Genomic DNA, 241,223 nt, shown 5'->3' with positions numbered 1-241,223 from the left:
CATGAGGTTTAGAGGGTACGACATCCAAACTATATCAGACAATAACCATTTATAAACATGTAAAAAATTTCTCAAAGAAATCTTAGGTATTTTTGAAAGATTCATAAAAATCTAATTCAATGTACAGAAGGTAGATCAGAAGGACATATGTTAAATACACTAGGGTATGTAGTTAAATAACTATAGGATTGGGAATGGGAATAAAGGGAGAAAATTTTTAAAAATCAAAAACAAGAGAGTGTTATGTAATTTCCAGACTTGATTGCCATTTCTTTCTAAGTCACACAGCTAAAATTTATTTCCCAGCCTTCTGTGCAGTTAGATGCGGCCATATGATTTAGTTCTAACTTTTGGAATGTGGGCAGAGGAGATGTGTGTTATCTCTAAGCCAAGCCCCTCAGCAAGGAAAAATGGCCTTGGCAACCAATAAATAGATACCAAGATGGACCACATCCCATCCTGGGTCATATAAAACAAACCTTCACAAATTTAAAAGGACTGAAATCATAAAAAATATATTATCTGTTCATAATGAATCTAACTGGAAATCAGTAACAGAAAGATACCAGGAAAATCACAAAACAATTAAAAATTAACCCACTTTTAAATACTTAAATGGTCAAAGAGAAAGTCTCAAAGGAAATGTAAAAATACACTGAAGGGAATGAGAATACAACCTATAAAAATCTTTGGGATGCAGTTAACGCAGTTCACTTTTAGAGAAATTTATAAATTTAACACTAAATGCTTATATTGGAAGATGGTCTCAGATCCATAACAAAGCTTCCACCTCAAGAAACTACAAGAGGAAGAGCAAAATAAACCCAAAGCAAGTAGGAGGAAGGAATAAACATAAGAGTAAAAAGTCAATGAAATTGAAAACAGAAAAACAATGGAGAAAATAAAAACAAAAGCTTATTATTTGAAAAGATCAGTAACATCGATCAACCTTAAGCAAGGCTGACAAAAGATGGGGAGAAGAAGAGAAGGGGGAAGGGAAGAGGAGAGGAGAGGAGGGGAGACAGGAGGTTAAGAAGGGGGAAAGTGCAAGAAAGACATAAATGATCAATATTGGTAATGAAAGAAGGAACACTATTACAGACCCAGCAGACATTACAGGATAATAAAGGAATACGACAAACAACTCTATGCACATAAATTTGACAATTTAGATGATATGGACCAATTGTAAACTATAAAAACACCCAAGATAACAGATAACTTGAATTGTCTCATAACTACTAAAAAAATTGAATTAATAGTTTAAAACCTTTTGATAAAGAAATCTCCAGGCCGAGATGGTATCACTGCTGAACTGTAACAAACACTAAAAGAATAACAGTAACTTTATACCATCTCTTCTGGGAAACAGAGAAGGGAACAACTAATAAGTGAGTTAACAGGGTTGCAGGATACCAAGTTCACACACACACACACAAATGGGTCTTATTTCTATACACTAGCAACAAATGTGTTGAAACTGAAATTAGAAACACAAAACCCTTTATACAGTTGCTCCAAAAAATGAGATAACTTCAATCTAAATCGAACAAACTATGCATAGGATTTGTATGGAGAAAATTATACAACTCTAATGAAGAAAATCTTAAAAGACCTAAGTAAATACAGAAACAAACTGTGTTTATGGATTGAAAGATGATTCAACATATTGAAGATGTCAATTCCCCCCAAATTGATCCAGAGGCTTAATATCGTTTTTATCAAAACCTCTGAAGGACTTTTTGTAGATATGAGAAATTTTTTAAATTTACATGAAAGCATAAAAAACACAAAAGAAATAAATAAATGCTGGTGTAATCACACTATCTAGTCTTCTAATACTATACAGTGACAGCAATTAAGGCAATGAAGTCCTGGTAGAGGGACAGATATGCAGATCAAAGGAACAGAATAGTGTGTACAGAAATAGAGCCACACAAGTGTGGCCAACTGATTTTAACAAAACGGCAAAACCAATTCAAAGGAGAAAAGATTTTTTCAACAAATGGTGTTAGAGTAACTGTATATTCTTGGTCATAAAAACAAACCTAACCCTAAACCACACAGCTAATACAAACATTAACTCAAAATGGATCACAGATCCAAATGTGAAGAGTGAAACCATAAATCTTTTAAATATTAATAGGCTAGGATTAGGTGGAGTTCTTAGACATGATGCTAAATCATGACCATAAAAGAAAAGCATCAATAAAGCAGACTTTAACAAAACCAAATCCTTTTGCTCCTGAGAAGGGCCATGTTAAGAGGATGAAAATACAAGGTACAGACTGGGAGAAAACATTTCCAATTTGCAGTTCTGACAAGGGGCCTATATCCAGAATATATAAATAACACTATAAATGCAACAGTAAGAAAACAAAAAATCCAATTAGAAAACGTACAAAACCAGACACTTTACTAAAGAGGATATTCAAATGGTATGTGGTATTCAATGTTAAACACAGTCGTTTAACACTGTAGCTACAAAAAAAATGCAAATTAAAGTCATGATGATATAACCACTATACACCTATTAGAATAATATGTAGAAAAAAAACCCCAAGACTCCACAACAGTGTTAGTGAGGATGGAGAACAACTAGAACTCTCATACCCTGATGGTAGGAATATAAAATGGTACTCTGAAAAAGAGTTCAGCAGTTTCTTATAACGCTAAACATAGACTTGCCATAAGCCTTCTGGGTATTTATCCTACAGAAATAAAAACACATTTCCACACAAAAATCTACACAAATGGTTATAGCAACTGTATTTATAATAGCTGAAAGCTAGAAATAACCACAATGTCCTACAATAAGTGAATGGATAAGCAGTGGTTCATTTATACAATGGTATACTACTCAGCAATAAAAAAGAAACTACTGATGCATGTGACAAGCTGAAAGACTCTCAAGGATACTTGCTGAGTACAAAAAAAAAAAAAAAAGCCAATTTTAAAAGGCTATGTATTGTATGATGCCATTTACCTAACACTATTGAAATGGCCAAATGATAGTGATGGAGAACACATCAGTGGTTGCTGGGGGGTCACATCTGTGAAGGTATGATTATAAAACTGTAGCATAAGAGACTTTGTGGTGATAGAATATTTTGTATGCTGATTATGGCAGTAGTTACCATGCATCTGTAACATAATTAAATTTCATATAAATATACACTGGAAAAATACATGTAACAAAATTCAAATAAAGTCTGCGGTGTAGTTAACAGCATTAATCAATGCCCATTACTTAGTACTGATAATGTATCAGGGTTACCTAAGATCTTGTCATTGGGGCATCTGGGGAATCCTGGGTAAAGGCACACAGGAATTGGTAGTATTGGCTTTTGCAATTCTTTATGAGTATAGTTTATTTTAAAATACAGCTTAAATATAATCCAGACTTTTACTCTTCCCTAGAAGACTGTACTTAGGCCAATAAAATAAGAAAAACTTAAAATTTGCCTTGCCTGCTGACCCACCCAAATACTGTTCCACATTTTTCTGTTTGTATCTCTTTTCTTCCCTCCTCTTCCTCCTCCACCCTCTGAAATATACAGTCTCACTCAAAGTCCCTTAAAATGGCAGTCTCCATATGAAGAAGAACCCAGGTATTTCCCAATACGTCCACGTCTAATGCAGGCTGTATTCAGAACTTTGTGCCACTGCTAAGGATTCCTGAATCCTGTCCCGGCCCACCTACTCCACAACCTTCTTGACCTCTGTCAAGCAGCTCATATTTTTGTGGGTCCGGAATACAAAAACTTCATACTGTGAATTTAAAGTCACTGGAAAATGGTTCCATTCTAGTCAAGACGAGAAAGAACCAGAAGCCTCTGAGTGATTATAAAAGGGGTCACCAAAGGGGTACTGTAGCATCCAAATTCCAACGATCCACTTAGCCCAAGAAGATAAGTATCTTTAATAACAGGACAGAAACAAACTCTTCAAATTGACATGGGTAATACCGTGAATCCCACAATTGTATTTATAAGATTCACTTTTTCAGAATTATAGCATTTTCAGGTGGGGTAGGTTAACTTTTGCCCTGTCTGACCTGCCCATAGCTGGCTGTCATTTTCCCCCTTCTACTTCTCTGTCTCCTGCTCTTAGAAAAACATGTGAATTAATAAAAAATTATTATGATGTTATTTACATACTCATACAGTCCAGATAAAATTCAAATGATTTTTTAAAAATTGTCAAGTTTTACTGGCATTGGTTCTGTAAATTTTTCTTCCTAAAACTAATACAGGAGAAAAAAGTTAACTGTTAGTTTGAATAATGGTTTTGGTTACTAGGTTATAAGACACAAAAAGCAGGAAACTTAAAAACTTTTGACATGATTTAAAATTTTGGTTTATGAAAAGTTTCATCATGTATCAAAATTGGAATGAGTTCTATTACAACAGTTCATGTAACATTTCTGATCATATCCTTTTGGACAAATTGAAATGATTTTAGTTTCAAGACAGCTCTATATTGTCTCACTGAATTTACCATCATGTAAAAACATTAGTACAAAGTGCTAGTTTGTACAAGAATTGGATTTAATGTTTTTAGGATTTAAAATCTCTAAATTCTTGCACTGGTTTATGGGTCAAATAGATTTAATCATGTGAAATTCTTATTAATGCTGCAAACCATAAAGACTTAATATGAGTTTTAGTTTCCATATCCCTAGTTAACTTTACAAATTTAGATTAATATTAAAGAGTTAATAAACAATATTTAGATACTTTGACAATTTCTAAGTAAGAAAAATATACAAAACTGGTCATGAAACCTGGTTTTATACTTGTCCCCTATTTTTATACATTATAATTATAGGATGACTAAAGAGAAATTAAGTGCAAATGCCTTTGGATAACGTTATTTTTACTGTCTTAAGATTTATAAAAGATATAAAATATATACTAATGGAGAAAAAAATTAGACAGTTTTTGGTGTATGTATTCCAGTTCTCTGTGTTTAGAGGAAATGAGTTATTTTCATTGAGGTAGTAACTGACAAAGCAGTTAAGATAGTAACATAGTTATAAAATAATACACTTCATACATATGAGATAACAAATGTGGCTTATCTGTTTATTAGAAAAACTTAATTTGATTAAGATGGTAAATTCAGTAATATATATTATTTTACTTAATATGTTCATAAAGGTAATTGTATTTTAAAGTTGAATTACAACTTCAAATGTATTACATTATTTACATATTACATTAAACAAATATTTAGGAAGGTACATTAATGGAAGAAAAATCCTTCAGAGCAAATCATTATTTGGATGATAGAACAAGAGTCAAATTCAAATTAGGATTCTCTTCCTGTAAAATGACCAATCTCATTCTATTCCCAGAGTTTCTTTTCAAAAATAAAAGTATGAAATCTCTAGCACACTCTTCAATCATTTTAACATAAAGTTCTTTGAAAAAAATTAAATTTCTTATCACCATCATTCTTACTGTTGCTATGTGTTCATATTATAAAATTTTTTTACAGTTAGTACTTCTTACTTACATTCATATTTTGTCTGCTTGTTAACTCTTATTCTGCTTTTTCCAACTTGAGAATAATAAAATTGCCAGTGTGTGGTGTACAACTAAATGTTCTTCAGGTATCCTAGAATGGCCACAAGGCAATCCTGAGATTTGCCTCTTGATAGCCTTGGGTGTGATGGCATGTATGAAAATGGTTCCTCAACTATTACTGCTCTATTCAGTTAACCTCAACTTTTCTAAGACTTTTTTTTTGAAAATAATCATAACACACTTCTCAGACTTTTCTGTGAAAATAAATGAACATACCAGAAGCCATTTTTTACACACAGGGCGGGGGGTGGGATGAGGAGGAAGCTAAGAAACAATTAATTTTTTTGGTATTTCCAAATTTTAATTGCCTTAAAACTTATGAAAAAGCTCTTTTTAGTTGTCTAAACATAGAATAATAAAATCTGAGAAATCACATGGGAAATTTTAAAGTCATTTAATATCAGAAAATAAAATCCCCTTTGAGTCTTGATGAAATGGACCTTTTCAGGAGATCTTAAGCTCTTGAGTCTTAATCCTCTGGGAGGAGATGATCAGATGAAGGCCGCTATAACCCAAGACCCTCAGATTGAAGAGATGGTGACACAAAGTAATCGGTGTCTACCTGACACAGAAGAACAAGATTAATTTTCTGATAGTTCTGCTTTTATTTTTCCCATCTTACTGCTAATCCTTTTTTTTTATACTTTTAAACATTTCCTTACTTTAAATAAATATATATTTTTTATTATTATTATACTTTAAGTTCTAGGGTACATGTGCACAACGTGCAGGTTTGTTACATATGTATACTTGTGCCATGTTGGTGTGCTGCACCCATCAACTCATCAGCACCCATCAACTCGTCATTTGCATCAGGTATAACTCCCAATGCCATCCCTCCCCCCTCCCCCACCCATAACAGGCCCCAGTGTGTGATGTTCCCCTTCCCGAGTCCAAGTGATCTCATTGTTCAGCTCCCACCTATGAGTGAGAACATGCGGTGTTTGTTTTTCTGTTCTTGTGGTAAGTCTGCTGAGAATGATGGTTTCCAGCTGCATCCATGTCCCTACAAAGGACACGAACTCATCCTTTTTTATGGCTGCATAGTATTCCATGGTGTATATGTGCCACATTTTCTTAATCCAGTCTGTCACTGATGGACATCTGGGTTGATTCCAAGTCTGCTATTGTGAATAGTGCCACAAGAAACTTACGTGTGTATGTGTCTTTATAGCAGCATGATTTATAATCCTTTGGGTATATACCCAGTAATGGGATGGCTGGGTCATATGGTATTTCTAGTTCTAGATCCTTTAGGAATCGCCATACTGTTTTCCACAATGGTTGAACCAGTTTACAGTACCACCAACAGTGTAAAAGTGTTCCTATTTCTCCACATCCTCTCCAGCACCTGTTGTTTCCTGACTTTTTAATGATTGCCATTCTAACTGGTGTGAGATGGTATCTCATTGTGGTTTTGATTTGAATTTCTCTGATGGCCAGTGATGAAGAGCATTTTTTCATGTGCCTGTTAGCTGTGTGCATGTCTTCTTTTGAGAAATGTCTATGCATATCCTTTGCCCACTTTTTGATGGGGTTTTTTCTCGTAAATTTGTTTGAGTTCTTTGTAGGTTCTGGATATCAGCCCTTTGTCAGATGAGTAGATTGCAAAAATTTTCTCCCATTCTGTAGGTTGCCTGTTCACTCTGATGGTAGTTTCTTTTGCTGTGCAGAAGCTCTTTAGTTTAATTAGATCCCATTTGTCAATTCTGGCTTTTGTTGCTGTTGCTTTTGGTGTTTTAGTCATGAAGTCCTTGCCCATGCCTATGTCCTGAATGGTATTACCTAGGTTTTCTTCTAGAGTTTTTATGGTTTTAGGTCTAACATTTAAGTCTCTAATCCATCTTGAATTAATTTTTGTATAAGGAGTAACGAAAGGATCCAGTTTCAGCTTTCTACTTATGGCTAGCCTATTTTCCCAGCACCATTTATTAAATAGGGAATTCTTTCCCCATTTCTTGTTTTTCTCAGGTTTGTCAAAGATCAGATGGCTGTAGATATGTGGTATTATTTCTGAGGGCTCTGTTCTGTTCCATTGGTCTGTATCTCTGTTTTGGTACCAGTACCATGCTGTTTTGGTTAATGTAGCCTTGTAGTACAGTTTGAAGTCAGGTAGCGTAATGCCTCCCGCTTTGTTCTTTTGACTTAGGATTGTCTTGGCAATGTGGGGTCTTTTATGGTTCCATATGAACTTTAAAGCAGTTTTTTCCAATTCTGTGAAGAAAGTCATTGGTAGCTTAATGGGGATGGCATTGAATCTATAGATTACCTTGTGTTATTGTACTGTGGCGCCCCCTAGCAAGCACCCAAAGGCTTCGCAGATTGTGTTTGCAGGTTCGCACTGTTATAATTTCATTCTCCCACGATCCTTCTACGCCATGCAAAAAAGGCAAATTCTCGTTTGTGCTTCTCAGTCTGTAGCTCCTGCTCTACAAATCTAAATCAATTATGGCTGGATTTTTTTTTTTTTTTTTTTTGAGACAGAGTCTTGCTCTGTCACCCAGGCTGGAGTGCACTAGCACGATCTTGGTTCACTGCAACCTTCACCTCCAGGTTCAAGTAATTCTCCTGCCTCAGCCTCCCAAGTAGCTGGGATTACAGGTGCTTGCCACCACGCCCAGCTAATTTTTATATTTTTGGTAGAGATGGGGTTTCTCTATGTTGCACAGGCTGGTCTCGAACTCTGACCTAAGGTTATCTGCCTGCCTCGGCCTTCCAAAGTGCTGGGATTACAGGCGTTGGACTGTTTTTATCTACAACCTGACCTCACTGATAAAAATTAACGGTTGTTACTTTAAATAACTTAGATGGCTGATTTTCTTCTACAGGTCCCTTCCCATATTCGAGGCTTCCTCACGTTTGTTAGCCCCAACCTTCAGACTTTTAAAACTTGGAACCTAACCCAAAGTCAACAAAATACTTCTGCTGAAAACATTTTAGTACAGCTTACTAGGAGTGGAAAAATCCTGGGGCTAGCCTTGTGGTCATGGTCAGATGGTTCTCTTCAGATTCTTCAGTCTGATTTGCAAGAACTGTTTACATTCACTCAGGAAATCTGCCCACCTCAAGGCACAAGTAGTTGGCTCATACCTATTGTGATGTATGTTACTGTATTAATCTGTTCTCACACTGCTAATAAAGACATACCCAAGACTGGGTAATTTATAAAGGAAAGAGGCTTAATGGATTCACAGTTCCAAATGGCTGGGGAGGCCTCACAATCAATGGCAGAAGGCAAGGAGGAGCAAAGTCACATTTTACATGGCAGCAGGCAAGAGGGCATGTACAGGAGAACTCCACTTTATAAAACCATCAGATCTCATGAGACTTATTCACTAACAAGAGAATAGCACGGGAAAGACTCACCCCGATGAATGAATTACCTCCCACAGGTCCCTCTCATGACATGTGGGGATTATTACAATTCAAGGTGAGATTTGGGTGGGGTCACAGACTCAAACCATACCATTTATACTACCAATACAGATGACCCCACATTCCTACATGTCTTCTTTTCAACTAACAAATCAAAATTTGAGAGATGCGGCTAAAGCAGTACAACAGATTATAGAGGAAACTTTATAGCATTCTATACAAACTCTTTCAGAAAATGAAAGAGGAGAGAACACTTCCCAACTTTCCTAATGAGCCCTCCATTACCCTGACACCAAAACCAAAGATACTACAAGAAAACAACAGACCATGTCTTTCACAGACATAAATGTAAAAAATCTTCAACAAAATGTTAGCAAATTGAATTCATAAATACATAAAAAGTTGGGTCAACATTCAAAAATTAATCAAGGAAGTCATCCTATCAGCTGATTAGAAAAAGAAAAATCATATGATCATTTCATCTGATAGGGGAAAAAAAAACATTAGCCAAAATTCAATATCCAGTCATAGCAAATCCTCTTAGCAAAAGACTGAATGCTTTCCCTTTAAGTTCAAGAACAAGCAAGGTTCTCGGCTGTTAGTAGTGAGATCTATTCATATTAGCTAAAGTAATAAGGGAGAAGTGAGAGAGGGAAGGGGAGAGAAGGGACAGAAGCGGCAAGTGACACATGAAGGGAAGGAGGAGCAAACAATAAAAAGAGAAAATAAGAAAATAAAAGGTAAAGAGATTAGAAAGGAATAAACGGTTTCTATCTGTGGACAACATAATTGTCTATGCAGAAAATTTCAGAGAATCTATTTTAAAAAAAGCTACTAGAACAAGTGACTTTAGGAAGATCACAGGATACAAAAGGAAATATACAAAAATCAATTGTTTTCATATAATAGCGAACTGAATATTAAAAACTTTAAAACAGTATTATTTACAATAGCACTAAAATTCACGAATACTCAAGTATAAACCTATCGAATTATGTAAAAGATCTGTATATTGAAAACCATAAAACACTGATGAAAGACACTTTAAAATACTGAAATAGGCTGGGCATGGTGGCTCACACGTGTAATCTCAGCACTTTGGGAAGCTGAGGCGGGCGGATCACGAGATCAGGAGTTTGAGACCAGACTGACCAACATGGTGAAACTCCACCTCTACTAAAAATACAAAAATTATCCGGGTGTGGTGGCACGTGTCTGTAATCCCAGCTACTTAGGAGGCTGAGGCAGGAGAATCACTTGAACCCAGGAGGCGGAGGTTGCAGTGAGCCAAGGTCGTACCATCGCACTCCAGCCTGGGTGACAGAACGAGACTCTGTCTCAAAACAACAACAACAACAACAAACCCCCAAAAAACAAAAACTGAAATAAATGGTGAGATATACTGTATTCACTGGCAACATGACTCAATATTGCTAAGATGTCAAAATTGATCTATAGGTTAAATGCAATCCCAATCAAAATCCCAGTAGGAAGTCTGGTAGTAATTAACAGGCTGATTCCAAAATTTATATGGAGGGGCAAAGGAGCTATAAAAACTAAAACATTTGAGGAAAAAATAATAAAGCTGGAGGACTCACACTACCCAATTTTGAAACTTACTACAAAGCCACAATAATCAAGACAGTATAGTCATAAAGAAGGGGCAGACACAGATGCAGAAAATTCAGAAATAAATCCACACACATGAATAACTGCTTTAAAACAAGCTGTAAAGATAATACAGTGAAGAATAGTCTTTTAAACAAGTAATGCTAGGATAAGTATATATACATACACAAAAACAAAAACAAAACTCTCCACCCATTGCTTGCACCACATAAAAAAATTAACTAGAAATGGATCATACCCTAACTGTAATACCTAAATCTTCTAGAACAGGAGTTAGCAAACTAAGGCTCATGGGCCAAATCTTTATCTGTTTTTGTAAATAAAGTTTTACTGAACAACTATTCATTTATGTATTTTATGACTGCTTTCATTCTACAACAGAGACTATGACCTGTAAAGCCTAAAATATTTTCTATTTGGCCCTTTACAGAAAAAGTTTGCTCACCTCTCTTCCAGAAAACAGATCTTTGTAACTTTGGGTTTGCCAAAGATTTCTTATATTTGACACCAAAAGCACAATTCTAAAAATAAAAACCCAATAAATTGAACTTCCATCAAAATTTTAAATGTCTGCTCTTCAAAAGACATTGCTAAGAAAACAAAACAACAAGTCACAGACTGGGAGAAAATAGAAAATAGAAAATACATGCAAGTCATATATATATGTATGTCATGTATAGGTTTATATTTATATATATAAATATATATAACATATATTTTTTTATATACATATATAAAGACAGGGTCTCACTCTGTCTCCCAGGCTGAAGTACAGCAGCACAATCATGGCTCACTACAGTCTCAACCTCCCAGGTAGCTGGGACTAAAAGGCGTGTGCCACCACACCTGGCTAATTTTTTGTAGAGATGGGGTTTCACTATGCTGCCCAGGCTTGTCTCGAACTCCTGGGCTCAAGTGATTTGCCCACCTCGGCCTCCCAAAGTGCTGGGATTACAAGCATGAGCCACCACACTTGGCCAAAACCATATTTTTGATAAAGGATTTGTATCAAGAATATATAAAGAATTCTCAAGTTTCAGTAAGAAAACATACAATCCAGTTTTTGAAAAATGTGCCAAAGGGTTGAACAGACACTTCACTAAAGAAAATATATCTATAGCAAAGGAGAAAACGAAAAAATACACAACATCATTTGCCCTGGGAGAATGAAAATGAAAAACACAATGAAATGCACCGTATACCCATGTCAAAACAACAAAATAGCAAAAACATCAAAACCATAGACAATACCAAATTCTGGTGAGGATGTCAATCACCTGGAATTTTCATACATTGTTGGTGGGAATGCAAAATGGCACCACCACTTTGAAAACCTGTTTGGCAATTTCCTACTAAGTAAATATACATATTTATCATATAACTAGCAATCCCATTCCTAGGAACTCAAGAGAAACAAAATCTTTGATTCACACAAAAACTTCTAGGTGAGGCCGGACGTAGTGGCTCACGCCTGTAATCCCAGCACTTTGGGAGGCTGAGGCAGGCAGCTCACGAGGTCACGAGATTGAGACCTTCACCAACATGGTGAAACCTAGTCTCTATTAAAAATACAAAAATTAGCTGGGCGTGGTGGCACGCACCTGTAATCCCAGTTACTCGGGAGGCTGAGGCAGGCAGCTCACGAGGTCACGAGATTGAGACCTTCACCAACATGGTGAAACCTAGTCTCTATTAAAAATACAAAAATTAGCTGGGCGTGGTGGCACGCACCTGTAATCCCAGTTACTCGGGAGGCTGAGGCAGGCAGCTCACGAGGTCACGAGATTGAGACCTTCACCAACATGGTGAAACCTAGTCTCTATTAAAAATACAAAAATTTGCTGGGCGTGGTGGCACGCACCTGTAATCCCAGTTACTCGGAAGGCTGAGGCAGAAGAATCACTTGAACCTGGCAGGCGGAGGTTGCAGTGAGCCGAGATCGGGCCACTGCACTCCAGCCTGGCGACAGAGCGAGACTCCATCTCAAAAACAAAACAAAACAAAAACAACTTCTAGGTGAATGTTAACAGCAGCTTAACCACTGTCACTAAAAACTGGAACCAACACAGATCTTCCACTAGTAAATGGATGAGTAAACTATGGATTGCCACTCAGCAATTAAAAGGTCCAAGCTGCTGATAAACATGACAACATGGATGACTCAAATGATTATGCTAAGTGGAAGAAGCTGGGCTTCTGTGATTTTCTACTCTCATTCATATTCAAGTTGCTTGCATAACTTGTAATCTTTATTGCTTGCTGCACATTATTCTTGAATAAGTATTTAACGGGAGTCTCCTGACGTTTGAGATGAGCCCTCTTCCAGAGTGATCTTGCTGTGCTTCTGCCAAATTCAGATTTTGAGAATCCTTGGCCCAACCAGCTATGTATACTTGAGAAGCTAATCTTCAGGAAAGCAGATATGCACAGGCCTTCCAGGGAAATTGTATTTTCTATTTCTTTTCCTCCCTCCTCCAAGAGCACCAAGGTAGCTGCAGTTCATTATAACTGCTGGGAAGAAGGCACTGGTTCAGCTCTGACTCCTCCTTACCTTTAGCTCCTTGTTATCTGATTCCTGTTGGTAGGGTGTCCTGCAAACACCCTGTCTTGGGTGGGCACTGTGCTTTAACATGTTTTTTTTTGGCTCAGCAAGGCCACAGAAACAGCAGACAAGTGTTTGTGGTATCAGTAACTGCTGTCTCAGCACAGGCAGCTTTTTGTTCCAATATTCCATTTCCTTCCCTGGTTATAGACTTTTATCCAAAAACTGGCCTGGAAGTTCCTCAATGTTTTTTTAGTTCTTCACTTTAAAAAATCCATTATTTTGTTTCTGCAAGTTTTCATAACCAGCCATCACCAGAAACTGGAAGTCCAAACATGCTCTTATTATTTAAATAATTGGTGTACATGGTATAAATTCAAATCTTACAGAAAGACACAAAATGCAAAAAAGCAGCCTCTCCATGCCCCCTCCTTCCAATTCCAGTCCCACCCACCCACTCCAAGTAAAGCAAAAAGTGCTTTACTTGTATTTCTACAAGTTCCTACCACAGATATCTATTATTTTGCAATGGGAAAAATTTTACTTTAAAACATCTCCGGAACTTCTAATCTTCTGAAACTTATAACCTCCATATCTCCAAATAACATCCTTCTATCTCTGTCTCTTGGTTCACAAACTCCTATGTCCAATATCTCCCACCTAAAAATGATATCCTTTATACTCCCCTTGAAAAAGTGGGGTATACTTACCTCCTTGTGACGATCCCAGTATGTTAAGTCTCATTATTTCTTAGCTTACTGAGTGCCAACTATGTGCCAGGCAGTGTTTTAGAACCCACGGATACAATAGTGATCAAAACTAACAAAGTCCTTGACTTCACAGTGCTTACATGCTGGAAGAAGAGTGATAATAAACAAACATAAGATTTGTCAGATACATGTTATAGAAAAATAGAACAAGGTAAAGGAAACAGGGAATGCAGGGGGGAGGGCAGATTCATGAACTTATTTTGTATTGTATAGTTAAGGAAGGGTGCTCAGATAAGGCGATATCTGAGCCAAAGCAACAAAGGAAGTGAAAGAGGAAGCCTGTGGATACTTGGAGGAATTGTTATAGGCAGAAGGAAGAACAAGTGCCAAGACCCTGACATAGGGGCTTGCTTGCCTGGTGTGTTCTAGGAATAGCTTCAGGGGAACAAGTCAGGGGTGAGCAGGAGATGAGCTAGAGAAGCAGGAGGGAGTGGCATGTACATGTCTGTGTGAATGTATACATGCATACTCCAGATGGCTGAGAGTATTTTAGATCATGGTAAAGACCTTAGCTTTGGCTGAGTAAGATGGGAGCCATGGGGGATTTTCAGCAGAGTAGTACCATGATCTGACACTGTATTTGTTAACTTATAACGACCCCTATATTCCTTGATCCATCAACTTTAGATCAAAATATTCATCGAAACATTTTTTATAACAGTAAAATATTGGGGGAAATTATTTGGCCACAAGCATTGTCTAAAGATATCATGGTACAACTACAAAATGGAATACTATGCAAATACAAAACATGATAAATGGAATGTTAGCAATGTGGTTCTAAAATACCACATATAATGTTATCCTGTGAATACATATGCATTGAAGAGTATGGAAAGACATATGCCAACAAATAAGGAGAAAAAAGTCTCTGGGGAGATGGGAAAAGGAGAAATATGAAGGTATTTTTTCCTTTGTGCCTTACTTGTGTTTCCAAAAGTTCCTACAACACATATCCATTATCTTGCAGTGGGAAAAATTTTACTTTAAAACATCCAAGGCCAGACGTGGTGGCTCACGCCTATAATCCCAGCACTTTGGGAGGCCAAGGTGGATGGATCACCTGAGGTCAGGAGTTCAAAACCAGCCTGGCCAACACAGTGAAACCCTGTCTCTACTAAAAATACAAAAATTAGCTGGGTGTGGTGGCAGGAGCCTGTAATCCCAGCTACTTGGGAGGTTGAGGATGGAGAATCGCTTGAACCCAGGAGGTGGAGGTTGCAGTGAGCCGAGATCGTGCCACTGCACTCTAGCCTGGGCGACAAAAGCAAAACACCATCTCAAAAAAAAAAAAAAAAAAAAAATCCAAAAGATTAGAACCATAAACTAATCACTTTCTTTGTTTTAAGCTCAAAACAATTATATACAACTCCTATGAGAATAATCAATACTGAATATCAGCAAAGTGACACGCATGTGGCTAACGAGTCTCTCGAATGACTTTCAGTGACATTCAGTAAAAGCTTAAAGAGCACAGGGTTAAGTGCCATGCTGCACTATTTCCCTTCTTACTTGACAAAGTAACACCTGCTGATGTAACTATGCTTGCCAAGTTTTTGATAGTAATTCCATCATGTCTCATAACTTTGAAGAGTCTCAAAAGTGTCAAGATCCTAACACAGGAAAACTTCTGGTAGCTAAGAACCTCTGGTTAATAGGGGGTTTGGAGAAAGCACATGCAATGGGCACAGTAGAGAAGCAAACAGCAAACATGGAGATGTCCAGGACTATCCTGGCACATGTTCTTCAGTGTTTCTAGGCAAGGTCTCTGGTCTAGTTATCAACTGCTATGTAACAAACCATCCCAAACTTAGTGAGATAAAATAACAATCATATATTATCTTCTCTCACAATTCTGGGGGTTGACTGGACTCAGCTAGGCAGCTCTCCCTCAGGTCTCTCATCCAGTTCTAGCCAGATGGTGGTTAGGCTGGAATCATCTAGAAGGCTTCCTCACTCACATGTTTGGTGGTTGACATGGCCAGGGCTTTCTCACACAGCATAGAAGCTTGATTCCACGGAGAACCTTCCTGAGAGAAAGCCAGTTAGAAGTTGTATTACCTATTCTAACTAAGCCCTAGAAGTCATACAGCATCACTTCTGTTGCATTCTCTTAGTTGGAAACAAGTTACTAGGGCCAGTTCATACTCAAGATGAGTGAAATTCAGATTTTGCTGCTGCTTTTTTTTTTTTTTCAGATAGAGTCTTGCTCTGTCCCAGGCTGGAGTGCAGTGGCATGATCTCTGCTCACTGCAACCTCTGCCTCCCAGATTCAAGCGATTCTGCTGCCTCAGTCTCCAGAGTAGCTGGGATTACAGGTGTGCACCACCACACCCAGCTAATTTTTGTATTTTTAGTAGAGACAGGGTTTTGCCATGCTGGCCAGGCTGGTCTTGAACTCCTGACCTCAGGTGAGTGCTCCAAAGTGAGAGCCATCACTATTATCAGCATAATCTCATTTACACAAATGAGATTGCATTGATAAAAGCATAGTATCAAAAGGCTGATGTGAACTGCTTCATTAATAATCTTATTTTTATCATCATTAGGTGTGGTCCACCTAAGTCCCTGGCATTAGATGACTCCACAAAGTTTTATTTTATATTGAATTATATTCTCCTACTGCCTTTTTTTTGAGACAAGATCTTGCGCTGCTGCCCAGGCTGGAGTGCAGTGGCACAATCATGGCTCACTGCAGCCTCAACCTCCTGGGTTCAAGTGGTCCTCCCATCTCAGCCTCCTGAATAGCTGGGACTACAGGCATGCCCCACCCATGCCTGGCTAGTTTTTAAAACTTTTATAGGGATAGGGTCTCACTATGTTGCTCAGGCTGGTTTTGAACTCCTGGACTCAAGTGATCTTCCTACGTCCCAGGGATGACGTAGGAACAGGCATGAGCCACTGCGCCCAGCCTATTGCCTTCTTTTTAAGTCATAATTTCAGAGCTACTAATGGATGTAAGTCTTTCACATAACACTTTAACAGAAGTTAACACTCTGAAAAAATACCACAATAATTTTCTAAATATTCAGTCATTGACTTAAATATTTATAGATGACTATTATGTGTCAGAATCCGTTCTGGGTTCTGGGATACTGCAATGAACAAGAAAGAAAAATCATGCTTTCATTGACTCTGCATTCTTTTGGGAGAAGGTACATAAGATAAACAAGGAAACAAACATGATGAGGTAGGCAGTGCTAAGAAGTTTAACAGGGAAGAGGATGCAGAACAATGGGGGTGGCCTTCTTCTTTAGACAGAATGATCAGAGAGAGGCTATTTTATAAAGATGGGGTGGCCACAGGTGGCCTTTCTGAGGTGTGACATTTATGCAGAGGTCTGAACAAAGAAAAAGCCAGCCAAATGAAGACTTGGAGGAAGAGCATAAATATCATAATATAAAAAACTGTATCTCACATAGATGGATTAAATGTTTTTAAATATGAACCACATATAAAAGTTCCAGGAGAAAATACAAGTGAAAGTTTATGTAAACTTCAGATAGGCAAAATCCTTCTAAGCATGACCACAAAGTTCAAAAATATAGAGCAAAGATTGAAAAGTGTGATTATTTTTATAAGAAGGCAAAAATATTAGACAGTAACAAAATACATAAAAACACCTTAAGAAGAAAATACACTACCATGAAGATTCCAAGATAAACGGCAAACTGAGAAGGCGCATTTGCAACATATATTAAAGATTAACAGTCTAACATTTAAAAATATATAAAAATAAATCACTAAGGATAAAAAGAACAGGCAATAGTCCTAAGCAAGTAATTCACAAGGAAATACAAACGGCCAGGACACTAATGAAAAGACATTCAATTACAGTCATCATAAATGAAATGCAATGGAAACTTATTTTTTGCTTACAGTATAGCAAAGATAGTAAAAGGGTGACAAAACTCTGTTTTGCCTCAAGTATGAGGAGACTTTAATTCACATGTTCTGTTGGTGGGAGTATAAACTAGAAACAATTTAAAATTTCAATAGTAAAAACTATTAATGAAATTATATGAAATAGTATAGTTCAATAGTGGTTTAATGCTACCATCAAAATAATGAAGTAGACCCACATTTAATGTCAAATATATTTGTGACACACTGTTGAGGAAGCAGGTTGAAAGACAGAATGTATGGTATGACAGCATTTATGTAAAATTGTGATTGCACAGATTACTAAGTGAAAGTACATTCATCAAGTATTAACAGTGGTTATCCATATACAGTAGGATTTCAGGTAGTATTATTTTTCTTTGCATTTGTAGGTACTTATATTTTTGCTTTTGTAGTTTTCCCAAAGAAAGATTTTTCAAAGAGCTACTGGCTTGACTGTCAACTAACAATTCAAATACTTACCAGCAAAAATCAACATGGTTTGAGTTCTCAGTTGGCCAGTCAAGGGAAAGCACAGCATAGTTAATGAAAATTCTATAAAGCCAAGATGGTGATCAACTCCTATTAAAGAATGCCCAACTGAGGTCTTTCCTGTCATTGATATTATCACCATCATTTGCTATATGTAAAAATATAAATCTGCATTGCTATGGTTTGGGTTGTCTCCCCAAACCTGATATTAAAATATGATCCCCCAATATTGTAGGTGGGGGCCGAATAGGAGGTGGGTTTGGGTCATGAAGGTAGATCCCTCATAAATAGATCAATACCTTCCTTCAGGTGTGAGTTCTTCCTATATTATTAGGTCCTGTAAGAGCTGGCTGTTAAAAAGAGTCTGACACACACACTCTCCTTGCTTCCTCTCTCACCCTGTGACACCTGCACACATAGGCTACCTTTCACCTTCCACCATGAGTGGAAGCAGCCTGAGACCCTCACTAGTTGTAGCAGCCAGTGCCATGCTTCTTGTACAGCCTGCAGAAACATGAGCCAAATAAACCTTGCTCTCTTTTTTTTTTTTTTTTTGAGATGGAGTCTTGCTTTGTCGCCAGGCTGGAGTGCAGTGGCGCAATCTCGGCTCACTGCAACCTCCACCTCCTGGGTTCAAGCGATTCTCCTGTCTCAGCCTCCCAAGTAGCTGGGACTACAGGTGTGCCAGCACACTCGGCTAAGTTTTTGTATTTTTAGTAGAGATGGGGTTTCACCGTGTTAGCCAGGATAGTCTTGATCTCCTGACCTCGTGATCCGCCCACCTCAGCCTCCCAGAATGCTGAGATTACAGGCGTTAGCCACCGCGTCTGGCCTTTTTTTTTTTTTTCTTTTTTCTTTCAATAAACTACCCCGCCTCAGGTATTCCTTTATTGCGATATGAAACTGACTAGGACATATACAAATACTTATGAATTGGAATGATCTAATCTCTAGGTCAAACACCATGGAAAATTCTTACATTTCTCAGCCCAAGAACACTTTCCAATCTCAAAACGTATTACTAAGATGTAGTCATCAAGACTGTATGCTACTGGCATAATAGATATAACTCAATGGAATAAAATTAACAGTTCTGAAGTAAATTCATACATTTACAGTCAATTGATTTTCAACAACAGAGGCAAGATGACAGTTCATGAGGAAAGAATAGTTTTTTCAACAAATGATGCTGGAACACCTGGACATCCATCCATATGCAAAATATTAAAGTTGGACCCCCCCACCACACTTCATACCATACATAAAAATTCACTCCCGATGTATCAGCGACCTAAATAAGAGCCAACGTTATAAAATCCTTAGAAGAAAAGAAAGGTGCAAATCCTAATGACCTTTGATTAGGCAATGGTTCCTAGATGACACTGAAAGCATAAGCAGCCAAATAAAAATTAGATAAATTTGACTTCATCAAAATGAGAACTGCGCTGCAAAGGTCGCTATTAAAAAAGTAAAAAGACAACCCACACAAGGAAAATATTTGCAAATCACATATATGATAAATGCCTAGATACAAGTTTGTCTAGTCCACCTTATTTTGTTGTTATTGTTCTGTTTTGTTTTGTTTTTAGAGTTTAGCAGCCTGAAGTCATGGTTTTTAGTTTCCGTCTCTAGTGATAAGCAGGAAAGAGGGATGAGGAAGGGGCTTTACTGGCCCAACCAGAAACAGAAACTAAGAACACATGACTGTATTCTCTCCCTTGGACACCCCTGGTGACTCTAGAACATATAAAGAACTCTTAAAATGCTACAGCAGAATTTTTAAATGAGCAAAGAATTTGAATAGACATTTCTTCAAAGAGATATATAAATGGCCAATAAGCATGAAAATATGCTCAACATAGTCACTAGGATATGTAAATTAAAGCCATGAGATGCAACCTGATAGCTATTTTATTATAGGATGGCTGTAATTAAAAAGATGGACAATAACAGGTGTTGGCAAAGATGTGCAGAAACTGGAACCCTGATAATGACATTGCTGTTGGGAATGTAAAATGGTGGAGTCAAAAGTTTGGCAGTTTTCAGGAAGTTAAACACAGAGTTACCATATGACCCAGCAAATCTACTCCTAGGTATACGCCCAAGGGAAGTGAAAATACATTCACACCAAGACCTATACACTAATGCTCATGGTAGCATTATTCATAACAGCCAAGGAGTGAAAACAGCCCCAATTTCCATAAACAAACTGTGGTACATACAATGGAATATGATTCGACCATGAAAAAAAATAAAGTATGAACATGAGTTACAACATGAGGGAACCTTGAAAACATTAAGCTGAATGAAAGAAATCAACACAAAAGGCCACCTGTTGTATGATTCCATTTAATAAAATGTCCAGAATAGACAGATCCATGGAGACAGAAAGTAGGTTATTTTGGGGCAAAGAGGGAAGGGGGAAATGGAGAGCGACCATTAATGAGCATAGGATTTCTTTTTAAAGTGATGTAAATGTTCTGGAATCCATGGTGATGGCTGTACAATCCTGTGAATATGCTAAAAAAAACAAAAAAAAAAAACCCACTCTGAATTGTACACTTCAAAATGGTGAATTTTATGGCATATAAATATCTCAATTAAAAATGACAAAAAAAGGATAATGGCAAACTTCTTGTCTGAAGCTATATAAGACAAAAGAGTAGAACAACAACTTTAAAGTGCTGAAAGAAAACACAACAAAAACAAAAGACAATCTAGAATTCTAGGCCTAGCAAAAATTTCTTTCAAAACTGAAGGTGATTATTTCAAGATTTACTGTGATTCTACAGTAATCAAGGTAGTGTGATATTAACATAGACATATAAATTAATGGAATAGAATAGAGCCCAGAAACAGGTCTACACATAGAAGGTTATCTGATTTGAAACAAAGATGGAAAGTTAATTCAACAGGGAAAAGTTATTTTACCAAATGACGTGGAACAAACTGGAGGGTGATATGGTTAAGCATGAACCTCGGCCCTTATCCTCACAATAGACAATAATTAACTCAAAGTCTATCACAGATCTGAATCTAAGAGCCATAGAGAAAATCTTTTTTGACTTTATATTAGGCAACAATTTCTTAGGACAAAAAAAGGCAGGAAAACAGGAAAGAATAAACTAATACATTTGACATTGAAATTTAAACCTTTTGCTCTTTCAAAGGCACTATTAAGAAAACGGAAAGGCAAGTACAGATTGAGAATGCATTCGCAAATTACATACCTAAAACCTGTATAAAAAACAAAGAACTCTTACAACTCACTAATAAGATATACAACTGCAACTTCAGCAAAGTCTCAGGACACAAAATCAATGTGCAAAATTCAAAAGCATTCTTATACACCAATAATAGCCACATCATGAGTGAACTCCCCTTCACAACTGCTACAAAGAGAATAAAATACCTAGGAATACAACTCACAAGGGATATGAAGGACCTCTTCAAAATAAGAGGACACAAACAAATGGAAAAACATTCCATGCTCAATGGTAGGAAGAATCAATATCGTGAAAATGGCCATACTGCCCAAAATAATTTATAGATTCAATGCTAATCTCAGTAAGTTACCACTGACTTTCTTCACAGAATTAGAAAAAACTACTTTAAATTTCACATGGAACCAAAAAAGAACCTGTATAGCCAAGACAATCCTAAACAAAAAGAACAAAGCTGGAGGCATCACGCTACCTGACTTCAAACTATACTACAAGGCTACAGTAACCAAAACAGCACGGTACTGGTACCAAACAGATACACAGACCAATGGAACAGAACAAAGGCCTCAGAAATAACACCACACATCTACAACCATCTGATCTTTGACAAACCTGACACAACCAATGGGGAAAGGATTCCCAATTTAATAAATGATGTTGGGAAAACTGGCTAGCCACATGCAGAAAACTGAAATTGGACCCCTTCCTTAAACCTTATACAAAAACCAACTCAAGATGGATTAAAGACTTAAACGTAAAACCTAAACCCATAAAACCCTAGAAGAAAACCTAGGCAATACCATTCAGGACACAGGGATGGGCAAAGACTTCATGACTAAAACACCAAAAGCAATGGCAACAAAAGCCAAAATTGACAAATAGGATTTAATTAAACTAAAGAGCTTCTGCACAGCAAAAGAAACTATCATCAGAGAGAACAGGCAATCTACAGAATGGGAGAAAATTTTTGCAATCTATCCATCTGACAAAGGGCTAATATCCAGAATCTACAAGGAATCTAAACAAATTTACAAGAAAAAAACAAGCAGTCCCATCAAAAAGTGGGCAAAGAATATGAACAGACACTTCTCAAAAGAAGACATTTATATGGCCAACAAACTTACGGAAGAAAAAGCTCATCATCACTGGTCATTAGACAAATGCAAATCAAAACCACAATGTTATACCATTCTCATGCCAGTTGGAATGACGATCATTAAAAAGTCAGGAAACAACAGATGCTGGAGAGGATGTGGAAAAAGAGGAACACTTTTACACTGTTGGTGAGAGGGTAAATTAGTTCAACCACTGTGGAACACAGTGTGGCAATTCCTCAAGGATCCAGAATTAGAAATACCATTTGACCCAGCAATCCCATTACTGGGTATATACCCAAAGGATTATAAATCATTCTGCTGTAAAGGCACATACACACGTGCAGCACCATTCACAATAGCAAAGACTTGGAACCAACCCAAATGTCCATCAATGATAGACTGGATGAAGAAAATGTGGCACATATACGCCATGGAATACTATGCAGCCATAAAAAGGGATGAGTTCATGTCCTTTGCGGGGACATAGATGAAGCTGGAAACAATCATTCTCAGCAAACTAACACAGAAGCAGAAAACCAAACACCGCATGTTCTCACTCATAAGTGGGAGTCGAAAAATGAGAACACATGGACAGAGGGAGGGGAACATCACACACTGGGGCCTGTCGGGGGGGCTAGGGGAGGCATAGCATTAGGAGAAATACCTAATGTAGATGATGGGTTGATGGGTACAGCAAACCATCATGGTCCGTGTATATCTATGTAACAAACCTGCATGTTCTGCACATGTATCCCAGAACTTAAAGTATACATAAAAATAAAAACAAAAACAAAAAAGCATCCTAATGAGATTTCAGGAATGTCTGACTAATGAGTTTGGCAAATTTTCTCCCCAAAAAGCAATGATAAAACTTGACAAAACTGTGAAAATACTCATTTCAGAATTCTGAGGACTAATGCATGCAACAAGCTGATTAACATTTATTCAAGAAAACCTACTGAACCTTGGTTAGAACAGTGGGAGTCTGTGGCATTGTAGTCTGAGGCTGCCCCCATCTCACTCTCTCCCAGTCCTTCAAGTTCTGTGGCACTATAGTTCTACCAGGGTGGGCAGGCTGTCAAGGCCTGCAGCCTCCCTGCTGGAGGGGGCTGAACTGATATGGAGCAGAATGTGGGAAAAATACACATGCAGAAGTGTTGTCAAAAACAATATCGATCTGAACAGCAAACAGGGAAGGCCAACATTGTACCCAGATTGAGATCCTGGCTGGGGCAAGCCACAGATGGGCAAAACAGTCAGGAATTTAACAGACCTAGGGAATAAGATAACAGTGAGCATTGCTTATAAAGCTGCACACATATGACCCAGCAATTGTACTTCTAAATACTTACCCAAAACACATGAAAACATATGCCCAAACAAACAACTGAAGGCAAACGTTCATACAAGCATTATTCATAAAAGCCCCAAAAGTGGAGACGATTCAATCGATCAACTGGCAAGTGGATAAACAAATGTGGTAAATCCACACAATAGAATGGATTTTTAAAATTATTTTTGCTATTCAGCAAAAAATAAGGGAAGAATTACTAATGCATGCTAAACATGGGTGATCTTCAGATACAATTACGTTAGGTGAAGCCAAATGCAAATGACTCTATTTTGTATCATACCACTTATACATAATACCTAGTCAAGGAAAATCTATGGAAACAGAAAGCTGGTGGTTACCTAGGGCTAGAGGAAGGGAAAATTGAGGGTGATTGCTAATGAGTATAAGGTTTCTCTAGGGTGATATAAGTATTCCAAAACTGATTATGCTAAGGACTACAACTGCAAAAATATATGAAAAACCATTTAATTGTATACTTTTAGTGGGTGGATTTTTATGGTATGTAAATTAAACCTCAATAAACCTGTTAAAAATAATAGTATAAACAACTGACCTTTCACCAAAGAAGCTACAGGAATGGCAAATGAGCATATAAAACGATGATTAATGTCATTAGTGGTTAAGTAGATTCCAACTAAAACTACGAGATACTACTACAGACCCACTAGAATGTCCAAAATTAAAAAGCCCGACACCAGCATGTATTGGCAATAATGTGGTAAAATTGCAACCCTCATACATTGCTGGTGGAAATGTAACACGCCATGGCTACTTTGCAAAACAGTTTGGCAGTATCTTACAAAGTTAAACAAATACTTACCACATGACTCGGCAATTTCATCCCTAGGTATTTATTGAAGAGAAATGAAATCACATGTTCACACAAAGATTTATATTCAAACTTTCATAGTCATTTTATTCGTAATAGCCACAAACTAGAAACAGCCCAGGTGCCCACCAATAGGAGAATAACAAACTGTAGCATACTCATTGAATGGAACACTACTACTGATTCAAGCAATGTCTTGCGATGATTCAGGCAACATCATTGCATCTGCGATGTTTCTCAGACACTATGCTTAGCAAAACAAATTTACACAAATAAAGTACATACTGAATGATTTCATCTAATCTACAGTGACACAGAGCAGATCAATGGCTGCCTAGGGCTGTGGGGTGATGGGTGGGAACCAACTATTAAGAGTCTTGAAGTAATTTTTGAGGGGTGATAAAAATATTCTCTATTTCGGTTGTGGTGATAGTCACACAGGTATATATGTCTTGCACAAATTAATCAGACTGTACATGCATAATGTTTTTATTACATGTAAACTGTAACTTTATTTAAAGTTGCCTTTACAGAGGTAGCAGTGAGCTAAGATCTCGCCACTGCACTCCAACCTGGGCAACAGAGCAAGACTCTGTCTCAAAAAAATATTAATTAATTAATTAAAAAAGATAAAGTTGCCTTTACAAAGCAATGAAGAAAAAGCTGATTAGAAATATAATACTGTTCTTACTGAAGAAATAGCCCTCTAAAAATGGAAACAAGTTAGGAAATCTGTGTCTGGCTGGCTCTACCTCAATCCTAGTGTTTGAAGTACTTTTACCTACTTTCTCCTTTGTTTTAGTAGCACTGACACACAGGAAGGTCTGGCACAAGGTATAAAAGTCCTACTAAATGTAGAGTCAAATAAAGGGTTTTCCAATGACCTTAATAACCTCATTCCTTGTAAGAACTGACACAAATACTTATTTAAGAACCAGGTTTCAGACAGCCTGTTATTTATAGATTTGTGATACTATAAATGATTAAGCCCCATTAGGGCAGGCACTATCCTTTTCCCCATCAATGTATATGTGATGTCTCACACAGTGTTTTTCATCTATCAAATGTTCAAGAAATAGGTGCTAAATGAATGAACCAACACAACCAACCATATGTGCTAAATGAATGAATGCTAAATGAATGAATGATAGTGCCTGCATACTAGTGCAAGTAACTCCTATACACATTCTTCTCCAGGGAAAGACTTCTGAAGATTACCACATAACTCTAAGAATGAAAATCAGACTAGAGTTACATATTTAGGTTTCAATGGCTTTCTATCGATTGATGTGAGTGCAGCAGAATACTATTTTTGAACATTTTTCATTCCTAGCTCGTGTTCCTAGTTGCTCATGGCATTTTATTCAATGACTCATTGATGGTCACTGCTTCAGGAGGGAGAGAAAATGAGGACAAATCAAAGATATTATTTTGAATGTCAAAGTCAAGTTCTTTAAATCCAAAGGAAGAGAAGTGTCTGGAAGCCAAAGGCTTTTGATTTGTCAGAACCATTCTGGAAGTAAAAAGAGCTTTTGGGAATCTACAAATTCTTTGTGAAAATTAAGGATTGGAGCCTGGCTGAATTAGACATTGTCCTATGAACCAGATTTGGGTAGAATGCATAATGATGCCAGAGCAGTCTTCTCATCCAAAAAGAGTTAAGAGTTTGATCAAGTAGGAAAGAAAATTGAAAGGAATATAGCTACAGCTTAGTTGCAGAGGTCTGAAACATTCTTGGCACCCTTTCCTCTTCATAGGTTCACCCCTATTTTTGAGGTGTATGAGAAAACCTTTGATAGGTTGTACACTGACTATACAACAGAATCACACTAGATTAACTCAGAATCTCTGGGGTGAGGTCAAGACCTTAATATATTTAAAGGGATGCCTCTATATGTCTTTCCTCCCTCCTGAGTTGACCTAATGTTTAGGCAAGTATTGAGAACTACTGGCTTATGGGGATCCCAAAGAAGACATATGTAATGTCTGTCTTTCCACTGTGTATGCCAACCTCATAGACAACCTCCCTGCCAACACCTGCCCGCTGACTCCATTCAACATGGCATCTGAGCACAGAATCTCTAGGCAAACTAGGGAGTATCTTACTGAAGACAGTTTAGACTTGACTACTGGTGCCTCTTATGCTAGATTTTGAAGAGTCAGCTTTATGAATTGAGGGTTTGGTGGACAAGTTTGACAGTTTAAGCACTGACGTAGGCAGGAAGCCAACTATTAGCTGGAAGGTCTGAAACCCATGAAAATGTCCCCTATAGAACTCAACACAAGGGACAAATCTGACTAGAACTATTCACCAGCATCACTCACAATTCCTGATGATTATTTGGCCAAAGCCTCACAAACTGCAATTCCTAACTAAAACACTGACCAGGTGTTCAAAGCTCGTGTGCCCTCACCAAAAACCATAATCACAATGTACATGAAGACGATTCATTAGACCCTCAACCTTTTAAAGATATTTCCAGCTCTTTCATTTAAAAATGAGGAAACTGCCTCAATTTAGTAATAATTTAGGACAAGTTCTGCTCATGTGCAGCAGTTAAATAAACTTTGAAAAAGACCCAAGAGTCTTCATGAAGTTGGAATTAGAAGGCCTTCAGAAATAATTCAGGTAAGGACAGATAGGAGTAGAAAAGCCTCCCATATATAGTCATCTGGACCTGTGCTGCCAGCACAGTAGCCACTGGTCACATATATAACTCTTGACAACTTAAAAAGTGGCTATAGTCCTGAATAGAGATGTGTTATAAGTGTAAAACACAACCAGATTTCAAAGACTAAAAAAAAAAAAAAAAAAAAAAAAAAATGCAATATATCACTTTAGAGTTTTTACATTATTAAATATATGCTAAAACAATAGTTTGGATATTAAATACCTTTGGCCTTTGCAACATTAGATTTCCAACAACAGATGAACTTTATATATCGTTTTTATATATCGTTTGATGGATATCATCTATTTGGATAATATCCTTAGTATTTACAGATTTAATAATATTCCAAGTGTTAACGTGCTACCTTGAAAGGCGCATACAGGCTTTGATGATATACAGTTATTTGATATTTTTCTGAAATATAAATTTATATTTGCTAACACTGTATAGTCTGTGTTCAGTCACCCAACTAGTTATCTTGCCACCAAATGATCAAGCCAATTGGAAAGCATTAAATCTCAAGGTGACTTTGTTGGAAAGATATTTTTTAGTTACATACTCTTTAAATCTCTTAATACACATTAAATTCAAAGGTTCATAGAAAACATTACTATAAAAATAAGGCACTACATGGCAGAATTTTAAAACCCTGCTTTATAATTACAGTGTCATTAAGGTACTGCAGAAAAATTGTTATTTTTACTCATTTTATGTGGGAAGGTAAATCTTAAACCATGTGGAAATATTCGTAAAAACAGGGGCTTTGGCATCTTTGAATATCTCCCTGTCAGGTATTAAGTTTACAACATTTTCACAGGCCTTGCATTGTAGGAATTCTTGGTCTAGGAAATCGTAAGTGAACTTTAAGAGAAACTTGTGAAAACTTGAATTGGCGTTTCCAAGAGTATGCTGTATCAAATTAAATTAGGGAATCCATGAGGAGAGTTGTCTCCTTGACCCACAAGGATATCCCAAGGTTTCTGCTGCTCTTCCAAGAAATGTAAGTGTACCAGTATTCATTTCCCGACTTTTGCTAAACAAAGATTATGATGGGGCCAGCAGCAACTCATAGCCTTCCAAGAAATCATAAATCTCTTCTGGTCCTCCTTTTACCTAGGCCAACCCAACCTATTTTAACAGCAGCATCCTTCAGGACAGCAGCCTCTGTTTTTCCTATATGTCTACTTCTACAAGACCTTGCTTCCAACAGATTTACTTGTGTTGTGAAGATCTGAGAAGAATGGTATAATGGAAAGAGTATGGGACAAATAAACCAAAGGGAAAACCTCAAGAATGCTTCAGAGTGCATCTCAGCATTTCACTAAGCAAACCCAGGAAAGCATGACTGCATTCCAATAGGCAGCTAGAGCTAAGCAGGGAGGGGACATGAGGAAAAGTCCAACCCAACCAACCTAGATATCGTTAAACTAGCTCAACAATCCCACTTATCACATACTTACTGACACCCTAAACATGTGGGTAGAGATATCTCCTACACCCTAATAGACACTGCTATGATCTGAATGTTTGCCCCCACTGAAATTTGTGTTAAAACTTAATTCCCAATGTATCAATATTAAGAGGTAGGGCCTTTAAGTGGTGAATGGATCATGAGGGCTATCTATGTCTCTAAAAATTGATTAATCTATGTATGGATTAATGGTTATTATCAAGGGACTAGGTCAGTTATCACAAATGGGTCTGTTAAAAAACTAGTTTGGTTTTCTCTTGTGAACTCCCTCACCAAATGAAGCACTGTGCTGCCTCTGGACTCTGCAGCACTGGCAACAGAATGGACAACTAGAACGTGTCCCAGATGGGTCAATTCTGCTCTCTAAATCTGTTCTGTTCTTCTGCACTTGCTTTCCCTATTTTCATTGCTTTAGTTCTGCCCCTCATCATCTTGCCTGAATTAGTATAAATGTTCTAACAGGTCTCTCTGCCTCTAGTCTTGTACCTCTCTAATCTTAAGTATAAATGTGATTATCTTTTTCCTGTTTCAAATCCTTCAATTATAGTTTAAGACATAAATCTCTTCATGATTTATCACCTGTTTACCTCTCTAGACATAGCAACTTTCTTCTTTATTTTTGGAGACAGAGTCTCACTCTATTGCCCAGGCTAGAGTGCAGTGGGACGATCCCAGCTTACTGCAACCTCCGCCTCCTGGGCTCATGCCTCAGCCTTCCAAGTAGCTGGGACTACAGGCGCACACTACCGCACCCAGCTAATTTTTGTATTTTTAGTAGAGATGGGGTTTCGTCATGTTGGCCAGGCTGGTCTCAAACTCCTGGCCTCAGGTAGTGATCTACCCCGCCTCAGCCTCCCGAAGTGCTAGGATTACAGGTGTGAGCCACCATGCCTGGCCAACATAACATTTTTTTTTTTTTTTTGAGACAGTCTCACTCTGTTGTTAGGATGGAGTGCAGTGGTGCAATCTCAGCTCACTGCAACCTCCACCTCTCCACCAGAATTGTTCAAGCAATTCTCCTGCCTCAGGCTCCCGAGTAGCTGGACTACAGGCGTGCACCACCACGCCCAGCTACTTTTTGTATTTTTAGTAGAGACAGGGTTTCACTGTGTTGGCCGGAATGGTCTCAGTCTCTTGATCCGTCCGCCTCCGCCTCCCAAAGCACAGCAACTCTTGAGGTGTGTCTCACTTTCCTCCTATGTTTGTACATGCCAAGCTTTTTGCCTTGGGAATACTCTTCCCAAACTTTCCACTTTGCATGTTTCACATCCCCTAGAACTATGATCTATTTGTTCTTAAATACTTAAGTTTAATCACTCTCTTGCCTAGTCTAATTTTCCTTTGTACCTCTACAACACCTTGTACATATGTCTATCAGAGCTTTTATTGTTCTCTATTACATGCTTGCTTGCTTTACCCACTAAAAATTCAGTTCCTAGAGATCGGCTATCTCATTTCTACATTCTTGGTCCATATAATCTACAGAATCAAGTAGTGCTTTATAGTAGCTGATATAGTAAAATCACTGGGTTTAGTGAGAGTAGAAATTAGCACCCATGATGTTCTCTATTATACCTAGGTTTCTTTAAACACTTCAGTTAAGGTCTTAGATATTACTACTACACCTCATGACTGGAGAGAATACTAAAATTATTCACAAGTGGGCACAAATATGTTTGTTTATACTAGCCACTAACATTATAGTGCTTACTATGTGTCTGGTGCTTACATACATGTACTTTTCTAATTAATTCTCACACTAACCCTGATGTAGGCAGCATTCTCTCTTTTTACAAAGTTGGTTGGCGGTGAGGGGGGAGGGGTGCTCTATCTTGCCCAGTGTCCCTAAGACTGTTTCCAGAACTCATGTTCTTACACTAGGAAACTCAGTATCTTTTACATCATGAAAATTGTGCTTCAAAAGATTTTTTACTTTTTTTCAAAACATAATGAAATGTTACTAAATACAAGCTAAATTTTAAAAGTTATTGATTATACACTAGCAGATCATCCCTCCCCAAAACGTTTTCTTTTTTTTTTCTTGTTCCACTGAGTTTTATTGTAGGGATACACACAAAGGATGTCCACTCAATTCCATAGTTTCTTGATGGACACGTTTTTCCTCACTGTCCTTTGGCATGAGATAGGACTTTGTACTATCTCAAAGTCCTTCTGAGTGACATGGACTCACTGTTAACTCAGACCATACAGGCCAGTTTCTGTGCACATGCCCTTCACTTCAGCCCGATGCTCCTGACATATGCTCAGCAATTTTTCTCAGGTTGATCCCCTGGGTCAGGTTGATTTCTGAGAATGAATCTTGAAAGAGTCGAAAGTGTCCAGTCAGGCCTCCTCATTGCGGGGTGGGAACTCAATTTTTCTGTCAATGTGCCCTGGGCAAAGCAGTGCCGAGTCCAGGATATCAATCGTATTAGTAGCCGTGATAAACTGATACTCTTGGTAGCCTCAAAGCCATCTTCGAAGCATCGTCTGCTGCACTTCACTGGTCCCTCCAGCAACCCCTACCAGCTGGGAGGTGCCAATCGAGTCGATTTCATCCGTGAAGATGACAGATGAGCATTTTCTCTGCCATCACAGTAATTCCCCAATTTCTGTACCAATTCAGAGCCAGAGACATGAATAAAGGTACAGTCCCTATGATAAGCCAGAGCCCAGGCCAACAGTGTCTTCCAAGCAGCACTCCCTTGGGCTGTGCAATGCCCAGTACTTTGAAGAGCTGGGGATGCTTAGCAGGCAGGTCGATCACTTCTTTGATCTCCTTGATCTGCCTATCCAGTCTACCAATCAATTTATAAGTCGAATCTGGTGCTTTCTGCACCATCATCAGTGACACCAATGAGTCCACCTTGTTGGGTAGGATCTTGTACAAAGTGTAGCTGTCATTTCTTAGAACCACCAGACTGGGCGTCATGTCACTGATGCTGATATTTTTGTCCACATCTACGACAAACTTGTTCTTGGGATGCACCTTGACCAACACTTTCTTCTTATCCATGGCCTAGACTACTTCCCCGACATAGGAGTCCTGTTCCTGCAGCAGCTGCAGCTCCTCCTGAAATCGGCACACTTTAGCATTTAGTTCATTCCTGTGCACCTGCCGCCTCCAAAGGTTTGGGGTCTTATTCACAATCAGCTGCATATGCACCTGGAGTTCAGAACTGCTCCTTGTGGCTTTCCCCCATCCAATTTATATTGCAGTTGACCCTGGAGTTCTTCAATCTTGAACAGATAATACTGGCAGAGTCCACTGCCTGCCTTTTCCTCTTCTGGCTCCATCTGCTGTGGTCTGTCAAGTGCCATCTTGTCTTTTCAGCAGAGAACGCCGGCATCTGCTTCCCTCCCCAAAACTTAACAGTTGTCCAATCATATTTCAATTACAACATTTACATATAGGTTTTACATCAGAAATGTCAAAGTACATCTTTTACTAATGGTTAATGTAACAAAGAAAGACTTCTTTGCCCAGTACTAATACACGCATTATTACTTATTATAGAATTTTCATTAATAATTTTAAATTCAATTTGTGGGAATGGATATACAAAAATAAAGAAGCCATAACATTAATTCATGGTATTTTTCAGCATACAGCTATTTCTTAGTTTTATTGCAATTTATTGTCAACTTCTAGATAGAAGGGAGAGTATGACAAATTTCCATGAAAGCACTCCTCTCTTATTTTCTACTTCTAAATAATGGGATAATTTAGCAAGATCATTTGGGAGCTTTATTTATTAAAATAGGAATAATGAGCTTTTTCATTTCAGTTTAGAATATACTAATACAAGTTGTTCCTAATACATTTTCTCTGTCTTGTGATTGATGTTTTTGATATCTTATTTAACAGGAAAATACCTAAGAGAGAAAATTAAGGTGTTACAGAAAGAGTTGTGGAAACCATGAATAAAGCAATAGAGCCACGATTTTCAATGAAACTCACATAAACAGTTATTATAAAGAAAGAAAATGTAATAGGCTAGTGTTATAAAGACCAATATCACCAAATTCCAAAATCTCTTTTGACCTCTATAAGGGTCTGCTAACTGTATTATATGAACACAGGTACTCAAAATGCTACTAATAATCAAACCTTTTGAGATTTTGGTACCAGAATTACCAGTAACAGGATACAAGCAGAACTTTATCAAACATAAATCATTAGTGCCTACCAATTTCAACCTACTAAGTCGGAAAAGGAAGGCATTAGAATTTAGTAATAGGAGAACTCTGTCATTTCTAGTGCCAAGACTAGGGGTCCTGACAGGTACCTCACTGTTCAGGTCAGAGCTAAGAAACACAATGTTGGTTCATATACAACGCTGGTTCATAGAAAACACAATTTTATCACTTAAATTTTTTCATTTATTTCTGGGATGTAAGTTTATGCCATGCTGTTCTTTGTCTCTCCATAAATGAGCAACCAAAAACCGCTCTTATTATTAGCCATTGGTCTAAAATTAATGATAGCTTAAATATCTAAAAATAAACCAACCCCCGCTCTAAGTACAGTAATGTTGCATTTTCAACTAAAACTAAATATTAACATATCTGGTTTCCTTCAGTGCCTTTCATTTTCCACAGAGAATCAGGTGACCTTGGAGACTGTGTGCTTCACATTTAATACAGGAATTCTATGATTTAAAAAGAATATTCAGTTTCCTAGCTTAAGCAAGGCATTCACAAAATATGATACTCAAAGTATTGTTCGGATAAATTATTACCTAGAAAGGTTTATCAGCTATTCTTGAATATGAATCACTATGAGTACACCATGTAGCAATTTCTTCTAAAGAAAACCAAGCAATTTAGTTTTAGAATGAAAAGATCTGGGGAGAAAAGAAAAGTAGATAGTAAAACAGAGAATTTAACTACTGTTATTCACAACACAGCAAAGAAAAAATCAGAAGTTACACACTTTAGAAAAAAGGGAATAGGCCAAAGACAAATGTTGGCATGCTAGAATTTTTTTTTTTTTTTTTTTAACTAAGAAAATACCTGTATAAGAACAAGGGACACTGAACAAGGGCACTTCACATTTAACCACTCATTGCCAATAGATACTGAGTTCACCTCAGGATCAATCAAAATTGTTAGAAAATGGTCCAAATGAACTAGAAGACTTCCAGCAAGTAACAAACTATACTCGTATTTAATAAGCACCATTTACCTCTATGTAGTTTTATATAGTTCTCAGCAATCTGATTTATATGAGAACTTCCTCAGTGAAAGAAAAAGATGATTTGGATATTACTATCAATGCACAGTACAGATGTCAATTAGATGGTAAATTCAATTATTCTTAAATTTTAAAACAAGAGTTTCATGCTTTGTTCAAATATAGCTTATTTTTTAAAAAATTCCCCTCTTCCACTCTTATGTTAGGTAATATTTACAATGAATTTACAGTCTTTTTCATTTAAAACAATGTCAGTATATCTTGCTATAAGATACTAATTTAAGTGACTGTTTTTAACTTCTCTATACCCAAACTTAGCAATATGGCTGTGAGTCAAATAAACTTTGAAAAGGAACTTGCCATTTTCATTAACTCATTCAGACTGTAATCTTTGAAATACATATGACAGATATGCTGAGGCTATTTGGGGGCTACACTTTAGTAAAGTAGCTAGAATGAAAACTTAAATAACTACGTAACATTTAAAAGAAATATAAGAGTTGCACTAAGAAACCAAAACCTGCATATTGTGTAACATAACCTTTTTAATGTTGTTCTTGCTAACACAAAAAAAGTTATGCTGTTATTTATATTTCAATTACAACATTGCTCTTAAAACACAATCTATAATCCGTCTTGTAACCAGATCTGAAAAACACATATTAAGACTATGCTTAGTCTGTATCTCTGGCAAAAAGCCAAAGTAAAACAGAATAATTTTACTTTCTCCTAAACATTCTGGCAAGGAAAAAAAAAAAAAAGCCAGATCAAAGTAAGGTGAGGATTCAAAATTGGCAATAAATCCATTATGGACAAACAGTGGCACTAAAGTGAACTTTCAGAATATATTGCTTTCTACATATGCATGTGTGATCTTATTTGAACATGAGTATTTACAAAGATTCTAGAAAGCTAAAACCAACTTGATAACCTAGGCTTTCAATCTTTATTGTGTCCCTCATAATAATTAGTTGTCAGTAGTTTCAGCTTAGTATTTAAATATCTATTGTGATTTTATACCTTACTTATACTATTCAGTGTTTGCATAATAAATTTACAAATATTTTAAGTGACATTATATAGAATATTACTTGTATTTTTCAGAGTAACGACTTTGATTTTGAATAAAAACTGGAACATTTGGGCTTTAAAAACATTTTTTTCCCTCAATTTCTAAGTTGTTCTTTTTAGGAAGTCACTGATAGAGATTGAATTTAAAGTAAAAATGTCAACTTTGTAAATTTTGTCAAAAAAGGGATTGCTATAAACAGATTTAAGTGAATACTGTTCCAGAAAAATATAATAATCAAGTAGCACTTGACACTGACAAACACTGAACTTTCTTTAAAATCATAGGAGCTTCTATTGTAGCAAATGCAGCACAGAACCTTATGACAAAGAGGGGTTAAAAAGTGAATTTAAGCCAATATAGGTTAAAAAGTAAACAAGGGAACTATTAAATTGGTGCAAAAGTGATGGCAGTTTTTGCAATGACTTTTGCATTAACCTATCACAAAATCAACTTCCAGGAGAATATAGTTAATTCTCACAGCTGTAATAAATCTGTTCGTTTAAGAATGGAAGACAACAAAACAATTCTCATCACAACAGTATACCAGTAATAGAAAATGAATCAATTATTCACATTCTAAGAGGTTTTACTTGAGGAGGCTGGGCAGGAGGGTATGAAAGCTTACAAAATCGAAAACATGAAATAAAATTAATTCAAATTAAGACTTCATGGTAACAGAAAAAAATCAGAAAAAGAATTGTTTCGTTAAGGGACGAATATTTTCCATAACTAGTTAAAAAGCACCTATTAAACTGTGCCTTCAGCTGTCAAAATGGAGGTTTTGGATTCCTTTAGCAATTGCAGCATAACAAAAGGCATTTCACAGCATAACTTCAGGGAAAATGTTATCTGATCTGGAATCATACAGAAAGCAATTAAAAACTCTTTTAATTATTTATAATACACAAATTTTTCTGGGTAGCAGCAGTTGCTCCTGTACTTGCCCTTTTAAAAAATGTGAAACAGAAGCAAGAAAGTAGGGGAAAAAAATTAGAGAAGATTAACAGTAGCAGCGTTAAATAAAACAGCAAATTCTTAAATACATTAGGAGTAAAGAAAGATTAAAACAAGGAAACAGTACTTACTGTGCAACTTTCAATTACACCAAGTAAAGTGCACCACCTAGTCACTGATAACATTTTCCCTATGTTGAAAACACAAAACCTACTTATGATATTTTTGATATTAAAAAAAAAAAAAAGACATTCACTATTGTAGCCCTGACAACTCTTCCAGTATTTTTAACCATTCAGATGTATTATGTGGGAATATTTATTAACATAATTTTGTTTAACACATTTCTTTCTATACAAACTGAATTTAAAAGTGTCTATAACATTTTCAATTACAGTAATAACAAATGAATAAATTATAAATTAACAAAATCTTCATATCTACTTTAAAAAAATCATTTATCAAATGCTAACCTCCAGATTATCTGGAAAATTAAAGATGCAAATTGTTATAAATCTGGCATCCCAATTAAATTACAATTTTTTAAGGTATATAAAATCTCCCTCAAATTATTCCAAGTTTCACTCCAGAAAATTTTATTTTACCCTTTTCTTAAGTTTACAGCCTGCTGAACATTTTACCCAAATTTGAGAGAACTGCCTGGAGATGCAAAGCACAATAAAATAATTACATGAAAAGAACAAACAAAAGATACCCGTTAAAACAGTTATTTTAGCTGGCAGCACTTAAAATTGGTAATCTGTAATTTTTTTAAGTTGCATAGCTGCAAGATGATTCACTGCTGATTAACTGCTGAGCAGTTTTATTTAAGAGGATAAGAATATTTAATAAATTGCAATTCAGTAGAATATTCTATATTTAATTAAAATGTAATTATGTAATGTGATTTGCTCTTTGGACTGCATTCTGATATTAAACCTTTAATTTAAAAATATTAACATATTTTAGCTTTCCTATGTAGAAGTCTATTTTCCACTCTTGGGGGAAAATATGGAAGAACTTGAGATCATGGTCTACATTCAGAGAATGTTTTTACTGCTTGATTACATTTCTTGGTTTCACATTTAACACTTTAATTTATAAGAAGTAAATTATATGTTTTTCAATTTAAGAACAGATGAATGCAGAAACATTATGTTGGGGAAAACAAAGAGACCCCCAAACTGAAAAACAAAACAAATCAAAACTTAACTAGTTGTGCAGCTCTGGAGAACTTAATAAAAAGTAAATCAACTTTGAAATCAGTTAACTTTGGCATCTGAATACAAAATGTTTATCAGTATTACCTATGTAGATGACTATTAAGGGATATGCAGCATTTTCAAAATCCCTGTGTGTCCTTTGTATGCATGTTTGGTACACTGAGTTCTGTGGTCACTGTCCTCTCTTCAGCAGGGTTTTTTACCCCAGTATGATTGTCCATCTCTGTATTACCAAGTCTCACAAAACTCAGATTTCTGGCTGAGTATGCCTGCATTTTTGTTTCTCCAGAGACAGATCTTCATATCCTCTTGGTTTTTCAAGCATCTTGTAAAGATGAGAAAACCTGTGTAAAAATAGATTTCTCCATGAACATTGCTTTAGTTACTGTAAGTTTTCATACCCTTACTTACTGTTCTGAAAACTCATAAAGCCAGTGATCTGGAGAAGAACAGATTAAGATACAGAAGGACCAATTAAAAATTAAAGTTTAGTCACAAAAAATACATAACGAAGTCATCCCCCTTTCACAATCAGGACTACACCCAAGTAAAGAATACACACACGGAGTTTTAAAATATTTCTCCTAAGTAACTAAAAACCCCCAAAAAAGTACAGCAATTTTCTAACTAATCAAGACCACAAATATTCATGTCTCTCTATTTTGGGTTGATTGTTAAATTCTTATGCTGAAGGATATCAAAAACGTTGAGCTTTATGGCTACATAGTGCCTTACAAAATGTTTTAACAACACTGAATCCTCCTCAAACCCATATACCTTTAATCTAGGACTATTAAAAAGTATACAAAAATGTATCACTTAATAAATAAGGTCAGGAGAGAAGCAAAAATGTACAAGAGTCAAGATACTCCATGTCTATAAATTCTTAAAAATGACTCTTCAAGACCCACAGAAGCAGACTCCATTGGTTCAGATTTCTGTAGACACCTGATGAACAGAGCATGTAGTAGGCTAGTTTCAGATTCAGGTTCTATATATGAAAACAAACAAATAAGCAAATATAACACTCATATGTAACATAAGAAAATGGAAATGTTGTTGAAGACCAACAGACATATGCATTTCAGCTATGAGATGAGATGTATGCTCCACATATCCCATAAGCTCACTGTGACACTAAAGGAAAAATTCAGCTGATGAAAGAAAAAAATTGTATACGACATAATTTCACCTCACAAAAAAACAGCTTATCAGCTCTATGGTCTAAATGTTTGTGTACTCCCAAAATTCCTATGTTGACACCTAATCTGCAGTGCTATAGTATTAAGAGGTGGGGCCTTTGGGACATGATCAGGTGATGAGGGCTCTGACCACATGAATGCAGTCAGTATCATTACAGAAGCTTGAGAGAGTCTGTTGTCCCACCACATGAGGACACACAGAAGGTGCCATAAATGAGGAATGAGCCCTCATCAGACACCAAATCTACTGGCTGGCACCTTGATCTTAGACTTCCCAGCTTCCAGAACTGTAAGCACTATATTTCTATCATGTATAAATTACTCAACTAAGGTATTTTGTTACAGCAGCCCAAAATGCACTAAGAAAGAATAAAAAGACAATTTTACCTATAGAGGAAGGATTTAGATGTATTAGTTGGACATGTAAAATACTAAGACAAAAATTTCATTTTGTTAGCAACAGTTTTCAGTACCTCCCTTACAATGCTTCTATAATTTTAGTCACAGTTTCATTTTGTCTCAAACGTAAGGTGACAATGAAGGCATCCCAAACCTTTTCTATGGTGAAATAAAAACATATGTGCACATATATCCACTCCACCACTATACTTCTCTTACCCAGTATTCTTACTTCCATTCACATTTTATTTATTTATCTATTTAGACAGGGACTTGCTCCGTCACCCAGGCAGGAGTGCACTGGTGTGTTCATAGCCCACTGCAGCTTCAAACTCCTTATCTGAAGCAATCCTCTGGCCTCAGCCGCCCAAACCTGAGATTACACTGTGAGCCACAGTGCTCAGCCTCACATTCATATTTTAAATGTGTCAAGGCATATTCTGAGTAAGTTCGCAGGAAAGGTTAAAATCTGACCGTCTTTTAGTACTCTACAGTTTACCAAGGCTTTCACATTTCACATGCACATGCATAGTCTTATGAGACTCAACCGCAGTTCTCATTTCAGGTGCTATTGCTGCTATTATCCCAAATCTTCTCCGTCAATATTCTAATCCGCTACTCTTAAATCATCTTCCACCAATACAGCAACAGAATTCCTTGACTGTGTTTCTTACTTCAACACTTTTATTCTCAAATTTAAGAGAAGTTATTGAAATAAAAGGAAATGGGGGGACCAGCACAGGACTAGACCTCAGGACGTCATCTGGTCTAGTTCCCTGCCATCAGTCTCAGCCTCCCAGAAAAGTCCGCTGTTACTGTCTTGAGTCCCTGAACAAAGAGACTCTAACTCATGAAATTTAGCTAATTCTAGGATTAGCTAAAATGCTCTGCCTTGATATAACAATCCAATGCTTTATATCATCTCTGCAAGTCTTTTAATAAAAGCTTTTCATATATTTGAAGATAGCAATTAACCTTTATTTTTTCAAAGCTAAATGATGTCAATTTGATGTACTTATGAAATGTGAAAAAAAGGCCTATGAAAATACCCAATTGAGGTCAACATTCAATTCACTAAACGTTTTCAGATAATACAGAACCACGAAAAACTTAAATCAATAGAACAAAACTAGTTTTTTCTTTTCAGTTGTAAAATGCAACTTTATTTTTTGCCTACTATATAGACAGGCACTTTATTACATGCTAAAAATATACAAGTGAATGATTAAATTGAATGAATAAATTTATGATGCGACTTTTTGAAGAAAATGTTCCTACCTAAAAAGAGTGAAATTGCTAAGAACAGTCTTTGGAACCAGAATGCCTGGGTTCAAATTTCATCCCCATTAACAAACAAGTTATCTGACCTTGAAAAGTCAAGTTTCTTAACCTCTCTATACTTAACTTCTTCATCTGTGTAATAGGAATAGTAATGGTACTGAGCTCAAAAGGGTTATTGTAACAATTAGACGAGCTACTAACAGATGTAAAATGCTTACAACAACATCTGGCACATAATACTACTAAAAGATTAGAACTATTATTTTTTGGTTTGGTTGTTTTTGAGAGAGTCTCACTCTGTCGCTCAGGTTGGAGTACAGTGGCATGATCTCGACTCACTGCAACCTCCACTTCCTGGGTTCAAGTGACTCCTTTTTTTTTCTTTTTTTTTGAGACAGAGTCTCACTCTGTCGCCCAGGCTAGCGTGCAGTGGCGCAATCTCGGCTCACTGCCAGCTCCGCCTCCCAGGTTCACGCCATTCTCCTGCCTCAGCCTCCTGAGCAGTTGGGACTACAGGCGCCTGCCACCATGATTGGCTAATTTTTTTTGTATTTTTAGTAGAGATGGGGTTTCACTGTGTTAGCCAGGATGGTCTCGATCTCCTGACCTCATGATCCGCCCACCTCGGCCTCCCAAAGTGCTGGGATTACAGGCGTGAGCCACCACGCCAGACCTCAAGTGATTCTTGTACCTCAGCCTCCCGAGTAGCTCGGATTACAGGGGTGCACCACCATGCCTGGCTAATTTTTGTATTTTTAGTGGAGACGGAGTTTCACCATGCTGGCCAGGCTCGTCTTGAACTTTTGGCCTCAAGTGATCCACCTGCCTGAGGCCTCCCAAAGTGCTGGGATTATAGGCATGAGCCAGCGTACCCAGCCAACAATTAGAATTATGTAATATTTTTAATGTAAGTTTTCTACGCAGTAGCCTAAGTGTCTGAAACATACACACACACTCATGCACCTCAATGAGTAAATGAATAAATAAAAATTATAGTTTAGAATGTATAATTTGGGCTAATGCTTCAAAAAGTAATTACAAAAAAATTACCTATAAAACAGGAAGCTGATGCTTAATCTGAAGGGTGCTCAGGGCAAGATCTATTTACTTCAAACCATTCATCTATGCAGCTAGAAAGGAACAAAACCAGAAAAATTGAGATACTTATACTAATGTATATCATGACAGTCACAGTAAAAATACTTACTTCTTGACTTTAATATATTTTTTGCAGGAAAAAATCAGCATTTTAAATTATATTTGGCATACATAAGTAACAGATAAGAATGTTTATTATATTTTGATTCTAAGCAATTAAGAAAAAAACTTTGCAAAAATATGCTATAAAGTACTTGAAAGTTCAAATGGAACTACTTCCAAAAGATAATCTGAAGAACTAGCACTTTACTAATATTCAAAACTGAATGACAAATTCGGATAATTTCTCTTTTCAAAACAGTTATTCATTTATGCACATTATCAACCTGTTCATGTCACCTATAAATGTAATAAAAAACAGCTTTTAAATTTTAATCCTTGCTAATATTTCATCATTTTTAAAGCTATATTTATATGCGATTATTGAATATTTAAATTCTATCTCACCATGTAATACATATACACACAAATAAATATACCATAAATCATTTGCATTTATGAAGTATTTCATGATCTTATTTTATTAGAAACTAAATATTAGGGTGCATATGATCATCGTCATTGTAGATCTGCACTGTCCAACAGAGTAGACAAGAGCCACATACTGGTTATTTAAGATTTATTTAAATAAAATTTAAAAATCCAGTTCCGCAGTCACACTAGCCACATTTCAAGCGCTCAACAGCAACATGGCGCACAACTACTCTAGGAGACAGCATAGATATAGAACATTTCCATTATAGCAGAAAGTTCTATTTCACAGTACCATGACAAGATGACAAAATCAAGGTCTAGTAACTGGCTATTACTTTCCTAACAGCTAGCAAGTTATCCAAGCAGGATTCAACCTGTTCAACATTTTCACTGGTGACATATTTCAAATTTGGATATGCTGCAAAGCAACAAGGCTTGGTTAATATACTGAAGGACAAAATTAACATTTATCATCCTCATGTCCAGAGAGGTTGGTTTGGTAGGTAAAAGTGATAGATGAAATTAAAAAGAAAAAAGGTAGAGTACCACATCAACAGGTTCTTTCAAATATCTGAATTTCAGTTGCCATTAAGACTTTTGTTCTCTAAATATATACCAGTTTGGCTTAAGACGTTGTTTTCAGCCTGCTCTCTACCACTTGGCCCTGGAAGATCCATTGTGTCTACCAGAAAATCTCTTAAAACGAAATTCTGAGAATCAAACAAAATACTCCAGATGTGTTAATTCATAATATATCTGAATAATATCTATTTGCAACCTAACATGAGTACTCCTTATTTTACAACCAGGTAATTCTGGCTCATCATGAGAAAGTAATCATTTAAAACTCCAGGTCCTCTTCGCATAAATGTCTATCAATCTACTTATGTTCCATTCTAAGCTGTATTTATTTGTTATTTACATGATTATATTACCTTCTCTCAGACCCAGCAGGAAAGCACTATCCTCAATTTGGTACTTTTCATTCCTAGGCATCTTATTACTCTATATAACTATATGTGCGTATATTCTAAATAACATATAGTACTGTTTCCATGTTTAAAGTTTTATATAAATGCTACCACAAAACAGCATTATGCTTTTTGTAACATGCTTTTTTTGCTCAATTTGAGATTTGCAATTGTTAATAGGTCTCTTGTTTTCACATTTTCACTTTTTGTTTTTTGAGACAGTCTTGCTCTGTCACCCAGGCTGGGGTGCAGTGGCAACATCTCGGATCACTGCAAACTCCACCTCCCGGGTTCAAGCAATTCTCCTGCCTCAGCCTCCCTAATAGCTGGGATTACAGGCTCCACCTGCCACACACCCAGCTAATTTTTTTTTTTTTCAGTAGAGACAAGGGTTCACCATGTTGGTCAGGCTAGTCTTGAACTTCTGACCTCAGGTGATCCACCAACCTCAGCCTCCCAAAGTGTTGGGATTATAGGCATGAGCCACCGCACATGGCCTGTTCTTACATTTTCATTGTGCACAGCATTCCATTATATAAATATACACAATTTACATATACATTCTTTTACTGATGGATATTTTCAATGATGCTATGAATATTCTTTGAGATAAGGAGTTTGTACCCAAATACAAGTTAATTTCCTCATTAAGCACACTGTTTCAAATCACTTTAAAAAAATCACAGCAAGGCTTTCTCAATGAAAGAAGCACAGTGTTGACTTAACTGGCAGAAACTCCTTATTGCCTTCTGGACTTGCACTTTGAATAGTAGCACTGTCTTATAGCAAAAGATCAAAGTTTCTCTAGGGCATACATGTAGAGGTGGAATTACTGAGTTGTAGAATATGTACTCCACACAGCTATTACAGAGTTATCTACAAAACATGCCTATTTATATTATTTATTGGCCAATTGAGGGTCCTTTCTTCTGAATTGACTGATAGCTTTCTAGGAAACTATTATGCAGGTATTTCAGTTATAATATATAGGTTTTTGACAAACACTGCTTTCCACAAAACTGTAAGCTAAAAGTAACAGGGCTTGGGGGAAAAGTCAGGTTAAAGGCAGACTACTCAAATAACACAATTTTATCACCAGAACAAAGACATGCTCATTCCTAATAAATAGAACACTACTGTAAATATATTTTTTTTTAAATGGTGAAGTTAGTTTTACAGAAAGAGGATTAAGGTAGGGTTGAGACTGCTGAGTTACGAAGAAAAAAGCTAACGCACAAACTGTGAGAACTGTGAAATAAGGACTCCACAACAAAGCCCATGGTCTAATTAAACTAAGAGTAAGAACATGGGGAGATGAGTATACTGTATTCTTACATAGCTCATTGTTAGCACAGATGCTTTCCTCTGCTGTTACCTGATGAAGCAGAACATTAATGTGCTGGAAAATCTTAGGTAGAACCAGTAAGATCCTGATTATATTGTCTTCACTCTCTCATTTACCAATTGCAATAAGTTCACTGCATTACAGAAAGTCATAGAGGGAGAGTATTATTTCCAATACCAAACCTCTTTTATTATGTGTGTTGAAAAACAATCCTAGTATAAAGTCTATTTTTTTTACTTTTTTGCTGTGTCATGATACAAATAAGTTTTAAATTTTAATAGAGTCAAATTTATTAATCTTGAAATTATTTCTTGGGGAGAAGTGTATCCTAGACAAAAAAATAATTCCCTACCAAGAGGTCAAAAACATTTCCACTATTTTCTTTCCTCACCACTTTAGATTTTGGTTCTCAGAGGCAGGTGTTTAATCAACCTAGAATCGACTTTTATTTCAAATGCAAGATAAGGACTCAACTGTTTTTCCATATCAATAACCAATTGACCCCAGCACCATTTATTGAATAATTCATTATTTCTCTCCTATACTGTAATTCCACCTCTGGCAAATCAATTTTTTTCATTTATTCAACATTTATATAGCATCTATTATGTATGTGTCAGCACTCATTTATACCCTTACAGTCTATGAAGTTGTTTCTATTGTCCTCATCTTATGAACTGAGAGAGAAAAAAACTAACTCGACCAAGATCACACAGAGAATTAGTGGAAGGGCTGGGATTCAAATATTGAGTGTCTTGACTTCAAAGTCCATGCTCTTAACTCCCATGCTATGCTTTCTCTCCAGATAGGCACAAGTGTTTATGGACTCCATTCCGTTCCACTGGCTCACCTGTGCCATTTCCATACTGTCTTAATCAATATAGTCTTATAATAAATCTGTACAGGATAAGTCCCACCAACATGGTGTTCTTCTTCATGAGTGTCTTAACTGTTCTTGGCCCTTCACTCGTTGGTCCCCATGTAGTTTTGGCAGCAACTTGTCAAATTACATGAACTAACCAGTTGAGATTTGACTTAGGTAGTATTAACTATATAGATCAACCTGAAGTAAAATGACATCATTATGACACTGAGTCTTCCTATCTACAATATGGTATATGTCCAGATTTATTTCAGATTGCCTATATCTTTCAATAAAGTTTTCAAATGTTATCTAAAGTCTTACATATCTTTTATAAAATTTAATCCTAATATGCCTTATAGTCCTTTTAGTCTCTGTTGACATTAATGTTATAGTTTAAGATATATTTCCTTTTTTCTTGTTGCAATATGAATGCAACTTATTTCCATAGGTTGATCTCATATCTGGCAATCCTGCTGAACTCTCATGAATTTTAATTATTTATCCAGTATTTATTGTTAGCTTTTATTTTTAAATCATTAATATGCAAGGACAGAATTTTACTGAAAGCTTTCTTACATTTATTGAGTTAATGTTTCTTTAATCTGTTAATGTAGTAAATTACATCTACACATTTTCTATCTTACAGTGTCTCTGCATTCCTACCATAAATGCAACTTGGTCATGAGGCATTATTTTAGATATATATTGTTAGATAGTTATTGTTGAGTTGGGTTTGTTGATATGTTTTTGGACTTTTATATATATGTTCATAAATGAGAGTATTTCCTAATTTTCTTTCCTGTACTGTCATCTGAGTTTGGTATCAAGTGTATACTTTTCTCATAAAATAAATGGGAGACCCTTCCATCTTTTTCTACTTTTTTGAAGAATCTAAGGTTGTTAGCATGGTGTTCTCTGGATATCTGGTAGAACTCATTGTTGCATTGTCTCTTCAGGCCTGTTTTTTCTCATTATTTTTAATTTCTACTGCGTCTGAATTCACATTCCTCATTTTTTCCCTCTAGAGCCATCCTGTTCTGAACCAACTGGTGGTTTGTGGGTCTCTAGTATGTCATTTTAAAATTTATTTTCTTCTCTGATCTTCATTATTTTCTTCTATTTTCTTTGTGTTTATTCTGCTGTTACTTTTCTAATTTCTTAAGTAAGAAACTTGGCTTACTGGATTTTCAGCCTTTCTTTCTACTGTAACATGAACCTTCTGAGGATCACTCTAGGTACTTGTCAAAAACATCACTGTAATTCAGTTCTGAGTATTTCCTGCATTCCATGATGATTTTTTCTTTGATCCACAAGTTACTCAAAAGTATTTATGAGGATTATTTACCTTTTTATTAGTGACATCTAATAGTAGTCAGTGTACAGCATCCTATATGGCACCAATTCTTTGTACTTTGCTGCGATTTACTTTATGGTCTAGGACATGATCAATTTCTATAATATTTCACGTGTGGTTGAAAAATATGTATTCTCTAATTAATTGATGGACACAGATACAAATATATATACAAATCAATTAGATCAAACTTGTTAACTGCATTGCTCTGTTTTTCTAGGTCTTGATTCATTTTTTGTGTATGTGGCTTGACTCAATGAAAGGTATACTGAAATGTCCCATTATGATGATAAATGTGTCAGTTTTGTCTGAGGGTTTTATAAATATTTTGAGCTGTTATTAGATACATAAAAATAGAATGTCATATACTTTTTGTCATTCTATAGGAATTCTACCCCTAATAATGCTTTTTGCTGTGAAGTTTGCTTTGTCTAATACTAGTTTAGCTTTGCAGATTTTCTTTTAGTTAATATTTGCCTGGATATAGTTTTCTATCCTTTTACTTTCAAATGCTACGTATCCTTATGTTTAAATGTGTTGTTTATCAACTACCTATCCCAACCTTTCAATCTGTTTTTCAGCTAGTGGGTTTGTTCTATGTATATTTATTATAACTGATATCTTTGGATATATTTTTGTCTCCATATTTTGTTTTATTTACTCTGTTTTCTCTAAGTTTCCCCCCACCCCATCTTTAAGTATTAAGTACCATATTTTACTCAGGTTGAAAGTTATAGTTTTCTTTTTGTGGTTACCTTAAACTTTTTTTAACCCCAAATTTTTTCTGTATCACTCTAAAAGCAAGAAGACCATATGAGAAAGCAGACAGGTTTTGGAGTCAAGCAGATTCCAAATTTACTGCAATCTCAGCTCTTGCCATTTACCAGCCTTGTAACCTTGGGGAAATTCCATACTGTCCCTTAGCTTATTTCCTCAATTGTAAAATGCAATGGTTACAAGGCTTACATGAGATAATCTATTTAAGAAGCTATGGACAACAGCTGGGTCATAGCAAATGCTTTAAAAATAGTAGCCTTTTGTATACAAACAGATGTGGGTTCAAGTCTTAGTTCAAGTAGAGAAAAAAGATCATTAAGTTTTAAGAAGTGTGTGTGAGACAGGGAGGGGGTGGTTTCAATGAAGATTCCTTTTCAGCCCTAATTATAATGTTAGAAACTGTGAGAATAATCTTTTACTCTAATACCAACTTGGTGAACTTACCCTTTATGATATATGCATAGACAAGGCAGTCGTGCTATAGTATCTCCCTGCTGCAATTCTTCAAGGCATATTGCACATTCCCCAGCATCTTTACTCAGTACATCCTCTGAAGAAAGATAAAATGAATTCAGGGCAATAAAATTATCCATCAAATTGAAAAAAGAATTATGTGAATGCTAATTAATAAAAAGTTGTGATTCTACCTTACTTGGCATACCTTTTCATCAGAAATACATAAAACTCAGCACGTGTATTTGAAATACCATTCATAAATGACTGAATAATGTTCACCTTTACTTCCAGTGTCTCGCGTTTTCATTTCTATTTTACTGAAGCATTTCAGTAAGCAAAAACAGTACAAAATCACCCAAATTGTGCAGATTTTGTTCTATAAGTTTATCAATAAGCTAGTTATTTGTACCGTGAATTTCTTTTCCTTTAATGTGATCAAGATAGTTCAAAGAATTTTACAGTGTAATGTGGTGAAAAAGACATGAAAACAAAATACTGTAATTTAAAAAATTACAAAATAATAAAATTGGGTAAGTTCAAGAAATCACCGCGAATGTGGGACTTTTAAAAAGTTGCTTAACTCAAGAAAATGAAAGGAATATCAAAAGTTTTGTGTAGATTCTGAAAGAGACTTTTGGAAATTTGATGATTTCAGAATTGGATGCAGCAATTCTTCATAATCTTTCTCCATGACAATGCCAAGCCTACTCCAAGCATTAATTAGAGTGGCTTCCAAAAGATCTGCGGGGTATTTAAAAACGAAACAAACAAACAGACAAACAAAAAACTCTATGGTATGCTTAAAATCTCCAAGGGTAAATCTCTTCATAATGCAAATTTTTCTTTTAAAAATTATATTCTAATGCTAAATTTTAATTTTTAAAAGCAGTTTGCTTAAAATAGAGTATGTAAGCCAGATTTACTTTGTTACTCTTTTTTAAATGCAGAACAAAACATGCCATTACTGAAGGACATGGATAAACTGCTCCAGAGTATATGTTCTTCGTTTAGAGAATGGAAAGCTAAAGCAGGAACATGCAGAATTTATACTATAATTAACAAATTATTGCTTTTCAAAATAAAAAATCAAATATGCTAAACGGGAAAGACTGCATCAATCTCTACCTAAATTCTGAAAGATACAGAAAGGCAGGGAAGTTTTCTAAAGTTATGTATTTGTTTGATATGCCCATTCTTCCTATAAAAACCAATCAACAAATTCGATTGTGTACATTATCTGTAATAGTACCTTGCAGAAAAATTCATTCTATAAAAAGTGGTTCTTCCCTTTAATTATTCATTTGAGACTGCACATTAAGAGGGAACACAGACTCTATTTGGTCTACATAAGAGAAGTTACCAGGAAATGATTTACTCAGAAGGCTGGAGGAGGTAACAGGGCACCTTCTGCAGAACAAGCAAAGGCCTCAGCAAGAAGGGTTTATATCAGCTGAACAGACTGAATACGTTAAGAGTGATTTCAGCTAACTACTGGGCAGCTCACAAGCTAATGTATTACAATCAGAAACTTAAGCAGGTAAAGATTTCTGGACAAGCAAAGCTGGATAAATGGAAATGTTATTACCACTTCCCTGAAGTGCCCTCCCTTTCCCCAGTTTTTTTTTTCTCTTGGCCCTAGAGATCCTACCCACTACTCCCACTCCATCCTGCATCCCATGCCTTTTCTCATCCTCTTGATCTCCATTTTTCTCTTATTGTTCTGGTATCTTTCAATAGGAGATTCAGATAGGGAACAAGTTTAATGTAAAGCATCTTACTGATAGCAGTGAGAACAAAAAGAAAAAGGATCTAAAGGAAACACTAAAAAAACTTGGTAAAGGTCTATAATTCCAAGTAATATGGTATATTCTCACCACTTACATATTTTTTCATCACAAAGATATACCATTCTTATAAAAGAATTATGTGAGAGTAAGTTTCACAACCAATTTTAAAAAGTCAACCACCACTTTTTATCAAACCTAAAACATCAATGGTCATAATATGCACCATTAGCTTTATATACCACCAAGTAAAATAAAAAAACGCTTCCATTAAACCATGATGCAACATCGATTTTAGACGCATCTCATTTTCAGAGCTCTTCAAAATCTGAGATAAGAATATTTTAAAAGGTCTAAATTTTATCCTATTTATAAGAAAAATTTATAGTACAACAAAGACAAATCCAGCCTACCTATAATTAACAGAATGATACATATTTTAAGAACATGATGCTTAAAATTGACAGAGACAAGACTTATCCCTCAGATGCTTTGCAGGTACTAATTTTAAACATTCTTTTTAGTATAATTCAGAATGCTGGCTTAAAGTCATTTAAAAGATAAGCTCCCTGGCCGGGCGCGGTGGCTCAAGCCTGTAATCCCAGCACTTTGGGAGGCCGAGACGGGCGGATCACGAGGTCAGGAGATCGAGACCATCCTGGCTAACACGGTGAAACCCCGTCTCTACTAAAAAAATACAAAAAATTAGCCGGGCGAGATGGCAGGCGCCTGTAGTCCCAGCTACTCGGGAGGCTGAGGCGAGAGAATGGCGTAAACCCGGGAGGCGGAGCTTGCAGTGAGCTGAGATCCGGCCACTGCACTCCAGCCTGGGCGACAGAGCGAGACTCCGTCTCAAAAAAAAAAAATAAATAAATAAATAAATAAATAAAAGATAAGCTCCCTTAAGCCCTAGCAATAAAAAATAATCAGAACTGTACTTCAGAATTGTATTTTCTGTTCAAGAAAAGTATACCTGTACACAAAAACATCCCGAACACACTGATTTCAGTGCAGAAACAGCCTAATATCTACTAAAAATAGCTTCTAGTGAAATAATCTCTGCTCAGAAAATTAAATGCTAATGTTAACATATTGTAGCCACTGATCAGTTGCGTTTTGATAAGCAATTCTGAGTTAGAAGATAGTTCACTCTGACTTCAAAACCTCATGATTACAGCTTCAAATAGCAAATGCTTACTTTTCACATCTTAAAGTCTTGTTTCCACTAGAATGTGTCTTTGTAGGTTTAAAAACACTTTCAGTTTTGAAAATTCACTGTGGAATGCGATTAATTTTTGCCTACCTGAAGGTTTGCTAGAGTAGTCCCCTCTCTCACCCCTATAATGACACTTTCATTCAAAGAAAAGTTTTGAGCTTTTGCCTTCACATAGGTAACTAGGTTTCACAATTTTGAAAGACTTGTTAGTAATGTAATACATTCATACTTAAAAACAGGACCTGGAAATACCACTAAACCCAGGATACTAAAGCATCTTCAAGACAGTTGGGAAAAGATAAAAAATCTAAAGATCAATCAGTTGAAAACATTCATGAAGATATCACCCACAGGGATTAAGAGTCACACTTTGGAACCAGAATATCTTGGGGCAGACTACTAACTAGCTAAAAGTGGTATTAAAGAAGCAGAGAAGGGAACACTCACAGATTTAACTACAATAGTTGGCTAGTCTGGATTCCTCCTCCACAAGCAACTGTCAATGGAGACACACGAGATTGTAAATAGGGAACTAAACGTGTTGCTTTTTAATACATCTTAACATCTACAGTACCTCAACATCTAAAGTAGTAAACGTTAAATCAGCGCATTGCTTACCAGTTTAGTGCCTTGTCTTATTCATGCAATCTATGCATTAATTTAGATGTACTGATTACAGGAAAAGAAAAGTTAAAAGACTGGAAAAGAGCAATGATTTTTAACCAGAAGTGGGCACTAGAATCACTTCAGTGGGTGCATTTTCAATATTTAACAAAAAAAAATTGTATGTACCTGAGCCCCATCCCTGGAGATTCTGAAATATATGCCTGCCTCACAAATGCGACTGCTATCAAAGAATAGCTTAAGTAGAAAGAGCCTAAGATTTAAAGTTGAAAACTTAATATGAATTTCCATTCTCACAAACAAAAATGTTCATCAACCTCAAGTTTCCTTTTATTCTTCTGTTAAAGGTACTCAAAATATTAGAGATGAAATTTTAAAGAATTGTATGAAAAAATGTTTAAGTTATAAAAAACACTATATAAAATGTTACTTATTACCAGATAGTATTTCATGCATCTCTCCAAAAACAAAGTCAGTCATCTTCCTATTTCTTTTGCTCTCCATCTTAGTATTCCACTTGTTTCAAAATTAAACAATGTCATCAAATAACTCCATGAAGACCAGGAACTTAGGCACCTATTATAACAGCCAGGTTGGGAACAACTCCAAGCAGATGACACTGCCTAATTAATGTTTTGGCTTCATTCCATATTTTAAAAGGATTAAAAACATGCACTTCTTAACGTGCTTTTGACATATTTAAGTCACGTTAATCCTATGAAGTAATAACTACTGTCACCTTCATTTTACACATAAGGAAACTGAGGCTCAAAGAAGTAAAGTAACTTACCAGAAGTTACTAAACTAGTAAGTCCTGGGGTCAGGATTCAAATTTAGACTAAGTCCTTGGCATTTTTCCTACTTCATGAATTCTGCTACAAGAAACAATTTCACTTTAAAGTAACACAAATATCAAAGCAACTGGACTGTTTTAAACAACTAAGTTTTAAATACTCAAGCTATATATTTAAAGGAAGTACTCTCAAGACTGGTCACACGCTTTATCTTCTGGATAAAACAACTGAAATGACCTTACAATTAACTGTTTACACAATTTAAAACAGCTCTGTACAACAGAACTATGGAGGGCCATGAAAAAACATTTTTTATCTGTGCTGTCCACAATGGTAACCACTAGCCACATATGGTCTGAAAACAGCACTTGAAATGTGGCCTGTGAAACTGAGAAACTGAATTTTTAATTTAATTTTGGTAAAATATGAAACTTTAAAATATATAATGGGTAATGAATATACATTTATAAACTAGTTACAAACTTCTGTTACTTGATATTTCACTTACAGCTTCTCAAGCTCTTAAAATATGCATTGTCCAAAGAAATTACTTAAAATTCAAGCAGCCAAATATGCAAAATTAAAATACTTAGCAGGTCCAAGCACATATCCATATAGTTACTGCAGATCAAGACAACATGAAAAAAAAAAAGAAAGCAAACAGCCAAAATTCTTAAAAAAAAAAAAACCAAATCAACAAATAAGACTGAATTTGTTAGGCAGCCAAGGAAACTTCATGCGAAAATTTCATAATCATCACAACTTTATTTTCAGATCAAGCATCCAAACAGGTATATATATGATCTTTCAGCAAAATACAATGCCAAGCACTATTATGGATCAGGCATTTTACCTGAAGACTTATTTTTTGTTCTTGAACCCTCAATGATAGCAGTAGAAAACAAAAGCAGCTGAAATGTGAAATAATCCCTAGAAAAATCAAGAATTAAAAAAATGTACAACATTAGTAAAAAGCAATTACTCAAAGAACAAAAAGTTGGGGCTCACAAGTTTTAATAAATACTTTCATATATTAAGTTATCTCTTATAGGTATAAAAGAACGTAACATTAATTCTTTCAATTACAGATCCATGAGCTATTACTGTACTCAAATATAAATAGGCTTAGAAATGATATTTAACAAAGGGAAGCTGCCATTTTCACTGTAAGATAAATATATCAATAAAAATATGGGAATAACGTTTATTAATCTGGGCTTCTCTGCCTAGATGCCACCGAAAATTACTTTTTCAATGCTTCTCTAGTTTAAATGTAACTAAGAATTGATCGTTAAACATGTAGCTACCCTTCATCTGCACTGTTATAAACTTAATGCGAAATTAAGACATTCTTTAGGAGGAAATAAAACTTGTTTTGATGACTTTTTTAAAAAAGTTTATACTCTTGGGGATATTCTGGAAATCGAAATTTGGTGAATTCACCAAGAAAATGTAACTAAAATAAAATGGAACACAAATCAGAAACTCTAAAAGCTACAATATACAAAAGGAGCACTAACTCCACACTTTGACATAGCTTTCTTGGGCCTTTTTGCTCCTAACTTACCTTAAAAAGCTAACTCAGGATTAAGTATTTTATAAAGTTAAATACCTAACAAGTCACGTAGTCACACAAGTTGTCTAGGAAATTATTAGATTACCAAGTTATTTCCCAACCATCAAATCAAACTAAGATAATTTTCCTATGCCCTCTAATTGTCATAAATCAACAATAAACCAAAACTTAAAAACAATTACATTGATTTGTTAAAACCTAAACAAATATTTTCCTAAATGAGTTGTCCGTATGAACAAGGAAAAAAAAATAGAACTGCTGAATACAAACCAAAATAGAATAAAGTATACTTTAAAGTAAAATTTCAGGTTCATTTCTCTTCAATCGCTATGGAGAGAAAAGCATCAGTCCTGAAAAAACAATAAAGCTAATATCCTTATCTGATTTTCAAGCTTATTACTGTATACTTTTAAAATTAGACAAATGTTTACATTTTAATGTATGTAGGCTCATAGTGGCAATGAGAGTCCAGCAATCTGGGTAATACGTAGCAATTTTTTAAAAAAAATTTACAGTTTAGTTTCAAACTCCAACTCTTCCAATTTATTCTGGAATACAATGGGATAATAGTACCTACCTCACAGGGCAGTGGTAGAAATAAATAATATCTCTCAAATGCCTAGCGAGATACCTCGAACAGAGCAGGTATGTTCTGAACACTAGCTACGTGATTATTGGCAAGAAGGGAGTCTGAGCTTGTTTTCTGCAATCTGAAGTGCTAATAATGATAAAACCTGCTTGACCTGTCTCTTAGGATCCTTGTGAAGATCTAAGGAGATAATGCAAATGAAGGTAGTCTCATGGAAGAAGAACAGGTTTGAGCTTTGGACAAGTCACAAACCTCTTTGAGCCTCATTTTCATACAATAAATTGCAAGTCATAATACCTACATCTCACATGGTCTTTAATACTGATGATTAAAAATAAATCTAATGAACATAAAAATATATAAAAGGCACTAAATGTTAGCTGAATGTAAACAAAATTTTACTACAGCAATATCGAAATAAGCTGGAAAATGCCAATTCACACAGCTATTATAACATGCAACAATAAATATCAAATGTTACATCAGAACTATCATTAGATTTATAAATCAGGATTTGATATCATTTTGTCAGAAGGAATTTGAGGAGTAGTATTACAATGTGCGTATCTACTACTGCTTTTGTGTATGCACGGGTCACAAACTCAGATGCCGAAAGATGCAGCTCATCTTAACTGTTTTATAAGAAAAAAGAATAATACAAGTGTAACAACAAATGCCTGTTGAATTTGGTCTTGGTTTCAGGGATTTTTAGAGAATGGAAGCAAACTGGTACATGCAGTCCTATCAAAAAGGGGCAGCTGCTGTTAAGAGTAGAATGCCATGGGAAAATAAAGGCCCAGGATGGCCAGATGTACATTTAAAGCAGGTGGAAATGTATATTCATCTGAATACTTATATTCAGACGAATATTCTCATTTGCAAATGCTCAAAAAACATTTCTGATACTGTGTAAGCAAAATAAAACATGGTTGTGAGTCAGATGTGGCCAATTCTTTGCCACCTCTGTATTAAAGAAACAGGGTAAATTCTATGAGAGCAGGGGACCTTGTAGATTTTGCTTATCCCAGCATGCAGCATAGTGTTTTGCACATAGTAAGTGCTTAATAAATATTTTTTGAACAACTAACAAAGCAACAGATCTCATAAGACTAAGGAAAACACCAAGCAACAAGTGAAGAGCTAATGAATAGAGAAAATGCCCCAAAGCAATGGGTTGTTGTTGCCACTGACTTGAGCACTTTGACTGCTTGTGGTTTTGGTGACTCAGCTGAAGTCAGATCTTTTTTTTTTTTTTTTTTTTTTTTTAATTTTTAAGTGTATTAACTTCTTTATCCGGGAAGTTCGTATCAGCCACTCAAGCAAAAAGTATTGAATATGCAAATATGCCAAATTTATCAATAAATGCTTGCATGTTTATTATTATACATGGGTGAAGTATTAAAAGTATGTATGAACCGGAAAAATATTTTAAATGTCCATTCCTGGAATATTAAGGCAAAACATAAAATTCTAACATATTTAGAAAAATCAAGTATCTAAGAACCAGTAGCTCTGGCTAAATTAGAACTTATGCAACATGAACTGAGAATTCTTTCTTGATCCTCTTTACCTTGCTCCTAAACTACTAAAATAACTGTGACTAATCGCTGGATCCTGAAGAATATAAATCCAGATTCATCTGAAACCTCAGGTAATGTAACCATGTGAAAATCAAGAAACAGTAAGTGTGAAGTGAATTTTTTTTTTTTTTTTTTTTTTGTGAGACAGAGGCTTGCTCTGTCACTTGGGCTGGAGTGCAGTGGTACCATCTCGGCTTACTGCTGCCTCTGCCTCCTGGGGTCAAGCTATCTCCTGCCTCAGCCTCCAGAGTAGCTAAGACTACAAAGCATGCACTGCCACAGATTTTTTTTTTTTCTTTTCAATTGTTCTAAGGAAAGGGTGAAAAACACACTGATTTGGAAAAAGGTTTATTTTTTTTTCACTGGACTTGGTCAATGTCCTCTAATCCTTAAACTGCCCAAGCAATCCATAGTACCTGAGTGAATCTAACAGAACAGGAAGGAAGGCTGCTCTCACTGACACTGAAAGCACTGGAAAGAAGCCAGGGTTGGGCTGAAAATGAAAACTCTCCCTGCTCCAAGGAACAATTTCAAAATTCAAACAAAAAGTCTTCGTGTGACAAGCTGCTGACCAACAGGCTCACAAAAGAGAAATAACTTTCATTCTATCTTTTTCTATTTGAGAAAAAAGATAACAGTATGACCGACACAGGTAATGGCAGATCCTATAACTTGTAACATTACATAACTGAGAAAGATCATTAACTAAGTTGTAAGCATATGCAGGGATGGATGAGGGGGAATCATACCAAAAAATTTAAATAGGCACCTACTATAGGGGCAGAATAAATGAGGGAAGACAGGAAGGAAGGAGACAACAATGATGACAACTTTAGCAGTAAAAGTTCCTAGAATTAAAAAACCCGTAATTTTTCAATTTAATATTTCAGAGGCAGTGAAAAAAATCACTCCAAATAACGAACTAGTGGTCTAGAATAAATATCATGTAAGTAACTCCAAAGAAACCAAAAATCATTAATAAAACTGTAAGAGAACAAATCTAGAAACTCTAAAAGTAAAATTATAGAAGTCACAGGAAGAATAAAAGGAACAAACAAAAAATAATCAAATAAATACTAGAAGAAAGTAATCCCTAGGCTGAATAAGACTTGATTTTAGACTGAAAGGGCTCATGAAGTCTCAAGCAGGATGAATTACGAGATAGGAATAGGGTGAAAAAACACTTAAATACATGCAGGATTAATTAGAGATGGGAGTACAGTGAAAAAACAAAAAAATTCTGGCTTTCAAAAATAGAAATTATGCTGTAAGCTTCCAAATGGAAAGACCAGGTTACTAAAATTAAAAAAATGAGATAAAGCTAGACTTCTTATCTACAATACTGTGAGTTAAAAAGTAGAATAACCTTGGCCAGGCGCAGTGGCTCATGCTAATCCTAGCACTTCGGGAGACCGAGGCAGGTGGATCACCTGAGGAATTGCACAACAGCCTGGCCAACATGGTGAAACGCCGTCTCTACTAAAAATACAAAAATTAGCCAGGCGTGGTGGCAGGCACCTGTAATCCCAGCTACTCAGGAGGCTGAGGCAGGAAAATTGCTTGAACCCAGGTGGCAGATGCTGCAGTGAGCCAAGATCGTGCCACTGCATTCCAGCCTGGGCAACAAGAGCAAAATTCCATCACACACACACACACACACACACACACACACACACACACACGTTTTAGACTTAATGGAAAAAAAAAACACTGAAATTAAAAATCCTATATTCACTCAAGATAGTATTCATATATAAAGGCAAATGAAATAATATTTTGGGCACCTTTCTCCATGAAAAATTACTCATGAAAGAGCTCCTAACAAACAAAAATTATAAGAAGAATGAAGATCTCAGTGAGAGAAAAATAAAGAGTGTAAACAACAGCAGAGAGCAAGAAAACATGTATAAGCGAAATTAAATCTAAATAGATAATGCTGTATCTAGAACTGTAATGTAACTATGGGTTTTTGAAACAAAAGCAATATTCTGCCAGTAAAAACTTCAAGTCTAAATTATCTCCTAATAACTAGGACTTGAAGACAGAGGCAGTGGAGGGTGGGGGAAGTAAACAAGCATAGCAGGGGAAGAACTCAGAGACAATCCCTCATTCTGACAGAATAAAATAACCATATGTTTAATGATACACACTAAAGTAAGGTAACCACTAAAGAACAAAAAGGTGCATAGTAGAAGTTCTAAATTAATCTGGAGGAAAGGGAAAGCAACTTGATCTAGAAAAGGCTAGGAAGAACAAAGTAAATAATAAATAATAAAAAAAAAAAAAGAATACCACCAAATTTACTGGTTAAAATACAAACGTATATGTTCTGTATGGTATATCCAACCTCAATAAATCAACATATTTGCCATGAATACTAAAGAAAATAAGCAAGCGATTGTCCAAAAACACGTACAAAGATGAGATCACAAATGAGGATGAAACCTGAAGGAAAGAGAAAAAAAAGCTATTACAAAAATGAAGGTAAACCTAGAAGGAGCACTAGAAGAAACCACAGGAACATGAAAGGGTGGAAATGAGAAAAATAAATAGGAAAAGAGTTAAGAATTAGAGGGAAAAAATGTTCTCTACAGAAGACAAGAAAAGGAAATGCAATAATGCCTATCTACAGTCAAAAATAATATTCAAGAAAACATTACAGAAGTAAAAGCAGATCTAGATCTATATATTGAAAGGGCACACCAAGTCCTGAAAACTGACCCAGAAAAAATCAACACAATTTCAATCCTAGTAGATACTGGTCATAAAGCCCATCAGAAAGGATTTCTATGAGGATGAACTTCAGCTAGCCAAGAGATGTCTGAAAAAACTAAAGCAAAAGGATTAGCAGTGGGAGCTGAATCTTTATAATGGTAAGATTAAAACAAAAGTGGGAACGTTGATTAGATAACGTATAAAGTATATACCTAGCAAAAATTAAAAGATCAGGTAATATAACAACTAAAATTAGAACACGGGAGAAGGAAGGAGAAAAATAGGAAATACACTAATTTCATTATTGCTCATAGAAAAAACCAATATCTAAAAATATGGGGTATTATATAAAATTATAGAAGTAATCACTAAGCATAGAAATACAGTTATTAGAAATGCAATTAGAAACACAATTAGAAATAACAGCTATTTCTAATTAAAAAAACAACACAGTTATTTCTAATTTTTAAAAAAATGAAACGAAGAGCAGGGGCCAGGTGTGCTGGCTCACGCCTGTAATCCCAGCACTTTGGGAGGCTGAGGCAGGCAGATCACCTGAGGTCAGGAGTTCAAGACCAGCATGGCCAACATGGTGAAACCCCGTCTCTACTAAAAATACGAAATAGCTGGGCGTGTGATGGCGGGCGCCTGTAATCCCAGCTATTCGGGAGGCAGGGGAATTGCCTGAACCTGGGAGGCAGAGGTTGCGGTGAGCTGAGATCACGCCACTGCACACCAGCCTGAGTGACAGAGCAAGACTCGGTCTTAAAAAAGAAAAGAAAAGCTGGCTACTTAGTGAAACATTTTTAAAAAGTCATGAAACCAGAAAGTATAATGACAGAATTAGCACTGACTATATTAAGAAATACAAATGGGCTAAACCAACAAAGAACAAACAAAAAAGATTAGATTGGATTACAAACAAAATCTAACGCTGTATTGTATACAAAAAGCATATATGAAACAAAAAATATTTAGGAAATGAAAACAAAAAAAACATCAGTCAAATACAAACTGAAAGAAAGGATGAATTACAATCTTACTATTGACAAGGTTGAACATAAGGCACAAACATTAAAGGAGACAGAGGGGCTTTTATAATATTAAAAAATGCAATTTGCACCCAAGTTATAATAGTTTTGTTTATACCCATATAACAGCAGCAACATTTGTAAAGAAAAAAATACATATGCAATATAGAGAAAAACAGAAACATGAGTAGTAGTACACTTTAATTCACCTTAGCCCACAAGGGTCAAGTGAATTAAAAAAAGATTAATATTAAAGACCCTTTTTTGAGACAGGGTCTCACTCTGTCATCTAGGATGGAGTGCAGCGGCATTAAATTTTATCGATGACTTTTTGTTTATTCAGAGACAGAATCTCGCTCTGTCATCCAGGCTGAGGTGCAATGGTGCAATTATAGCTCACTGCAGCCTCCAACTCCTGGGTTCAAGTGATTCTCCCACCTCAGCCTCCCAAGCAGCTGGGACTATTGGCATGCACCACCACACTTGGCTGACTTTTCTATTTTTTTTTTTTTTTTATAGAGATAGGTTCTCACTATATTGCCCAGGCTGGTTGGGTCTTGAACTCCTGGTCTCAAGTGATCCTCCTGTTTTGTCCTCCCAAAGGACCTTTTAAATTACATATGAATAAGAAACATTTGCCAAAAGTGATCTTAAACCACAAAGAAAATAATAATAAATTTTGGTAATATAGAACTAGTACAGACAACATCCTCTGATCACAATGTAGCAAAACTAGGAAACAAATAGCAAAATCCGGGAAAAAAGTCCTCTACACTTGGCTATTTAAAGATACTCTCAAATAACTTTTGAGTTAAAGACACCCACAAAATACAAAGTACGTCATCTAAAAAAAAAAAAGTAAAAACCATAAAAACACTACTTATCAGAACCTTTGAAACAGAGCTAAAACATCGTTAGAGAAAAATTCATAGGCTTGCATACTTATGCTGAAAAAAAAAGGAACAAAAATTAATACCCCCAACACAATAAATTCAGAAAACACATACCTAAGGAAAGCACAATAAATAATATAAACAAAAGTCTAAATTAATGAATTAGAAAACAGAAAAATGACAGACTAACAAGGGATCTCTCTCTGCAGAAACCCTATAAGCCAGAAGAGAGTGCGGACCAATATTCAACATTCTTAAAGAATTTTCAACTCAGAATTTCATATCCAGCCAAACTAAGCTTCACAAATGAAGGAGAAATAAAATCCTTTACAGACAAGCAAATGCTGAGAGATTCTGTCACCACCAGGCCTGTCTTACAAGAGCTCCTGAAGGAAGCACTAAACATGGAAAGGAAAAACCGGTACCAGCCACTCCAAAGACACAACAAATTGTAAACACCATCGACACTATGAAGAAAGTGCATCAACTAACAGGGAAAATAACCAGCTAGCATCATAACGACAGGATCAAATTCACGCATAACAATATTAAATTTAAATGTAAATGGGCTAAATGCCCCAATTAAAAGACACAGACTGGCAAACTGGATAAAGAGTCAAGACCTATCAGTGTGCTGTGTTCAGGAGACCTATCTCACATGTAAAGACACACACAGGCTCAAAATAAAGAAATGGAGGAATATTTACCAAGCAAATGGAAAGCAATCCAAGTCTCTGATAAAACAGACTTTAAACCAACAAAGATCAAAAAAGACAAAGACGGGCATTACATAATGGTAAAGGGATCGAGGCAACAAGAAGAGTTAAGTATCCTAAATATATATGCAGCCAATACAGGAGCATCCAGATTCATAAAGTAAGTTCTTAGAGACCTACAAAGAGACTCAGACTCCCACACAATAATGGTGGGAGATTTTAACACCCCACTGTCAATATTACACAGATCAACAAGACAGAAAATTAACAAGGATATTCAGGACTTGAACTCAGCTCTGGACCAAGCAGACCTAATAGACATCCACAGAATCTTCCACTGCAAATCAACAGAATATACATTCTTCTTAGCACCACATCGCATCTATTCTAAAATTGACCACAAAATTGGAAGTAAAACACTCCTCAGCAAATGCAAAAGAAAGGAAATCATAACAAACAGTCTCTCAGACCACAGTGCAATCAAATTAGACATCATGATTAAGCACCACTACATGGAAACTGAACAACCTGCTCCTGAATGACTACTGGGTAAACAACAAAATTAAGGCAGAAATAAATAAGTTCTTTGAAACAAATGAGAACAAAGACACAACGTTACCAGAATCTCTGGGACTCAGCTAAAGCAGTGTTTAGAGGGAAATTTATAGCACTAAATGCCCACAGGAGAAAGCAGGAAAGATCTAAAATCAACACCCTAACATCAAAATTAAAAGAACTAGAGAAGCAAGAGCAAACAAAATCAAAAAGCTGGTAGAAGGCAAGAAATAAACTCAGAGCAGAACTGAAGGAGGTAAGAGACACAAAAAACCCTTCCAAAGTATCAATGAATCCAGGAGCTAGTTTTTTGAAAAGATTAACAAAATAGGTAGACCCCATCCAGACAAAGAAAAAAAGAGAGAATAATCAAATTGACACAATAAAAAATGATAAAGGGGATATCACCACCGATCCCACAGAAATACAAACAACCATCAGAGAATACTATAAACATCTCTACGCAAATAAACTAGAAAATCTAGAAGAAATGGATAAATTCCTGGACGCAGATACCCTCCCAAGACTAATCCAGGAAGAAGTCGAATCCCTGAATAGACCATAACAAGTTCTGAAATTGAGGCAGTAATTAATAGCCTACAAACCAAAAAAAAAAAGCCCAGGACCAGACATTCACAGCCAAACTCTACCAGAGGTACAAAGAGGAGCTGGTACCATTCCTTCTGAAACTATTCCAAAAAATAGAAAAAGAGGGACTCCTCCCTAACTCAATTTATGAGGCCAGCATCATCCTGATACCAAAACCTGGTAGAGACACAACAAAAAAAGAAAATGTTAGGCCAGTATCCCTGATGAACATCGACGCGAAAATCCTCTATTAAAATACTAGCAAACTGAATCCAGCAGCACATCAAAAAGCTTATCCACTACCATCAAGTCAGCTTCATCCCTGGGATGCAAGGCTGGTTCAACATACACAAATCAATAAACATAAACCATCACATAAACAGAACCAATGACAAAAACCATGTGATTATCTCAATAGATGCAGAAAGGCCTTTGATAAAATTCAACAACCCTTCATGCTAAAAACTCTCAATATTAACTAGGCATTGATGAAATGTATCTCAAAATAATAAGAACTATTTATGACAAACCCACAGCCAATATCATAATGAACTGGCAAAAGCTGGAAGCATTCCCTTTGAAACCCAGCACAAGACAAGGATGCCTTCTCTCACGACTCCTAGCCAACATAGTATTGGAAGTTCTGGCCAAGGCAATCAGGCAAGAGAAAGAAATAAAGGGTATTCAAACAGGGAGAGAGGAAGTCAAATTGTCTCTGTTTGCAGATGACATGATTGTGTATCTAGAAACCCCATCTCAGCCCAAAATCTCCTTAAGCTGATAAGCAACTTCAGCAAAGTCTCACAATACAAAATCAGTGTGCAAAAATCACAATCTTTCCTATACACCAATAACAGAGAGCCAAATCATGAGTTAACTCCCATTCAGAACTGCTAGAAACAGAAAAAAATACCTAGGAATACAACTTACAAGGGATGTGAAGGACCTCTTCAAGGAGAACTACAAACACTGCTCAAGGACATAAGAGAGGACACAAACAAATGGAAAAACAGTCCATGCTCAATGGTAGGAAGAATCAATATCGTGAAAATGGCCATACTGCCCAAAGTAATTTATAGATTCAATGCTATCCCCATCAAGCTACCAATGACTTTCTTTCCAGAATTAGAAAAAACTACTTTAAATTTCATATGGAACCAAAAAAGAGCCTGTATAGCCAAGACAATCCTAAGCAAAAAGAACAAAGCTGGAGGCATCACACTACCTGACTTCAAACTGTACTACAAGGCTACAGTAACCAAAGCAGCATGGTACTGGTACCAAAACAGATATATAGATCAATGGCAGAACAAGCCTCAGAAATAATACCACACATCTACAACCATCTGATCTTTGACAAACCTGACATAAACAACCAATGGGGAAAGGATTCCCTATTTAATAAATGGTGTTGGGAAAACTGGCTAGCCATATGCAGAAAACTGAAACTGGACCCCTTCCTTAAACCTTATACAAAAATTAACTCAAGATGGATTGAAGACTTAAACATAAGACCTAAAACCATAAAAGTCCGAGAAGAAAATCTAGGCAATAACATTCAGGACATAGGCATGGGCAAAGACTTGATGACTAAAACACCAAAAGCAATGGCAACAAAAGCCAAAATTGACAAATGGGATCTAATTAAACTAAAGAGCTTCTGCACAGCAAAAGAAACCACCATCAGAGTGAACAGGCAACTTACATAATGGGAGAAAATTTTTGCAATCTATCCATCTGACAAAGGGCCAATATCCAGAATCTACAAACAACTTAAATTTACAAGAAAAAAATGAGCAACCCCATCAAAAAGAGGGCAAAGGATATGAACAGACACTTCTCAAAAGAAGACATTTATGTGGCCAAGAAACATTTAAAAAAGCTCATCATCACTAGTCATTAGAGAAACGCAAATCAAAACCACAATGAGATACCATCTCATGCCAGTTAGAATGGCAATCATTAAAATGTTAGGAAACAAGGCTGGAGAGGATGTGGAGAAATAGGAACACTTTTACACTGTTGGTGGGAGTGTAAATTAGCTCAACCACTGTGGAAGACAGTGTGGTGATTCCTCAAGGATCTAGAACCAGAAATACTATTTGACCCAGCAATCCCATTACTGGCTATATACCCAAAGGAGTATAAATCATTCTACTATAAAGATACATTCACAGCTATGTTTATTGCAGCACTGTTCACAATAGCAAAGACTTGGAACCAACTCAAATGCCCATCAATGATAGACTGGATAAAGAAAATGTGGCACGTATACACCATGGAATACTATGGAGCCATTAGAAAAGATGAGGTTATGTCCTTTGCAGGGACATGGATGAAGCTGGAAACCATCATTCTCAGCAAACTAACACAGAAACAGAAAACCAAACCCCACATGTTCTCACTCATAAGTGGGAGTTGAACAATGAGAACACATGGACACAGGAAGGGGAATATCACACACTGGGGTCTGTCATGGGGTGGGGGGCTAGGGGACGGATAGCATTAGGAGAAATATGTACTGTAGATGAAGGGCTGATGGGTGCAGCAAACCACCATGGCACGTGTATACCTATGTAACAAACCTGCGTGTTCTGCACATGTATCCCAGAATTAAAAAAAAAAAAAAAGGGCACAGCATCTTTGGACAGGAATCTGACAAATACTTACCAAAAATAGAAATGTACATAATCCCTGATTACTAAGGAAGGCCTCAAGGACTACAACCCATAGACATACTCATACACACACAAAATACCAGAAACAGTTTAAATATCCATCTATGGACACAAGACTGGTTAATATATTGCAGTTTATCTACCTATGAAATATAAGACAATTGTAAACAATGATGAAGGTCATCTGGAATAACTGCTAGCATATATTACGAAGGTTCAGAATTGTGTACAGCAGGGTATAACAGTGTAAAAAGTAGTGTGGGAAGAATATATGTATCTTTGCATATACATTAAATATCTCTAGAAGGATCACAAGAAACTGGTAGTACTGGCTACCTCTGTTAAGGTGATTCAGGCGAGAGGGAGAGTTTTCACTGGACATACTTTGTATCTCTTTGTATAGGAACCATGCAAACATATTATCTATTCAAAAATAAAATTTAAATTAATTTAAAATGGAGAAAATTATTTTATTAATTTATTTATAATAAAGCAGCAAAGATAGCAAGCAAATGCAAAAAAAAAAAGCTGGGGAAGACAATTCTCCATGGGTGTCTCATGTTTCTGCAGGTTTTAGACCAATTTTCAAACATGTTTGTAAGAGCAAATAGCCCTGGAAAATAGAGACAGTGTCACCTCCAGAGAAAAGAACAGACATGTTTACTTCCCAAGATAAAAGATCTAGTTTCCCAAAGCTCAGGGGTTCCCTCTTCGGCAATGCAACTCACTGAGTGAGGAGATGTCACCTGGCCCTCTTGCGGCTTAAGGAACTGATACAAGAAAATGCTGATATTCTGGCTACTGCTATTGCTACGATTAATGAAGTTCCTTGATTTTGATTAAGGAGTCTCATATATTCTGTGGGAATCCATAAAAATGTAGCCAGGCTAATTTGCTGGCTTGCAAGTAGGCTATAATCTCAGACCCTGGGCGGTTTCTAACAAGCATAAGAAAAAAAAATAGATAAAGTGAATATAAGGCTAAAAGCCTTACATGGGATAGAGATAAATGCTTTATAACATAAAAAGATTCAATCCAAAAAGAATATAAGTCATAAGTATTTGTGCGAACAACATAGTTATGAAATCTATAAAACCAGAAAACATTACTGCAAGGCAAATATTACCAAAGCAACCAAGAGACTTTAAAAATTTTAAAAAATTGATAAAACCACAGTCACAGTAGGGATGCTTTAATAAACGTTTCAAATTTGTCAGACTATGTAGACCAAACAGAATAAAGGATACAAAATGTTTCAATAATACAACCAAATTCAATTTATTGGAAGTACACCCACATACACATATGTTTTCTAATACATATATATACACACACATACATGTCTATGTATGTGTCAGAAAAAAGCAGATTTTACACTCTACAGAAGAAAATATATATGCTTCTCTTATATTCACAATTTCCAGAACTCAATGATGTACTTGACCACACAGAAAACATCAAAACATTTAAAAAATATAGAGAAGTATGGTCAGCTTTCTCTAATACCAAGATCAAAATGATTTCCCATTACACATCTCCCTGCTCCCCTAAATTTTCTTTGCAATTATAATGTATCTTTTCTACATAATCTCTGAATCAAAGAAAAAGTTAAAAATTAAATGAGAAACTAGCTAGAAATTAACACAAAATTAAAATCTCAGATAACTAAAGCTATAAGAAAAACATCTCTATGCCTAAAATACTTTCATTATTTTCCTTTATTACTTTTGTTACCTTAAAACACTTAAACTATTAAGAATTAAATACAGTTCCCCTCAAAACAGAGCCATTGTGTTAATATTGCCCTCCCTGAAACCAAACTACTCAGTGGCTGAGAAGATACATCTTACGGCCTCAGATACTCTGAGGCAAGTCCAAGGCAGTGCTATGGATATCAGGGCAATGTTGACTTAAGGTGGGAGGAGGAGCACTTTTAAAAGTTTTATGCAAGTAATATGTAGTCACTGGAAAAATATTTACAAGCCATTTCTTTACCAATCTTCTCTAAAATGTTTCCTGAACTCAACAAAATATACAAGCATCCTTTGTAATATCTTTACTCCTTCCTTTAGAAAAATCATTAAGAATCACATTTTATGATTTTCACATTTGCAAAGATTAACACCTCTGGCATACAGTTTACAGCAGCTAGGTACTCTCATAATTTCTTTAACCCTGAATTGAGTCACCCCACTGCTAACCTTCAAGTCGTTTCCAGCACTCAGTAAACACAGCTCACTCTTTCTTTATAATGCCTCTGACATATGCCTCTTTCCCCTTCCAACACATCACCTACACCCTGAACATGTAAAGTAATGAACCTATCTCCAAACTCATCTTTAAAGAAATTATTTTCCTTACAAATACTTTTGCATACTAATATAAGATAAATATTCCAAGTTCCAAATAGTTTATAAAAGAACTTCATTATACAGCTATAATTCATCTTTCTGCCTTCAATTTTCCTTTAGCATTCTCTCTTGCCCCAAACTACACCTTCCTAGTTATCTCTAAACGTGGCCTCCCTTTCTTTCAAATCTTCTTCATCCTTTCAAGAATGAAGAACTAATTTAAGAACTAATTTATTTTTACTGTATGTATACATATATGTATATATATGTGTATATAATAATTTTGTAAAAGGGTAAAACTGCAGACAGATGTGGGCTGAGTCATAGCTGTGCTCCTTAATAAAGGAAACACAAAAATGAGATAAATTTGGAAAAGTATTTTCACCCTTTAAAATCAGATTTCACCAATACCGCATCTTAACGAAAATAAAAACTATGACCGGGAGAATAAAAGCTTTTAAAGTGTGAGGACAGCTATGCTGTTTCACTTGGTCCCTTGTACTGTTTTCTCTCTTCTTTCCTTTTAAACTCAAGAAAGCTTTCTTGGAATGTTGGAATGATACAGAAGTCAACCTTATGAAAGTCACAGAAGGAAAACGAGAACCCTCCCAAAAGGCAGGGTTAATAAAAAGGTTTATGAAATGATAAGGTAAATTAAGAATCAGTAAACAAAGAAAACAAATGTCATAGTCCTCAAACATTCATGAAATCAGAAATAGAACCTCAATCCTACTTCAGGCCTTCTAGATCCATCAGCACCTCAATCCTACTTCAGGCCTTCTAGATCCATCAGGACTTCCTTCTTTCTCATAAACTAAGTATTTTTATTTTAATTTCTCTTCTATGCATCTTCTTTTAAAATAACCCATAAAGAAAAAAAAGTACCTCAACATAAATACATTTATCCATGTACTTTTACAGTATTTCTATTTCTATATAGACTATAGAAGGTTTTATGCTTCTTACAAAGATTAATTTCTGCTAGAATCCTAGTAAGCAATCTGTCTGTCATCAAATCTAAACTTCCTAAGTCAGCTGTAGGACACCACATTGCTTATAAAAAGTAGAAATATTACATATTTTATATAACATATATAATATAAAATATATATTTTATATATGTATAAATATATATTTACAATATATTATATATTTATATAATATACTATATATTATATTTTATATTTTATATATTTAATATATATTTAATAATATATTCTATATAATATATAAAAATATTATATATTTTTCCACTAAACTGTAGCTTTAAGTTGTCACATATGATAGCAGTAGTTTTCTAATTAACCTCCCACTCCCTACACCCTTACATATTATAGGACTAATGCTGTCATGCAAGACTTACAGACTTCTAACTTGGAATTAAATAACTATGAGATTTTTAAATAACATATTGAAAGAAAAATTTTAGATTTGTTAGCATTTTAGATAATAGAGTCCTCCCCCAAAGCAATCTATACATTCAATGCAATTCTATCAAATTACTAACGTCATTTTTCACAGAATCCAAAAAATCTGTTCTCAAATTCATATGGAACCAAAAAAGAGCCAAAGTAGCCAAAGCAAACCTAAGCAAAGAGAACAAAGCCAGAGGCATCACATTACCTGACTTCAAACTATACTACAAGGCTATAGTAACGGAAACATCACGGTGCTGGTACAATAGACACAAAGACCAATGGAAAAGAAGAGAGACCTCTGAAATAAAGCCACGTACCTACAATCAATTGATCTTCTACAAAGTCAACCAAAATAAACAATGGGGAAAGGACACCCTGTTCAATAAAGGGTTCTGGAAAAACTGCCTAGTCACACGCGGAAGAATGAAACTGAACCCCTACCTTTTACTATGTATCAAAATTCACTCAAGATGAACTAAAGACTTAAATGTCAGACTTCAAACATTTTAAAAATCCTAGAAGAAAAACCAGGAAAAACTCTTCTGGACATTGGCCTAGACAAAAAAGTTTATAGTAAGACCTCAAAGGCAAATGTAACAAAAATAAAATTGACATTTGGGACTTAATTAAACTAAAGAGCTGCTTCACAGCAAAAGGAATTCCCACAGAGTAAAAAGACAACCTACAGAATGGGAGAAAGTATTTGTAAGTGGTGCATCAACAAAGGACTAATATCCTGAATCTATAAGGAACTTGAATCAACAAGCAAAACCAACCCCACTAAAAAGTGGGCAAAGGACATGAACAGACACTTCTCAAAAGATGACATACAAAGCAGCCAACATACATATGGAAAAATGTTTATCACCACTAATCATCAGAGAAATGCAAATCAAAACCACAATGAGATACCACCTCACACAAGTCAGAATGACTACTATTAAAAAGGCAAAATATGGGCCAGGTGCAGTGGCTCATGCCTGTAATTCCAGCACTTTGGGAGGCTGAGATGGAAGGATCACGAGGTCAGGAGTTGAAGACCAGCCTGGCCAACATGGTGAAACCCCGCCTCTACTAAAAATACAAAAATTAGCCAGGCATGGTGGTGGGTGCCTGTAATCCCAGCTACTTGGAAGGCTGGGGCAGGAGAATTGCTTGAACCTGGGAGGCGGAGGTTGTAGTGAAGCGAAATGGCACCACTGCACTCCAGCCTGGGCAATAAGAGCAAAACTCTGCTTCGGGGCGGGGGGGGGGGGGGGGGGGGGGGGGTCAAAATATGGCCAGGCGCAGAGGCTCAAGCCTGTAATCCCAGTCCTTTTGGAGGCCACAGTGGGTGGATCACCTGAGGTCAGGAGTTCAAGACCAGCCTGGCCAACATGGCGAAACCCCATCTCTACTAAAACTACAAAAATTAGCCAGGTATAGTGGTAGGTGCCTGTAATCCCATCTACTCAGAAGGCTGAGGCAGGATAACTGCTTGAATCCGGGAGGTAGAGGTTGCAGTGAGCCAAGATCAAGCCACTGTACTCCAAGCCTGGGCAACAGGGCGAGACTCCATCTCAAAAAAAAAAAAAAAAAAAAAGTCAAAATATAACAGAGGTTGGTGAGGATATGGAGCAAAGGCAAAACTTACACACTGTTGGTGGGAATGTAAATTAGTTCAGCCCCTGTGGAAAGCAGTATGAAGATCTCTCAAAGAACTAACCCAGTACTCAGTACTACCATTCAACCCAGCAATCAATCCTACTACTGGGTATCCACCCAAAGGAAAAGAAAGCATTCAACCAAAAAGACACCTGCACTTGTATGTTTATTGCAGCACTATTCACAACAGCTAAGTCATGGAATCAACCTAGGTGCCTATCAATGGTAGACTGAATAAAGAAAAAGTGGTACATATATACCATGGAATACTACACAGCCATAAAAAAAGAATGAAACAATATCATCTGCAGCAATATGGATGCAGCTAGAGGCTATTATTCTAAGTAAATTAACGTAGAAACAGAAAATCAAATACGGCCATGTTCTCACTTATAAGTGCGAGCTAAACAGTGGGTACACACAGACATAAAGATGGAAACAGGCGCAGGGAACTCCAAAAGTGGGGAGACAGGGAGGGGGACAAGGGTTGAAAAACTACCTATTAGGTACTATGCTTGCTACCTGGGGAACGGGTTTACTAGAAGCCCAAATGCCAGCATTACACAATAAATCAATGTAATAAATCTGCACATGTACCCCACCTCCTCAACTGAAATTTTTTTTTTAAAAAGGGAACAGGGCATCTACAGCATGTTTACCTCTCAAAGTCAATAGTAATATTTCTTAGTAATAGCAACAGGTCTTGTTAACTTAAGCACTCATTACCTGTGAAGAACCATGCATGATTTCTCATTTGATTTTCACAGTAACTCTATGACGACAGGTACTATTTCTAGGCTCATTTTTTATAAGAGAGAAAACCAAGACTAAGATTACCCTCCTATTAAGTGACAGAATTAGAATCTGGACTCAACAAGCTGAATTTAAAGTTTGAACAAAATACTGCTATACTTTGTAACAATTTAAACACAAATTGGTGCTACTTTTGGGCAGCTATGTGTATTTATAGAAGGGAAGTAAAATTGAATTTAGTGCCATATAAAATGGGCTTACAATTTTGGTAACTGGATGAGACTATAACTCCTGTCAAGTTTCTTACATGACCATTTCTGATCCATTATCTTTATAAAGTAAACATCTGCTAAATTTCTAATTACTCCATAAAACAAGAAGCATTTTAGAAATGTTAACACTAATGGAACAAGGTAAAATATTATTTTTTGGGTTACAATAACCTTTTTCTCTTTTTGTTTGGTATTTGTGGTTTATGGTGTCTCTAGGTACGAATTTATTTTTATTTATGCCAGTTAGGATCACTGTGCTCTTTCCATCTGAGAATTTCTAGCTTTCAGCAATTCTATAAGGTTCTCCAGCATTTCCCTTCAAATAATGCCTCTCCACAATTCCATTTCTTTTTCTGCAATTTTTATATGTATGGTGGATGCTTTCATTCCAGGCTCCATGCCAAGTGCTCTCTCATATTTTCCATGCTTCTCTCTCTGTTATACTCTGTGTAATTTCCTCAGAACTACCTTATACTTGACTAATTCTCCTTGCAGCTCTATCTAATCTGCCACTTTATTTATTCAGCAAGACTCTAATTTCAATGATTAATGTCTAGTTAAATCTGAATCTTTTTCAAAACTTCCTGTTCTTTATTTACAGTGTCTTATTTTTTCCCATATTTCCTATTCATGTTTATAATTTTAACAATTAGAAAATAAAGCTGTTCATTTTAAACATTCTTGGGGGTAATAATTCTTGTATCTGCTTACTCTCACTCCTTATTTGTCATTTTTCATCACAAGTTCACCATTAATAGAGACTGTATGTTAGTAAAGGAATCCCATATGGGTTGACGAACAGTTTTGGATTTGTTTCTGCCAGGCTATTCTGGGATATCACCTACTTTGAGATTTTTGTAAGGCAGTAAAAGGGATTTGACATTTTCTATTGCCTTTAACATTACTCCATGGAGAACAGTTAGTTTGTAATATAAAAAATAGCTCTTCAATTCTGCCTCATAATGTAAGCTTTATCAAGTTACTTAAGACTACAATTAGGGATCCACATTTAAGTTAAAACTCAACCATAGAAACCACTAATGTACATAAATGAACAGAGACATCAAATCAGAGAACAGAAACCTGCCACAGAAGGCAAAGTTCACACATGCTCAGGCAGCGATAACTTAAGACTTCCTTATTTAAAATTCTGCTTAGTAGCTGGCAAGTTTTCTTTTCTTTTCTTTTTTTAACTTCAGTTTTAAAAAATGCCAATTTCAGAAAGCATCCTGAATTCAGAAAGATTAAAATGTGTTTTGAGGGGAGAATCTTAAAACCAAGAAAATGTAGTATATAAGGCAGAAGGCAGGCTTATAACTTATAATAGTACCTCAACTCCCTGGAAGACCAGATTATATCTACAGTGGGAAAAAATATGCTCTTTCCTGCAAACGTGTTAGACAGGAACCCAGATGATTAGCAGGCTGCATGTGCACACTGGAATCAAAGTGCTGATACAATCACCTGCAGTATTTGTGTGAGTTTGACAAAATAGATTCTCCCATAGACAGTGTAGAAATTGGCAGCTGTTTTCATCACTTTTACTTCAGAACAAATTGCCTTCCAACTGGCTCAATCTTTCTTCAAATATGTTTACTTTAACAGGGTAATAGTCAAATCTTGCTCCGTCCATAGAGTTGGTCTTCTTTCTGATGATTCTGAATACTGTTTCGATTCACAAGTTTATAATTTAACTGCCAGAAGACAACTTTATTTCAAGTTGTACCTCTTCTAAGTACACATGCACAAACACGGTACCAACTACAAGTAAAACAAAGATTCCTTAAATATAAATAAACCTTACTGCCTTGAATCACAGAAGTCTACAGTAAAAACCAAACTTTATATGATATAAAGTATACCATGATCAGGTATGGTTTAAAGACCAATACAATCAAGACTAAGACTTTGCTACAACAAAGCTACAGTAAGATATGATCTCACCCCAGTTAAAATGGCATTTATCTTTAAAAAGACTGGCAATAACAGATGCTGGCAAGGCTGTGGAGAAAGGGGAACCCTTGTACACTGTTGGTGGGAATGTAAATTTGCACAGCCACTATGCAGAATAGCACAGAGTTTCCTCAAAAAATGAAAAAGAGAACTACCATATGATCCAGCGATCCTGTTACTGGATATATATCCAAAAGAAAGGAAATCAGTATATCGAAGAAATATCTGCACTCCCATGTTTACTGCAGCACTATTCACAATAATCAAGATATGGAATCAACCTAAGTATCCATCAACAGATGAATGGATACAGAAAACGTGGTAACTATAAACAATGGAGTATTATTCAGCCATGAAAATGAATGAAATCCTGTCATTTGCAACAACATGGATGGAACTGGAGGACATTATGTTAAGTGAAATAAGCCAGGCACAGAAAGATAAGTATAGCATATTTTCACTCATTATGTGGGAGCTTAAAAAACAAAACAAAACAAAACTGATCTCATGGAGACAGAAGAATGATGGTTACCAGAGGCTGGGAAGGGAACTGGGGAAGGGGGGATATAAAGATGGTTTGATTAATGGGTACAAAAATACAGTCAGATAGAAGGAATAAGACCTAGTGTTTGGAAGCACAATAGGACAACTACAGTTAACAATAATTTATTGTGTATTTCAAAATAACTAGAAGAGCAGAACTGGTATATTCCTAATACAAAGGAATTATAAATGCTTGAGGTGATGGATGTCCCAATTATCCTGATTTGATCATTACACATTGTACATTTGTATCTGAATATCACATGTACCCCCGTAAATGTACTATTATGTACACATAACAAAACTTCTTTAAAAACTAAGAATTTGCTAATAATATTTAATTCACTTTTTGGCTTGTCTGAAATATCCTAGAAGATAAGGAGCAAGGAAATGAAGAGTCTCTATACTCATAAAATCTGTATTAGGTTCATAGACTATACAAGGAATTACTAGGTCCATAAACTCAACAATGAAGCACATGAAAGAGAGAAAAGTATATGAAACAGGCAGTCCTTGACATGAAGGCAATCTATGTTGATGAAGACTCACTGCGGCATTCTTAATTTTTTTCAAACTGCCAAAATACCATCTGCAATAGATAATGCCACCTACATCATTCAAAATCCTTCCCTGCTCTGTCAGCCTTGGGCATCCCATTGGGACCTCTGTGAGCCAGCTGCCCAACCCCTGAGAGCTTCTACCTAGTCAGCCAATTTCTTCTTCAGGTACTAGGATGTGGGTGTTCTGATACATTGTGCATTTAAAAAAATAAGAAGGTTTTGGTGAGCTAGTCTGAATAACCAATATTTCAAATATCATCTCTGTGAGAAAGGGTCTGAAACTCTAAACCATCAACTTATATTTGAATTTCTGGAACTCATCCAATTCAGGAGCTTATCTATATAAATATATCCAGTCTGAAGAAAATAAGCCCCACTATTCTTGTGTTATAACTATGAATGTTTATAGACAGTTAACAATCACTAAACAAACTTCAAAATTTCAGATCTAGCTACTTTGGAAAAGGCTACAAAAAGTGTAAGTTAAATAAGCACTATGCTGAAAAAAAAGTTCTTGTTTGAGCACTAACACAATTTAGAGGCCCAATATATCTGATGCATCTCTCTATACAATCAACATGCAGGAATTCAAATACAAAATTGTGAGGAATCCAGTTGACTAAAAAGATTCAGTTTTAGAGATTCTCTGGCTTTACCTTGTTCTACTTTATAATAATCCTAGATGGTTTGCTTAGGTATTAAAGAGGCCAATTTCCATTTGGACTCATCACCTGTGACAGACTTTTTTTCTGGGGGGTGGGGGGGGTTCTGCTTTAAAACAAGGCGGTATTAGAATTCCCCTTGCCTATGATAGGAAAGTACATTATTAACCTGCCACCTCTCTGTAACCCTCCAAATCAGTCCAGGCAAAGCTCCTTTCTCTTTCACTTACTCATAACTGACCACTGTCCAAGAGCTAGTTTTAAAACCTCAAAAACTATACACAGTTTTTATTAAGAGGCTGTATTTGCTTCTTGCTGTGAATGTTTACACAGTTAATACATACTTTGAATTTTTTACCTCTACAAAATAAAAAATAAAAGAAGCCAGGCATGGTGGTATGTTCCTGTAGTCCCAGCTACTTAGGAGGCTGAGGTAGGAGGATCACTTGTGCCTAGGAGTTTGAGGCTGTAGTGTGCCATGACAGTGCCTATAAATAGCTACTGAGCTCCAGCCTGGGCAACAAAACAAGATCCTGACTCTAAAAACAAATATATATTTTAAAAATTTTTTAAAGGTTTCAGTCAGCAACTTTAAGAATGCCTATAACTATTTACTTTACATATTGCAAGACATTTATTAATATCTAGATTGAAATACTGTCAAATATTTAAAACTCAAAATATTTGGTTGTTACAGTATCCCCAAGCAGAAGGTTATATATTAGTTCTTAAGACACCAAACAAGTGATCTAGCAGAAAAGTTTAATGACTTAGGCAGTCAAATCAGGAAATTAAAAACTGTCAAATATCCAAATCTGACCAAAAACAAGCAATACAGAAAGGATTCCCTATTCAATAAATGGTGCTGGGATAACTAGCTAGCCATATGCAGAAGACTGAAACTGGACCCCCCCCCCCCCGCACCCCCCACGCCAACTTCCTTAAACCATATACAAAAATTAAGTCAAGATGAATTAAAGACTTAAATGTAAAATCCAAAACTATAAAAACCCTGGAAGACAACTTATGCAATATCATTACAGACATAAGAACAGGCAAAGATCTCATGACAAAGGCATCAAAAGCAACTGCAACCAAACCAAAAATTGACAAATGGCATCTAATTAGACTAAAGAGCTTCTGCACAGCAAAGGAAACTATCAACAAAGTGAACAGATGACCTACAGAATGGGAGAAAATTTTTGCAAACTAAGCATCTGACAAAGGTTTAATATCCAGCATATATAAGGAACTTAAACAAATTTACAAGAAAAAAGCAAATAACCCCATGAAAAAATGTGCAAAGGAGATGAACACTTTTTAAAAGAAGACATAAATGTGGCCAAGAATCACATGAAAAAAAGCTCAACATCACTGATCATTAGAGAAATGCAAATCAAAACCACAAGGAGATACCATTTCAAGCATCAGAATGCCTATTGTTAAAAAGTCAAAAAAATACATGTTGGAGAGGCTGCGGAGCAAAAGAAACACTTCACACACTGTTGGTGGGAGTGTAAATGAGTTCAACCACTGTGGAAGACAGTGTGGCAATTCCTCAAAGACCTAAAAACAGAAATACCATTTGACCCATCAATCCCACTACTGGGTATATACCCAAAGGAATATAAATCATTGTGTTATCAGACACATGCATGCGTATGTTCACTGTAGCACTGTTCACAGGAGCAAAGACATGGAATCAACCTAAATGCCCATCAAATGATAGATTGCATAAAGAAAATGTGGGTCCATATACACCATGTGAATACTACACAGTCATAAAAAAGAAGAAGATCATGTCCTTTGTGGAAACATGGATGGAGCTGGAGGCCATTATCCCCAGCAAACTCACGCAGGAACAGAAAAGCAAATTCCACGTGTTCTCACTTATAAGTGGAAGCTAAATGATGAGAGCACATGGACACAAAGAGGGGAACAATACACACTGGAGCCTACCAGAGGGTGGAGAGTAGGAGGGAGAGGATCAGAAAAAAATAACTAATGAATACTAGGCTTAATACCTGAGTGACAAAATATCTGTAGAACAAACCCCCATGATACAAGTTTACCTATATAACAAACCTGCACAGGTACCCCTGAACTTAAAAGTTAAAAAAATTTGCCGGGCGCGGTGGCTCACGCCTGTAATCCCAGCACTTTGGGAGGCCGAGGCAGGTGGATCACGAGGTCAGGAGATCGAGACCATCCTGGCTAACACTGTGAAACCCCGTCTCTACTAAAAAATACAAAAAACTAGCCGGGCGAGGTGGCGGGTGCCTGTAGTCCCAGCTACTCGGAGGCCGAGGCAGGAGAATGGCGGTAAACCCGGGAGGCGGAGCTTGCAGTGAGCTGAGATCCGGCCACTGCACTCCAGCCCGGGCGACAGAGCGAGACTCTGTCTCAAAAAAAAAAAAAAAAAAAGTTTAAAAAATTGTTAAATATCACAATACACAAGAAGACTGTATTCTAGGTATATTACACAAAAAGTAAATGTACAGAATACTAAGACTGTTTGTAAATATATCATTATATGGTCAAATAAATTTGTGATTTTCAAATTGAAAGAGGCTTAAGATTTATGTATATTTAAAGGCACTCATATTAAACATAAACAATTATAGAGTATGAGAAGATAGTGGAGCAAGTATGAAAAACAAACCCAAATACTTTTAGTCTCAAATTTTGAAAGAGAACACTTTCTATTTCTTAACTAAACTTGAAGTAGACAATGCAAAGTAGCCAATTTAATTTCATAATGCAAAAAGGTTAGGATATAATCAACAGATACATTTACTATGCCAAGTAATTGCTAAAAACCACTTTCACATTTCATCAGCAAATGATTGGGAAAAAGTGCCCTACTGTCAACCCTATAACAGGGTGGCTGAAGCACCACCATACTAGAAAAAGTGAAGGAGAGGGAAGAATTGAGAGACTGATTCTTAAATCAACTTACAAAACACTATCCAAAGTAATTGGATAGCTCATTTCAATGTTAAATTCTATCCCTGCCAACATTTTGGTTACCTGAGGAGAAATCTCAGATAAGTGTTGCTATATTTACTAAATTTTTCATAGACTACTTTTATTTAACCAATTAATTCTTAGCTCAAAGAAATCAGTGACTATTACTATTAGTAGGCTGTAAGCTCCATTTCTTTTCATTCACTGCTATATCTCTAATTCCTAACATAGTACCTCACACATAATCAACGCTCAAAATATTTGTTGAATTTAGCCAATCTTTCAATTGGCTATAGTGTTTATTGGTACCCTTTCTACACATTTCAGGCCAAAAGTTACATTTTTAAAAAATGAAATTTCTCTTAAGCTTTTGAAGTCTGTTTCTTCATAACATTTTGAAAAAAACTTTCATTTTTCCTTTATCTTATTCTATTCATTAGTTAGGACAGAACTCCTTGATTTTTTTTCCCCCAAGTCTATTCCAAAGTATGCCAAGGCTACATTTAAAATATTCCCTAGGTTTTGGAATATCTAGAGATTTTGGTCAGGAAAGAATGGAACAGTCTGAAACACCAGACCTAACAAAAACACCAGTTAGCTCCAGAGCTCACAGATTGAATTTGTCTATGGGAGGAAAGACAGAGACACATATGCACAGCATAGGTAGAGTTTTGGGTTTCTCTTACTGACTTTTTCTCCCATTAGGCATCTATTTACTATTGAATAAACTTTTATCCTCCCTACTCCTAAATATGTTCCCTTCGTTTACTCTTTACTCTTAAACAAAAAGAAAAAAGTTGCAATTTCAACCACGCTTACTTACTTTTGAAAATGGCCATGATGAACATTACATTTTACTTAGGCTTAACCCAAAATATTTTATTTCAATGCAGCAGTTCTCAAGGTGTGGTCCAAAGAATCTTGTAGAGTAGGAGAAGTGGAAGAGCCTTTGAAATCCTTTTAGATCAACAAACTAAAAACGATTTTCATGGTAACACTAAGACAGTATCTGGCCCTTTTTCTTTTTTTTTTTTTTGAGACAGAGTCTTACTCTGTCTCCAAGGCTGGAGTGCAGTGGCGCAATCTCGGCTCACTACAACCTCCACCTCCTAGGTTCAAGTGATTCTCCTGCCTCAGCCTCCCGAGTAGCTGGGATTTCAGGCATGCACCACCACAACCGGCTAACTTTTGGTTTTTTTTTTTTTTTTGTAGAGATGGGGTTTCACATGTTGGCCAGGCTGGTCTGAACTCTGGACCTCAGGTGATCTGCCTGCCTCTGCCTCCCAAAGTGCTGGAATTACAGGTGTGAGCCACCGTGCCTGGCCGTATCTGCCTTTTTCATTCCCATTCTCTCCAGCATAGCAGTAGAGTTTTCCAGAGGACACAGATGTGCCATATCACCATAAACTGAATGAAAAAGCAGATACGAGAATTCCTTGTCATCAAGCCAGATATTAAAGAGTTTGTTAAAAATACAGAAAATGCCACTCTTGTCACTAAATATTTTGTCTTAGAAAATTTATTTTCATTTAAACGCTGTCAACATAATTATATTTATGTTTAACAAAATATATTTAAAATTCTAAATTGTTTTAATTCTAATATGACAAATATTGATAGATATAACCCACGTAAAGAAAAACTCTTTGAAGTCCTCAATAATTTTTTGAAGTGTAAAGAAGTCTTCAGATCACAGAATTTGAGAACCACTGCATTAATGCACTAGTGAAAACAGAGAGAAAACAAGGTCGTTCCCTCCTTTTAAATTAAACTGGAAACATGAAATTCATAAAATGCAAGGTAATTCTAACTAAAAATATTATTTTAAAACATTGGACTTACCATTATAGGTTATTCTTGGCTTTGTTAAACACATTACAAGATGCAAATCCATTTCATCTGAGGGTACAAATTTTGAGCATACAGGGCACTTAAATCCTAAAAAACAAAAGAAACTCAAGTTACTTAATTATTCTGAATATCCAAGTACGGCTTTTAAAAAGCATGGAAGATCAAAAAGCATTTGAAACTTCAATATTACACTTACTGCATTACACTATGTGCCACTCAAGTTGGGAAAATTTTGTGATTATAATATCTGACTTTTGTATCAGTTTATGAAGATGATCTCCTAATCAAACAAAACAAGTTCAAATGAGAGGGATGCAGTCCATTACAAACTCCTGTATCTCTCTCTAATGTACTGGCGCAGTTATTCTCATTTTTAATTTTTTTTTTTTTTTGAGACACTGTCTCGCTCTGTCACCCAGGCTGGAGTGCAGTGTGCATGACCTCGGCTCACTGCAACCTCCACCTCCTGGGCTCACGCCATTCTCCTGCCTCAGCCTCCCGAGCAGCTGGGACTACAGGCGCCCGCTACCACGCCCGGCTAGATTTTTTTGTATTTTTAGTAGAGACTGGGTTTCACCGTGTTTGCCAGGATGTTCTCAATCTCCTGACCTCATGATCCGTCCGCCTCAGCCTCCCAAAGTGCTGGGATTACAGGCTTGAGTCACAGCGCCCAGCCCATTTTTAATTTTTTATGTTAACCTGTACTCATGATTTCATGTTATTATAAGCTTTGTAATCTTACTACTCTTGTGGAAATTACCTTTACCAAGTTGGTATAGTATACTGTGAGTCACAAGTTTTATAGTTAAATAGTACCTTAGACACTATTCTACCTCAATAACTTTAAAAATTTATCTGATGCAGAATGTGAAGCCTTTCAGAACAGCCACAACAGGTCTAGAATCTAAGACTCCTGACTTCTACTTTAATGGTCTTTCTGCCACACCATGGCACTAATGTCATAATGAAAACAGAAACTAGCATCAGATCAGGGTGCAGGTTTTTGCAGTCTGACACTTAAAAATTAGCTAGTTTCCTACATTATTCATATGCACTACCAAGTATTTGCCTGAAGCACTCCATTCAAAATAAATTCGCATAATAAAAAAGGGACTATTTGATGTATTTAGCTCTGTTCTGCCCCCTCACTTACCAAGGTAATGTCTCATCCCTGCCTTCTTCCTGCTAAGACAGTCCTCAGATATACCATGTTCCCCTGCTGTCCTACTGCTCCCTCCCCTGACACCCTTAAGGTGTTTGGAAACCTGAACCCAGAGAGCCAATTTATAGTTTGGCTAGGCACAAATCAGAAGTGGAACAAAAAGATAGCATAGGCCAATCATTTTTTTTTTCTTGGAAATATGATTAAAAAACAGTGACAAACCATATTGGCCAGCAGTGAAGAGCTTAAGCAGAAAGATCAAAAGTAAGTAAAAGAGAGACGGGGTGTCCATGACGGTTCAGGTGTAAGCTGAACTTATAAGAGAACAGAAACTATAGGCAAGCACAGGAAAGAAGGCCACATGAAGACGAGGGAGCTAGAGTGTAGACAGGAGCGGAAGCACTGAGAGAGACAACTAAGACAGGTGGTGAAAGAGACGTTTTGGCAGCTCTCTAGTTCCAGCACATGTGTTCTCACAGGAACTGTCCTCCCTTCACTCTGATGTGAAACTCACTGCAACCAAATAAGTGAGGCTAGAATTATACCTCATGCCAAACTTTATAAGGACTGGGAAAAAGATTTTAGCACAGCTAATCCTCCAGGTATTCAATTTCCTAAATGAAATATATGATTTTGGACAATGTTTCTCAAACTGTATTACATGCATTTTAAAAGAAAGGAATAAAGGTATGTTTACTTCAACTTCTTGAAAACCACCAAAGAGAGAAAAAAAACAGGAAAGAGGATTCGATTAAAACAAGCTTGTCCAACGCATGGCCGAATGTGGCCCAACACAAATTTGTAAAGTTTCTTAAAACATTATGAGATTTTTTTGCGAATTTTTTGTTTTAGCTGATCATCTATTGTTAGTGTATTTTATGTGTCGCCCACTGAAGCCAAAGGATTAGACACCCCTGAAAATGAAACTATAAAAAATGTGGCCCAAGGAAGCCAAAAGATTAGGCACCACTAAAAATGAAACTACAAAAAAACTATAATGGCCAAACACAGGCTACAACGAATACAGTGAAACTGATCAAGTATAGGGAGAAAACAAAGAGATCCTACAACTGCAACCAGATTTTAGGCATCAACTAACGAATTCCTGTCTTGAAACTTGAAAAATTTGCTTCCCTGAAGTTAAACTTAGCATAAAAGAGGGCAAGAGGCAACTGATTTGAATCATCTTCCATCTGGGTACTGGCAAACTTAAACAAAAGTGCAATATTGTGAACCTAAAAAGCCTCACTTGAGAGCCATCCAACTGCCTACAAAGTAGAGCCTAAGGAGAAAAATAGTACGTACAAAGAACCACCTGGGATTTCTAGTTAAATACAGTGAACTAACCATGTTTCTCTCTCCTCCCCTCCATAAACCTACTAAAATGAATATAAATAAAATTTAATAAAAATGAGTTAAAGAGTAACTTGAAAGAAGTCGGCAGCAAATGAGGAAAAAAACAATAGATGAAAGCATCAATGGCACTGAGCCAACACAGATCCTGAGTGTCTAAGTAAGCCAATTCTCATTAAATAATTCCCAAAGGACTCCGGCATCTGGAGCTCCATGACTTCCCAAGACAGTAGTGACACATGAGGCCAAAATCTAGACTGACTGAAAAACTGAATTAAAAAAACAGATCCCCAAGTCCCCAGTCCATTACAGTTAAGCAAATACCACACCCCCACTGGAGCATGAGAATGGAGATTTACTGTGGGGAAAACAACAACAAAGAATATTCAGAATTGAGAATACCAGGCACGGCAACCGGCAGGGAAGAAAACAGAAGAATAAAGAACCACAAACTGAAAGGGGCCCCCCTCCGTAGCCTCCATCTCTACTGAGAAATTGGTAGATTTTTCTCTTAAATCAAAAGGTCCCACAGAATGATACATCAAAATCCTTGCCTATTAATAAGCCCTATCTTTGCACATAAAGCTTCCAATCAGTTTTTTAGGGCATCTCTAAGGCATTATACAACAAAAGAAAGAAATGCATCATGGTTAAACACATTAGAAGCAAATTCAAAAGACAAATAATAAATTTAAAATATTTGCAATGTATATCAAAAACAAAAGGACAATATCCTCAATATACAAATGCTCCTTGACTTAGGATGGTAAATTGAAAATATCTTAAGTTGAAAATGCATACACCTAAACTACCAAACACTGTAGCTTAGGCTAGCCTACCTTAAATGTGCTCAGAACACTTTCAATACAGTATTCAATAAATTACGCGAGATATTCGGCTCAGCACCACCAAGTTCCGTTACGTATATTGCTAGCCCTGAAAAAGATTGAAATTCACAGTATAGTTTCTACAGAATGCATATCACCTCCACACCATTATAAAGTCAAAAATCCTAAGTTAAACATCTATGTAAAGCACTCTTAAAATTGTATAGATACACATAATATGCATGTGTGTACTACTAGTATGTTATTTACATATTTAACCACAGTCTGTCCATTTCTAAATTCTTTGTTTTGATTCATCCTTGATTCATCTCTCTCTATAGTTATCTTTCTATATATCTGAGATTTATTTATAAATTTATGTATCTATAGATAAATTATCACATAGAGAGAAATTTCTGTATATATAGAAAGATCTTATAGAGATCTACATATATAACATACATAGATAATTATTTGGGACACATGGCAGAGGGGTCTTCAGAACTCTTACAAGGAAAAAAAATGGGACTCAAGAAATGTATTATCTTTAAATATTCAGACTCAGGTCTCAACCAACAGATGAATCAAAACAAAGAATTCCGGAATGGATAATCCGTGGTTAATTAAATATATAAACTCACGGACACACAAGTAGTACACACACACACGATTCTATTTAATAATAGAAATACGTGTAAACAACTATAGGAATTATCTCTACAAAACAGTAGTAAATATCACAAATATAAACAGTGTGAAAATGATCAAACTAACAAAAACTGGGATGGGAACAGCAGGATCATCTTGGACTGTATAAAAGGCCAAGAGACTGTGATGAAGAGAGTCAACAGCAGAGATGAACCAGATCATTCTGCTCTTTTTAAACACAGAAGAAAACATATAGAGACAATGAATCACCAGTGTCATTAATCCTTCTCTTCTACCCTTAAGAACTTCTAGATGGGCCGGGCGCGGTGGCTCAAGCCTGTAATCCCAGCACTTTGGGAGGCCGAGACGGGCGGATCACGAGGTCAGGAGATCGAGACCATCCTGGCTAACACTGTGAAACCCCGTCTCTACTAAAAAAAATACAAAAAATTAGCCGGGCGAGATGGCGGGCGCCTGTAGTCCCAGCTACTCGGGAGGCTGAGGCGAGAGAATGGCGTAAACCCGGGAGGCGGAGCTTGCAGTGAGCTGAGATCCGGCCACTGCACTCCAGCCTGGGCGACAGAGCGAGACTCCGTCTCAAAAAAAAAAAAAAAAAAAAAAAAGAACTTCTAGATGGTTACCAATATCCTGCGCTAAGGTGTCATCTTGGTCCAGGAATCTTTCTCTAAGTGCTCCACCCCAAGGTCCACTCGATCATTCCCTCCCTTTGTATCTCTTCCATACCTGGACAATACTTCTGATACTTCAATGCAACACATGGCCCTGTGTTTATTTACATGTCAGTCTCCTTATTGTCCTTAATAGTCTGGTGAAAATACAGAAATTTGAGGCCCAACAGACCTGGTAAAAATCCTGTTTCTATTACATACAGACTAGGTGACCCAGGGAAGGCACTTCAGCCCTCCAGGCCTGACTTCTTCCCTGTAAAAACGGATACTACTATTTACACATCAGAAATTTGGTGAGAAGTAAAGATTATAACGTATATATAATGCCTGCAACATAGTAGGTATTCAGTAAACAGTGGCTATCATTTATTGAAATTTTCCCCTCTTCACTTTTCAGACAACTCTTATTCTTTGTAAATTCTTAAAACAGTACAGTTCTTGACCAGGAGTTTGAGGCTGCAGTGAACTATGATCCCACCACTGCACTACAGCCGGGACAACAGGGTAAGACTCTGTCTCTAAAAATAAAAAGTACAGTTCTAAAACAACATTCTTTTTTTTTTTTTTTTTTTTTTCCTGAGACGGAGTTTCACTCTTTCGCCAGGTTGGAGTGAGGTGGCGCAATCTTGGCTCACTGCAACCTCCACCCCCTGGGTTCGAGTGATTCTCTTGCCTCAGCCTCCTGAGTAGCTTGGATTACAGGTGTGCACCACCACACCCAGCTAATTTTTGTATTTTTAGTAGAGACGGGATTTCACCGTGTTAGCCAGGATGGTCTTGATCTCCTGACCTCGTAATCCACCCGCCTCAGTCTTCCAAAGTGCTGGGATAACAGGCGTGAGCCAACACACTCAGCCTCTATGACATTCTTTAATAATAAAATCCAGACTCCTAAGAAAAACTTTCTGTAACTACTCAATGACACATAGTGCTGCATCAAAGTTACTTTACCAAACGCTTTTCCACTGTTGATGACTAAGGCAAAAAGATTTTTCTTTGTATCTCTAGTGGCCCAACCCTACTTTTAACTCAGTATTTGTACATTGTTTCCTCCTAGAAATCAACCACAAACAAAAAGGGGCTGATCCTAAACCTGAGACTGGTGAATATACCAACTGGCAGGAAAAATACAGGTGAGATTTTTGTTTTTTTGGTGGTAGAAAAATTACTCCAACCATCAAATCAGATCTGTTAAGCATGACAGAAGATGAAGGCCCTATTATGAGATTTACATATCAAATCATTATTCTAAAACTGCAAACAAGTCATCTAAATGCAAGTTGATTCGTTATGAGAGTTCCCAATAACCATAAACAAAATAAAGACACCAGTAAAAATCACACAGAAGAACCTATCCTCTCAATCACTATATCTAAAAATAAAGAAAGGTAATCAGGGACTACACTAGAGACAGAAGAGATGCCAGATGTTTGGACTCCTCTATTTTAACCTTTATAATAATACAAATATTCTGCCCCTCCCCTAGATGTCATCAACCTCCCTCCTATGTCATCGACCTCATTGGCTATAAATGTTCTCTACCCAAAGCCAGCACTCTTAGTTTCCCCAAAATCAAAACCATTCCTTCATACTGTCCCTAAAACAAAGCTCCACTCTCCATCTGATCTCAATTAGGTAATTTGACTAATTTAAATAATTTCTAGAAGGAAATAATCAATAGGCTTAACACTTCCCTAGGTAGAAATGCAACGAATATGACAAACAATGGAATGAATCAGTGACAGAGGAATGTGTTCAGGAGATTTTTACAGTAAGCAACCTCCATCTGCTACACCAGGCCATACAAAGCTCTTCAGGTAATACAAAACAGAAGCTGTCATTCCCTGTCTTTGATAATGGAACTAAAGAATATTAAGTATAAGGAACCCACACTCTCTGTCAGTTTAAACTGCTCACTTAAAGAGAATATAGGTCTAAAGTGGAAAGACATCAAAAGTGCCAGAACTCAGCTCTTCTGAATCCTAAGCTTTGAGCTTTCTGCCACAGCATCCTGGCTGTTGGTCCTCTTTTGCATTACTGAATGCATGCAAGCACTCCCATGCCACCGCTCCCCATACAAGGCTTTCCCACTATTTCCCACTACGAGTCTAACACAAATCTGGTGTTGCCATTTAATTCTTTTCCTCCAATAGAACATACCCATCACATCTCCATGCCTTTGCTCTTGATTAAGCCCATATTTTCATCCTACTTTACTAAAAATTTACTCCCATTCCTTCAAGCTCAGATCAAGTCTCACCATCTCAATGAAATCTTTTCAGAGAACTCAAAAGCAAAACGTCCTTCATTGTCCTACTGAATTCCTTTTACTGATAATACTCATTTGACACATCACGTATAGTACTTCTTCTGTGTAGATCTTATCTCCCAAATTTGATACCTATAGGGCAGAAATTGCATATTATTCTGTATATTACATTTGGTCACTCTGTCCAAGCACCCAGCTAGACCTACAGTCAACACTTAATCAATATCCAAATAAATACGGAAATGAACTATACAGTTGGCCTCAGTTCTAGAGGCAAGAATGGCACAATTAAAGGCAGATTAGGAAATTCTAATTACTGATGATTATAACCACAATTATAAGCACTGCTTGCAGGAATGCACTGCATTTTTTTTTTTTTCAAATTCAGTTTAAAGGTAAAATTGTTTTAAACATGTCAGTAAAAAAAAAAAAAAGGCAAATAAATCAACTTCCATAAGCAAAGAACTTTACAGTATATAAAACATAAGCACAGGAAAAGGCCTGGAGTCTAAACTGAAAAGATGAACTTATCTCATTTACTGGTAGGATTTGTTCTGAATCTGGCAAATAAAGAATTATCTGTTATGAAAAATTTCCCAGAAAATGCAAGTCAACTAACTTCTATAACCACAGGCAGGATCAGTTGCAGATGACTTAACTTCTCTCTAAATTATCACAGTTTTCTAATAGGTAAACTTTCTGCTATAAAGGAAAAGTTGCTCAAGAGGCCAAACAGGAAACACCTAAGTAAAATCTATACACTTAAAAATGACAGCGACTGAATAAGGGACAAAAATATCTGAAATAAAATTAAAATAGCAGGACAGCAAATAGCAGAATGCATTCTGAAACAAGGTAGCAGGAAACGTTTTAACCTTGTTCAACAAGCACTTTACCAGGCTAAACACCTAAATGTCTAATTCTCTAATAAATCCTCCAAAGCAATCCTTAATGAAGCTATAAAACATCAGTATACAACAATTTGTATAACAGACATTCTTGAATAGCTTAGTTCACATCAGGACCATATATTCAGTCCACTAGGGAAAATCATTACTTCCTACTATCTACCTGCTTATGACAAATCTTTTTTTTTTTTTTTTTTTTTGAGACAGAGTTTCGCTCTTGTTGCCCAGGCTGGAGTGCAGTAGTGCAAATCTTGACTCACTGCAACCTCTGCCTCCCGGGTTCAAGCAATTCTCCTGCCTCTGCCTTCCAAGTGGCTGGGATTACAGGCACATGCCACCATGCCCGGCTAATTTTGTATTTTTAGTAGAGATGGGGTTTCTCCATGTTGGTCAGGCTGGTCTCCAACTCCCGACCTCAGGTGATCTGCCTGCCTCGGCCTCCCAAAGTGCTGAGATTACAGGTGGTGTAAGCCACAGCGCCTAGCCTGACAATTCTTTTACTGTATTTTTTTCATATATTCTCTTTTTAAAACTACTACTTCTGATGAGAATGGAAAGAGAACATGAATGAAGCAATTTTAAGTGAAAATTATGATCTGATTTATTTTTTGTAGCCCCAAAGTCATTAGTATGCCTCTTATGACACACACTATCACTCAAATATTTGAATGAATGAAAAGCTATCCAAAGCAGTTTTTTATGTTAGATATCAGTGTGCTGTAATGACTCATTAAATGTCTTACGAGGTTTCTTTAAGTATGCCCTGTAGGTGTCTTTATTACCATCTCCCCACCCACCCCCGGCCCACCTTTTTCTTTGGTTAGGGACAAAACACAAACTTACTTATGGGATCAGACATTTTTAAGTTTTACACTACGTACCTAACAAATGCCCTCCGTGTTGTCCAAAAAGAGTTACACACTTCTCCATGTTCACTGTAATTACTCCCACGCCAGGTAGCCTCAACTTTGTGAGAATGCAAACGCACTCTAAGGCAACATCCACTCTAATCTCCTTTTACAGGTAAGAAAACTCTGTGAGGTAAAAATTCTTGCCAAAACTCGTAAAACGAGTCAGGACTAGGGCCAGAACTAGTACTCTTTTCACTACACTCTGCAGTCCACTCATCTCTCTATCAAACCTCTCTCATAGCATTTATAACCAATTAAACGACTTACAATATCTTATACATAAAAATGTTACAACCATGCAACAATCATAGGGGGTCTATTTTGAGATTTCCAAGGGATTATTTCTTGTTAATAGTGGCAAAAACTAAACAAACACACATCAAAACAAAACACCAACAGAATGAATGGCTAAGATAAGAACAGACACTTAGGTACCATGAGCAAATCAAAATCCATACTGGGACCAAGTCTTGGATATCTTAACAAATACACTTCCCACAGGCTGGGCGCGGTGGTTCACGCCTGTAATCCCAGCACTTTGGGAGGCCGAGGTGGGCAGATTACGATGTCAAGAGATTGAGACCAGCCTAGCTAACATGGTGAAACCCCATCTCTACTAAAAATATAACAAATTAGCCAGGCATGGTAGTGGGCGCCTGCAGTCCCAGCTACTCAGGAGGCTGAGGCAGGAGAATGGCATGAACCAAGGAGGCAGAGCTTGCAGTGAGCCGAGTTTGTGCCACTGCACTCCAGCCTGGGTGACAGAACGAGATTGTCTCCAAAAAAAAAAAAAACACACACGCACGCACACACACATATATATATACACACACACACACACTTCCCATATTTGGAAATCTATGGAGAAACTCAGAGTGATAAAGTATTTGAGATTCAACAATTCCCCCACAACAAGTGAAAACATCTGACAGCTATTGTTGAAGTCATAAAATGCAAGAAAAGCAGGCACACATTTTTATCTCTTTGGCATATTCACAGTCTTAAAAATAACACTGCAGATGCCCCCCTTTTTGCTTTTATTACTGATACCCTTTTATTACCTTCTAGCCTATCAATCAACTTTCTGTCCATCTACTGTCTCCTCCACCTCACTCCCAAATATATCCCATTAGCTTTATTCTTCATGCTTTACTGTCTAGATCATTTTAAATATATATAACCTACAAATCTGATATATTAAAATAACTATAAAATATCTTAACAGTGAGCCACCACTGACAGGGTATTTTCCTGTCACTGTGATGCTATATTATATAATGTTATGTAATGTAATGTTACGTGTGCCCCATAAAATGTATAGAAAATAATTCGGACACAGAAAATTACAGCTTTATTAGAAAATAAAGGTCATCTTGAGCAACATGGATATTTCCCCGGGAAAACAACCAAATAATATAAGAAAAATTTCTCTTTTAAATTTGTTTGAATGAATTAGGAAATTAATCCATTTTACCGAATGATGTCAAATAGAGTACAATGTGATTGCTCTTATCAAACAGCTGATGAAGGGGAAGAACTAAACCCTATTCACAATGGTAGAAAAGTCAACTTAAACTATGGTAGTACAGGACAGGTCAGCTCTCATGGAAAACCAAATAAAATCCATGTAGCAATACAAATAAGGCATCCTTGATTTACAATATGAGTATGCCAATAACACAACAAGAACCTAGGGATCAGTGGTTTAACTAATACAAATGGACCTTGTAAAATCAAATATACTGAACATATTCTGCCACCAGGGAACCTCGAATGGCCACACATCACCACTGGGGGAGGAAGGTAGTGAATGAGGGTAACATAATGATCAAAAGACAGACACAGGGAAGTTAAGTAGTTTTTTATTCTTCACTGATGTGAAAGAAGTTCACTACAGAATAGGAGGATGCCTCAGTGCCAAGGGTAACTTAGTCTACATTCTTGGGGGCAATTTTAGAAATATGACTAAGTAAGAAAGGCACTTTTAGAACAGAGCATGAGCTTTAACAGTAGTTAGAGTCTATTTGTTTGTTTTCATAAATATGACAATAGCCTCTGCTCTGGGAATTTTCTCTCAGTAGAAAGGCAGGGAGGGAGGAAGGATGGAGTAATGGCATTTGCTCCGGGAATTCACAAACTAGAGGGAGAAATGCATGTCTGAGCCACAGCTTCTCACCCGACACTAACTTCTCATATGTATAATGTCCACTAGCCTATGAGGCCATATGTAACAAGAGCAATATGTTAGTTTTACCTGGGTCTTAGATTATATTGTAGAAGTCAAATGAAGAGAAAAAAGATTTAAACAACTATGGGTTTCAGAATAATTACACAATGAACTCTAACCTCTGTGGCTACTGTTTACACTCACTGGCTTAAAGCAAAACAGTAGGAAAAATCTGTACCAGCCACAGCTAAAATTCTCAATTATGCTTGATGTCCCAGAATAATGTTTCTAAACAAATAATTTCCAATTCCCTTCAGTTGCAGAAATAAGACCAAAGAATGATAAGTGAACTCCAGAACCAAAGTATCCACTTGAGTACAGCTCACATGGCTTATACTTATCAACTGTTTTGTTTTAGGTTCTGTCTGTAAGGTATACATATAATCCCTAAAATATTGTAAGATATACAAATTATTCCTCTCTTACATTTGTTGTCTTATCATGTTTTAGCTATTCCAAAAGCTATTTACTAAATTTCAGTTTAATTTTACTGAAACTCTTACCTCTTTAAAATATAAACAAAAGTGAAATTGCTGCTTTTAAAGTATAGCAACCAGGTAACAAATTCATTAGACTTAAAATTAATCCAAGAGCTACAGGTACAGTTACAGTCTTAATGAAACTATCACTTAAATGTCTTTAGGATTTTCAAATAAAAATATAAAATGTTTTAAATAATTATACTGAACTAAAAAACATAACGAAAAATTTTAAAACATACCTTCCTCATGTTTCACATCACAATATCTGTTTACTTCATAGAACTATGTCAATGCACAGTGACATAAGTATTTATTGGGTGAATGAACAAATATATCCTTCCTCTAATATATGCTGCTTCTTTCTTGCCTAGCTATGAAGATGAAGTGGTTTTTTTCTGGCTTCACAATTTTCTCCTTGGTACTCAATTGAACAAAGACAGCTCTGAACAGCTAAAAGACATTTTTAAAGCATGGCTCACTATGTTTATCTGTCTCACTTTCCACACACACATACATATGCACATGAACTCACAAACACAACAGGAGGATTTTACTATGCTGTCAACTATCAGGATGTAACCTGTATCAAAGGCAACAAATTATCTATTTAAAAATCCTCAGAGGCCTGGCATAGTAGCTCCCTTCTGTAATCCCAACACTTTGAGAGGCCAACGAGGGAGGACTGCTTGAGTACAGGAATTCCAGACCACCCAGAGCAACGTAATGAGACCCTGACTCTACGAAAAAAAAAGTTTTTAAATTAGCCAGGCATTGTGGTGTGTGCCTGTAGTCCCAGCTACTCAAGAGGCTAAGGTGGGAGGATAGCTCGAGCAAATATAAAATGTATCTAACAAAATTTGATAGAATTATTTTAAATGCCCTTTTAGCAACTGGGGCCTTAAAATCTTAAATACACTTGGCTAAAAGTATTTTTTGTTATTGTCAATAATCTAGGTTTTTTTTACAGCCACCATGGCAAATCAACAGGTAACAAGGAAGGCTAAATATACACTAACAGATTACTATCACAATTAGTATCTAAAGTATAGCAGTTGGGCACCTGACTGTAATCAGTATCATTTACGTAGATAAAATTCTGCCGACTACTGTTTGCACTCAAATAATTGGACTCAGTGCTACCAGTATTTTCTAAAACAACACATGCATAATATAATCCTTAAGAGTTATGTCAAAAATTAATTCAGAACTGAAGGGCTAGTTCTACAAGGATTTTCAAGCTTAGCAGGTAGCATGCCAGCTCCTAAGTATTTAAGCCAAGTTTTCTACAACTACACTAGAACCCAGCTCAACTTTCTTAACACATCTGTAGTTAGTCTGACGAAAGTTACTTTCTTTCCCATTGGGGCTCACCTATGGAAACCACTTTTCAATGGTATGTGTTCATTACCTTCTTAAAGATACTGCTCTTCATGAAATTCACTCTGCATTATATACTTCCTTAGCTATATTGGGTTTGTGGTAGTTCTGTTTCTACATCCCCCAAATTCACAAATGGAAGAATCTAATATAGCATTATAGACTTAAGCATTTATGACTCTTTAGGAATGAAAGGAATTAACATCCTATAGCCTATTTACTATCTATCTTAAAAGTTTCTCATAAAGAATTATACTTGGGGTAAAATTCTGGGGTTGGTAAAGTGCAGGTTCTTGTGCCGAACCCCTACTGACTCCAAGGGGAATGGCACGAGGTTCAAGAGGCCAAAGAAAAGACCCAGAGCCAGCAAACAAGACATGGTGTTTTACTGGAGGCTTACATACGGGGCAGAGTACAGCAGCAGTAGACGGGACAGAAGAATCACCTTACATACAGTTAAGGGGAGGCAGGCTGGACAGCAGAACCACAACAGCTTGGAAAAGGCATGTAAGTTTATATAGCATTTTCAGTTAGCATTCTCCCACTAACAACCTCCACCTGTCAACCTTCTTTCAAACCCAAACTTGGGAGCTTGATCCCCTGTACAACTCATGTTCCACAGACAGGACAGGGGCTCGAATGTTTCTCCTTAGAAAAGCAACGAATCTCCTAATTAGCCACTCCCGGATTCCCTAGCTTGGAACTCCCATTCAGTCCCGTATGCCATACAAGGTCATCCTCAAGGTACGCTTAAGATATGGCTATCAGGTGCTATCAGACCCTACATAGGTCTGTAGGCCAACTGCGGCCTACCGCCAATTTTTGTACAGCCCTTGAGTCAAGAACTTTTTACATTTTTTAATGGCTGAAAAAAGATTTTTAAAGAAGAAAATGCTATGGCATGTGAAAATTATAGGGAACTCAAATTTCAGTGCCCACTAACCAATTTTTATTGAACGCAGCTACACACATTCATTTATATATTGTCTCTATGGCTTACCCAAACTACAAAAAAAGGGAACAGAGACTAAAAGGTCTGCAACACCTAAAATATTTACTATCTGGCCCTTTACTAGACATTTGCCAACCCCTGGATTAAGTCATTAAGACCTGTTTAAAATATCCAAATATTTGTTTCAAAAGAGGAAAGAAAACCATTTTGAAAAAGTCTGGTTATGACAAAACGTCTTATCTGTAAGCTGCCAGTAAGTTTGATTAAAAAGTTTAGTCTAACCAAAGGGCTAAGAAACAATGAGGATGTTCCAGTCAGGCCAGTGTTACCACTGCTTGCCTGCTGCCACACCTGTTTATTCTTAAGCCATCACCCACCTGGTAGATTTTACCTCCTAAGTATCTGTCAGATTCAACCAATTCTTTAGACATCTACAACACCCTCACAATGTAGCTACTGTTATTTTTTCCTGGACTATGGCAGTAACCTCTCTATGCATCTGCTCTTGACCTCGCCCTTCCCCAAACTGTTGTCACAGGTTATCTTCAAAACACAAACCAGACCTGATCACTCCCTGGTTTAAAATACACATAAACAAATACCAACTTTTGGCCGGGCGTGGTGGCTCAAGCCTGTAATCCCAGCACTTTGGGAGGCCGAGACGGGCGGATCACGAGGTCAGGAGATCGAGACCATCCTGGCGAACACGTTGAAACCCCGTCTCTACTAAAAAAATACAAAAAACTAGCCGGGCAAGGTGGCGGGCGCCTGTAGTCCCAGCTACTCGGGAGGCTGAGGCAAGAGAATGGCATAAACCCAGGAGGCGGAGCTTGCAGCGAGCCGAGATCGCGCCACTGCACTCCAGCCTGGGTGACACAGCGAGACTCTGTCTATTCATATAAAAAGCCACGTATCTTCTGTTTCCTTCCAACTCCAGCCTCATTTATCTTCCATGCCCTAAAACATTTTACAAATTTTTAATAAATTACATAACATTTTAAAATATATTACATACTACATAGCATTTAACTGAATCACTACAATGCAAAACAACTAAAAATTACCGGGTACCTTTCTGTACTGCTTAGTAACAGGATAGTTTCCTGTATTTTCATTCTTATCCAACAATGACCAAACACAGGACACACATTCAAAAAATACTCACTGCTTAATTCACTATAAAACACTGACTTCCAATGCTCTTAATTCTACTGGAAGTTTAGATGGAGATGTGCTGATTCAGGATGGTGAACTCTGCACAATACCACAGCAAATGGTTGGCAGATGTGAACATTTGTATGTCTGGGTTTTCAAAGAGTTGCTTCTAAGAGTAAAGAGTCAGGGTATCTTTTAGCTGTCTACTCCAGTCTCTAACTAGGACATCATCATTATACATGCTAATTTTTATTAGAGAAGTGATAAATTTCTGAGCACTCTAAACACATTCTTATCCTAAATAAGGGTTAAATAATCCCTTTAAGAAATCTAAATCTGACTCTGATTGTTGAAACAGAAAATATTCAGTATAACTATTTGACTAAATACATTAGAAGAGTTCAGAGAATGTTCAAAGACTATAAATCAAAACCTCCCACTCATGATAACCAAATAACAGCTTATATACTCTGCTTTGCCATTATTTTAGAATTTTTACGTTTTAATACGATGCCTATTCTAACTTTTTAAAATAAAAGGCCCTCGGTAATAAAAGACATTGCCATCATGTAAAGAAAATGGTGCATATTCTAGATATGAATTTATTTATACATGAGTGAAGACATCATATTTAGGACCTGTCTTTAAAATAATTCAGAGAAAAGAGATAAATGAAGCAAACATTGTAAAATATAATGAACACTGAATGTGGATGCTGGAGATAGGAGGTTTTTAGTTCATTGTACTATCTGCCTCTACTTCTATGATTTATAATAATATTTTTAGAAAGTCTGTAGAGTAAATCTAAATCAATTTTTTCAGTAAATCTGAAAAGCCAAAATTCTAGTTAAAAGTGAACTGAGAAAATACTCAAATTCTAATTTAAAAAAATAAAATATTGACAATACTGTTCCAGAGGATGTAAAGAAATACAAACCCTCAAACACCAGTGTAACTAAAAAGCAATATAACCACAGTGGAAAACACTATTAAGTTGAAGGTATACATAACCTATGACTCAGCAATTCTACTTCTAGGTATATATCCCAGAGCAGTGGTTCTCAGATTTTAATGTGCTTAAGATTCATTCATGTGGAGAGCTTGTTTCAGTTTCCCAGACCCCATCCCCAGAGATCCTGATTAAAGGTGGAGTCCACAAATTTGCATTTCTCACAAACTCCCACAGATGACAGTGCTGGTTCAAGGACCATATTTTAAGTAATACTGTCCTAAAGAAATCTGTGCACATATGCACCAGAATACATGTTAACAAAAAATTCGCAGCAGCAACGTTCGTAACAGCAAACTGGAAACAAACACCCAACAATGGAATGGTTTAATAAATTCTGGTGTATTCACAGAATGAAAAATGATAAACTGTAAACTACAGAATGATGACCTACACACAATATAAATGAATCTTACAAACATAAAAGAAGCAAGGCCCAAAAAAGAGTATGATTCCATTTTTACCAAGTGGGCAAAATTAAACATATTCTTTACAAATACATATATAAATGATAAAACAAAGAATAGCAAAGAAATAATTACAAACATACAGATTATGATTATTCTAAGAGGAAAAAAGGGCTTTATAATCAGGAAAGCAAAGGGGAGGATTTTAGAGTGCTGGCACTGTCCTACTGTACACGCATGACAGGCGCATTGGTATTCATTTTCTAACTCTATTCTTCCATTTTCTGCATTTTTCTTATTTATATTTCACACAAAAAAACTTTAAAGACATTTTATTTGATGGTAAAATTTTATGAAAGTGGCTTTCCAAAGTCTACCATTTAAGTTTTAACACACCAAATCTGGCCTCATTAATCAGTTCAATTATATTTCACAATCTAAGTTTAAAGAGTGCAACATTATGCTCAATGGCAAATAAAAATTTCTTAAATCAAAATACAAAGTGTTGAGGCAAAAAAGTGTAACAGGAATTGCTATGAGAAATCCTAACATATTTATACCTTTAAAAAACACTTGAAAAGCTCCAATATCTTGAAATGTGAAACAAGAAATAACAACACAGAATTTGATAGCAAATTTAGCAGAATTAAGGGTCAATAAAAACAGTATCATTTAATGGACTTGGACTCAGTCTATAATTCTTCCCAAAGATACTAGTTTGGGAAGATTCCAAATGCCATAGGGAAAATAAAAGTAGTACAGATGTAAGAAAGACTTCTCTCCTTCCCACTCCAATCTCCCCTCCACCCCGAGACAAAAAAAAAAAAAGCAGAAAGAAGAGAAAAAAGAGACTGCAAGCTCCAAGAAAAACATCACTATGAAACACACAAACAATGGATGCCATTTGACACAGCATGCAAGGACAGGAGAACCTCAGAACTAAAGTTTTATCAGTCTACACACAAACAAGGCAACAATGAAAACCTGGGAAACCACAGAGACCAGCTGGAGTCTACAAAGTTTTCACCAAGATAGGTGAGGGTAAAAAAATCCTCACTAGGTCAAAACTTTGTAAATCTTATTTAAATACTTACCATTAAACTACTGGTTCCAGAAGGGATAGAGGTAGCAGAGTAGAAAAAAGAGGGAAAACCCAATCAATACTAAGGATAAAAAGTGTCAACATAATATTAAATCTACGCACCCAAAATAAAATATCAAATAAATACAAAATAGTAAGAGATGAGGCAGCCAACTTTCTAGTAGTATTGAGAGGTGGGTTATCAATGCTCCCTTCTGCCTCTTACTCCTGTTTTACTTATTATTTGGACACTGAGCTACTTAACAGCTATTGCAAAAAGTGGACTTGGGAAGGCAAAGAAAGTCTGTAATTTTAAATATGGTCAACAGGCAAGCCAATGTGCAACTTAAACTACTAAAGGAACCAGGAATCCCTTTATTACCTAAATTCTATTTCACAGCAATTGGATTATCCAGTGTTTTAGGAAAATTATCTATGTTTATCCATAATGTATGTACACAACTAAAGCAGCAGTTTAGTATTTCAGTGACTAGAATAGGTGGTTTTATCGTTTGCTGTTATGGTTGATACCTAACCATTATCCTAAACAAATGAACAGTGACACTGCTTATTCTAGTTTGCTCACATGCCATAAAAGATTGAATTTTATTCTTCCTAACTTTGTTTCAATAGCTTTTATTATTTTAAGTATTTTATGTAATGCTTTACTTACTACTAGCTTTATACCCACCATTTAAGGTAACTTGCAGATAGGGGAATTTATTATTTTGATAATAAGCCATACTGAATTGTATTCTTCCTGACTTTGTTTCAATAGCTTTCATTATTTTAAGTATTTTATGTAATGCTTTACTTACTACTAGACTAGCTTTATACCCACCATTTAAGGCAACTTGCAGATAGGAGAATTTATTATTTTGATAATAAGAGTGTTAGCTCACATTTGCAGAGCACTTTAAGTCAAACACTTTGCTAAATGCTACATTATCTCATCTAATCTTTAAAATCACTACATGAGGTAGCTACTATTATTACTATTACTTTAATATTGAGGAAAGAGTGGCTTAGAGAGTTAATATGACTGGGCCAAAGCCCCCAAAGGCCCAGCTACAGATCCAAAAATCAAAACCACTACACTATACAAACAGTAATAAATAAGATACCTAGAATAATGTTTTCAATGTTTCATCTTATTTTCATTGCCATAAGTGCCAGAAACACGTATGACAGATGAATGTAACAAGAATCACAAGTCTTATGAAAAATTTCCCAATTCACTGATTTACTAAAGTACCTGAGCATAAACTTAAATACACAAGTAGGAAATATAACACTTTAATCTTACAAGAAATCAAATGTTAGCCCTAACTAAAAATACTAGAGAAACAATATTTCTTGCTGGTAACTGGTCAACCTCATCTACAACACTGCTATAAAAATTGAATCATACACACAAACACATGTCCACATTAAAAATTGAAAAAGTCTGCTCCTTGCTAAAATGAGTTCAAGAAATGAAACTAACGACTTACAAGAAAGATAAATTGTGGGTGGTTATTTGTTATAAAGGTTTTTCAAGTATACTTTTTAAATGACAATGTTTTAAAAAACAAGGAGAACCAACTTACAAAAACACTATCTACATGCAAATAAAAGCTAAACAAAATAAGCCGTATCTTTCTTGAAGCTTAAGATACCTTTTAAAACATGAGTAAAACTAGTATAGTTACCTATTTTCCTAAGAACAATTAAACTTTACGTAAGATTAGAATGCTCAAAGCTTCAGAAAATAAGTACATTTACAATGATGAAAGACAATCAGTATCTAAAACAGCAAAACGTTATATCCAGTGGTATTCGGGTAGATATTTAACAACTGTTCTCCGGCGGAAAAAAATCCTGATTTGTAGTAGTTGCTGATTTCCATGGTATAGTCTGTCCTATTTCAAGCTACCAAAGTGAGATCACTGAACACAGAATAGGAAAGAGATGCGCAATTGCACACTGATAGACAGTATCTCCACCACACAGATACAACAGGTGTCAACAACCTCAAGAACACAGATAACAGTAAAATATAATAAACTTAGGACATAAGTTTTGAGTATTTCCTTTATTTTAAATATAATTTAAATGTAATTTATGTAATTTAATTTTAATGATGGTTATATTTAACCTTTGGCTTGCCGAAGTCCTAATAATTTATCAACTCCAGGAAGAGCTAGTTCCAGCACACCAGAGGCACAGAGCTCCCTTTTTAACTCACCCCAGTCCTTTATTTCCCTTGTTTTCCTATAACTTTTTGCTGGGTTAATGAGGAAGCAAGTCATGCTATTTTCATCCATCACCTCTCTCAATGATTTACCCTAAGCCTATATGATGAATGTCTCTTAAGTCCACCTATCCTTGCTGTTCAAACAAGACCCAACCTATGGCCCTAAACATAACAGACTGGTAACACCCATTCATCCTTTTCCCCAGTTTTATCACAGAAAAATGAAGCAATGGCTAGTTGCACCTGCTGCAAATATACTTTCCTCCACCTATTCCCTCAACATCACTATGGTTTTGGCCTGACAAGCATTTTTTAAGTTTCCTAAAAGACCAAAATACTTTGCATTTACACCAGTATCATTTACAAGCCATATCACTTGCAACAGTATGTTATTACTTTATTTTCTGCCAATCTGACAGGCATAAAGTGCTATCACATTACTACTTCAGTCTGCATTTCCCTAGAAAGCAATCTGGCAAAATCTATTAAATGTAACAACAGGAATGCTAGTCCTGAAATATAGTGGAGTAAGTACTTGGACCTACCATCCTAATTAAAACAACTCAAAATCCAGAATTTTTTTTTTTTAAATCTTAAAATACATGAATGAGGTGGCAAGAAGCTGTAACTGCTTAGGCCAGAAAAGGAGAGGAGACTGGAAACCCAAAGAGATAAAGTGAACAGAAGCAGTTGGCTTTTGCCTTCAGCTAGGATGCCCTCAAAGGGTTATGACTTCACTGTGAAGGTAAACTACAAAATAATATTACTCTCCTTACCACCACTACCTAGGCAACTTTAAGAAAAATCTATTAAATAATGACACTGGGTGGGGAAGGGATAGAAAAATCACCAATGAGAATCTGGAACCACAAATAGAGTTCCTGCTGCGTTTACAGTCTGAATTTATAATTCCCAGGTGGTTTAAATCCATTAAGCTGATATTTCTCCCCCTTTGGCTGGCATCAGAATCACCTGGAAGGCTTATTAGAACACAGATTGCTGGTACCCTTTCTGCCTCCAAGTTTTAAGTAGGTCTGGGGTAGGCCCCAAAATGTGTGTAACAAGTTCCCAGGAGATGCTGATGCTGCTGGTCTGGGACCAACTGTAACGCTACACTGGGTAATTCAGTTAATAAAGCACCCAGCCCATACTCTTTGTCATCAACACAATCATATCCTACTCTTAAGATACCTTTTTCCAGCAGAAAAACACTAACATCATAGTTTATCATACTCTATGAGCTTACACCTCAAGGCAAAATGGAAGGGTGGGTAGGCATCAGCAACACCTGCAAACTTGTTAGAAATGCAAATTCCCATTTCTCATCCCAAAACTACTGAATCAGAAACTTGGGAGTGGAGCCCAGCCCTCTGGGTGATTCTCAGGCCCACCAAAAGTTTGTTTGAGAGTCATAAAACATCTAAAAGATTCATGATCTAAAAAAAGGGTCAGGTTACTATAAAATTAATTTGGGAGATACTGAACTAAAATGAGTTAACTAGTTTTCTTTTTCTAATTTTGTTTTTTGAGATAGGATCTCACTTCCATCGCCCAAGCTGGAGTGCAGTGGTGTGAACTGAGGCCAAGCTGAGTGATCCTCCCACCTCAGCCTCCTGATCAGCTGGGACAACAGGTGCGCACTACCATACCTGGATAATTGTTTTCTATTTTTGGTAGAGACAGGGTTTTTCCATGTTGACCAGGCTGGTTTCGAACTCCTGGGCTCAAGCCATCCACTCGCCTCAGCTTTCCAAAGTGTTAGGATTACAGGCATGAGTCACCATGCCCAGCCTTAGACTTCTTTATTACAGAACTTTAGTAGGTTACCAACTTGCTCAGTTACTGAAGTCTTCGTTCCAGGAGAATCTTATGAGACCAGTATTCTCCAGGATAAACTTTCAGTGATGCTGTCCAGAGTGGATTTTGCTCTGTGGGCACTGATAGTTAATGGCACACACCTGGAGTCAGATTGACTGGCGTATGAATTTGAGCTCTGAAAGCATTAGTAGTGGTAGCATGGGAGAAGGAGTAAAGAGTAGCAGTGATGATACCATCACCAGTTCCTTTCTGTTTAAAAAATATATGTGTTACCATAGAAAATAAATGGCAGTATACAAGAATAAAAGAACAGCAGTATTTCTACTAGTCAGAGATAACCAATTTTTAGTGTATGGACATTACCTTGTCTTTGTCTTTTTTATGTACATATATACACTAATTTGGTAACAAAATTACCAAAAAAAAAAAAAAACCCATAGTACTTTATAGCATAATCATGTTTCCAAGGCCCTGACAGATGGACACTAGAGACTATACATTTCTTAAATGTATAGACAGAAGTTTTTCTTCATCCTTGCATTCCCATGACCAGAAAGCCTCCCTAACCTATTGCAACATGCGCTGAATTATTTTTTGGCTAAATGAATAAGTGAACAAAGAAAATAAGATACAGAGACTATGCATGATATTAAAGAACATTTCCAGTTTCCTCTATGCTCAATTTTAAGTCAGCTAAAATACAAAAGAACATTTAAGCCATGTGCAGCTTGGGTTTATAAAAGTCCACTATCACATATTCACATATAGAATGAAGTGCATTTTTCTCTAGTCCTTGCTACATATAGTAATTCTTAAAAAGTAAAAGTTCTTTAAAATATTAAGTACATGGACATAGAGCAAAAGCAGGAATGTCAATGGCATGGCAGACAATTTGGTCCTCAACAGACTTCAGTTTTCTGAGAAGTGTGTCTGTGTTCTCAAATTCCTCTACAGTTTCTGACTCCAAAAACTACCTTGCGAACACCAAGGAGTGAAGCCGACAGAACTGGTTCACCACCCCTGTGGAAACAGTGAAGCAGCCTCCTTCCCTGAACAAGCAGCAGCATGCTCCTGTCCACACGTCTCATCTCGGCTCTTTTCAGTGCACTAGCCTATAAGAGGACCCTGCTCCAGGCTGCTGACATAATCGTCTGCTCTTATATTATACATTTAATTACCTTCTTGGAGGTATAATGGGATTATAATGGGAATTTTGCCCGCTCTAGTATATTCAAATCTAAGACAAAGATAAGTTGTTTTTAAAAAAAAAAAAAAAAAAAAAGCCTCATTATCCTGTGGTCCATTTTGGAAAGTGAAGCCCAAGAAAGTGAAAGATGAAGGTTCTAAAGCTAGATTGATTGACCTCAGAGAACCATGTCCAGTGCCTCTTCCAAAAATATTTAATATGTCAAAAGTGAATGCAGCGAACTATGCCCCAGATTGCTTTTAGTAATTTAAGTCCCTTTTCTAGCTTTTACTTATTTATTTTGAGACCCAGTCTTACTCTGTTGCCCAGGCTGGAGTGCAGTGGTGTGATCTTGGCTCACTGCAACCTCCACCATCCGCATTCAAGCGATTCTCCTGTATCAGCCTCCCAAGTAGCTGGGATTACAGGTGTGCACCAACACACCCAGCTGATTTTTGTTAATTTTAGTAAAGACGGGGTTTCACCATGTTGGCCAGGCTGGTCTCAAGCTCCTGACCTCAAGTGATCCGCCCACCTCTGCCTCCCAAAGTGCTAGAATTACAGGCTTGAGCCACGGCACCTGGCCCCTTTCCTAGCTTTTAAAACACTCTCTTCCCATAGATACTAAAGGAATCCACGATGAGGTTCTGTCATCCCAGTTGTTCTTCTCAATCCAGGCAACTTGATAAGAAAGGCTGTAAGAGCAGGGCAGCAGACTCTGCTCTCATCTTTGATAAATGCAGAGTCCGTATTTAAGACAGTATAGTCTGATTGTTGTAACAACCGTAAGAACTCCCCAGGCTCCTCTTGCACAAGGCTGAAATTTTTTTAGCCCCAGCTGTAATTTTGGATTACAGTTAAATTGTTTGATTCATTTATACTTCCTGGGCTTAAATATGAAAACAAAAAAGAAACATATAAGCAGAAAGAAAACTACATATATCTAGTCATTGTCTACCTAATATTGAAAGATTCAGACTATAACAAAACATAATAAATTCCCAACTCACAATCTTCATTCAACCATTTCTCTGTATTCCTTGGACAGTGAAATTTCTCCCAAATTTGGAAACACTTATCCTAAAAATAAAGTTCTCTGAACTTTGTCCTTTTCCTGGGGATTTGGAATTTGCAAATGAATCAACCACTATATCCCACTTTGCTGTAGTGAATCCTATTTAAAACACTTAATATCATCCAAAAACTTTGCTAATCAGATAATGTAAAATTAAAGAATAGATAAAACAGAAAGTGTTAGATTCTAATTAAGTTTATCTTTTATTAGAGATATCTACACACTCAAGCCTCACTTATCTATCATTAATTAAACATTTGGGGTATTCTGGCCAGGTGCATTGGCTCACGCCTGCAATCCCAGCACTTTGGGAGGCCGAGGCGGGCAGATCACGAAGTCAGGAGATCAGGATCATCCTGGCCAAAATGGTGAAACTCTGTCTCTATCAAAAATACAAAAAGTAGGTGGGCATGGTGGTGTGTGCCTGTAATCCCAGCTACTCACGAGGCTGAGGCAGGACAATCACTTGAACTTGGGAGGCAGAGCTTGCAGTGAGCTGAGATTGTGCCACTGCACTCCAGCCTAGCCGACCGAGTGAGACTCTGTCTCAAAGAAAAAAAGAAAGAAAGAAAAAAAAACTTGGAGTATTTTTAGTTTTAGTGCCCACAAATTAGACTGCAGTGTTACTACACAGTAACTGACAGGGTGGGGGCTAGGGAGGTTGAGTGAAAGGGAAAGGGCAATAGCAAGAATTTTCTTAACCTTTCTAATGACTACCCTTTTTTAACCTCATTTTACAGTTGTCCAAACTCCTGAAATGAAACAGTACATGCTGTATGACTCCATTTATATGAAGTTCAACAACCAGGAAAACTAGTCAAAGGCAAGAGAAATACATAATAATAATCAGCCTCTTAGCAGTGGGGCAGGAATGACTGGGAAGGAACATGAGAGAATTCTTTGAGGTAATGAAAGTAATCTCTATTTTGACAGTATGTTGGTACAGCGTTTACGTATCTGTCAAAACTCTTCACATCAGGCAATTAAGATCTGCCCATTATGTTATCACTCATAAATGGGAGTTGAATAATGAGAACACATGGACACAGGGAGGAGAACATCACACACGGGGACCTGTCGGCGGGTGGGGGGTAAAGGGAAGGGATAGCATTAGGACAAATACCTAATACATGCGCGGCTTAAAACCTAGATGACAGGTTGATAGGTGCAGCAAAACACCATGGCACATGTATACCTATGCAACAAACCTGCATGTTCTGCACATATATCCCAGAACTTACAGTAAAATAAAGATCTGTGCATTCCACTATATGCAAATTAATCCTCAATTTAAAAAAGGAAAAAAACAGCTGCTTCTTTCCCAATAAGAGGTCAGCAACCGGTGATGATAAAATTAAAGCTCAAGAAAAAAAATTATCAAAACAGTTAAAAAAGGATCGCAAGAAGAATGTGACAATCACCAAGCTCCACAAAGCCAGGGTCCATGAATATTACACCCACTATTATTATCACCCAGTACATAGCAAAAGCTTAATATTGTATTATATGAATTTTCAAGAATTAAAAAACTGTACAGAAACATCAGAGAGCTGTACTCCCAAAAATAAGAACTTCAATTAGACATGAAAAAAAAATCTCTGATCAATGGTTTGTAATTAATTTGGGGGTGACAGAATCCCCCTTGAGATTCTAATGAAAACTATAAATTATTCCTCTAGAAAAATGATCATAAAACACAAAATTTTATATACAATTACAAAAGCTTCATGGACCACCTGAAGTTTACTCACTGACTCCTCGAGGATCTTCTCACTGTAACCTAAAAACTTCTATAACTAGACACAATTTTAACATTTTGCTTAATATAAATAAAAATAAAAGACAACTCTGCTTTGTATTATTCAAGTTAGGAAATAAACCAGATGATCACTGCAGTTTTTTCTTTTGTTTTCCTTTTTTTCCAATTCTGCAAGTCCATTGATTTATACTGTGTTTCATAGAAAGTCATTTAACATTCCTTCAGAGAAAGAACTCATAACTTTCTTTCAGGTGTAACAGCTAATGGCTCACTAAAGTTTACTCAAATTATCTTTTCTTTTACAGTTTAATCTCAACCATTTTTCTTTCTCTTCTGATAACTCACTATGTAATAAAAAACCCTGCAATTTTTCTTATACAATAAGGATACACAAGAGTTATCACAATGTGGTAGACAGAATGGCCTCCCAAAGGTGTCTATATTCTAATCCCTGGAACCATGTTAGGGTACATGGCAAAGGGGAATTAAGGATGCAGGTAGAATTAAAGTTGCTAAATCTACTGATCTTAAAATAGGGAGATTATCCTAGATTATCTGAGTAGGCCCAAGGTAATCACAAGGGTCCTTAAAACATGGAAGAGTCTGGCAAAAGAGTCAAAACCAGAGATGGCAGTGTGCTAAGTGTTGTCTCAATGTTGCTGGCTCTGAAGATGGAGAAAGGGGCCAGAAGCCAAGAAATGTGGGTGGCCTCTAGAAGCTGGAAAATGCAAGAAAACAGGCTCTCCCCTAGAGTCTCCAGAAGCAGCCTACCAACACCTTGATTTTTGTCCTGTGAGACTCATTTCAGACTTCTGACCTCAAGAACTGAAAGGTAACAAGTTTGTGTGGTTTTAAACCACTGTGTTTACAGTAATTTGTTACAGCATCAGTCGGAAACTACACTCATTGTGAAACAAAAGAAAAGCACTGGACTGATTCAGAGTTATTATGAGTTATACTACTTAAAAGTCAAATTTCTACATAGCTCAGAGACTCAGTTTTCTCATTTATAAAGTGGGGAAATTATGTTCTCTGCCTTTTGCAAAGCGTTACTTGAAGAATTTAATTAGAAGATATCAATATGCTTTTGTAAGCTATAAAGTATCTACAGATGTGAACAAGTATTATTATTATACAAGATCAATATGAGCAAAATAACATTCATGCTGGCATATTAAAATACATTCAAATACCATATACAATGAAGAGTTCTAGAAACAAAGCTTCATTAATATTTGCTGAAGCTACTTCTAATATGCATTTTTGAGGGTTTTATGACAAAAAAACCCAGCATTTTAATCTCTAGAAAATCTCATAGAAATTGGGGTAATAAAATTTTGAATATAAGAATTAAGTCTTCTATTACATACTTCCATATTCCATACAGAACAAAGTACAGAATTTATCACACAGTAATTTGTAAAAACTTCTAAAAGTAAAAGGTATGAAAATATTATATACAACAAATTATAATAGAGAATTTGATATTTATAGAATTATGTAACTTGGAGTATGGCCAATTCTTAATCACCTTTAATAAAACAAAGGGGGGTGATCTGGATAAATAACATCCACAGAAATTTTAAGTTAGTTATCACCTTTAGACTTCTCCCATCATACTGCCACAATAAATATTCTTTCTCTTCTTCCTTCCAACTCTTAAGGAGTTCAAATGTTCCAAAAAATAAGGAGGGAGACAGGAACCTATGTAGTTTAAATTTCTATGGAATTCAATCCAACATATCTAAGCTAGCTAAAATCACAAAATGCTTTGGCAATAAAGGCCCTTTCTTTGTTCATGGGAAGCAACAAACTTATAAATACCATTTTAATTTAAATCCATAACCTTCTACCATTAGAATTAACACAATAAATCTAATTTGTAAAAACTTAATTTTAGAAACCAATGGCATGGGAGGAAATACTTAAAACATATAAACACAGAAGACTAACATATATAATACAGTGCTATGGTTTGGATATGGTTTTTCTGGTGCCCCTTGGCCCACTCTCAGTCTCATGTTGAAACCTAATCCCCAGTGTTGGAGGTGGGGCCTAACGGCAGGTGTCTGGGTGTGGGGACAGATCCCTCATGAATGTCTTGGTGCCATTCTCTCAGGAGTGAGTTCTTAATCTTAGTTCCTGCAAAAACTAATAGTTGAAAAGAGTCTAGCGCTCCTTCCTCTTTCCCTCTTGCTCCCTCTCTCACCATCTGATCCGCACATGCCAGCTCCTCCTCGCCTTCCACCATGAATGAAAGCAACCTGATGCCCTCTCCAGAAGCAGATGCTGGTGCCATGCTTCTTGCACAGCCTGCAGAACCATGAGCCAACTAAAGCTCTTCTCTTCATAAATTACCCAGTCTCAGGTATTTCTTCACAGCAACAAAAAAGGAGCTAACACATATATAACAAACTACAAATCAATATAAAATAGATGAATAACCCAATAGAGAAATGGGCAAACCCAACAAATTGGCAATTGAAAAAAGAAACATGTAACTAATAATAAACACATGGGAAAACGCCCATTTTCACTAGCAATTGGAAAATGTATCTAGAAAATCAAATTTTTCATCAAGCAACATAGAGGAAAAGAGAATAGAATACCATCTAATAACAGAAAAGTTATAGGAAATTATACTGCTGGTACAGAATAAATTAGTATGCATTTGTAAAGGAGAGTTTTCAATATTTATTAAAAATTGAAGTGTGCCTACCGCACAAGCAGAAAATTCTACTTCTAGGTATCTGTTGTATAATAAAGAATTTGTCTGGTTCCTGGCACAGAACTTCAAAAACTCTTGAAATTTTCCAAGTGATGGGGTGTCTTTGTTATTCATGAAGTTCTTGGATCACACCTGACTTTAAATAGATAATTCAGAATGCGAGCTAGTCACCAGAAAGACCAACCATGTGATTAGAGGGCTGGGACTGTGAGTCAGCCCGATCTCTGGGGAGAGGTGAGCTAGAGCTTGAGTTTCATCAATTGACTGGCCAATTTTCAGTCAATCATGCCTTCATAACGAAATCCAAATAAGTCTGGACACCTAGACTTGGAGGAGTTTCCTGGTTCGTGAACACACAGATATGCCAGGAGGGATCCACAGCCTGATTCCACAAGGAGAACAAAGGAAAGCTCTGCATTCAGGATCCTCCTGCACTTGGCACTGTGTGTCTCTTACTTGGCTGATCCTGATCTATGTCCTTTATAATAAAACTAAATGACAAGAATCATAAGTATCATATTTTCCTAAGTTCTGTGAGTTGTACTAGTCAACTATCAAACTTAAAGCGTCATGGAATTCCCCAAATTTTAGGCTGGTGGGCAGAAATGCTGGTGCCCTGGAGACCTCTGAGGTGTGGCTGGCATTTGAAGTGCCACTTGAAGAAAGCAGCCTTCTTTTGGGATAGTGTCCTTCCCAAAAGCACCTGTGGCATCTGACACTAACTTCAGGTAATTCGTGCCAGAATTATACTGCAATATACTTGTTGGTATCAGAATACTAATCATCCTAGAAAAAAAAATCATACATATGTACAAAAACGTATTCATAAAGATGTTTACAGTAACACTGGGAAAGTAGAAAATTATAAACATTCTAAACATTTACTAATAGAACGGTTAAGTAAACTATGGTGCATATGTACTATGGAACAGCAAGTACAGGACACTTAAAAAGAAGAGTTGTGCCGGCCATGGTGGCTCATGCCTGTAATCCCAGCACTTTGGGAGGCCAAGGCAGGAGGATCACGAAGTCAAGAGATCAATACCATCCTGCCTGACATGTGAAACCCTGTCTCTACTAAAAACACAAAAATTAGCCAGGCGTGGTGTCGAGCGCCTGTTATCCCAGCTACTCAGGAGGCTGAGGCAGAAGAACTGAACCCAGGAGACAGAGGTTGCAGTGAGATGAGATCGTGCCACTGCACTCCAGCCTGGCGACAGAGCAAGACTGCATCTCAAAAAAAAAAAAAAAAAAAAAAAAGATGTGTTGTATTCGTATGTTCTCCTATGAAAAACTCCTCTAAATACATATTATGGAGAAAAAGTAGGTTTTAGAGGAACACAGTATGACCACATTCTTGCCAATAACAGCCTCCATCACAAAAATCACATACAAAATGAAACTACTTTTTTCTATGTACTTAAAAGTATGTAAATGAGTTAAAATGGAAGTATACATATAAAAAAATAACAGTTACATCTGGGAAGACAATGGGATCAGCAAAGGAAGACTGGAAGTGACTGTCATTTTATCTTAATTATCTGATTTTTATAGGGGTTGATTCCTATTTCTTTTGCAATTAAAAAAAGAGAACTTCCAGTTAAAGAGGACTAGTTGAACATGTTCATACCAGAGGACTGAAGTGACTTTCACTTTTATTGCATCATCTGAATTTTTTTTTTTTTTTGAGACATAGTTTCGCTCTTGTTGCCTAGGATGGAGTGCAATGGCGCAATCTCAGCTTACTGTAACCTCTGCCTCCCGGGTTCAAGCAATTTTCCTGCCTCAGCCTCCCGAGTCACTGGGATTACAGGCACGCACCACGATGCCCGGCTAATTTTTGTAGAGATAGGGTTTCACCATGTTAGTCCGGCTGGTCTCGAACTCCTGACCTCAGGTGATCCACCGGCGTCGGCCTCCCAAAGTTCTGGGATTACAGGCGTGAGCCACCACGCCCAGCTGCATCATCTAAATTTTTATAGGAGTGAATTCTTATTTCTTCTGCAATTAAAAAAAGAAAACCTCTAAGTAAAGATAACTAGTTGTACACATTCATTAGTTTCTGCTCAGTCCAAACATCCTACTAAAATGATAAAAATGCAATTTTTAAAGGGAATACGCCTAGAAAAAATCAAGAAAATGAAATAAAAAGCAGTACCTTTAGACTCTGGAAAGAAAATTAATGAGTAATAATTTTCACTACAGAACTAGGAAAGCAGAGAAGCAAACTGATTGACAGGAGGCAACAGAATTGGCAAGCACAAGATATCCCTGGAAGCAGGGGTGAAGGCAGGCCTCAAAGAGAAAGATTCATTGCCAGACCCTGTAAGAAGCTGTGAGATCTCTCAGTTGTCCTCCCTGACTTGCAGCAGCTAAGCAACCCCAACCCTGGCACAACACTAGAAGTTTGTTATTTGGAGAGGGAAAAGTTTCTAGACTTGCAGACAACAGGAATAGCTGAAGGCAGAGGTCCTGTATTGATACTAAATATGGAGATTAAATGAAAGCATCATTTTGAGTATTAGGACTCTCAATCTTCTTCTCACTCTGCTCCTAGATCACTAGCATAAGACTGTGTCTTCCAGGCAAGAAAAGCCATTTCTGGAAAATATGACCAGCCCAAGAGAAAAGACAGTAAAACTCCCGAGAAAATGGCCCAGATAGAGGACACTACATGCACAGAGAGCTTCCAATTTGCTTTTTAGTGATCTCCCACTTTAACAGTATCAGGAGTTAGCCAAAGATCACCAAACATTTAAGGAAAATATCTAACAAAAGAATGAAGCTAAACAAACAGGAAAAGCAAGTGGGAAGAAACTGAGTAATCAGGAAACGAAACAAAGCATACACATACATATACAAACCTGCACATACATAGATACCCAAACAGATGCACATGTAAATACGTATCAGTAATATTCTTAGAAAAAGATACTGTACCCACAAAACAAAAATGGAATATATGAAAACACACTTTTTTAAAGACCTCAGAAATTTTAAAAACATTAAAAATTAAGTTAAAAATTAAAATTACAGAAACAAATAAAAATTGACAGAAGAGTTACAAGATCATATTTTTAAAAGTCCCTATCTGGGCATGGTGGCATGCACCTGTAGTCCCAACTACTCAAGAGGCTGAGGCAGGAGGATCCCTTGAGCCCAGGAGTTCAAGGCTGTTGTGAGCTAGAATCACAAGACTACACTCCAACCAAGGTGACAGGGCCTCAAGACCTTGTCTCTAAATAAATAAATAAATAAATCCCCCAAAAGAAAAAAAGAACAAAAAGCAAAGACATAAAAAAAAGAAGAGAAAAAAGAAAAAGCAAAGGATTACTCTAGGTGTACAACATCTAAATCATGAAAGAAAAAAATGGCAAAAAAAAAAAAAATCACAGAAAGCAGCCAACTCGAAGAGCCTACCAAATATGTTGCACAATGAATGAAAACAGTTCCCTCCCAAGGCATGTAATAATGAAATTTTCATACAAAGGATCAAAAACCATAATGACATCTATGTGCTCGACAGCAACACTAGAAGCCAGCAGGCAACAAAGCAACACATTTAAAATTCTAAGGGAAAATAACTTCAACCTAGAATTCTATGTCAAGTCAAAGTACTAATCAAAAATGAGCGCAGAAATAAAATATTTTCAGAAATGGAAGCCTCAAAACTTTTTTACCTTACACGTATTCTTTCTCAATAGGAACTACGAGATTGTATCAACTGAAAACAACGGAGCATATCAAGAAAGAAGACACATAAATTCAAGGAACCAGGAAACTGAACATAAGAGAGAGGCAGGCAAATGCAATTTCCAAGATGATGATGAACAAAAAGCGATCTCATAGGATAATCAATTCAGAACACGGTAGGTCAGAGGGTCCCAGAAGAGACTTTAACAAGAAAATGACATTCAGGCAATACTCATTATATGAATAATCTGAGAGGAGATTTATACAAATGAGGGAGGGTTGTAAAACTAAACAATGTTTTTAACTAACAATTTTTTAAAAGACAAAAGAGAAAACACAAAATTGTACAGGAAAAGAAAAGCAGCCAAGTATGAAAAGGACTCTGAATTATTAAAAGTTAATTAGACTCTGTACATTTCACAACTAAAATATAGAATAACTCACACTTAAAATACTACAAGTGGTTGATCTAACTTCTGAGTCTCATCTCCGGATAACAGCTAAAGAAATTATCTACTCTACCACCGATTTCTTATGACATAGACTCAAAAGTCTTATGAAGTAACTATCCTAACACATAAATTACTATATAAAAGTGACTGTATTAGTTTTATTTCTTAATTTTATTTGGTTTTAAAGAAAGTAACAGCAATCCTCCAAAAAACCTCTGTGTACGGTAAAGTGGTAGGAAGAGTGGACAAAAGGAGTTATTAAGGAACTGAGAATTCAAGGTGACCAGATACACTGTTTGTGAAGAAGTGCTATGATAGACAGGAAATCTGGAGAATTACAAATCAAGACTTCAGGACTCTCAGACTGAAGGGTGCTGAAGCACCAGCAAAGCAGCGAATTGCTTTAGTAAATGCCATGTCATCCAGGTTGCCTGAGATGCAGTAAAATCATGTAACTGAAAAAAAATCTAAGTTTTTCAAGCCTTTGCCCTGAAGTAGCAGCACGCACTTAATGAAAACACTGATCTACCTTATCAACCATCCTTCCAACCATCTTCAACCACCCACAAAACACACTCAGATTGATAACACTTCGTAACATCTTCAAATGGTTATAAAAGAGCTATAAGCACAGTATAATTTTACTTCTAAGGCTATTTTATAACTGCCTCCATTTATATAATCTACATTATACCTATTTGGTTCAAAAATTAATTTATCTATATTTACATTATACAAATAAAAACAAAGCCTACCACTTCTTTCTAGAGCAATACATTTTTATACATAATTTAAACACAGCAATAATTCTGATAATAATCTTATCTTAAAACATAATAAGGTAGTTATCAAATACATTTTGGGAAACATTCAATATTTACAAAGTTTTTACCATGTGTTTAGCACGGTAAATGTGCTGAAAAACTCAATTTAAATGTTCAGAGGAGAATTCTGTAAATACAAGGAAGACACACATTATAAAAATAATGAAAACTGGACTGTTTCTGCAGTCTGAACAGTTGGCAAGTGAAAGGAATATGGTATCAGAGTAAAGCACATGGTCTTTTGAGGAGGGTGAGACTGGAAGTGGGGCATAAATCTTGGATGTTTTAACTTTTTCATTCATTGAAGAGGTTCATTCAATAGAAGCATAAAGGTATGAAGTATGTGGACTACTTTAACCCTCACAATACCACAAAAGCAGGTTTTTGTTTTGTTTTGAGACAGGGTCTCGTTCCGTCACACAGGCTAGAGTGCAGTGGTATAATCCTGGCTCACCGCAACCTCATCCTCCTGGGTTCAAGCGATCCTCCTGCTTCAGCCTCTGGAGTAGCTGGGACTAACAGGCACGCACCACCATACCTGGCTAATTTTTGTATTTTTGGTAGAACCGGGGTTTCCCCATGTTGCCCAGGCTGGCCTTGAACTCCTGAGCTCAAGCAATCGCCCCCTCGGCCTCCTAGAGTACTGGGGTTACAGGTGCAAGCCACTGCACCTGGCCTGATTCTAGAGATGAGAAAACAGAGGTACAGAGGAACTAAGAAATTTGCTTAAGGTCAGCCCAAGAAACATAACTTGAAGAGTTAAACTCTTCCCCACAATAACAGAATACAGCCTGGACATAAAGTGCATCCCATCTCTGCTTTTGTAATTTATGGACAGACACAGAACTCAAACTGAGTTAATCTGAGTCCTTTCTGCTGGAGGTAGAGAAAGGTACTCCCTTCAGGCCTGAAAGATAGCGTGTAGTTAAAAGTACAGAGTCTCAAGGCCCCAGCTTAAAGAAGGCCCATACCGCCTGGGGGCAGTGGCTGACACCTGTAATCCCAGACACACACAGACACAAAGACATAAACACACACACACACACACACACTTTCTCTCTCTCTCTCTCTCTTTCTCTCTCTCTCTCTCTCATCCCCCCCATACCCCCCTTTCTAAATTTCAGCTCCAGAGGCCTTGGTTCCTGCATTTGTTCCTTCAATTCTCTAAGTTACCCTAGGATTCTTTTCAGTAATTTGAAACAATATATAGTTTTTCCACCTAATGTTATTTTGAGTTATGCTTCTATCCTTTACAACTGAAAGACTTAAGATTCTCTGACCATGGTGCAATACTTTTTTCTATTTTTTGAGCAGGAGTCTTGCTCTGTCACCCAGGCTGGAGTACAGTGGCACGATCTCGGCTCACTGCAACCTCCGCCTCCAGGGTTCAAGCAATTCTCCTGCCTCAACATCTCCTAGTAAGCTGGGATTACAGGCACCTGCCACCATGCCTGGCTGATTTTTGTATTTTTAGTAGAGATAGGCTTTCACCATGTTGGCCAGGCTCGTTTCGAACTCCTGACCTCAGATGATCCACCCACCTTGGCCTCCCAAAGTGCTGGGATTACAGGTGTGAGCCACCATGCCCAGTCACAGTTCAATATTTCTAAATTAACACTAGAAGTAACGAAAGGGTAGTAGTAAGGACAACCACAATAAAGCCACACTTTAAAATAACTTCCAAGTAAAAGAAAATACCAAAATGCAGTTAAGATGATTATTCCTTGATAGAACTGGCTTTTCAAAGAAAAAGAAAATGTGTACTCAATGATAATGAAAATGTTAAGTATCCAAAGCTATGGGAAGTGACTATATGTAACAAGAAGTAAACACAGTCTTAAACACTTTTATCATTAAAAATATTAAATAAAAAATAAAAGAACTAAGAAGCTAGGAGAAAGAACAAAATTAACTTTACAAAATGAGAAAGAACAGAATAGAGGTAACAGTAGGAAAAAATTAAAAACCAACAAAAATAGCAAAATTTATTGTCCAAACTGAGCACTGGCTCTCTGAAACATATTACACAAAATAACCCATTATGTATATCTGGCTTCTTTGTTCTTTTTTTTCCTCAGTTCACATATAAATAGGTAAATTAAAGAACTATTACAGACTAATCACAATCAAGCAAAAATTAGGATATTCCACATGGTCAGAACTTATGAAATTGAAATGACTGAATATACCTATAATTTTCTGACACACTAAATATTTTCATTGCTAAAAAAAAGAGCTCTAAAATGAAATAATGACTCTGATAGGTGATATTACTCAAAATATATCTACCAATCTGCGCTTATAAATATCAAAAACCACACAAGTTTTTATGGGTTAAAAAACTTTACATAGTCCTAAAGATTATACCTTGCTAGAAGCTGTTTCCATTTCTAATGAGCAAACTGGCAATAAAGATCAAATACCTTGAACAAAAGCATATCTTTGTTTCTGGCAATCCCATGTCGCTGATAAATTTTTAAGAACTGGCCGGGCGCTCACGCCTGTAATCCTAGCACTTTGGGAGGCTGAGGTGGGCGAGTCACTCAAGGCCAAGCGTTTGAGACTAGCGTGGCCAACATGGTAAAACCCAGTCTCTACTAAAAATACAAAAATTAGTCAGGCATGGTGTGCACACCTGTAATCCGAACTACTTGGGAGGCTGGGGCCCAAGAATCACTTGAACCTGGGAGGCAGAGGTTGCAGTCAGCCAAGATCGTACTACTGCACTCTAGCCTGGGCGACAGAGCAAGACTCCATCCAAAGGAAAAAAAAAAAAAAACTATAAAAATTTGCTTACCAGGATGTTCACGGCAACAGTATTTTATTATAACTGTACCAAACTGCAAACAAGCTAAATGCTCAACCATGAGGAACAACTAAATAAATCCTTGACTCTTCATTTTCTCTCATACCTCCACATCTAATCCAGGTGGCTCTATCTTCAAAACACTGGATATCCAGAATCTGGCCACTGCTTAGCACCTCCAGCACTGCCACCCTACTCCAAGCCACTGTTATCTTTCATCTGGATTTCTGCCTCCTTGCTGACTCTTGCCACCTCACACAATAGCCAGAGTAATCCTTTAAAACCCAAGTCAGATTATGTCAATCCTCTGCACAAAAATACTCCAGTGTCTCCCCATTCCTCTTTCAAACAAAAGCCAGAAACCACAGGTCAGTGGTTACGAGGCAATTTATGATTCTGTCCCAACCTCATGGCACCCCACTATGCTCTCATCTTCTACAGCCCTCTGCACTCCAGCTGCAGTAAATCTACACTCATGCCTCAGGGCCTTTACAGTTACTGTTCCCTGTACCTGAAAATGTTTTTCCCCCAGAGATCCTCAAGGCTTGCTCCTTCACTTTCTGCTTGAATTGTCACCTTGTCAGTGAGGTCATCCTTAAAACCCTATTTAAAATAGCAACTATAGACAGGGCTCCATCTCAGAATCTCTATCAGCCTTTGCACTCCATTTTTTTCCATTACACTGAATGCCCTAACACACTATGTATTTTACTTGTTTGTTTACTATCTCTCCCAAATAGAATAATAAGGCCCCTAAAAGCAGGGATTTTTATCTTATTTCTTCACTGCTGTATCTCCAGAATAGTGTCCAGAAGAGCGGGTCCTCGTTAAATATTTGAGTGATTTTTGGGCCGGGCGCGGTGGCTCAAGCCTGTAATCCCAGCACTTTGGGAGGCCGAGACGGGCGGATCACGAGGTCAGGAGATCGAGACCATCCTGGCGAACACTGTGAAACCCCGTCTCTACTAAAAAATACAAAAACTAGCCGGGCGAGGTGGCGGGCGCCTGTAGTCCCAGCTACTCGGGAGGCTGAGGCAGGAGAATGGCGGTAAACCCGGGAGGCGGAGCTTGCAGTGAGCTGAGACCGGCCACTGCACTCCAGCCTGGGCGACAGAGCGAGACTCCGCCTCAAAAAAAAAAAAAAAAAAAAATATTTGAGTGATTTTTGGAATACTGGGTAATAATTTAAAATGCTGTTATAAAAAATTTTAATGGGATGTTAGAAACTGGTGGAAATGGAAAGAGCACATTATCAAAGAATATGTAACCCATGGATCAAGAAGAAATCATATGGGAAATTAAAATATATTTTTCACTGAATGTTAACAAGAACACTTCAAAATCAGTGGGATTCAGGTAAAGCAATTCTTAGAGGAAAATTTGTAGCTTTAAAACTTTGTATTAAAACATCAGAAAGGTTAAAATCAAAACAATATAAAAACGAATGTTCCTAATTTTGTGTCTAGAACAAACAGATATATAAAAGACATTAACACTTTTTTCTGGTTATTTCTGGCGGTAAGATTACAAGTGATTTGCGATTTTTATACATGCTTTTCTGTATTTTAATTTTTCTTTAGTGAACAGGTATTATTTTTATAATTAAAAAAAAAAGGTTTTAAAAAACTTCCTTTCACTGTGGTTGAATTCTAATTGCTGGCCTCTTCCTCTGCCTGTCTCTTAAAATACTTGCTTCTCTGGATTCCAGCCTTGTCCTTCGTCAATTTATATTCATTCCTTAGGAATCTTACCCACTTTCTGGATTCATTTATAACCTGCAAATTGATTTCTCAATTTTTTGTAATATCCTGAATTAGAGACTCATGTTTCCAACCACTTAAAGGATACTTTTATCCAGATGGAAATCCTATAGCCACTCAAATTTAACAGGCCTAAAAGGAACTCATTATCATTTCCTAAAACTTGTTCTTTTCATCTTTAATACTGGTTAAAGACATCACTATGTACCATGGTTCTCAATTCTATCAGTTCTACCTTAGAAATCTCAATCAAATCTAACTTTTCTTCTCCCTCACCAATGCCATGTTTTCAACATAGGCATCTTCTATCAGTTATATTCTAAAAGAATCCTAACTTATCCTCCTGCAATCACACTCTCCTCCTTAAGAACTGAATCCTGATCAGGGTTGCTGCATTCAGCCGGAAGTCTGCACCACTAGAGAAGGTCGCCAGCCATGTAAACTACAATTGTTAATTGTGCCCAATGGCCTAATCATGATACTCCCCCTGCTTTCAAACTTCATAAGATAAAACAAACCTATAGCACTACAAAATCCTTCAACTGGCTCCACTTTCTATTTTTCTAGCTTCAGGTTCTCATCATTCCTCTATGCACCCTACAATCCAGACATATTTAACTTTTCAGTATGCCCTATCAAAACCCACGCTTCTGTGGATTTCTCTTTAGTCTATAATGCCCTCTCTCCATAAAACTTCTAAATCCTTCAAACTACAGTTCAAATGTATTTTGAACTGTATTCAATGTATTCAAAAAATCCTCCTCTGGGAAGCATTTTTTGACTAGCCTAGACAAAGATATTTCACTAAGCATTTTGCTAACAGTTCTATTATATAATTTGTTGCACTGTATAATAATCACATATACCCATCTCTCAAATTCAGGGGAGTTGAGCAGTGCATAAAGAAGCCCCATATTTGAACCCTCAGTAACTACAATGCGCAGCCCCTTAAAAGGGGCTCGATTCATGTTTATTAATGCTATACTTACCATATGCATTAGGACAACTTTTTAAAAGTAAATAAAAAATGAGTTTCACAAAAAAGTTACATGTTCAACTGTCAATCCAAGTCTATAATCCATGTGGCAGACAGAACTGATGTGACTATTCTTGATTCCTACACTTCCTGGTGTTTAAACCTTTGTATAATTCCCTCCCCTTGCACGTGAACTGGACTTATGGCTTGCTTCTAATCAATAAAATACAGCAAAGGCAATGGGTTGTATGTGATTACATGTACATGATTATGTAAGAACACAGCACCAGTTCACCTTTGCTAGACTCTCTTCCTTTGCCGACTTTGAAGAAGCAAGCTGCTCTGAACCTAACAGACACAAATAAATAAATTCAGCCAATAACCCAAGGAAGTCTGGGGGCAGACCTTTCCCCAGTTGAGTCTCTAGATAACAACCCAGACCAGGGCAAAAACATTTTGACTGCAGTCTTACAGAGGACACAGCTAAGTTGTGCCCAGCCTCTTGACCCATAGAAATTGTGGGGTAGTAAATGTGTTGCTTAGAACCACTAAATTTGTAGTCATTTGTGAATAAGCAGCTTAGAAAACGAATAAAATCAGAACCTAAGGCATTTCTGAACCCTTTTTTCACAAAAAGGCCTACGTTTTGTCCAATTTCTAAACAAGTAAATGTCATGTACATGCAAAATTAAAACACAGACTAACATTTCAAATAAACAATAGCTTAAGAATATTTACATAAGGTAAAACTTAGGAAGTAATTTGCTATATAAAGCAGTTCCTACACTCTCTTTTAACATATTTGCCAATATACCCAATTTTACATAATACTTAGTAGAGGTAATAAGTGTAACAGGGCAATTCTCCTTACAAACCCAAACAATAATAAATAGTTTAAAAGTTGATATCTAATTAACGATATTTGGTCATCAGAAGAACTTACTTACTAGTCATCAGGCAAAGCAATCAAACTGGAGGACAGCAAGGGACTTGCTGGAGATGTGCCTGAGGGAGTAAGACACTATCTTACAACAGGGCTCTTACTCCCTCAGGCACTGCACCAGCCAGCAAAGCATCAAAATACCAGGTTCTTAGGTCATGGGGCTCTCAGATCAGGTGATGCCCTGTGCAACTCACCAATCCTCCCCACCTTGCAGTCAAGAATAGTTCCAAAAAATTCCCAAAGCAGAAACTTCCATGATACAGGCCACGCTTACACACAGCAAAGCATATAATACGAAGGCACGAAATTACAAGTGAGAAACAATAACCAGCAAAATTCTTGTTACTTCAGGAGTGGCAGGGGTTGTGGTTAGAAGGCTCATTTTTCTTAGAAAGGCAAACACTCATCTTCTGCCACTCCCCGTAAAAGCCTTCAATGGCACAAAATAGAGGAGGAAATAAATTAATTACAATATCCCAAATTCAAACATTTTGGCACTTGATATTGGTAAGAAGTGATAACTGAGACCAATTCAATAATGGTTAATTGATGAAGACAACCTAACACCATAAAACTTCACATCTGCCTTACAAATTAAGAGAAATCTTCCTAGAAATACAGGTCTTCTTCAACATATTCAGTTTTAAGAGATAACCCGCACTCCTTCAATATAAGAAAACATGTTTCACAAGTAACAAGGCACCCGAATGACAATCAGACTACTGAACTACTCAAGAGCAAGCCACACCCAAAAAGCTCAAGAAAATCAGGAGGCCAAAAGCAACCCCACACCACTGGTTGTCTGAGATTAAATCATTTTACATTTTCACTTCCGGACTCAAGGACACATTATAGAAGTCCACACAATTTCTCTGGAAATAATCTCCATTTATTGGTATATTTCTATAGCCCAATTCATCTACCCCATCCTTGCCGCATCAATAAAGGCTATTTTACCACTCATATTATGCTCTTATGCACAAAGCTACTTGACAGTGGGAAAAAAGTAGACATAAATTAAAGCCAGACAAACCCCTCTAAGATACTATCAAGATTTTTAAATATTAGGAAATACCCTTAAGACCTGTTTTAAAACAAAGGTGATGAACAATACTAGCAGTAGTCAAGAAAGTGTCTGTTCACTTTAACACTCCCCAGTCTGAAAAGAATAACAAAGACAAGATTTACTTCACCTAAAAACTCCCATATAATCATATTCTGATGTCCGGCAACTCAATTCTAGGAAATTTCTACAAACTGAAATATCTGGATTAGACATTTTTCTTCCAGTCTCTAGAGAATAAGAGCGTATATAGCCAAAATAGATGTCCAAAAGACAGCAAAACATAAAACCAACACAGAAAACTTCCTCGTTCAATGTGGCAATTCATTGTGAGGGAACTACTAACAATTCCACTTGCTAGACTCTTAAGTGTTAAAAATAAAAGGGGGGGGGACTGTTTTTCATTTTCTATAAATTACATGACAGCTCACAAGAGAATAATTTTGAATCTTATTGGTACCATATTTTCTTATTAGGAGACGTGAATAATATAAACAACAATTAAAACAACAGTTTTACAAAAAACAATATGAACTTTCCATTAATTCTGAAATAATCCTTTTATCAATTTTCAGATGGAGTTATTTGTATATAACCATTTATACAATTTGTAACTGAATAAACACAATAATGCTATAATAGATACTAAAAAATTAAGTAAATGTGAAGTATAGTCAAGTCTAATTTTTTAAATTATGATTCTTCATCTAGCTCCCTAGATCGCAAGATGAGGAGAAACATGCTTCTATTATTTTCCTAATAACCCGTCCACTAAAATATAGGTAAAAATCTCAGTAAAGCACACCACTAAGATGGGTTTTTACATAAGTGTATTCCATCTCCCTGTCTCAACACAAATTTCAGGATGTGGCACTTTCATCTGATCCTGTCATATAATAAGAACAGGTAATTTCTCTGATCCCTTTCCAGCAATTCTCAACTGAGGTTCCTCATCTGAATCACCAAACACAGGAAATTATTTCCGTGACTGTTTTCTCAACTGCTCCAAGAATGATACATAACTAAAACCGTCCTAAATGCACTGGAGCTAAAAGGTAGAATGCATTGCACACTACAGCACAATTCTCCCCACAAAGCCGGTTGAGAAAGGCTGCTGTAAGTTCCTCAGAAAGTGTCACTGTACTACTAGGTCCCAGTCACTCAACCCCAACAGCACTAAAAGAACTATAGTGAGTGCACAAACCTAGAACTTAGATAAGAAAAAAGATAAATGCTTTATCTCCAACTTCAAGCAACTAGGTATTTTGATTTACTCATTTACTAGGAAGCATAGAGTTCAACTGTTTGTCCCTTGCTCCGAATGGAATGCATTTACTTAACAAAATAAATCCACAGAAATATAATGTTTCTCAAAGGGAATTATCAACTCTTAGAAAATGAATTTTTAAAAATCAGCATATTAAATATTAACTATTAACTTGACAAGGCTTTTCCTATTCACCCTTCTTTAGCGAACTTATTCACCTTTTTATAACTGCTAAAGGCAAATTTTCACTTTAAAAATATAAATATTAAAAACCAGTTTGCCCTTCATTCTTGCACTAATCACCAATTCTCAGAAACCGCCTTTTATATTCTTCAATGTGGACTACAGCAACTTCAACTGGTAGGTTAGTTGTGATCAAATCACTTTAAGGACACCAGGAGAGTTCCTTTACTCAAAAGCAAATGACTTTTAAAAATGGCCCAATTTTAAGAGGAATGAATAGTTTTAAGAAGCAAAAATTACTTTAAAACAAGGTAGCTAATTAAAACTCAAGCGTCGTTCCATATTGAATGTGCAAAGCGTTACTAAAAGATGGGAAAAATTAAACATGACATTCTTATTTTTAATTTATGCTGGTGTGTATGCTGATAAGTACAGAACATTAGAACAGATAAATTACCACGTATTCCACTTTACTAAGTCTCCAAAGTTCCTAAGTTTACAAATACATGAGTAAAAGAGGCACAAAAATGTAGGGGATGCTGTTTTCGCTGCTAATCTGTGCTCAGCTGCGAATTCTTCTAATATCGGATGCATAATGCGATGAAATGGGAATGCTTATCTTCTATACTTCTACTTATTTTCATAAATCGGGGAGGGGATGTGGTCTTGATTCACTTACTATTAGCGTTTTGCAATAAAGTGGATCAGCATAAAACATAACTGAAGAATTCATTTTCCCAGGACAATGCACCCTTCCTCCTGTTTCTATAGTAAAGCCATCTTTTGCTATTTAAAATGTCCATTTTTCACAACTGACTTTTCCTTAACTCTAGTCAACACTGCTCTTCAAAAGAACTTAGCCAATTACTGTACCTTGTAGGCTGATTTGCAAAATTTTTACTTCCTTAGGAAACTTTTCCATTTTTTAAATGCTTTCCAAATTAAGCAAGACTCAAATTAAATGTGATCTTAAGTAGCGGTTTAGTGAGGTTTAAAAACAAACTTTTCATTAACGCATTCATACAATTAAAGTGACATAGTAAGTGGGACTGACACAGATTTAAGGATTACAGCTTTATATTAAAAGTCGGTCCAAAGATGGTAACTCAGCGTTCATTCGAGACCCTTTGACTTTTGGCCTTTAAAAACTGTTCCCCACTGAGTCCCCAGATAGAACTACATTTAGCAACGGGTCTCCTCCTGACTTCCTGGTACTAAAAGCCACAACCACAAGGGCTGTTTCGTCGGTTGGCTGTAAAACAACATTTGCTCCAGTCATCTCTCTGGAAAACAGACTTTCTCTACTGGGGAGCCGCTGAGATGAGGGTGCTCCCGATGTTTAAAAACAAAACCACGCGTCTACGCGGTAGCGGCACCGCAGGAGTTAAATGCCGGGGGTTTCTTCCCAGGATGGAGACCGCGCGGGCTGGGCCGGCGGCCTCCTGCGCCCCGGCCGAAGGAGAAAAGGAGAAGGGTAAAAATAGCCGGCGGCCACGACCCACGTGCAGCCGAGGGAGGACTGAGTGCGGGCGCGCGGAGAGGGGTCCCTACCTCCAAACATGTGCGGCGAGAGGTGAGCTGGTAAGGAGCCGATCACCAGGCGCGGCCCGCCGGGGCTCCCGCCCACCGGCCGGTCCCGGCCGCCGCCGCTGTCTTCAGGGCTGCTGTGCACCGAGTCCTGCGAGCCGTAAGGGCCGCTGCTGCTGTTCGGGATGCTGAAGGAGGACTGCGCCGCGCGGGCCCCCGACGCCACGCTCCCCACGGCCCCGCCGAGGGAGCGGCTGCGCGGGGCTGCTGGGGCCGCCGCGGCCGCCGCGGCGCCGCCCGAGGCGCTGGGCTGGTGAGCGCTGGGCACCTGAGTCGGGAACCTCCCGGCGGCGGCGGCCCGAGCGCCCCCGCCGCCGCCCGCGGTCCCATTGGCCCCTCCACTGCTACTGGAAGGTAGATCCGAGCCCGAGTAGGCGCGCGTGCGGCCGTTAGCGGCGGCCGGGCCGCTCTGTTTGGCGCCCATGTCCGCCCTGCCCCTGGCCGGGCCCGCGCGCTGCACCCCGAGAGCCGGGAGGGCGGGAGCGAGCGCAGGAGCTAGAGGGCAGGGCCAAGGCGCCGCGGCCGGCCCAGAGAGACCCCCGCACGTCCAGGGCCGCCGCCCGGCGCCCCGAGGGGCAGTCGGCGCCCTGCGCGCTCTTCTCGGGGCGGTGGGCGAGGCTGGCGGCCTGACGCGGGCGCAGGAGACGAAGAGACGCGGAGAGGAAGAGGTCCCGGCTGCTGGCACCCCTCGCTGGCTCCAGCAGGAACGGGCGGCTCAGGTGGCCGTGCGGCTGCTGCTGGTTTCGGTTCTGGTGCGCCACGACGGGCTGCTGCCGCTCGCTGCCGCCGCGCTCGAAGCCCCGGGCCTCGGCACCGCCTCCTCTCGGGCGGCCGCTGCTACCGCCGCCATCCTGCGGCTCCCACGGCGGCTGGCGGCTGAGTGGGAGGCGCCGGGCCAGACTCCGCCAGGGCCACCTTCCCTCCTCCCCCAGCCACCCAGCTGTTATTAACGGAGAAAGAGGAAAAACGGGTGGCGCGCGAGGGGAGGACGAAGAATGGGAGGGAGGGGTGGCGCGCGCTTCCCGGCAACCGTCGCCTCGCTCCCCCCGCGAAGGAGGGGCCGGGCTGGCGGGAGGATCTGGGCCGCGAAGGTGGGGGTGCCCGGGAGGAGAGGAGGTTCCCCGGCCCTCGCGCCGGAAGACCGCGGAGCGGCGCGGCGGCAGGGTGCGCCCAGCCCGTGTGTTTGGGTCGCGCGCGGTGACTCCGCCCCCGCCCCCTCGCGCCGCCGGGCCAATTGGCTCCCGCTGGCCTTGCCCCGCCTCCCCTGGCCGCGACCTGCCGGCTCTGCTCCGCCTCGCCAAGGTACTGCGGTGTGGTAGGTGCTGCCACCCGTGGACTCGGTGATGGACAGGTCTCTGGCCCCGCCCTGCCAGCCAGGGCGAGCCCGAGTCTTCCTCGCGGGGCCTAAGCCGATAGGAGGGACGGACACCGGGCGCCAACCAGAAGGCCGCCCCTCCTCCCGCACGTGGCCCGCCGACGCTGGAGGAGCCTGTGTCAGCTGCAGCTTTTCCTGGCAGGGGGCGTGAATGGCTGTGTCCTGTGCCCAGAGCCATTTGGTTTCGGTGGGTGTTGGTGTTACACACTGATTTAAAAAAAAAAATCTCAGAAGCCAGCTTGATCTGAATTAGACTCACTCATGAAACACCAACCTGGGAGGAAGCGCAGAGTTGGAAGAACTTGGGATAATCCAACGTGACCCTCTGTGGTAGGGCAAAAACCGTCGTGCCAGGAACGCTGCACCTGACTCACAAAACCTAGGATCTAGGCCCAACACCAAACTAAATTATGTGTAGTTAGCAAATTATTTTACTTTTTTGGACTTCAGGTTTGTTTTTGTTTTTGTTTTTGAGACCGAGTCTCGCTCAGTCACCCAGGCTGGAGTGCAGTGGTGCGATCTCGGCTCACTGCAATCTCCTCCTCCCGGGTTCGAGCGATTCTCCTGCCTCCTCCTCCAGAATAGCTGGGATTACAGGCACGTGCCACCACACCTGGCTAATTTTGTATTTTTAGTAGAGACAGGGTTTCACCATGTTGGCCAGACTGGTCTCGAACTCCTGTCCTCAAGTGATCCACCTGCCTCGGTCTCCCAAAGTGCTGGGATTACAGGCGTGAGCTACCGCACCTGGCCGACTTTTTGTGTTAAATCCTAGGGCACCTGCATCTTTAAGATCCTGTAACTTCTCTAAAATGGAATGTAATAAAATTCTCTTCAGTGCATTCCTCGGTGTTGGTGTGGTCTCTTCAGGGCAGAGCGGGGTCTGGATACCCAGGGAACAGCCTGCTCTGAGACTCCTATTTTGAAAATGTCTAGTCTCTACTTGAAAATAATAGCAAGTGGTGTTTTATGAAACTACAGAAATAAATACTTTGTCATTTTTTCACTATTTGCAATAAGTCGTTTATGTAATGATTTTCATCACTCTTAGGGTGTGGGAATCAAGTTTTTAAACAAATGGAGAAGAATATATGTATACATATAAAGACATGCATCGTGTATCTATGTACACAAACACACATATTTAATGGAAAAACAAAGGTACTCAGTGCTTTATACGCAATATCATGTTAAGATATGGTCATTATTTTGGTTAAGTGCCCTCTGCAGATGTTTCCTGCCACCTCCTTCCCCATCCCAGCATCACAGACTGGCTTCAGTGTTCCCACTCAGTGCTGTACAATAACTCCTTCATAGCCCTGATCATGTTATTGTTATTACACATCTTGCTTGTCACTAAATAATTGGCTCCATGACAAACTTCATGTCTGTACCTCCAGTGTTTAACATAGTGTCTGGTCTTGCAATGGTACAAAAAATGTTTGGTGAATGAATGAATGAGTGAGTGAGTGAATACATATATCTTCACCAGTTGTACTAAAACGATTATTTCTTGAATGTCACTCATTAACTTACGTTCTTATTCTCCTTGACATTTCCCTTGTGGTGGATGCCCCTTCCACCTCCTCTCTGGTGGGCCTTTTTGTTTCCCCACAAGGATTCTGGAGATAAAATGCTGGCCTTCTATGTTCTTTCCTTGGCCCTCTTTCCTCTCTCCTCACCCTTCTCACCTCTCTCCAGTCACCAGCATGAAGCTTTCGATGTATGTTATTGTCAATCAAACAGTTCTGCCTTCAGTGAAAATGTGTCGCTTCTTTCTTTATTTATTTATTTTGAGATGGAGTCTCGCTCTGTCGCCAGGCTGGAGTGCAGTGGTGGGATCTGGGCTCACTGCAACCTCCGCCTCCCAGGTTCAAGCGATTCTCCTGCCTCAGCCTCTGGAGTAGCTGGGATACAGGCACGTGCCATCATGCCCAGCTCATTTTTTTGTATTTTTAGTAGAGACAGGGCTTCACCATGTTGGCCAGGATGGTCTTGAACTCCAGAACTTGTGATCTACCCACCTCAGCTTCCCAAAGTGCTGGGATTACAGGCGTGAGCCACCACGCCCAGCCGTCACTTCTTTATTATACCTACCAGTTCTTCAAAAATTAAAAGTGCTGCTTCATCCAAATGAGTACACACAGGTATACACATATGTAGAACTGCAACGGGTTTTTGAGATAATACCCATGCTACCTGAAATGCACTCTGCTTTCTATTTGACTTCACTTTTGTAAAATGCTGGTCACCGCTTATTGGATTGATTTTATAACCCCCTAAGGGGTTGTAATCTGCACTTGGATAAACAGTAGTCTAAATCAGTGCTTTGCAAACTTTAGCACACACAAGGATTACAGGAAAACCTTGTTAAAATAGGCTGTTGAGCCCCACCCTCAATGATTCTCATTCCATAGCTCAGGGTTGGGCTTGGAGAATGTGCATCCTAACAAACTGCGCAGTGATGTTGCTGCCATCAGACTTCAGACTCTTGTTTGGAGAAGCACTGGTCTAAATGGCGCTTTCCTCTACAATCAGAACTGTTGTTTTAATGCCTTCATGACCTTATTAAGAGACGAGAGCCCAGCTCTTTAAAATGTTTCAAATTTGAAGGTTTCAAAATACACTATATTCCTCCTGATGACGTTCAATGATATGTTGACCAAAGGCTTTGGGGGTGCAAAATTAGATATTGTTAAAGCACTTCACACTGACAAAATTATTGGCCACAAACCCACACTAGAACAGGTAAGCTACTTCTGGGCTTTCAATAAAAATGCCTGACCAATCAGTTTGTTGTTGTCTAGTTTGAAGTTTAGTTGGGGCGAGCCTCTTCCCTTTGTATTCCCTTACTCTCCTTTGCGTTCCTCTTTCCTCTCTTGGTTTCTCTTTTAAAACTCTCCTGGATCAGACCTTTGATGTGTGGGCCAGCAAATTTGCACAGTGACACCCATTAGTCCTCTCAGTCAGGGACCACAGCCTCTGTACAGGGCTGTCCTGCAGCCAGCACTAGCCCTACACATTTTGCTAAGGTTTTGCCATCCCACTTTTCCCCTTGTTATAGGATTTAAGAGATGGTTATGGCTTTGGTTTTTTGTTTTTTGTTTTTTTTTTTCAAGTAAGTGTTCATACACTACCTCATCTCTACCAAAATAGGACTATATGTATAATTACCTATTTTTAAATAGGCCTATTTTCCTATTTTACTTTTTAAAGAAACAAATGGACCATCTAAACATTAAAATGAATCTTAATACATCCTACATATGTGTTAATACATCCTACATACACTGTCCAAGATCTTAGTGGTGATTAGAAACTTACATCTTAAATTCAAAAGCTTAGTTTGTAGTATTTAGGAATCACATTGTTGGGTAATTGTTCAGAAAACATCAAAAGTTTATGTAATGTCTTTAACAAAATTTTGTCATCCCTCCCCTGTACGTGCATTGGTTTTTTAATGAGAAGCAAAAGACAAGAGCCAATCATGACAGGATTAAAAGTACATGCCATGAAGTGGTTGAGCTCAAGCTGGGGTTAGGCCCTGGCTTTGTCTAACACTGGCTGTGGGATTTAGGGCAAGCCACTTAACCTGGCTAAACCTGTTTCTTCTGTAAAACACGGATGATCATATAGTAATACCAGTCTCACTGAGTGGTTATGATTCTCAAAAGATTCAGTCTCTATTTGAGAGTACTTTGAAATGTGTTAATAGAGAAACAAATTTTAATCTCAATGTTATTATTCCTAGCAGATTGTAATAATTTCCATATTATCTCCAGTAGGTTGTGACATTTTACAGTTCAATATATACTAACACTCACTGGAATTGATTTTATCATTTTGTGAAATTTTTATACATTATTGATGCATAAGGATGTATTGGTAATAATTAGCAGTAGTTTACTAATAAGTATTTACATTACTGCTATAATGATGATAGCATATGTCATGATGACAAATCTATGTCTTTCCACCATGGGATGGATGGATGTAGGGGGGTGGGTGTGTATACATACTCATAGATAACTAGATAGATGAAATTTGAAAGAAAATTATCATTAAGATGTCAGAGACTACCTATTTGAAATCTCCAATATTTAAACCCTTAAACATTTTTTTTCTTTTGATTCCACAGGGCAGTTAACACTTTGGCTAAAGAGTCTTTGGGTCCTAAATAGGCTTAAATGTGTCACAAAAGCATTTCATGTTGATTAATCGATGACCGAAGCCCTATGGCTATGTTTAACATAGATTCCGGAGTCATTTTGCTTTCTAAAAACAGCTTGAGATACAATGTCAGCACCTGCTAATAAAAATAACTTAATTTTTGCTTACCAAAATGGTATGTAGTATTATTAAGAGCTTAAATATTTATATCGTGTTCTATTCTCAATTAATTCACTTGGGCTTTCAAACTTTTTTTTTATCTTTAAGAGCCCTTATTTAAAACCTCTTAATACCAACCAACCACAACCCATGATGCTTTTACTCCATTATAAAGGAAACTCTCAGATTCCATACATAGTGTTTTGAAAGGAATCCAAGATCTTTACTGGGGACATACTGTTAAAAAGACATAAAATTTAGTGGGAAAATGTATCATGGGGTCGGTACCGAGGGGATTTTCCCAGCCTACAGAAGTGAAGACTAGCTTGGAGAAAAAATAGCTCTCTGCTACATAATGCATGTGGTCCCTCCTCCAATGCAGATGCACCCTCCAAACTGCCTCCTGTCACTTCCTTAAATCATGAATACTGTATGTGAATGATTGTTGCACATGTATGATTAAAATGTATTATGAGACATTTTCTCTTAACACTTCCTCCCTCAAAGGTAGCCAAAAGCCCCCATAAAGGCAAGCCCTACATTTTAGGACTAGATTGTTTAAGCCTCCCAAGTACAGGAACTCTATTTCTGCTTTATTTTTAACTCCCCACAGTGCCTGCTTCTAGAGAGCCTGAAGAAAATCTATATGCAAGAGACTTTGAGTAACAGCTATGGCTTGCTAAGGGCAGGCAGCAGTGATTAATGCATGTCCGGAATTACTACTGACTTAACAGACTGTCTTCACCACCTTAAGTTTGTGTGTGAAGTTGGCTGTCCTTCCCACTGTTCAGCCAGGGCAAGTTTGTGCCTTAGGGGGCCAATTCCCTTTGAGTTGCTATTGAATGATCTATGCCCCCAAGTTAGGCCAGGTTGGAAACGGTAAGGTCATAGTTGCGGGACTGCCTTTCCTCTACCATGAGAAGATAGAGCAACAAGAGCTCCTGGTCAATTTACCCCACCCTCTGTTTCCCAGAAGCTAGCTGGGCTCTGGCTGAACTCTAGGGATACAAGTCTAAACGGGGTAGGTTTTGGAACATAGCCCTGAGCTTGGTCATTCCTAGTGCAGGGAAACATCAGAATACCTTAGGACCCACACTGGAGATATTTTCATTCTTTAAATAAAGTGGCTGAGCATCTGGGCATGTAAAGTTAAATCAAACACCATATAGCTTCAAAAACCTTATAGCTTCTAGTCAAGGGACTTAGATAGAAATGAAGAGATGATCAGAGTACCATGCGGTAAAGGCATACTGGAGCTGACTGAAGGGATGGGGACTGATGAAGGACAAAGATGTAGTTCGAGAAGGGACGCTGGGCTGAGTCTTGAGAGACTTCTGGCTTCAGCACCCATAGGCATTCCAGGCTGAGGGAGCATGAAGCAAGAGAGAGCTATGAGTAGCTGAAGAACTTCAAGCAGTTAATTATAGCTGGAATGAAGAGTAACAGGTGAGAGGGTGAGAGAATAGGCTGGAAAGCCGCATGTAACCGGCCTGGTGTACTGAGCTAAGAAGTTGAAATTCATCCAGAAAGGGAGCTGAATTCAGCTTTACATAGGCAGGACAAAACCAGCCTTGTAGTTATGGCAAGGCATGGGGTTAGGTTCTCTTGGCTTTAGGCCTCCAGCTGTATGTTGAATTTGCACAGGGGTATGCACTAGGTTACCCTAGTCTGGTCCCTCAGTGCACTGGATTTCACTTTGTTCAGTGCTTCTTGGTGTGGGAATCATGTCTCCAGCTCTCTCTGTATGTGTTCACCCTGTGCCTGCTCAGTGCTGTTCTGGGAATGGACACCCTGAGCATAGGGGTCAACAAAGGAGTGGAGTTAGTGCTCAGTTCAGTTGGAAGGTGACCAAATACGAATGCTGGGTGTGGCAAATTAATTTTCATTGTTATCACTCCATAAGCGAAGGAAATGTAGCCCTTGTTATTTTCCAACATAGTCTCCAATAGAAACAGTTGTTTGTGACACTGAATTAGTCTGTTAAAAAATTCACCACCTGAAAAATTGCATCATGTATTACTTTAAAAGTAATGACTGTAGTAGGCAGAAAAGTGCCGACTCCGCCCACCCAGAAATGTCCATGTCCTCATCTCTCGAACCTCTGAATATGTTACCTCACGGAGCAAGAGAGACATTGCAGTTGTCAATAAACTCAGGATCTTGAGATAGGGAGCTAGTCCTGGGTGGTCTGTGTGGTCCCAGGGTGCTTACAAGGTTCCTTAAAAGTAAAAGAGGGAGGCAGGGTCAGAGTGGTTCAAAGAAACCCTCAAGGTTATTGTTGGTTTTGAAGCCTGAAGAGGGCCACCAGCCAAGGGATGCAGGTGGCCTCTAGAAGCTGGAAAAGACAAGGAGAGGGATTCTCCCCAAGACTCCAAGAAGAACACAGCCCTCCTGACACCTCGATTTTAGGTGAGTCCACTTGAGTCCCATTTCAGATGTCTGACCTCTAGAACAGTAAGATAAATTTGTGTTGTTTTAAGTCACTGAATTTATGGTAATTTGTTACATCAGCAATGGGAAAATTAATACAAAGACTATTCTTCAAGGTTTCAGAAGGCAGCTGATTACAAACTACTTCAGAAAAAAACCTGATAAATATGGCCACTAAATCCCTATATGGCTAATTACATATACTTTTCTCTTTTTTTTTTTCTTTTCTTTCTTTTTTTTTTTTTTTTTGAGACAGAGTCTTGCTCTGTCACCTAGGCTGGAGTTCAGTGGCCCGATCTTGGCTCACTGCAACCTTCGCCTCCCAGGTTTACGAAATTCTCCTGCCTCAGCCTCCCAAGTAGCTGGGATTACAGGTGTGCGCCACCATGCCCAGCTAATTTTTGTGTTTTTAATACAGACAGGGTTTTGCCATGTGGGCCAGACTGGTCTCAAACTCCTGACCTCTGGTGATCCACCCGCCTCAGCCTCCTGTAGTGCTGGGTTTACAGACCTGAGTCACCACATCTGGCCCTAATATACTTCTTCTTGACTTCCTGTCCCTACTCCTGAGCCCTGGTAGTGTAAGGAGCCACACTTTCTTGAAGCTAGGCCTGCAGGTATCTGGCCATGCTGCTGTTAAAAGACCCTACATGGAACTTTCCATTGCTGGCCTTGGAACATCCTTGTAAGCAGGCTTCCAAATGTAAGCATTGAGATTAGAAGGGCACAGCATTAAAAAGAACAACCTTTGGTTCAAAGTTTCTGTTTGTGTTTTCTAGAACTCTTAAAAGTCAATATATGTAGGTGGACAAAATATTTGGTGAAATTACAGTTCTGAAAATAGCCTTATGTTTGCCAGAACTTGAGGAAGGCCCCCAAGTGATGTCTAGTCCACCTCCTGCAAAGGCAAGAAGGTGGAGGTTGGGAAAGTCCACACTGACATCTAGTGATACAAAACTGCACTGCCAAAGGCTCCAACCACAGCTATTTGCAGCACTGGGCTCTTCAATTCTGATGCACCTACTCTACTGCCCCCCAAGAGGACTGAGGACTCAGTGCACACCAACCAATTTGGCCCTGGTGGGGGCCAAAGCAGTTCAGGCTTCTTTATTTTCACTTACAAACTTAGTTTGGCCATCTAAGAGTTTTGCCTTTTAGTTTTTGAAATGATCATTTCAGCATATTTTAAAGCTATAGAATTTACTTCTGAAAGCTTCTTTGTGCTTCCAGTGGCCAGACCCTTTAATGCCAAATACATTTTTTTATTTTCTATGTGTTCTCAGAACAAATGCTTGGGCCGAAATGTCCTGAACAAGGAATGATCTGCAGCAGGGGATGGACCCAGTACAGCAGGTACTTGTCCTTTTTTTGCCCTGAGAACATTGTCTGCATTGCATTTTCAGCAACTCAGAAGTCTAAGGTACAGAAGAAATGACAAAGAATGCTTCTTCTGTCTTTCCATTTTTCTTCTGTACACCAATGAAAATAAGTCAGCAGAGATACAATTTCTAGTTCCTTCCTTAATGGCGGCACAATTAGAAGCAAGACTGCATTTTTAAGGTTGTTTCAGTAACCCAGGTACAAAAAATGAGGGGGCTGCACAACAATGTGAATGTACTTAATACCACTAAACCATTTAAAATTGGTTAAAATGGTAAATTTTGTGTTACGTCTATTTTACCTCAATTTAAAAAGTAGTGAAGGCTGGACAGCATCAGTAACAGTAGGAATGGAAGAAGCTTCTGCAGGACTGATCAAATGATTGGATGCAGATACATTTTCACATCATTCTCATAGGCAAAATGTACACATGAACAAATACTAAACTCTTTAGAATACTAATGCCAAAAAACTTCTACAACCTCCACATCGAAACAAACAGACCGAAACATTAGGAAATAATGAGATTTTACAAGGAATGTGTTTTTCATACACTTTGGACATTTTCTTTTATAACATGTAAATATCAAAACCTTCAAGCAAATCATACAGATGAGAAAACAAAATGTGCTGCACTAAAAACACACAGATTTAGCAAAGAAAGGACAAAAACAAAAAACCTCGTAAGGCAGTTTTGACTCTCAGAAATATATGAGACAGATAAAAACACAGAGAATTCAGTTGCTTCTGTGAAGCAAGCAAAAAAGGGAAAGATAAATAACTTTTAGGAAGGCACTCCAGGCCTGATCTGTACAAACAGCAAATTCAAAGGGTTTGAAAATAATGAGTTTTTACTTTTTAGAGTTTGTAATCAATTGAAATAGTAATTCATTGACATTCCGAAGAAGCATTAGAAATGACCTAGAATTTCTTTGGTAAAACGTAGCATTTCAATACGTTTAGAGGTACACGTGTCTGGTTTCTCCGGTACAGTTTTTAACAGATGGCATACTAACAATAAATCTTGCTCTGTTTCTTGACATCCCCCCCCGACAACTACTAATGATGGGGTGAAAAAGTGAAAAATACTGTCTAGACCAATATTAATAAAGAGAATGACAGCTACAATTAGGTTTTCATTTTAATACAGCAGGATTTTTATACTGAATTAAATGTTCATATATATTTATTTTATAATAACTCATGAATTTCAGTAGTAAAAAAAATTTCTTCTGGAGCTCACAAACAGGATGAACAATTAAAAATAAATAAATAAGTCCCACCATGCAGAAAATTTACTTAGCTTGACACATATGAACTTGAGAGGTACGAGAGTTTTGGAAAGTGAGGCCAGCTTCTCTAGGACTTTGGGAAACTCAGTCATCACGCAGAGGAAAGAATGAAGCAAGTGCCTGTTACCTTCAGTGCTCTATACTAGAATGATAGCCATCTATGGCCAAATTTGAAATGGTGATGGCTTGAGAAACTAAATGATAAGAACTGTCTTGTTTTTTAGATTTAATGTAATCTAACTAATGGCTTGTGTATAATTTTCCAGATGACTTAATGGATATTTTTATGATTTAAAATAATTGTCTTCCATGTCAGTCAAGACATAAAGAATACAAATTTCCACACTGGAAGAATGAATAGCCTCAGGAAGAAGTTTATATCTGTTGGAGCAGTAATTCCAGGCACTGGTCTACAGACCACCACCGGTCTATAATAAAGTGTTCATAGTGAAATAAGAAAAATTAGGACAGTACAGTAGCTTTGTTATCTATAAAAAGTTAAATATATTTCATGCACAAGACTATCTTTAGTCTAAGATTAGATTCTTCCTACCTTTATGATAGTTGTAGATGGCCATAGATTTGGGGAGTATTTGGTTTTTTGTTTCTTCCTTTTTAAATGTAGATTTCCTTTTTTGGGACAAAGAAATATTGGCACCCTGATATTGATTCCTAAACTGTTTTCGAATTTTTACTGACCCGTGAAATCTAAAATGTTGGAAACTGTTGCTCAAGAGATCAGCAGTTCTCACCTTTGTTTTCCCTGCCTGCCCCAACATACTGGAGAGATAGATATACCCCCATCAGCTCGAACCTCGATAAGGCTTGTTATCAGCAGAAACTTAGGCTCTTGAAGAGGAACGGTGCACATCAGAATGGCTGGAAGTCCTATATATACTAGACAAAGGCCCCAGGTGGTTCTAATAGGGCCCAAACCCTAGCTAAACTGACAATTTTCATTCAGTAATACTGATATATCCAGTGGGCCTAGAAATTACCCAGATGCCTCATTTATTAATTTGCCATCTTGCCCTCTCTACAGGACTGTATCTTCACTTCCCAGAAAAATGAGTAGGATTTCTCCAGAAGGCAAGTCCCTCTGAAGTATCCACCAACTAGTGCCATACAGGTTTTCTTCGTCTCTAACACCAGTCCTTTACACTGGAACTTGGACACGCTTTTCTTTACTCTCTCAGGCCATGCCATGTAGTTATTCTGGGTCATCGTTTCCTCAATGAAACATTGAAGGGATAAGGTCCAGGTCTTTCAAACTGCCCACTGTGACCCGTTAGTGTAGCGGAAAATGAATCCAGCTAAACATGACCAGTATTTTTTTCTTTCTAATGAAAGAGAATAGTATTGAAATACTAGAAAATATTAAAGTAGGCTGGATGCAGTGACTCATGCTTGTAATTCCAGTGTTTTGGGAGGCTGAGGTGGGAGAATGGCTCAAGGCCAAAAGTTGGAGACCAACCTGGCCAACATAGTAAGGCCTCGTCTATACAAAATAAATAAATAAAAATATCAAAGTGCATGGAATTTAGTGAAGCTAAACATTGTTTTATGAAACTTTATATATATTCTGAGCTGAGACATAGAATATTTCTCCTAATGTAGGTTATAGTTTTTTAAAAAGTTGGCTGGGTGTGGTGGCTCATATCTGTAATCCCAGCACTTTGGGAGGCCGAGGCAGGCAGATCACCTGAGGTCAGGAGTTTGGGGCCAGCCTGGCCAACATAGTGAAATCCCATCTCTACTAAAAATACAAAAATTAGCTGATCATGGTGGTACACACCTGTAACCTCAGCTACTTGGGAGGCTGAGACAGGAGAATTGCTTGAACCCAGGATACAGGTTGCAGTGAGCCGAGATGGTACCACCGCACTCCAGGTGGGCGACAGAGTGAGACTCTGTCTCAAAAAAAAAAAGAAAAAAAAAAAAAAGGTTTGAAAACTGTTAGATTCATTAGACAATCTCTATAATCTATGACAGCTTAAAATTCTATGAATTTCATTTTGGTAGTGAGCATAGAACTCTCCCTTCTCCCACCCTGCTCAACATAGCACTCAACAAATCCAAGAGCTCCTCTTTGTCCTTGAGCCTGAGGTCTCATCTGGTATCTCCAGGCAATCTGACTTGGCATCAGGCCTTCCTCTGGGCGCCCCTGGCCTTTGGGATGGTGGTGACCTACTACTTATGACACTATATTGTAATCGTCTATCTCCCCAGCAAATTGTGCCAGGGTGCACTTGAATGAGTGAAGGAAGGAGGCAAACAACAGTGTATTTGCTTAAGGGAGTGGTTCACAACCTGACTTCGTATCAGAATGCCCTGGGAAGCTTTTAAAAAGCCCAATACCCAAACCGTACCTGAACAATTAAAGCAGAAGCACTGTCAGTGGTGTCCAGGCATCAGATTGGTTTGTTTTGGCAGGTGACAGGGAGAAGGAGTCTCACTCTGTCCCCCAGACTGGGGTGCAGTGGTACAATCTCAACGCGCTGCAACCTCTGCCTCCCGGGTTCAAGCGATTCTCCTGCCTCAGCCTCCCGAGTAGCTGGGACTTCAGGTGTGTGCCACTATGCCCAGCTAATTTTTGTATTTTTAGTAGAGACAAGGTTTTGCCATGTTGCCCAGACTGGTCTGAAGCTCCTGGTCTGAAGTGATCCCCTGGCCTTGGCCTCCTAAAGTGCTAGGATTACAGGCATGAACTAGCGTGCCCAGTCAGCATCAGATTCTTTAAAGCTCCCCAAGGGGAGTCCAATATGCAGATGAGATTGAAAATGACTGATTTAGACCAGGTCCTTGGGATCTTGTGGAAATGCAGATACTGCCTCCCTAGGCCCGGAGTAGGGGCACAAGATTCTTTCTAATGTGCTTCCAGGCGATGTTGATGCTGACAGTCTGCTGGCCACATCTTGAGAAAGGAGGGAAGAGCCATCTGATGGATTCTCTGGCAACATAAAAAGAGCTGAGATAGCAAAGTCAGACAGACCTGGAGGAGAGTGAGGGTAGTGACCAGGCATAAGATTACTGGAGTAAATTGCCTGGCACCCTTTCTTCCTAGTGATGTGACCTTGGGCTAGTTATTTAACATTGCCTCCATCTGATGATGGAGATATAACATAATATAATATATAGGGTGGGTGTGAGAACTGAAAAGCACACCACAGACACCCTGGTACGCACATGTTAGTTATTAGCATTATTATTACGTATCCCAATTCCACCACTTACTAGCTTTGTGCTGTTGGTAAGTGTATTAGTCCATTCTCACACTGCTGTAAAGAACTACCTGAGACTCAGTAATTTATAAAAAGGAGGGTTAATTGACTCACAGCTCTGCGGGCTGTACAGGAGGCATGGCCGGGAAGGCCTCAGGAAACTTATAATCATGGCAGAAGGTGAAGTGGAAGCCAGCATGTGCTACGTCGTAGGAGCAGGAGGAAGAGAGAGCAAAGGGGGAGGTGCTACACACTTTCAAACTACCAAATCTTGTGAGAACTCACTCGCTATCACGAGAAAAGCAAAGGGGAAATCCACCCCCATGATCCAATCACCTCCCACCAGGTCTCTCCCCCAACATTGGGGATCACAATTCAACATGAGATTTGGGTGGAAACACAGAGCCAAACTATATCAACAAGTTACTTAACCTCTCTGAACTCCAGTCTCCTCCACTGTAAAATGGGGAATCATAATATCCATCAATCTCCTTACAAAATTGGAAAGATAAACTACATGTAAAATTCTTAGCACAATATTTGATCCATGTGCATGCTCAGTAAGTGGTTATTTCTCAAATTAGTTTCATTTGTATTGGGATAAATCATTGTTCCCTCCGATAGGTACATTTTCTATCTAACCATCTGCCAGTTCTCAGAATCTTCTCCTGCCCCCACACCACAGAGGCTGCAGATTGTAGGGATAGATGACAGAGGCTGACAGGCTCATCTCACTCTCTATTTCAATACATTCTACTTCAACAGCAGGGCTTGTTTTTATTACCTTATTGAGTTCACATGGGTAGCTTTTGGCAGCAGCAATTATTCTCCTTATTACTCTACAGATGAAGAAATAGACTTGGCTCTGACATGTTGGATTTTCTCAAGCAAGTCCCATATGGAAAATAAAACCTTTTAATTCTAATCAGAGACAACCGGGGGGAAACAAAAAACCTCCTGGCTTCATGCTTCTTGAAAGCCTCTCCTTCAGAATATTTTGAGGACCTGCAATGTGCCAGGTGTTGTACCAGATTCAAAGTAGAATATGTGACAGAGAGTTGAACAAATTGCTACAGGATCACTGGGGAGCAGGGGACGGAGGGGAGGCTCTTGACAGATGGGAATGGGGCAGACAGGATATGCTGTTTCACATATGAGGTGCTATCTTGGCTGGGCGGTGAAGGTTAAGGAGGAGTTGAGAAGTGGCAAATGCGGGAACGGTGTTTAGGAAGAGAGAACAGCATGGACAATGACAGTGAGCTGGGAAACAGCCTGGCGTGTTTGGGGAATGGCAGTTAAACAGGATGGAAGAAAGATGGCAATAGAAAGTTAGCTTGGGGACAGATTGTACGCCCGGTTAAAGAGTTTGGATTTTAACCTGTTGCTCTGTGATAGGATGATCACATAATTCATCATCCAAATGGGCCACTTTTGAGAGTTAATGGGCATGCTACCCAGATAGAATAACTGAACAGTCAGCAGAAAACAGCACTGTTCTAGGCCAACAGAGGCATACAATCACCCTAGCTTTGGGAAACCTCTAAGGACTAACACTCATCAAATTTGTTTATTGTAGCGGGAATTCTGGCAGCAATGTCGATTGGAAAAAAGAGGAAGCTCCTGCAGTCAAGGAGACAGCTAGGAAGGCAGTGGGAATGAAGAGGAGAGAGATAGAGGAATGGTTTTGTAAGAAATAGACTGAACGTGGAGACAGAGAGAGAGGGAGAATAGCTAATGATGACTCCGCACTTCCAGCCTGGGTGCCATGTGGCTGGGAAGACAAGAGAAACAGGTTTTAAGGAGACAGTTTGTATAATTTGAGGCATGTTGAACTGGAGATATTTGCTAACTATCTATGTCAGCATCCAGTAGGCAATTGGAACAGGAGGCGTAGAGCTCACAGGTGTGGATTGAACATGTAGATTAGGTCGTTAGGTGGAAGTTGCTCAAATTACTGAGGGATAGATGGTACAGATGGAGACAATATGAAACCTAGGATGGACTTAAAGGAAATGGCAAGGAGCTGCTGGAGGAAGAGGAGCCAAGGAAGGAAGAGGTGGAGTCAGAGTTGTAGGAGGAAAAATAGAGAGAGGTATCCGAGAGGGTGAAAGAAAGGGAAAGTTTTGGGGATGAAGGTCAGTCATTCGACGCTGTCAAAAGTAGCAAACAGGTAGGGAATGATGAAGATTGGCATCATTCTTGAGCACAGCATCCATCAGTGTTGATCTTTTTTGAGTGGTGGAGATGGAAGCCAAGCCACTGCATGTTGCAGACTGCATGGGAATGAGTACTAGATGGCAATTACAGGCCTCTCTTTCCAGAGGTTAATAGCGACAGGCAGGAGAGGGAGTTACAGCAATTTGATGGGGAGGCAAAGTTTCCCTGCTTGATTTTCCTCATGCTGTTTACTGCTAGGTCTTGTGTGAACATGTGGTTGGAAAATTAGAGAAAAGGCAGCTGAATCCACCCTGGGTCCCCTGGGTTCTGCTTTCATAGTCTTGAGAGCTGAACTTCAAGTACTTTTCACAGTCATGAGAGTTGAATCCAAGTGATGGTGGCTTTAAGCAATTACATTAAGAGTGTGTTTTCCAGCCCCAAATCTTGATGTCTTGGTTTGTATTCAGACATAACTTGGCAACGGCCCAGTTAGGACATTTCAGTGTATAGTGCTTTTTACACATTACTGTTGTAGGCTGCTATAGCTTAGAATTTTATGATCACAGCTATTATACATTGTGAAAAGATTGATTAAAAGAATTTTACATAATGAATACTTAGGATTCTGTGTGTAAGACCAAAGATGACTAAATCAGTACCCTCGGAGCCTGCAGAAAACATGGCTTTCCAAAAATAAACGCAGTGTGTGGCTCTTTGGGATTCTCTAGTCCTTCACTAACCTTGGCCTAAATGCAGGTCACCAATCTGATCCTTATGGCAGGTCATCTCCAGCAACAGGGACTTGTGGTCCCTAACGTGATGTAAACTCAGAGATAAAACAGGTAATATAAGCTCAGAGAAAGGAGACTCCCTTAAAGAATGAAGAGAGACTGGATGTGGTGGCTCACACCTGTAACCTCAGCATTTTGGAAGGCCAGGATGGGAGGATCACTTGAGCCCAGAGTTCGAGACCAGTCTGGCAATGCAGTGAGACCCTGTCTCTACAAAATGTAAAAAATAAAATTTAGTCAGGCATGGTGGTAAGCACCTGTAGTCCTACCTACTCAGGAGGCTGAGGTGGGAGGATCACTTGAGCTGTGGAGATCAAGGCTGCAGTGAGCCGAGACCATGCCACTGCACTCCAGCTTGGGCAACAGAATGAGACCCTGTCTCAAAAGAAAAAAAAGATGAACAAGAATGAAGACAGAGGGTGAACCACAAGAAGATGCATCTATCAAGGGCTGCAGTTCTTGCCTTCACCTCCTGATTTATGGAGAGATGAGTGAAAATAGTTTGTTGGCACTAAGAAGTTTTTCTACTGGTAGGCCATATTAATTAAATTGACAACAATCCTCCCTACTGGTAGACCACATTAGTTAAATTGACAAAAATTCTCCCTTCTTGGTGTAAGATATCTAGTTACATATCATAATTATCTTTTGAAATTTATTGTTCCTCTTCAGTCTTCAGAATATCTCTGCCACTGTTTTCCATACTGGCTATGCATGTGACAACTTTCATTTCCCAGCACTGACACTGCCACCATCCATCAATCTCAGGTCACTCCTGCAGTCAGGGAGGACTTAGGCACCTGGTTCAGTCTCCTTCTCCCATCAAGTAGTATCCTGGTCCTGGAGGATTTCAGCCTCCATGTGGACACCCTCCCATCAGTCTGGCCTGAACATCCATTGCCTGCCCCTTCCCGCAGCAGTGACCTTCGCTTGCACTCCATTTCAGGTGTCCATTCCCCTGGCCTTACCCTGGGCCCTGTCATCACTTGAAATGACTCCACCTCTGACAGTAACTCCAGCACTGCTTTTTCACACAACTCACTCTCTTTCTCCATTAACACTTCATTAGGATATTGTTGGCAAAAATGTAAGTATCTCCAAAACTTCTCTCCTCCAGGAAAGCAGTGAGAAAATCAGCAAAAATAGTGAGAATCAACTTTTTCAGAACTCTGTAAATTAACCCAAGGCTTGCAGCAATCCAGGGAGTGTTTTTTCCAGAAAAATGGTTGAATCTCAGTACGAGCAGCAAGCTTAACTTGCCCTGTTCCCATCACCCATCTCCTCCAGCTCTGTGGTAGCCTTGAAAATCAACAGTCCACAATTACAGTAAAAGCCAACAGCCTGGCAGCTACTGGAGGACGCACGGTAGTGTCAGATAGAGTTCCTTCAAAACCTCATTCCCACACATCTGTCAGGGTTTGCCCTCTCTGGGAGTTCCCAGGAAGACATTGATTGCAAGCCAGTCTTTATTTGACTTGACCTGAAGATCACCTGCTGCAAAAACCCTTCTTCCTGGGGACATTTATTGAAAACATTTGGAGGCAACTATTTAATTTCAAGGTGCTTGAAGTAGTGGATACTAGCTGGCAAACAATAGGCTAACCAAAAAGCTTTCAAGGAAAAGCCAGGGAATGAGATGTCTGTAGGAACTCGACATATTCCTAAAAAGCTAGAAGGCCACATGCCTGCAGAGGGCTGTGCATGAGCCCAGGGTTGTGTGGATGCTTAGGAAAGACCTGAGAAGGCCCTAAGTTCTCACCTCTGTGCAACATATCCTTGAAGCTGTGTGCAGGCAGGCAGTGAAGGCTCAAACAGAATTGTCAAGGCCCTGGCTGAGTGTCGAAGGCTAGCCCCAATTTACTCACAGAGCCCCTTTGCAAAAACTGGGAAACTCACTGGTCCCTGGTATTTAAGGAAATCTGTATCCAATTGCTACCTGACCACTAAACTAACTATACGGAGACTTCACCAACCAAACATGACAAAGAATACAGACTTTACAGACTATGTCAGAAAAGTCACTAAACAAACAATAACTGACAGCAACTATGACAAGCCCTGGGGAAGGGTGAGAATCTAATTTCTGCAGTTGCCACATTATAGCATTTTAAATGTGTAATTTTCAACAAACAATTACAAGACATTCAAAGAAACAGGAGTATGGGCAATATACAGGAAAAAAGCAACTAATAGAAACTGTCTCTGTAGAAGCCCAGGACTTAAGATGTTCCCTCACGTATACCTACAATAGTGTTTGACCAAACAGCTAGCCACCCCATGGCTCAGTCAAGGTGGCACAATTAACCATCATACCTTTTACAAAAAATATGAGGCCAGCCACGGTGAGTCATGCCTATAATCCCAACACTTTGGGAGGCCGAAGCAGGCGAATCACGAGATCAGAGATTGAGACCATTCTGGGCAACATGGTGAAACCCCATCTCTACTAAAATATAAAAAATTAGCCAGGCGTGGTGGTGTGTGCCTGTAGTCCCAGCTACTCGGAAGCCTGAGGCAGGGGAATCACTTGAACCTGGGAGGCGGAGATTGCAGTGAGCCGAGATCGTGCCATTACACTCCAGCCTGGCAACAGAGTGAGACTCCGTCTCAGAAAGAAAAAAAAGAAAGAAACTCACATGGCCATGATAAAAGAAAAAATCAAAAAATAATAGATGTTGGCATGGATGTGCTAACAGGAGAACACTTTAACATTGTTGGTGGGAACGTAAACTAGTACAACCACTATGGAAAACAGTGTGGAGTTTCCTTTAAAAACTAAAAATAGATCTACCATTTGATCCAGCATTCCTACTACTGGCTATCTACCCAGTGGAAAAGAAGTCATTATATAAAAAAGATACTTGCACACACATGTTTATAGCAGCACAATTCACAATTGCAAAAATATGGAACCAGCCCAAATGCCCATCAATCAACAAGTGAATAAAGAAAATGTGATACACACACACACACACATATATATACACATATACATATACACACACCATGGAATACTACTCAGCCATAAAAAGGATTTAAACAATGGCATTTGCAGCAAACTGGATCCTGGATGGAATTGGAGACCTTTATTATTTATTTATTTATTTTTTAGACAGAGTCTTGCTTTGTGGCCAGGCTGGAGTGCAATGGTGCAATCTCAGCTCACTGCAACCTCTGCCTCCCCGGTTCAAGTGATTCCCCTGCCTCAGCCTCCCAAGTAGCTGGGATTACAAGCACACGCCACCACACCTGGCTAATTTTTTGCATTTTAGTAGAGATGGGGTTTCACCATGTTGGCCAGGATGGTCTTGATCTCCTGACCTCTTGATCCGCCCACCTCAACCTCCCAAAGTGCTGGGATTACAGGCCTGAGCCACCGTACCCTGCCTGGAGAACATTATTCTAAGTAAAGTAACTCAAGAACGGAAAACCAAATATCGTATGTTCTCACTCATAAGTGGGAGCTAAGCTATGATGATGCACAGGCAAAAGAATGATACAATGGACTTTGGGGACTCAGGGGAAAAGGGGGGTGAGGGATAAAAAATGAGTTTCGCATCCATTAGGATAACTATTTTTTTAAAAAAAGGATTGATGATGATGAATACAAATTAGGACCCTGGTCCATTGCTGGTGGGAATGTAAAATGGTGCAGCTGCTATGGAAAACAGTATGGTGTTTCCTCAAAAAGTTAAATATAGATAAACCATAGAATCTAGCAATTTCTTTTCTGGGTGTATGCCCAAAAGAATTGAAAGCAGGGATTCAAACAGATACTCCTACAGCCATTTCATAGCAGCACTATTCTCAATAGCTATAGGGTGGTAACAATCCAACCAACAAATGAATGGATTTTTAAAATGTATTATATACATAAAATTGGATATCATTCAGCCTTTAAAAGGAGCAAAAATTCTTTTGCATACAAAAGGATGTATGTGATTTTAATATATATCATAACATTGATGAACATTGAAGACACTGTGCTTGGTGAAATAAACCAGACACTGAAGAGCAAATATTGCATGATGCTGCTTGTAGAACAGACAAATCCATAGAGTCAGAAAGTAGAATCAAGGTTGTAAGGCACTTGGGGAGGGAGGAATGGGGAGTTATTATTTCATGGGTACAGAGTTCTATTTGGGATGGTGAAAATTTCTGGAAATGGATAGTGGTGACTATTGCACAACGTTGTGAATATACTTAATGTCACTGAATCATAGACTTAAAATAGTTGAAGCTGGGTGCAGTGGCTCATGCCTGTAATCTCAACACTTTGGGAGGCCAAGGCGGGAGGATTGCTTGGGTCCAGGAGGTTGAGATCAGCCTGGGCAACATAGTGAGACCCCATCTCTATTAAAAACAAGCAACTAACTAAAAATAGTTAAAATGGTAAAGCGTATGTTATTTTACCACAATAAAAAGGGGAGAAAAGATCTGAGATCTGAAAATCATATATATATATTATGTATGTGTATATATATAAATGAAATTCATGCTTCTTATTAAAAGTTAAAATAGTTGGTAAGTAACATATTCACTGTTAACAGTTTAATCTGCTAGTCAATGTGTGCATGCTTAGTTTGTTGTTGCTATTATTTTGGGGTTTTACAAATGAGATCAATAGCATGTCCTGATAGCTCCCTGTTCCTATACATATGTAGCTACAAGGTTTAGTACTAGAATACTTAGAGAAAGAAAATCCTATTTTTTTTTTCTTCTGTGTTTAGGAATATTACAGCGAATGAGTCTTCTTTGGTGGTCCAGCGACACCAGCCCTTATACTTCACAGCGTGAGTGGTATGTTAATTGGTGATAAACCCAGAATGATAGTCCTGGTAGCAAAGGAGTTGTGGAAGTTAAAGCAGATGTCCCCAACCTTCTCCTGAGGATACCTTTAGTGTAGTGTGACATGGTGATAGTTTGAGTTGGGAAAGAAAGACCCAGGAGTGGTAGGGGAGGGGAGACGTAAAGAGAGGGGAAGGGAAGGTGAGGCTGGCACTGGAGAGAAACTACTTCTGTTTCTCTCCTTTATTGGGAATTCTGTCTCCAGCCAGGAAGTCAGAGCAGAGACGGGAGGTGGGGCATGGAAGCAGTGTTTGTCTTGGATGATAAAGAGGTAAGGTTTGGGTTAACAATTTGCTCAAAGTTGATCCATTAGCTAACATTTGCTATCTCCGGGCAAGGGAACTAGATGGCTGGATGATGAACTAAGAAAAGACTTTATACCATGTGCCTTTTACTTTGGAATTTTGTACCATTTGACTTCACTAAGCCAAATGTTATGAGAGTTTCCCAAGATAAGGACTTAGAACTGTGTTTTCATTGTCTGATATAGAGCATAACAGTAGATCTAAACTCAGGGACATTCCCAAGGATCCGAGACGTGGAGGGATCCCAACAGATTACTGGGTCTACACATTGCCTCCAGCCATGGCCCTAACTGTATAGATCAAAAAAAGCAACATATCATGGTAATTCAACATGTCAGCTCTGGAACAGGCTGCCTGGATTCAAGCCCTGGCCTTGCTGGTCATTAGCCTTGTTACTTTGGGCAAGTTATTTAATCTTTCTGTGACTCAATTTCCTCAGTTATAAGTAAGGGATGATTATAATAGTAATAATACTTACCTCACAGGGCAGTTGTAAATTCATGTTAAGAGCTTAGTAATAAAAGTGTTGCTACTATTGTTGTTGTTGTTATTGTTGTTGTCAACGTACCTCAGCAACTGGGGAAAGGACTCTGGCTTCCTAGTGCTGTATCTTTCCCACCATGCTGCTGCTGCTAATAATAATAATAATAGCTAACATCTAATGAGCACTTACCATGTTCCAGACACAATCCTGAATTACTTTGCATACATTCACATTGAATCTTTTTTTTCTTTTTTTTTCTGAGGCAGGGTCCTCTATCACCCAGGCTGGAGTGCAGTGACGTGAACATGGCTCACTGCAGCATCGACCTCCTGGGCTCCAGCGATCCTCCTGCCTCAGCCTCCCAAAGTGCTGGGATTACAGGCGAGAGCCACCACTCCCAGCTCCTCATTGAATCTTCTCATGGAGTCTCATGGAGTAGGAATTATTATTACTTTCATTTTAGAAGTGACAAAGCTGAGACTTAGAGAGATTCAGTAACTTGCCCAGAGTCACGGTGCTACTAAGTGGAGGAGTCAGGAATTGAAATCAGATATAGCACCTGAATTTCAACATTGGATTAACAACTCAACAAGCAGAAGTGTCAGTTCACTTTAACAAAAAGCAGTTCAAAACGGTCCTCCTCCCCAACCCACTGCAGTTTCCTCTGTATTTCCCCACGCAGTTCCACCATGATGTTTTCTACAATTAGCAATAGGAATCGAACCACTTATTGTTCTTTTTAAACTGAAAACATCATTATTTTGCTAAATGTTAATAATTCTTAAAGCTCTCTATTTTCTCAACCCAGTAGCATAAGCACACCAACCCCGCTAAAACCCAAAGCACAAAACGTTCAGATCAAACTCCTTTTTTTTTTTTTTAAGTGGAGCCTTGCTCTGTCACCCAGGCTGGAGTGCAATGGTGCGAACTTGGCTCACTGCAACCTCCACCTCCCAAGTTTACACCATTCTCCTGCCTCAGCCTCCCAAGTAGCTGGGACTACAGGCGCCCACCACCATGCCCGGCTAATTTTTTGTATTTTTAGTGGAGACGTGGTTTCACCATGTTAGCCAGGATGGTCTCCATCTCCTGACCTTGTGATCCGTCCACCTTGGCCTCCCAAAGTGCTGGGATTACAGGCGTGAGCCACGGCACCCAGCCAAACTCTTTAGTGTTAAAAAAAACTTGGTTATATTATTAAGGATTGATGTTTTCTAATGAAAACACACCTTGCAGAAAGGAGGGTGTTACAGACTAAGGGTTTGTGACCCCCTCACATTTCTAGGTGGAAGCCCTCACCCCCAATGTGATGGTGTTGGGAGGTGGGCCTCTGGAAGATTATTAGGTTTAGATGAGGTCTTGAGGGAGGCCCCCATGACGGGATCAGTGTTCTTGAGACTGTAGCTTGCTGTCTTCCCACCAAGTGAGGACACAGCAAGAAGGCAGCTGTCTATGTCTAGAGGCTGTGGTGTTGGCCCTCACCAGGAACTGAATCAGTCAGCATCTTGATCTCAGACTTCTCAGCCTCCGGAACTATAAAGATACACATTTCTGTTGTTTCATCCACCCAGTCTACGGTATTTTGGTATAGCAGCCCAAGCAGACTAAAACAGAGGAGCTCCCTGAAGATAAAATTCATTCTTTTTTTTTTTTTTTTGAGATGGAGTCTTGCTCTGTCACTCAGGCTGGAGTGCAATGGCACAATCTTGGCTCACTGCAACCTGTGCCTCCCATGTTCAAACGATTCTCTCGCCTCAGACTCCCAAGTAGCTGGGAGTACAGGCGTGCGCCCAGCTAATTTTTGTATTTTTAGTAGAGACGGGGTTTCACCGTGTTGCCCAGGCTGGTCTCAAACTCCTAACCTCAAGTGATCCACCCGCCTCAGTCTCCCAAAGTGCTGGGATTATGGGTGTGAGCCACCATGCCCAGCCAAAATTCTTTGATAGTTAAGGAAAACTTGATTTTTTATAAAAATAGCAAAGAGCCAGGCAGTGTAGCAATAAGGGAGTGAGGCAAATGGCCTGCCTCTAGCATTTGACATCATGCAGCAGGACACAGCCGGGGACACCAACTCCCTCAAGTAGTGCAGATATTTCCAGAGAGCTCAGTTACACCTAAAAGTGCTGGTGACGGCACAGTCACAGTTCATATCACTCTGTCATGTCTTCTGTGAGAAGCCCAGAATGAATGTCACAGATCCTGCCACAGTCATGATCCACTCCAGAGGATTTGAGGGTGACAGTTGTTTCCAAGGCATGGGAGAAGCTGTGTATTGGACATCTGTTGCAAAGAGAAAAAGTGACTACACAGGGATGACCAACTTGTAGAGACTTCCCTGCTCATAGTTTCTAGAGACATATGCTGAGTGGTGTTTACTGGTCATTAGCTCAGGTACCTCTGAGAGATTCTGCCTAAACTACTATAAATCTCTTATTTGAGCAGCGAGTAGATAGCCATGAATATGCATGAGAAAAGAAATGCTGATATGTGTTTCTGAAAATAAAGATCAGCAAAAGGCCAAAAAGTTCAAAATGTAGCCACATGTCCACCAGAGCATGGCTGACAAATACGCCACACACACCCTTCCTGGGCCCCTGGCAGACATCGGTAATCAGTCATTGCAGATATCGCTGCTGAGGCTGTCTGCGACTGCAGAAATTCTTCCAGATCAGGACTCCAGGGAGCCACTAACCCATCCTTCAGACTTAACTCTCCTACAAAAGTTTTGCCAACCTTGTCCTAGTTTCACCAATTAGTTAGGGACACCGTACTAAGTATTTTTAGCTGTATTCTCTCCTCTTCCTCCTGCCACCTTGCCTCAAGTTCCAGCCCTCTTTTCTCAGGGAATCCTTTATACACTTCACTCTTTGTGACCTTCCATGGTCCAAAATAACCTCAAAGATAAACTTGCCCAAGAGGCACTGTCACAGTTAGGGATGACATTAAGTACAGGCATACCTCAGAGACACTGCAGGTTTGATTCCAGACCATCACAACAAAGTGAATAATATAATAAAGCAGGTCACACACTTTTTTTGGTTTTCCAGTGCATATAAAAATTATGTTTACACTATACTGTAGTCTTTTAAGTGTGCAATAGCATTATGTCCAAAATAGATATGCTTTAGTTTAAAAGTACTCTATTGCTAAAAAATGCTAACAATCTGAGCCTTCAGTGTATCTTAATCTTTTTGCTGGTGGAAGGTCTTGCCTCTTTTGACGGCTGTTGACTGATCAGAGTGGTGGTGCTGAAGGTTGAGGTGACTGTGGCAATTTCTTAAAATAAGACAATAATGGACTTATTGATGAACTCTTTTACAAAATATTTCTCTGTAGCATGCAATGCTATTTGATAGCATTTTACTTACCCACATTAGAACTTCTTTCAAAATTGGGAGTCAATCCTCTCCAACCCTGCCACTGCTTTATCAACTAAGTTGATGTAGCATTCTAAATTTTTTGTTGTAATTCCAACAATGTTTACAGCATGTTCACCAGGAGTAGATTCCATCTCAAGAAACCTCTTTCTTTGCTCATCTATAAGAAGCAACTCCTCATTCATTTAAGTTTGGTCATGAGACTACAGGAATCCAGTCACATCTCTAGGCTCCACTTATAATTCTAGTTATCTTGCTATTTCCACTATATCCGAGGTGACTTCTTCCACTAAAGTCTTGAACTCCTCAAAGTCATCCATGAGGGTTGGAATCAACTTCTTCCAAACTCCTCTTAATGTTGATATTTTGGCCTCCTCCCATGAATCAAAAATGTTCTTAATGGCATCTAGAATGATGAATCCTTTCTGGAAGATTTTCAATTTATCCAAATCCATCAAAGGAATCACTACCTATGGTAGCTACAATTGTATAAAATGTATTTCTTATATAATAATATTTAAAAACCAAAATTACTCCTTGATCCATAGATTGCAGAATGGATGTTGTGTGAGCAGGCAGGAAAATAACATTAATCTCTTTGTACATCTCCATCAGAGCTTTTGGGTGACTAGGTACATCATCAATGAGCGGTCATGTTTTGCAAGGAATCTTTTTTTTTTTCTGAGCTTTAAGTCTCAACAGGGGGCATAAACTATTCACTAATTCATGCTGTAAACGGATGTGCTGTCATCCAGACTTTGTCATTCCATTTCTAGAGCACAGACAGAGTAGATTTAGGATAATTCTTAAGGGTCTTGGGATTTTTGTAATGGTGAGTGAACACTGGCTTTAATTTAAAGTCACCAGCTGCATTAACCCGTAACAAAAGAGTCAGCCTGTCCTTTGAAGCTGACTTGAAGCCAGGCCTTGAGTTCTCTTTACTGCTATAAAAGTTCTAGATGGCATCTTCTTTCAATAGAAGGCTGTTTTATCTACACTGACAATCTGTTGTTTAGTGTAGCCACCTTCATCAGTTATCTTGGGCTAGGTCTTCTGGATAACTTGCTGCAATTTCTACATCAGCATTAGCTACTTTACCTTGCACTTCTATGTCATGGAGACAACTTCTTTCCTTAAACCTCATGAACCAACCTCTGCTAGCTTCCACCTTTTCTTCTGCAACTTTCTCACTTCTCTGTGTCTTCAAAGAATTGAAGAGAGATAGGGCCTTACTCTGGACAAGGCATTGGCTTAGGGGAATATTGTGACTGGCTTGATTTTCTATCCAGATCACTCAAACTTTCTCTATATCAACAATAAGACTCTTTTGCTTTCTTATCATTCATGTGTTCAATGGAGTAGCACTTTTAATTTCCTTCAAGAACTTTTTCTTTGCATTCACAACTTGGCCAACTGTTTTGTGCAAGAGGCCTTGCTTTCAGCCCATCTTGGCCTCCCACATGCCTCCCACTAAGCTTAATAATTTCTCCCTTTTGATTGATAGTGAGAGATGGGGTGGGGCGTGGTGGCTTATGCCTGTAATCCCAACATTTGGGGAGGCCAAGGTGGGTGGATCACTTGAGGTCAGGAGTTAGAGAGCAGCCTGGCCAACATGGTGAAACCCTGTCTCTACTAAAAATACAAAAATTAGCTGGGTGTGGTGGCACATGCCTATAGTCCCAGCTACTTGGGAGGCTGAGGCAGGAGAATTGCTTGAACCTGAGAGGTGGAGGTTGCAGGGAGCCGAGACTGCACCACTGCACTACATACAGCCTGGGCCTCAGAACAAGACTCCATCTCAAAAAAAAAAAAAAAGAAAAAGAAAAAAGAAAATTAGATGTGCTCCTCTTCCTTTACTTGAATATTTAAAGGCCATTGTACGATTATTAATTGTCCTAATTTCATATCATTGTGTCTCAGGAAGTAGGGAGGGCCAAGGTAAGGGAGAGATAGGGGAACAGCCAGTCGGGGGAGCAGTTAGAACACATACATTTATTAAGTTCTCCATCTTATATGATTCCCCAAAACAATAAAACAGTAACATCAAAAATCACTAATTGGCCGAGCGCAGTGGCTCATGCCTGTAATCCCAGCACTTTGGGAGGCTGAAGTGGGTGGATCACTGGAGGTCAGGAGTTTGAGATCAGCCTGACCAACATGGAGAAACCCTGTCTCTACTAAAAATACAAAACTAGCCGGGTGTGGTGGCGCATGCCTGTAATCTCAGCAACTTGGGAGGCTGAGGCAGGAGAATCACTTGAGCCCAGGAGGCAGAGGTTGCAGCAAGCTGGGATCATGCCATTGCACTCCAGCCTGGGCAACAAGAGAGAAATTCCATGTCAAAAAAAAAAGAAAGAAAGAAAGAAAAAGAAAAGAAAAAGAAAAAATCACTGATCATAGTTTACCATAACAAATATAATAATGAAAAAGTTTGAATTATTGTAAGAATTACCAAAATGAATACATGCTGTTGGAAAAATGGCACCAATAGACTTGCCTGATGCCAGGTTGCCACAAACGTTCAATTTGTTAAAAAAAAAAAAAAGAAAAAAAAAGCAGTAGACAGTATCTAGGATGTGCAACAAAGCGAAATGCAATAAAGCAAGGTATGCCTGTATATCGAACAACTGGTTCAGCCCAGGTGTTGATCAATGAGAATTGTTCTCTGCCTATAAACAGCCATGAAGATAGCCATGCACACAGAGCGCGTTACCTTGGAGAAGCATGACAGCCAGCCAGAGAGTTGGCATTTGCAGGCAGCATTCGGAAGATATGCTGACTTGTATACTCGATAAAAACAGAACTGTCTGTAAATGCTAAAGGACTTTTGAGTCAGTGCAACTGCTTCGTGTGGATTTATGGACTTCACACTGACGGTGCCCAGCACATGCTTTGTCCTTAAGAAAGGCATGGGTCAGGGTGTCCTCTCTTGGCCCATGAGGACACCTTGGTTCTCACCTCTCCCCGACTTCAACCCTCTGGACTCTACAACTAAGGCTTCTTCAGTTTGGTCCATTTTTTTGTACTAAAACATATCCTCCAAAAAGTGATTATTTGGAGGCGTGTGCAATTTGTTCTCAGCACGTAGGGTCAACAAGGTCTATTCTTAATCCCTGTCAGTTGGAAAGAAAAACAATAAAGGAAAAGTGTCCAGCCAGCCAGTGATGATTATATATGCCTCTTGAATGAAATGTGGGTATCTTAGAACTGTTCCCAATGTGTGTTCCTGGATCTTCTGCCTACTTTCAATCCCCAGGTTTGATTCCAGGACACCCCCATGAGACCTACAGAATGGGAATCTTTAGCTAAAAAGACCAATACTCTACTTTTTAAAATAAGCTTTGCAAACTTGAGGCTTTGGAGCATTTGGTCATTCTGCCCAAAGACTTGGCCTTTCCTTGAACAGATTTCTTAACAATGAAATCTTGAAAATTCAAAACATTAGCTTTCTTAGTCACCTTCATAGTGGAATTTAATCACAGACAAAACAGATATGAGATAAAGAAGTAAATACTGGCACAAATATCACTGAATACAAGGCTGATTGCTGGTTACAGTCCTGGAGGACAAACGGTTCCTTTGCTTCTGTGTCATTCAGTCCAGTCAACATTGATTATTCCTATGATAGAAAATCAAGGATAGATGATATCACAGAAGAGATAATCGAGGATGTTTCGGGCTGATCTCTGGAATGCACTCAAGGTCACAGTGTGACTCAGGCACTTGGTCTCACTGTGTCCCTGGCTTTGGCTCCTCTTCAGACTCTCACAAACTCAGCAGATAGGAAGGTGTCATGGATGAAAGAGTCCTGTTCAACCCAGATCTATTTACGGTAAGTCCCTGTATGCAAAGTCTTTTAATGTTTTCTCTGTAGGTCTCAGAATTAAAATGCCAGTCTCCAAATGGCCTTCAGTTGATACAAGTATATTCCAGATTGAAATATGAGTTTTGAGGTTTTATTTTGGGAATTAGGCTAGTGAGGTTAAAAACTATGGACTTTGGGCTCAGACAAACTGAGTTCAAATTCAGAATTTGATGGTTAACAACTGAGGACCTTGACCAAGTGGTTTGTCTTCTTTGAGCTTCAGATTTCCCTTATTTTAAATGGCTATAACACTTCCAACCTCATGGATTTCCTAAGAGGATTGAATAAAATAATGTACATGGAAGCACCAAACACAGTTCCTAGCACGCAGTGTACCCTTAGTAAATGTTAGTGCACTTCTAGTTAAGAAGCTGAGTAAACTTCCAACACTTACCATTATCTCTTCTAGCCAAAGTAAGTTAATCATTGACTGTCAAAAGCAGGTCACAGAAGATCTAGGAAACAATAACAGGGTTGTCCTTCAGCTCAGTGTTTTAAAGCAGACTTTGAAATTTTATGACAAGTATGTGTTATGGACATTGAAAAAAAAAAAAAAAAAAACAATTCCACACCAAAAAATGAGAAGCACATAATCTCAGAAGAAAGAACAATTGACAATGTGAACATTCACACACTCACACATTCACACACAGACACACAAACATGTGCACCACATTATTTTTATTTTTCTCATTGGCTACAGATCAGACCAGATTGGACTTGATCCTGTGTGGAGGCACTATTCTAGAAGTAGCACCGAATCTGTCTTCTCCGGCACAGGAGTCAGGGCATCTAGCAACCTTCCCTGGGACCCAGCAAGAGAGGTGTCATAAACTGCTGGCAAGCCTGTGCCTCCATACTGCCCAGAGGCCAGACATCTCCATGGAACTGGCATGGCAGCAGTCACAAATTCTAACCACCCTGTGCTAGATTTCTCTGGGCATACGGAGAGCCACGTACTCTTTCCATTTCACATGTGAAAAAACTGAGACATAAAGAGGTTAAAGGATTTTTCTAATTAACATTCAGTGGTGAAAATAGGACAAGAAAGTATATTTTAAACCTGGGGCCATTGTTCAAAGAGTTGAGGGCAATCTACCCAACCACCTATGCACTCTGCAGGCAAGAAAAACAGAACAAGTAGGGCAACTATAAATCTGCTGGCATCAATCAGCACAACAAAAATAGCACTACTAGTGCCTTTTTTATTCCCAAGAAAATGTGTCATCTATAGCCAATTATTTAAAGAAAAGTTCACGTGAGTGACTTTTTTTTTTTTTTTTAGATATAAACATCAAGGCCAGGTGCAGTGGCTCACACCTGTAATCCCAGCACTTTGGGAGGAGTGAAGTGGAGGAAGAGGTACGTTCAACTACAGAGGAGGAAACTGAGGCCCAGAGGGGAAAAGTGACTTGATTGACAAAAATTGGATTCTGGTCTTTGTTCTGCCAAAGGTTCGTTGTGAGATGGGAACAAGTTTCAGCCTTACTGTCTCAATTTAATGTTTAAACCATTGTGCTTCACATTCTAAGGACTGCTGTCACCAACATGCTTGCTCATATGCAAAGCGAAATGCTTTGAATTCATGTAAAGAAAGATTTGCAGTGAGTCAAAGCCTTATTGTTGACAAATAGTTATAGGCCAAGCTACATTTGGGAGTGATGATATTTTCTGCCGCTGGTGCCCGTCCTTCAGGAGTCAGGTGAGCACTGCAGGTGGAGATGAGAGGCAAGTTTCACTTGCTCAAAAATGTATCTTTCCCCCATCGATATGTGCCAGGACCTGCAATTCCCACCATCTGTCTCATCTTTGGGTTAAGACAGTGCTTTCATTCATTTGTTCATCCATGTGTTTAGCCAACAGTTATTAACCTGAGCCCCTGCTGTGTACCAGGCAGGTATCAGGTGTACAGTGGCACAGTGCCTTTATGAAATCTATCATCCACTGAGGGAGATGTTTGTACTTTCTGGTAAGATCTATGACAGAAAAGAGAATAGCAGAGGGCTCAAATGGGGGAAGAGACTTGGAAGCTGTTGCTGAAGGGCGGAAAGGAGTTAATAGAGTGCTGAGTGGAGAAGCTTTCTGGGCAGTGGCAGCAGCATTGGCTAGAGGCCAAGGCTGAGGGCAGTGAAGAGCTTGGTGAATTCCAGGAACTGCCCTTGAGGCTGAAACAAAAAACGTGAGAAGGTAAGTTGTTGTAGGAAATAAATTGGAGACTTTACCAAGGTTGGTATCTGCAGAAAGTAAGTTTTTACCATAAGAATGTTGCCTTGAGTGTGATATATTCAGCCACCAGCTAACTTGGCAGGAATGATTGCCTCAAGTTGACTGGTCTCAGCAGGCAAGTGACAAAGGGTAGATCTGAGGTGGGCAGAAGGAGAAGGTAGGGGACACTGGGAAGAAGCTCCACCCCACCCAGAGGGCCTACGTGTGGAGTGAAGACTGGTGCAGCAAGGAGTGGGAAGACTGATGGGGTGTGAGCGCCCCACTGACATGGCTGTGTCACTTCCTAGACGGGACTTACTGAGGCTGTCTAAGCAACCACACACTCCATGGGGCCTGGTTCTGAGATGGAAGTATAGTCATGGCATCTTGAAGCTGACCAGGGAGACAGTCTAGTCCAAGTGGCTCATTTTACAGGTTATGACTCTATGACCTAATTCAGGTGAAGTGAAAGTCACAGCTGGCTGTGGTGAGCTTTGAAGGCTGTTCCCCGACTCTCACGCACCACGCCATCTCATCACTGATTGTGAGCATCTCCATGTAGTTGGAATCAGCTCTCAGGGGCAAGTGGGTCATATATGGAGATAGTGGGTACCCAAGAAACACTTGTCAAATGTGTTTGTGTTTGTCACAACACATACACAAAATAATGTGTTTGTCAAAATAATGTGTTTCTCCATATCAGTTTCCTTTAGTTTCTTTTAAAGTGTATGCAGATTGAAGTCTAAACCAGACCACTGTAGTCCCACACTCATACGAACTTGTGATTCATCAACATTCTTCCGAGAAATTGCCATTTTACCAGTGTGAAAACAGTATTTTAGATTAAGAATATTTAAGAACATGAAGTACACAAAATGCATCATTACACCCATCAAAGAAATTGACCAGGATCTGAAATAGGTTTCTAAAAAATTAATAAACTATAGGCATTGAGATCTACAGTATGCTCATTTAGGGGTGGGAGAAAAATTGGAGCTAGGTGAAGGGGCAAATAATGAATTATTTCACTTCTAGGAGAGATTATATTGAAGAAAAACCTAAAATCAGTATTTTTAACATCATAACAACAGAGATAATAGATAACAAGTGGATAATAGGAATTAGTAAAATTCTGGCTCTGAACATGTCTTTTTAGAAGTATAAAGATCACCAGAATGTATTAACATACAGTGTGTGTGTGCATGCGTGTGTGTGTGTGTGTGTGTGTGCACTCCTGACACATGAGAACGGTGCTGTTTCCATGGCAACGGGGGAAAGTATGTCTTGCTATGAAGCAATCTTCTTAGATTCAGACACACTTATAAAGATCATGAGCTGGAAGCTGTGAGGGATATATTTGATTCTACTATTCTTTGAGATGAGTCAGGCTGTTGTCCCTGCCTCCCCCAGCCATTCTCCTATGCTGGACCTCCAAACTGAGCTTTGAGTACATGTTTTCAATTGTTTCCCCCCATCCAGCCTAATGACCTCCATCACTGTACCATCTACTGTATCCGTTGGGGTTTCTCAAACCTGGCAGTAGGTTATGACAAAGAGCCCCCGTTGTCATTGCTCCTGAAGCACTGACTCTCTCTCTCTCTGTGTGTGTGTGTGTGTGTGTGTGTGTGTGTGTGTGTGTGTTGTAGTAGTAGTAGTAGCAGGAGGAGGAGGAGGAGGAGAGGAGGAGGAGGAGGAGGAGGAGGAGGAGGGAAAGGAAGCATCAACATAGAGTTTTACAATGTGAGAAATTTGACTTTATATCCAAGGCTTTTATAATAGTGGTCCTTGGTCTGTAATGTCTGGCTTCCTTTTGAGACAGTTAAAAAATAAGAGTTTTCATTTTCAGCCCTTTGTTTTTATTCTTGGACTTGAGGTTCACAAACCTTTCCCTTTCTTCTAATCCCATTTTTGGGTGTAGACAAAGTTCAATATAATAGTAAATGTTCCTTTGCCTTAAGTGAGCAAGTTGATTTCTAAGGCTCTGCCCAGACAGGGGTGATTGTGCCTGGGCTTTTTCTCAAAGACATGTAATGTGATTTCTAGCAGTGGCTTCTGATTGAACTTTTGTTATTTTTAATAATTCTCACAAATAATTATAATGTGGTTTACTTATTTCATTCTCTTGCCTCTTAGTGGCTAGAACTTCCAGAAATAGTGATCCTGATTAATAAGAATGCTTCAACTATTAGGCAAAAACCACAATTACTTTTGTACCAACCTAATATTTAATCATATTTTGAAGAGGCTAAGCTTAGGCCTTTATCCATAGTAGTTTTCTGATAGGAAACTTTCATCATATGCTTTCTTAATCAGGAATCTGGTAATGGCTGCACAACTAGCATTCTAAGTGATCTCCTAATATTCAGAACTTAATCCAATGCCAGAGTCCACTTTTTATTATTATTATTATACTTTAAGTTCTAGGGTACATGTGCATAACGTGCAGGTTTGTTACATATGTATACTTGTGCCATGTTGGTGTGCTGCACCCATCAACTCGTCAGCACCCATCAATTCGTCATTTATATCAGGTATAACTCCCAATGCAATCCCTCCCCCCTCCCCCCTCCCCATGATAGCCCCGATGTGTTGTTCCCCTTCCTGCGTCCAAGTGATGTCATGTTCAGTTCCCACCTATGAGTGAGAACATGCGGTGTTTGGTTTTCTGTTCTTGTGACAGTTTGCTAAGAATGATGGTTTCCAGCTGCATCCATGTCCCTACAAAGGACACAAACTCATCCTTTTTTATGGCTGCATAATATTCCATGGGTATGTGCCACATTTTCTCAATCCAGTCCGTCACAGATGGACATTTGGGTTGATTCCAAGTCTTTGCTATTGTGAATAGTGCCGCAACAAACATATATGTGCATGTGTCTTTATAGCAGCATGATTTATAATCCTTTGGGTATATACCCAGTAGTGGGATGGCTGGGTCATATGGTACATCTAGTTCTAGATCCTTGAGGAATCGCCATACTGTTTTCCATAATGGTTGAACTAGTTTACAATCCCACCAACAGTGTAAAAGTGTTCCTATTTCTCCACATCCTCTCCAACACCTGTTGTTTCCTGACTTCTTAATGATTGCCATTCTAACTGGTGTGAGATGGTATCTCATTGTGGTTTTGATTTGCATTTCTCTGATGGCCAGTGATGACGAGCATTTTTTCATGTGTCTGTTGGCTGTATGAATGTCTTCTTTTGAGAAATATCTGTTCATATCCTTTGCCCACTTTTTGATGGGGTTGTTTGTTTTTTTCTTGTAAATTTGTTTGTGTTCTTTGTAGGTTCTGGATATTAGCCCTTTGTCAGATGAGTAGATTGCAAAAATTTTCTCCCATTCTGTAGGTTGCCTGTTCACTCTGATGGTAGTTTCTTTTGCTGTGCAGAAGCTCTTTAGTTTAATTAGATCCCATTTGTCAATTTTGGCTTTTGCTGCCGTTGCTTTTGGTGTTTTAGACATGAAGTCCTTGCCCATGCCCATGTCCTGAATGGTACTACCTAGGTTTTCTTCTAGGTTTTTTATGGTACTACATTTAAGTCTCTAATCTATCTTGAATTAATTTTCGTATAAGGAGGTAAGGAAAGGATCCAGTTTCAGCTTTCTACTTATGACTAGCCAATTTTCCCAGCACCATTTATTAAATAGGGAATCCTTTCCCCATTTCTTGTTTCTCTCAGGTTTGTCAAAGATCAGATGGCTGTAGATGTGTGGTATTATTTCTGAGGACTCTGTTCTGTTCCACTGGTCTATATCTCTGTTTTGGTATCAGTACCATGCTGTTTTGGTTACTGTAGCTTTGTAGTATAGTTTGAAGTCAGGTATCGTGATGCCTCCAGCTTTGTTCTTATGACTTAGGATTGTCTTGGCAATGCGGGCTCTTTTTTGGTTCCATATGAAGTTTAAAGCAGTTTTTTCCAATTCTGTGAAGAAAGTCATTGGTAGCTTGATGGGGATGGCATTGAATCTATAAATAACCTTGGGCAGTATGGCCATTTTCACGATATTGATTCTTCCTATCCATGAGCATGGTATGTTCTTCCATTTGTTAGCGTCCTCTTTTATTTCACTGAGCAGTGGTTTGTAGTTCTCCTTGAAGAGGTCCTTACATCCCTTGTAGTTGGATTGCTAGGTATTTTATTCTCTTTGAAGCAATTGTGAATGGAAGTTCATTCCTGATTTGGCACTCTGTTTGTCTGTTACTGGTGTATAAGAATGCTTGTGATTTTTGCACATTAATTTTGTATCCTGAGACTTTGCTGAAGTTGCTTATCAGCTTAAGGAGATTTTGGGCTGAGACAATGGGGTTTTCTAAATATACAATCATGTCATCTGCAAACAGGGACAATTTGACTTCTTCTTTTCCTAACTGGATACCCTTGATTTCTTTCTCTTGCCTGATTGCCATGGGCAGAACTTCCAACACTATGTTGAATAGGAGTGGTGAGAGAGGGCATCCCTGTCTTGTGCCAGTTTTCAAAGGGAATTTTTCCAGTTTTTGCCCATTCAGTATGATATTGGCTGTGGGTTTGTCATAAATAGCTCTTCTTATTTTGAGGTACGCTCCATCAATACCGAATTTATTGAGCGTTTTTAGCATGAAGGGCTGTTGAATTTTGTCAAAAGCCTTTTCTGCATCTATTGAGATAATCATGTGGTTCTTGTCCTTGGTTCTGTTTATATGCTGGATTACGTTTATTGATTTGCAAATGTTGAACCAGCCTTGCATCCCAGGGATGAAGCCCACTTGATCATGGTGGATAAGCTTTTTGATGTGCTGTTGAATTCAGTTTGCCAGTATTTTATTGAGGATTTTTGCATCGATGTTCATCAGGGATATGGTCTAAAATTTTCTTTTTTTGTTGTGTCTCTGCCAGGCTTTGGTATCAGGATGATGTTGGCCTCATAAAATGAGTTAGGGAGGATTCCCTCTTTTTCTATTGATTGGAATCGTTTCAGAAGGAATGGTACCAGCTCCTCCTTGTACCTCTGGTAGAATTCAGCTGTGAATCCATCTGGTCCTGGACTTTTTTTGGTTGGTAGGTATTAATATTGCCTCAATTTCAGAGCCTACTATTGGTCTATTCAGGGATTCAACTTCTTCCCAGTTTAGTCTTGGAAGAGTGTAAGTGTCCAGGACATTATCCATTTCTTCTAGATTTTCTAGTTGATTTGCGTAGAGGTGTTTATAGTATTCTCTGATGGTAGTTTGTATTTCTGTGGGGACGGGGTGATATCCCCTTTATCATTTTTTATTGCATCTATTTGATTCTTCTCTCTTTTCTTCTTTATTAGTCTTGCTAGCGGTCTGTCAATTTTGTTGATTTTTTCAAAAAACCAACTCCTGGATTCATTGATTTTTTGGAGGGTTTTTTGTGTCTCTATCTCCTTCAGTTCTGCTCTGATCTTAGTTATTTCTTGCCTTCTGCTAGCTTTTGAATGTGTTTGCTCTTGCTTCTCCAGTTCTTTTAATTGTGATGTTAGAGTGTCAATTTTAGATCTTTCCAGCTTTCTTTTGTGGCATTTAGTGCTATAAATTTCCCTCTACACACTGCTTTAAATGTGTCCCAGAGATTCTGGTATGTTGTATCTTTGTTCTCATTGGTTTCAAAGAACATCTTTATTCTGCCTTCATTTCGTTATGTACCCAGTAGTCATTCAGGAGCAGGATGTTCAGTTTCCATGTAGTTGAGTGGTTTTGATTGTGTTTCTTAGTCCTGAGTTCTAGTTTGATTGCACTGTGGTCTGAGAGACAGTTTGTTATAATTTCTGTCCTTTTACATTTGCTAAGGAGTGCTTTACTTCCATTATGTGGTCAATTTTGGAATAAGTGCGATGTGGTGCTGAGAAGAATGTATATTCTGTTGATTTGGGGTGGAGAGTTCTATAGATGTCTATTAGGTCCGCTTGGTGCAGAGATGAGTTCAATTCCTGGATATCCTTGTTAACTTTCTGTCTCGTTGATCTGTCTAATGTTGACAGTGGAGTGTTGAAGTCTCCCATTATTATTGTATGGGAGTCTAAGTCTCTTTTTAAGTCTCCAAGGACTTGCTTTATGAATCTGGGTGCTCCTGTATTGGGTGCATATATATTTAGGATAGTTAGCTCTTCCTGTTGAATTGATCCCTTTACCATTATGTAATGGTCTTCTTTGTCTCTTTTGATCTTTGATGGTTTAAAGTCTATTTTATCAGAGACTATGATTGCAACCCCTGCTTTTTTTTGTTCTCCATTTGCTTGGTAGATCTTCCTCCATCCCTTTATTTTGAGCCTATGTATGTCTCTGCATGTGAGATGGGTCTCCTGAATACAGCAGACTGATGGGTCTTGACACTTCATCCAGTTTGCCAGTCTGTGTCTTTTAATTGGAGCATTTAGTCCATTAACATTTAAGGTTAATATTGTTATGTGTCAACTTGATCCTGCCATTATGATTTTAACTGGTTATTTTGCTCGTTAGTTGATGCAGTTTCTTCCTAGCCTCGATGGTCTTTACATTTTGGCATGTTTTTGCAATGGCTGGTACCGGTTGTTCCTTTCCATGTTTAGGGCTTCCTTCAGGGTCTCTTGTAAGGCAGGCCTGGTGGTGACAAAATCTCTAAGCATTTGCTTATCTGTAAAGGATTTTATTTCTCCTTCACTTATGAAACTTAGTTTGGCTGGATATGAAATTCTGGGTTGAAAATTCTTTTCTTTAAGAACGTTGAATATTGGCCCCCACTCTCTTCTGGCTTGTAGAGTTTCTGCCGAGAGGTCTGCTGTTAGTCTGATGGGCTTCCCTTTGTGGGTAACCTGACCTTTCTCTCTGGCTGCCCTTAAGATTTTTTCCTTCATTTCAACTTTGGTGAATCTGGCAATTATGTATCTTGGAGTTGCTCTTCTCGAGGAGTATCTCTGTGGTGTTCTCTGTATTTCCTGAATTTGAATGTTGGCCTGCCCTACTAGGTTGGGGAAGTTCTCCTGGATGATATCCTGAAGAGTGTTTTCCAACTTGGTTCCATTTTCCCCCTCACTTTCAGGCACCCCAATCAGACGTAGATTTGGTCTTTTTACATAATCCCATACTTCTTGCAGGCTTTGTTCATTTCTTTTTCTTCTTTTTTCTTTTGGTTTCTCTTCTCGCATCATTTCATTCATTTGATCCTCAATCGCTGATACTCTTTCTTCCAGTTGATTGAGTCGGTTACTGAAGCTTGTGGATTTGTCACGTATTTCTCGTGTCATGGTTTTCATCTCTGTCATTTCATTTATGACCTTCTCTGCATTAATTATTCTAGCTATCAATTCTTCCATTCTTTTTTCAATATTTTTAGTTTCTTTGCGCTGGGTACGTAATTCCTCCTTTAGCTCTGAGAAGTTTGACGGACTGAAGCCTTCTTCTCTCATGTCATCAAAGTCATTCTCTGACCAGCTTTGATCCGTTGCTGGCGATGAGCTGCGCTCCTTTGCGGGGGGGGATGCGCTCTTATTTTTTGAATTTCCAGCTTTTCTGCCCTGCTTCTTCCCCATCTTCGTGGTTTTATCTGCCTCTGGTCTTTGATGATGGTGACGTACTGATGGGGTTTTGGTATAGGTGTTCTTCCTGTTTGATAGTTTTCCTTCTAATAGTCAGGACCTTCAGCTGTAGGTCTGTTGGAGATTGCTTGAGGTCCACTCCAGACCCTTTTTGCCTGGGTATCAGCAGCAGAGGTTGCAGAAGATAGAATATTGCTGAACAGCGAGTGTACCTGTCTGATTCTTACTTTGGAAGCTTCCTCTCAGGGTTGTACTCCACCCTGGGAGGTGTGGGGTGTCAGACTGCCCCTAGTGGGGGATGTCTCCCAGTTAGGCTACTCAGGGGTCAGGGACCCAGTTGAGCAGGCAGTCTGTCCGTTCTCAGACCTCAACCTCCATGTTGGGAGATCCACTGCTCTCTTCAAAGCTGTCAGACAGAGTCGTTCGCGTCTGCACAGGCCTCTGCTGCTTCCCCTTTGGTTGTTTAGCTGTGCCCTGTCCCCAGAGGTGGAGTCTACAGAGACAGGCAGGTTTCCTTGGGCTGCTGTGAGCTCCACCCAGTTCGAGCTTCCCAGTGGCTTTGTTTACCTACTTAAGCCTCAGCAATGGCGGGCGCCCCTCCCCCAGCCTCCCTGCTGCCGTTTCAGTTAGATCGCAGACTGCTATGCTAGCAATGAGGGAGGCTCCGTGGCCGTGGGAACCTCCCGGCCAGGTGTGGGTATAATCTCCTGGTGTGCCCGTTTGCTTAAAGCACTGTATTGGGGTGGGAATTACCCGATTTTCCAGGTGTTGTGTGTCTCAGTTTCCCTGGCTAGGAAAAGGGATTCCCTTCCCCCTTGCGCTTCCCAGGTGAGGCAATGCCTCGCCCTGCTTCAGCTCTCGCTGGTGGGGCTGCAGCAGCTGACCAGCCCCAATTGTCTGGCACACCCCAGTGAGATGACCCCAGTACCTCAGTTGAAAATGCAGAAATCACCGGTCTTCTGTGTTGCTCGTGCTGGGAGTTGGAGACTGGAGCTGTTCCTATTCGGCCATCTTGCTCCGCTCAGAGTCCACTTTTAAGAGTGAGCTCCATTGAGGAGAATGCTCCCTTAATATAAAACCATTAATCCTGTAGCTGTTTAGAAAGCAAGATCTTCATTCAGCTGTGAACATTAATGATGGTGTGCACCTCAATAAAGAACACTGTCAGGCTGAATTAAAAGACTATAAACGGGGTATACAAAGGAGAATTAGACAGTAGCAGAGTGTTGGCACATAGGAGTCAAGCAGTAAATATTGTTGATGCTCATCTTCTGCCCACACCCACCCATGATAAAAGAACAAGTGATGATCCACCGAGTCTTAGCAGCAAAACACTTCCCGTGCTATATAGAGAAGGTAAAGAAAAACACCAAGCCAACGACAACTGCCTATGTACAATTCATCTTCCTTTAGAGCGATGTTAATCAAGTTCATCTAGCCACTTTGTTCTCCACGTTAGCATGTAATAGATGAAGCCCAGAAGAAAAAAGCCATTTTTCTTAGGATTCTCATAATCACAAAGTGTTTGTAGTCATAGGAATCAGGAATGATCCCCATTATTTTACTTCCTTTTCTCCCATTATTTGTATTTCCCAATGGAGTAAAACAGGGTTCAGCTTGGAAAACAAAGAAGCAATGGTTCTAAAATACTGTTAACTCTGTCTGGACTGTACTCACAGCACAATCACAAGGGCAAAGTCATAAATGATGTGGCTTTGTTAGTGAGGCTTGCTTTATTTTTGTGAATACATTGAATTTAATGAAATAAGGAACAACAACCGGAATGTATGTTTTCTAGTTGTCTTATTGTCATGGTTTCTGTTGGGTCTAAGTATAGTTCTTTCCTAGCTAGCACTAATTTTCAGTATTCTAAGTCACCATTCATAAAATCCTATGTTCTGTTCCTCTATTATGAAAACAGTTTTATTAACTCTAGGTTTTTTGAAACTCCAGGTTTCAGTTGATTTAATGACTTGATAGTCTTGCAATGTGGCTCTACATTCAAAACACCCACAGAATCTGACCACTTCTTACTACCTTCACCACTGCCCAGCCTGAGCCAGCATTATCTCTTCCCTAGATCACTGAAGTGGCTCTGACCTGGTCTCCCTGCCTCCACCCTTGCTACATTAAAGTTCATCTCAAAATAGCATTCAGAGTGGTTCATTAAACACAAAAACCAGAACAGGCCATTCCTCTGCTCAGAGCCCTGCCAGGGCGCTCCATTTCACTCAGAGTCTTCACAGTGACATGGGGGCACGTCGTGACTAGGTCCTCACCATGCTGTGGCCACATCTCTATTGCTGTCTCTTCCTCACTCACAGTTCTGGCCACATTACCCTCTTGCTGTTCTTTCAACATGCTGGGCACTGCCTCTTCCCTCTGTCTGTAATGCTCTTCCCTATATGTGGACATAGTTACTTCCCTCATTTCCTTCCATTTTTGTGTTTGAATGCCACCTTCTTAATGAGACCTCTCTTGGCCACTTTATTTAAAGGTGTACCCTGTCTACCCCCACTCCAGCATTCCTGGTCCCCTTTAGTATGCTGTAAGTTTTCTTTCTTCCATAGAGTATATCACTTGCTAATATACCATGTGATTTTCTTAAATATATTCTGTTTCTTGTCTGCCTGCTCCAGTAGAACATAGGTTCCAGGAAGGCAGAGAGCTTTGTTCACTGATGTACCCCAAACACAAAACAGAACCTGGCATGTAGTGAGCACTCAGGAAATACTGAAATATTTGTTGAATGAACGAATGCATCACCAGTGTCTAGAGCTATACCTGGCACACAGTAGGTTCTTAATACTGGTCGAATGTCCTCCCTGGGGGACGAACAGGACTAAGTGTCAAAGAGACCCAGGCCACATAGCATAGTGATTCAGAAGACCACAGGCTTTGCCTCAGCTGGAGTGGCTGTGTCCTACTGGTATGACCTAGGCTGTTTACTTAACCTCTCTGAACCTCAGTTTTCTCATCTGCAAATTGGGAGTGATGTGTACCTCCCTTACAAGGTGGTTATGCAAATTAAATGTGGTCATTTGGATAGTAAGTCTGGTAAATGCTCAATAAATTTGAGCCATTATTATTATTATTATTATTATGACATCTTATTCTTTTACCTCTTTTTTTTTCAGGGAAATAACTTCCATGTCTGTTCTTACCCATCAGGATTATTGGGAGGAAAATATACAACACCGTAAATGAAAACCATTTTGAAAACCTTATACCACTCCCCGGATGCTGGGGTTCAGCTGCACATGTAAGAGGTGCCCCGTGGACACTATTGACTCATTGCTCTGGGAAGTCTACAGGTTGTGGGAAACAGTCTTAAGTTCTGAAAAAGAAAAGTACACTGGCTCTAATCAATAGCTAGGATCCCTTCTGAGATGCCCCTTCCCCGTGGCATCATGGAGGCGGGAGAAGGGCCAGACTATATTTCAAAGCCCCCCTCCTTCTCTTCCCTCTTTTTCCCTAGGCTGCCAGAATCTTAGATTGTAGTGCAAGAACAACCATATTGCTGGAAGTGAAATTTGCAGTCTGCTCTATCAGATGGTTTCTGCGCATGGTCTGTTACTATGTTCAAAGCATTAAACTGCCTGAAAGTGGATTATTTACAGAGCTTCTCTCTTCCCAGAGCTGCTGATAGGTGGCAATTCAGCCTCTTCACCCTAATGCACACTTTCTCACTTTCCACGGAGACTTTTTGTTTGCTGACAGCATCTGGCTATCCTGGGTACTTGCCTCAGCTGGCACAGTTCTCTCCAATCCCTAGAAGAAACAGCCTTCACCTACACACCAGGGATGAAATAAGATTTCAGCTCAAAGCTAGCAACCTTTCTCTGAAATGGTGTCACACCCAGACAGAAAAATAAATGTGCGTTTCTTCTTAGATGATGAGAAGTCAGTCTTTCAGGCAGACTTTTGACACAGGGAGGATCAAGGTTTGACTGCCTTTGAGTAATCCTTGCAGAAAAAACAGCACCTAATTGGACAAAGGAAGAAAGGAACCAGCTGCTACTGTCATGATTATTTAAACACCCATCCACAGTCAAAAACACTGCATTGTTTCATTACAAGTGAAATTTGATTGCCAGTACATTTCCTGCTGGCCTCCCCTCTATGCAAATTGGGGAGAAGAAAGAAATTCATAAGGCATCAGAACCCATTTGGCTTCTAAATGTACTGTTTGCATATAGACATCAGCAGCCTGAATAAATCCTAGCAAGGAATGTCAAACAAACAACACTGGCTATTTTTCTATTGTTCTCCCTGAAAACATCGTTTTTAACATATTCACAAAGGCAAGCTGGATTCTGTTTTATCAGTGTTTTAGTAAAAGACAAGTGGCATGGTGGTTCAGTTGTGGGTATTGGACATTAACGAAAACCATTCTGGGAGAGTTCAGTTTATAAAAGATTAAAATAATTCATCAACTTGCAAAAAAATTGTTCTAACCCTCTCTGTTGACAGTCAATGTTTGTGCTGGGGGCTGAGTATTATATAATAATTTGTACAGCAGTTTACAGTTCCTAAAACATTTCTGCCTTGGGTCTGTCAGAGGACATGCCCAAGGATGCCATGAGTGAGGCAAGGGCAGTTTCCTTATCCTCATCCTGCAGATGAGAAAGCCAGATCTTAGAAGGTTGGGGACTTTTTATTGTCGCAGAACATGTCCCATCCCTGGGCATTCACCTTGCAATGCAGATTCCTCCTCATCCTTCGAAGCCCAAATACATCTCACCTTTTCTGTAGTATTTCCTGTTCCCTCCACCCCCGCTGCCACCACCACCACTGCAGAGGAAATTGTTAATTCATTTACCCAGAATCAGTGAAAAACCACTGCGTCATGGGAGGAGATGCAGCAATGTCAAGGTCATCGTGGGTCCCGTGACAAGGTGAAATATCTCCTCAAGGGAAGCAAAGATGGAGACAGTGCCCTTGTGTAACACAAACCCAACTGGGCTCTCTCTGTGAGCTCAAACTGGGAACCTTAAGATGGAGAAGAACCAGTTGGGGTTCTTCTGCATGAGATCCTGCCTCTGCCACAGCCCCTGTATCTGCTGACAGCATCTCTTCTGCTGCTTCTCCACAATGTGAGACCCTCGAGAACAGGGACCATTTCTCTACCAGGGACCAGTGAAAGCCTAGCACAGGACGGTGACCCATCATTGCTTCCTGAATGCACCTCTAGCGTAGTGATCCTGCCAGGTCACCAGAAAACAAGGCCAGAGCTCACAGGTCTAACTCCTGACTTGGCACAACTTCTTCCCTAGGCTGCCTTATGGTGATAGCAGCAACAGCCCATCTAGAGTGGCTGCTGCCAAGACACTGGCTGTAGTGGGAAGGTGTGGCTGGGTCTCCCACTCCAGGGAGCAGACAGAAGCCCCGCTCCCCCCAGTGCTGCTGCAACTGCCCTGGTGCAGCTCCAGACTGGGCGTCTCTGTGCCTTGGGGGCCCAGGAAGGCCCCCCTGCCCCCAACAGGCTCAGAAGTGCCTGCTCCCACTGCCTGGCCTCTCCCTGCTCCCAGTGCCTGCTCTGATCATAGAGCAAGGTTGGGGCCGAGCCTGGGTACTGTTGCAGCCCGGCCAGATGGACACATGCTCAGGACAGTGCTGACACGCCAGCCTCCTGCTCCCTCAGCCCCCTCTGGACTTTGGGTGCCAACAAGCATGGGAGGGAAGCTGAGGCAGGGGATGAGGGCAGTTCAGCACTGGCCTGCAGGCACCCCTTGGGACAAACAGCCTGGGTGTCATGAACAGCAGGGGGAGGCAGACAGGTTCCTGGGCAGAAGGGATTGGGTCCCAGGTGAAGCCCCACCTTCAACCTGGGAAAGTCCTAAAGCCTGGGGGCCAGGCTGCCAGTCCTGCTGACCAGAGAGGGGAGTCGGGGTGCTTTACCCTGAGCCCACCTATGGCTGCCCATTGACCAATCAGCATGCACTCCCCTCCTCTGAAGACCATAAAAACCCCGGACTCAGCCAGAGCAGAGCAGACTTCTGGATGACCAGCTGCAAAGAGGAGCTAGCCTCTCCAGGGCCTCCTCTCTGCTGAGAGCAGCAGACATCCAGACAACCAGCTGCAGAGAGGAGCTAGGGCCTGTTCTCAGCAGACAGAAACTACCCTCTCTGCTGAAAGCTGAACACTCACTGGGACAACTTGCCTGCAGAGAGGAGCCACTCACTCCAAGGCTTTGCTGAGAGCTGCAGAGATGATGGGATGACCTGCTTGCAGAGAGGAGCTACCCACTACTGGTTTCCTCTCAGCTGTTCTACCACTCAATAAAGCTCCTCTTCAACTTGCTCACTCTCCACTTGTCTGCGTACCTCATTCTTCCTGGATGCAGGACAATAACTCGGGCAAAGGCACCACTGGCCACAGAGGTTTCTGGCCAGAAAACCAACACCCCTAACAATAGTAGCTACACTGTGACACATTATTCTGCAACACCCTCCTCCCACCACATTTTTAAAAAAAGAGGTGGGGGCAATAAAATAACAGTTAATACACAAAAGGTCTTCTTACATGTCAACCCCCACCCTTGGTTACACACACATATCACCTTAAAAACCCCCCTGAGCTAGGCACTAATGTTCCCTTGTTCTGTGGATGAGGAAACTCACATAAAGATGTTTAGACCACACAGTTAGTATACTGATGGTAATTCAAACCTGTGCCCTTAACCTCACAGAAATTTAACAAAGTCAGAACAACCCAAAAGCTAAAGTTTTCTTATCTACCAGAGATGCTTTCCTGGCCATAAGTCCCTGCTGTGGACTCTATATGAGATGGTACAGAGCTACTCAAAGCTGGTCAGGAAACTGTCACCAGTCTATGATGGGATAAGAACAGAAATTGAGAGTAAACGTTTAAAAACCTTTATGGCAACTTGATATTGCTGCTGTTTCCAAGTGCGTGATCAGTGGACTTATCTTGTTCAACAGGATAGTGACTGTTTGGATGGTATGAACTTGAATGATGAACTGCCAGTAATCTGGGCTGTGTACTAGTATTAGTCTGTAATAGATTGAAAAATTTCAAAACTTGATTCTCTATCACAGTTTGAGAAACACTAACACTATAGTTCTATTGCAGTTACCTTGGGAGTAGAAGATGGAAAAAGTAATCTGGCAAGAGCTAGGAGAGTTTTGTCTAGTCTCTTTACTGTTGCCTAGCTGGGTGACCTCAGACAACTTCCCTTCTGATAATTGTAGAGTGAGGGGCTTACACTAGATTCTAAGTCCCTTCTGTGCTGTGGCACACTGATTTGTTACCAGAGTAAATCATTTCTTAATCTCTGCTTCCTCTGATACTGTTTGGCTTTGTGTCCCTACCCAAATCTCACCTTGAATTGTAATAATCCCCACATGTCAAGGGCAGGATCAGGTGGAGATACTTGAATCATGAGGGGCGGGTTTTCCCGTTCTCATGATAGTGATTTATCACGAGATCTGGTGGTTTTATAAGGGGCTTCCCCTGCACTCGGCATTCATTCTCTCTCCTGCCACCCTTGAAGAGATACCTTCTGTCATGACTGTAAGTTTCCTGAGGCCTCTCCAACCAACCATGCAGAACTGTGAATCAATTAATCCCCTTTCTTTCTTTATGGCAGCATGAGAATGAACTAATACATCCTCTATATAACAAAATTATTTTCAGCAGTAATCATGTAATAATCAGAAATGAGCACAATCTTCTTGATCTTTACTCTGAAAACAAATAATTTTAAAAGAACAATTTCCTTTTAAAAGATCACTCAAATGTGCTCAAATAAATACCATACCTCACAGTTCATGCTCTGTTAGCCAATTTAAATTTAAATATAATAGAAATAAGATTTTCCAAAGTCACACAGAATTGAAGTAACTCAAATTCCATGTTTTTGTGTTTACAGTCACTAAGTCTGTGTTGTTGATTGAGTCTGCTGTTTGCATGCAGGAATGTGAAGAACTGCTCAAGTTGGACACACAAATTGAAGCTAGCCCCAGTTCAAAACTGTTACAAATAGAGGCTGCAGGCATGAGGGGTTGACTATATAACTCGAAGTTCTCCAGTACCTTACTTTACTAGAGAACACAATCTTTATTAAAAGATAAGTAATAAAAATATGCTGATGTGCAACTTATGGATCTATTATTAAAACTCAACAGTCATTGCAGCAATGTTTAGAACTTAAGCAAACAAAAGTTTTGTGAGGGGACAATTTTACCAATGACATTGTTTAGAAATGTTGGAAGATGGTGATCATAAAAAGCAGATCAGTGTTTTATTTCACTTGGGTTTTTACAAATTATTTTTTTTAAATTCTGTACAGACAATGAACCCTCTTAATTCCTGAATATAGGGAAGCCCCCCCATGCCCAAACCCACTATTGGTATGCTGCTGCTTCCAGTTACAATTAGTTGGTATACTTTAGGTATTGAAAAGGACTTGGTTTTAAAGAGTTTCAACAGCAATGCACTTGCTCTTTTGGTTCAATAGGTTTACTTCTGGGCCAAGGGAAAAAAGAATCCAATCAATATTAATAATAGCTAACACTTACTGTGTGCATACTTTGTGCTGGGCTCAGTGCCCAGTGCTTTGTGTATATTACTTCTTTCTTTCTTTCTTTCTTCCAAATGTACCTCTAGGAGATAAGTCCTATTCTTATCTCCAGTTTACAGACAGGGGAACTGAAGCTTAGAGAGGCCAGGTAACATCTCCAAGGTCATACAATTAGTAAGTGGTAGAGGGGAAATCTGGACCAAGTGGCCTGATTTAGGGCCTATGCGCTTCACCTCAAAGTTCTGCTGCCTTCCACTCTGTGTCTACTTGCCACATACTCGTCAAACAGAACAGAGCACACCACAATGAAATAGTGACTCTTTGGGGGCATCTCTTCAGGGCCAAGAACTGTAACTATGCTATCATATTCAATCCTCACAACAGCCCTGCTAAGCAGGCATTTAGTACCTCCCTTTTCTAGTAAGAAAATAGCATTCAGCAAGGTTAATTACTTTTAGAATACAGAGTCAGTTAATGACGGAGCCTGTATTCAAACCTCTGCTTTTTTCTTTGCTTTTTCTGTTATCTTGCACTTCTTGCCTAAGCCACCCAATGCTTCATTGAACCACAACATGAAAAAATCCTTATGCATGAGAAACAAGATGCTTTCAATCTAGTTGGAGAGCCAGGTGCCCGATTTCCCAGCCTGCCTTACAGCTAGGGAGCCATAAATCCAGTCAATGAGGTGTTAAGAGGAATTGGCTGGTGGAGATAGGTGGGTTATTGGAAAACCTTTGCCTTCCTGATAAAAGGGACAGCCTAAGCTGTCAAAGACCTTCTCCAGTCCTCCGTTTTGTGAACACAGATGGCAATGCTGGATCTGCAGTAGCAATCTTGTAACCACAAGGCACAAGCAAAAGGAATCTCAGAGATGGCTGCCGTAATATCACAGAGCTGCTGAGCCAATACCAATAACCACCTATCTCTGTACTTGTAAAAAAAAAAAAAAAAAATTCCATATTTATTTAAGAACGCTTAATTGGGTATTCTGTTACTTGCAGCCAAATACAATTCTGATTTATATAGAAAGAAGACCCAGTTTGAGTAGCCTCACTTTTCATAGAACTAAGTTAAGCCTTCAATTCCGATGCCTCTTTTAACTAACTTTTCCCTGCCTTCTTAAAGAGACTACCCTGAATGTAATTTTAGACATCTTGGTGCCGTAGACATGACACCAAGTATCTGCTATGCTCATAGCCCCTTCTGAGGATAACCATAAGTGGTTCTTTATGAATGGGCCCCCATGCTTTGTGCCTGGTTACAGTGATTCTCTGGCCATCGCTAAGCTGACTTAGATATTCAGCACTTGGCCCAAAGCAGCCATGCGCAGGTCAGCCGGTAGCCATGAGAGCTCTGTCCAGCAAAGGCACTATAGATAGATGTTAACTGGTCCACCTATGAGACAGAAGTTGAGTAATACAAGGAGAATGCAGGCCATAAGGCAAGACAAATCAAGAATAAGTAGAAACCAAGAGGTAAAGAGAAGGAAAGTGAAAAAGTTATATGAGGCTGGGCGCAGTAGAGCCACTGTAATCCTAGCACTTTGGGACACCGAGGTGGGAGGATTGCTTGAGGCCAGGAGTTTGAGACCAGCCTGGTCAACAGAGCACCACCCTATTTCTGCAAAAACTAAAATCTATCTATCAATCAATTGATATAAATATATCTGGGCACAAATACTCAGGAGGCTGAGGTGGGAGGATAGCTTGAGACCAGGAGTTTGAGGTTTCAGTGAGCTTGATCCTGCCACTGTACTCCAGTCTGGGCTACAGAGTGAGACCCCATCTAAAAAAAAGTTATATGGTAACAATAGTAGAATCTTAACTATGGCACAGCCTCTAGAGTAGAAGCCACCAATGTTACTGAGGAAACAATAAGATGAGCCCCTTATTCTAGATCTTCTGGAGGTGGTCTAAAGTCCTTTAGGGCCACTAACCATGCTGTAGCTGGTAGCTGGTGAAGCCATGTCATCCAGCTTACCTCCCAAAATACACTTACAGTAGCCCCATTAGATCACATTAGTCCTGGAAGTCTGAAAGAGCATAACCAACATGTTGGCAACCCAAGTTCATCCTTCTCATCACCAGTTGTCATGATGTGCTGCACATATGCCTGTGAAGCCCCAAGATTATAGGCAGGGTGCCTGTGGGCCATATTTGGCCCAAATATATGTCTTGTCTAGCCTATATGGTAACTTAAGAAAATGTGAGGCACGGTTGGACAGCTTTTGATGGAGTGTGTGCTCTTCAATTTGTCATGGTTCCCACCTCTCTCCATTCCTAATACCTGCTCTACTTTGCACATTTACATTATCCATTTGGTACCTGTAGGTACTTGAGCTGCTGCCCCTGGCAGATAATTGCAGAGGTGGTTACATATGATACCGAGGTGTTCCACATGGCAGGAGAGAAAGCTGCTGCTTTCCCCAGAGTCTTCTTCATTCCTAAGGGCTATACCATTGAGAGAAAGAGAAAGAGAAAGAGAGAGACAACGAGAAAGAGAGAGAGAGAGAGCTTATTGCCACCTCTACAGACCGTAGAGCTGTTATCTTCTCTCACTTCATCATCAACTTGCTTCTCTCCTGCAGAGTGTCTGCTGCTCATAACTCCTGTCCCCACCTCTAATTACATCCAGTACCACTTACCACCACAGCTTTTTCTCTCCAGGCCTTCTATTGCTTTTTATCATGCCTGTCTTGCTGGGTGTTCATGTGGTTGACCTTTGTGGTCACAGCCAATTACCGGTGCTTTTCCTTCTACCCAGCAAACCATGAATCTCAGCACAATGTGGTCTCTGGGATAGTGGCTCTGGTTAGCAGCATTTGTGAGCTGGGTCATCAGAGGCTGTGCTTTACCGTCTATCAGTTCTATTTTTGTTTTCCCAAAGACTTTTGAGTCCAGAGGGATTGTAGAAGCCTGAGGGATCCAGAAAATGAGGCTAGTGCAGAGGCGTGGTTTGGCCAATGGTGAAAATAACAGCCTGTGGAAATAGTCAAAGGAGAGATGACTGTGGGCTGCAGGAAGCAAGCAAGTTTTCCTTAAGAATAAGTTAAGACAGACAAAGAAAGGATTAAAAGGAACATCCTCACTTTGGGAGGCCAAGGTGGGTGGATCTCTTGAGGTCAAGAGTTCAAGACCAGCCTGGCCAACATGGTGAAACGCTGTCTCTACTAAAAATATGCAAATTAGCTGGACTTGGCGGCGCACGCCTGTAGTCCCAACTACTCAAGAGACTGAGGCAGGAGAATCGCTTGAACCCAGGAGGTGGAGGCTGCAGTGAGTTGAGATTGTGCCACTGCACTCCAGTCTGGTCTACAGAGCAAGAATCTGTCTCAAAAAAAAAAAAAAAAAGAATAAAAGGAACATCCAAAACTGCAGAGAAGGCAGCCCAAATAAAAGGTGAGTGATGGTGCAGGGCATGGTGTATACACACAGCAGTGTTTGTGTCTGTGTGTGTATGTACACATGAGCACAGGTATATGCAGGAGGATTAGCACTGGGACATGAGCATAATGAAGTTAAGAAGGAATGAACTATGCAGGGTCTTGAAAGCTAGATGCATAAATTTGTAATCATTGCAGTAGGCAGCTTAGAGCTACTAATGGGGAAAGAAATTTGGGCAAGGGTACCTATCTGGTGATGACATAAAAGCAAAGTAAAAATAGAGGAGAAATAATTCTAGGATATTTTGAAGGCGTAATTGACAAGCCTGGATGACTGGCTCGATTTGAAAGGCTGAATGGACGGAACAGTCAATGTTAATGCCAAAGTTTTGAGCTCAGGGGCATGTTGGCACCAACATAGAAAGGGAAGTTTGAAAGAGCTGAAAGAAGATCATGAATTCTGTTTTAGAAGTGACATTTCATTTTTCAGCAAGAGACTTTCCATCCTCATTTGTTTATTTGGCTGTCTATGTGGTTACTAGAACAGATTTGCATCTGGAGTGCAATGGGGGAAGCCTGGAGAACAAGAACAGACTTCTCTCTCACCCACATTTCTGGCTTTCTTAGCCAACAATACAAGACCAGAAACTTCCACTAGATATTAAAAGGCTTCTTGGTCTTACAGTGAAGCCTCTGGCTAGAATGAGACACATGGAAACCTGTGAGTCCAAGAGAAGATCTCAGAAGCTCATTATTTGCTGTGACTTCAGAGCAGTGCTCATATTCTTTTGCTGACAAGTATGTACCAACCAAATTTGGCACTGTCGGCACACTGGCAGGGAGCCAAGATGGTAAATGGAAACTGACCCATCACAGGAAAAAAAAAAAAAGAGGAGGGCAAATGATTATTCCACCCCACATTTCTTGGGCAAATAAGGAGGCAAACGATCATTCCACTCCATAAAGCTCATGCCCACCTCTGAGATAACAGACCATATCCCTGTTCTCTGTAACTCAGGCAACTTTGAATACAGCATCCCCAAATGACATCAGGTTGTGAGGCCCTGGTAAAGGCAATTGTTCGAGGCTTCACAGACTCTGCTGGAACTTTGAGAAACTTTCAGCATTCCAAGCACCTAAATGGGGGTCCCTGGGTTAATCTCACTTTGATTTTTGCAACACAATCATGCACTTGAGTTTCAATCTGGCTGTGAATTTTAGAGCATAGATTAACAGATGCCTTAGGGCCTATATAATTTTGAATGCTAGCATGTAACCCTCACGATCGCCCTCACTGGAATCAATTCATTTAGGGACATTTGGCTTTTCTCTTCCAGGCATTCTGGAAATCCTAACTGGGACCACATGCCACGCAGCATAGTGAGCCGTTGTTCAGCATGTAGGTTTTGTGCAAGAAGAGCAATGCTAAAGTAACAGCTTTCCTTCTACCAGCTTCTTTGACCTGGGGAGAATTAACTCATCTCTCTAAGCCTCAGTTTCTTTATCAGTAAAATGAGGAAATAATACCTAGTTTCGAGTGGTATTGTGATGAATAAATTATATAAAGAGGCTGTATTCATTGTGTTTTGCTGCCTAACAAATTACCCCAAAATGTAGCGGCCTAAAGAACAATAAAAATTAATTATTTCACAGTTTCTGAGGGTCAGGACACGAGGAATGGTTTAGCTGGGTGGTACTGGTTCAGGGTCTTGTAAGGTTCATGGATGTCAGCCAGGGCTGCAGTCATCCAAAGGCTAGATTGGGGCAGGAGGATCTTCTTGTAAGGCTGCTCACTCACATGGCTGATTTGTGGCACTGGTTCTTGGCAGGAGACCTCAGTTCCTCCACAGGATTGATGGAGAGCCCTCAAAGTGACAACTCGCTTCTCCCAGAGTGACCAACCAAGAGACCAAAGCAGAAATTGCAATGTATTTTAGGACTTGGCCTCAGAAGTCACAAAAACCACTTCCATTGTATTCTATTCATCAGAGAGGTCAGCCCTGATTCAATGTGGGAGGGGACTAAGCAAAGGTGTGAATATCAGGAAACAAGTATCACTGGGGGTTTTCTTGGATGCTGGCCACCATAGAGCTTGCACAGTTCCTGGGTAAATGGTAGCTGCTAATACAATTAATATTATTATCTGCTTTTTATCAAATAAAACCATTTATTTTCCTTTGTTCTAAAATAACCCAATCATTGCTTTTCTGCTCTCAGATCTACTGGCTTGTCAGTCCCATAGTGATGTCAGAAAGGGCAGCACCCTATGACCTCACAAGTGTGAGTCAAATAACTTGTATTCTGAAACTTTGGACTCTTCTACTTCTTTCTTTATATATGTAATGAGAATCTCTAACTCCAACTTCCTGATTTCTCTGATGATTTGAATGCTGCAGTCAGCCAGGGTATGCGGGATATAAGCAATCACTGCTGCAGGAAAGATGCTGATTTGCGGTTCGTGGCCTGGCTCTGCTAGGCAGAGAGTAGTGACCCAGGTCACCCCTGTGACACCATGGAGACCATGTCAGCAACAGAGATGTGCCATTACGGGGCAACTAAAGAAGTCTGTCATCTCTCAGGCAGTGTTTGTTGGCACTGGTCCCAAACACCTGGTTAATTGTAAGTCACTGTCATGGTAACCTTCCCTACATCATCAGAGTAGATGTTACATGCTTAATGAAACTCATATTGGCTAGTGACAAGATGGCTGAGGACAGGTCAGTGGCAGAGGCTGCCAGTTGTTTCTCAATGTCAGTTCTACCCTTCTTCCATAGGGAGAGAATCCTAAACATTAGCTGGGAACCAGGCACCCCACAATAAAATCTATGTCTATCAGGCTTTTTTGACAAAGTTCTGGCCAATGGGACATAAGTGGAGGTGGTACATGAAACTTCCGAAGAGGGAGGCATGCCTCCATTCTCCTCTTCCTCCTTCTTGATTACTGGAATGTTGATGTAATGACTAGTGCTCAGAACTCCAGGTGCCATTTTGAACCATGAGGTGACCTTGGGAATGGAAGCCACTGTGGCAGAGCAAAAAGAAGAAACCTGGGTCACTGACATCATGGAGCTCCATTCCAGTCATGGGTTACCTGCCTCTAGATTTCCTGAACATTAGAAAGAAATAGCTTTTCAATTATTTTAAGCCATTCTTACTTGTTTTCTTTCTGTTGCTTTATAACAAACATAATCCCAACTATATAACGTCCTATGACAATGGCTATTATCCCAGTTCTAGTACATGATCTGTTGCCAGGGCATGCATGTATCAAAGGCAGGAACGTCTGTAGAAATGATTCCAGGAGAAAAAGAGAAACCATCACTTATAGTTTTATGCAACATTTACTGAGCTCTCACTACTATGGGCAAGGCACTGTGAGGGATTCAAAAGTGAATCAGTCTCATCCCATGAAGCTTAACTATCAAATTGACATGAAGGAGGTTAGACAGTTGTGTACGGAGTTTGTTGTGAGTTTCTCCTCCATTTGGGCTTCCAGTTACTACCACTTTGTTCTTTTTGAAGAACTTCTACATGTCAGGCACTGTGCTAGGTGCTGGAATCACAATGATACACTAAAGTAGATGTAGTATCAAATACATCTCCTTGTGCAGTTAACAGTATAGGATGATGTCATATGCTATAGGTATACTTTGAGTTCCTATGTCTTAAAAAAAAGTAAAATTTTAATAACATTTCTTATTTCAAAAGTGACATATATTCAATAAGGAGAAGAAAATAATCATATATAATTCAGGAACAAATATTTTTAACATTTTGATATTTTTATACTGTAAAAAATCATTGGGATTATTTATTTGGGCACCTGCTTTTTCAGTCAATATCATATTGCAAAAATTTTGCCATAACAATATGTATATTCCCACAATAATATTTTCGGGGGATATCATGTATTCCATTGAATGGAGCTAATGTAATTTATCCAATCTCTTATTACTGGACATGCAGGCAGATCTTAACTTTCACTCTTATAAACAGTTGCTATGATGAATCTTTATGTAGTTAAATGTTTTGTATATTTATGATTGCTTTCTTGGAATAAATTCTTCAAAGTGGAATTGCTACATTAAAATTTTTGTAAAATTCTAAGAGTTTTGGTACAAATCTAAATTAACTTTCAATAGTTAGACAAATTTAGTCTCCCTCTAGCAGGCCAGGAGTTTCCCTAAATGGTTCTTTTTTAATGTAACTACTTTGACAGGGCTCCCATAACTCGATGAATCACTTGTGCATTTGTATGAATCGTTTTTCAGGCTGTTTCCCTTCCCAGAGGAAAGAGCAGAGCTCCCACAGAGGCAGGAACCTGGCAAAGGGCACAGAAAGATGGGCCAGGCCTGTGAACAGCAGTCCCAGCCAAAGGCCTTCTCCAGGAGTAGACCTGCCTAACTCCTGCAGAGTGTTCCTGGAGCTGATGACAATGCACATTACATTCACTCTAAGTGCAAAATTCTCTCTTCCCATGAGTGACAAAAAAAGATAAATAAATTCAAAATTCTCAGATTGCAGCTCCAAGTCCTGCCAGCAACAATTAGTTGTAGAGAAGAAAATGGTGTTTCCCCTTCTCCAGCTTCACCTTCTCACCCTTTTCTTCCTCTCTCATTCTTTGTCATCTATTATTTTCCAAAATAAAAATAGCTATTTCTATCCTTTCCAAGCAAGAAATAGGGATCTCTATCACCATTTGAATGAATGTTCATTATCCTGTTGTGGGGATGCAGTATGATTTATTTAACATATATTAAATAATGTCTTGTCTTGACAGACATTATGTTGTCTCCAATCTTTCATTTTTCACTAGCGTGCATCCCAACACTTCTGTCTTTCTATGCTTGTCCAATTGCGTCCTTAGGATAAATTCCTAGAAGAGAAATTGGGTCAAAGTAGATGCCTATCACCAATCTGCCCTGCAGAAGGGTTTCACCAATTTACTTCAAGAAGGAGGTTCCTAACACTGCAGGCAGGGCATGGACACAGCAAAGCTTCTGCTTGATTTCTATATCTTCCTTTCCTGTTAGCTGACAGAGGCAAGTTGCTTTCTAGAGATCCTAACCACTCAATTAACTCTGTTAAAACTCTTCCTTCCTTTCTCAGATTAAAAAGAATAACTGTTTCATGTGTTAGCCAGGAGCCCCACAAATTCTGTTACAAATGAGTAAAATTGAAGGTGCCAGTCATTCAGTTGAAAACAAAAATTGATGAAACTCAGTTCCACTGAGTCATCACCCATTAAAAACCTTGTAAGCCTTGTGTGTGTTTAATCCATCTGGTATATTCACACAGAGGTCCACACACATTTGACTATTTATACAGGGAAGGGTGTGTGTATAGGCGATAAATGTATATATGTGTGTATAGATTATGTATATGACCAAAAACTTGAAACAGAAAAATATAACCCCTGCTTTTCAAGGCATAGATTGATACTTTCTACAGAAGTAATCAATGAACCTATGTTTTTTCATGTTTACAAATAGAAAAGAATAGTAAATATTTATTTTCCTGATTTTCACAGACATTGCTGATCTATACCTGGCATTTTTGGTAACATGCTTGTACCGTAAAGTGAGAGTGGCAAGGGCTGCAGTCAGGGGCTAGAGGAGCCAGGAGAGCACTTCATGATTTCTCAGAAAAGTGAATATTGGCAGCTGACTTCCATATTACATCCAACCCCGAACTCCACCTTTTGCCCTCACCACCCCCCAAAAAACTCTCTGAATACAGAGACTTGGCTGCTCCTTCTTTTGACTATATAGCTACAGGAGAGATATAAAGAAATTTTGATTTTTTTTTACAATACAGTTTCACTCTACATTTCTTAAGGAAAGGAGCCACGCAAGTCTCGAGTTGGGATGACGAAGCCGTAATAGGAGCATCTGGTCTCTCTGCCTCCAGCAAGGCTGGGCATTTCCCAACAATATGTTCCCCAGGGTTTTCTGGTTTGGAGTCAAGCCCCGAGATACTGTCTCACAGTTAAGTAGATCATGCAATTAGACAGATTAGACAGAGGAGCTCTCTCTCTCTCTCTTTCTCTCTCTCTCTTTTCAGTGTAGTTGCTTCCTCGGTTTGTGTTAATTCTAATAAGGCTAGTTAGAAGTCAAGCCATTCCACCTTCCAGCAACATGTTAACCAGGAGATATGGTGCAAAGTTCATATTCTTTTAATTTTTTAAAACATAGAAAGTTTTCAGAAATGCAATTGAAACTGTAGCGAATCCCTACCATCCCTAATATTTCACCAGATTCAGAGTTTCAAGCGTCAGTGGAAAGAGCAATTGATCAGGATCCCTGTGCAGCCCCAGCTGTGATGCTAACCAGCTGTGTGGACTGCTCCCTTTACTCTAGTCTCCTCTGCCAAAGTAACAGGAAAGTATTTTGGAAATATACAATGCAAGGTAGTCATTACCGCTGCCATGGCTTATTTTAGTTGCTTGAGACCATATAGAAGGGAGGGGAAAGACTGATTTTATTCTGCTAGCTACTCCCATGATTCTTTTAAGCAAGACACAGCTAATTGTTCCCTCTCCATGCAAGCCATTCTGCACTTACATACTCCCTGGATCTCGCTCCTGCCTCTAAAGACCTCAAGGGAAGGAGATTCTGTTCCAACCAGGCAACTCATTCTGGAGTTCAAAAACCTCATTATCTGGAAGTTCTTTCAATGTCTATCCATAGCCCCTTGTACTGCCAAGAAACTAATTACCTCTGATTCCGATTTCAGAGGAGATGAGGATTATCTCTTTCACCCTACCATGACCTTCAAGATACTTTGCTGTTGAGACTTTGCTGCTACATTTTCTTCTTCCCCTCTCCAGTGGAAGAAACATAAGATTTTCATGTCCAGTTCAGAGGAATGTCAAGAATTTGTTTTACATGCAGTTGAAAAGATGATGCTGCAAGAACCCAGGACTCAGAATGAGGCTGGGGACAGGCTCTTAGACAAGGTAAAAGTCGCCCACCACAAAGGCATCTCCTGAAGTTGATCAAAGTGTTCCCATCTGTTGCCCAGGAAAGAATGACCAGGCAGGGCAGATCAAAGAAAACCAAAGTTTTATGATGACAGTTATAGCACCCTAGGGCTGCAGCTCTCAAAGTTCTGCTCTTCAGTGGCCCAGCCAGTGGAAGGGTCTGGCAATGTTCCATTTTTTGGAAGCTTCCTTTATAAGACTTGAGAATGCTCTTGTATTAGTCCATTCTTGCACTGATATAAAGAAATACCTGAACTGGGTAATTTATAAAGAAAAGAAGTTTAATTGGGTCACATTTCTGCAGGTTGTACAGGAAGCATAGTGGTTTCTGCTTCTGGGAAGCCTCAGGAAGCTTCCAATGAGGGTGGAAAAGGGAGAACACACACTTCACAAGTCCAGAGCAGGAGGAAGAGAGAGCGAGGAGGTGCTACAATCTTTTGAACAACCAGGTCTCCCAAAAACTCACTATAACGAGAACAGCACCAAGGCGATGGTGCTAAACCATTCATGAGAAACTGCCTCCATGATCCAGTCACCTCCCACCAGGCCCTGCCTCCAACATTAGGGATTACAATTTGACATGAGGTTTGGATGGGGACACAGATCCAAACCACATTAGCTCTGAATTTCCTCAACAAACAAGAGTCAGGGGCATATTTACCACCATCTGTATTTTACAGAAAGAGAAATTCAGATATATTGTTCATCCTTTTTTGCAACTTTCTGCACCTACATAGTGGACTCTTTAACAAAGATAGGGTATTTTTCAGGGGTGCTAAAGTATTGAAATAAGTTCCAGCACTGTGATTTATTTCTACAGAGAGGCTTTCATTTTTTTTGCATCCTACTGCAAAGGAACTACTTTCCATAAGGCAGATCATTTTGAGTTTGAGTGTAACATGGTCAACCAGGAGGCAGGGATGGGAAAGCTCTACCCTTACATTGACCTACACCCTAAGGCAGAGAAGGGCCTTCTGCAGATCAGAATCCCATTGGACTTTGTCACTGAAGTAGCAGTGCTTCTCCTGTTGTATGCAATGGGGAGTCTCCGAGCCCAGAGTGACCTGCAGAGTCTCAGAACACAGTCCACCTTCAGCTCTGTCAGTTCTTCGGTACATGGGCATTGGCATCAAATCCTGGCACTAGGCCTGCCTCTAACATTAGTGGGGGCCAGGGCAACAGTACAGCTGGAAGCCCCCTGCACTCCACCTGCCCTGCCTGTCTTCCCACCCCTGGCTCCATCTTGTACTGAAAAGGATTTGGGGACCCAAGCTCCATCTGCTGCACTCCCCAAAACATCTGCCTTCAGCCACCACTCAGACCAATCAAGTAGCATGTTCTAGAATAGAAATGGGGCATGGCCTCCAGGTAGTTACATCCTCTTGGCCCCTGGTCTCTTTCCTCCATGGAGGGAGGTGGAATGGTTTGAATGGATGGTGTCCTCTCTAAAATTCATGTTGAAACGTAATACCCAATGTAACATTATTAAGACATATGGCCTTTGAGAGGTAAATCATAAGGGCTCTGCCCTCACGAATGGGATTAACATCCTTATAAAAGGGCTTGAGGTTGAAGGGAGTGTCTCCAGCCCTTCCACCCCTTCTGCCATGTGAAGACACAGCATTCTTCCCCTCCAGAGGATGCAGCAACAAGGAACCATTTTGGAAGCAGAGAGCAGCCCCCACCAGACACCAATCCTGCTGGCGCCTTGATCTGGGACTTTCAGGTTTCAGAACCATGAGAAATAAATTTGTATAGTTTATAAATTACCCAGTCTGTGGTATTTTGTTATAGCAGCACAAATGGACTAAAACAGAGGGCAGAGGCAGAAGGAGACCAGAGGGAGAGGAAGCCTTCTAAAGCTCAAGCCTAAACCTTTCACTTGTTGGCAGAGGCAAATTGCTGAAGCTGTCTCTGCCTTAAATTCCCCATCTGTGAAATGGGAATTATAGGGATACTTACCTCGTGGGCTATTGTGAGCCCTAAATGAGATAATTCATGTAAAGCGCTTAGAACAGTGATAGCTCATAGAAGTGCTCATAAATGATCACCATGATTGTTCTTAATTTATACCTGTAGAGTCTGAACTCCAGGCCGGTAACCACTCCCCCAGCCACTGCATTCACCTCCAGTCCCATTTAAACACCCTTGCCACTGTGCAGTTTTCACTAAGCAGTGAGCAGTTTCCTATGCCAGCGCTGCCCAATAGAAAGTCAATGCAAGTCAATAATTCATTTTTAATTTTCTTTTTAAAAATAATTTCAACTTTTATTCTAGATTTGGGTTACATATGCAGGTTTGTTACATGGGTATATTGTATGATGCTGAGGTTTGGGGTACAATGGATGCCATCACCCAAATAGTGAGCATAGTACCCAATAGTTAGTTTCTCAAACCTTGCCCCACTTCCTCCCTCCCACCTCTAGTAGTCTCTAGTGTCTATTGTTGCCATCTTTATGCCCATGAGTAGCAAATGTTTAGCTCCCACTTACAGGTGAGAACATGTGGTATTTGCTTTCCTGTTCCTGCATTAATTTGCTTAGGATAACGTCAAATTTTCTAGTAGTTACATTGAAACAAGAAAAGAAGGAACAGATGAGATTAATTTCATAGTGTATTTTATTTAACTCAATACATCTAAGATATTATCATTTTGACATGTAACCAATATAAAAATTATTATTGACATATCTATGTTTTGGTACAAAAGCTTCCAAATCTGGTGTTTATTTTATACTTATAGCACATTGCAACTTGCACTGCCATGTTTCACACACCCAATAGCCACCATATTGGCCGGTGCAGCTCTGGATCCTTGCTGCCCATGGTGGCCTGCTAACCAGTTGCACCTGCACCAGCAGGCCAGCTCTACCAAGTCAGAAGCTACAGTTCAGCAAGATCCCCAGGTGATACGTGTACACATTAAGGTTTGAACAACACTGGACTAACATTATCGGCTAAAAGCAAACTTGGAGCTTGTAGAAAGCAAGGAGGAGCTCTCCCCTCTCACCATTCATTCTTTGTGCCTCTTTTGAGACCCCCTCCTGAGAGCTTCAAAAATATAATGCCTAGACCCCACTCCTGAGGTTCTGATTTAATTGGTTTAAGGAGGGACCTGGGAAATAGGAATTGCTTAAGATGTTCCACAGGTGATTCTGACATGTAGCCTGGGTGGAGAATCATGGGCTAACCCAATACTAAACACTATGGCGTCATTCAGCCCTGCCAAACACACCTAAACTACATTCTTGCGGGCTTTCGAGTGAGTCAGGTAGAGCAACACAGCTCAGTATAAGCAGCTAAATCTCTGTAAAATTGTACAAATAGTCCCAATTGTCTCACAAACTCCCAGAAATTAAGGCCATATGTGAAAATAGTATACCTTTGGGAAAATAAGGCATTCTTTTTTTTTTTTTTTGAGACGGAGTCTCGCTCTGTCGCCCAGGCTGGAGTGCAGTGGCGCGATCTCGGCTCACTGCAAGCTCCTCCTCCCGGGTTCACGCCATTCTCCTGCCTCAGTCTCCCGAGTAGCTGGGACTACAGGCGCCCGCCACCACGCCCGGCTAATTTTTTGTATGTTTAGTAGAGACGGGGTTTCACCTTGTTAGCCAGGATGGTCTCCATCTCCTGACCTCGTAATCCGCCTGCCTTCACCTCCCAAAGTACTGGGATTACAGGCGTGAGCCACCGTGCCCAGAAAATAAGGCATTCTTAATGTGGCTGCTGCTGTCTGTTACTGGCTGCAGGTTGCTAGCTCAAGTAACTCCCTTTAGGTTACCAGGATATAAGGAAAATATAGAATGTATATATTTATTAAATTATTATCCTACTAAAAGTCCTCATGTTCAACATATTAATATTGTTGGTCATTTTCAGGAGATAGTTAAATTCCACAGACATTTATTGAGTCCCTACTGTTTTCCAGACCTAAAGGGGCTGCAAAGATGTTTCAATATAACAGATCCTACCTTCAAGGACCTCACCACCTTGTGGGGACCCAGCAAGCGTCTGGGATTCAGGAGAGTCGAGTCCTATCTGTCCTTCAGTTTCTCAATCTGTAAAAGCTCAAATGAAATAGAACATCTTTATTACCAGTACTTAGAGCATCTAAAGGATTTCAAGGAACATCACTTTTCAACATTATTGTTAGCATTTTTTAACCTTAAAAAGTAATCTCAATGTATACATTTTCTAAAGTCACCCAGTTTCCTCTTGAAAAGAAAGGTTTCTGGATAAGGCATAAATATAATTTTAAGTCATTGTGGGTCCAAATTGATCATTTTCCCCCACTGTTTTGAAATACTATATATTTAACATAATAACGAAATGGTTAGGGATATGCAAAGTTTTAAATTATGCAAATCACAAATGCTGGAATGGAAGACTTTTGGGTACTCTATTTCTTTCCAGAATTCTTGTATGTGGGTTGGGTGGGTGTGCACATGGGCACATGCTTGCATTTTTTCTTGCCTGAAATGGAACACGAAAAGGCAGAAGAGGAAAGAGAAGGGACAGTTAAAAAGACAGTGACCCTGTCTCAAAACAAACAAAAAGTACAGTGAGAGGCAGCAGGAGGTGTAAGCAGAGAAGTAGGAGAAAAGATGGCTTTGAAAGGCTGCCTTGAGGGAGAACACAGGACTGCTGAGAGGAGAAAAACCGCTGTTAGAGGCCACCTGCCCCACCCGCTGGCAGGAACCTAAGTTTTCCCCAGAAGCGGACTGTGCTGCCCCTGCTGGAAATTGACAGGCCTTCTGCCCAAAGGAAAAAAAAAAAAAAAAAAAAAAACTCCCATTTTAAGAGCAAATCAAGTTGACAACACATTGCCATTCTGTCTTACCGGATTGAGTCTTAGTGTAGTCACCTTGAGGAGCCATTTAACAGGTATCAGGCTGCCTGCTCATAGCTGAAAAGTCTCCCCAACAGAACATATGGCTCAGAGCTGGCCCCTGCGCCCTTCACACAATCCCTCTCCACCTTGTCCCTCCCTCACCGTGTGTGCAGCCAGGTGCCAGGGCTTGGCAGGTGCCTCTCTGGCTCTCACTTGCAATCCTCCATCATGGTACCCTCACATCCTTCTGGGCATGCGGGCAGCAGTTTGGCTCGTGAGATTGTAAATGTCAGCCTGCCATCACCTGTTTTTCCTTGCTCATCACCCTGAGGGACAGAGCTGATCCGAAGCAGACAGCAAGCACCATCATGGCAGGTAAAATGGATACACCAAGCCAAAGGAGTGTGATTAAAAGGCCTAACTCCCTTCTCTCCCCATTGCTGGCATTGGCCCTGCTGAGCCCATCTCCCAGGAAGATTGCCTTTGTGATTGTGTGACACCCAGAAAAGAATAATAGCATGTTTCCCCAAGTCCCTTCTTATGAAAATATAACATGTCAGGAAAGAGGGGGAGAGATGGAGGGGCAGGAGAGAAACCTTGCAGCTGACACCAGCTGTAGCTGTTTCCCCATTTTTTGATGCCTGCATGGTTCTGCTAAATGGTGGGGGAGCAGCTGGGGCAGCGAGGGAGGGAGCTGAGGCCTGGCAGTGATTCAGACGCACAGAGCTTGCTGAACCAGTGTGTTTTATAAGAAGGTGGCAGAAAAGGGAAGTGGAAAGGGAATGACTAATAAGGAAGTAATTTTGAAACAGAAACCTGTCTGGGTTTGGAAGCCAGAGTGACAGTCCCAGGTGGGAGAAGGAGCAAGCCTGTTATTAGAAGTGATGAACACGTAAATGCTGTATCACTCCCCAAGAGCCCTGCCTGTCTCCATCTCAACTCTCGCGCAAGTGGCCCTGTATCAGGAGTGAACCACACAGGAACAAAGTGCTTTAGACAGACGCAGGACTGACACTGCCAGAGCCTCAGCTGAAGAGGCCTGACCCATGTGGAGGGCCTGCAGATAAGAGAATGAGTGCAAAAATAGAAGGATCAAGAGATTAATTATAAAGCAAATATAGCAACAGAGCAGAAAGTGCAGATGATTGAAGGGGAAAATCCATGCTATTCCACCTGCCTAATGATGGTATTTTCATTCTGTGAATGCTTTCCTAGCCTTGCTCACATATACACATTTTTACAAAATGTTCAGTGTACCCAGAATTTCATACTTGCTTTTTTCATTTGTCTTTACATCAGAAACATTTCTGGTGCTATTTCACACTCTTCTTATCACTGATAATTGCTATAAAACATTTTACCTAATGGATATACCATAATTTACTGAAATATTTACTCTGTAAGTAGATTGCTTTTTTAAAAAAATAGATGTATTTGAGGTATAATTGATATACAATACACTGTACAAATTTAAAGTGTATAATTTGACAAGCTTGACATGAGTTGGCCTGTGAAACTATCACTATGATTAGAATAAAAACATATCCCTCACCCCTCCACCAAATTCCCTCCAACCCCTTTGCAACCTCTCTCTATTCTCTGGGTCATTTCTACTTGTTAGGTTTTTATTTTGGTGGTCTTCCATGCCTCCTTGTATTCATACACTTGTGTAGTCTCCTCTCCCTTGAAAATGGGTTGCCTTGTGATCTATTTTAAACAATGGAATGTGGTGAAAGCGATGCTATGCTAGTTTCAGGCTTAAGCCTTAGAAAAGACTAGCAGTCTATGTGTTTGCACTCTTGAAATGTTTCATCTTGGAATTTAGCTGTCATGCTGTGAGGAACCTCAAGCAACCACATAGAAAGGACCCCTGGAAGAAAACCAAGACCCCTGACTGAGAGCCCTAGCTGAGCTCCCAGGTAGCAGCCAGCAGCCATAGCCAGCCATTTGGACCTTTCAAGCATGCTAATGCTCCAGCCCACACCACATGAAGAGAACTGCCCAGTCAACTCACAGAGTCCTGAGAAATTATAAATCATCATAGTCTAAGCCACTAAGTTTTTTGAAGTGGTTTGTTACACAATTATGAGTACGTAAAATAGGCTGAGAACATAAGCAATTTTTGTTAGGATGGAGTCCCATTCTTGGAGAGTCCCATGAAACAGAAACAGAGAAGTGAAGCAGGATTTTTTTCAACTCCATGTCACCCTCCAGCTGTTGCCTCCTTTACCGCTAAATTTCTTAACAAAGTGCTGATCCTTGCTGTCCATCCTTCCTTGCCTTGAGCCCACTCTTAAAATTGGCCTTCCAACGATCCTATCACCTTTAAAAATGCTCTTCCTGGAGTCATCAGTGAATTTTTTATTGCTCAACCAAGAGGAAGCTTCAGTCCTCATCTTATCTGACGTATCAGTCACATTTCTCTTCCTTCTTTAAATCATCTTCTTCCTATGTGCATTGGATAAGATAGATATTGGTCCAGTCACGTCTCAGAGACCTAAAGAAATCGTGGCTTAAAAGCACAGGATTTTATTGCACTGGCATGCAAACATTGGAATTGGTGTGTTGGATCTGCTCTGCAACATTGTCCCAAGCCCAGGTTCTTTTTATCTTGTTGCTCCAACATCCTTAGGTATCTCACCTGTCTCTGTGGTTCAGGATGGTTCTTTCCACAGCCACAGTCCACCATTGAAAAAGGGAAAATATGTAAGAGAGAGCATATCCTTTCCCTTAAAGAGAATAATCTGTAGTTGCACATGTTGTGTTCAGATCCTGTAGCCGAAACAGTCACATGGTCACATCTAGCTGCAACAGAGGTTGGTAAATGCCGTCTTTAGCTAAGTAAACATGCACGCAGCCAACAATTCTATCACTGTGGAAGAAAGGGAGGATGGATATTGGGGCAACTGGCAGTCTCTGTCATGCTCACCTTCGTGACTCCTTCTCATTCTCCTTTGTAAGCTTCTCTTTTCCTACCCAATCTTGAAATGCTGATATTCCAAAGGCCTTAACCCACCTCCCTGTCCTTCTCGTTCTACACATACTGTACTCCATGTAATTTAAACAGCTACAGAATGTTCTCAGTTGGTAACCTCCTATGGCTGTCCTGCCAATCTTCCCCTCCTTTACCCACTACCCTGTGTCATCATCGTGTTTCTAAGGGAAAATAGATTTGTTTTAACATTAGCCACAGCTCATCTATAGAGCTAAGGTGTATGTGTGGGAGGAGAGAGAGGTTAGAAAGGACTTTAACATGTTTTTTCAAACTTGGTAAAAATATTTTATAATATATTTGTTCTTTTTTGGATCATAGACCACCTTTGTTTTTTAACCTTGGAAAAGTGTAAGAAGATGCTGTAGAGAAAAGTCATATGAAGTCTGAATTCCCTAGGCATGGTTAATAATAGTCAACTTTCATAGACCGTACAGCACTTTATAAATCACTTAATCTCCTGTGATCTACACACCTAATCTGTAAGGAAGCTATTATCCATATGTTACTAATGAGGATAATGGTAATCAGATTGGTGGTCACCTGCCAGAATCACACAGCTAGTGAAGCACAGTCAGGACTTGAGCACGTGTGTCCCACGGGTCTGCACTGCGTTCCCACGTGGAGGCTTCCAGATGTGGCTGATAGTGTTTCCTGAAGGAGTAGTTGGGGCTAGACAGGTCCTAAAGGGGTCTGGCTGCCTGAGAGTAGGGGATGCTTATATGTAGACAGAGGACAGGTTCAGCTGCAGATCTGTGTGGGAACAGAGAGCGGAGAAGTTTGGTAGAGGTTATAATTAAAACCCAAGTGCTCATTCTTGGAGGGATGCACACACAGACACTGCACAGGAACCCCGGGGAGCGGGGCAGCTTCCTTATGACTGTTGCATGCTGGTCTTCCTGCCTGAGGCTGGGTTTTGGGCTTTCCCTCCCTTTGCTGGGTGCTGTTAAAACAGACAGGTTCTTGCAGGCCTCTCTGTCAGCCTGGCACTGGCTTTACAGTCTCCCATTGGTGTGACTAACATCTGGGCTTAGGAGGAAATTTCTTCTGCAGGTTTGAGTTTATGCAGGTGAAGGGAAGGTACAGCTGATCTAGAGCATCTGTAGGCCTCCTGGGGTTCTGGGCATCCCTGGGCCTTTCTCCACCTCCCATCGGTTGGAGGATGCAGGAGCCGACAGAGAGTTCCCATTACCCTCTACCCTCACCATGCACAGCCTCCCCATTATCAGCATTCCACACCAGAGTGGTACATTCGTTACAGCTGATGAACCCGCACTAACATAATTACTATCTACAGTCCATAGTTAACATTAGGGTTCACTCTAGGTTTTGTGCACTTTATGGGTTTGAATAAATGTATAATGACATATATTCACCATTGTAGTATCATATAGAATAGTTTTATATTCTATATGATATAGAATCGTTTTATATTCTATATGATATAGAATAGTTTTACTTACAGTATCATATAGAATAGTTTTATATTCTATATGATATTATAGAATAGTTTTCCTTATTATAGTATCATATAGAATAGTTTTACTGCTCTAAATATCCTCTGTGCCTTGCCTATACATCCCTCCATCTTTCCAGGCCCTGACAACCATTCATCGTTTTACTCTCTCTACCATTTTGCCTTTTCCAAAATGTCATATGGTGGGAATTATACAGTATGTAGCCCTTTAAAATTTGCATCTTTCACTTAGTAATATGCATTAAATTTCATCTAAGTCCTTTTTTTTAGAGACAGAGTCTCACTCTGTCACCCAGGTTGGAGTGCATTGGTGTAATCATAGCTCACTGCCGTTTTGACCTCCTGGGCTTGAGTGATCCTCCTGCCTCAGCTTCCTGAGTAGCTAGGACTACAAGTGTGAGCCATCATGCCTGCATAATTTTTTAATGTTTTTGTAGTATGGGGTCTAGCTATGTTGTCCAGGCTAGCATCCATTTCTTTTCTGGCTTGATAGTTCATTTCTTTTTAGCTCTGAGTAATATTCCATTATCTGGATGTGACATCGTTTATTTATCTCCTTACCTACTGAAGGATATCTTGGTTGCTTCCAAGTTTTGGCAAATTATGAATAAAGCTTCTACAAATATCCATGTGCAGGTTTTTGTGTGGATGAAGGTTTTCAACTCCTTTGGGTAAATACCAATGAGCATAACTGCTGGATCATATAATAAGAATGTATCTGTTTTTGCAATTAAATCATCTTCCAAAATGTCTACCATTTTGCATTCCTAGCAGCAATTAATGAGAGTTCTTGTTGCTCTAACTTCTTGCTAGGATTTGGTGTTACCAGTGTTCTGTATTTTGGCCATTCTAACAGGTGAGTGGTGTTATCTTGTGTTGATTAGTGTTTCCCTGATGGCATGTGATGTGGAACATCTTTTCATATACTTATTTGCTAACTGTACGTCTTATTTGGTGAAGTGCCCATTAAAGTATTTGACCCATTTTTAAATCAGGATGTTTGTTTTCTTATTGTTGAGTTTTAAGAGGTTTTTTTTTTGTATATTTTGAATAAAGTCCCTTATCAGATTTGACTTTTGCAAATATTTTCTTCCAGTCTATGGCTTATCTTTTTATTCTCTTGGCAGTGTCTTTCACAGAGCAGAAAATCTGAATTTTAATGAAGTCCATTTGTCAATTTCTTCTTTTATGAATTGTACCTTTAGTGTTATATCTAAAAAGCCATCACCAAACCCAAGATCATCTAGACTTTCTCCCATGTTATCTTCTAGGAGTTTTATAGTTTGCATTTTACATTTAGGTCTGTGATCTATTTTGAGTTAATTATTGTGATGGGTTTAAGGCACGTGTCTAGATTTATATTTTTGCATGTGGATATCCAGTTGTTCCAGCACCATTTGTTGAAAAGACTATCTTTTCTTCGTTTTATTGCCTTTGCTTCTTTGTTGGGGATCAGTTAACCACATTTATGTGGGTCTTTTTCTGGGCTGTGTATTCTGTTCCATTGAGCTATCTGTCTATTCTTTCACTAGCACCACACTCTGGTGATTAGTGTAGCTTTATAATAAATCTTCCTTGCTCTGAAGCCTACTTAGTCTGAAATTGATATAGTTACCCCAGCTTTCTTTTGATTAGTCTTAATATGGTATATCTTTCTCCATCATTTTACTTTTTTTTTTTTTTTTTTTGAGACAGAGTTTCGCTCTGTTGCCCAGGCTGGAGTGCAGTGGCACGATCTCAGCTCACTGTTTGCAACCTCCACCTCCTGGATTCAAGCAATTCTCTGCATCAGCCTCCCAAGTAGCTGGGATTACAGGCACCCACCACCACACCCAGCTAATTTTTTGTATTTTTAGTAGAGATGGGGTTTCGCCAGTTTGGCCATCTTGAACTCCTGACCTCGTGATCCACCTGCCTCGGCCTCCCAAAGGGCTGGGATTACAGGCGTGAGCCATTGCGCCTGGCCTATTTTTTGTTTTTTGAGACAGGGTCTTGCTCTGTCGCTCAGGCTGGAGTGCAGTGGCACAATCATGGCTCACTGCAGCCTAGACCACCCGGACTCCCACCTCAGCACCTCAAGTAGCTGGGACTACAGATGCATGTCACCATACCTGGCTAATTTGTTTTTAATTCTTTGTAGAAACAGGATCTCATTATGTTGCCCAGGCTGGTCTTGAACTCCTGGACTCAAGAAATTCTCCTGTCTCAGCCTCCCAAAATGTTGGGATTACAAGTGTGAGCCACCATGTCCAAACATCACTTTACTTTTGTCCTGTATGTGTCTTTATATTTAAAGTGTTTCTTACAGACAACATAGAGTTGAAACTTGCTTTTTGATCTGCTCTGACAATTTCTGTATTTTAATTTATGTATTTAGACCATTGCCATTGAAAGAAATTATTGGTATATTGGATTACTAGGTATCCTACTTGTCACTATTTTTTATTCGTTGCCCTCATTCTTCATTTTTATTTTTGTCTTTATCTTTTTTTCTGTCATATTTTTTTTTAGCAGAATTCATTTTATGTGATTCAATTTTCTCTCCTTTCTTAGCATACCAATTATATCTTTTTTTTAAAAAAGTTTTTAGTGGTTATCCTGGAGTTATGAATATACACTTACAACTAATCCAAGTCTACATCCAAATTATACTATACTGTCACGAGTGGTACAAGTACCTTATAATAATATATTTTTAATTATTTTCTTTTGATCCTGTATTAATGTTGCCATTAACTGTACTTATGCATAAGCACATGTACGCGCACACACACACACACATACATAAGCACACAAAATTGAAGACATTGTTGATATTACTATTTTGAACAAACTGTTAGATCCGTTAAAAATAAGAAAAATAATTTTTTAAATTTACCTTCACTTATTGTTTCTCTAATGCTCTTTCATTCTTTATGCAGATTCAAGTTTCTGACCTATATTGATTTTCTTCTCTCTGAAGAATTTCTTTTAACTTTCTTGCAAAGGCAGATTTACTGGCAACAAATTTCCTCAATGTTTGTTTGTCTGAGAAAGTCGTTATTTTTCCTCTCACTTTTGAGGGATAATTCTGCAGGATGTAGAACTCTAGATTGGTGGATCTTTTTCTTTCAACGCTTTAAATATTTTACTCCACTCTCTTCTTGTTTGCATGGTTTCTGAGGATAAATTAGATGTAATTCTTATCTTTGCTTCTCTATAGGTTGAATCCTTTTTTCTTCTGTCTTCTTGCAAGATTTTTTCTTTATTTTTGATTTTCTGCCATTTGAACATGCTATATGTAAGTGTAGTTGATTTTTGGCATTTGTTCTTCCTGGTATTCTGACATTAACTTGGGAAGATTCTCAGTCATCATTTCTTCAAACATTTCTCCTGTTCCTTCCTTCTTTTCTTTCCTCTCCTTCTGGTATTCCTATTACATGGGTTTACACTTTTTGTAGCTGTCTCATATATCTTGTTCCTTTTTTAATTTTTTAATTTTTAGTCCCTTTTTTCTCTTTGCTTTTTAGTTTTAGATGTTTCTATTGACAGATCCTCAAGCTCAGAGATTCTCTCCTCAGCCAGGTACAGTCTGTCTATTAATAAGCTCATCGAAGGCATTCTTTATTTCTGTTACAGTTTTTAAAAATTCCTGGCATTTCTTTTTGATTTTTCTTAGAGTTTTCATCTCTCTGCTTACATTATCCGTCTGTTCTTGCGTGCTGCCTTTTCTCCCCATTAGATCCCTTAGCATATTAATCACAACTGTGATTTTTGAATTCACAATCTGATAATTTCTATATTCCTGCATATCTGAATCTGGTTTCAATGCTTGCTCTGTCCCTTCAAACTGTGCTTTTGTGGTTTTTTTGTTAGTTCATTTTTTGTTTTTGTTTTTTGTTGTTGTTGTCTTGCCTTTCAGTATGCCTTGTAATTTTTTTTTGTAGCAAGCCAGACATGAAGTACTCGGTGAAATGAGCTACAGTAAATAAACCTTTAGTAATATGGTAGTACACAGTGGGGAAAGAGGACCTAATCTACAGTCCTATGTTTAGGTCTCAGTCCTCCAGTGAACCTGTGTCCCTTGGCTAGAAACTTCACAAATTCCTCTCAGTTTCTTTTACCCACCTTAGATGAGAAAGGATGGCTGAAAGGGCTGGAGTTGGATAATTACTTTCCCTCAGTTTGGTTAGGCTCTGGCAAAACACAATAGCTTAGGCTCTAGTGAAACAGTTTCTCATTAGGACAGTACTTCTTAAGAAGGCCGGTATATTTCAAAATGGTCACTTTTCTCTCCCTGGTGAAAACACAAGGGGATTTTTCTCTGATCCTTGCCATGAGAACCTGGTAGAGCTCCAGGGCATAAGCTTAGCAAATGGATTGGGTTCCCCTACAGTTGTGTTGTGTATGTGGGTTTTGTTTGTTTGTTTGTTTATTTGAGACAGGGTTTCCCTCTGTCATCTAACCTGGAGTGCAGTGGCATGATCTTGGCTCACTGCAACCTCCGCCTCCTGGGTTCAAGTAATTCTCCCACCTCAGCCTCCTGAGTAGCTGGGATTACAGTTACAGGTGTGCACCACCACTCCCCAGCTAATTTTTGCATTTTTTAGTAGAGAAAGGGTTTCATCATATTGGTCAAACTGGTCCTGAACTCTCGACCTCAGGTGATCTGCCCCATTGGCCTCCCAAAGTGCGTGAGCCACAGCACCCAGCCAAGTCCCGCTAGAGTTTTTAACTCATACACTTATTCACACTAAGCCTCCAGCGATTCATCAGTTATACTTCGAGTTTTCTTATCTTAGTATTGGTTCCCATGGGGGTTTCTGTTTGTGGGTTTCTGCTCTGGTAACCTGTGATTCTCTATATCCACCTGTCTGTCTCTTCCATTTTTAAACTAGTAATTTGCCTTGTGACCTCGCTTCGATGACAGATCACAGTTGTTGATTTTTCAGTTTGTTCAGCTTTTTACTTGTTGTTAGGATGAAGTGGCTCCTAAGCTCCTTACATATTGGACTGGAAATCTGTATGCTTTAATTTTTAAATAAATTGCCGGAATGTCCATGCCATTTCACATTTCTACCAGCAATGTATGAGAGTTTCAATTGCATCACATCCTTGTCAATACTTTGTACTGTTAGAGTCTTTTAAATTTCAACTATTTGTAGTTATAAAATGAATAAGTTCTGAGGATATTATGTACAGCATGGTGACTATAGTTAATGATACTGCATTATATACTTGAAATTGCTAAAAATAGATCTTACGTGTCCTCACCACACACACATAAATGCACACACACACACACACACACACAATGGTAACTATGTGAGGCGAGTGTGTTAATTCATTTAATTGTAGTAATCATTTCATGATGTATACATGTATGAAATCATCATGTTGTACACCTTGAACATATATCATTTTAATTTTTCAATTATACCTCAATAAAGCTAGAAAAGGAATTTTAGCCATCTTTAATTTTGATTTTCGTTAACGACTAATTATAGGAAACATTTTTATGAGCTAATTGGTCATTTATGTATCCTCTTTTATCAAATGTCTTTTCAAGTCTCTATCGTTTTTGAAAATTTGTTGTTTGTCTTCTTTTTGTTGAGTTGTAATACTTCTTTATATTTTCTGTATACAAATCTTTTGTCAGACAAATGTATTGTGACTGTTTTCTCCATTCTGTTGCATAGTATGTTTCAAAGTGCAAAGTTTAATCATTTTTTTTTCTTTTATGGGTTTGTGTGTGTGTGAGTATCCTAAGGAACCCTTGCCTACACTAAGATTGCACAATTGTTTTCTGTGTTTTCTTCCAGACATCTTAGCTTTCACATTTGTTTAGATCTGTGCTGAGGTCCATTCTCAGTTAGTTTTTGTGTCTGGTGTGAGATAAGGGTAATTGATTAACTTTTATAAATGTATTATCAGTATGACTTTGCCCGCATAATGAAATAGTAATTTTAGAAGAAATAAAGGATTTAAATTCATAGAGATGAAAAGTAGAATGGTGGTTGCCAGAGCCTAGGGTATTGGGAGAAATGGAGTGTTATTTTTGCATGGGTACACAGTTCCTGTGTGGGATGATGAAGAAGTTCTGGAAATGGAAAAAGGCAATGGTTGGGCAGCAATGTGAATGCACTTATTGTCACTGAATGGTGCGCTTTAACACGGTTACAATGGTACATTTTCTGTATGTTTTAACGTCAGTAAATAAATAAATACGAAATGAAGGAAGAAACAGAAAGAGGAAGGAAGGAAAAAAGAAAAGAAGGCAGAAAACATCTGGGGATGTTCTTGTTTTCTGACACAGCAGCAAAACTTGGAGTTATAAAAATCTGTTTAAAAATAAATCAGCCAGTCTTCAGGCTTAGAACTGTGAATTCTCAACTGAATTAAGAAGCGTTTCATTTTGTTTAATTTGCATATTAATGCAATGCAAATATCAAAATGGCAGGAAGTAAATGGGGAGAAAGTGGCACCAGCAGTAAACACGTGGTTAAAAAGGTGAACACTGCATGTCAGTGTAAAGGGCATGAAGATGACAGATGAAGAGACTTAAGGTCTGATCACCTTTAAAGTCAGTTTATCCTGAAGATCTAAGGACAGACAGAAATGTGACAACAGACAGATTGCAGCAGTTAAGTGGGTGTAACGACAAGACAGGCCTTTGTTTAAAGTTCATTTGAGATTGGTGTCAGTAGAACAGTAGTGAGATGAAAGGCAGAGAAATGTTGGCCAGCAAAGCACTGATGCCGCTGTCTACAGGCGGCACAGCCGGGAGAACTGGAGTACATACAGGTTTTCATACCATGCCAGGGACAAGGCTGCGGCAAGGCAATGCACATTCTTCAAAACTCAGACTGCACAAACTCTTTGTTTCTGCAGACAGCTTTGTTGAAGATTGGAGTATTATTTAGGTTTCTTTTCTGCCTTAAAAGAAAAACAGTTTTGTTTTTATTTGGCCAAGCAAGAACAAAGACTTCATGCTTAGATACTTGCAGCATTGTCTTTTTGAATTCTATCTATCGTGGCTGCTGGCTCAAATTTTGGGGCAGAATGGGTATAAAACCCACATGTTTCCTGGTGACACTGGGCTTCCTCTCTCTTGGCAACCATATCCCACCCCTGGGCTGAACCCTACATCCCATCCTGTCACCCAGCCATGCAATTTTTCTGGTGTTTCAATTTACCCAGTGCTCACTAAAAACTTAGAAAAAGAGTCGACGGTAGATTAAGGAAGTGCAAGGGAGCTAAAGTATAACTTGAAGCCATGTGAATAGAAAAGGGCAAGAATCTCTGAACTTAGGGGCAGCTGAAGCACTGTGCTAAGTCCTCCAAGGCCTTAGCCTGGCCCTGTGGGAGAGGACCCTAATCCTTCAGTTATGTCTACCAGGGGCAAGCAACAGGGACTCGTGGCATTTGGACTCCCTATTTGCCATTTTGGGACTGGGGCTAATCCTCTTACTAGTCTCTTACCTTTCAGTTATGGTCATGTCCAGTTCATTTTTTTCTGGGGTCCAATTCTATGCAGGGTGACTGTATTAGTGTCCTAAGGCTGTCCTGACAAATTACTGCCAACTGGGTAGCTGAAGACATCAGAAATTTATTCCCTTATGGTTCTGGAGCTGGAGGTCTGAAATCACAGTGTCAGCAGGATTGGTTTCTCCTAGGGGCTCTGAGGTTACATCTGCTCCAGGCCTCGTCTGGCTTCTGGTGTTGCAGCAGCTCTGGGCATTTCTTGGCTTGCAGCTCTGTCAGCCTAAGCTCTGCCTCCATCATCACATGGACTTCTTCCCTTGTATCTTCATATCATTTTTAAAATAAGGACACCAGCCATATTAAATTAAGGGCTCACCCGCTTTAGTGTGACCTCATCCTAACTAATTACATCTCAATGACCTATTTTCAAAGGTCACATTCTGAAGTTCTGGAGGTTAAGACCTCATCACGTCTTCATGGAGACACGATTCAGTCCATCACAATGACTAAAGCTGAGGTTTTTACTGAAGCTTTAAGCCACTGTGGTGCTTTGGAATTCACTTCTCCTGTGGTGTGAAGAAAACCAGGATAATAAAGGGAAATGCTTGGCTTTAATCTGAGGAACTATACTCTAGGTTTAAATGTCCTCTCTTGCTTACAGGACTTTTCATTCCTCTAGGCTGACTGATTGTTATGAGATCTGAGGCCAGAATTTTCTCCAGAATCCTGGGCTCTGGAATTCAGCAGCCCCAGTCAGAAGGCGCTTTGAAGGTCTTTTCTTGCTTCTTGTTCCCTCTGTTTCTTGTGCCACAGCTGGCAGTATATTCATGACAGAAATATACCATAGAGAATTCTCAGCATTGTTCTTAGCACATGAGTTAATGTGAGGAAACACAAATGAAACTAAATATTTCTGCAAATTCAGACAGACCTGGTCCAGAGTTTAAATTCATGAGAACAGGCCCAGAAGTTCCTGCAAATGCTTAACACGTATCAAATATTACTTTTCTTGGTGGTGGAGGGTGGGTCCCTGGTTTGGTCCAAGACTTTTCTGAGTCTCAGTTTATTCATCTGCAAAATGGGAGGTGTTTGCTTCTAAAGGAAACTTAAAGATTCTTTCTCCTCTCCACTGTCCCCTCAGGCTGCTGTCCTGGGCAATCATGTAAAGCCATCCGTCCATCACTGCCTGCAGGCGGAGCTTCCACTGGGTCTGGTTAAATGGACAAGAGTGGCAGGTCGTTACTTCTATCTGCAAAGATGGCGGTCAGCGTCTTCCAGTACTCTGGGCCCTCAGGACCACTGCACTACTCTGTGTTCCTTCTCAAACTTCACCCCAGGATGCAGACTGTTTGCTTCTCCTTCCCTTCCTCCCTATGCAAACTCATCCCTCTTGTGTCTGTGTCATCCCTTCTCTGTCACTCACCCTTGCTAAACCACCTAGGTCAATGTAATAAAGCAATTCTTAGGCAAGTGTTAGTGGCTGAGAACATGCTCCCGTGTGACCTTCCTAAGTAATACATGTATGCTTTAACAAAGGCCTTCAAGGACAATGTCCTGACTTCATCAAACATTTGTTTGTTACCACATAGAGGACACAGTGTGATTCTTCCTAAGGGAATGTCAATCTGGCCACTGGGACAGACTGTAAGGATGACAAGTGTATTTGTGACACCTGAATTGATAACACACGACAGTCCCTTACTTGGTTCTCGGCAGTGCCAGCCACTGGAGAGAAGGCTTCTTCTCCACGGTTGGTGAGCCTGTTTGCTGACATAGTGGAGGAGTTGTGGCCATGATTGTGCCCACTGTGGCATGTGCTGTTGGTTTTGACATTGAGGAATTGATGGGCTTCTGTGAGTGAAACCTGTGTACTGTCCTGCCCTTGAGCAGCCTCTCTCTGTCCCTGGCCAACTCTCAGAGAAGTACTTGAAGGGCTCTTGTCCCTCTCTCCCCTTCCTCTGCCCTATGTAGTTTCCTCCCGGCCTCCTCCAGCAGCTCCTGCGAGACTCAGGCACCACTTCTTCTCCATGTTTCCCTCCTTGAGTCTTCATTCTCATTACTCTCCATTCCTCCTAAGCTAGCAAACAAACTTCAAAGGATGCACACTCAGATGTGGCTCTCCAAAGGTTGCCTGCCCTGGAGACTCGATTTGATCTACAAAGGCAAAATGAACTTCTATGTCTTACAGTTTTGGGTTTTTCTTTTTTCATTTACTTCTCAGCAGTGTTCAGGCCACGGGCTCACCCTTTGCTAGTGATCAACCTGATCCTGATCATTACTGGGCACTTCAGATTTAGAAATTTGTCCCCACTCTAGACAATACCCAGTGACATCCTGTCATTCTGGTGAGTGATCACCAGGCCTATACTCCTACCTTTCTCTGGTATTGGTGATTTCTCTAAGACTGTTCAAATCAAATAAGCACAGTATCTCACCTTACTCTCCCATCCCCTTTTGTAAAGTGGTGTGAAACAAATCAGCAAATGCCTTACCCAGTTGATTTCCAGGAGGCCCCGACTCCATTTGTGTATCCAAACGTCCACGAGGCAGAGATTAACGAGCTGAACACAGTGACTCCAAGAAGTTAAAAGTGTGTGGTGTCTTTTCCGAAGGAGGAAGAGAGGAGCCCCCTTCTGCTACCTTGGTCCCTGTAATGAAGTCCAGGAAGATGAAATCATAAGGATAGAGCTCTCAGAGTGGATGGACCATCCCAAAGAAGGAGCTCTGCAAACCATGGTGAACCACAAGTTGAACGTCAGTGAACATAACCCAGTGGCTCAAGAGTCAGGTGGACAGCCCATAGGGCCACTTGGCCACTCTCCCGTTGTTCAGGCTTTGCTATCCAGATCCTCACCCTGCCTTTTTATCAGGCCTTTTCTCTATTCCAGGCACTGGTCTAAGTCCTTGACACCCTTATCTCAGTGGTTCTCAAACTGGGGTTCAAGGATCCCGGAGGGACTAAGAATTCCCTAAGAGACTTTAAACATTTTGTATTTCTATTTCAATAATAATTTCAAAATGCTCTTACAGAAGTATATTGGCCAGGTCTTCTGGATGGGCACCTTACAGCTATGGACCGCTCATTTCAGCAACTGTTGGCACTTGGGTTTCTCACCTTTTGTTGGTGTCTGGAAGTACTGTTTTAATTGTCACTGGCTGGTGAAGAAAGGACAGATGCTTTTCACTAACCCACATAGAGAAGGGATCACACACCCAAATGCCTGTAGGAGTTGGCAGGGTCCATGAATGTGGTGTGGAGTCAGGGGCAGACTAGAAGCCCAGGTTCAGGCTTCTAGGGGCTATTGTTCAGATTTGACTTTATGGCCTCTTGGAAATATGGACCCTGCGGGGTTCAATTTTCCAGCTTTTCAAGAGAAGCTGGAAAGGCAAATTTTATGTAAAAATTTTAAATTCTTCTATAATAGCAATAGATTGAAAAAATTAATACTGTGAGAATTAAATAAAATGTGTTCACGGACTACATACAGCCTACGGTCCTCCAGTTTACAACCTCTAGACTAAGGAAAGGTTTGAGTGAGTAAAATCATCGAGTATACGGTGATCTAGGGATGCCAAGCTCTGAAGAACCATGTCCTGGCATCACTAGAAACCAACATTTCGAGAAGTTCAATTAATTTCAACAAAGTAACATGATCCATCACATTCTTCAGTTTTAACTCTGTTGACTTGTTTTTGGTTTTTATTTATTTGTAAACTTGCCTTTGGCTTTATAGTTGTATAAGAATCTATTTATCAGTATGGAAGAATTGTTTTTTTTTAATTGACAAATAAAAATTTTGTATATTTATGGTGCACAACATGTTTTGAAATATGTACACATTGTGAAATGGCTAAATCAAGCTAATTAACATATGTATTAACTCACATATTTATCAGTTATTTGTGGTCTAACAGAAATAGTTCACATCAGCAGTGGGCATCTGTAAGATGTCATTCTCAAGTCTGACAAATGATGTCTTATCTCCTCTAATCTTCGCAAACATCTTTAGAAAGATGTATTATTTAACCTTTTTTTTTTTTTTGAGACAGAATCTTGCTGTGTCACCCAGGCTGGAGTGCAGTGGCGTGATCTTGGCTCACTGCAACCTCCGCCTCCCAGGTTCAAGCAATTTTCCTGCCTCAGCCTCCTGAGTAGCTGGAATTACAGGTGTGCACTACCACACCCTGCTAATTTTTGTATTTTTAGTAGAGACAGGGTTTCACCACGTTGGCCAGGCTGCTCTTGAATTCCTGACCTCAGGTGATCGACCCACCTCAGTCTCCCAACGTGCTGGGATTACAGGCGTGAGCCACCGTGCCCGGCCTATTTCACATTTTACAGATGAGAAAACCAAGACTCAAAAAGGTTAAGTGATATGCCCAAAACCCACACAGTTAATGAAAGGCAGAGCTGGAATTTGAACCTGGCGCTGGACTGACTCCAAAGCCTGTGGTTTCAACTCCAACTCCCAAATGAGAAGCAGTGCACTCTAGATGATACCATGCCGCTCCCAACCGAGTTCTCTCACCTTGCTTTTTACCTTTCACTGCCATCTGCCTAGTGGAACCTACACACCATGGAGATTTAGAGGGCCCCCAAATAAGGGGGAGGGATTCCAGACATGGCGTTTGAATCTCAGAGAGACCAGAATTTAGAAGGGGTTAGAATCTGTGTTCAGAACTGTTATCAATGATTTCTAAGTTACCTTGTTGGTCACCTCAGTTTTTGTGAGCTGGCCTGCGAACCTAACCACACTTACAATCTTGTTTTTAAAAATACATGTTGTGTAAGTTCTGATAAACTTTTGAACCCAGCTCAATGGCAACTGAACTGCCTGGATCGAGATTAGGTGTGGTTGGTGAGGAATCGGCTGAGACACTGGTAAGCTGATCTCCCCCGTAAGACACTGGTAAGTTTTTCTCTGTTCTGTGTCACATGCAGCCTTCCTAATTCAGTGTGCTACTGTGGGAACCCGTGCCTGGGGAATGTGGAAGGTTGACTACAGGTCCATTAGCTCACTCGGAGCAGTGGGACCTGAAGAGGAACTGTGGCTAAGGACAGATTAAACAATGTGGGAGGAACCCTGGGAAGGAAATACACGAAAATGGTAGCAGTGATTATCTGAGTCACTGAAGCATTATGGGAGACTTTCGTTTTCTCCTCATACTTTTCTACAATAGCACAACAATGTATTGCTTTTGCTATAAAGAAAAAAATTTTTTTTTTACGAAAGAAAAAGGAATTTATAAAAATGCACACTGCCTGTAGGGATGGAGCACACACACAGCCATCTGTCACATCTCCTTAAGTGTCCTACAGTGTGAGAAGACAATAGAAGCCACAGATGGGATGCAGAGTAAAACATGCGGCACTGTGAGAGCCGGGAGCGTTCCAAGGCATTTATTAAAGGTGTGGGCAGTGACACGCTTCTTTGTTTCTTCCCAGCTGACTCATGCCCAGCTCTGAGTGCTTACTCCTCCGCTGCCCCCTAAGCCCAGGCTCCCTCTGCTCCCTTCAGTGACTGGCACAAGGACAGGAAGCTTAGTTGGTCCTGAAAAATAAAGATGCAGCCTGTTCCTTAACTCATGGTGGTTGTCCTGGGTGCGCCTTTTGTCACGTTGCTGCCACTGCCAGTGTTCGTTGGGTACCCTAGGAGGGTACTTCTCCCCACCACCTGCCATAGTGTGCACGCATGGAGCACCTCCCTGCTGACCACAGACCCTGCCTTGAGAACCTTTGCTACAACCAGGGGTTCCCCCTTTCTCCCAGGTATTAACATAGTATCTCACTGGGGTCCCACAAAATCCACCAACTCCCAAAACCCTTCCTAGCATTAAGGCTGCAACATCTTTCAGCCCTTCAAAGGCCTCATCTCAAGTTCCTAGGATGCACCTCCCTGCTCCAACCCCTCTCCATTTTGTGCAACCCCTGACACTCCCTCGATGGGTCCTGAACCACCAGATAAAGACCTGGGAAGATGGTGGTCTTTCCAGCAGCCTGTAAGACACAGAAAAGCTGATCATTCCCCATGGGGCAAGGGAGCACAGAAATTAAAGATGCAAAAGCCTGGCTCTTTTCTGTGAAGAAAAAATGGGAAATTACCATTTTAGTCCTTTGCTCAGAAGCCCAATGCAGCAAAATAAATTATGAAATGCGTGCTTATGTGCAAACAAAATATAAAACTAAATACATTACTCCAAGTGCAGAGTTGTATCTGGGGGTGACAAGGGGGCGAGGGAATCTTGGCCTCCACTCCAACACGTTCTCCCAATGTTATGACTCTTCAACAACTTTCTTAAATTGTGATAAAATACACATGACATAAAATTAACCATTTTAACCACTTTTGAGTATAAGTCCAGTGGCCTTAAGTATATTCACATTGTCGTACTACCATCACCATCATCCATCTGAAGAACTTTTTTCATCTTCTGACACTCAGTCCCATTAAGCAATAACTCCCATTCCTCCCTGCCCCAGTCCCTGCAACCACCATTCATTCTACTTTCCTCTTCTGTGAGTTTAACTTCTCTAGGTACCTCACAGAAGTGGAATCAAACAATATCTATCTTTTTGAGACTGAATTATTTTACTTAATATAATGTCCTCAAGGTTCATCCATGTTGTAGCATGTGTCAGAGTTTCCTGCCCTTTTAAGGCTGAATAATAATATCCCATCGTATGAATATGACACATTTTGTTCATTCATTCATCCGTTGATGGACACTTGGGCTTCTTCCACCTTTTGACTGTTCTGAATAATGCTGTATGAATGTGGGCATACCAATATATCTTCAGGTCACTGCTTTCAATTATTTTGGGTTCCAACAACTTTTCTCAAGGTGTTATATTAACATAATGGTTGTTGGCCGGGTGCGGTGGCTCAAGCCTGTAATCCCAGCACTTTGGGAGGCCAAGACGGGCGGATCACGAGGTCAGGAGGTCGAGACCATCCTGGCTAACACGGTGAAACCCCATCTCTACTAAAAAAAATACAAAAAACTAGCCAGGCGAGGTGGCGGGCGCCTGTAGTCCCAGCTACTCGGGAGGCTGAGGCAGGAGAATGGTGTAAACCCCGGAGGTGGAGCTTGCAGTGAGCTGAGATCCAGCCACTGCACTCCAGCCTGGGCGACAGAGCGAGACTCCGTCTCAAAAAAAAAAAAAAAAAAAAAATAGTTGTTAAATCTATGGTAAAGACTGTATGATAAAATTAAGACAAGACGTGGAGAAGTGGGTCTAAGGGCCACTCCTTTGTCACACTCACCCCTTGGCTGATGGCAGCAGCTCAGCAAGCTCGTGCTGCCGAGGACAGTGAATTTTTCAGAGATTCATACAGCTAAATCATTAAGGAGTTGCAAAGAAAAACACTGTGAAAACATAAAGGGGCTAGGCATGGTGGCTCACGCCTGTAATCTCAGCACTTTGAGAAGCTAAGGTGGGCGAATCACTTGAGGTCAGGAGTTCAAGACCAGCCTGGCCAACATGACAGGGTGAAACCCCAGCTCTACTAAAAATACAAAAATTATCCAAGGGTGGTGGCAGGTGCCTGTAATCCCAGCCACTAGGGAGGCTGAGGCACAAGGATTGCTTGAACCTGAGAGGCAAAGGCTGCAGTGAGCCGAGATCATGCCACTTCACTCTGGCCTGGGTGACAGAGCGAGACCTCATCTCAAAAAAAAAAAAAAAAAAAAGGAAAACAAAAGAGAGAGAGAGAAAACATAAAGGGAACGGGGAGTTTCCAGTTTGGCAAAGAGTTGGCTCAGTGTCTCCTCCCTGATCTAAGGTAGTCTTGATGGATTCCTGTTTGAAGGTCAAGTGTTTGCTTAGAGGACTCTCCACGGTCCAGGTTGTGATTCTGGCCTAAAGTCTCACCCTCCCAGGCAGTCTGACCCAAGTTAGATCACAAGGAAAATTCACTGAGCTGTAAATACAAGGCAGGAAAAAGGCATTCACCATCTCACACCTTGGCTGTGCCACCCCAAAGAAGAACATAGCCTCAATAAAAAGTCCAGACTTCATATATTTCATGTTATTTTTGATTGACATATACATATTTATAAGGTACATAGTGATGTTTCAATACATATAAGGTATAGTAATCAGATCAAAATAATTAGCATATCCATCACCTCAAACATTTCTCATTTCTTTGTGTTGGGAACATTCATTTATCCTCTTTCTAGCTATTTAAAATTATGTAATATATTATTGTTAACTTTGTCATCCTATAGTGCTATAGAACACTAGCACTCATGCCTCCTATCTAGCTGTAATTTCTTTTTTTTGTTTGTTTTTTGTTTGTTTGTTTGTTTTTTTGAGGCAGAGTTTCGCTCTTGTTGCCCAGGCTGGAGTGTAATGGCACAATCTCGGCTCTCTGCAACCTCTGCCTCCCAGGTTCAAGCAATTCTCTTGCCTCAGCCCCCCAAATAGCTGGGACTATAGGCGCCTGCCACCACACCCAGATAATTTTTGTATTTTTAGTAGAGATGGGGTTTCACCATGTTGGCCAGGCTGGTCTTGAACTCCTGACTTCAGGTGATCTGCACACCTCAGCCTCCCAAAATGCTGGGATTACAGGCGTAAGCCACAGCACAAGGCTTTGTAATTTTGTATTGTTTAACAAATCTTGAGACTTTTAAAAAAATATGTTGTTTTTTTGGTCAAATCAAAAAAACCAAGTTATTAAACATTTTAATATTATAACATAAGTATTAAAAAATGGATAAAAGTTGTTTTTATTTTTGTTTTCAAAGAACTAAAGCAGGCATCTGAAATCTAAAGAGTGCTAACTTACTGAACCCCTACATAGGTGGTTTCATGAAGTCACTTTGCTTTTACCAAATGACCAGGGAAGAGGGAGGGAAGTGATCTTTGGAGCCAAACTTCAGTGTGACTATTACTTGGGGATGCCAAGGCACAGGCTAAAAGTCCATTTAACTTGAGGGCTAAATCTTTATAAATAGTATTTTCATATTAAAGCAAACATGAATATATTACAGAGAGGGAGACAAATATTTCCATTCAGGGCATTAAGAAGAAATGTAAACTCAAAACAAGCCAGTTAGGTTGCCAGCTCCACTACCCAGGGGTATGTCTTTACTCTTATTTGTACTTCTGGAAAGTTCAGGGAAAAACTTTCGGGAAGGAAATGGATAATCTTAGCCCCTCTCTCTACATCGCGGCTTTTCAACTTCAGTTCTGTATTAGTCAGTATGATAACGACGATGGAAGGGAGAAAACATAATTTATTTATTTGCGTTTTTATGTTCTTAGTTGAGACACTCTCCTAAAAACAAAAGTCACATTAATAAAAGAAAAACAAGCAGAAGTTTATTAACATGTGCTGTACCTGTCACGTGGGAGAGGCCTCAAAAGTATTTCTCTCTTGAGGCAATGGCTTAGAGGCTTTGCTCAAATGTTTTAACAAAGAGCCGTAAATACTACATAGTGAAAAGACAAAGGAGAGAGAGTTTCCCATCTTTGAAAAGGCGGGAAACAGTGGAAAAATAGTAGAATCTGTTTCCAGGTTCCTCTGGTGCCTCCTGGTGCCTTCTCTAGGCCAATAAGCAAGGGTCATCTCCAGTAAGGAAGGATTTATGTCCTGCTGTCAAGCAAATAGAGGCTGAGGCAGAGTGCTCCCCTGCATTTTCAGTGTTTTTAACTTAGCAATCCTCAATATTTTGAGGAGAAATGTTTTGGTTTCCATCAACTGTAACAAGCAAGCTCCAAATCTCAGTGGTTTCACATAATAAAGTTTTGATTTTTCCTCTATATCACAATCCAGTAAAGATGGGGATGTAGTATGGTATGAGAGACTGGTCCACACAGTCACTCAGGATCCAGGTTCCTCCCATCTTATGGCTCAGCTATCCTCTAGGACTTCAGAGGTCTCTCCTAGATCCTCTGCCTCTAGCCAGCAGACGAATAAAGAGAGAATATGTATGATCTCACAGAAGATTTAAGAAGGCAGGCCTGGAAATGGTGTCCAACACTTCCAGCCACATTTCACTGGCCAGGACTAATTGCATGGTCCCATCTAGATGCAAGGGGGTGTGGAAGTGCTGTCTAGCTATGCCCACAGAAGGAGCAGAGCACCCAGATATTGGTGGGCCCTAGCAGTCTCTGTCTTAAATTCCCAATTGGCTCATTCTTTTCAGTGTTTTGAGTTCATTCTCCCTCATACACTCCCAGATAGAGTATATGATTATCCACTCATTAATCTATACCAGGTTCCTGGCTAACCTGTAGTTGCTTCATCACAGGCTCCTGTTCTCAAAGCTGCCATGCCGCATGTGACCAGGCAGATGCTGAGTTTTCTGTAGTAGTAGGAAAGCGGTTCCTCCCCACATCTGCAACACACTGTCACCTGGGGGCGGGGAGGGGCGGACCAAGCAGCATTCTCTGGGCATCTCACCTCCACCTTCCATCGTATAGTCAAATCCCAGTATCATGGGTCATTTTATAAAAGCAACTTCCCCAGCTTCTGTTGTTAACTCTTCTTTCTTAGAAGAGCTCAGAAACTGTCCTTGGAACCAGAGAAGGGCACAGCCCCCAACATCCCTTGCAATGACCTAGAACTCCCCAACTCTAGACACCACCTCTCCGTCAAGAGCAAAAGATTCCAGGTCTTTCAAAGAAATCAGACATCTGTGGACCTGTGGGCCTCAGCAGGTCACCAAACAATCCAGGACCAGTCTGAGTTTCCTTGTTTAGGCTTGGCAATGGTCATCTCATAAATGATCTGTAATGTCCTTCATTACAGATGGAGAAAAAGATGCATGATTGCATGAGCGTGGATTATAACAGTGGCAGCAAACAGAGCAACCTGGCAGCTTCGTGGCCACACAATGATGGCTACAGTATGAGGAGGGGAGAACAGGATGGCTTTGGCATAAGAACCAAGGGGAAAGGGCAGATGCCAGGGGCGTTCCTTAGGAAACGGCAGCAAGCCTGCTGATAGATGGAATGCATCAGAGTCCTTGGCAAAGTGGCTTCTATTGAATCTGAAATTGTTTGGGCTTTTTTGAAAATACTGGTGTTAATCCAAGTCTGTTGTTGTCACTGCATTTTCATTTCCTTTTCTCTCTTCTATTTCTTGCTGCTCACATTAGTCCTGAATGGTTTACCTGCCATTTTATACATAAGCAAATATTTTTAACCTCAGTGAGGTCACATCCTAACAGTATTAATAGGCCTTTTGTTCATTTTGAGTAAGGGAGAAAACTCCATTTTTCACATAGATCTTCATTAGACTTAAATAGAAAAAAATGATTTGGTTTTCTCCTTTAAGATTTATTAAGCATCATATAATGCTACTATTCATCAGGTGTTCAAGTGATTTTGATACAGCAGTGGATAAAGGAAACATCCACACCAAACTGCTTTTTATCCTTTGCCTTTTATTGTCCTCCTTCCGCACTACCACTCCCAAAGAAAGTCACCCCACGAGTCAGTGAAAATCTGCAGTGGAACCTTCCTGAAATGGCACACGGCGTCTATTCTCTTGCTCCATGGCAAATCTGTCATCCAGTAGTTGGTCATTTTTCTTCACCTATATAATGGAGCTTAAGATTTATTACAAACTTGGTCCAAAGCCTAATTTCTGTTCATAAATTATGAACAGAATGAACTATGGATGAACTATGCTGTTTTAGGGCCAAGATTGTAATGAAACACTGGCCTGGCAGTTCCCAACGGTAGGATTTAGGAAATCCAAGAGATGCTGTCTTCAACAGTGAACAAAGAGGTTTAGATCACCCGGCACCACTGGCTCTGAGCTGTCGGTGGAGTTAGCCTCCTTTTGTCCACGATGCTCACACTTCCAAGCCTGGATCCTCACATCTTTTGAACAACTCATCTTGAGATGGGTCCCGTGCCCTTATTTCAGATCTTTTGAAATTAAGTGGAAAGGAAGTAATCATCTTCCTTCCTTGTCCTGCTGCCTTGGAACAGTTTTTCACCTCACAGCAGCAAATGTGTCGTAGCCACTTACTTCATTCATCTCCAGATGCATCCCTTTATCTATAAATGTGTTACTGTAACATTTTCTAGACCATAAATGGCTGAAGACATCAGACAGAGCTGGCATAGAATGTAACAAAGAGTAGGGATTTTGCTTTATTCAACTTTATATGTTCTGTAGGTGTCAGTACATAGAGGGTACTAAATAGCAGGTGGATGAAGTAATGCAATAATGAATTTGCTACTGATTTTTCACCTGGAAAGACATTAAGGTGCTTTACACAGTCTCCACCATCTTTTAGGGTTTTGAAGTTTGTGCTTGTATTTCAAAAAAGAAATCATAAATAAAAGAAACAACTTGGACCTTAGACAAAGCCAGAAAAACTCAGCTCTGAAATGAGTAGTGGCAACAACCCAGCCATTGATTTCTTTATCTGGAAATTTACAGGAATGATGAGTTGCTGCCTCCATAATGGTTGCAAATTGCTGTTTCTCAGTCACTTAGCTTAGACAAGCTAATATTTTCTCTAACCCCAAACCATGGTGGTCAGAGCCACAGAGCAATATATTGTAACAAGAAGGGTATGCCACACAATATTCCTTAAAGTGTGTTCCACCTAGCAGCATCTCTGGGACCTATCAGGGTCAGAGTGTTCAGTGGTCAAGTGAATTTAGTTCACATCACATATTATAAATACCCCCATCTCGGACATGTACGATGACGCACTGTTGCGTATTACGGACTCTGAGAAGTTGACCTGCTAAAGAGATTTGATCACAGAATCCTATTTTCAAATAATGTCTATTACCTTTGGACAGAAGCTACTTTAAGAAAATACTGCTCTGCCCTGAAAGTCATCAATACCATTTTCATAAAGGTGAAGCAGGCATTTGCAACCTGCAATGTGTTTATGCCAGAAATGGCATGCAGGCCCCTGGCTACTAATACATCTTCCCTTCTCATGAAAGGTGACCCTGACCATCTGCTGTAAGAGCATAGACCAGAAGGACCAGAAAGTAGGAAGCTTGACAAAGGCTGGCAACCCTGAGGTACAGCCAATAAGCCCCGGCTTAGGTTGAGTGTGCACTCATTCCTAGAGTTACAGTGATGTTATTGGTCAGACTGGACCCTTGATCAGCCACAGGGATGGGCCACAGCCCTGGAAGCACATCTGACACTTACATCAGGGGCAGCTCGGAGACTGGTGCATTTCCTGTAAATATTGGATTTGAGAAAATATTCGTAGTATTTGCTGTTACTTTGAAATAAGTCTACAACTTATTAGACTAGATGGGGAAATACACATAGTTTTCACCACAAATTTCAAATAGTCTTATGGAGTCCCGATAAGATAAGTAAGCAACAACGAGGAAGGAGCCCCAGGTTGGGGAGAACAAGGACCAATTTTTCTGAGAGATGGCTAATCACAAACAACCGGTGGGCACAATGACATTGTTCCACATGTAGCCACCTCCAGCATGACCCTATAAAACTTCCAGCCCCTGCCTATTTTCAGACAGTCACTTCTCTGCTGTGCTGCTCATTGCAACCTTGCAACGTATTTTCATACCTTCTCTAATAAATCTGCCTTTCTTTATCTACAACTGTCTTGGTAGATTCCTTTATGGCCCATGACACCAGCCTCAGCTAGTCGCACCTGCAACATTTCGTTGACTCTTACAGGGACCTCTCTCCCCTTTCCCTTTCTCTCTTTCAACTGGGGACCCTTCGCGGACAGCACCCAAAAACAGAAACAACTGAGAGTCTCTGGAAGGGCTATACCCTGATGAAGCTAGAAGGTGTCCATGTGGAAGCATCTTACCACCACCACCTGATCGGATGAGGGACCTTAGTTCAGTTTCTCCTTTTCAGTCTTCCAGCAGCCAACCCCTAGTATCCCTTTGTCAACTTATGGTAACTGGTCAGGGCTGCTCTCTGGTGTTGCCTGAAGGCCACGGGGTAAACAGCATTGGCTGTCTTGCCCAGAAGGGAAAAAGGCTCTCTCCTATCCTTTCTGGTCAAAAGCCCCCAATCCTTACTTATAGCATGATTGGTGGTGAAAGTTCAACCAAGACAAACCTGTACATGTTTTGGGGGAACTCAGACCACCTCTTTCTCAGTCTAAATTCTCCCATGAAGACAGCTAGACTTCCTGCTCCAGGTGTCCCCAAATCAGGTGATCTCAAGTGGCCACAGAGCAGTGAGTCTCCCCATTCCTGTCCCCTCTTCTAGTCTGCTTTCCAGCTGAGTCCTCCCCTCACCCTCATTCCTCATGCCTGGACTGGCCATACAGTGTAAGACCCTAGAGCTGTTGACCCCAATGCCAGGAGATCCTTCCTAATAGGTGGGACACCCCTCTAGGAATGCATCTGAGAAGTCCCCCAGTGGAATTGAGTAGAACCCCTTTCTTTAGTGGAATGCCTGCCCCAAGAGAAAGTGCAACTTGTGTCCCACTCTAGTAGACATCATCCCCAGTGGCTTGTCGTTTTCTAGTCCCACCATGGGAGAAACCCCATCTCTTCATTCAGAGCCACCTCTGGATTACATCCTAAAACTTAAGATAAATTTAACCTTCAGATTCTCAAAAAGGAAGCATCTAGTTTTCTTGGGTAATACAGCATGGCCCCATTGCAGGAAGTCCTCAAATTAACCTCCTCAGTTTTTTATAACTGAGAGCAGAATAAGGAGGACAGGGCTAAGAAGAAAGAAACACACAGGGACAAAAGGCAGGCTCAACTACAGGCTGCTTTACAAGCCCCCGGCCCCTTCCAGATTGCCCTAAGAACATCCCTCCAGATAACTGCCACCAGTGCAGAAGGCCAGGCCACTGGAGAGCAAACTGACCCAATGGAATACATGGAAAAAGCCCTATGTGGCTTGCCTCCTCTGTCACTAGCTTGGCCACTGGAAACAAGACTGCCCTAAGAGCCTAAGGGTCCCTGGGACAGAATCCCAACCCCTGATGGCCCTGAGCGAAAGGGGCTCTCTGCTCCAGCTGGCTTCCAAATCAAACATTATCATCAACAAGAGAAAGCCAAGGGCAACTCTAGAGATGGAAAGTAAAATGATAAATTTCCCTTTTGGGTTCAAGAGCTGCCTACTCTGTACTAATCACCTTCTCTGAGCAACTCTCCTCCAAATCCTGTCGGGTAATGGGGGCAAATGACAACCCCTCCCTCCAAAAGAAAAGATTCACATTTCTTTATATTACTGAAGGGTCCAATTACCACTCTCCCACAAGTCCCCAGTAATGTCTAAATACCTCATACCACTTTGGGACAGAAATATACCTTCCAGGATGGGTGCCTGCTTAATATTTGCCCAACCTCTGCATTCATCTTTCCCTCTAATAGTTCTATTTCTCCCAGGAAAGCTACCTAAATCTTTAACCAATAACTTCAACCTAAATAGTCCTACCTAACTCAGGGGTTTAAAAATAGCTCACACTTATTTAGACAAGCCCTAGCAAGAAATCTAACCCAGCAATCTCTTGAGGGGGGATAACCTACAGTATGTAGATCACCTCCTCATTTGCTCTCCCTTCATGAACAATATGTACTCACATAGCAATATGCAGTACAAACCTTAACTTCCTAACAAAATAAAAATAATTTTTGTCTAATTCCAAGGTTAAAGGTTTTGTATTAAACAAGATAAAAGGAATCAGGAAATAAGAGAGACATAAAAGTAGGTTATAAAACAGGTATTTTTGGTAAGAAAGGTTGTAGAAAAGAGACTTTATATGAGAAAGGATCTTGTATGGTAAAGTCTTGGCCTAAAGTAAAATGACTGGTTGTTTTTAAAAGAGGGATGTTTAGGACAAGCCAGAAAGTCCAGGTGTGTCATAGATGTTCTGTGTAAGTCATGAGAAAATTCATGAAAGGAAATTTATGAAAGAAATATTGTATGTAATTAGGGTATAGTAGTCTCTCTAAAATTGGTTCCCTATGCTGTATCTAATTAAATTTAAACACTTTTTCATTGAGTTCAACTTCCAGGTTATCTAAATGGGCTTCCAATAAGGACAAGCAGTCACACTGCAGAAGGTTTTTCTTTTCCTTTTTGGTAACTGGCTTAAGAAACAAAATTTCCCCTGCTGGAATTGAGCAATTTCATCTTCAAATGACGCTGTGAATGGAATATCTGTCTCACCCCAGGGATGCCTGCTACCTTCATGAATCTCCCCTGGATTCTGCGAGACACCAGTTTCACCTTGACATGTTCCCCCTCTGTGATGAGTCCCCTCCTCCAGCAAGATGCAATATCCTAAGTCCCACAATCTGGGACAATGACCTACAGGGTCTCCTTCCAGACCAACAACCATAGGTAGGGTCAATTCTACACCCCAGGTCAGCAGGAAGTAGTTGGAAGATGAGTTCTCTGCCCCAATGCCAAAGATTTGTCCTTGTTTTCTTTTGGGGTGGAATGTGGGGTCCTGAAATGTAAGCAACAATGAGGAAGGAGCCCCAGGTGGTGAAAACGATGAATAAGTTTTCTGAGAGATGGCTAATTACAAACAACCCAAGGGCACAATGTCCTTATTCTACATGTAGCCCCAACAGCACAACCTTCTTTCACTTGTAGCCCCCTCCAGCATGACCCTATAAACTCCCCTACAGCCCCTGCCTCTTTGCAAACAGCCCCTTCTCTGCTGTGCTGCCTATTGCAACCTTGCAACATATTTTCATACCTTCTCTAATAATTCTGCCTTTCTATACCTACAACTGTCTTGGTAAATTCCTTTATTGCCCATGACACCAGCCCCAGCTAGTCACACTAATGACAAGTCTCAGGGGTTATGCAGGCTTCTAGGGCAAAAACATGTGCCAGGCACTGTGTGTGAAACAGGGTCCCCAGTTCTGATTGCAGGAAGCTATTTTATCCTATTCAGTAGCAGCATGTGGTTCTCCTGGCATGGTCATATGCTTCATGATGTATTTTCTGATGTGTTTTTCTCCTCTCCTCTGTCTTTCCACCGTGTGTCCTTTCCCCATCAGTCAGCTTGGTACAGAATCCTCTGGGATAAGGAGGCATGACAGAAAGTTGAGAAAACATTCAAAGAGTCAGTTCTTGGCTTTTAATTTCCAAAAGCCTAAGCCTTGGGAGCAATAGGAAAAACACAGGGCACAGGCAATAGATTTGCAAGAGTATCTCATGGGAGGACATAAAGTTTACCCCATCCCACCCCCTGCCCCCTGCCTCACCCAGACTGAAGTTCTCCCAGTTAGGGAAAGGACAGCAGAGAAGCAGCAGTGGTTGACACTGGTGGGTTGTGGGGAGGTACACCATGCCTGCTCCAGACTGAGACTCAGAGAGGGGCAGGTAGGAAGCCAGTGTCTGAGGGAGCAGAGTGAGTGGGAGATCTGTGGAAGTGGCAAGATGGCAGACCTGTCTGTGAAACTTACCAAGTTCTCCATGAGAGCAGTTGGCTCACATGTGCCCAAGGGTGGCACTAAACTAGCACAAAGAGCAGGGACAGAAGGGGTCACTCACCAGTGAATCAATAACCAAAACAGCAAATGACCACAATCCACAACCCAAGCCCCAAGCAGGGCCTCTGAGAGGTGCTCGGCCACCACTGTATGATACACAGCATAGCTGGGCCCAGATCCCCTTCCAGACCTCTGGCCCTGGAAATTGGGACAAGTTTCCCTGCCTCCTGCTGTCCCCCAGTCCTGGTCCTAGGTCTCACATGCTGGTGCCATGCGAGTCCTCTGGAACTCAGACAACCTCACAGGGAAGAGGTGATGGGAGTTATGATGGAAATTAACTTCTGCTGAAGAAAATATTTTATTTCATGCACACGTGCATTTGTGGAATGAAATTTATACTTAATATGATTGACTAGAAAATAATTTAATCCTAAAGGTATGGTTTATTCCAATGAATGGTGACAGAAAAAAGGGTCTAGCTTCACAGAGTTCAGGGATAGACACACATGCACACAACACATATAAACATACACACTGGTACACACATAACCCCTACACACATGTACAAACATGCAGTAGAGACAGAGACACAAAGACATGTACAGCATCTCACACTCATAGACACATACACCACACATACATACACATGCACATCATACACACACATCACACAGTGACATACCACACACATATACACCATATATATGTATATATGTATACACACATATGTTTACTACTTTACACCTACTTAGCTTGTCTACACCACCCAAGGCCTGATGGTTTCCTCACTATTCAAAGTGCTGTGGGCTTAATTACCATCTACTATGGGTGCTGAATTTGTGTCACATGTCTTTGATTATCCGAATCTGGTTTCAACTCCACTGGAGCAGAGGCATTGCAATCTCTGCAGAGTCTGGTCTTGTTATTTCTCCCATATCCCTGTTCTTAATCCTTCAATGACTTTCAGCTTGACTCGTGAACATAGGCATAGCTAAGAACCCTTTCGGGCCGTGTCAGCACCTTGGGGATGATAAGGTGATGATATGGAAGGAACCTGAACCTCTGACTACTTCACAGTGCCAGCATGGACTTTCATATGAAAAAGAGCTAAACTTTCCCATCTAAGCTACTGCTATTTGGGGTCTCTGCTGAAGCTGCTAATAATATATCCCAGTTAATACAGTACTTGAATTTTAATGTCTTTTGTGAATTAGAGAGAAAGCCTTGGTCCCACATAAGATGAAGAGTGAGAATTGAAACCCCCTTATGAAACTGTCGCTCTGCAGAGCTATATACTTAACGAAATGGTTAGCTAGGGTAAAATCCATTCATCAGCAAACTGAGACAACAAGGAAACTTGTCTGTTTTCGTCCTACTTTGCATGGGGAAAATGTATTCCATGATCGTTCCTAACCACATGCCTGTTTCCATTTTAGGACTTGAAATTTACATTGCTTGCATGATATGGTAAAAGAAAAGAACATAAAACTTGGTTCTAAGCCTGTAACACCCCTGAGACATTATGCAGAATCAAAAGCAGAACTACCGTGGAGGGCTACATCTTCAACCCAGACCATGTAGATAAAGCCTGACTAAAGTGAGATTACAAAACACATAAGAAAACAACTCACCAAGAACAAGAGTGAGCATATGGAGCAAAACACACAGGAAAGGACTCGCTGGTCTTCAGCCGACACCAGTCTCTGATGTTATGCTCTTGCCCAAGCCCATGGCTCTCATGCCAATCTCAGCTACAGGGTTCTTTGTCAAACTGGGACCCTGGTGTCTGGGCTCTATTCTCTAAGTGCACCAGACACATGCCCCTCTGAAGTCCTGCTGTCAACCCCAGGAACTCAAATGGAGCATGGCACATCTCTTCTTGGGACTACATTCTGCAGGCCCTTTTCCTTTCTTGGGAGAAAACGTCACACACACACACGCATGCACACACACACACACCTCTCATTTGGGTGATTTAACTCTTACAGGACTCAAAGCCCTTTTTGCCACTTCTACTCTAATTCTTCTGCAGTGGATACAAAATAAAAAGTGATATCAAAAGTTATCTTGTATCCAAAAAAGGTATTTTCAGATGCTTTAGGAAAGATATAATCTCCTAGAATTATTAGCTTAGACAGAAAAGCAAGTTCCAAAGTGGAGCCTTTCATTCCCTCTGCTCGATGTGGCCCTCTCCTTCCTTTTCATCCCAGCTCCTGCTGGTCCTTCATGATTCAGCTGAAGTGTCACCTCTTCCAAGATTTCCCAGACCCTTGGGTTGTGCTTAGACAACACTCAATAACAATAAGAAGAAGAATAAAAAGAACAAAAACCAGTATTTATGCAGCACTTACATTGTTGGCAGCTCTTTGTATGTGGTACCTCATTTCAACCTCACAACAATTTTATAAGATGGTGAAATTACTATCTTCTTTTTGTAGATGAGGAAACTGAGGCATACAATTAAATACATTGTCCAAAGTCAAACAGGAAGCATCATCACTGGGATCCAAACCTATGTGGTCTGTCTGCAGAGGTCTTCTGTCTGAGTTTGTGTTCTCTAAAAGTAGACCCTTGAGATTAGGGTTTGGGTGCAAATGCTCTACTTGGGAGGTGATCCCAGGATGCCCAAGTGAGGAGTAGGGGAGTGAGACAGAGAAAGGAGGAAAGCCAGCAAAAGGGTCCATCTATAGACAACTCAGTGCAACCTGCCAGGGACCTTATGAAGGGTTAAGAAAAGAATACCTCTGAACTATTCCACCCAGAAGTACGGGAGCTGGGGTGCTGAAACTCTAAAAGCAATCCTTCACGGGTTAAAGGTTGGTCCCTGAGTCCTAACCACTCAGAACTTCCAACCTGTCCTGTGGCTGGCTTGAGCACACACCTACACAGGACCTTGAGCTAGAAAGCAGATAATATTCATGAAAACTGTCTTCTGACGCCACAGGGCATGTCCAGGGTGGGGCTGACAGAGATAACCTGGGCCAGCAGCTTGAGCTGCACCAGCCCCTCCCACATTACGCTATCCCGCCTCCTTGCCTTTCCTTTATTATAACAGCATTTATCAGATTATTGTGAAGTTGGTGGCCCATGTACCTGCTGTATTAATCAGAATTCTTGCTTGTAAGTCAAAAAAAAACCTCAACTTTCATTAACTTAAACAAAAAAGTGAGTTTGTTGGTTCCTGTAACTGCAAAGTCTGACACCCATCCATGTAGGAGGAGGGACAGCTGGACCCAGGAACTCAAGCATCTGTCTACCCACCTTTTAGATCACCTTTCCTCTGTGTTGGCTCTAATTTCAGGCAAACTTTTTCCATGAGGTGGCAAAGGCAGCTCCTGACATCTCCAGGCTTACCCTGTTCTTATTTGCTGTCTCAGATGGTGAGTGCCTTCCTCATTAGCTCCATCAAAAGTCCTGAGGAACGATTTAAATGGCTGAACTCAGGTCATGTGTCCATTTCTGAACCAGTCACAATGGCCAAAAGGATTATGATGCTCTGATTAGCCAGGCCTGGTCACACGCCCCTCCTTGGAGCTAACAGAGATGACATTAGTGCCAATGAAACCACACTGACTGCAAGCAGAGCTATCCTATAAAGAGATGATGAGCAGAAGCAAGCCTGCATCCATGATGCTTCTCCTCATGGCCAGCCTATTGTTTCCTCCATTGTACAGATGACGTCTGATTTCACTGAGTAGTCCCAGCTCCTCACCAGCACATGCACATGAAACGTGCTTCCTCGACACTTGTTGAATGAATGAATGAGGCTCAGGAGCATACTGAAGGGGAAATATCCACAGGTGTCTGAAAGGCTTTGTGAAGTTGTTATCATCCTGAGGTTAGGATTATTCCAGTGTTTGTCTTACCTGGCATAGGTGTCCTTTAAATGCAGGCCCACTACCTCCAGCATCGTCTTCAGCCAGCCCTCCCACAGGCCCATGCTCCTCCCTCTCCCTGGAGCTCTTTCCTTGCCCTCTTTGCCAGCCTCAACCTCCTGGGCTCAGGTGATCCTCCCACCTCAGCCTCTCAGGTAGATAGGATTACAGGTGCATGCCACCAAGCTCAGCTAACTTTTTTTTTTTTTTTTTGGTAGAGATGAGGTTTCGCCATGTTGCCCAGGTTGATCTCAAACTCCTAGGCTCAAGTGATCCTCCTGAAGTGCTGGGATTACAGGCACAAGCCACTGTGCCCAACTTCAGGGACATTTTCTATCTGTCCTCAATTAGGGCAAATCCCCCTGCTGTGGGCCCTCTGGGCACCTCATCCTTCCCCCTCTTCAAACTCATTATCTTATCATAATGACTTGTTTCATTATCTTTCTTCCCTGCCACACGTGGTAAGCTCATTGTGGTAGGGAACTCTGGGATGTTTTCTGACACCAACAAATTTTCCAAGACCAGTGGGGTGTCCTACAATTCAATTCTGACATCAGAGTTAGTAACCCAGAGTTAGTAACCCAGTTTGTGCAAACCCCACAAGTCAAGAGCTCAGTCTCACAAAACTATCCCTATTTCAGATGCCAGTTGCAGGGCACAGGCCACCCATATTTCTGACTGGCCAGCTGTAAATCAGGGGTTCCCACGACCCCTTCCCCATTTCATATTGTTACAGTGGCTCACAGGACTCAGAAAAATACTTTACTTACATTTGCTGGTGTCTAGGCCAAGGGAAAACTTACCCTTCACCCTCTGAAGCTTCGCTGAAAATCACTGACAAGGCAGATGAATAGGAGAAAAGGCACACAGGTTTATTTGATCATCATTTTATGTGACCCTGGAGGCTTCAAGATAAAGACCCAAAGATACAGGGAGAATGGTCCATTTTTATGCCTAGGTTCAACAAAGTATGGAGAGTTATGTAAAAAATATGATTGGACAAAAAGGGAGATCCGATGCTAATAGATTGAGTGAGGAAACCCAGCAAGGCCTGTATGTCTAGATTCTATCGGCCTCTCTGAGCATCTTTCCTTCTGGGTGTGGGACAGGACCCTCTCTGGAATGGGAGTCTGATGACCTACAGTAAAACAAAGTAGGTCAGATCATTTCTTTATGGCCGGGTTTTACACAGAAAGGGAGGGGGAGTTAGAGTCATATTTTGTTATGGCTGGCTTTGAGGAAATGGGGCTCTGGTTTCTATAACCCACCTTGGGGAAGAGGAATTTTAGTTTCTGGTATGGCTTGCCTCTGGGGAGAATGTGACTGAGAGACAGGAGGGCAGAAGGTCAGAGAAAAACTTTTGCTTCTGAGGTGGCTTTGGAAGCCTTCATTTTGGGGAATTGTTTTCTGAGTCCCAACGCTAGTTAATTATAAAGGACACAAATGAACAGCCAGATGAAGAAGTGCACAGTGCAAAGTCCAAAAGAGTCCCATGCGCAAAGGCATCTATCGCATGGAGCTGGGGAGTGCCACCCTCTCGGCATATGGCTGCATTCACCAACATGGAAGCTCTCCAAATCTCATAGTTCAAGAGTTTTTATAGAGCTCAATCTCCAGCTCCCACCTCCTCCCATCCCAGGAGGTGGGCAGGTGGGCTGAGACTTCCAACCCTCTAACCACTCAGTCTTTCTGGTGACCAGCCCACAAATGCTCCTTCCTGGAAATCCCAAGGGTTTTAAGAGTGCTGTGCCAGGAACCACGGACAAAGACCAAATCTATTTGATGTAGCACAGGAAAACATTGACCACATTCACAGTTGTGCTCCTATGCCTAGCACAGTGCCTGGCACACAATAGGTGTGCAGTCTATATTTGTTAAATGAATGAATGAGCTAAAAAATGAATGCATTATTTCCTTGAAGTATGGAAGAAGTTCCCCCAGGCCCAGCGTGGCAGAGCTGAGTGCTTGCCTTGGAACCCACTTGAGTAATGAAATACACCTGGTGCCAGTTTTCCAGGAGTGCCTTGGGTGGATCTGGAAGAGTGTCTCTCATCACAAGAGAAATGCCTTTCTTTGTTAGCTCCCTGAATGACTGCCCTAATGGCACCCCAGGGGAAGCAGCTGTCTTTGGGATAAATGGGACAAAGGCTGCCTTGTTTATAGACCAGCCCAGCAGCCCTCCATCCTCCTCCTAAGAAATGCAACCTCAGGTGGGGCTTCAAGGAACTCTGTGCTGGCGTCGGAGGAAGCCCCCTGAGGAGCAGCCTCCTAGGAAATGAGTCACTGGAAAAAGAAACCTAAACCCACTGGAAAGCAAAGTTAAATGGGATTGTGCAGTCCCAAAATGGAACAGAACTTCTTCCCCCACTTCCTTTCTTTTCCTGAGGAACAGGTTCCCAGAAATATTGAATAATATGGTCTGGCTCTCTGTTCCCACCCAAACTGTATCTTCTGTTATAATCCAAATTGTAATTTTCATGTGTTAGGGGAGGGACCTCGTGGGAGGTGACTAGATCATGGGGGTGGTTCCCCCATGCTGTTCTTATGATAGTGACTGAGTTCTCATGAGATCTGATGGTTTTATAAGGGACTTTCCCTGCTTTGCTCTGCACTTCTTCCTGCCACCATGTGAAGAAGGATGTGTTTGCTTCCCCTTCTGCCATGATTTTAAATTTCCTGAGGCTTCCCCAGCCATGCTGAACTGTGAGTCAATGAAACCTCTTTCCTGTATAAATTACCCAGTCTCTGGTATGTCTTTATTAGCAGTGTGAGAAAGGACTAATAAAGTAACTTGGTACCAGTAGTAGTGGGTGTTGCTCTAAAGATACCCATAAATGTGGAAGTGACTCTGAAACTGGGTAACAGGCAGAAGCTGGAACAGTTTGGAGGGCTCAGAAGACAGGAAGCTGTGGGAAAGTTTGGAACTTCCTGGAGACTTGTTGAATGACTTTGACCAAAATGTTGATAGTGATATGGACAATAAAGTTCAGGATGAGGTGGTCTCAGATGGAGATGAGGCATTTTTTGGGAACTGGAGCAAAGGTGATTCTTGCTATGCTTTAGCAAAGAGACTGGTAGCATTTTGCCCCTGCCCTAGAGATCTATGGAACTTTGAACTTGAGAGAGATGATTTAGGGTGTCTGGTAGAAGACATTTCTGAGCAGCAAAGTGTTCAAGAGGTGGCAATGCATAAAAGTTTGGAAAATTTGCAGCCTGACAATGCAATAGAAAAGAAAAACACATTTTCTGGGGATATATTCAAGCCAGCTGCAGAAATTTGCATAAGTAACAAGGAGCCAAATGTTAATCACCCGGACAATGGGGGAAAATATCTCCAGGGCATGTCAGAGACCTTCAAGACAGCCCCTTTCATTAGAGGCCTTGAATCCTAGGAAGAAAAAATGGTTTCATGGGCAGGGCCCACGGCCTTGGGGCTTTGTGCAGTCTTGGGACTTGGGACCCTGCATCCCAGCCATGGCTAAAAGGGGCCAAGGCACAGCTCAGGCTGTTGCTTCAGAGGTTGCAAGCCTCAAGCCTTGGCAGCTTACATGTAGTGTTGGGCCTGCAGGTACACAAAAGTCAAGAATTGAAGTTTGGGAACCTCCACCTAGATTTCAGAAGAGTATGGAAATGCCTGGATGTCTAGTCAGAAGTTTGTTGCAGGGGCAGAGCCCTCATGGAGAACCTCTGCTAGGGCAGTGCAGAAGGGAAATGTGGGGTTGGAGCTCCAACAGAGTCCCCATTGGGGCACTGCTTAGAGGAGCTGTGGGAAGAGGGCCACTGTCCTCCAGACCCCAGAATGGTAGATCCACCAATAGCTTGTCCTGTGCACCTGGAAAAGCCACAGATACACAACATCAGCCCATGAAAGCAGCAGGGAGGGGTGTTGTACCCTGCAAAGTCACAGGGGCGGAGCTGCCCAAGGCCATGGGAGCCTATCTCTTGCATCAGTGTGACCTGGATGTGAGACATGGAGTCAAAGGAGACCAAAGTGGAACTTTAAGATTTAATGACTACCCTGTTGGATTTCAGACTTGCATGGGGCCTGTAGCCCCTTTGTTATGGCCAATTTCTCCCATTTGGAATGAATGTATTTGCCCAATGCCTGTATCCCCATTGTATCCAGGAAGTAACTAATTGGCTTTTGATTTTACAGGCTCCTAGGTGGAAGGGGCTTGCCTTGTCTCAGATAAGACTTTGGACTTGGGCTTTTGGGTTAATGTTGGAATGAGTTAAGACTTTGGGGGACTGTTGGGAAGACAAAATTGTGCTTTGAAATGTGAGAAAGATGAGATTTTGTAGGGGCAAGGGGCAGAATGATATGGTCAGGCTGTATATCCACACCCAAATCTCATCTTCTATTGTAATCCAAATTGTAATTTTCATGTGCTGGGGGAGGAACCTCATGGGAGGTGATTAGATCATGGGGTTGGTTCCTCTATGCTGTTCTCATGATAGAGAGTGAGTTCTCATGAGAGCTGATGATTTAATAAGGGGCTTTTCTCCACTTTGCTCTGCGTTTCTCCTTCCTGCCACCATGTGAAGAAGGACAGGTTTGTTCCCCCTTGTACCATGATTGTAAGTTTCCTGAGGCCTCCCCAGCCATACTGACTTGTGAACCAATTAAACCTTTTTCCTTTATAAATTACCCAATCTCGGGTATATCTTTATTAGCAGCATGAGAACAGACTAACACATTGGAGTAAAATGAAATCAACCCAATTCCAACTAAAGTCCCTATTAGGACCATATTAATGATTCTCTTCAGTCACTTTCTCATCTGTTCTCTAATTTTTTTAAAAAAAACTTAAAGATAGGCATATTGTTTTTGTTATTGCCAAAACTGAAAAAGCATGACTACCAATAAAAATGAGAAGCCTAGATTTTATTTCATTGACAGTAATGCTCAAAGGATTATAAAAATAAGACATATTGGTATTCAAAGCATACACAATTTGAATATGTTTTCATCAAATAATTTAAATTAAAATAAATATTTAAAAGTCCCCCAATTTAAAACTTTTGTGCTTTCAAATGCGTATTTTTCTTCTACAAATTCAAAATTTATCTTTAAAATTAAGAGGCAAAATACAAATTATAATACATGAATATCTGCTATGATCTGAATGTTTGTATCCCACCAAAATTTATGTGTTGAAATCTAATCACCAAGCTCATATTAGTAGAAAGTAGGGACTTTGGGAGGTGATTAGGTCATGAGGGCTCTCACAATGGGATTTGTGACCTTATAAAAGAGGTGTGAGAAGCTTGTGAGCCCCTTTTGCCCTTCCACCATGTTAGGACCCATAGAAGGCACCATCTGTGAAGAAACAGGCCCTCAGCAGACACTGAGTTGGCTGGTGTCTTGGCCTTGGACTTCCCAGTCTCCAGAACTATGAGCAATAAACTTCTATTGTTTATAAATTAAACATTCTAAGGTGTTCTGTTACAACAGCCTGAATGGACAATCTCGAATATTTTTTAAAATATTATTTAAATGAAATCATTTTAGGAAAATAACACCATTCACAATTCTACGGTTCAATGTCCATCTAGCTGCCAATATAGAAAAAAAGCATCACAATTCATGCATGTTATATGATGATCTACCTAAAAAATTTTTTTCAAGTAACATTAGTTACTTAATATTGCAAAATGGTCCCCAGTTGCCACATGCATCTGTGTACTTTGCCAATCTGTGAACACCCCCAGATCCAAAACCAAGAATTGAAACTCAAAGAGAGCAAGGATGCCTGCCTCCACTGGGAAATGATACTTCATTATGCAAGAATCTACTGTAGTTTATGCTGTTTTGGGGAAGGTTTGACAAATTACTTGATTTTTCATTTCTGTTTTCTAAGTAGTTATGCTGCTCAAATTCTCCTCCAGACCCAAGGCCTTGCTGGCCCAAGTGAACACTGGCAGAAGTCTCAAACCTTCCTGGCGTCTGGAGATAGTCTCTTTGGTCTCAAGGACACAAGGCAGATGTGATCTGGGGCCTGAGGCCTGAGGAGTACTGGTCACAACAGTGGCTATTCAAGGATATGAGTCACACTCTTCTAGTGCCAATCACCAAATAGAACAGCCATGTGTTCTTTAACACATTTATTTTTGTGTGGTTTGTGATACCAGGGCCTTCTAAAGCAGGAGTTGGCAAACTTTTTCTGTAAAGGGCCAGATTGTACATATTTTTAGCATTGTGGTCCATAGGGTTTCTATTGTAACCATTCAGCTCTGCTGTTGTAGTGCAAAAGCGGCCAAAGACAGCTTGTAAATGAATGAAGGTGACTGTGTTCTAATAAAACTTTATTAACCAAAGCAGGCCGTATTTGGTACAGTTGGTCGGCCCTTGTTGTAACTAACACACAAGACCCTTGGCAGGGGTCTGTGTTGCTTGTATCTAAACACAGTCCTGACTTTTTCATTTTCATAATTCTATGATTTAAAGGATGAGATCCAAAATAGAAAACCTTTATGTTCTTCAGCTAAATTTCACCCAGTTTTTCATAGCTGTGATGAGAATGCTAGTCTTCCTAGTTGTGTGACCTTGGGAAGTCACTTAAATCCTCTCACCTTCAGTCTCATTTGGGAATGGTCTACTTGCTCTATCTTGCTCCCTCAGGGGATTGTTGAGAAAGTAAACATAACATGATGATGATGAAGATAATGATGATGGTGATGATAATGCTTCTCATTTGCAAAGTGCTTTTTAGTTTTCCATTTAACCTTTACAAGAATCTTGTGAGATAGTATCAACCCCATTTTCAAATGTGTGGAAACTGAGGCACACAGAGTGTTAATAGCTTGTTGAGAACTACCAACTGGAAACCAGCAAAGCAGGTCTCAAAACCAGGGCTCTTGAATCCCAGTGTCAGGCCACTTTTATTTCAACTATGCAGAGTCTTTATGTAAAATATGAAGTACTGTGTAAACCCAGTCCTTTTTGAAACACTATTTTATTCATCTTGGACCCGGGACACATTGGACTATAATTGTCCTAATATTTAAACTTTACCATAGACATTCTTTCAAAATGCCTATGACACATTTGAGTCATTACTGAACAAACATTATTTATCTCTATATCTTGGGTTATGCTGATAGGAACAGAAAACATGCCAGCTTTATTAATTTCTTCCCATATGGGCTTTTTCATTTGGCTGCCAATGAGTGAGCTCATTGCCAACTCAGCAGTGAGTTACATTAACATGGATTCCTCTATTATCTTGTCCAAAAAATGGCTCTCACCTGTACGGGTACAACATGTACCTTAAGAATGACACTCAGGAAGCTCTCCTGTGCTTGACAGGGCTCAGTGATTAGACTTGATGCTGCCTCATGTGTCGTGGCTATTTACCAAATGGTGAAAATTTTGCTACTGTAGATTCTAAATCAAAGTTGAATCTCTTTCATTTTTGTGGGATTACAACTTGTCAAACAGCTCTTGTGTTATGGTTTGGATCTGTGTCCCCACCCAAATCTCATGCTGAATTGTAATCCCCAATGTTGAAGGAGGTGCATGATGGGAGGTGATTGGATCATGGGGGTGGTTTCTCATGATTTAACACCAACCCCCCTTGGTACTGTCCTCCTGACAGTCAGTTCTCATGGGATCTGGTTGTTTAGAAGTGTGTAGCACCTCCCCCCTCTCTCTCTTGCTCCTGCTCCACTATGTAAGACATGCTTGCTTCCCCTTCGTCTTCCACTATGATTGTAAGTTTCCTGAGGCCTCCCCAGAAGCAGAAGCAGCAGCAGCTATGCTTCCTATACAGCTTACAGAACCATGACCCAATTAAACCTTTTTTCTTTATAAACTACCCAAGCTCAGGTGTCTCTTTATAGCAGTGTGAGAACAAACTAATACATCTTGAAACTGGAGAGTTTGACATTTAAGGTTTGGAAATGTTTTCTATTTTTTTGTTTGTACAATAAAGGACATAATAAGAGTAGTGTCCATGACTCAATAAAAATGTGATTCTGACTGGCTCAAATCCATGAGCTCTATGCTTCCTTATATGTTCATGTAACTGTTCTCTCACAATGTTGTTCTTTCTCACATGATTCTACAATTTTAATCTCATAAAGCTGTGCTGCCTAACATGGTAGCCACAGATCACACATGGCTATTGAAATTTAAATCAGTTAAATGTGAAAAGTCACTTCCTCTAGCCAAATCTGAAGAGCCCAATAGCTATATGCAGCAAGATACTAAACTGTATTGGGTAGCACAGATACAGAAATTTCTATTATTGAAGAATATTCTATTGGACAGCACTGTACAATGGATTTAGAAACTAAGACTGACCTACTTACTTTCTTCTTTCAAACCACCTATACTAAGATCAAGACTCCCAGCAACAACAGGTACCATTACACGTCACGTGCCATGTACTGAACTAAGCCCTTAGTGTATAATATCTCATCAAATCTTTGTAATAAGCTCATGTTATTATTAAGATTTATTTAGAACTTGAAGCTCACATAGTAAGAGGCAAATTTGAACTTTGAACCCAGGTCCTTTTGGTTCCAAATCCTACGCTCTTCAATAGTCATCTATACCAACTCCTCCTTCTTCTCCTTCTCCTCCCCCGTTAACTCTGATGTAGGCCTGGCCAGGCAATCAGGGATAACTCCAAGGCTAAATGCCATGCTGTACCCTGCCAAAAGCAAGGGCAGAGCTGGGCACGAGTAGGCAGCTTGAATCATCTTGGTGGGGGTAATTCAGTCCCATCTAATTTTGGGACAAAATGAAAGCTGTGTCCTTCATAACAAACGACTGAGACTTTTCACAAACTGGATAATTTTCCACTGGAAATACCCAAATAAGAGTAATCACTAGTAGATCTGTTAAGATTGGTGAGTAAAATTTGACATTAACCAAAAGAACTGAATGTGTTGGCTTATTATTATTATTCTCTTCATTCTTTTCTTTTTGAAAGCGCTGATTTCATCCCCCACATCCCATGTGCCAGCTATTATTACATTTCTGTGTTTCAAAAATTTTCTCTGGGCCAACTCAGAGAAGGCTGGCTCCTGCCCCTCATTCAAAGCAAACAGCCCATATGTCTCCCTCAATGTTGAGCTTTTACTTTGAAGCTTAAATTTAGTTTTGTTTTTTAATATAAACAAATCTGCAGATTAGATGGCAGAAATGTGTGTCTCTAGGAGACAGCCTATAGCGTTTCTTTAGCTGGTTGCGAAAACTCCATGTTTCTCATCGATCATGGATTTCTTACTACAGTCTTTCACCTCTTTCTTCCCTTTTTCTTTTTTTCCTTCACATGTGCTATGGTTTGGATATAGTTTATCCTCACCAAAAGTGATGTTGACATTTGATTCCCAATGGGGTAGTGTTGGGAGGTAAGGCCTAGCAGGAGGCCTTTGGGTCATAGGGGCAGATGCCTTATAAATACCTCGGTGCTGTTACTGCAGTGGACAGTGAGATCTCACTCTGGGAAGGCTGGATCAGGGAGGGATTTGTTCCTACAAGAGTGCGTTGGTATCAAGCCAGGAGGCCCCTTGGATTTTGCCCCGTGGCGCATTTCCGCTTCCCCTTTGACCTTCCACCATGTTGTGACGCAGCATGAAAGCCCTCACCAGCAGCTGAGCAGATGCCAGTTCTCTGTGTAAATCACCCAGTCTCAAGTATTCTCTTACAGTAACACAAAGCAGACTAAGACAACATGGTTCCCTGAAACTTGGCTTCTCAGTTGTCAAAATTTACCCTCTCCACTTTTTTAATAGGTCATAACTTCGCCAGAGTAAGTAAATCCAACTTGGAACAAGTAAGACTGAGGATTTCTCCCCAAAATGAGTTCTCATAGAAATCATGGTAAGACCATGAAGGAAAATTTCCTTGGAATTAAAAAAAAAAAAAAAGCCATACAATTGTCAGGATCTAATGCAGCCTCATCAAACTTCATCTAAAAGCAACGGTGCTGGATGGCGGAATGGAGAACTGTGTGACCTCCCTCCCAGGACCATGGTTCTCTTGAATCTGAATATGTTATTTCAGATCCAATCATTAGACCGTTTATTAAATATCCATCTGGCATATCAGACACACTGGGTAATTAGCAGTGATGAGTAAGAACACAAGAGCAGACCAATTATAAAACCTCCTCCTGTTAGTCGTATAGTTACCAATTATCACACACAAGCCAAATCTTGTCCATAGTCAACATTAAAAAAAAAAAAAATCTATTAACAAGGCAGGCTTTTGAGTTCATGATGTCAGGATTGTGCTGAACTGCACACATCAGAATGGAAATGTATGAGGTCAACAGATAGAGTGAATAATACAAGATAATAAGATTCAGAAGAGTCAGAACCAAAAGAGCTGGGACCTGAGAGAACCATGTGGCCAAAGCTGAATGTCAAGATTTCACGACTTGGGCAAAATTGTTACTAAGCTTCATATTGTTGCTTTGAGGGGTCTGTAAGCTTTGAGGGTCATGAACCATGGCTACTTTTACTCTCCCTCATATCTTCAGCACCAAACAGCCTCCAGTGTATAGTATGTATTCAATAAGCATTTTATAAACTAGTGACTAAATGAATAATAAAGTGAAATTTGTCTTTTTGACCAAATTTTCTATCTTTTGTCACAAGTACTGTCTCTCTTGGCCAAATTCTTGAAATACCTTGCAGACTATGATAAGCAATGGCCTGTTACTCAAACCTGCCTGATTTGTTTGTTTGTTTTGTTCTTCATCAAACCTCAACTACCTTAGAACCTTTTCTCTCAGAGAGTTCATTACATGAACTTATTTATACTGGTTAATGAATGCAAATGAGTGGACCTGTTCCTTATAATAGGTTTCTATTTTAACATTTTAACATCATGGTTAGGAGTGAGGACTTTGGAGTCAGACCTGGATTGGAATCTGCCACTTAGTAACTAAGACCTGGAGCAAGTTACTTAGACTGTTAGTTTCCTCATCTGTAAATAAGGGATGTAAATAGTACAATACCTATTTCATCGTGTGGTTGTGAGCATTAAAAACAGTCTCCACATAGAATGCTTAGCACTTAGCTCACAGTAAATCATCAGTTCTCAGAGTGTCTTTGCACACTCCAGCATCACCATCACCAGTCAGTTACGTGTTAGACATGCAGATTCTTGGCTCCACCCTAGACCTTTTGAATCAGAAACTCTGGGGTAAAGTCCATTAATCTGTGTTTTAATGAGGTTTCCAGGTGATTCTGATGTAAGCTAAAGTTTGAGAACCACTGTAGTAAATGTTAGCTGTAATAATAATAATAATAATAAATTATAGCTAGCATTTATATTATAATAATGTGTTGATATTGTTATTAATTTGACAGAGACCATCTAGAATACTACTTTAGTTTAGTTGTGTTCCATCCAAGTTCTGGAAGTCTGGGGGGCTCATGGAGATGTATGGGAGGCCACTGCAAAATGAGGAGGGGAAAATCACAAAGACAGATCTAGGTTGTCCCCGGCTCTGCTTTGACAAGTGAGCTCAGCTTTATCAGTTTTATATACTTCCGTTCCAGTCCATGTTAAGTTTGCTTGACGAAAGAGTTCTGCTCTGAGATAAATCTTGAAAATCACTGCCTTGCCCGAGGTGCCAATGGGAATTGGACTGGACTATAAGAGGGAAACAGGAGACCAGAAGATTTTCCTGGGCTGCTCCCCACAAAGGATGATTAACACCAGCCCTGCATTCAGATCCACACTCCACAAACAGTCTCTGGGAACTGTGCTGGGCATGGTGCCTTTTGTCAGACATCATATTATTCAGTCCTTACAAGGTGTTACTTTCCCTTCTGTTCAGATAAGAAAATGAAAGTGAAAAGAAGTTAAGTAACTTGTCCAAGGTCAAGTGGAGCTAGTGGAGCTGGGACTAGAGGCAGATCACGTTATTCTGAGATTTGTTCTCATTCTCCAGGAATGGCTACTGGTCATCCTGAGTGGCTAACAACACCCCCTAGGGAAATCAACCCTAGGGTGCTGGACAGACTCTGCAGGCGTGTCAGATCCTACTTTTGGACTAATGGACAGCAGGCAGCTGGCTTTTGCTCCACCATTTGCTCAGCACCAAAGCCTGGGACAACTTATTGGTTCCTTACAAAGTGAGTCATCGTCACAAAGAATTAGGAAGTCCTCAAATTTTGGAGTTCAGAGGGGCTTTTCTCTATTGGCAAGTCAGTCAGGCTAGGAAGACGGTCTCAATACACTAGATGTGTAGGAGTAGGGAGCTATGAGTACAAGAATCTGAATGCCAACCCTGTAGCCATGCCAACCTATAACCAGATTTATTGCATGGTTTTAGGCAAGTCAAGTTTAGTCCTTTACACCTTGGTCAAAGGCCTAAGTAAATGGTCAAATCTTTTACTTGCTATCCTAGGTGAACTTTGTTTTTTTGTGTTTTTTTTTTTTTTTTTTTTTTTTTTTTTAGAGTTAGAGTCCTGCTCTGTTGCCCAGGCTGGAGCCGTCATGTGATCATAGTTCACTACATCCTTGAACTCCTGGGTTCAAGCAATTTTCCCCCACCTCAGCCTCCTGACTAGCTAGGACTACAGGTACAACTGCCATGCCTGGATAATTTTTCATATTTTTTTGGTAGAGATGGAGCCTTGCTTTGTTGCCCAGTCTGATCTTGAACTCCTGGACTCAAGAGATCCTCCCACCTCTGCCTCCCAAAGTGCTAGGATTAGAGGCATGAGTCACTATGCCTGGCCCCACAGTGAACTTTAAAACCTAATTAAATAATATTGAGAGATCTTTAAGCTCCTTGGAAAGTTGCACCAGACAAATATTTTTGTCATTAACTGCAGTATTACTTATTCACTTATTAACTCATTACAGAAATGTTTATTAAGCACTTACCATGTGCCAGGCATTGGGTCAGGTATTGGGGATATAAGGATGAACAAGACAGTTGTGGTTTTAGCCTTCTAAGAGCCTATGATCTGGTGGGAGTGGAAATCTTTGGGAATGGTCTGTCCTGTGCTGATTACACAGAAGTGCTGTTAAGTATTTATTATGTTTTAGACACAGTGTTAAGTGCCGCACACAAATTATTATTTCACTTTCTTCTCACATTGATCCTGTGAGGTAGGAATAATGATGTCCACATTACAGAAAAGGAAACTGGGACTCAGAAAGTTTGAGTAACCTGCCAAAGTAAAGCTCACTGTTACTAAATGACGAGATCTAATTTTAAAACCATGCTCTGAGCCTCTATATTACAGGTATTTATGTACATATATGCCCATGTATAAGGAATATCTTTTTCAGTGCTTTAGAAGGATATATATGGCCTTTAGCAAGTTTCAATAAATCTTTATTAAATCAATATACAATTTGGGGTCGAACTACAGACAGAAAGTCCCAGTTGAGGAGATGAATCGGGGTGGTCCTGGGAACTGGAGTAACTCTTCTGAGGAGCACTGAAAAGAGAGTCCACTCAGTGGCAGCCCGAGAAACAGGCTTGGGAGGAGAGGGGTGCCCGAGACTGAAGCTGGGTTGTCAAGAAGCCACAGCACTGGAGTCATCCCTGCCAGAAGTTTTCAGGGAGCAGTGGTGGCAGAGATGGGGTGAGAAGGCTGACACCTGCCATCTTTCCCAGCTGTCACTGCAGGGCACTCTCTGATCAGGGACTGGGCTGTTTCCACTCAAAGGGCCTGGGAGAAGGCGACCCACAGAGAAGGCTGGTGAGGCGGTGGCTGGCTCTCTCCTGCTCCTCTGGCCCGCCTCCTTCCTGGAGTGGCAGTGTTACACACATGGCCAGTTTGTGGGTCTGGGTAGAGAGAGATGATTTACCTGTGGTCTGTGGGGTGCAGGACTGGTAGGTGACAGGCATTTTTCTCAGCTGCTTTTATAGACCGAACACCATTTGTTCCTCCGTTTATCACTTCAGCTTCTCAGCTTTAAATTGCATTCTGTTTTGGAAACCCATGCTAATTTGCAAGTCCCATTTTTCTATTGTTAAAACCAGATTACTCAACATCCCTGGCTAAAAGAGTACTTACTAGAGTCACATGCAGAAAGAGCTATCATTGTTCCCTTTATGTTCAGGCCACAGCAGAGCACAACCATGGAGGATCCAGGGTTGCATAGAAGGAAGCAGCCAAGCATTAGAGGTCGACAGGCCTGTGCCCAAGTCCCAGGTGTTATGTCCTGTGTGGGCTGACACTAGGATGGCCTGTGATCTGCTCCTTGTATTCACGGCCTGTGATCTGCTCCTTGTATTCACAGCCTGTGTAGTGGGGGTGCCTCCTCTTAAGTGTGGGCTGGTCTAGCAACTTACTTCTAACCAAAGGTGACGGGGTGTTACTTCTGAGATTAGGTTTCAAGAGATTGTAGCCTCCCTTACCAGCAGATTCTCTATTGCCTTCTCGGGTCACACACATTGATAAAGTAAGCAGGCCCATGTGGCAAGGAACTGACGGTGACCTCCAGCCAACAGCTGGCAGGAACTAAGGCCCTTGGTCTAACTGCTCAGATGGAACTGAATTCTGTCAACAACTGTGAAATGCCTTAGAGGCAGATCCTTGCCCGGCTGAGCTTCCAGATGAGCCCCCAGTCCTAGCTGACCCCTGGATAGCAGTCTCATGAGAGATCCTGAAGCAGAGGATTCTGCGGAGACACACCCAGATTCCTGAGGCACAGAAACTGTGAGATAATAAATGTGTTTTTGTTGTTGTTGTATTTTATTTTTCTTACCCTGTTGCCCAGGCTGGAGTGCAGTGGCAATCATAGCTCACTGCAGCCTCAAGCTCCTAGGCTCAAGCCTCAGCCTCCAGAGTAGTTGGGACTATAGGCGCATGCCACCATGCCCGGCTAATTTAAAAAAATTTTTTTTTATAGAGATGGGGTGTTGCTATATCATTCAGGCTGGTCTCGAACTCCTAGCCTCAAGTGATCCTCCTGTCCTGGCCTCCCAAACTGCCAGGATTACAGGTATGAGCCATGTTACTCGGCCCCAGGATGGGTTGTTTTAAGTTGTTAAGTTTATGGTAGTTTTCTAGACTCTAGTAGAAGATAAGACACTTCCCAACACACAGCACTAAGTTTTCTCATCTGTCAAGAGGGCAGGATAATAGTAAAAGTGAGGTTAATAATATATCTGCCTCTTGGGAATTAAATGAGCAGCTGTGTGAAAAACTGTACACATGTTGGAGTTGTCCTGGGTTGGAGCTTGAAGAATAGAGTGAGGGATGGGTGGAGTTACTCAGGAGTTGGCAGGACTTCTCTGCAGCCAGGAAGCTTGCAGAAGGGGGATTCAAAGACAGGATGTCGAGGGAAGGGGAAGTTGGGAAGCCCAGAGACCATCAATGGAGTTCAGTCAGACCAAGCTGGACATTCAAAGGAAAAGCAGGGAGCAGTGCTAAGAATAAGACAGAAGGAGTTTTTTATAGGTGCCAGTGATACCAGTGTGTGGGAAGAATCTATTAGGAGCCTATAGTTGTTTAGATTCATAGCAGAAATTGATTTGTGTTAAAGACATTGGAATCCAGGGCTTGGGTGACCACACACTTGGCTCTGGACCCCACCCTATCTTATTAATGGGACTCTCCTCCTCATGCCCATACATCCTAGGGAACTTGTCTTCAAATGTGATTCTCCAAACTCTTCTATCCACCTGCCTGCTCAGCATCTCCACTGAAGATTCTAATGGGTGCCTGACATTTAACACGTCCAAATCTGAATGCCTGGTATTTCCTGTGCACTCTGCTCCAGCTGCAGCCTTCCCCAATTCAGTCTAGCTCTGACGGCTTTACAAGAAACTGGGATGATAGAGGACAGCAATAACCTTACAGTGTATATTGTAAAAAACGCAAAAATACAGATGTAAGTGTATAGAGTACAGATGGTCTTACAAAAGTTCAACTTTTGATTTTTTGACTTTAAAATGATGCAAAAGCAATGCACATCTCTGAATTCTGAATTTTGATCTTTTCCTGGGCTAGCACTATGTGGTAAGATTTCAGCTGCCAAGAGTCAGCCACGCAATCATGAGGGTAAACAAGTGACACCTTACAGTGTGCTGTATTCAATAAAATTACATGAGCTATTCAGCACTTTATTATAAAATAGCCTTTGTGTGAGATGATGTTGCCCAGCAGTAGGTTAATGTAAGTGTTCTGAGTATGTTTAATGTAGGCTGGGCTAAGCTATGATGTTTGGCAGGTTGGTTAAATGCACTGTGACTTATGACATATTTGCTTATGAAGTTGAGGGGCATCTGTATACGGAGTAAAAAACAAAAGTCTCCCTCCCTCCCTCCGACTGTCCTCACCCAGAGGTAACCACTGAGCACAGTGGAAAGTGCAGCCTCCTGGACCTTTTCCATGGCCTTACTTAGAAAAAATGAAAATATACATTTTTTAATATAATGTGATTGGCCTACATGTATTGTTCCCCTGACATATTCTTTCTAGATAACCATGTATATTGGAATTGTTCCCATCTCAGAACCTGTAGCTCTACCTGCAATTACATGCTCATGACTTGGGTTTTCTGCTATGCTTTTTTCTTTTTGTCCTTTTATTTAAGTCTACAAGCAATGTTACACTGACCACTATATCCATAACATGCAATTACTTCTCCAGGATAGATTTTGAGAAGTGGGATTGTGAAGTCAAAAGGTTTGCACATAAAGTCTTTATAGAGACTGAGAAAAGATCTTTAATGTGGCCGAGCCAATTTACGTTTCTGCCAATAGTGTGTGCCAGTGCTTCCGTGCCAGTGCTGGGCATTATCAATCTTGTAACATTTGCCAGGACTGAGGCCTTATTTTAATTTGCAGTTCTCTAACAGCTAGAGGGCTTGAACACATTTTCATATATTTATTGGCCATTTGTATTTTTTATTCTATGAATTGCCTCTCTGTGTCCTTGGTTCATTTTCCTATTGGGTTATTTAATTCCAAATTACTAGTGGAAAATCTGAGGACTGGAGAATTGAGGACACAGTCCCACAGCTAGCAAGTGGCAGAGCTGAGACTAAGGCTGGTTCTGTGTTTCTCTACAGCGTACACTCAACCACCAGGCTGGTTATTCTGTCTTCTCAGGTATAGCCAGAGTTAACTAACGAATGGAAACCTAAAGGCTGCCTAAGGAAGCTAGTATCACCCACCTACAGAGGGGTGGCCCTTCCTGCATTTACCTGAGACAGCCCAGCTCTATGTTGCAGCTCTCTCGTGGGTTTTGGGTGCCACCAGCTAGGCTGCGGGAACTAGGAGGAGTCCAGGAGACCAGGCTGGGTCTGCAGGAAGGAAAGGCCTCCCCATCAGACCTCTTGGCCAGCCTCTGTGACTGTGCCCTGCAATGGCCCTGGCTGCCCATTCTACTGCTTTTTGTGGTTATATTGCCCTAAAGACTCAGGCAGCCACTGCTAAATTACCACCTATGGCTTGTGGCCATTTCCTTGCTAAGCCAACTGGACCAAAACGGTCCTGGCCTCTTGGTGCAATTCATTTTCCAAAATCCAAACCTAAAACTCCGGACTGCTCCCTGAGTTTGGCAGAGTTCAGCTGTAAACGAGGAGAGGGAATGTACAGGCAGCTGCTACTGTCAACTCATCTGACATCACGCCAGGGCTGGCCTACCATTGTGTGTGACAGAACAATGCCTTCTCTGGCAGAGGAGGCTTGCAGTCTTGCCCCTTGGTGTCTGTCAGGGACTTGGCTGACTTCTCAGCAGACCAAGAGTGCTGTGTGTGGCCAAGGAATGCCTTCTCTATAAATAGAAGTCATTTGCTGCGCTTCCAATGGGCTGGCAGCCTGAACAGCGTCAGCACCATGTTGTACATTCTGCACAGGCCCAGCTGTGGGCGCAATGGTGCAAGATAAATCTGGGAGAGGAGGTGGTGCTGTTGGCAGGCAGCTGTTCAAATCCCGTAGCTTGGGGCCACCACAGACCAGCACTGGCAGCTGCGGCTAGCTTCATGGGGAGTCCAGGACTCACTGACCCATCTTGGGCACAGATTTTAGTTGTCTGTGCACACGAGTTACAATGACTTGGGCTCCCTGAAGTTAACACACACTTTGCCAGGAGGAAGGACAGGTGGAATCTGGTCCCAGCAGAACCCAGTCTGCCACCCAGACTCTAGGAAGCTGTCAGAGCTCTATTACAGTTCTCTCAAATCCAAACGCCCATTCCCATCTTTCAGAATAGCAAGGAAATGCCAATTTTCTATGGGGTTTGAAGCAGAAGGGTCAAGTCTATGGTTAGGGTGAGCACACGTGGTCACCAAGGCCTGCCTGAGCAGCCACCAGGGAGAAGGGCAGGCCTGCCAGGCAGTAGAAGGAGAATGTGTCACCGCAGTAATGAGAAGGGAGGGAAGAACCCAGAAGTAGGAAAGAAACACCAATTAGAATGATGTAACTGGAAAAGGAAGGCAGATGGACGCGAGAAACAAATAGGGTTTTGTATTAGTCCGTTCTCACTGCTTTGAAGAAATACCCGAGACTGGGTAATGTATGAAGAGGTTTAATTGACTCACAGCTCCACATTACTGGGGAGGCCTCAGCAAACTTACAATCATGGCAGAAGGCAAAGGAAAGGTAGACACCGTCTTCACAGGGCAGCAGGACGGAGTGAGGAAATGCCAGATACTTAAAAAAACCATCGGATCTCATGAGACTCACTATCATAAGAACTGCACAGGGGAAGCCGCCCCCATGATCCAGTTACCTCTCTCTGGTTTCTCCCTTGGCACTTAAAGATTATGGCGGCTATGGGAATTACAATTCAAGATGAAATTTTGGGTGGGGACACAGTCAGACTACATCAGGTTCTGAAGGCACAGAGTCTCAAAGACCAGCTGTGCCAACTGCTTTCATGGAGTCAGTGGCCCAGCACTGGTGGACCGGCCCCAGGAGGTCTTCAGGAACCTGCCCTACTCCTTGGGGATCATGCAGTTGTGGTGCCTGATGGCAGATGATGAGGATTCATCAAAGATTCTTAAACAGTGTTTGAAAAGAAGCCTCATAATTTCAGGCTTCCAGTGACTCTGAGAGCAGTGAGCAGGAGCCTGGATGTCCATAGTTCTAAATGTGAAAACCTAGGTGACTTCATTAGAGAAATGCCACCCCAAGCTCCCACCTCTGCCTGCGAGGCACATGGAGCATTTTTCTGCCCCCAAGCCATCCCGCTGGAATGGGGCAGTTTCTGAATCTTCCCAGAGATGGTGCAGAGGTAGGCAGCTTTGGGAAAGCTATACCAGTGATCTGAAAGTGCTCTTGTGCCCGGGGCAGCCTCTACCTTAGGTTGGAAAGCAGGAGGGGACACAGAACATGTTCTTGCCTTCCCACTAGAATATGTCTAGGGCTATGTCTGCTTCATGACTTTCCAATTGGCTGATGACACTTTCTGGATGGTCATCTAGGGATCATGGGGTGGGGCCACAGAGACCTGTACCATCCACCCCCTCCAGTTCCTATTCCCCAACATATCTGAAAATCTCAGAGACTTGTCAACCACATGCCCAACTGTTGGAGACCTGAGGTCCAGGGCAGGGGCACAGGAGCTTGCATCTTGGGTGCTCTGACTTCCAGCACCTGCCACTCAACACATGAATGAGTGAGAATGCGCTGCTTTGAGAGTGAAGCAGCCTTCCCATGTCCCCCCCACAGAAAGAGTAACACTGCCTTTCATCTCCCCAGGAACCATTCATTCATTCATTCATTCATTCCACAAAGGTTTCCAGAAGGCCAGGACTGTGCTAAACACGGGGATTTTGTGAAGAACAGGACAAAAAGAGTTTTGCCTTCATAAGGTTTATGATCCAGTGGATGACTGGCAAGAAACAAGTAAACAAAGAAATGAGTACAGAATGACCTATTTAGATAATGACGTCTGCCTCCTGACTTCTTCTGAAGTGTAATCTTCAACTGGCCAACCTAATAGCATAATTACATCATGGAGAGTGCAGTGAATTTCTGGGAGTCCTCTGATTCAGTCTAGGCTCGCTGTTCCCTTTGCGATACTTTCATCTCCTTCCTGTTGGGGCCAATAGATGTACCTAGGGTAGTGTTGTCATTTTTCTATGCAATCAAGCACTGCTGCCAAATACACCTTGGCCTCTGCTCGTTTGTGTCCCCTAAATGTCACAGAAGCAATGTGACATTCTAAGATCAGAGACCATGCCTTGGAGTTAGGCACAACCAGTTGCCCCCAGCTCTGTCACCATGTGAGCTTAGAAGGGAGACTTTTTGTTTCCCCAAGTTTTGAGATGTTAATGGAGATCACTGTGGCATCTGTACAAGGATTTTATCTTTATAGAATGAGATGTGTTAGGATCATAAAGGAATTTTGCCCAGCTCCTGGCACCCAGTCACACTGTGATGAATCTTGGCTCCCTGTAGACATGGTGAATGACATGGTAAGCCTGGAGGCCAGCTCAACCCAGGGTTTCTTAAAGTGTGGTCCATGAACCGCCTACATCAGGACCGCCGGACGTATTTGTAAACTGTAAGCCTGGAGTATTTGTAAATTCGCAGCTTCCTGTGTCCAGCAGACCCCCGGAGTGCAGCCCAAGAATCTGCATGTTTCACAGGCACTGCCTCTGCTCCAGCCCCACCACCAGGTGATTCGTAGGAGCCTTAAAGTTTGAGAAACTTGCTGGCCTTGATTGGTGAGCCAGGCTTTTGTTACCCTGAGGTTGCCAATAAATCACTTTTTAACAGTCAACTTTAAGCAAAAGAGCTTTCACAGGTGTGAAGAGTCACCTGACCCACAGCCTCCTCACCAAAGTACTTCCTATGTGGGAAGGGAGACTTTGGGGACCTTAGCCTTCCTCTGCCCTGGCTAAATCCCCTGCACTCAGCACCTTAGGACCACCCAAAGGAATTACTCACCCTATTTCAGGGGGATGGCAAAACCCAGCTAATGTTGTTTCTGGACATACTGGTATGTCAGGAGGGTGGATCTGCTAGGAGCTTGCTTA

The 241,223-nt window shown here is 39.8% G+C and overlaps 1 protein-coding gene, 1 long non-coding RNA gene and 1 pseudogene across 3 annotated transcripts; 1 reads left to right on the top strand and 2 right to left on the bottom strand.

The window, feature by feature from the left end:
- Positions 1-30,958: 30,958 nt before the first annotated feature.
- On the bottom strand, positions 30,959-32,249 carry LOC117073621 (annotated as a pseudogene).
- Positions 32,250-34,303: 2,054 nt separating this feature from the next.
- ZNRF2 (zinc and ring finger 2) lies at positions 34,304-125,256 on the bottom strand. Its single transcript, XM_033194750.1, has 5 exons — positions 123,747-125,256; positions 79,961-80,056; positions 47,645-47,750; positions 41,307-41,386; positions 34,304-37,718 (listed from the first exon to the last, which is right to left on the bottom strand). The coding sequence occupies exons 1-4, from the start codon at positions 124,204-124,206 to the stop codon at positions 41,329-41,331; spliced, it is 720 nt and encodes a 239-aa protein (XP_033050641.1). The 5' UTR covers positions 124,207-125,256; the 3' UTR covers positions 34,304-37,718; positions 41,307-41,328.
- Positions 125,257-127,136: 1,880 nt separating this feature from the next.
- LOC117072804 lies at positions 127,137-167,808 on the top strand. 2 transcript variants are annotated; one of them, XR_004432950.1, is made up of 6 exons: positions 127,137-131,895; positions 133,200-133,269; positions 135,631-135,692; positions 145,488-145,557; positions 154,922-155,090; positions 166,498-167,808. It is a non-coding gene; the product is annotated as an uncharacterized LOC117072804 (long non-coding RNA). The 2 variants fall into 2 exon arrangements; XR_004432951.1 differs by lacking the exon at positions 135,631-135,692.
- Positions 167,809-241,223: the final 73,415 nt, after the last annotated feature.

The sequence above is a fragment of the Trachypithecus francoisi genome, unplaced genomic scaffold (assembly GCF_009764315.1).
Source record: "Trachypithecus francoisi isolate TF-2019V2 unplaced genomic scaffold, Tfra_2.0 Lachesis_group4, whole genome shotgun sequence".
NCBI classification, from domain to species: domain Eukaryota; kingdom Metazoa; phylum Chordata; class Mammalia; order Primates; family Cercopithecidae; genus Trachypithecus; species Trachypithecus francoisi.
This window is presented reverse-complemented; position numbering and strand designations above follow the sequence as displayed.

Coding starts and splice junctions, on each gene's coding strand:
- ZNRF2 (XM_033194750.1), bottom strand. CDS start 124,206: ATGGGCGCCAAACAGAGCGGCCCGGCCGCCGCTAACGGCCGCACGCGC. Junction 47,751..79,960: donor GCCAAGAATAACCTATAATG/GTAAGTCCAATG, acceptor ATCTTTCTTCAG/AGGATGTACTGAGTAAAGAT. Junction 41,387..47,644: donor CTATGCATATATCATAAAGG/GTAAGTTCACCA, acceptor GTTCCTTTCTAG/CTGCATAGATGAATGGTTTG.